Raw genomic sequence first — 275,747 nt, 5'->3', positions numbered from 1 at the left:
CTGGTGCTCAGAAGGGGGGGAGGGGGAGCAAGATGTCAGGTAGGAGGGAGAGACAGGGAAATAGAGAGACACAGAGAGACTTGATGGTCAGAACCAGGCAGGAAGGAAGTATGGAGACACATTAGAGTCACAGAGACAAAAAGAGACCTGCTTAGAGAAAAAAAACGAGCAAGATGCCATGCAGAAAGGGGGGGGGGCGCTCAGGCACTGAAAAGCATGATGCCAGGCCACAGGAAAGGAGACAGAGACGTACAAACACATAGACCAAGCATGGTGGTCCCCACGTGTGATGCCAGCATTCAGGAGGCCGAGGATTTGAAGCCATCCTAGGCTACACAGTAAGACCTTGTCTAAACAAAACAACTAACAGCCCACAGAGAACAAGAATGAAGGAGCTACAGGACAGAGAGGTGGAAGGAGGCAGGCACTAAGAAATAACAATAGAAGCTGGGGGGGGGGGGGCGAGGAGTGGCGCATGCCTTTAATTCCAACAATCAGGAGGCAGAAGCAGGGGGATCTCTGAGTTCGAGGCCAGCTTGATCTACAGAGCAAGTCCCAGGACAGCCAGTGCTACACAGAGAAACTCTGTCTTGAAAAACGAAAACAAAACAGAAATAAAGAAATACGTTAAAGATAGAAGAGGGAACACCCAGCCATGGGATTAAAGGAGACGTTGGGCAGGCAAGAAGGACAGAGACAGAGTCACACGGATGCAGAGAAAGAGACACAGAGACATACAGTGAGGCAGACACTAAGGGGCAGGATAGAAGGACCATTCAGGCAGAAATGGAGGGTAGAGATCCAAAGACTCATAGAGACACCAAGCATACAAGGACAGAGAAATACACACAGACCTGGAGCCACACACAGGGACCCTGCATAAAGTCACTCCTGCAGAGAGCAAAACCGCAGGACAGGTACTCAGAGGAGAGGGCCCAGTCAAGGACCAAATGACTTGAAGAGATCCTCCAGGACAGAGGGAGGCAGGCAGGTGGACATGCTGAGTTGAAAAAGTTCATATTGGGGCTGGAGAGATGGCTTGGAGGTTTAGAGCCCTGGCTGCTCTTCCAGAGGTCCTGAGTTCAATTCCCAGCAACCACATGGTGGCTTACAACCATCTGTAATGAGATCTGGTGCCCTCTTCTGGCATGCAGGAATACATGCAGACAGAACACTGTATACATAATAAAGAAATAAATCTTTAAAAAAAAAGAAAGAAAAGAAAGAAAAGGAAAAAAAAGTTCATGTTGGACACCACCCAGGACGTGTCTCAAAAAAACAAAAGAAAAAAGTAGAACAGGTCACGGGGAGCAAGCAGAGAGAACATACTAGAGTGGGGGCACCAGCAGGAAGACCCAGCTGTGTAGGCTTCTCTCAGCCCTGAAGCTGCCCATGATGTGGGGTCAGCACCAGCCCTATTCCACAGGTGGAGTGAGGAGCCAGGAAGGGGCGACACCCACTGCAGTGGAGACTAGTGTTCACTCTGCTGCTGAGACACGCCCTGGCACCCAGGAGTGGGCCTTATTTGACAAAGGGGTCGTAGCTTGTGTGATTAAGGTGTTTGTTTGTTTTCCCTGTGTTGAGGATTGAAGCCGAGGCTTTATGTATGCCAGGCAAGCACTCTACAACTGAGCTACACCCCCAGCCCCTTACTAGGGGAGTCTAGGCAAGCACTCTACAGCTGAGCCACGCTGCAGGATTTTAGGCAGGTGCTCTACCATTGCCCCCAGACCCTAACTAGGGGATTCTAGACTAGCATTCTACAGATGAGGAACATCTCCAGCCCTTTTGTAACTTTTTCCTTTGAGACAGTTTCTCACTATGTAGCTCAGACAGGCCTCGAACTTTCCATCCTCTTGCCTCAGTGTTCCATGTGGCTGGGATGATAATCCTATACCACCTGAGAAGTATTTGAGATATCACCCTTCATTATTATTATGGACCCCCATCAAAGAACAAGTATCCTCATCAGCCAAGGGCGGAAGAGTAGAGACAGCAGACTCTGAAGACAGGGACAGAGACGAGAATTACGTGGCCACAAGCCCAGGGTCACAGGTAGCCCCAGAGTCTGGAAGAGGCAGGGATGGCCCTCTCTAACACCTTCTTAGTGTGGCCCTACCAACACCCTGACTTTTAATTTTAAACTCTAGAATATGGCAGTGTGGCATACACCTTTAATCCCCGCACTAGGAAGGCAGAGGCAGGAGGATCTCTGAGTTGGAGGCCAGCCTGGTCTACAGAGTGAGTTCCAGGACAGCCAGGGTTACACAGAGAAACCTTGCCTCAAAAAAATAACAAAATAAAAAATTACTCTAGAATGTGGGACAACAAATGCTTGGTTTTGTTTGTTTTTGTTTTGTTTTTCAATATAAGGTTTCACTATGTAACATCCTTGGCTGTCCTAGAACTTGCTCTGTAGACCAGGCTGGCCTCAGACTCACAGGAATCTACTTGCCCCTGCCTCCTGAGTGCTGGGATTAAAGATGTGCACCACCACCAGGCAAATGCCAGCTTTTTTTGTTTGGTTTTGGTTTTTTGAGACAGGGTTTCTCTGTGTAGCCCTGGCTGTCCTGGATCTCACTCTGTAGACCAGGCTGGCCTTGAACTTAGAGATCCACCTGCCTCTGCTTCCCAAGTGCTGAGGTTAAAGGCATGTGCCACCACTGCCTGGCTAATGCCTGTTTTCTTTCTTTCTTTCTTTCTTTTTTTTTTTGTTGTTGTTTTTGAGACAGGGTTTCTCTGTGTAGTTTTGGAGCCTGTCCTGGATCTCGCTCTGTAGCCCAGGTTGGCCTGAAACTCACAGAGATCCACCTGGCTCTGCCTCCCAGTGCTGGGATTAAAGGTATGTGCCACCACCACCTGGCTTAATGCCTGTTTTCTTAAGCCATGGAATTTACAGTGAAAAATAGTTTTTTGAGACAAAGTCTCACTGTATAGCCCAGGCTGGCCTCAAATTCCAACTCCGGCTCTTCCTGCCCCAGTCTCCCAAGCGCTGAGATTACAGGGATACACCATACCTGGCTCAGCATCTCCTTTAACCTTTGGAATTTTGCTCTTGTTTTTGAGACAGGGTCTCATGTAGCCCAGGCTGGCCTCTAATTCATTATGTGACTGAGAACGAATTTCTCATCTTCCTACTTTGTACCTCTCCAGTTCTGGGATGGTAGGCATTTACCACAACACCTGGTTTACAGTGGGTGAGGAGAACCAAACCCAGGGCCTCATGCATGTTAAGTAAGCACTCTGAGTTGAGCTACAGCCTGAGTTCCAGTTTCTGGATCTTCCAAAAGCGTTTCCTTTCATCTGGACCCGCCTTCTCCCCTTTATTCTAGGCAAATTCATTTTAGAAGAAATACAGACTTCAGGAGACCCACCACCACCACAATGAAGTCATCTGGCTATGCTGTGAGGTGAACCGGGGCCTCCTCTGAGGTCTGGTGGCCACCTCCATTACTGTGCACAGGCATGGTTGTCGCCTCCAGGGAGGGATGGGAAGGGCCTGGTCGGCAAGGGGCACAGATGTGGATTTCACACCAATTCGCTTCGGCTGCTAGAAACAAAGTCTGAGTCACAAGGAACACAGAAGCCTCACTCTGCTCCCTGCTTTCATCTCCTACACCCAGGCTCTTGGGTGGGAGGTGGGCACCGCCAGAGCTCCAGCAGCTCCCAAGGTTCCCACACCCCTGGGAACTTCCTTAAGTCTCTCTCCCTGCCCGCAACACCCATTACCTTGGGATCCCAGCAAGGTCCTCGCCATCAGAGTACTCAGAGGCTAGTGAGGCCTCTGGGTATTCAAACAGTGACAGTTAACTCATACGGTGCTTGCTGTGGGCCAGGCCTGTTCCAAACCTTTCATGTGGATAAATCGGTTTTATCTTCAAACAGTATTTGTTAGATAATCCTTGCGCTCCTGATCCTCCACCTCCTAAGTGCCGAGACGTGTACCACCATGGCTCTACACCATATTTCAAGACCATGTGATATTCAAAGTTCCCTTTTTCCCCCGTGGAGACTATCTTCAGGCCCATAAGAATACTAAAGAATATCTAAATGCCAAAGTTTCTGGATATGTGAGACCTCTGGCGCCCTTGTCAAATTTCTTGCCTTTCCCAGCCATACCTAGCCTATTGTCTTCTGGTTAACCATCAGGCGACACATGTAACTGCACCCAGTGACTCCACTCGAGTCCTTTCCTCTAAGAGCATTGCACACTTCTGCTCAGAAAACTCACTTAGAACTTCAGCTCGGCAAATTTACTCAAGGCCTTCTTCATTCGCCCCCTAAAGACTCTCCCAACATGGATCAGGGGTCTGCAGACACAACTCCACGGGACATGAGGCTTTATTGGGACAAATAACTTTGAGGCTCACAGGCCGACGGGGTGACTTCCCAGAGGCCTGCTTGCGGCTTCCTGCCTTTTGCTAAAAGTCGCTCATGCCTACATGGCAGAAGCACGTGCGTGCGGAATGGCGTCAGGTGCGCTGCAGCTTCGGATTGGCTCCGCAGCAAGCATGCACGCACGCACGCACGCACGCACGCACGCACGCACGCACGTCGAGGTCAAAGGCTCTGCGTGGACTCGCACCTTGCCTAAGGCGGTCAGGCTCAGGTCAGCCGCTGGGCCCGGGCCGGGTGGGAGGCAGCAGGCCGCGGCAGGCGCCACCGCGCTCCTTCTGTCGTAGCCGCCGCAGCGGCAGGGCCCAGTGTGGCCTCCAGGGCAGCGCGAGGCCGCGGCGGTCCAGGACGAGGCCTCGGGCGGGGTGGGGGTGGGCCGCAGCACTGCCCAGCAGCAGGTAGTCGGCCCCTGGGCGCAGGCGCAGGCAGCCGCAGGCCAGGTCGGCGCCGGGCACCCAGGCCTCCTGGCCGCCGCGGCGCACGGGGGGCCACGTGCGCTGCTTGTACACGGCCAGCACGTGCACGGCCAGCCGCCGCCACTCGGGAGCCACCGCCTCCGACGACGCTGCAAGCTCTTCGGAATCCTTAACCTGTGCGTGCAGAACTGCGGGAAGACACCAAGTCAGACAAGTAGGAGGATGTCCCTGAGGAGCCAGGACAGGCCTGATGGAGAAGACCCTACACGTTGGCAGTGGAAAGGGGCAGGCAGGGCCTAGATTAGCCGTTCTCAAACAGTGGAGTCTCGACCCCTGTCTTGGGGTTGAACGACCCTTTCACAGGGGTCACCTAAGACCGTCAGAAAGCACAGATCTTTATATTATGATTCATAACAGTAGCGAAGTTATAATTAGGAAGTAGCAACGAAAATAGTTTTATGGCCAGGGGTCACCACAACATGAGGAAGTGTGTTAAAGTGTCGCTGCATAGTCAGGTTGAGAACCACTGGTCTGAATATATGAATTAGAGGCCTGGGTCAAAGTTGGGAAGGGCGGATGAGATGGTCTAGGATGGTGGCCTGCAATGATATGTGACATGGGGGAGGGGAACTCCAGGATCATGGTCGTAAGGGCCATGTGAGTTGCAGGGGGTGCCCAAAATTGTAATTAGGAAGAGCGTGTGAAGTAGAGTTTCAGGGTTGTGGTTGAGAAAGGTGAGGGAGGTGGAGGTTCAGGATGATGCTCACCTGCTCACCGGAGGTCAGGCAGGGAGTTTCCTGAGGGCTTCCAATCAAACTGGCTAGAACTTTTGGGATCGTGTTACTATTAACAGTAGCCTCGGGATTCCAGGGTGGTTACTGTCCTGGCAACAAGGTCTCACTAAGATGCTGAGGCTGGCCTAGGACTTATTCTGCAATGTAAACTAATCTAGAACTCACTGCAATCCTTCTGCCTCAGCCTCCTGGGAACTGGAGGTTTTGGGCCTGGACCACCATGCCTAGCTAAGTCCAGAGTATTGGTGTAACAGTGAGAAGGTCCCGGATTGGAGGCCTCAGGAGAGATGGGTCTTGCCAGAAAGGCTCTGGGGTAGATTGGGGGTCCAAAGGATGAATTGAGCGCTAAGGCCTGAGAGTTGGTTAAGGTCATGCTAGCATGAGTCAGTGCTATGGCAGGAAAGGGGCAGGCCGACCTGGACTCCGACTGACAGGCCAGATCTGTGGGCTCAGTATCCCTGAGAAGAGGGTGGAAGAAGCTCCACTTCAAAGACTTGTGACCCTGACGTCATTTGATGATCTTGAGGGCAAAGGGGCCCATGGTCCCGTATGGAAGGAAGTAGCTGGGATTGGGTTGTTTCTGTTAGCTAGGCCTGACTCCCAAGCGTCTGAGAGCTGAGCTCGTGGGCCTCAGATTGCGGAAGGGTGTGTACTGATGGGGAGGGAGACATAGGCTCAGGTCTGAGACTGGAAGAAAGACAGGATAGAACCAGGGCCCTTCTGTTCCTCTAGACTCCTCTTCTCCTTCCAACACTCCGAGATGTCAGGCTGAAGGACAGGATGAAACTGCAAGTGAAGACTATGGGGGACAAGGAGACACAAGAAGGTGGGGGTCCCCCCACTGTCCCCACCATTGTCTTCTGTTCTCACACATCCTGGCAAGGAAGAGTCCTTTAGGATCAATATCCTTTCCCGTTCAAAATAAGGAAATGGCAGGGCAGGAAGAAGGCAGGCCCTTTTTTCTCCATCTCTTACCGTAATCCTGCTGGCAGTACCTCTGAAGGCTCATGTGCACGCTGGTGTCCGAAACGTTGCAATAGTTCTGACACTGTGGGTCTGGAGAGGGTCAGGCTCTCTGCAGTAGGTTCCACAGCCTGGATCACAGCCCATCTCCCCACCCTATTTCCACAGACAGCTGCACTGTCTGCCCCTGCCTCTCAAGAAAAGCTGGAAGCCAGGCATGGTGGCACACGCCTTTAATCTCAGCACTCAAGAGGCAAAGGCAGGCCAATCTATGAGTTCGAGATTAACCTGGTCTACAGACCCAGTTCCACCAGGGCTACCCAGATAAACCCTGTCTCAAAAAAACAAAGCAAAACTAAAATAAAACCAATAATATAATAATAATAATAAACAACAAAAAAGGAGGGCTGGGTGCCTTCCGGACCCAGTCAGCCCGTCCCAGATATCCTTTGCTGCCTGGAGTGTCTGTGCCAGCCTCTTACCAGATCGGGATGCAATAGGGGTAGTAGCAAGGGCAGTTGTTGCCTCTGGAATTCCTGTCAAACCAGAGAAGTTCAATTTAAACTCTAGGAATCACCACGAGGAATCCAGGTATGCCAACTCCCAAGGGTACAGCCATCCTTTACCCTCCCCCAGACCCGCCCCTTCCCTCAAGAACAAGGAGTCCAAAACCTTAGCCTTCTTCTTCCCAAGATTGAAGAGTCTGTGGTATAGTTTCAGACCCAAATTCTCTGGAGAATCAGAGTTCATCCACTACCACCCAAAAGCCAAAGCCACACTACCGTTTTCCACTTAAACCTGGACCGTTATCTTCCATCCCGGTCCAGGATTTATGGCATCAAGTGCCGTGGGACTTACGTTGGCAGGGCATCCTAGGTGAGCGGCTCTGCTGGTATCCAGGACCACAGTGATTGCATGTCAGGCCTGTGACCCCTAACTTGCAGGAGCACTGGCCACTGGTCTGGTTGCACATCCCTCCTGTTGCTCCAATTGGATGGCAGCGGCAGGCTTCATGACGAAAGGAATGAGATGTTTGGGACCCAGAGGCTCCTGCAACACCTGTGGACCCTCCCCAAGCATCTAGACTCCAGCCTCCTCCCTCAAACCCACCTCTGTACCTGCCAATAGAGAACCCTGGCTCTGTGTCCTTTCCCCTTTGGCCTGGCTTCAGGCCACACTCACCCCTGCATGCCTTGTGACTAGTGATGGGCTGGCTTGGGTCCCTCCAGAACCCTGGCTGGCAGTAGTGACAATGCCGCCCCGCTGTGTGGTGGCGGCACCGCTCACACACACCCCCACTACGGCCACCTGACAACCTGAATAGCTCGGAGTTGAATCGGCAGCGTCGGGCATGCTGGTTGCAGGAGCAGGCTAGGGACAAGATGATGTCAGAAACCATCACACAGACACATTAGGGCCAGGTCTGTCTCCCATCCCCAGCCTTTTCCCTACTATCCTTCCTGAGGAAAGAACGTAGGTCTGTGGTTTTAGAAACTGCCTTTGGCTCAGTCCCAGGATATCTTAATTCTCAGGCTGAACTGTGACCCTCCCGAGAGGTCATATTGCTGAAAGAATGGGCTGGGCTGGGGGACCCCTCCTCTGCCTGAAGCTACTCTATCCTGCAGCTCAGCCCCACTGGCTCTGTTTACATCCAAGGAGATTAAGATAAGCATGTTTAATTCAGAGCCCAGCACAGAGCATGCGCTAAGCCTACTTCCATGCACTAGGCACTGGTTCTGAGTGTGGGTCATACTGGACAGCACCATCCCGTTTTATAGGTTGGGAAATGAGACACAGAGGTGAAGTCACCTGCCCGAGGCAGCACGGCCAGGAAGGAGCCAGAAGCAGAATCTGAGTGTGTACTCTAAAGTTTCCACAAAGCCCACAGATCTGGTGAACGTGTGTGTGTTTTCCTGGGAGCATTTTTCAGATTCTTGAAGGCAGTAACTGTCAAACGGGTCTCTACGACCACCACAGCCAGCAGAGTAACGACCCACGGGAGGCAAGAAGGTAGTTCAGTTCAACATGACTCAGTAACTGGTGTTGGCTCAAACTTTGAGAGTCTGACCCTAAGTAGTTTATTTTAGGCATATTTAAGCACAGCACAATTTGGTGAAGTTTCCTGGTGATAATTAACTCCATCCTGTGTGCACAACAAAGCTTAAGACATGACTACATTGAGACTCTTTGTGAAGTACAAGTGACGTCTTCCATAAAGATGTTCTATAGATTAACAAGCTGTTCTATAGATTGAGAAAAACAAGATAAGTGTGTGTGTGGAGTGGGGGGGATCTGGTGTGGTCTCGGCTACACAGATAGTGCAGAGGTCACCAGGATATTAACCAGGGCTGCTCCCGGCCTTCTGGGTGGAAAACAAGTTCTACATCCCTCCCTTAGAAGGGACAGCCGTGTGTTTAACAGTCTGGTTCCCTAGTGTTCCTCTGTGAGTACAAGGACCTCCATGCCTTCCATACCCCACTGCTGATCAGACACAGGAGGAAACTTTTCATATATTTGGTTGGTTGGTTGCAGAAGAAACAGGGCCCCATGAAGCTCAGGCTGGCCCAGAACTTATGATCTTAATGCTTCCATCTCCTGAGCACGGGTATATCCTAGAATCCACCATGCCTGGCTAGTTCTTTGTAGTTTTTCAAGACAGGGTTTCTCTGGGTAGCCCTGGATGTGCTAGAACTCAGTCTATAGACCAGGCTGGCCTGGAATTCACAGAAATCTTCCTGTCTCTGCCTCCGGAGTGCTAGGATTAAGGGTGTGTCCACTATGCCCAGCAATTTATAGCCAGGCAACCAGGCAGTGGTGGCACATGCCTTTAATCCCAGCACTCAGGAAGCAGAGGCAGGTGGATCTCTATGAGTTTGAGGCCAGCCCGCTCTACATATGGAGTTCCAAGCAGCCCAGGCTACATAGTGAGACACTGTCAAAAAGGGAGAGAGGGGATGGATGGGCTGGAGAGATGGCTCAGGGATTAAGAGCACTGGCTGCTTTTCCAGAGGTCCTGAGTTCAATTCCCAATAACCACATGGTGGCTCACAGCCATCTATAATGAGATCTGGTGCCCTCTTCTGGCCTGCAAGCACACATGCAGACAATACTGTATACATAATAAACAAGTCTTAGAAAAACTAAAACAAACAACAAAAAACCCATCCACATAAACCAGAGGCTAGTTCAGCATCACCAGGCCCAGGGTTCTGTATGTGTGGCAGGAATTCCAGAGAGATGTTAAATCAGAGAAGCCTGGTGACTCTATGAAAAGACCTGGACTTAGAGGCTGAGAACCTGGGCTGGCAGCTCCCCAGGGCAGAGCAGGAGTGCTGTGGGCAGGTAGAGGCAGCCGTGTGTTCTTGGGAGAACGGCACTCCTTTCCTGAGCCTCAGTTGCTCCCTGCCCAGTGAGGCTCTCTGCCGTCCCCCAAGGATTTAGAAGACTCTACAGGGCAGTGCTGCTCCAGCACCTCTGCAGAGGCAGACTTCTGTCTGACCCAGAGTGATGGCGTTGCTGCACTTCCCCTTCTGAAACAACCTGACAGGTAGGGGACAGTCAAGCTACCTTATCTGTAAAGCCGCAGAGATGTGTCACTTCCTCTCATCCAGGTCCCCAGGGCTGCACTTCTCTTAATTTGGATAGCTGTGATCATACTCAGGGATACAGCCTCCCTAGCACCCAGGCCCTGTCCAAGCTCAAGATGGAGCCTGCCCCAGCCTCAGGACATGTGAGTCTCCCCTGCTGGTCCCTGGGGTGGTGGAGGGCAGAAGGCTGGGAGCTGGCCTCCCTGAAAGGCTGAGGAATGTGTGCGTGTGTGAGTGTGTGTGTCTTCTTCTGTCTGCCAGTGCGTTAATTACCCATAGGCTGAAGGTCGGTCACAGCAGAAGTGGAGACAGCTGTCAGTGTGGCTGCCGGAGGAGATGTCAGAGGGGGTCTAGGGATGACAGCATCTGGGACGACAGCTCCCTTAAGTCACCTGAGCTCTGTTCCTGCCAGGTCTCCTTTCTGCCTGGGAGTGATGTCATAGGCGTCATAGCAGGTGCTCACAAGTGAGGGACGGGCCTGGGCTCCAGGGCTTTGTGCACTCTGGCTCACTGGCTTCTCTACAGCCTTAGGGACAGTGCTGTCACTGTCCCCACTTCATGGGAGAAGAAAACAGGCACAGAGAGGTTAAATCCCTTGCCTGAGGTCACACAGCTGTGGGCAGAGGTGTAGCTGGAGAGCTTTTCTCTCTGGGTCCCACCAAGTTCCGCCAGTCCTGGAGCCCACTTATAAAATAAACACACAGATGTTTACATTAAAAGAAGGAATAAGAGACACTGCCAGCCACCGCCAGGACAAGCAGCATGTGAAGATGCCAGTAAGCCACAAGCCACATGACAAGGTATAGATTTATAGAAATGTGTTAATTTAAGATATAAGAACAGTTAGCAAGAAGCCTGCCACGGCCATACAGTTTGTAAGTAATATAAGCGTCTGAGTGATTATTTTATATGTGGGTTGTGGGACTGCGGGGCTTGGTGGGACCTAGAGAGAAGCTCTCCAGCAACACAGAGGAGCTAAAATTGGGCAAAGCCATCTGCTGAAGCTGCTCCTGGCTGTGTCTGGGGCACCTAGTATGACAGCACTCTGGGACCCATAGTCATACCCGGTACCTGTGTGACTTCGTGTAAGTAAACTGTGGCCACAGTCTCTCCATCCAGACAATGGGCTGGTAGCTGGTGGTCCATCAGAATGTTTTATGATCATATATTCCTGTGCCATATCTCCAGGAGTCAGGAAATGTGTCTGCTTGTACCCTTGCCCAAACCCAGTGCCACACCCTGCCCTGGGATATGTTCTGCTCAGGACTGCCCCTGGTGTCATGTGGTTGCATCTAGTGAGTGGAGTCCCTGACAGAGGGTTCCGTGTGTGTGTGTGTGTGTGTGTGAGAGAGAGACATGCTTGGCAAATAAGGAAGGGGAACCAGGCCATAGCACAATGTGAGGACAAGCAAAGAGACACAGTTCTGAGGGGAAGAGAACATTTGGCATGTTTGGGGACAAGGGACCAATTGCATGTTGTTCTAGGGGGCCAAGTAGTGGCAAGGGTTGGGGACAATACCCACGACTTACGCAAGCACTCGTGAGGGTGCTGGGGTGTGGCAGGCCGCCAGGGCCAGTCTCGATGGGATGGGCGGCAGCTCTCACAGCCTGGGCCAGTAGTGTGGTGGCGGCAGCGGCAGCGTGGGGGCTGGGCCTGGGCAGCGCAGCGGGCTGCGTGGCCATGGCACTGGCAGCGGCCTCTTACCCCAGTGGTCACCGGCCCTGCCTGGCCCCCAAACTCCACACGGAGGTGGCTAGCCACTACCCTTGCCTTGGGGCCTGGAGGGGAGCGAAAGGTTACCTTCTCAGGCCCCCCCAGAGCTCCAGGCCAGGCAGGCCTACGCCATAGTGGCCTCCAGGGACCTCCAATGGCCCAGGCAGCAGAAAGAACCAGGGCTGGAGGCCCTGGGGTGCAGAATCGCAGAGTGACAGATGTCAAGAGGAAGGGACCATCCAGGTCCAGTGTCAGACTACCATTGCAGGTAGGGCCAGGGCTGGCTGCAGGAAGAGTGCAAGTCTGACGGCAGGGGACTGCTACCCTGCCAACCAGCTGGGTCACTGGTGGGAGGCAGAAGCGAGGGCGCCCTTCTGGATCATAGCATGGATCCGAGGTGGCCTGGCCAAGAAGAAGCAAGAGGACGAAGGCAGTGGGCATGGCCACAGGAGACCTGGCACCTGTAGACAGAGGTGGCAGATGGGGCCTCAGTCAGCCTCCACCCTGCTGAGAATCCCTGGGGACCCTGCATTCCTCCCAGCCCTGCCTGAGCCCCCTCCCCAGCTGCCTTGAAGTGAGGAAAATGGTTCCATCTGGGGAGAATTACTGTTTACATAACCCAGGGGGAAAAGAACGCAAGCAAAATCGAGAATTTTGCCTGAACTAATCCAGAGCTTAACACCCCAAAGTTATCCATCAGTGTCGAGGGGGTAGAGGCCCTGGGGAGAGGGTGAGGGGTAGATGAGGAACAAGCAGAACCAACAGATGTGAACACCTAGAAGGATGGGTCAGGGAAGAGATGAGGGGCATGGCTGAGGAAGAAAGTCACAGGCGGGGGTGCAAACCTTGGGGGAGCCAGAGGGACAGACAGCAAAGGATGGGACACCGGAAGGGTGGTTGGATGGCATGGTGCTGGGAGGGAAGAGCAGGTGGGCGCAGAGACACTCAGGAAAGCAGAAGACAGTGAGGAGCCTGAGAGAGAAGGGAGAGCCAGCCACCAGTGCCCAGTGGAAGTCAGAAGCCCACCTAGACTAGAGTGGAAGCCTTTCCCACATGGGGTTCTAACTTTGTTCTCCACACCCCGCGAGCGCGCACACAGCACGGAGAGGGGATTATTGCCAAACAGCCCTGGCCTCTCTGCTACCTACCCCAGCCCTCCACCCTTAACCCTTTCCCCTCCAGGTGTACAGCCAGAGAACAGAGCTGAGGAAAGGATGGGGTACGGGGCTGGAAACCAACAACACCTTAGAGTTGGAGTGCAGAACCCCTGCGGCACTGGAAAGGCAGAAGCCTGGCCTTCCTGTAGGACTCAAGGTGTTAGGACCCTGCGGTTACATTTCTGGGACTTTCTGGGCAGGGGCCCCACCTGCTACCCCAAATCTCTGACATGGATCCAAATCCCCACATTCCCCACAGTGCTCAGGCCCTTGAAGCAGATGAGGGAGCTAATGTTTGGGTTTAAATATGGGAGGAAAGACAAAAAGCAGGAGATGGCATAAGGGTGTGTGCCAGATGCCAGGGCACTTAGAAACCAGAAATCCAGAGTCCAGAGACTGTTAGAAGCCAGAGGACTAAGGCCTTCAACTTCCCCTACTTAGGACTGGGGACCTTGGGGCTTTCCTGAACCCCCTGCATGAACCCTTACCTCTGAATCTGCACCTAGGTTGAGAGCTACACAGTCCTGTGCTCCACTGCCAGTTCCCATATTGGATGCCTCCCCTGCCCAGACCATAGGCCTGGTCCCTGCCCCCAGGAATCTGGAGCCATTATGTACCCGTAACGCTGCATTGGCCAGCTTCCCTAAGTCCCATCCCCTCGTGTAAGCACGTTTCTTGCAGGATAATTTCAGGGTCCCACCTTCTGGTTCCTAACACCATGAAGTACAGGCTATGAGTTCTCTTATGTTCTTGGGGGGGGGGCGGGAATCTAGCCCCAGCCAGTCCAGGCCTACAGCCTTCCTGCCTCGGTGGCAGGCCCAGCCGGACTCCGTAGGCCCACAGTCAGCCTTGCTGGGCCGATGGGTCCATAAGAGACCCTGCCTGCCTTCCCCACTTCGACATGCCTCTCCTACCCGGCTCTTAGGACCCAGCCATGGTCAGACCTGCCTGGAGAAGAGGAGAGCGTCGTCGTGTAGTGAGCCGGCCACACACTCTTCTGTAGGAGCCCTGCCGTGGTGGGCTCTCAGGAAGCATCTGACAGTGGCTGTTCTCAGGCCAGGCTAGTGGGGGTTCTGGGCGGGAGCTCAAAGCAAAGCCCACAGAATCCAACACCGCTGCCCGCCCCAAACCCTGGCCAACAGCAGCCACGCTTTCCCCACAGGGACCCCTGCCAGCCACGCCACCCGCGACTGCGTGGGACAGGAGCATTGTCGCCCCCAGCAGGCTTTCTGCCTGGTGGCCCCGAACAAGCTGGCTTAGAAGGATCTGGGCAGGTAGGAGCACAGCTGCCGGAGGGGGTCCGGAGGTTGGGGTCCTGACCTGTTCCCCCTTGCCCTAGCCCCTCTTACCTCGGGAGTTTAGCTTGCCAGCCCCTGCTCCTGGCTGACCCCAGCCAGTCCCAGCCCTGCAGCCTCCTCCCACATGTAGGTTAACTCAGGGTTAAGGTTAGACCGCTGCAGGGGAAGCCGGAGGACAGTGCCGTGTGCACGGAGGGCAGTAAAATGTATCCAGCTGGCTTGAACTTGGGGAGGAAAAGAGGGCGGAGAAGGTTGCAGGCAGTCCAGCACCTGGTGGTCATGACCCCAGGGCTTCCAGCCTGACATGCTCACACAACCGCGGCGGCGTTTGAGTGCTGTGGCTTCGCTCTGAGCAAGGCAAACCGTGTAGTGTGTCCTAGAGCACCCATCCCATTCGCAGCCACAATTATGCCATTGTGTAGAACTGGCCCAGGACAAGACTCAGGGACCTGTTGCCCTGGGAGGGAGAGATGTCCTATCCTGATTCCAGGTGACCCTTGAGGTTGGGGTCTTGCAGGAGCAAGGACAGGGACAGATGAGAGCTACCTACAAGACCCAGAAAGCTGGAGGTGCGAGCTCTAAGAGAAGGCTGGCCCGGCAGACCCCACAGCAGAGAACCACGTTCCCAGCAAGGACTGTGGGAGCCGCGGGGCGACACAGACTAGTGGATCCAGCAAGTCCTCCCAGGTCTGCCCCAGCCCTGGCCCTGTCAGGCCACCGTCTAGACGGAAAGACGGGAAGCTGCTCTGCTCTGTAGACAGCTGGGTATGGTTTGCTGAGCAGGGACAGGAGGAGAGCGCCTTGCCCTGCCTGTCAGGACATTGAAGGGAAGTTTGGGTGTGCTGTAGGATCCTCCCTCACTAGCACGGTGAGTCCTTAAGGTGTCCCCGGAGGAACCTTCCTTTCTCGCTTTGTTCTGGGTAGCCTGAGTTGCTAGGTGGTTGTCAACCAGATGCTGTCCACTGTGGGATGAATGAGGCAAGCAGCTGTTAAAAGCACAAGAGGGAGTGCCACGGCCACCCAGGAATCCAGAGGTGATACGGGACTCCCCAAGTATGGGGACCTTAACGCTCACAGGGCCTGGCTTCAGGAGAGCTCAGGCCTTCTTGCCCACCACAGTGACTCTGGTGGAGGGTCTCTGTCACCAGCCTTAGGAAAGAAGCCGGGTAGCACAGCCTCCACTCCTGCTCTGTGGGGTTTCTAGGTCTTGAGGCGGAACAGCCTCAAGAGGGCACTCTTGAGATAGCAGGATGAAGGCCAGGCCTTCCCGCAAGATGGCAGCAGCAGAGCACTTCCCAAAGCAGCCCACACTTACCCGGAAGTGCTCCCGAGGCCGCACCCTTTCTGGAGCCCTTTCGCTGCTCCCTGGCCCAGGTTCTCTGTGCCTGCCCCGCCCTGGTGCTCTGGCTGGCCTGGGAGCTCCGCTTTGCCAGGAGACAGGGGCGAAAATGATTGGGATTTTAAAAAAGTTGTGTGTGTGAGGGGCCTCAGTAGCGCTAATTCGCTTTGTGAAGTAAAACAGAGAAGAGTGTTTCTAGCACACCTGTACGTACGGTGTGCAGTATTTGTGGTCCAGCTGGCTGACCTTGCCAGGGACCCAAGTTAAACTCAAGAATGTTCAGACTTCCAAAAGTGGTCAGGTTAATAATAAGGCGAGAGGCCTGGGATACAGGAGTAAAGGAGCCGAAGCAGCCGCCCAGCCCTGAGGCTTGCACACAGAATACACAGGAGAAAGCAGATCACTGTGTGCAGGAGGGGACATCTGAAGACTCAGGGGCCCTGCGAAAGCTGGAGCCTGAGAAAGGAAGAGGTTGTCTGTCTGTCCTTAGGGTGGTGTCTTAGTTTGTCTGTCTGTCCTTAGGGTGGTGTCTTAGTTTGTTTTCTGCTGCTTTGATAGACACCATGACCAAACTTGGGGAGGAGAGGGGTTATTTCAGCTTGAAGTTTATAGTCCATCATGAATGGAAGTCAGAACAGGAACTTGGAGGCAGTAACTGAAGCAGAGACCATGGAGGACTGCTGCCTACCGGCTTGCTCTCTGTAGTTTGCTCTACCTGCTTTATTCTGCAAACCAGGACCACCAGCTCGGGGGGTGGCACTGCCCACAGTGGGCTAGGGGCCTCCCATAATCATTAATCAATAAAATGCCCCATAAACTGCCTACAGGCCATCTGATGGAAGTGTTTTCTCAATCCAAGAGGTGTCCCAGATAGCTCTACTTGTCCAGCTAACAAACACCACCAACAAAAACCAGCAGAGATGAGTCCAGACAAGCCTGGTGGTGCCGAGGCAGAACCCACAGGTTAAAACACACCATCTCCTTGGGGAGGCACACTGCACCGCCCCCCACCACAGTCAGCCAACAGCAAAGGACAGCAGACAGGGAAATGGGGCCCTTAGCACATTGCTGCTGGTTCCTGAAATCAGGGACCACAGGGCCACATTTGACAGCAGTGCTGCCCCACACGGGTGCCCAAGGGAACAAAAACGTATCTATGTGGACACTTGCGAGTCATGCCAGCATTGTCCATCACAAGCAGGAAACAACCCACGCCTGCTAGTGTGGCCGCAGGCTGATGGTGGCAGCAGGCTGACGGTGGCGGCAGGCTGACGGTGGCCTTCCCACAGCCAGTAGCTCACAGAGCTACAGCATGGTGGGAGTCGCAGGTCCAGCGCTGTATGTGTCCACAGACTAACCACGTGGCCCAGCAAGTCACAGAGGCAACGCCAGCTTAGTTGAGTAAGGTGGCAGGGTGGGAGGTGAGCCAGCGCTGGTGTGCAGTCTTTGAGATGAAGCAGGTGTTTAGCACACTAAGAGCCACATTGAACACTGACATAGGTGGATTCTGGTATGCAAATTATTTTTCAGTGAAATAGTTACTCAAAATAGGCTCATCACAGACCAACCTATAAAGGTCAAAATGATACAGCCTAACTAGTAGTGTTTCAGAAGCAGGAAGTGGGCACTGCCCATCCCCTGAGCCCCAGTCACTGTTTGCTTCATTTGTCACATTTGACTGGTTCTGGCAGGTGCAGGGATACGTGGGTTCATAGAGGCAGGAATGCTAGGCAGCTTGAATCTGTGAGACAGTGAGAAACAGTGCTTGTGGGTCCTGTGGCCAGTCACCTCTTGCAGAAGAGGTTAAACAGAACCACAGGAAGCCAAGCCACATACAGCAAACATGACCTATTGACCTAGCCACCCACAGCCCTGTGCCTGGTCTCTGTACTACACTCTGCGGAGTTCTCTTTCATTCTCCATGCTCTCCTAACCCACTAGCTGCTGGCACATGAGCCGCACGCACTCCTTGTGGGCTGGGCACAATGGGAGGACATTAGAAAATCAGCTTCAGTGGTGTGGTTAGTCCAGGACCTCAGCGGCCATCTGAAACCATAGACAGTGCCCAGCCCCACTTCTGTTTCCGTAAATTCCCGTGGAGCTTCTCAATCAGGCTCAGTAAGTAACAGCTCAGCAGAGTAACCGTGACGGTGCTGGGATAGAAGCTGCATGGTGGGTGTGATCTCCCGGAGCTCAGCATACCCTGTGGTACCTTCAGTTTTCCTACTTAAAGGGGCCTCTTCTAGTGCCTCTCGGCCATATCGTATCTCCATGGTCACTGTCCCTGCCCTTTGGAGCCTTCGTGTCGTGAGGTAAGGATAACTTGAACATTGCACTCCAGTTCTCTTCAGAGGAAAACTTTCAGGAGATGCCACTCAAGGGCATCTAAGCTTTGAACTCGGGACATGAGGCCTGCCTGGAAGGATCTACCGGCTGAGTCATCTCCCTGGCCTGAGCACTGTAGTTCTGACAATGGGCCGGATAACAGCTAAGTGACCAGAGCATGCAAAACCTACAGCTTGATACACTGGACCAAGGATGACTCACCAGAGGTGGGGGTGGGCTAGGGTGGGGTGTTAAAAGATTTCATCATCCTCAGCTTAAAACTTAAAAAGTATAGATTATTTATTTCTGGAATGTTCCATTTACTACTTCCAAACCACACTTGACCCTGTTAAGTAATTGAAACTCTAGAAGGTCAAACTATGAATCAGGAAAAGCTACTGTATTCACATTTAATTCTTATGCACCCCCTGAGGTTAGGAGCATAGAAATGGCTGGAATCAGGTAAGATATGGTTAACCAGCTGTTTCCAGTGGTCACACCAAGTCAGGTGAGAGAAACATTCAGAGAGGTACCGTAAACCCCATCACACTGCTAATAAAGGGTGGGGCTGTCCCCAGAGCCACTCAGAAACACTCCCTGAATGGCTGTGCTCAGACTCTGGCCCCTAACCATCCCTCCTGACCCCTGTCTTCTCTTACAGCTCTCCAAAGACTCCAGCCCACTCGTCCATCTCTCTCTACCTTCTACTTCCTCTGCGTGATCTTTGTGTTATCCACCATCTTCCACAGCCTCCGGCGCCTGGCTCTGGTGCCTGCCCCCTGGGCCTCTTCAGCCCTTGTGGTCTTAGCCCCAAGAAACCTGCCCCAGGAGGGCATGTTCACCATCAATGTCAAAGGCCGCCTGGGGAACCAGATGGGCGAGTATGCCACGCTGTTCGCCCTCGCCAGGATGAACGGAAGGCCCGCATTCATCCCCGCATCCATGCACAGCACCCTGGCGCCCATCTTCAGGATCAGCCTCCCGGTGCTGCACAGCGACACTGACAGGAAGATCCCGTGGCAGAACTACCACCTCAACGACTGGATGGAGGAGCGGTACCGCCACATCCCAGGACGCTATGTGCGCCTCACTGGGTACCCGTGCTCCTGGACCTTCTACCACCACCTGCGCCCCGAGATCCTGCAGGAGTTCACCCTGCATGACCACGTGCGTGAGGAGGCCCAGGCTTTCCTGCGTGGCCTGCGGGTGAATGGGAGCCAGCCGAGTACGTTTGTGGGTGTCCATGTGCGCCGGGGGGACTATGTGCATGTCATGCCCAATGTGTGGAAGGGCGTGGTGGCTGACCGGGGTTACTTGGAACAGGCCCTGGACAGGTTCCGGGCACGTTATCCATCTCCGGTCTTTGTGGTCACCAGTGATGACATGGCCTGGTGCCGGAAGAGCATCAGTATCTCTCGAGGGGATGTGGCATTTGCTGGCAATGGCCTTCGAGGATCGCCTGCCAGGGACATTGCACTGCTCATGCAGTGCAACCACACCATCATCACAGTGGGTACTTTTGGGATCTGGGCTGCCTACCTCACAGGTGGGGATACTGTTTACCTGGCTAACTTTACCCAGCCCAACTCCCCTTTCCACATGGTTTTCAAGCCACAAGCAGCCTACCTGCCCAATTGGGTAGGCATCGCTGCTGACTTGGGACAAGCCCAACGGAGTAACCTCTAGCCACACCTCAACCTGGGCCCCCCAAGAGGCATTGGAGGCTTGCTGCGCGTACATACTCAGGATCCAGTTCCAATCCAGTCTCATGTTTTTCACAGCTGAGTGATCTTGGGTCAGTGATACCACCTCACCGTCTTCCTGTGCACCCTGAAAATGTGAGCATGGCCTCTGCTTCCCTCAGCAGCACCATGCACAGGTGATTTGAGTTCCTCTGTAGCCAGAGAGAGTTGGCCACCACAGGCCTAACCATCAGGAATGCCTTCCCGTGGAGGGCAGCGGCTTCGCTAGGCTTTCTGTGGCTGTGATAAAACACTGTGACAGTAAACAGCCTGGAGAGGAAAGTGCTCATTTCAGCTTACAGTTGCACATCACAGGCCATCACTGAGGGAGTCAGAACAGGAACTCAAAGGGCAGGCCCTGGAGGCAGGAGCTGATGCAGAGGCCACCGAGGCATGCCACTTACCAGCTTGCTCCTTGTGGCTTGCTGAGCCTGCTGCCTTGTATGACCCGGGACTCAGGGTGACACCTTATATGACCCAGGTGCTCAGGCACCACCCAGGGTGAGCTGGGCCTGCCTACATGAATCGGTTGAGAAAATGCACAGGCCAGTCTGGTGAGGACATTTTCTCAACTGATAGTCTTCCAGAAAGACTAGCTTTTATCAAATTGACATGAAACTAGCCAGCAGAGCCACCTTTGTGCCTCCCTTCCTGGATTACCCACTGCAGGGTCCTGGGGGGTGTTTGGTGATGGTGTGGCTCCTGCCCTGGTGTTATGGGGACATGGCATTTCTAGCAGCTGGGAGCTTGGGCTTTGGGGTAGTGGCCTTTTCAGAGAAGGGAAGGGAAGTTGGAGGGCAGGTCTGATGAAAGTGCCAGGATGGTGGACAGCTGTGGCGGGGTATTCCATCACACTGTGAACCCCAAGTTTGCATTTGCGTTAATTAAATAAAATCAACCTTGGTTCAGGGGCAGAGTCAGCAACTAGTTGACCGGAATTAGCCATAGAGAATCCAGAGGAGCCAGGAATATGGATAGAGAGCCACACCGGAAGGAGGAGGGCCGGACTGGAGTTTCATGCTTGCTTTTTGGTTTGGGACTAGTGGAGAGATTCGTCTCCTGCTGGGTCTCCAGCCAAAAAGGAAGGTCAGCTGGTTGCTTCTCGGCTTCTCTGATCTAGCAGGTTTTCACCCCCACATCTGACTTCTGAGTCTTTTTTTGTTGGTACGTTAGAGACTTAGTTTAAACCTATATATCCCTCCAGGCTACGATCTGAGTGGCCTGCAGCCCACTGACTGCAGGGTTTGGGGTCACAGACAATAATTGAAATATCAGTCGATTCATGTGCAGCCACTAAACCGACAAAAAAGCATCAGACACCCCACCCCATAGTGGTGGGGAGGCAGTCTTAAAGGTGCACCCTGATCAGCAGGGCCTGGTCTGAGGCAGCCAGCAAACACTCCAGAGCACAACCCTCCAGGAATCCTGATCCTGGCCAGCCACACAGCCCTGAGGCAGTGTCTACCACGTCCTTCCAGAGCCTGGGGCTGAGGCTGCTCGGTGAATCCCTGTTGGGGCTGCCTGGTCATGGTGTGCTTTCTGTTGCTGTCACCCAGGTCGGCTTGACCTCAGGCCGTACTATCCTTGAGCTACTTGCTTAAAGCCTGTGCTACAGACAACTCAGGCCTGCCCTGCCGAACAGGGCCCCTGCCTGTAAAGCCAACACACGTGGTTGGAGCTTAAGGAAGCCAGAGCCAAGGCTTGACTAGGCTCAAGCGGGAACACGTGGCTGGATTCAAGCTCTTAGGCAGAACTTGCGGCTACACTTGCGCGCGCTCTCTCTCTCTCTCTCTCTCTCTCTCTCTCTCTCTCTCTCTCTCTCTCTCTCTCTCTCTCTCTCAATTCACACCTCGGACACTAGGTGGCTGTTTTGAAATTCCCTCGAATTTGTACTGTTCTACGCGGACTTGGTAAGTCACTTAACATATATATTTTAAAAGAAACTCTTTAAAAGAGAAATTTTTTCCACATTAAAAAAAAATGGGTTTTCTGTGTACATTTGGAAGAAAATTGGGCTTTGTTTGCAATTTTAGGCAGTCTGACAGTGGAACAACTATATGAGAAGATTAATGTTGATCGAATTATGCAATTTATTACTATGCTTACCCTCATTTTACTATTTAAAAAGATAGTCAATTTAAGTGCCAGGATGACAGCTTTAGAAAAACTTGATAAACTTATAAAAACTCAGACAGAAGAAACTAACAGTGAAGTTGCTTCAAGATTGGATCATAAGGTTACAGAAAGAAAGCCTGTTTTCACACAGTCACCCTTAATTTGTCCAGTAACCATACAGCAGTTGCCTGATCAAATGACTACACAAAATATTTGGGCTCCAATTGAAATGTTAGATTTATGAAGGTTTAAGGAGGCAATAGTATCTTATGGCATGCATTCCCCATATGTAAAGCAAATGTTAAACTCTTGGTCAACATATAATAGGATTGTACCACAGGACTGTCGGGAGCTGGCACAAGCTGTTCTTGAACCTAGTCAAAGGCTTCAGTGGATAACTTGGTTCAAGGATGAAGCTAAAAACATAGAAAAACAATGGAGGGATAAAGGAATACAAGTCTGCCAGGATCAGCTTATTGGAGAAGGTCAATATGCTTCAGCACAAACACAATGTTTATATGATGTCCAAACTCTAATTTTATGTCGAACGGCAGCCTTGAATGCATGGGACAGAGTTGAGGAACCAGGACAAAAAACTGAGTCATTTACAAAGGTTATACAAGGCCCAAAAGAATCTTTCACAGATTTTTTTACAAACACTGGCTTCAGCAGTAAAGAGAATGGTCCCGGATTCAGAAGCTAGTAAGATAATAATTGAATCTTTGGCCTTTGAGAATGCGAATGCAGCATGCAAAAGAATAATCAGGCCGTTAAAGGCAAGATCTGCACCTTTGGAAGATTGGATTAGAGACACGGTTAATGTTGAAGCTCATGAGCATGATGATATGTGGGTAGGAGAAGCAATTTCAAAAGGTTTGAGGAATGTTAGATGTTTTGGATGTGGAAAGCAAGGACATTTGAAAAGGGACTGTAAACAGGTCATTCCTAGAAACAATGTTTCTTCAAGGAACAATGGCAGCAGAATGCCTCTTCCTTCTGGAGTATGCAGAAGGTGTGGTAAGGGAAAACACTGGACCAACGAATGTAGATCAACAAGGGACAGACAGGGTAATCCTTTGCCTCAGTCTTCGGGAAACTCCCAGAGGGGCCTCATGCAGGCCCCAGTAGCAAATCCAGTTCAAACCTTTCCTGCAGTCGTAGAGGAAACCCCTACTCAGAGCAATTAAATAACCAAATGCCTATTGGAATAAATCATGCTGGTCAGGATGATAAAACAGAATAGAAAATTCAGGAGAAAACATAAAGAAAATTTTTTGGCAAACTTCTATTAATGAACAAAGACCAAAATTATCAATAAAAATAAATGGTGTTTTGTTGTCTGGTCTGGTAGACACAGGTGTGGACGTTACCATAATTACACCAGAATTTTGGCATCCAACTTGGCCTCTTCAGGAGGTAAATGTTAAACTGTTAGGAATTGGGACATTATCTCAGGTGAAACAGAGTGCAAGATGGCTCGAATGTATAGGTCCAGAAGGACAGAGAGGAAAATTAAAACCATATGTGGCTAACATAGCTATGAACCTGTGGGGTCGAGACTTGTTGCAGCAATGGAATACTCAGATTAACATCCCTCCAATCTCAGAAACAAATCATAAACTAGCACATGTTTCTGAGAGAAATATTAGAAGGCATTATTCTGAGTGGTCACCAGCCATCCATATTATACAAGAACAGGGCACAACAGCTGATCTTCTAAAGACACCAACAGCTCTACCTTTAAAATGGTTAGCAGACAAGCCTGTATGGGTCCAGCAATGGCCTTTAAGAACAGAGAAACTCCAGGCTTTAGAAGAGCTGGTAGAAGAACAGTTAAATGCTCAGCATATTGAAGAATCAACCAGCCCTTGAAATTCTCCTGTATTTGTTATTAAAAATAAATCTGGTAAATGGAGAATGGTAACAGACCTTAGAGCAATTAACAAGGTAATTCAGCCAATGGGCTCTCTACAATCTGGAATTCCTTTGCCTACTCTGTTACCAAAAGGATGGCCTCTCATAGTTATTGATTTAAAAGACTGTTTCTTTTCAGTACCCTTACAAGAAAAAGACAGAGAAAGATTTGCTTTCACAGTGCCTACTTATAATAATTCTCAACCGGTTAAAAGATTTCAATGGTAAGCCAGGCGGTGGTGGCGCACGCCTTTAATCCCAGCACTTGGGAAGCAGAGGCTGGTGGATCTCTGAGAGTTTGAGGCCAGCCTGGTCTCCAAAGCGAGTTCCAGGAAAGGCACAAAGATACACAGAGAAACCCTGTCTCAAAAAACCAAAAAAAAAAAAAAAAAAAAAAAAAGATTTCAATGGAGGGTCCTCCCACAGGGAATGTTGAATAGCCCAACTCTGTGCCAATATTTTGTACAACAGCCATTGGAAGTGATACGTAAAAAATTTCTAAATCTATAATTTATCATTATATGGATGATATTTTACTAGCCGACTCAAATGCAGATACTTTAGAAAGAATGTTTGAAGAAGTAAAGAAAATTTTGCCTTGCTGGGGATTACAAATTGCTCCTGAAAAGATACAAAGAGGAGATTCTATTAATTATTTAGGATATAAAATAGAGCTACAAAAAATTAGACCCCAAAAGGTGCAAATTAGGAGAGATAGACTACAGACTCTTAATGACTTTCAAAGATTATTTGGAGATATTTCTCATCTACGAACTATTGTTGGGGTAAAAAATGATGAACTGCATAATTTGTTCAAAACCTTAGAAGGTGACAAGGACTTAAATAGTCCAAGAGAATTATCATCTGAAGCTGAGAAAGAATTGGCCTTGGTAGAAAAGAAAGTACATGAAGGACACGTGGATCGTATTGATCCAAAGCTGGATTGCATTTTGGTTATTTTACCTTCTAGGCATTCTCCTACAGGAATATTAATGCAGAGGGAAGATATTATATTGGAATGGATATTTTTACCAAATCAAATAAATTAAAAACTTATGTGGAAAAAAATCTCTGACTTGGTTTCGAAAGGAAAATTGAGACTTCATCAATTAGCAGGAATAGACCCAGCAGAAATTGTTGTACCTTTAACTAAGGAGGACATTGAAAAATTATGGACAGAAAGTGAACCTTGGCAAAGAGCTTGCAGTAATTTTTTGGGAGAAATTAACAGCAAATATCCCCAAAGCGATAGAATTGATCTTATAAAGAGAGCTGATTGGATCTTGCCTCGAATTGTATGGGAAAAACCCATATCTGGAGTTTGTACATTTTATACAGATGCCAATAAACAAGGAAAGGCAGGTTACAAATCAGAAAATTTAAGTAAAGTGGTTCAGAGTCCTTATAATTCAGTTCAAAAATCAGAATTGTATGCTATTCTGTTGGTATTAATGGATTTTTCAAAACCTCTCAACATAGTAACTGACTCTCAGTATGCTGAAAGAGTAGTATTACATATTGAGACTGCAGAATTTATCCCTGATGCTTCAGAATTAACTTCACTATTTATTCAATTACAAGATACAATCAGGAAAAGGAGTCATCCTTTATATATAACTCACATCCGATCCCATACTGGTCTGCCAGGCCCTCTAGCACAAGGCAATGATGAGATTGATAAATTATTGATAGGAAATGTGCTGGAGGCCTCAGAATTTCATAAAAAAATCATGTCAATAGTAAAGGTTTAAAAAAGGATTTTTCCATAACTTGGCAACAAGCCAAAGAAATAGTAAAGAAATGTCCTACTTGTTCCTTCTACAATCAAACACCATTACCAGCAGGATGTAACCCAAAAGGTACTCAGAGGAATGAAATCTGGCAGATGGACGTGTTTCACTTTGCAGAATTTGGAAAATTGAAATATGTACACCACACTATTGATACTTATTCAGGATTTCAATGGGCAACTGCTTTGAGTTCTGAAAAAGCTGATTCTGTAATCACTCATTTGCTAGAAGTTATGGCCATCATGGGTATACCTGCACAAATCAAAACTGACAATGCTCCATCATATGTCTCTGTTAAAATGAAACAGTTTTTTGCTTATTACAATATAAAGCATATTACAGGCATACCACATAATCCTACAGGTCAAGCAGTTATAGAAAGATCAAACAGAACTCTAAAGGATATGCTAAATAAACAGAAAGGGGTAACAAAAACCCCCAGAAATAGACTGCATAATGCTCTATTAACTTTGAATTTTCTTAATGCCAATGAGAAAGGAACAACAGCTGCAGAGAGACATTGGATAATAGAAAAAACTACAGAATTAAATCAGCCTATATACTTTAAGGATGTGCTGACCTCAGAATGGAAACCAGGGTATGTGTTACGTTGGGGACGAGGTTTTGCTTTTGTTTCTACAGGAGAAGATAAGCTGTGGGTACCATCAAAATTGATAAAGGTTCGATTTGAACAAGAGAAACCTCTTAATTAGAGGAGGTGATAGTTCTTCAACCAGCATGAACATCCAATTTAAACTAACTTATACCAGTAACACATGCCTTTTCATTCGATCAGATAATAACTTGCCAAAAAGGAACATCCCCAAAATTAGTCTTGGGGAAAGGTTTTTGTTTTTGTCTTTTAGGAGAATGAAGGTTAAGGAATCTGAAGAACACTGGACAAATGAGGCAACTGAAGAAAAGGGACAAATCATCTATCCTAAGAAACAGAGTGAAACGGCGTATGGGTATATATTATCTAAAAAATTTTATGTCTTCCTAAATGTTTGTTTCTGCTCCTCTCTAAAGACATTTAACACTATTGGTCTTCTTGTAGTCCCAGTTCAATTAAAATTTAAAGCTGACTTTGCAGTTGGAGAATGGCTCTCTCCTTCTTTAAACTCAAGCATGTTGTTAAAAGGAAAATGCAAACTCCCTGTATCATGCCAGAAGAAAAGAGCCATCTTCTGCTTTGGGACAGGAAAAAAGCCAAATTAACTAAGGGACTATTCTATTACTAATCTCAACTCTTTGATTCTATTCTGATTCTTTAAACTTTTCTTAAAGTATAAATTTTATATCAAAATTTACAAGATTAATATATATAGATATATATACATTTTAAACTTTGTTAAGATATGAATGGTCATATAGAGTACTAACTAATTCTAGAAAAAAGGCTTCAATTAGCTGCATATATATGTCTTTGTGTTTGAGTCTCTTATCAGTTTTCTGCAGGAAATCACGGCCAGGCCTAACATCATCTGAAGTCTCCAGGAAGAAGTTGGGGCCCCACAACAACAACAATTCCACATGGACAATAATAATATCACTAAGCTGACAAACATCATCTACAGATCAGCTTTGAACTACAAGGTGCTCAGAGCAATTTTGAGATGACTAGCTGAGATGATCCAGTCTCAAAGACTACTTGAATAAGGACTTGAGATAAACCCCGAACTTTGGCATTATACACAGACTGGATAATGAAGGATATAGTTACCTTTCCTAGAATTTGACAATTAACCTAAAATTTTTCTTTCAGGATAAAGATAACTTCGCCCATACTCAGCAGGAAGCAATTTTAAGAATACAACGCCCACATTCCCAAAGAGGTGGTGTGGGGCGGGTGGTTTTTTTGGCCTTTTTAATGGATTTTGGGTCTGGGATAGTTTTCATTGTTTAAGGGGGTTGGTTACAAGTTGTCGTCAAGGGTTAGGAAAAAGGCTAAGCAAAGGAGTTTAGATTTAAGGTTCTTGTTTAAAAAAAAGAGAAAGAAAGAAAAGAAAAGAAGAAAAAGACAATTACTAGTTTTAAATACTTTTACATTGGATTGGATTGTTTTATGTTGTATACAAATTATATATATTGAAATTGATATTGTTAGAAAATGCTATATGTATATTTCTTTTTTTTTTTTTTTGGTTTTTCGAGACAGGGTTTCTCTGTGTAGCTTTGCGCCTTTCCTGGGACTCACTTGGTAGCCCATGCTGGCCTCGAACTCTCAGAGATCCACCTGGCTCTGCCTCCCGAGTGCTGGGATTAAAGGCGTGCGCCACCACCGCCCGGCGTATATTTCTAATTGTACTTATACCGTTCATTTAACAATGCAATTTTCTGATCCTTGAATGTTATTATTACCAGCTATTAGGATATAAAGAAATGAAAGTTAGTAGTTAGACATTACAATAGAACTTGTAGTCATATTAGATATGTTTTAAAAATTGAGCAGATATATTTTAGACAGGTCATCTTCAAACCCTTCAGAGATCTACAGAATATGTCATTTAAAATGTTTTAATAACTTAGAAAATTTTTCTTTTTTGTTATGACTATGAGACATGTTGGCTCCTGGCAGTACCAATCTACTTCAGAGAAAATATGGGCATTGAAGAAACTGCATATGGAGTTAACTTTCATTGTGGCAAAAGTTAGCCACTGGACAACAAAGTATCCTCGAATCAACTGCTGACGAAATGGACAGACAGGACATGAAACAAAGGACTACTGATTCTTGCCAAAACAAGTGTGGTTATGGCTTTATCAAAAGGCATCTTCTGAGGCCAGGACAATATGGCACCATCCCTGAAGTGGCCTTCGCAATTTGGAAAAGGTACAGTGCCCTTTTCTTCGAAGGCAGCTGAACAGGCAGTGGGCCAATGGCTTCTGATGTGCAATGGAACAGCAGCTGAAACAGTTATTCTTGAAGAGTAACTAAGCTCACGCCTCTCAATAGTAGACTGGCATTTGATAGAGGGATGTGGAGAAGAACAGGATGCTGAGATGAAGCCATATATACACAGCCAAGAAGAATGGACAGTTGAATTAAAAAACATCAACAATTTCCAGAATTTAAAATCCTGAATCATGACATGACACTAGTGGAATTCAGGTGTTTCTGGTACATGAACTGCTCTCACCCAATGTGAGGTTGAACTGTTGACCTTGTGTACATCCTACTTCACAAATGAGTCTGTCAGATATGCTAAGCCTATAGGCTGAAGATGATGCCCCAGCACTGCGGAGAAACCTCAGGTGACTGTCCAGGCAGCTGGCTGTTTCTGTCAACTCACAAATTTTTTGGAAGTTGTTTGCATACACTTCCTGTTTTTATTTTTGTTAGCTAATATTATTTCCTTCTTGGGTCTCTGAGGGAGTTGAAGATTAGTTAGTTATGGTTGAAGGTTAGTTAGTTATAGTTAAGATTAATTAGGATAGAAAGTGAATTAGATACATTTTGGACTTACCAAAATAGGATAGATAATGAAATTATTTTCTCTGAATTTGTCAAATACAAATGGACTAGACATTGTTTAGACATTTATTACTTGTATATATTGTATATAGTTATTGTACTTTTGTATATAGTTTTTCTTTTGTCAGTTATAACCTTTTTCTTTTTTTTCTTTTTATTAAAATAGAAAAGGGGAAATGTGGTGGTATTTTACTTGTACTGAAATGTGATTTTAATTGTATGTTAATAAATAAAGTTGCCCGGGGGTCAGAGCTATTGGAGCCATAGCAAGTGCGTGGCGGCGGTGGCGCACGCCTTTAATCCCAGCACTTGGTAGACAGAGCTAGGTAGATCTCTGTGTGTAAAAAGATACAGCCAGCATTAGAGACACACGCGTTTTAATCTCAATCCCAACCATAGAAGACCTGGAAGTCTCTACAGACAGGCAGTGACAAGGCATGGGTTTACAACCAATGAGAAGGCAGAACTGAAAGTCTTTATAAAGACAAACACACAGGAAGTAGCCCCCTTTTCGGAGAGCTTTCTTGGCTGAAGCAGGAAGGGTAAGGCTCTTAGTTCTGACCTCTTGGCTTTCTTCTCTGAATCGGCTCTGTGTTTCTTATTTAATAAGACGGTTGGTTACATCTACAACCCAGGTCCTCTCGAAGAGCAGTCAGTGCTCATAACTTCCGAGCCATCCATCTCTCAGCCTACTTAGTACACATTTTATCTTTGTGAGACAGGTCTGTCTACCAATGAAGCCCTGGCTGACCCTGAACTTGCCCCTCCCACCTCAGCCTTTGTGTGTTGGATAGAACACATTTGATCCCACTCTGCAAGGCCTTACCCACTTGAATTCCCTGGCTCACCCTGTCACAGGGATGTGGTTGTTGGGAGAGTAGGGATGCAGGATGGGGCTCGGGGAGGGGCCTGTCCACAGGCAGCAGGACAGTGCCACCTTAAAGGACAGCCATCAGCCCGTCACAGTCTGTTACGCACCAGGGAGAAACCAGACAGTGGTTCTATGGACACCTGTGTGATCCCTACCCATGTGCCACTCAGCTGTGGGCATGGAGGGCTCCCCTGGCAGGGAGTGGGTGCTCGGCATGCACGGATTGCTCCAGGGTTCTCAACACTGTTGCCAGTGCTAAGGCTGATGGCCACTACTGGGGAAAAATGCTTGGTTCCCCCAGAGAGACCCAAGAATTAACCACTTTTACCACCTGGCCTCAGGAGTCTGCTCTACACTTTTTCTCCAGCCGCATCCTGTCCATCAGAGCATTCTGATGGAAGGAAGGCTTGAGGATGAGCTGGTGGGATAGTGCATCGGGCAGGGAGCCTGGAAGTCAGAAAGCCTGGGACCCAGGACCTCACAGTGTGGCAGTAGGCACACCTGACTCCACCAGAGCGTACTGGTCTCATAATCCTGGAGGAAGGTGAAGGTGAGGCCAGGCTGCTTCCTGGGATGGTGATAGAGAGCCTGTGTCTCAGCTATATGTGGCCATCTTCACCTGTCTCTGCCCAGATTCCTTCCTCTTTTTTTGGAGGGAGGGGCACATTTCAAGACAGGGTTTCGCTGTGTAGCCCAGGCAGTCCTGGAACTCTCTCTGTAGACCAAGCTGGCCTAGAACTCACAGAGATCCTCCTGCCTCTGCCTCCCAAGCACTGGGATTAAAGGCGTGTACCACCACTGCCCAGCTGAAAAAGAGTCTTACTCTGTGGCACAGGCTGGTCTTGAACTCAAGGTAATCCTCCCGCCTCCGCCTTCTGAGTGCCAAGATTGCAGTCAAGAGCCAACACACCAGGTTTCCAGTCATGCTGGGTCAGAAGGACACACCACACCCCAACACACACACACCTCACTTTTAATTGCATCTACACATTTTCTCTCCACAGGAACTTTTGTGGAGATCACAATCAGTGTCTAACGCTGGCTCCTCAGGGCCTTGTGGCTAGCCTTCCCCTAATCAGGTTGTTCAACCTCCTGTTCTCAGAACTGCCCTTCCAACTCCTTGTTCCCAGAGACTTCTGTGAGAGCGCCTGGCAGGCTGCAGGGGAGCCTTGGGGAAGCACAGCTGTGACCCCCACACTTAAGCTCTCCACCCTCAGACCTCCTCCCTAGTTTTCTCTGTATCCACAGCCTGTGGCTTCCTGTTGGGTTGAGTTGATGCGGTCCAGTTCAGAGCTCCAAACAGTGAACTTGTAGTATGTATCATACCAGCAGCTGTTCTTAGCTACAGCCATGCTAGTTTTCCCATGAGCTAGCTGTCCTGGGAAAAATCACCTCATGTTCCTCCTGAGACTATCTCAAAAAAGAAAAGAAAAAAAGAAAGAAAAGGAAACAAAGGAGCCAGAGAGGGAGGGGAGAAGAGAGGGAAAAGAAGGGTAGGAAACAGATCAGTTAAATGTTAGGATCCTGTACATGCGCAGCGCGGGGTCTTGCGTCTTGCTGGCAACTACATGGTCATGCAGTCTGCGCCTTAAAAAAGCCGGACGCGGACCCCCACACTCTCTCTCTGTGTTCTCCCTCTCTGCTCCCACCACCTTCCTTTCCAGGCCTGGCTCTCCTCCCTCCTGTCTTCTCCTCCTTCTAATAAAGCTCTCTGTAACTCTGTAGTCATGGCCGTGGCCCGGGACTTTTCTGCCGGTAACCAGCGATGCCACCAGTGCCGTTTATCATGACCATCATTAAATGCCTGGCTGACATTGACTTCCTTGCCAGTAAGTACAGAGGGTGTGGACACAGGACGTCCTCAGCACACTTGCCTGGAGGACAAAGTCTCTGAGCCACCACAGCCCCGGCTGGGGACCTGGTCACTGTTTCCTGCTCTGGTCTTTCACATCAGTTGCGATGGGGGACAGATGTGGCGGCTCTTGAGGAAGCAAGTTGTCGGCAATGGGAGCCATGAGATGAAAGGCGCCCAGCCTAGCTCCGTGTTTGCTTGGGCCTTGCTTGAACAAAGATACAAACAGTTTTTACTTTACAAAAGCCCAAGCAGGGGCTGGGAACCTGCCAATGACAATAAATGCCATATTCATTCAGTAAATATTTAACCCAGCTCTTAAGTGGGCTGAAGACGCCCGAGCCTTCAGCAGGGGAGAGGAAGGAAGCCAAGGGAGCAGACACTGCTTAGGCTAAAGATGGCCCAGCCCACAGTGTACACTTCTCAGACTCCTGTGATGATATCCTTACTGAAAACAGGGTTAAGATGAGGTGATCCTTGACCCGTCAGAACTACTGACTACAGAGACAGGGAGAGTAAAAGCTACATGATGGCAGAGTAGAGACCAACTTCTAAGAGTAAACAGTATTCTGCTGCCCTGAGTGCCCAGTTCACCATACGCCATTGCATCACACGGGCCCTAAAGAAAAACGTGGTTGAGTACGCACCAAATGAATGGTATGCACACCGAGCAAGAGCCTCTTGTGCCCTGCCTGGCAGGCTGTATCGAGTGTCTGCCATGTGCTTAGTTCTCAGAGGCCTTGGCTTCCATCCTCAGCGATACACACACACAAACACACACACACACACACACACACACACACACACACACACACACATACACACACACCCACACACACCCCAAAAGTTAATTTCCTGTTGACCTTGGCTGAGGCCTGTCTTCGAGTTAGTGCATGGAATCAAATGATATGAAGGTAATATTGGGGTGAGTCAGGCAGGGTGTGATCCTAGAAATACCAGGAAGCTGTCAGAGCTTGGCAGGTCCACCAAGAAGGACCTAAGAACTTTTGCTTATGTGTAAGTGACCTCAACTTTTATGTCCATGGAGGTCAGGATGTGAGCTTTCTGAAAGAAATTGTTGCCGGGCAGTGGTGGTGGTGTACGCCTTTTATCCCAGCATTTGGGAGGCAGAGGCAGGCGGATCTTCGTGAGTTCGAGTCTAGCCTGGTCTACAGAGCGAGATCCAGGACAGCCAGGGCTACACAGAGAAACCCTGTCTCGAAAAACTAAAAAAGGGAAAAAGAAATCGCCGCCTGCGTGTCACTGCATCTGAACTGAGGCTCCTCCAGGTAGGGCTCCAGCCGCTGGCCCCTTCCAAGTGTTGAGTTCAACAGGAGTAGGCTCATGGGTGAACAGCCCTCTCCATCCCCTTCATCTTGCCGGAAGAGCAGAGGGGCGGTGGGGTTTGCCCTGTGAGGCACATGTTCCTGAGTTACACTACGCAGTGCCCAGGCTCTGCAGACCAGCTGTTGTGCCCGGCTGCACCCTTATTAGCTTTGTGCTTGTAGAGAAATAACTGCACCTTTGAGATGGAAATGACGCAGGAAAAGAGACACGGCGCAAATGGCACGTCCAGGAGAGATTCATAGAGATAGAAAGGTCCTGGGTGCCAGGGCCTGACAATAGATGGGGCACACAGGTTTCATAAGACAAGGTAGTTAAGGAGGGCTGGTTGGACCACAGTGTGAACACCACTCCTGTGAACTGCACACTTAGAAAATGGCCCAGAAAACCAGACCTGCTGGAACATGGCTGCATCTCAGCAATTGGCCCCCACACAGAAGCAGGAGGATTGGGACCGGTGAGGTGACTCGGTGGGAAAAGGGTTTCCCAACCTGACCTTGATTCCCATAGGACAGCAGGAGAGAACCGAGCCCTGCAAGGTGTCCTCTGACCTCCACTCACACACTACATGACGCACGTGCTTCCCCAACACACGTGCAAACACACACACAGCAAGAAACGAGACTGCTGCAGGAAAAGTAAAGGTGGCTAAGATCCGCAACGCTCAGAAAGTTCAGCTGGGGTGCAGGATTTGAATCCTATGTCTGCTGCTTGCTGACTTTAGGCACATGCTAGCTTTCTCTGAGCCTCAGTTTCCTTCTCTGTCTACTAAGGATGGTGCCAGCAATGGCATTTGGGGTGAGTTAAGTGGGCTGTGGTGGTTGATGCTGCCCTCTGGTCACTATTTGGCGTGGACCACATGGCTGCCGTGACTGATTGGCAAAATTCCTGCATTTCTCCTTCGCAGATCCAGCCCTTTTACTTCTATTTTTAATGACTCTCACTATTAGGCCCTTCCCTTTGGCTTCAGGCTTTGAAGGATGAAATTGTATAAAATGGCAGCCTCTTTAAACAAAATAATTCTTTGGAAAAAAAATCTCTGCCACTATGGGACCATATAGTGCAAGTGATAACTCTGCCTGTTCCCACGCAAGTCAACACCATGATGCTAGAACATCAATAAATAAGCTATCAAGATTTATAAATTCCTAAGGTCTACTCAGGTTCACAGTAATATTTGTCTAGCCTCGTCTTTGCTCACTTAAGCTTTAGCTATTTGGATAAACTAGGCCATATTAAAAAAAAACCTGCAATATTCTATAATGAAATGTCTGATCCCCCAAGAAAGTCCTTTTCCCAAGGTCAGGCATTTAGACAAAAGCCCCCATTCCCTCAGGCACTTGAAGAAAGTTTCTGCTTGCTAGAAAGGGAGACATTTCAATCCCTGGTTGGAGGAACTTGTGGCCCTTCCATTAACCTATGACTGGTGCCTACTGCCAAGGTCAATGCTGGCTGCCACAGCCCTGGTCTGAAGCCACAGCCCAGCTCACCAGCGCCCTTTCTCCCATCTAATCCTATGTGCAACTGTAGAGTTTAAAAGGTGTATGCTTTTTTCAATAAACGTGCTGGCAGCTGTCGTGGAATATTATTTTAACTATGTAGAGATGGCTTACAATCATTTATGCTGCAGAATCTTCCTTTAACTGTGTAAAGGTGTGTTACATTTGTTTATGTTAAAGAATCTCCCTTTAACTGTGTAAAGGGGTGTTACTTTTGTTTATGATGCATTTGTTTAATCATGTAAAGATGTGTTACATTTGTTTCACCTTCTCTGCCTAAGGCACCTGGTTGGTCTAATAAAAAGCTGAATAGCCAATAGCTAGGCAGAAGAGGGATAGGCAGGGCTGGTGGGCAGAGAGGATAAGTAGGAGGAGGAATCTAGGAAACTAGGAAGAACGAGAGGGGAGAGAATGAGGGAGATAGAAAGGGACGCGCCCGGGGCCAGAAGCCAGGCAGCCACCAGCCAGCCATGGAGAGAGCAGGAAAGTAAGATATGCAGAAAGAAAGGAAGGAAGGTAAAAAGGCCCCAGGCAAAACGTAGACGGAGAGAAACAGGTTAAAATAAGCTATAAGAACTAGTGGGTCGAGTATTCATAACTAATAATAAGTCTCCTTGTCATGATTTGGGAGCTGGTTGGTAGCCCAAAAGAAAAAGCCTGCTACAGGCAGCCATCCTTACTTAGATCACCCTCAAATCATGCCCATCCCTCCCCTCCACATACACCACCAACTCCATGCATGCTCTTTGGGACCAAGGACTTTCTTGGGGGATCAGACATTTCATTATAGAATATTGCAGGGTTTTTTTTAACCTGCTTCAGGTCTCCGGCAACTATGAACTGTATTCGTGTTGTTTTATTATTCGAGGTACAGCCTACGTATGAAACAGTTCTGGGGACAGACCAAGGAGAGAATTTCAGGACCTTGGTGTCTCGGGAAGTCTCCAGAGGTGCCACAAGCAGGTGAACTTGTGTCTAGAGTGAGCAAGTTGGGTTTTACCTGCCTCTGCATTACCAGCTTCAGATTGGCCTTTCCTGCCTTGATGCCTAGGGAGGGCAGAGGCAGCGTGTAGCTCACATCACTGGGGGCTGGGGTGAAGGAGTGGGACACACATTTTCAAAAGGAAATTAAGCTGAGGCTTCCGGTCTGTGCCCTGTTGGGTGCTTCTAAGCTGCTGCTGGGCACTCAACAAGTTTCCAGGAACCAGAGTGTGGAAGGGAGGAGACAGATTGGGAGCGGAGCTTTCAGCAGGAAGATGCTGTGGGTCAGCCTCATGGACTCAAAGCTAGGCAGGTTCTGAGGCTTTAAGAGCCCAGGGAAGACTCCTGGGGGCCACCGGAGCCATGGAGATGCATGATGGGGAGAAGACAGGGGATTGGGTCCAGGCGGGAGATGAGGCTAGGAGCAGTATACGGGAACTGGGACAGGTCAAGTGTAAAAGATAACACTGTTGGAGCCAGAGAGAGGGCTCAGTGGTCAAGAGTGCTTGCTGTTCTTCCTGAAGACTCCAGTTTGGTTTGCAGCAATCACTCAAGGTGGCTTAGAACCATCTATAACTCCAGCTACAGGAGCTCCAACATCCTCTTCTGGCCTCTGCAGACATCTTCACATACATGTGCACACAGCCACACATATACACATAATTAAAATCTACAAGTTATACCTTTATCTTGCCATTTTTCCTTGAGATAAAATTTGTATATCATAAAAATAATTACTGCCAGGCGGCAGTGGCGCATGCCTTTAATCCCAGCACTCAGGATTAAAGACAGGTATCTCTGTGTAGCCCTGGCTGTCCTGGAACTCCCTTTGTAGACCAGGCTGGCGTCAACTCACAGGGATCCTCCTGCCTCTACCTTCCGAGTGCTGGAATTAAAGGTGTGCATCACCACTGACCGGCCCACCGACCAGCAAAAACTCATTATCTTAAAATGCTAAGTGCAACCATTTTAGCACATTCATGTAAGGCAACCATCATTTTTAGATTCTCGAACTTTTCCCTTTCATACTCCCCAAAGAAAGTCCAGTGCCTACTGGTCATCCCTCCCTGGAACTCTTCCTCCTCAGCTTGTTTCTGTGGATTGGCCTGGCTTGGCCTTCTGTTTCAGCAGAACTGGACAGTAGCATCTGTTCGGTTGGAACCTCCAGCTCAACCCTGCATGAACTGGAAAGCCCCATTCCTGTCTGTCTCTCTCTCCAAACCCTGCCTTCTCAGAAAGTCTGCGAACAAAGAAAAGCTGCCCCAAAGCCCAGTTCTGCATCCTTATCGGCTACTGCAGCTTCCTCCCCCGAAGCTGCCAGCTGTCCAAGTGTGTCTTCCCCGCCACCAACCCACCCACCCCTAAGGCACTCAGCTTTTGGCCATACTTGGGGCACAAACCCAGCTTGTCCCCGATAATAGGTTTCTCCATTAGTGCAGTAAGCTAGGTCAAGCTGAACCGAAAAAGTAGAGCAACAGGTTTATTTGAGCAAAGCAACTCCCAAGCGGGTTCTTCAGTCTCAGAGATTGAGGACAGAGAAGCCGCATTCCTGAACTAAAGCTGGGAGCTTATATAGCTAGTAGGTGAGGGGTGATGATGTGTCTAACATAAGCTGGGTTTGTGCCCAAGTGTGGCCAAAAGCAGAGCGCTTTAGGCAGGGACTCCGGTGGCTGGTAACTTCAGGGGAGGAGGTGCCCTAGCCGCCAAGAATGCAGAACTGGGCTTTTGGGTGCCTTTTCTTTGTTGGAGATTCTCTGAGAGAGTGGGGTTTGAGAGAGATAGGAATGGGGCTTCCCAGACTGTGCAGGAGCTGCAAGAGCGAGCTGGAGGTCCATCACCACCCCCACCCACAACCTATAAAGTCCCCCTGCTTTCATTTGTGGGCGTGGCTTCTCTCCGCGGAGTTGCTTTGCTCAAATAAACCTGTTGCTATACTTTTTCAGTTCAGCTTGATCTGGCCTACTGCATCAGCAGAGAAATTTACTATGTGGGGGCAGGGGGGTGGGGGGTGATGGTACAGAAAAACTGTTAACATCTATTTGTATCAGCACCCCTGCAGGAAAGGCGCAAAGCTACACAGAGAAACCCTGTCTCGAGAAACCAAAAAAAAAAAAAAAAAAAAAGGTTCATCACACAGCCAGGCGGTGGTGGCGCATGCCCTTAATCCCAGCACTCGGAAGGCAGAGCCAGGCGGATCTCTGTGAGTTCGAGGCCAGCCTGGGCTACCAAGTAAGTTCCAGGAAAAGGCGCAAAGCTACACAGAGAAACCCTGTCTCGAAAAAACCAAAAAACCAAAAAAAAAAAAAAAGGTTCATATCACAGAACATCAGATGGTCATGTGCAAAGTCACAGTACTACACACACTTATTATTTAATACGTACTGATGGAGTTGCTATGATGTTGTACCTGTAAAGCAGAACTGTCAAGCCCACTCCTTGTCTCCTGACTTCCCCTGCTCTTCAACTCAACACAGGCAGCAAGAGAAGTACACAGGCTGGGCACTGCTCATCCTTCTTTCTTTCTTCTTCTTTTTTTTTTTTTTTTTTTTTTTTGGTTTTTCGAGTCAGGATTTCTCTGTGTCTCTGTGTAGCTTTGGTGCCTTTCCTGGAACTCGCTCTGTAGCCCAGGCTGGCCTTGAACTCACAGAGATCCGCCTGCCTCTGCCTCCTGAGTGTTGGGATTAAAGTTGTGTACCACCACCAGCCGGCTGCTCATGTTTCCTCAGTCGGAGATCTCCAGCCCTGCTCCCATAGTACCCAGCATGTAGTAAGTACTGTTGAGTGAACTGAATGCTTAGTGAGCAGAGAAGCCGCTCAGGAAGTAGAGTTTGGGAACTGTGGTAACTGTGGGCAGAGAGAGTGGTAGAGCTGTTCCCCATTTTCTCTGCATTACTTGAGCCTGTATCTGGGGCCTGAGCACAGGCAAGATCTAAATGAAATGCTGTATAGTCCAATCTGTGGTCCCAGCCTTGGGATACTGAGGCAGGAGGACTCCCTAATAGCTCATTTACAGAATATATATCAAATCATCATATCTCAAACCAAGGACATTTGGGTGGTTCCCGTGCCTGATTAGTATTCTGCACCCCAGTTCTTGTCTCTCACACACCGAGGTAACCCCAGACTGTTGGTTGCACGGTCCTTAGCCTCATTTTGTTGTTTTTCGAGACAGGGTTTCTCTGTGTAGCCCTGGCTGTCCTGGAACTCACAGCTCTGCCTACCTCCGCCTCCAGAGTGCTGGGATTAAGGTTGTGCGCCATCAATGCCAGCATGTCCTCAGACTCTTTAGATAATATTCTGTGCAGCTCATTTCTCACATCCCCAAATCCCATGTTGGTAGTTTCGGGTGAACCACGCAGGGAGAGTATGTTCCTAAAATCCAAAGCTGCTGGCAGGTTCTGTCTATAAAGAACTGGTGCTGGTGTTTACCAGCACAGCCCTGGTTTGAAAACAGAACTAGGGGGTTGGGTCAACAACTCTAAGCCAGGGGTGTTATTCCATGAGGGACAATGTGTAGCTAGAGTTTTCCTGCCTGGCCCACAGTCAGGACAAATCTCTCTCACCTGCCAGTCCCACAGCCGCTCAGACCCGACCAAGTAAACACAGAGACTTATATTGGTTACAAACTGTATGGCCGTGGCAGGCTTCTTGCTAACTGTTCTTACAGCTTAAATTAATCCATTTCCATTAATCTATACCTTGCCACGTGGCTCATGGCTTACCGGCATCTTCACATGCTGTTTCTCATCATGGCGGCTGGCAGTGTCTCTCTGACTCAGTCTTCCACTTCCCAGCTTTATTCTCCTCCTTGTCCTGCCTATACTTCCTGTCTAGCCAATGGCCAATCAGTGATTTATTTATTGACCAATCAGAGCAACACATTTGCCATACAGAACATCCCACAGCAACAATGGGTCATTTTTGTTTCATAACACTAACAAAGCATTCTGGTAGATGGAAGTGCAATGTCCATACCACACAGTGAAGAAGTGTTCTAAACCCCTATGGACTTGCCCTTGGGTGTTTCATTTGTTTGTTTGTTTTTTTCTTTGAGTCAGGGTCTGCCTCCGTAGCCCAGGCAGGTCTCAAACTCACAGCAATCCTGCCTCAGCCTCCTAGCTGGGGTTGCAGACGTAAGCTACCATACCTGGCTTTCCCTGTGGCTTTTGAGCAGTGGGTATCAGGGAAATACAGAGAACCCTGCTGAACTCTGAGCCCAGAATCAGCTTTGCACACTTGCTAAGCACCTGGTTTGGTTTTTGTTTTTTCTCCATGGTACAAATGGATTAGGAAAAACGGCCTTTTGTATTTCAACTGCCCCACATTCTAGACTTGGCAGATGTCATGATGTCCACTCACAGCAACTCCATCCTTCTGTTGTCCCAAACGGAGGAGTCAGAGAAGAAAGGTACCTTTGATGGGGACTTTTTTTTTTTTTTTGGTTTTTTGAGACAGGGTTTTGTGGTGATATTGTGTTCCCCAATAATTGTGCACCCTAATAAACTTACTGGGATCAGAGAACAGAACAGCCACTAGATATAGAGGCCAGAAAATGGTGGCACACATGCCTTTAATCCTAGCATTCCAGAGGCAGAGATCCATTTGGATCTCTGTGAGTTCAAAGCCACACTGGAAACAGCCAGGCATGGTGACACACGCCTTAAATCTCAGGAAGTGATGGCAGGAAGCAGAAAGATATATAAGGCATGAAAACCAGGAACTAGAGCCTAGTTAAGCTTTTAGGCTTTTGAGCAGCAATTCAGCTCAGTTTCATTCTGGATGAGGGCTCAGGGGCTTCCAGTTTGAGGAAACGAGATCAGCTGAGGAATTGGCGAGGTGAGGTTAGCTGTGGCTGGTTCTATTTCTCTGATCTTTCAGTGTTCACCCCAATACCTGGCTCAGGTTTGTTTTTATTAATAAGACCATTTGAAATTCGTGCTATAGGGTTTCTCTGTGTAGCTTTGGCACCTTTCCTGGAACTCACTTGGTAGCCCAGGCTGGCCTCGAACTCACAGAGATCCACCTGCCTCTGCCTCCTGAGTGCTGGGATTAAAGGCGTGCGCCACCACCGCCTGGCTGATGGGGACTTTTTATGCTTGAGTTTTATTTGTTTGTTTTCGATATGGTGGCTTGAGCCCAATCTGGCATGCCAGGCAGGCACTTTGGCGCTGACCCATGCCCCAGGCTCCTTACTGGCGGATCCTCAGCAGGTATTCTGGCACGGGAGCCTTGCCTGCTCTCCCCGCTTTTACTTCTTCTTATTGTATATGTGTTTATTCTTTAGTGTGTGTGAATACCTGTGTACATGTTTCTCTGTGTGTGTGCACAGGCATGTATGGAAGCCAGAGGCTGATACTTAGTGTCCTCTTCTTGACTATCTGTGCTGGTTAGTGTTTTTGTCAACCTGGCGTAAATTCAGAGTCGTTTGGGAAGAGGGAACCTCGGTTGAGAAAATGTCGCACCAGATGAGCCTGTGGTCAAGCCTGGGGTGCATTTTCTTAATTAGAGATTGGTGTGGGACGGCTGGGACGGCTCTTCTTGCTTGTCAGCTGTATCTGGAAGGAACTATATTCCAGAAATAGAGGGCACACTTGTGATCTGGATCTTAAGGCAAGATGACACATGCCTTTGATCGCAATCTTGAGGCTGGATGACACATGCCTTCAATGCAGACCTTGAGGCTTGGAAGGCACACATTTAATCGGGGCCGCCCCTCCTGCTGGGAGCCTATATATGGACAGTGGGAGAAGGAGAGTTTCCTTCTTCCCCTGCATACCCCCAGCTTGTCAGCACATCCATTCCAGTCGAGACACCCAGTCTCCTGGGACTGAGCAGCCACTAGACTCTTAGACTTTGCGTTCACAACTAGCCATTGTTGGACTGCAGCCTGCAAGTCATTCCAATTAATATGTGTACACACACACACACACACACACACACAGAGAGAGAGAGAGAGAGAGAGAGAGAGAGAGAGAGAGATTAATTCCATGAGTTCTGTGACTCTAAGAGAACCTTGACTAATACAATGGCCCAGATCCCTGGGGGTGGTGACGCTTCTTGCCAGTTGGTCTTGGGTGGTATAACCCAGTTATAATAATAACAGAAGCAAAGTGGAGCTGAGAAGATTGCTGTTTGTGTAGCATTTTTCAAGCCCCAGCTTGCCTGGCTTCAAGTGGCTGTATGACTCTGGGGAAGTTACCTTCCCTCTCTGTACTTTGGCTTCTCCTGTGCACACAGAGCTATTAAGAGTGCCGATGGGGTGGGGGTGGGGTGGGGTGGAAAGAGTGCCTGGGAGCTGGCTGGTGGTGGTGGTGCACACCTTTAATCCCAGCACTCGGGAGGCAGAGGCAGGCTGAGCTCTGAGTTCAAGGCCAGCCTAGTCTACAGAGTGAGTTCCAGGACAGGCTCCAAAGCTACACAGAGAAACCCTGTCTCCAAAAATCAAGAGTGCCTACTATTAGGGCCAAGTTTGGTGGTGTGGGTAGAAACAGGTAGATTTCTGAGTCTGAAGTCTGCCAGGGCTACATAGTTGAGACACTGTCTCAAAACCAAAGAGTGTCAGCCATGGGGGCTAAAAGTGTGGTGCATGAGGCCCTGGTTCAATTCCCCACACACCAAAGGGGCGGGGGGTAACCCCTAAACCCTTTTATACAGTTGGCTCTCAAGAGAGTTCATTTGATAAGTGCTTCCTGGGCAAGCATGAGGACCAGAGTCTGATCCCCAGGCCCATGTGAAAGCCTGGTGTAGGGGTGGGAGAACGGCTCATGTGAGGAAATGTGAGGGCCTGAGCTCAATCCTTAGCATATGCATAGAAACATAGAAACGGAGGAAGGCAGCCAGCAGGTAAAAGCACTTAGAGCTTTGATCCCAAAAACTCACGTGAAAAGCCCGATGTGTGGTACACATCTGCAATTCCAGCTCTCCTGCAGTGAGAAGCAAGGCAGAGAGAGAGAGGAGAAGCATGGAAAGTTCTCAAGTGCCTCGCTTGGAACACACAGCATGGCAGAAACATAGAAGACCCTGGCCAAGTAAGTTCAAAATCCTCTTAACAGGGTGGACAGCCTTCTCCACACTCACATGCACACATAAACACGCGCGCGTGCACGCACACATGCACACACACAAAAAAAACCCAAAGGTTGTCTACTGTTGAATGAGGTTGGCAGCCGAGGGTCTAGTGCAGCTGTTTGCCCAAATAAACGGTCTTGGGAGCCTGCAGCCTTGCAGAGAAGTCAGGCGCAGCTGGGCTCTCCCAACTCCTTCCCTCAGCTCGCCCCTCCTGCTGGCATCCTGGCAGGCACCTGAGAGGAAGCCCTACCTTTGACCTGCCTCCCTCTAAAGTCTAGCCACGCTGGTTCTAGGATGTCAGCAGGTCCACCCTGGGCGGGGTTTCTATCCAGGCCTGGAGGAAGGCTCAGGCACCTTCTTTGGCCCTGAATGAGGGGCTGGGCTGGAAGGAACACTCAGCTGCCTGCTGCAGGGCCACCTCGTCACCATTCGGAGGTCTTTTCTGTTACCACAGCCAGAAGAGGTAAGCATGGGCCAGGGGGTTGGGAACAGCTCCCCTGTTCCCTCAACGAACCCTAGGGATCCAGAAAGTGGACCAGTTGGTCTCTGATCCACCCCAGGGCTCTGGGAGGAGATGCCATTGCTGGCAAACAGGATCCAGAACCTGGTTCCCCCAAACTCTGGGTTCCCAGCCTGAGTCCTCAGCCTCAAGTCCTCAGCTAGTTCCCTCAGCCCCTGAGCCTTCCAGATCCTGAGTTCCCAGACCTTGGTTTTTTCCAATCCCTAGGTCCCCAGCCCCTAATCTCCCAGCGCCTGGCCCCCGAGCCCCTGGTCCCCCAGCTCCTGGTCCCCCAGCCCCTGGTCCCCCAGCCCCTGGTCCCCCAGCCCCTGGTCCCCCAGCCCCTGGTCCCCCAGCTCCTGGTCCCCCAGCCCCTGGTCCCCCAGCCCCTGGTCCCCCAGCTCCTGGTCCCCCAGCCCCTGGTCCCCCAGCCCCTGGTCCCCCATCTCCTGTAGCACCCCATAGCCTGACTTCCTGTACTCCCATCTGCCATCCCTCTCTGCAGGCTGGTTTCCCAGCCCCAGTTTCCCTTGTCCCCTCAGGTTCCTCCCTGCTGACTCCAGGAACAAATGTAGATGGAGGGCAGAGCCGGGCTGAATGCAACCGGATTTTCCTGTTCCCATATCCATGGCCTCTACATCAGTCCAGGGGCCCTCAGAAACCTGCAGTTGCCCCTGCCATGGGGGGAGAGTAGATCCCGGCTCAGTCCATCACAACACTCTCTGTCCCTCTGTTTGAGATTTCAGTGTGACAGCTCTCTCATAAGCTGCCCTGAGATTCATAATGCCAACGTCCCTCGGCACAGGGACGGAACAGGTGAGGGCAGTGCCAGTCACAGGAATGGCACTGATGGGGTGGGGCCAGGGGTGGGGCTGGGTCCTGTCTGTGGGTTGGTTGATATGGAAGGGGGTTGGGGGCAGGGCACTGTGTTGTTGGAAAAGGCAAACAGAGGAGGCTGAGCCAAAGGCTGAGAGAAAGGTGGAACAGCTCGTGCTTGTCATACTAGTACTCAAGAAGCTGAGGCAGGGGGATTGCTGTAAATTAGGTGTCAGCCTGGACTACATCAAAAATTCCTGGCAAGGAAGGGAGTGAGGGAGAGAGGGAAGGAAGGTTTCTAGGGAAGTGGAGAAGGGTCCCTCCTTCCTAGCTGGGACCTTTTTCTGGCATACTGCACCCCTCCAACGGAAGTTCCTAGAGACCCAGATGGAGGAAGGGGCAAACCTGAACTCAATTCTTCCCTTTAAACCCTGTGACCCCCAGAGGTGTTGAAGCAGCTGTAGAAACTGAGGCTGGGCGAGTGAACTTCCTGACCACAGAGAACCAAGGGGAAATCTAGGCTTTGCCCACTGCCAGCAGCAGCCTCTGGCTGGAGCCAAACTGCTGCTGCTCTTCGGTCTCCTGTGGCCTCAACAAACATGCTCCCACTTCCCTCCATGGCCCTCGGGCTTCTCCCACTCACCAAGCTCCTCTCTTATCTATCTATCTATCTATCTATCTATCTATCTATCTATCTATCTATCTATCTGTCTGTCTGTCTGTCTGTCTGTCTGTCTGTCTATCTATCTATCTATCTATCTATCTATCTATCTATCTATCTATCTATATATATATATATTACTTCTACACAGGACAAATCTTGAACATTTTTATTGCTATTATATGGAAGGTAGAGCATTCAAATGTCTAAGTCCAAGCAGAAGAAGGCAACTTGATGGTGATAGCCAGGATAAGAGGGAAATGGCATGGCATTGCCTGGATCCTCACAGAAATAGAGGCCATCTCACTTAGGACCCATTTTTATAGATTTGTCTTGGTACCTGGACCTAAATAAAGCGTCTCAAAAAGGCACACTGGAAATAAGCGTGATTCGGGATGGTATCTAGGATAAGACACCCTAGAACAGCAGTTCTCAACTTGTGGGTTGTGGCCCCTTTGGGGGGTCACATATCAGATATCCTGCATATCAGGAATTTACATTATGAAGACACCAGGTACTTCACTTATGGCGCTGTTGATGTCTGCATTCAGCAGGTGTTCTGCCCCTGGCAGTGAGCTTCATTTTCTTACTCGTTTTCTTTGGAGGGCTCATTTGTCTGAATCAGCCACACTTCGTTATTTCTATCAATAATGGGAAAGGACTACTGTAGCTGGCAGTATAAAAGACCCTTTCATTGAAAACTTTTCCTTCTTCCCTCAAAATGTTTGCTAATGTTAAAAGTTGTTCTTGATTCCTTTGGCCACTACAGAATCCGTCAAAAGACCTTTCTCGTTTTTTGCCTTGAATATAGCCATTCAGTTTTGTGAAGCCAGTCTGGATGGCTGAATCCCAGTCCATAGACTCCACACAAGTGCTGACCCCCTTGGCTGGTCCGAAGTGTCAGATCTCAGAGGTTCCAGGCTGGGGGTCTGTGTCCTCCAGAGCCTTCCAGCTCGGCAGCTCCACCACCGGCTCCACTGCGTCCTCGGCCACCTCGAGGTCTGGCTCTGGCTTCTCGGCCATGGTCAGGGACAGTTCCCGAGGGGCACGCGCCTGGGTGGTCTGTCCTGCACTTATCACCTTGTTCTCTCTCTTATCTATCTTAATGGTTCCTGGTGCCTCTTGGCTCCCTTTACTATAGATAGGCATGAAGTCACCCTGTGATAACATGAGTTGGTGACACCTGAGCAGCTCTGGGGGTTTACAGTCAGTACTTCCCCAGTCAACAAACTACTGTCGGAAGCGGTAGTCAAGGGCCACACAACTCTGGCCACAACCCACATCTTTTCCCCAAAGCCAGATGTGAGGTTTCACAGCAGGCGCTGGGCCTTCGGTCTCCCCTGCAGCCTCCACACCATCATTTCCCTTCCTGAGGAATGGGAGCCAGCACAGACGCAGCCCGAAAACACATTATTCCAAATCATCCTACTTTCCTTTCTCTCACAAGCCAGACAAGCCTTATTCTATTCCTGTTTGCAGCAGGAGAAACAGCCCTCGGCTCAAAAGCTGGAGATAATGGCTTGATTTGGAAGTGTGTTTTTCCATTATTTTTCTCCCATACAATTGGTGCCAAGATGAGTTTAGTTGGGGAGGCCTGACATCCCAGATGCTACAGAGGCAGAAGTTCAAGGCCAGGCTAGGTAACAGGAGAAATTCATCCTGGGCAGCTTAGAGAGACTCTGTCTTAAGAGTATAAATTGAGGACATGACTGCTCCAAGGTATGGTTGAGGGGAAGGTTTTTATTGTACACATGAGAGAGAGAACAGTCAGAGGCACCTGGAAGTGTTCTGACTGAACCAGGCTAGCGGACTAGACTGGACCATGAGAAGAAAACGGGGGAGAAAGGGCAAACGGATGAGGAGAGGTCCAGGAGAGGAGCCAAGAGAGCACACAGCCCAAATGGCTGGTTATACAGGAATCAGAGAGGCTTCGGGGAGAGAAGGAAGCTCAGGCAGGGGCTGGAGAGGTTGAGGGTAGGGGGCGGGGTTTGCCTGCCGGCCGGCTGGCCAACCAAAACGCTTTGCTGAGAGCCTGCTGGTCAGCATCCGCTTTGCTATGTTAAATAGGCACCTCCGTCAGCCATTTGTCCCAGGTTTCAGACCTACCACCAGGGACACCACTTACTCCAGATAACCAGACACACAACCCATGATGCCCCCTGGACCGCATGTAAGGAGAGAACCAAGAGTGTGTTGCTTTTCACATCTTCAGGACCGCTAGAGGCCTGGCGACACCATCTTGATCTGCCCTGTGGCTGACCCTAGAACCGTGAGAGGCTGGACCCAAACTTTTGGCTAAAACACGTCACACAGGTGAGCAGCCTAGGGGACATAGGCTTAGGACTGTAGTTAGGGACTTAGAGTGTGGATTTTGTGTGATGAGCCTCTGCATAATAAAGTATAGTGTTTGTTATACCTACCTTCTTGCTCACGAGGACCAAGAAAGCTATGGATGAAATGGTAGAATTATATGGGAATGAGGAGCTGGGCGAAGGGGAACTCATGAGCTGGAGAAGTTTAGGGTGGGAAGCTGGCTGAGAAGAGCCCCAGGTACTGAGTGAGCCTAGAACCAGCATGCGCTTGGGTATGCTAAAAGACACCACAGATAGCCACTTGTCCCTTCTGACGGTGATGAGGAATGGTTCCTTTGGCAGAGGGAAAAGGGGGCACCAGAATTTGGGAGAGAGGAGTTTCCTCTGGGTCTGGCAAAAAGGAAGTGTTGGTTCAGTCCCTGACCTCTAACCGCAGCGCTCAGCGGTTAGCCAGGGCCATAGAAGAAATTCAGGGCCGGCCCGGACAACTTAGTGAATACCCACTGCAAGTTAAAACTACAGCAAAACAAGGCTGGGGATGGAACTCGGGTAGAGTCCCTGCCTAGAGTCCCCCAGGGAGGCGCTGGGGCCGTGGCTCAGTAGGAGAGGGATTGCTAGGCATTCTGGCCATCCTGAGTTCCAAATCCAGTACCGGAGAAGGAAAAAGGAAAAAGAGCAAACCAGCAAGGAGAGAGTGGGTAGGATGAAGTCATCTCTACTTGTCCCTCCACCCCTGCTCTGTCCTCTCTGGTGTGACCTGTCTCTGGTAGTCTTTTTCGTGAGTGTGTGTGTGTGTGTTTTGGGGAGGGGTGTTGAGACAGGGTTTCTCTGTGTAACAGCTCTGGCTGTCCTGGAATTCACTCTGTAGACCAGGTTAGCCTCAAACTCAAACGGAGATCTTCTTGCCTCTGTCTCCTGAGTGCTGGGGTTAAAGGTGTGTGCCACCAAGCCTGGCTTCCTGTGTGTGTTTTACTGAGACAAAGTCTCACACTGTGGCCCTGGCTTGTGTGCAACTTGGATGATCCTCTTGCCTCGGCTTCCTGGGGGGCTAGGATTACAGAACTGCCACCCTTGCTCCAGGCTGCTTTCTTTCAGCCTCTATTAGCTATTAGCATTTTCAGTATGCACACCTCCTGAGGTTGGGGTGGTATCCTTTGTTTCCTGTGGCTCACACTTGTAAGTGGCTCCTAGCACTTGGGAGTCTGAAACAGGGGGATTGTTACGAGTTTAGGGCCAGTCTTGGCAACATAGTGAGTTACAAAGCCAGTCTAGGTTACAGAGTGAGACCCAGTCTCATAAAGCAAATATGAGGAAATAAATGAAATCTCATGAGTGTAGCTGAGCTGGGAAGTTGACACAGCCCAGCAGGTCCTTTCGGTAGTCACAGAGGACCGGAGAGGCTCCTCCCAACAAACCCACACTCTGGGTTTGTGCAGTTCACACCCAGGCATTGAGTCTACAGGCATGAAATTTTTGTTTGTGGTGTATGTGTTCATGCATGCACGCATGCCAGTACATGCGCACCTGTGCCTGTGGAGGAGGTCAGAGGTCAGCCTCACTGTCTTCGATGTCAGGTGTCTTTCTCTACTACTTTCCCACCATAGTTTTGACAGAACTCAAAATTTCGGTCACACTGCTGGCTGGTGAGCTCATTTTGATCCAGACCCCAATGCTGGGATCCCAGAATCAGGCTGCCAGCCTTCTCCACGGTGCTGGGGAGGCACTGGGGTCCTTATGTTTGTGCTGCAGGGACTGGGCCCACCAGGCCACTTGCTCAGATCACCTTATTTAATTTTTATTTTTACTTATGAACGTGTGCCTGTGCAGGTGCCCAGGGAGGACGGAGGGTCTCAGATTCCCTGAAACTGGAGTTAGGGTGTTTGTGAGCTGCCTGATGTGGGTGCTGGGTCCTCTGCAAGAGAGGCCGGAACTCTGAACCACTGGCCCGGCTCTCCAGCTCCTCCACCTTATTTTTGAGACAGGGTCTCTCACTGTGTAGGTTCAGTGGTCAGTCTAGGCTGGCCAGCAGTCCCCTAATATCTTCCTGTCTCTGCACCAGCTGTTGGGGTACAGAGACGTGTACCACCAAGCTGTATGTAGGTGCCAGGGACTCAGATTTGGTGTTCATGCTGGCTCAGCAGGCACATCACCCACTGAGTCTTCGCCCCAGTCCCAAATGGTTTATTTTGAAGAATTTTGCACAGCTTGGGCTAGCTTTGAACTCACAGCAATTCTGCTCCTCCGCGTCCTGAATACTGAGATGATAGACAAGCACCATCACACCTTGCCTGGGTTTCTTCTGGTGAATTACAAATCAGAAGTGTATTTCAGCCTGCAGTCCTATGCCAACAGGTCTGAGTTGACTTTGTAACTGCTCACCTGTGCAGAATGCAGCTTCTAGGCTTTGATCGGCATAGAAGCGGCTTGATATAATGCCAGTATCCTCTTGACTCAGTCACTGAGCCTAAGCCTATGATCAGGATTGCAGGCCGTGGGCCAAGACAGCCGGAAACCTTTGTCTCTCACCTAGAGTTGCACAAAGCCTCCTTTGGAGACTGATAGCAGAGCATGCTCTGTGTTCCGGACTACGTGTCCTCTGAAATGAGGGGGTAAGACTCCTGACGAACTTGGGGAGCCTTGAAGCCCTTGAGCTCTCCAAAATTCCTGTCATGCAGGTCTGGGTCTTTTTTCAGTGACTGGTCACTTGGACTTAGTCTAACTGACATTAGCGTCAATGTTGGTCACACCCTGGCCGCAGATGGCAAAGTTCACCATCCTCTAGACCAGCAGTTCTCAACCTGTTTGAGGAGTGGCAACCCGTTTGGGACTTGAATGACCCTTTCACAGGAATTGCCTGAGACCATCAAAAACACAGAGATTTACACATTTAGGATACATAACAGTAACAAAGTTAGTTTCAAAGTAGCAACAAAAATAATTTTATGTTTGGGGCTCACCACAACATGAGGAGCTGTATTAAATGGTTGCCTGCCTCGGGAGTGCTGAGATTGAAGGTATGGCTTGCTGTTTTTGTTTTGTTTTGTTTTGTTGTTGTCGTGGTCGTCGTCCCTCCTTCCCCTCAGACAGGGTTTCTCTGTGTAGCTTTGCGCCTTTCCTGGGACTCACTTGGTAGCCCAGGCTGGCCTCGAACTCACAGAGATCCGCCTGGCTCTGCCTCCCAAGTGCTGGGATTAAAGGCGTGCGCCACCACCTGCCCGGCTGATTCAATTTTCTTTGATTACATTTCCTTATTTGTGATTGTGAGGGAGGTGTGGGTATGTGGAGGTCAGGGAACAGCTTGTATTCCGTTCCTTCCTCCTACCACAGAGTCCCCGTCCCATGTCCCCATGATGTCCCTGATTTTGTTGTTTTTTTCACATGCCTCATTTCAACATTTGAAGCACACTTTCCTTCCAAAGAGGACATCAAATGGGGCATATTGGCTCACTCTGTAATCCCAACACTGAAGCAGGAAGATTGGGCTCACAGTTCTTGGCTAGCCTGAGCTATAGAGTGAAATTGTGTCGCAAACAAACCAAAAAGAAAACAAAAAACACATGCTGAGGCACAATCTAGGTGATTAGCCAAAAGGGTGTGTAGCTAGAGTTTTCCTGCTTGGCCCACAGTCAGGACAAATCTCTCACCCGCCAGTCCCACAGCCGCTCAGACCCGACCAAGTAAACACAGAGATTTATGTTGGTTACAAGCTGTATGGCCGTGGCAGGCTTCTTGCTAACTGTTCTTACAGCTTAAATTAATCCATTTCTATAAATCTATACCTTGCCACACGGCTCGTGGCTTATCGGCATCTTCACATGCTGTTTCTCATCATGGCGGCTGGCAGTGTCTCTCTGACTCAGTCTTCCACTTCCCAGCTTTATTCTCCTCCTTGTCCCGCCTATACTTCCTGCCTAGCCAATGGCCAATCAGTGATTTATTTATTGACCAATCAGCAACACACTTGACATACAGACCATCCCGCAGCAAGGGTGCCCAGTGTTTATGCACACAAGCCTGCAGGTGAACACCTAGCCGCTCCCCAGCTAACCGGTTGCCTGCTTTCTTTCCTGGCAGCCATGGCCAACGCTCAGGTTCCTTTCTCCTTTCCTCTGGCCCACTTCCTCATCTTCGTCTTTGTGACTTCCACCATCATCCACCTCCAGCACAGAACAGTGAAGATTCCACCTCTGTCAGAGATGCCCCCAGGAGACGCAGCAGTCACAGAGATGCCACGGGGTGGCCAGCTGCAGGGCATGTTCACCATCAATTCCATTGGCCGCCTGGGGAACCAGATGGGCGAGTACGCCACGCTGTTCGCCCTGGCCAGGATGAACGGAAGGCCCGCATTCATCCCCGCATCCATGCACAGCACCCTGGCGCCCATCTTCAGGATCAGCCTCCCGGTACTGCACAGCGACACTGACAGGAAGATCCCGTGGCAGAACTACCACCTCAACGACTGGATGGAGGAGCGGTACCGCCACATCCCAGGACGCTATGTGCGCCTCACTGGGTACCCGTGCTCCTGGACCTTCTACCACCACCTGCGCCCCGAGATCCTGCAGGAGTTCACCCTGCATGACCACGTGCGTGAGGAGGCCCAGGCTTTCCTGCGTGGCCTGCGGGTGAATGGGAGCCAGCCGAGTACGTTTGTGGGTGTCCATGTGCGCCGGGGGGACTATGTGCATGTCATGCCCAATGTGTGGAAGGGCGTGGTGGCTGACCGGGGTTACTTGGAACAGGCCCTGGACAGGTTCCGGGCACGTTATCCATCTCCAGTCTTCGTGGTCACAAGCAATGGTATGGCCTGGTGTAAGGAGAACATCAATGCCTCCCGAGGGGATGTGGTGTTCGCTGGCAATGGTATCGAGGGTTCGCCAGCCAAGGACTTCGCACTCCTCACCCAGTGCAACCACACCGTCATGACTATTGGAACCTTCGGGATTTGGGCTGCCTACCTGGCAGGTGGGGACACCATCTACCTAGCCAACTACACCCTTCCAGATTCTCCCTTCCTCAAAATCTTTAAGCCAGAGGCAGCCTTCCTACCCGAGTGGGTGGGCATCCCCGCAGACCTGTCCCCACTCCTTAAGCACTAACACAAGCCAGTCCTTGGTTCCCCTTCCATCTCTAGGCAGGAGGAGCTATGGGTTAGACTCACAGGAAGAGCCTTCTCTCTGGAAGAAGTGTGCCCAGGGCTGCAAACAAGAGAACAACTGATGTGTTCAGCAAACACGTTTACAGGTTAGGCATCACCAGCATTCATTAACTGACTAGCTCAGACACATCCTCAGTGCCCAGTGCCCGCTAACCACCACAGTGCCGTCACCATGTTTTAGCACAGCTTTCTTGTCGTGCCGGAAAGGCTGCCGCCTGAAGACAGCCACTTCCGGAGGCATCAAGAGAAGGTTCACTGCCTCACTTGGGTCCTTTGCAGGGTGAGACAAACACACGCCTGGTCACTTTTTGTCACTATACTGAAATACCTGCAGCTGGCTTATTATAAAGGTCCAGTGAGTACCTCATGGTGATGGCATTCCCGGGATGGGCCAGTCAACAGTGTATGGGAAGCGTGAGCAAGGAGAGGGACTGGACTTGTGCTTTTTATAGCAACCACCTTTCAAGAACTGACTAGAAGTTACTGAGAACTGTTCACCCCTTTGAAGGTGGTGCCTTCAATGTCCTAAGAACTTCTTGAGATCTGTTAAAATTTTATTTTTATCTTAATTACGGGTATACGTGTGGGTGTGTGCACGTGAGTGCAGTAGTATCTTCAGAGGCCAGAACTGGGTGTCAGATCCCCTGGAGCTGAAGTTATAGGCAACTGGATGCAGATGCTGGGAATTGCTCTCTGAACCTCTCTCCAGTCCCCTTGGCTCCGCCTCTCAAAGGTCCGGCCATCGCCATGAGGACCATAGTCAAGTCCAATGAAAACCACACCTCTGTAAGCACCCCAGCAGCTAGCTCCTGGTCCCCTTGACAAGAATGGTGTCACTACATGCCCACGTGGCTCATTATGAGTCAAGGAGAAAGAGAATGTGGGATTGGTTTAGCCTGGGATCTGAAGTAGCAGGCTCACTGCACAAAGTCAGCTGGTCATAAAGAAGGTGAAGGCCATCGGGAGCCCACGGTGCCCCCACCACATTGCTTCTTCTCGGGACTCCATCTACCAAGGGCTCTTTGTCTTACTCAGTCTGTCTGAGAACTCTGTGGGTGGAACTCAGTGCAGATACATCAATCACACGTCCACCTCTGCAGCCCTGGCTTCCCGGAGACCAGTGTGGCATCCCTAGGCCTAGGGGAGTCCTCCAGATATTTCAGTATGTGATACCATCTTGTTACACTTCAGCTGTGAGCACATACCATGATATCCCTCTCACAATTGAGGAATGCAACCTATATAGACACCATTATGATAACAGCCAGGGTGATGTAGGGGGAAAACCCTTGAAGTATTATCTGGGACAGCATGAACCCTAAAGTGTCTCTCTAGACCCCCTGCTACATTGGTGGTGCTGGCAGAGTGCATGGGTGGCCTGGAGTGGGCAGCGGTGGCACCTCCCCTTCTCCTAGCACTGGGAAGCCTAAAGCAGGGGGATCTGACATTTGGAGGCCAGCCTGTGCTACATTCTGAGACCCAGTCTCAAAAAAGAAAATCTTCAAACTGGGTGTGGCGATGGACATCTGTGATCCCAGCATTAAGGAAATGAGTGCAGTGTCGCAGACTGGGTCTCAGTAGGGCCATCAGACAGAGGGAGAACGGGATGAAGGTGCTTAGGATAATTGGGATTTGGCGATGACAGATAGACATAGACATCAGAGTATGTTGTAAAACTGTTGTAATTTTATTGAACATTAGGCTGAGATTTTATATAATCTTAACAAGGAATTAAGCCCAGGGGCAAAAGGAAAGTAATAGACGTAATCTTTTGTGGTTTTTAGAATGATTAATCTTTTTAGACAGAGACATGTTGTGGCCTGAACCCTAAGAGTCAGATTATGTATTTAATAATTGGTAATCTATTTTTAGTAATTTATTAAAGACAGTTATAAAGTCTTTGTCAAGAGCCTTAGCCCATCTTTTTAGTATAGGTGTTATATTTTTTAATATAGTTGACCTTGTTTGTCTATCATATGTATATTATTTTTTTTGTTTTTAACCAGCCTTTTTATAAAAGGCAATTGATTTTATAACTTTTTTTATGATTTATCTAACCGATTTTTTTTATAGTCATAAGCCCCTGTAAAAGGGGGTGGATCTAAGTAATTTTTATTTTTGGGATTTTAAGGAGGGGGTGTCCACCATTTTTTATTAATACGGTATTGAATGTACTTTCCAACCATTCTTGTGGGAGTTGCCAGTGTCCTAAGTTCTCTTTCTTGTGAGTTTGCATGAGCTGAGTGAGGGTTACCTAACAATCTTTTTACTTTTACGTTTTCTTCCTTAGAATCTGTGGGAACCTGAATCATTAGCTCTTTCTGTTCTAATCCATCCATGAGTGCCCCCACTGAAGTAGGGGTTTTTTGTGCTATCTGCCCAAGGGCTTGACTCACTGGGGGCGGTGCCGGTGTAACAGTTGAGGAGTTATCAGGTACGTCAAGCCAGCGTCTGCGGGAGTCCAGGCACAGGGAGGTTGTTATTGTCAGGAAAGAAGAAAGAAGCAGGAGTCCTGCCAACCATCCACGGAAGGCTGGTCTTTAGGGAACAATGTATCCAGGAACCATTGCTCGGGCTGATTGCCAGGGGACCGCCGGAGGGGGGGGGGCTAGCCTCGAGAGACACATGCCCCCCTTCCTCGTGAGACCACCAGATCGGCACTTGTCACACGGGCGACACCTTCTCGGGTGTGACAGTGCAGGAAGATCAGGAGCTACATCAGCTAGCTACACAGGGAGTCCAGGCCAGTCTCAGAGACAAAGAAAATCACAAAATCCAGGCTGGGCTGGGGTGGCATACACTTTTAATCCCAACACTCAGGAGGCAGAGGCAGGTGGATCTCTTAGTTTGAGGCCAGAGTGGGCTACACAGAGAAACCCTGTCTCAAAAAAAAACAAAAAAGAAAAAAAAATTGCAAAATCTAAAAGAAATGAAATCACATGGGGTTTTTTTGTTTTTGTTTTTTGTTGTTGTTATTGTTGTTGTTGGGGGGGTTGGTTTTTTTTGTTGTTGTTTTGTTTTGTTTTTGTTCTTTTGGTCTTTCGAGACAGGGTCTCTACATAGCCCTGGCTGTCCTGGAACTCATAATGTGGATCAGGCTAGCCTTGAGATCTGCCTGCCTCTGCCTCCAGAGTGATAGGGTCAAAGGCATGGCCAATCATTCTCAGCCCAATTTCACATTCTTGAAAGTGATAAAATGGGTTTGAGCCATTCCTCCATCTGGAGAGGGGGGATGAGGGTGGTGCACACCTTTAATTCCAGCACTCAGGAGGCAGAGAAGCAGGCATGTGGATCTCTGTGAGTCCAGGCCAGCCAGGCTATGTAGAGACCCTGCCTCAAAATCAAAAGACAAAACAAAACAATAGGACAGAAAATGAATGAAAACTGATCATCGTGGGAGATGAACTGAGAATAGGGAAAGCAATAAACGTTACCTATCAATGGGTGGATCATTTGGAATGTGAATTCTATCTCCAAATGCCATCAAGATAGGCCAGCTCTGTGTCCACTGATCTTTGACAGTCATACAGCTATATAACCAAATCACGTTTAAGATAAGGGGTTATGTGTAGTCCACCTATTTTGAGCACTCTAGAAGCTGAAGCCTGATGATGTCCAGTTTGAACACAGCCTGGGCTACACGGGGAGATCTTGTCTTGTGGAAGGAAGGTGAAGGAGAGGAGAAGGAGGAAGAAGGAACTGGAAGGAAAAAAGATGTTCTCCCCTCTCTGAAGACCAGGGTGGCAGGTGGGTGAAAGAACAGGTTTGGGGCTCCCAGGGACACTGAGGCCAGGGGAGGGACTGAAGTATGTGAAGTCAGGGTAACAGTGGTGAGGAGCGCTGGTCTCAGCTTTGCCTGCTCTGTGCTCAAGCCAGCACCCACACCAAACCTGCCCTAGCCTTCCAAATCTCCACCCCAACCCTACCTCTCCCGGGGCTGTGAAGGGCTCTGCAGTGCTCTCCACCCAGGCTGACTGGCTGAGGGCTATGGTAACAGTGGGCAGGAGGTGGGAGGGAGCCTCGGTTGGAAACTGGTGTCCGGAGCTCAAGGCTCCAGGGATGAGGGATGGGTTACACAGCTGAGTGACGGCAGGCAGCTGTGACTGGGCAAGGATGGGGAGAAGGATGCTTCCTTCACCAGAGGATGAACCAGAGACGGCAAGGAGACTAAATGGAGGCAGAGGACATGGGCCAGGAAAGGACCTGAGTGGCCTCAGGGAGAGAAGGGCGTGGGAATGAGGACAATCAGATGCTGTCTCCAAAATGGAGGACTAGGGCTCTGGAGAGACGGCTTGCCGCTCTTGCAGGTGCTGTTACAGTTCCTGGCACCCATGTCAGGCAGCTCGCCACTCCAGCGTCAGGGGAGTGATGGGTTCCTCAGGCTTCCGAGGACCTGAGCGTGTATGTGGTGTGTGTACACACACATATAAAAATGTAAAAATACAAGAAACAAGAAGGGAAGTGTCAAAAAAAAAAAGAAGGGAGGTGTCTAAAGCCTGAAGAAGAAGCCCACTACATCCTCTTGACCCTCTAGGGCTGGGGACTCCTCTGTCAGCTCATCACGGGCCCTTCAGGACCCGCTCGGCAGCTCGGTCTGTCTCCAGCCTGGGCTGGCCACAGACTTTCTGCTGTCTTACTCAGAGCACTCAACCTTACCAGCTTTCCCAGGAGCCAGCTTCCTCCACACCTTGATGTCTTCTTCACATCCCTCTTCCAGGACGCCATCTTCCAGGAAGTTCTCTACCAGTGCCCCCTAACCCTTGGAAGCTCAGCTATTTTTCTGACCCCTGTTCCACTCGCCAGGGTTTCTGTCCTTGATCAGTCATAATTCCATGATCCCACATACCACAGCCACCAAAATGTCAATCTGCACTGGGAGTATGATTACTGTGCTTTACTGAAGTAAAAACTCAGGCTCTTGGTTTTCTCAACTCTGATACATCTGATTGACATCCTACCCCCCAGTGCCTTTAACACTAGTTCCATCTTTCCCGATAACCTTCTGATCAAAAGGAGACAAAATGAGACAAAATTTACTGCCAGGCCCAAAGACATCGGCAATCATCCATGTCTGCTGTCTGGTGGTCTCAAGTGTTCAGCTCCCGCTCTCTCTCTCTCTCTCTCTCTCTCTCTCTCTCTCTCTCTCTCTCTCTCTCTCTGTTTGTGACACAGGGTCTCATGTAGCCCAGGCTGGTCTTGAACTCTCTAACTCTCTATAATTGAAGTTGATCTTGGACTTCTGATCCTCCTGCCTCAGCTCTTCACGTCTATTGCCCTGAGTGCTAGGATTAAAGACGTGTGCTACCACTCCAAGCAGAACATTCATTCTTGGAAGCCCTGGGCTACCATATAAAAAGTCCAGGTTTCTAGTAGAGAGAACACGTGGAGAAGAGAGCTGAGGCTTCGTGGAGAACAAGGGTCCAGACATCCAATGACCCAGCTGGGCTCAGCCTTCTCCCCATCTCCTCCATGGTACCTAACATAGCTGAGTGAGCCACGCTGGATATCCTCCCCCATCTGGGCTTAGGGATGACTACATCCTTCTCCAACACCTTGTGGAGCTGAATAACTCCCCTGCAGAACCCAGTAAACCATAGCCAATTATTGTTATGCTTCGAATATGCATTGTCCCGCACTGGCTCACACGTACATGGTGATGCTATTTGGAGAGGCCTGGAAACGGTAGGTCTCAGGGGTATCTCATCCTAGCTCCTTCCTGTTTCTCTCTCTCCCTGCTTCCTGTCCACTGTGAAGTGAAGAATCTCTTCCATACATCTGGCCATCATGGTGTCCTACCCAAGCAAGTGGGGCTGAACAACCACAACTGAACCTTCTAAGATTCAAATTAAGTTCCTCCTCCCTTAGCTTGTTCCCCTGAGTATGTTGGTTACAGCTATGCAAAAGTATCTAATGCAATTCTGTTTTGTGGGTTTGTTAATAAGCCCAAACACAGATGCAAAGGCCCAGTCTCATGAGCCATAAGTACAGGAAACCCACAGTTTAATTCACCAGGCAGCCATCCTCACAGCACGGGGTGGAGGCTCACCTGAGGTCACATTCTAGCTCCTCTTTCTTTTGCCATCCATCTCCCCACCTAGCTCCCGGAAGCCCTTCAACAAACCATGAGAGCTGGGTGTGGTGACTCACATCTCTAAGCTCAGCACTCACAAGGTTGAAGCAGGAGGACTGTCACAAGTTAGAGGCCAGCTTCGGCTACATACCAAGACTTGCTCTCAAAACAAAACAAGAAAGCAGCCAAGCGGTGATGGTGCCTTTAATCCCAGCACTTGGGAGGCAGAGCCAGGAGGATAGTTCGAGGCCAGCCTGGGCTACAGAGCCAGACCCAGGACAGGCACCAGAACTACACAGAGAAACCCTATCTCGAAAAACAAACAAACAAACAAACAAACAAAAAAAGCAAGAAAGCTAGGTATAATCACAACACTCATAGGTTCAAGGTGATAGGGAGTTTAGAGTCACCACCCACTAGGTGGTGGTGATTCACTGATTCCCTCACCTATAACTAGAGCAGGGGTCTGCCTTCCTTCTACTCTCCCTGTCCTTTCCTGAACCCAAACAGCACAAACTTCGATTCCCAGATGACAGGCAGCCATCCAGGGTCGGGAGAAAGTGGTGCACACACCCTGCAGGTCTCTGAAGGAGGCAGCAAGCTTGTTTGCACTGGCCAGTAGCAAATGAACCCCCACCCGCAACTACACGGACGGGAGGAAGGGGTCACACAGAGACCAAGTAGGCAGGTCCAGCATTTGTGTGTCAGCAGCAGTGGGTCCGGAGGGGATGAGGGCATCTTGAGCCCTCTGTAGTTAGAGGGTGTTTGTGGGTGCAGGTGACTGCTCCTTGAAAACCCCAGGGTCCTTCACCATGGATCTGGCAGCAGTTCCCAAAGCCGAGTGCCACTGGAGTCAGATAAGTCCGCTGAGAAGATGCTGGGGCCTGGAGGCCCAGAGCCCAGCGGTGGACCCCCACTCAAGGCCTCCAGCCAGTCCAAGGAATCTGTGAGGGCCCTTGGAGAAGGGGACAGGGAGCTAGAAGGGGATGGGAGTGAAGAAGAGAAGACGGAAGAGAAGCCTTCCGAGTCCGGGGAGGGAGACAGCACGTCCAATGAGCCAGGGAAGTCCAAGGGGATGGGAGGCAGCAGGTCTGCAGGAGGAGTGTAAGCTTTAGGGGGCAGGTCCTGCTCACTGTTGTTCCCAGCCCACTCCTCCCTCGGACCCAGGAGTTCCCAAGTCCAGTTCCTCCCCTAAATGTGGGAGCTCTGCTCCTACCATCTGGCTCCACTTGGTCTTCAAGGATGTCATCGATGTCCTGGTTCGGAAGCAGCTGTGGAAGAGCACACGACATGTGAGCCCGGGTCAGGCTTAGGTCCAGAGCCCAGTCCCCGAGCACGCCCCAGCCATGCATGCCCTTCCACCTGCGCCCTATGGATCGCTTCCTGCAGCTCCTCCTCCAGAGTCAGGCTGGCTGGAGAAGATGATGGAAAGGGAGTTGGAGCTGGAAGTAGAGCTGAAGCTGGAACTGGAGCCGGAGCTGGAGCGGGAGCCAGAGCTGAAGCTGGAACTGGAGCCGGAGCTGGAGCGGAACCCAGAGCGGGAGCGGGAGCCAGAGCTGCCCTCAGGGGATCCGCAGCTCCAGAAAACCTCAGCCTATGAGTCGCTGCATTTGCCTTTACCTAGAACCAGGAAAGATGGAGTTCCATAATGCCGGCACATCAGGCGTGGCTCTGCCCCCTGGCCCTGACACAGCCCTTCCTTGGCTTCACCCCAATGCTTTTTATTTTTTAACATTTTTTTTCACTTTGTGTGTGTGTGTGTGTGCATATATGTGTACATCAGAGGACAACTTTCAGGGTTGGTTCACGGCTCCCACTTTATGGGTCTCAGGGATAGAACTCAAGTAGTCAAGCTTGGCAGCAAACGCTCATTCTCCCTAAATAAACTTACAGGCCCCGCTCCTATCCTTTCATTGGCTTCTCTCCCTTAAACCACGCCTACCGGTTCTGACTACAGCGGGCTGTCAATGGTTGGCCACGCCCCCAGGCTTTAGCGGCCTCTCTTAAGACCCGCAAGCCACACCTCCCTGCCAGCATTTCATTGGCTATTCTTTCCCAAGGTCTCGCCCTGTTCCTCCTTCTCTTCTCTTGATTGGCCCATGCGTGCACAGCCCCGCCCTCACCGTGCCCGACCGCCGGGCTGGTCCCAGCGTCTTAGGCTTGAGGCGCGGCCAGGGAGCCGCGGCCTCTTTGTCCTCGCGCCGGGGTTTCGGCCGTTCTCTGGGCGGGGCGCCACCGCGCATGCGCTCCAGGAGCATCGACTTGGTCCCGGAGACTGGGAGTCCCCGCAGGCGCAGCTGCTGCCGGAGCTCTGAGACCTGGGGGGCGGGGGCGGGGGAGGAGGTGCTGAGCGAGCTTTTGGGAGCGATGACTAGGGAACCAGGAGGAGCCAGAATCCAGACCGACTGCCCCCGAGCAGCGGCCATGGGTTTACAGGTCTGGGGCCAGCCCTGGGACACTGCAACTCCAGCTCACCGTCAGCTCTTCCAGTTTAAGGGTCTGAAGTTCCAGCTTGTGTGCAGGGGGTGAGGGACTGGAGTCTCCTGATGAGGAGGGCTTCATCCTAGCGACCGGCGTGAGGGGGTGAGGAAAGGTTAGGACAGGGGGAGAAAGGCAGTGAGGGACCTTAAAAACAGGAGCTTCGGAGGACGCGGGAAAATGAGGCATTCTGGACCTCCTGTGGGGCAAACATAGGCCCGGGTTTGTGGGTGTGGGAGATGTGCAACCGTGGTGTCTCCGGCCGAGGGCTGGGAGCATGCACAGCCAGGGTTCTGGGGGAGGGGGTTCCGGGGCAGGCTCCTCTCCCTTGCACTCTGGGTTTAGGGGACGAGGGTGGGGCCTGAGTTTCTGGGTCCCTGGAGAGTAAACATGAGAGTCCTACCGAGGGTGTGGCCTCTGTGAGTTTTTCTCTTCCCACGGAGGTGGCCCCGGGGGACCCAGGGTTGACCCCTCCTGTTGGAGATCTGCCCTAGGCCCTTGGCTCCGTTCCGGAGGCATGTACAGGTGATATGTCAAGTTCCCCCTGACCTTGGGCTCCTTCCAGTGTTGAGAGTTCCTGGAAGATTCCTGAAAGAGCAAGTAAGGCCAAGCTTGGTGGTTTGGTGGCCCACCACAACAGTCACCCCAGCACCAGGGAGGCCGGGGCAGGATGGAGAGTTCAAGACCAGTCTAGGCATGCAGTTAGCTTGTCTCAAAAACAAAGAGAAAAAACAGGGACGATGCTTCAGCTTGGTCCCCACCTTCCTGGCCTATAAAGGTGTAGTGTCAGCAGTGGCTAGGACCACGGCTAGCCTGACTGTCCTGAGCACTTGCCCTCTGTCAAAGCTCACCTTCTTTGGAGACCTCCAAGGACAATAGGCTGGCTCAGGGGGCACGATGCCAGGGCTGACAAGGAAGGAAGCAGGAACAGGGGGCAGAGCTGGAGCCAGAGCTGGGCCTGAGGCTGAGATCCACGGATCTGAAGCTGGAAAGATAGTGGAGGACCCTGAACAGACCAGCAGACAGCAGGCTGGAGAGGATGGAGTGGGGCTACAGGAAAGGAGGGCCAGCCTGGAGCAACGAGCATAGCCCAAGCTGTCCAGCTGGGTCCCTGGACTCCTGAGTCCCCAGATTTTCACCCTTTTGAGAAAGGAAGAGAGTTTTGCCCTCAGTCAGCAAGGGGTCTGTTTGCTTCAGATCACAGCTATCTGGTGTATTCCTGGGACAGAACCAGGTGATGCCTGTACCCCTGATTCCAGGGAAATGGACAGGCCAAAAAAACTATATTCGGATAACTGAGTGTGGGAGAGGCTGTGATACCTGACGCCACTAAGGAAAGATTGGGGTGTCTGGGGTGAGAAAACTGGGGAGAGCTCGATGGGTGGGGTGGCCCCACTGACTCCTGAGTCCTCTGGAAGTGACAGCTGGGATTTCACTGTTTTGAGGCAGGCATGGTCCTTGGGGACTGAGGCCACCATCCCTTCCCTTTGGGGGCCCACACTTACTGCAGTCTTGATTCCGTCTGTGGATCCGAAGCTGCAGGACTGTGTGGAAGGAAAAGGGAGGTGGGACAAGGAAGGGGGGAGGGAGTGTCCGAAGCCTGGTTGATGGGTGGGAGCTACGGTTGTTGGCGGGACACACACGTGCCCAGCCCCTTCACACACCCGGGGCGGGTGGGCGGGCAGCCTATTCCCTCTCCCTTCCCAGGGCCTCTTGCCTGCTCCTGCCAGCAAAGCATCTTGGGCCAGAGCCACTCCTGAGGCTGAAAGCCAGCCAGCCTGCAACCAGGAGGCAGCCATGCTCCTGGCTCCACCTGCCACTTCAGGAGTCTGTGCCCACCCTGGCACAGTCGCCATCTTGCCATCAACACCTCGCTTCCTTTTATCCCTGCACCCTCTCTGTGTTACCCCTGGCGTTCCCCGCAGCCAGCACCCTGCAAACCTACCCCTGAGGCTCCAACCCCTCTGGACTCTGGTTTGCACATATGCTGCTTTTGTGCTTTCCAAGCTAGCCTTTACGTGATTTTCCACCCTGGCTTACTCTTCGCTGGCATGCATCCACATGAATGCTACTCACATACTCAAGACTTGACCCTCTGTTTGGGAGCAAAGATTTTCCAGTGCACATTTCTGCTCCTCTCTTGAATGTTCAGAACTCTTTGAATTGGCAACAGATCTCGACTAATAACACTTTCAAGGCTTGATAGCTCTTGGTCCCCAGCCATATACCCATGCCACTCAGGTCCCACTCTGCTCTTCTGCTTTGCCTAGAGATCAGTTTAGGTCCTCTGCAACATATGCACTCTTGGGTGTCCCCACTTACAGCTTAGCAAGCCATGCGCACACTCATCCACCACTTTACTCCACAACATGAATGACCTTGTGCGTGAGCTTCATGGGTCCCTCCACCCACCCAGGAGGAGTGTCACTGGGACCCTGGGCCCTGGATCCAGGATCCCCCCCCATATGCTCTTAGACAAGCAACCTCTCACCAGAGCGGAACTTGGAACGGATGATTTGGGAGCGCTGAGAGGAGGCTGCCAGGGTCATTGCCAAGGCTGGGGTGGAGACCTGGACAGAGAGGAAGGCAGGGCCGCCGGAGAGCAGGGTCAAAGTGGATGACAGGCGGTGGTCATTTGGGGGAAGTTCGGGAGAGGCCGTAACTGATTAGAGAGAGACAGAAGTACTGGGCCAGATCTTCTGGGGGGGGGGGTCTTACATATCCAGGTCTAAGGGAGGGCAGCTGGGCCCTAAACCCCTGGGTCTGAGAAAGGAGGGCTGGGACCAGGACCCACAGTGTGAGATACCAGGGGTAGGGCTTGGACACTTAGGACTGAAGTAGAGGGCTGAGGCCTAGAGTTCTGAGCTTCAGAAAGTAGTTCTTGCTCACGGACTGCTGGATTTGAAGAAGGGTTGGGGCCTGGAGTTCTGAGTCTGAAGCTAGAGGGCTGGAGTTTTAACTCCTGGACCTTGGTGGTGTAGGAAGGACCTGAGTCGTGGACTCCTGCATCCTAAGGAGAGCATTGGAATCTGGACCTCTGGGTCTTTGAAAATGCAGGAAGCAGTCGTCTGGACTCTGAATCCTGAAGGAAAAGGAAGTTAAGGACTAGAACTCCACGCTCTTAGGGACTAGAATCCAAGATTCTGGGTCAGCAGGGAATCAGGGAGGCTGACGGGTGTCTGGGAAACGCAGGGGTTCCTGCAACAGACACCTGAAACAGAATGGGTTGAATGTCATGCACCAGGCTCTGTGGGAAAGGTATTTGGACCAGGAGGGGAAACCAAAACGGCGAATGAAGGGTAATAAGGAGGGTCCCTGTCTCCACCCCAGGGGCTTCTCACCAGGTGGGCTCCGCTCAGCTACTCAGCTGTGCCTTGAAGCGGGTGGAGTCTGGAGGACTGGGCTGGAGACCTCAGGCTCCGCCCCACCAGCCTAGGGCCGCCCTCGACTCCCCTTTCTGGGACGAGCGGGAGCCCTGGTAGCGGGCCCTGGATCAGAAACCCTGACAGGACCCAGAGAAGGGGCGGGGCACACACGCGGGGAGGATGGGGCGGGCTCACTTCGAGGGTCCCCCTACGGTCTCCTCCCTGCGTCCCGGGCTGTTGGGTTGGGTGGGGCGGCCACAGGCGACAGAAGGGAGCAGGTGCAGGGACTGGGACCAGGGTGAGCTACAGCGGCAGGTGGTCGTGTTCAGACCCTGCCGGCAGGTGCCACCTGTTCTTTTTTCCTGACGCAGCAGTAGGAGTCAAATTCCGAGGAGGGGAAAGTTCAGACATGAGGCCCAGATCCCTGGTTCTAAGAAAGGAAGGGGCAGGAGTCATGACTCTTGGTCTGGGAGACGAGGGCTGGGGCTTGGGCCGCTGAGTAAGGAGGAGAGCTGAGGTCTGCATTCTTGCATCTGATGGAAGAGGACTAGGACCCAAGGGTCTCTGAGGGTAAAAGGTGCTGGATGTGGGGATTCAGCAGTGTCACGGTAGGTAGACAGCAGCGGAAGAACCGGGGGAGAAGGCTAGTTTGGATTTTGTGGGTAGGAGGGAGCTGGCCCGTTCTTGCTGGCAATACACAGGGTCTGATACTCAGCAGAGCACGGTCTGGGCTGTGTTCCGAGTTGTGTGGCCAGAGTTCAGTGCTCCAGGGTCACATTTCGTGCTAGAGGGCAAGCTGAGGCCATTGCTAGAAATATCTCCCCAAACTCGGCAGACACCCAATTTTTCAAGCAGAGGCCCTGCTACCTTAAAAACCATCTTCTCTAAGGCTCCCAAGTCTTGACAAGCAAGGTCAATACCACAGATACTTTTATTACTTCTTGGCATTCACACCCCAAGCCCATCTTCCCACAGTCCCATCGTCTACCAGACAATTCAACCTCCCAGCGGTCTACGCGGGAAAACTACAACTCCCAGAATGCTCTGCGCCCGGGCGGGCTCGCATAAGAACAGATGCAGTTTCAAGCTTCGCGCGTTCTTTTGTCGTTGGTTTTCAAGGCGTCGCAGCCACCGGGGGTCCGTGGCGGTGATTGGCTGGCAGCTCCTGCTGCTCAAGATCCCAAAGGAGGCGACGGAGCCTGCGTAGTTCCCGGTGCAGTGCGTCATCTGTCACCAGGCCAGTGAGGCGCAGGCGCGAGCTGCCCAGGGGCAGGATGAGAGGAGGGTGGGAGGAAAAACTTTCAAAGATATCTCCTGTGAGGGTGAGGAAGACCGAGTTAGAGACTCAGCGTGGGTGTGAGGTGGCCTAGCGCCTGAAGGAAGGAAAAACTGCAAGTCCCAGCATCTAATGTGGTTCTCTGGGTCCCAAAGCATGATGCGAGTTGTAGTTAAGACTAGGAAAAAAAGGACCATTACTAAGCTATGTAGTTGGGTCCCTGGAACCTTGAGGATGGGCTGGGAAATCTTGGACGATTTCTGAGGACAGAGGAGCCCAATTCCTACGAAAGTTGGGTTAGGGTTAGGTCTGTGGAGGGAAGAGGCTAGGGACTTAAGTCTAAGTAAAAAATAATTGAACACGTGAACTCTTCTTAGCGTACTGGGAAGGGATCCCAGAGTAAGTTAAGCCTACTACTGTGTTACAATCTCAGCCCCTAGTCTTTATGTCTTGCTGCATCTGGATCCAGCAATTTTAGCTTCTGGGAAAAGAAAGGGCCCAGATTCTCATCCAGAATCCTGGGTAAGAAAGAAGCTGGGGACATGGAAAGAAGACACCTCAATGCTTGTTAGCCTATTTTTGCATACCTGTGTCCACAGCATCTCTTTCTGCAGGTGGTGGGTCCCAGGATGGAGGTGGTCCACGGCCAGGCCCCAGCTGGTAGTGGCTGAGGAGGTGGTGGAGCTGAGCAGGAGTCAGGGTGGGGTAGTCAGTCCGTAGGCTGCTCCATGAAGCCTGGGGGAAGACCAAGTTAGAAGTCTATGGTCACAGCTGGGCCAGGTGCAGAAGGCCTGACATCCCAGCTTCCTCTGCTGCTGCTTCTTTTTTTGTTTTGTTTTGTTTTGTTTTTAGAGACACGGTTTCTCTGTGTTGTTTTGGTGCCTGCCCTGGGTCTGGCTCTGTAGACCAGGCTGGCCTCAAACTCATAGAGATCTGCCTGGCTCTGCCTCCCAGCTTCTTAGGAGCCTGAGGCAAGAAGATTCAAAGTCCAAGGCCAGTTTGGGCAACAGAGTGAAACTCTATCTCTAATTTAAAAAGTAAAAAGAGGCCTGGAGATGTAGGTCAATGGTAGAGTATTTGCCCAGCATGTGCAAGGCCCTGGGTTCAATCCCCAGTACTGCAATAAGACATAAATAAGTGAAATTAAGGGGCTGGAATGAAGACTCAGCAGTTAAGAACACTTGCTGCTCTTACAGAGGACGTGGGTTCAGTGCCCAGCATGCACATGGTCTGTAACTCCAGTTCCAGTGGATCTGTCTCCCTCTTCTGGCATTCATGAATATGGTGCACATATATCCATGTAGGCAAACACTCATACAAATAAATATAAATCTTTAAAAAAAAAAGTGAAGGTCCAGTGTTGTAATGAACACCTTTAATCCCAGCACTCAGGAGGCAGAGGCAGGTGGATCTCTGTGAGCTCAAGGCCAGCCTGGTCTACAGAGTGAATTCCAGGTCAACTAGAGCTACATAATAAGATCTTAAAAACAAAACATAAGATTATGTGATCTACCTGGTTCAGTTTTCTCTGAAAAACTGCCAGTCGATACTCTTACTTTGAATGGGATGTCTGTTGCTATTGTTAACCACAGTTCCTAGCATGCAGTTCATACTCAATGCTTAACCATCATTTTCCTCAGCCTCAAACCAGACTTTGACTCAACATGTCTAAGAGAAGGACATAGGGAACTATTTCTAGCAAGTCCCACTAGCATTCGGACAGTTTTGTTCAGTCATTCTTGATACTGACTTCTGTAGCCGCCAGTGGTCCATCATGGCATCTAATCTAGGGTTAGAGATGACCTGGGGTCCCAGAGAGGCTGAATACAGAGGATGACTGAGCTGGGCTGAAGAATCGAAGGTTAAAGTTAGAGCCATCGGGAGTCACCTTGAGCAGGGAGGTGCGGGGCACACACAGCAGGTTCACAGCAATGGAGAGTTTCCGGAAGAATTCGGTGGCAATGTCACCCAGCCCAGCCCCCTGCAGCCAATCCAAAACGAGATCCAAGTTGGTTCTAATTTGGACAGCTCGAGACCACTGATAGAAAGGTCGGCCTTGACCTGTGTAGGAAGGAATGAGAGGCAATGAATGGACCTACTTCACAGACAAGGTCTGACTAGAAACCAAGCTGCCCAAAGCTGAAGCTACCCAAAGCTATCCAATGTTGGCCTGGATTGGGCCTGGGTGGTTCCTGGCTGCTCCCACCCCAACCCTCACCTCGTTCCATCAGTGAGTTGAGAAGGGATGCATTGGAGAAGAAGAACAAGTAGCCAAAAGTCTGGGACACGAGGTCGGGGTGCAGCTCACACTGGCTGGTCAGTTCTAGAGCTGCCTGGAACACACCCAGTGTAGGCCTGAGTCCAGGCGGCATAGCCTCCAGCTCTGCACCAGGCCCTGGCAGCTCTGCCCCAGCGGTGAAAGGGTTACTGTCCAGGAGAGCTGGAAGTGTTGAATAAAGAGTCTGGGGAGACACAGAGGCAAAAAACTTCAGGGTGACAGCCAACGAAGACAATGGGAAATTCAAAAAAGGGCTTCTGGGAGTTGTAGTCCATTCTCCCTTCACCATTCCCATGGGGCTCCATGATCAAATCCCTACTTTGTAGATGTGTTTCTAGCAGGTAGTAGGTCTCCTGGAACAACTTGTCCTGAGAAATGCTTTCAGGAAGTAGCTTAGATATTTTAAGAGCATCTCTCATGCATTATGGGGTTTGTAGTTCTCACAGAAATAGTTCAGACAGGACAGGACACTGGACAAAAAAGTGCCTTCTTCAATCAAAGAAGTATTTGACCAGAATTTCCAAAAGAGATTAAAAGAATGGAGAGTCCAGAAGTAGGAGCTGGGTGGCAGCCAGCCAATGGAAAGTGTGATCACACCAAGGACAGGAAATGAGGTCAGTGACAAAGAAGACCTGAGAGTATGCTTGCCAAAACATACCGGAAGTACAGCCTCCGAGGTACGGGCTTCGCCATCAAGGCCACTCCAGGAGGCTATAGAGCGTGTATTTTGGGAGATTCCCTCTTATTTTACTTATAGGGAATCAGGCATACCGCAGCCGAAGCCCTGATTAGTCCAATCAGCAATATTAAGGTCAAAGGTGGTAGAGGGGAAATCAAGCCCCACCATAATCCTTCAGTGAAAAAAACAAAAACAAAACCCTAGGCTCAGAAAAGGGAATGAAGCCAGAGATGCAGGAAGGGACATCAGCAAATACATATAAATACACAACTTAACAGTAAACTTCAAAAGTGTAAGCTTGGAAAAAATAGTGATTGATAGAGGAAATGAACTACTCACCTGGACAAGACTTGAGGATAGCAAAGACAGGAAATGAACCAAAAGGGAAGTGACGTCAGCTACAGGAAGTAGCGTGACAAGAGCAAAGAACTAGGGAGGGACGGGAAGTGACTCCAAGGACAGAACTCCTCGGTCACGAAGGAAGTGATATCAGAGCAACACAATGTCAGTTAAAGAGAAAGTGAGAGTGTTTCGAAAGGGGAGCAGGAGCAAGGCCCACCTTGGTGAGGTAGTAGACAGACTGCTGGAAAGTACACATGATGACCTCATCCAGGAGGGCCAGGGCCTCGTCACACAATTCCAAGTCATTGCAGAGCTGTGGGTCTGAGGACAGGCCTGGGGGTGAGAGGGAGACAGAGGCGGGCTGCTAGAGCCTAGGTGTCCAGGTTCAGGGTCTGACGGGAAGGCAAAGTGGTCCTGGGCCTGAGCTCACCCTCTTGGTCAGCCTCCTTCTCCATCTCTAGAACTTTCTCCTGAACGAAGCTCAGCAGCTCTGTGGTGTTGGCCATCCACAGGATGAGGGGTCGCAGCTCCACAGACACAGCCTCGGGAGTCAGAGGCACCTCAGGCACTCCCTCTGGGTGGCTGAGGAAAGAGGAGGGATCCCTGTGCCTTTTGCTCAATCCTTAGTATAAAGACCAAACTCCAAGGCCTGAGTCTCCCCGCTCGCAGAGGCCACAGAACTTGCACTAAGGCGCCATGGAGCGCCGAGCTCTCGCCCCAACCCTGGGAGCCTCCAGACCTGTGCGCCCCAGCTTTCTCTTACTTCTCTGGTTGGCGGTCTCCGATTTCTTTAATTTTTTCCTGTAGAATAGTAAGACAAGAATCAATGTAAGGAGGCTGGATTGAGGGGATCAGAACTCTATAACTTGGCTTGCCTAAAAGCACCTTTCTTGTGTGTTGCATAGCTATTTCAGTGTTTTCATATGTGGGGTGCACATGTATGTGTAGAGGCCTGAGGTTATGTTGGGCGTCTTCCTTTCTCACTCTCCGCTGCGCTGAGGCAGGGGCTCTCCCTGAATCTGGAACCTGCTAATTCCAGCTAGTCTAGCTAGCCATCAGATCCAGAGAATGTTGTCTCTGCCTTCTGGTTGCTGGGATTACAGGTGGCCACCATGTCTAACGCCCAGCTTTTACATGGGTTCTGGGGATCTGAACTCTGGACCTCAGGCTTAGATCCACTGAGCCATCTTCCCAGTGTCACAGACATACACACCTTTTTTTTAAAGACATGGTCTCTCTGTGTAGCACTGACTGACCCCCAACAGTGCAATTCTCCTGCCTTTGCCTCCCCCAAGCGCTGGAATTACAAGGGTATGCCACCACATCCAGCTTCAGGCCTTTTAACTTTTTATTTCGAGATAATGTCTTAAACTCTCTCTGTAACTCGGGCAGGCCTTGAAAGTGCAATCCTCCTGCCTCAGACTCTTTTGTAGATGGAATGGCAGGTCTGTGTCACCGGGCATGGTTCTCCCATTCTAACTCTATGGTCACAAGTAATCTGTTTACCTCATTTCCCTCCCTTCCCGTGGAGTTTCTTCCTACCCCACGGAAAATCTCTGACCCCTCTAGTCCCTCATGCAGTGAGGCTTTCCCCCTCATTCTGGATTATTCCTTCCTGTTACTTCTACAGTGTTGGTCCCACCGATGGATCTTCCTAGTTTGTTGTTGTTGTTACTAAGTTCCAGGCCAAAGGGGTGACCCATGCAATTCCCATGCTTCTCATCCAATGGCACCTCCCCCACATCTCAGAATGCTTTCCTCCATGATTCCACAGCTCCAAAGGGGAGACTGACGCAGAACGATCTTAAGTTCGTCAGCCTGGGCAACTTAGTGAAACCTTTTCTCAAAATAAAAACTAAAAAGAGGGCTGGGGTGTGGCCCAGAGTGCAGTCTTGTCTAGAATCCCTCCCTCAGTGAGGGGTTGAGGATGAGGCTAACACTCAAGCACCTGCCCAGAATCCATCTGAGGGACCGGGCAGATGCCTCAGCCGTAGAGCACCCGCCTGGCAGGCTATAGCGTCAGGGATCTAACCCAGTACTACTAAACAAATCTGAAACCAAAGGAAGTTAGTTCTTGAAGCACAGTGGATGAATCCAGTACCCTATGAGTGCCATTAGCTCAGCCCATCTCAAAGCATCATGGAAAAAGTAGTTTTACTTGCTCAAGGCTTGAACGGAGAGCTAGCTGGTTGAAGTAGGAGAGATAAGTATGGAAAACTTATGGGGGAAAGCAGGAATATGGCAGAAATGACCTGGGGAGCAGGTGGGTGGCTGTAGATGGGAAAGAGTGGGGGCAACAGAAAGACTTGTGGGACAGGGGCCGCTCACCCAAACGGCCTCTTTAATGAGCCGGGCCAGGCGGCCCAGCAGGCGCGGCAGATGGCCCAGCTCCAGCTCCCTCGCCGAATGCTGCACACACAGCGCCAGCAGAGTGGCGGGCCCCAGCGGGGGCAGGTCCCCTGCGCCTGAGGCTGCAGAGCGCACGATCTCGCCCAGCAGCGCCTCTTCCTCTCGTGGTCTGAACCGCAGCACCGGCTCCCGGCCGTCCAGGTAGGCGGCCAGCGCCTCTCCGCGTTCCTGCAGGCCACGGCCACACAGGCGACAGGAAAAGGCCCAGCCCGGGCCGGGTGGCGCGGCCCCGGGACGCGCGGGCAGCCAAGGTGGCCGAGCGGGCCCAGAGCCCCCGGCGCGGGGGTCCTTGTACATAAACAGGAAATGCTCTCCCAGGCCCAGCAGGTCTCCGGGGTGCAGCTCCGCCTCGCGTAGCAGGAGACAACCATTGTGCGTCACCGGGGCGCCCCGAGATGGGCGCACCATGGCCGGGGGCTCGGGGCCGGCACGCACCGTGCAGTGTCGCGGCAGGATGTCTGGAGCGTTGAGGAAGGTGTCCACATATGGGGCTGGGGACCCGCCGCGGGACGATGAGGGCCCACCTCGGCCGAACACGTGCTGCTCTCGGGTCATCACATACACCACGAAGTCCTAGAGGAAAGCAGAAGGTGGCGATGTCCAAACAGCGTCCTTACCCACAATAGACTCTTTCACTCCACCACACCTCCTCTAAGTGATGAAAACCTCAAGGGAGGTTTCCTGGGTTCTCAAAGGGCTCTCTTGAGCATCCCTTACCCATGAATAACCTCTTCCAAGACATTTTGTGGCTTCATCCTTTTTTGGGAAAAAAAAAAGTTGGGGTCAGGGGCAGCGCCACAGTGTTCCTGTAGTGGTCAAAGGATAATTTGGGAATCGGTGTTCTCCCTCCACTGTGTGGGTTCCGGAGATATAACTTGGATCTTTAGTCTCAGGAGTGGGTGCTTTTACCTGAAGAGCTATCTCTAGCTCTGGCTCTACCCTTTAAAAAAGACCCTTCATGGGCTGAAGAAGTGGCTACTCTTCCAGAGGACCCAGGTTCAACTCCCAGCACCCATATGGCAGCTCACAACTGTCTATAATCCCAGTTCCAGGGGATCTGACGCCCTCACACCAAATGCACATGAAATAACTCTACTGGCTGGAAGAGGTTTCCAAACAGATCGTTCTCCAATAAATTGTCTTCTCAACTCTCCACGGCCAGGGGCTTCCATAGCCATCCTGAGCAGACCTTTCCAAGGAACTTGGCAACTCCCATTCATAGCCCTACTTGTCAGTTCTTGAGTGTATTTTCCTTTCCGATAACAGTTTTTATCAAAATCGTCCCAGGCAAGCAATGGATGTCTTCATAGAAACAATCCATGAACCTAGCAAGAGGATTCCATTATCTCCATCCAATGAAGGCCCACTTTCAAAAAGACCCCTCTCTACAACGGGCTTTCATTTATTTCCATTATCCAATGAAGGCGCACTTTCAAAAACACCCCTCTCTACAACGGGCTTTTGTTTATTTCCATCCAGTGATGGACTCACCCTCAAGGAAACATATGTCAACAATGGACTCATCCATGACTCTTTTCTCAGGTTGGAGTTCAAAGATTCTCCTTGTCCATTAATGGAAGCTCTTGATATTCCCCTCCCAAAGTAGGCATCTCCAAAGACCTCCAGAGAGACAGTGGCCCGTTTTAGAAATGCTTAGAGATGCTTCAAAGAGTCCCCTTCTTACAGCATGCCCCATTTCATCCACTGAACGGAGAGAGAAACTGCAGAAGACCCTGGTTTAAAAGTGGACTCTCACCTCCATCTTTAAAACTGAATGCACCATTTGACCCCCTTCCTAAAACAAACCTACTGCTCATGATCTAGTGGCCCTCAAATATGTGATACATAGAAACATGGCCTGGATGACGTGGTTTGTCATGCCAGCTACTCAGGAGGCTGAAACAGGAGGATCATAAATTCAAGACCAGCCTGGGCAACCGATGGAGCTCCTATCTCTTAAGTTAAAAGACTGCAAGAATAGTTCAGCCGTACACCACCTGCCTGGAACCCACCAGTGTAGGCTTGGGGGCCTTGCTCAGAGATAGAGCACCTTGCTAGCAGGTGCAGAGCCTGGGTTCAACCCTCAATACTGCAAAAATAAAAATGCATACAGGTTTCAGTGCCTCCTGCTTCCATCAACAAGGGGTCAGATGGTTCCCATGTGAACCTTTATAAATGTATTAGTCTATTTCTCCTATCAAGAAAGCTGCCTTTTCCAGAACAAGGGTCTAGATACCAAAGATTTCCCTGACCTAGGACACAGACTTTCCTTCAAGGAACAGATGTTTGTGAGAGGTGTCTTTTTGACAACAGACTGGCCTCTGACCAAGACTATATTTTCTTTCACCTCTGAATGAAAGGAAACATTCACTATACCTCTCAAATGGGATCTTTGTATCTGACCTACACCTCAGCTCCTACCATCTTTTTCCTATTTGGGAACCTTGTGGGAACTGTCGTTATACTGGAGAGGGCCTCAACCCAAGGCATTCTTGGTGTGTGGTTTTGTCAGCCTACTGTGTCTGGTGTGGCTCTGTGAGTAGGGACATAGTGCTAACCTGAGCATCCTGGTAGCCCTGGAGCAGAAGGAAGTAGGGACGGTTGCTGGGTGCCTGAATGAGGCACTGAGTCAACTGATCGAAGTCTCCAGGGTCCGTGGGTACCATCTGGGTGTCAGCTGCCCCTGGGGCCATGCTAAGTGCCTGCTGCCTGCGTTCTTGCTGGCGTCGCCTCCGCCCCTGCAGACTCAGCTCAGACACACTGCGTCGCAGGGACAAATTTTCAGACCGCTCCTTGCCCCCAGACCCAGTAGGGGTCCCCGATCCTGACGCTGGACCTGGACTGGCCAGAGCCGCCCCACCAGATGCTGCCCGAGACCGATTCTTCTGTGTCCGCCAAGATGGGGCGTTGGTGCCTATGGGAAATTGGAAAACACAGAGGCTATTCCCTGGCTCTGGAACTCAGTTTTGCCTGACTCCAACTTGGAGTTGTCAACTTAGAAATTCATTCTTTTAACAAGCATTCAGGGAGCAGCTCCTGTGTGTCAGGAACCAGTCTAGGCATCAACAATGAAAACTGTCCTCAGGAAGCTGGAAATACCCACCTTCCTAACAGTTCTTAGGCCCCAGCACATAGTACGCTCCCCATGGAAGGAGCTTAATGAATAAACATGTTTTCCACTAAGCTTGTAAGATCTGAGAAATTGGAAACTTTGCTTGTCCTTGGACACCAGAGACCAAAAACATGTATGGCTCACTCTGTGTGCTCAGTAAAGGTTTTTTTGTTTTGGTCTGTTGTCAGAGAAGGGATGGCATTATTTCCATTCTTTTGAGTGGGTACTTTTTTTTTTTGGTTTTTCGAGACAGGGTTTCTTTGTGTAGTTTTGTGCCTTTCCTGGATCTCACTTTGTAGACCAGGCTGGCCTCGAACTCACAGAGATCCGCCTGCCTCTGCCTCCCGAGTGCTGGGATTAAAGGCGTGGACCACCACCGCCCGGCTTGAGTGGTTACTTTTATTTCCCTAATCTTTATTAAGCATATGCCAAGCCCTTTATATACGTTATTGCATAGAATCTTCACCTAGAATTTTGTTGAGATTAAAAATTAAAGAATGGCCGGGCTAGGCGTGGTGGTGTACTGTAATTACAGCACTTGGGGCTAGGAGAGCAAGCGTTCAAGGACATCCTGGGCTACGTGGCAGAATCCTAGTTTGGTTAAAATAAAATAAGCTACACCTCTGTATTTCCCAAAGGGAGAAGGAGAAAAGATATCTTATATAGGGAACGCCCCTTAACTACATTACTGCCCTTACAGACCCTACCTCTAAGTCCCGCCCAAGAACAGCACCAGCAGTTGTCCAACGGCCCCGCCTCACTCCCTGTACACCCCATTCCAGCACGTCTAGTGCAGGTTCCCTCTCTTTAGGCCCCGCCTCAAGCACCTCCCAGAGGACGCCCCCCAGCACTCTTTTATTCTACAGGCCCCGCCTCCTTTCCCTGTAAGCCACGCCCCCGCACTCCCTGCCCAGGGTCAAGCCTGTCATTCTACTAGCCCCGCCTCTAGCTCACGCCCCGCCCCTCTTCACTGCCCTGCCCCAATATCTCCAGGGCCACGCCTCCTCCCGTATAGGTCCCGCCCCCACGAGTCTGTGCCCTTCCCCCGCTAACCGTCCGGATCCGCAGCCCCGAAGGCCTCCTGCTCCAGCCGGCGTGCCTCCTCGCGGCCGCGCAACTCGAAGCGCCGCGCCCAGCCCGGCCGCGCGCGCCACAGGTCCTGCACCAGCAGGGGGCGCTCGGCGTCGGCCAGCACGCGCAGGTGCTCGGCGCGCCACTCGCCGCCGCCCACGCCCGCCGCGGGCCGGCCCAGCGCGTCGCACAGCGCGTAGGCGTCCACGCAGCCGCCGTCCCCCGCTCCGCGGCCGCCCGCCAGCCCGTAGCGCTCCAGCGCCTCCGCCACCAGCTCGCGCGCGGTGGAACGCTCCGTGGCCAGCACGCTCTTGTAGTTGGCGCCCGACGCCAGCCCGGCGGCGAAGATCTTGAGCACGCCCGGGGGCACCGCGGCGCGCGTGGGCAGCGGGGGCTCCGGGGCTACCCCCGCCGCCAGTTCAGGCAGCTTCTTCTCGCTGGCCCAGCGCTGCGCACCCCCGGGCGTGCCGGGGCCCCCGGCGCCGCCGGCCCCCGAGCCCCGGAACAGCTGCGAGATGCGCTTGGCGCGGCTGCCCGACGCGCCCCCCGCCGCCTTCACCGCGCCCACGCGCCGCAGCTCCACGTGCGGCGGCGGCGGCGGCGGCAGCGGCTCGCTGCTGCGGCTCCCCGTGTCGGAGGACGACGACCTGAGGAGGAACAAGTGGGCAGAGGACACAGACAAAAGAACGAGAGAGGACAGACGGACAGATGCAGAGAGACAGGCAGAGACAGACCCAGAGCAAGTGACCCCGAGAGAGGGGCCGAAGACACAGAGAAGCCAAGAGAGGGGGAGAGACAGAAACTCAGAGACAAAGACCCGGAGAGAGAGGGACACAGACAGGAGTAGTGGGTGGGGGCAGAAAACCAAGATGGTGGGGTGGGAAGAATGGAAGTAAAAGAGATACGTAATATGATTAATAAAGATACGGCCTTTGGTAGGAAATTCCAAGGTGAACAGAGACGGGAGGAAGGAAAGTAAATCCAATCCCTGGGCCTGCCTAGTGTGTTTCATCCCAGTGCCCATCCAGCCTGCCCCATGTCTTGGCCCAGCTCTTCCCTCCCTGCATCTAGATGTCACTGTCCTCCGCTGCCACCCCCAACCCCCTCCAGCTCGCTCGTCTGTTTAGGACAGGAACCACTGCCCGTCTTTTAGGGTCCCTGGCATGACTCAGTGATAAACAAGGACAGATGGCAGGCATGCCACAGAGGTTGATCACTTACTTGACAGAGGCAGCGCTGGGCCAGCGCCGCCCCAGTTTGGCCAGCTGCTTTCTTGGGGAATTGATCCACAGGCCCACTGGGAGATGAAGTTTCCCAAAGCGGGGGCTTCCGCCCTCCTTTCGTTCACCAGATAGCATGGCCCTAAGGGAAGAGGGTAAGGCCCCAAGTCCTAAGGCCACGGGAGGGGGGTGGGAACGGATGAGAGAATGAATTCTAGCTCCTGGATCCCTGGGAGGTAGAGGGGTAGAACAGTGAACTCCTAGGTCCCTGGATAGGTCATTGCTGTGGCTCTTACCCTGCTTCGGGTCCTGTAGCACCCGGAGGCCCCGGTGCCGTTGGCCTCCGTTAAGTCCCAATCCCTCTGAAAAGTGTTTTCCTCTGCCCGGGCTCCCAGCACTGGGTGGGGGACAGGAAAAGGCAAGAGGAAGCCCGGCAGGAAGAGCGGGGAGGGGGCGTCCTGTGAGGAGACCAGGCCTGGGGGAGGAGATGGGGCAGGGCTGACCCTGGCCTATGCCTTGATTCTGGGCCCACCATTCATGGGCCCCCTGCAGAGGGAGGTCCCATGTTCCAGCTGCTCCTCTCTTGGAGCCAGAAGTCAGGACCAGTCCCCAAGAGTAAGTCAGAAACTGAGACAACAGGTCAAATCTTTATTAGCTTTCTGATTCCTCGGCCTTGTCCTCTGTGTCCTCGGCAGCACTGTCACCCTGAGAGGGCTTCGATTCTACCGGTGGGGATGACTCCGGCTGGACAGAGGACCTTTCCTGATCTGACGACTTGAATTCTGCCCTTGAGGATTTCACGTCCAAACTTGAGGTCTTGGATTTACCTCTAGCTTTCCTAAAGTGAAGTACCCTACGGCAGGCCAGGAGTGCGTAGAACCACATTAGATCATGGGTTGAGTGAAGTACACTCTACCTAGACCCCAACAAACCTAACCTAACAGTTTATACAAGCCTTATCCTCCTAAATGAGCCCCAAAGGAAGGTGCTCAGTAGCTTCCGGTCCTCCGCCAGCACTGGATTGTAGGAAGCCCCGCCCTCCACCCAAGCCCAGCCCCCTCCGAATCTTCTCCACAAGGCCCTGTCCTTTCATTGAAGCCTCGTTCATCCGTCCATCCATCCATCCATCCATCCATCCAAGCCCTTGTCCACAATAGAATTGAGATTCTATTCAATCTCCTCTCCTTACCCAAGACTACATCTCCATTCAAATCCTGCCTCTCCCTTCAAGCCCCACTCCTACCCAGGCCCCCCACTCCTCTGTCCAAGCCATGCCCCCTCCCAAAGCCCATCTCTGGTCCAGGCCTCTCCCCTTCATACAAGTCCACTTCATTTAAGCCCCACCCTTCCTCCAAGTTTCCCAGTGGACAGCTCACGTGACAATGATGCTGGCCCCCAGAATGATGAAGCCAAGGATCAACAGTATTAAGAGGCGGTGGTGTTTCGCAGCTCTCGGTGGTTTTGGCTGATTGGCGATTGTAATTACGGGCTCCAGGGTCTCTGCAGTCACCTGTCCGGGGGCCTCCTCCTCCTGGGTTATGATGTTTGGTGCCGGTTTTTCTTCTGCTGTCCTTTGGGGCAGTACTGACAGAGAGCCAAAGGGCAGTCCTGGCAGCAGCTGGTAAAGGCATACCTACCCCACAACTCTAGCCCCCTCTAGAGGGTGGGTGCACCCCAGGAAGTCCAATTGAGAACTTAAGGCAGCCTTTCAGGCAGGAAGCCACACCTCCATGACCAGAAAACACACCTCCAGAGGGAGTCCACACCCCTTAGCAGAGACCCTGGTTATAGCCAAAGCCACACACCCAAAGCAACGAGGCCATTCCCATAGTAAATCGAGTCCCATGGGTGAGGCCACACCTCCAGAGATTCTCCCATCCCGAATGCCGTTTTTCAACACCCCAGACTGACCTACGACACGAAAATGAATAATGGTGGCAGGACCAGAGTTGATGGTCCCCAGCTCGCAGCGGTAGTTGCCGGCATCCTCTGGACCCACCATCGTCTTGGTCAGGTAGGGTTCTTTCCCCTTGGACAGCAAGGTCTCAGAACTGTTCCCCCAAACCTAGACCCAAGCTCAAGGGGTCACAGAGGCCTGGGGGAACTTGGGGACTGGGGGAGTAGAGGGGTGAGAAGGTCACAGGGTCTCGGTGCAGGGAAGGAAGGAATCAGGACTACTGATCTCCCTGATCATGACAGGACACATCATAGACTCCCCTACCTTCCGTGGTGTCCTGGCTAGGATGGGAAAGTCCCTGGTCAGGGCGTGGGATCTCTCTGGGGATCAGTAGAGGACACCTCTAACTGGCCATGAGGGTCGGTTTCAGGGCAGGGGACCCGGGGGCTCACACAAGTCTAACAGACTTAGGGTCAAGGGTCACAGGAGTTGGATGTCCCCACCCTGTAAAAACTGTAATCCGTAAGTCCCTCAGAAGCATGATGCCAACCGAGCTGGCAGTCCAGGACCATGTCTTCCAATCGCGGCACCTCTATCCGGCGCTCTGTGCAAAAGGAGGGGCTGCAGCTACTTCTGGGGGAACCCTGAGGCGGCTGCCTCTCTCCTAAGTCCCCACCCCTCTCACACTAGGCCATTGAGCTGGGTCATGTGCTTACCCCCACAATCCATGGATTTGCGACAGGAGTGGACCTGCTTCTCACACCTATTACACCAGATCAGAGTCTGCAACATCGTGCCTGAAGGGCGAAGGTTAAAGTTGTATTCTCCCACTAAGAGGTGGGGCTAAAAGGAGAATTTGGCAAGGTCAAGGGCTGGGGCAGCTGTTCACATCAAGTGTTAGTGCCCCCACCGAAGCTAAGGAAGGAGCACAACTGGGAACACCACCCACAGCCTAAGAAATCCAAGCTGGAGAGCAGGGGTAGCTCACATGAAGGAGAGTAAAAACCACCCATGGGGGAGGCTCATGGGGCAAGAGGAACAGATGATGCACACTGGACTCACCACATTGGTTGGGACAATAAACTGCCTCCGGAGGGGGAGGGAGGGAGGAAAGAGAAAGAAAAGCAGGTTGGTTTCTGTTTTCAGAAAGGAGTCTTGTGTAGCCCAGGTCGGTCTCAAACTTTCAGTCAATGAGGATGGATGACCTTGGACATTTTATCTCTTGCCTCCACCCACCAAGTCCCATGATCACAGGCTCTTTTTATCTTTCAGCATCTCAGCCAGTAGACCAAGGTTGCCTCAAATTTGGCAATCCACCTGCCTCAGCCTCCCAAGCGCTGGGATTACAGGCTTTGCTACCAAGCTCTGGAGAATCATATTTCTTTCTAAATTAATGGGAGTGGGTGCTGAGCAGAGGTCTGAGGTTTAGGAGCTTTTAGGCACAAAAGGGAAGGGCCTGGGGGAGGTGTTCTTGAGGGCATGGGTGGAGGAGAGGGTTAAGGAAGCCGATGGCTGGGGTTCTGGACTCCCATCTCCCTCACCTTCTTTTTGGAAACGCATAGCAAGGGTGGCAAAAATGTCCTTTTGCAGACGGAGCATCCAGAATAATTCCTTTACAAAGAGCTCTCCTAGGAGGAAGCAGAGCCAGAAAAGGTGCTCCCCGACTCAGGTGAGGTGCAGTAAAACAATCCATATGCTACAGATACTACAAGTGGCTTGACTCACTGTGTAGCTGAGGGTGACCTTGAACACCTGATCTGTCCGTCACTACCTTCAAGCACGCCCCAGCATACCCCACCTCTCATTTATCTCTCCTCTCTGAATCTCATGTGTAGTCCTGGCTGTCCTAGAACTTGCTGTGCAGACCAGGCTGGCCTCAAACTCAAGGATCCGCCTGGCTCTGCCTCCCCAGTGCTGGGATTAAAGGCGTGCGCCGCCGCCGCCGCCGCCGCCGCCGCCGCCGCCGCCGCCGCCACCACCACCACCACCACCAACAGCTCCCTCTCTTTCTTATTGGCTTGAGAGGATGTCACTATGTTGCCCAAGCTGCTCTGGAATCATGGGCTTAAGCAATCCTCCTGCTTCAGCCCCCTGAGTAGCTTTGAGTACAGGGATGCCCCACCTGTCTTCGCTGGCATTCCACACTGTAGCCCTCCAGGGAAGAGCTATATGACAAGCACTAAACACAGGGCTGGGCCACCGAGTTATGAAATACACACCTGTTAATTGTCTTTTTTCTCTTTTTTTTGGAGCTGAGGACCAAACCCAGGGCCTTGAGGTTGCTAGGCAAGCACTCTACCACTGAGCTAAATCCCCAACCCCTCATTTTTTTTTTTTTTTTTTTTTTTTGGTTTTTTGAGACAGGGTTTCTCTGTGTAGTTTTGGTGCCTGTCCTGGATCTCGCTCTGTAGACCAGGCTGGCCTCGTACTCACAGAGATCCGCCTAGCTCTGCCTCCCCGGTGCTGGGATCAAAGGCCACCCCCGCCCGGCTGTTAATTATCCTAATCCTCAAAGCTACTGAGAAAGGGAGATGATTGTAATCTTCCACATTTAGGGCTCAGGAAGTGGCCCAGCCACAGATTCAAGGCCACATGACTAAGACGTGGCAGAGTCAGAAGGGCACTCAAGCAAAGGCTTGAAGCTTTGATCATCATCGGCCTCAATTTCTCAGACGTTCTGGCCTCATCCTCTGGTACGTTTACCTTTTACATCACTATCTGTGATACGTTTCAGATCCTTCAGAAAACTCCAGGATGCCTGTTCCAGTGTGTCCTCATCTGTGTGTGGAAGGCAGATATAGAACACCAGAGTCCAGCTTTTCTGTCTCATTGGCTTGCCACTACATAGAAACTATAATTCCCATGAGGCCATTGGGCAAAGAGAGGCCTGGTTAAAGAGGTAACAGCTTGTTGCCGTCTGGGAATTGTTTTTAATCACAAAACCTTGGTAGAACCAATATTGTAAGCTATGGGGAGGGACTCTATGATTCTGTATCCCAAGACTTTTTCACTTTTTCTTTTTCTTCTTTCTTTCTTTTTTGAGACAAGGTCCCACTAGGTAGCTCTGGCTGTCCTGGAACTACTACATAGACCAGGCTGGCCTTGAACTCACAGAGGTCCACCTGCCTCTGCCTCCCAAGTGCTGGGGTAGAGAAGTGGACCACTACGCCCAGCGACTTTTCCATTCTTAAACTCAGGAAAGCCTGTGTGGGGACTTCTGGCCCCAGCCCTTCCTCTCCCAGGATCCCGTGGTCGGCATCTTGGCCTGCGCTCCTTACCCACGGCCCCCACATAGGTATCCTGATTCAAAGGCAGATCCTTGAAGTCCTTCACTGCCTGCTCCACCCTCTTCATTACGTTTTCATGATGCTCGGGTGCCAGGTGGCCAGGCAGGTAACTCTGCTCCAAAGTCTTTAGCGCAGCCACTACAAACGGGTCACATATGATGCAGGGCCTCGCCGGACACAGGCAGTCGGCCAGAGCCGCCAGCAAGAGTGTAAAACGCGGCCCCATGGAGGCCAGAGCGCCCAGCTCGCCAGCACCGCTAGAGGATCTTCTCACCCCAAAACGAGGGCGGGGTGGACGCTAAACAGAAGCCAGAAACAGTCTTAGAGGATTCCAAATCTCGATATGAGGGGCTTTGGGAAATTCCCAAGTAAAAAGGAGACATAATCAGAGACCCAAAGTGTGAACTCAGACCGTCCCCCAGCCCAGGAAACCTCAAAACTTAGGGTCTTCATTGCATTCCTGCAAACTATTAAACCAGATCCCCAACCTTGCCCCATTCAAACTTCAAACCCATGAGCTAACTCCAAAACTCCCCCACACTCATATAACTCTGAGCCTGTACTGGATCAACATTCAACTCTCAAGCCCTGAAAACCCCGTGACACCATAGACTAGACATTCAGCAGTCAAAACCAGATAAACCATCAAAAGCCGGCGTCGACACTTAGGAAGCTGAGGCAGGAGGAAGTCAAGACCATCGTGGCCTACTTGAGATTGTCTCCAAATTAATTAATTAAATATAAGTAAATAATTTGTCTAGTAAATAACCAACCTGGAAACTAACAAACTAAACAGGTCTTCAGAATAAAAAAATATCCTAAATCCTTGAACTTGAAGGTCCTACAAAAACTTCAGCATGCCTCCAAAGCCATCGCCCAGTTTCTGGGGTACCTGTCGACTCTCCCTCAAGACTGAGACCCCTAACTTTCAGGACACACTCTTCTCAAGCCCCCAGTACCTTAAATAACACTCTTTAACAGCGGCTCTTCAACTTTGTGCCCTCAAGCGCTAATGCTTCGCCTGATACTTTATCAAGACTAAGATTAAGGTTTTTCTTGGAAGACTGGGGAGAAGAATTTAGGGTTTTTTCTACTGGCTCCGAGAGTTACCGGTCGTCCCCTCTTCACAAAACACTCGGGCCACATCCCACGTGGGGGACCCCAATTCCCTTAGAAATATTTCTTAGAACTCTCTTTGGCCCCACCCAGAAGTCCAACTCTAAGTTTGATTGGACTGCAACAAAGCAGGCCCCGCCCGTCCCTCCATGACGTCACAGGGTGGCAGCCCTTCCGTAGAACTTTCCCAGCACCTACGGAATGGAAGCCGCTGACCTGTTCTGGCCTCCTTTCTGGTCTTCATTGCCCCCAAGTTTACGGCAGGACGCCCTCTGGTTGGCTAGAAACCTTGGCATCCAGATAATCAGTCGTGGGAAGTGGCTAGTCTTCTAAACTGGGACTACAACTCCCAGAAGGCATGGGAGCTTCTCTCTTTCTCTATGACCAGTCCCACAGCATGGGAAACGTAGTTCAATAGACATACTCTTGTCGTCTCACCTCAAACCCTGTTAAGGGGAGATCTGGGTCCAAGCTTGGTGACCCACACGTGTAGTCCTAGCACTTGGGAGGCTGAAGCAGGAAGATTGCCACGAATTCCCGGCCAGCCTGGTCTATATACTACGTTCTAGACCAGCCTGGGCTACAGAGACCGTCTCAAGACAAATGCACAAGACAGGTGTGGTGGCCAATACCGAAGTTTCCAGAGAAAGGTACTAAGGGAAAATGGACCACAAACTTAGCAGCAGAGGTTGCCAGATCTGAGTCCGTACAGTATCCATGAGTCATGAATGTGCCCTAGTACACACACACACACACACACACACACACACTCACACATTGTGTTACACATTCACGCATCCAGTACACCAAAAACTTCAGATACATGGATTGCTGATGTGGCTCTTTAATTCACAGCGACCTCTCTCTAGCCTGTACAGGCCGAGTTGGGGAAAGGTACCCAGAAACTCCCTGAGATTAGATTAAACACTATCTGAGGAAACTTCACTCTTGAAAAAGCATCAAGGATACCGGACAGCTCAGTCAAACATCCATCCTTCTTGCTCCGAGCCTGTGCTCCTGCTGGGCCTTAAGCTGGCTTCAGGGGTCTGGAACACCTTCAGACCCTTCACCCTGGGCCTTCTCAAAGCCGGATTTAGTGGCTTTGTGAGCCCAGGGGCACACCCTTGTTTTTTTTTATTTTTATTTATTTATTTATTTAATGCCGAATGCCATTTATTGAAGGAGGGAGGAGGTCTTAAATACAGGCTTACAGCACAATGGGAGAACCCGGAGGGCAGAAGTTTGCTACAATGTTTTACAATCTTGCATCTAAGCTGTTAAAGCCCATTATGCAGGATACACAGACAAGGAACTTCCCTTAAGCATTTAGGAGGGTGGAACCCGGGAGGGAATTAGCATAGGGAGGATATCAAACACCCTTGTTTTCTATAAGCCTGGTCACTTCCAGAAAAAAGACCCCAGGGGACCTGTAGCGTCAGAGAAGAAATCTCCTTGATCCTAAATTCAGGGCTAATCTATTTCTTTAAATTTTCCGCTCTTTTTAAAAAAGTCCCTGGATTTTTAGGAGACCCTGCTCCGGCAAGTGCAGCCCCTCAGCAGTCCCTTCCTCTCCTCTCTCCCATTAGTTTAGCCCATTCACTCTCCCCACCCTAAATAAGTCTGTGAGGTTTCTCTGGGGCCGAGGAGTTGGGCAGAACTCAGGCCTGGTCAGGTCCTCATCTTTCTGACCTGGCGCTAGCTCTTTAAAGGATCTCTCTCATCTCTCCGTGTTTGCAGCAGGGGAGTGGCACGGTGTTTGCATGCACCTTCATTACACTTTCCACTTTCTACAGTGCTGGCGGGACCCACCCTGCAGTGCAGTGTGCTGCGCACGACGCTCGCACGCACGCACGCTCGCACGCACGCACGCACGCACGCACGCACGCGCAGGACCAGGCTCTCACAAACAGCCACCAAGCCCCTTAGGATGGCTCCAGGAACCCAGGAGGCCAGCTCGTGAGTCAGGAGTTTCTTCTCTCCCATAATCCAGAAGTTCTACGAGGGTGAGCTGGGTGGGTGAGGAGAGGACTGTGCCTCACAGGGCTAACTTGGACTTCTCTGGCCATCAGACGACGATGTTCTGTTGTAGAAGGTCTGGAAATGAGCGCTCACCAGCTCCCGCACTACCACAGACACATCCCAAAAGCCACGGGTCTCTAGAGATACAAATGGATGACTCTAGATGGTTCAAACCAATCTTAAAAGACTGTCTAGCTCCCAAGGGTCAACCTGAGCCTGAAGTGGGGACAGGTCTGCGTTAATGCCCACCCACTCGGGAAGGAAGGCAGCCTTAGGCCTGAAGATCTTCAGAAATTCCGAGTCTGGCAGGGTGAAGTTGGCAAGGTAGACAGTGTCTCCACCAGCTAAGTAGGCGGCCCAGAAGCCAAAGGTACCAATCGTCATGATGGTGTGGTTGCATTGTGTAAGCAGTGCAAAATCTTTCCCCGGCGTACTCTCTTGTCCATTGCCAGCGAAGACTACGTCCCCGCGGGACGCATCAATATTCTCCAAACACCATTTCATGCCGTTACTGGTGACCACAAAGATGGGGTCTTTGTGTCGGGCCCGGAACCAGTCCATGGCTTTCTGGAGGTAAGCTTGATCACCCACCACACCTTTCCAACGATTGGGCATCACTTCCAGATAGTCCCCACGACGCACATGGACACCCACAAAGGTGTGAGGGCGGATGCCCGAGGGGCCTAGACGGAGCCCACTCAACAGGTGCTGGGCACCTTCCCGAAGGTGGTCATGCAGGGTGAACTCCCTGCGGATCTGTTCCCGGAGGTGGTGGAAAAAGGTCCAAGAGCAAGGGAAACCGGACAGCTTGAGAAAGGGGTCCTCCAGGTGGGAGTACTCCTCTGACATCCAGTCATGTAAGACTAAATGCTGCCAAGGCGTGAGGCTGTCCACCTCAGGGTCCAGCACGGGCAGGGAGATGCGGAACACAGGGGCCAGAGTGGCATGCATCTCGGGATGGATGAAAGCTTGGCGGCCATTGAGCTGTGCCAGGGCCAGGAGTGTGGCATACTGCCCCATCTGGTTACCGAACCTGCCTCCTGGGGAGATGGTCCAAGTCCCAGAGAGAGAGGAGAACTGTCCGGGACAGGAAGGGGAGGCATTGACTGTCTGCAATGGGTGGGGCAGGCATACCATGGCCACCTGGGACTTCAGCAGCTGGTAGTCTGGACACAGGAGAGAGAGAGTTAGCTCATTTCGAAAGAAGTTTCCTCCATGCAGGTGGAAAAAGAAGGAGCCGGTGGAGAGCACACAGACCAGCAAGAAGGCCAGGCAGAGCTGCCTCCGGCTGGGGGTCCACATGGCTGTAAGAAGGAAAGGTGGATTAGAAGGCACACAGTGGGAGCTGCAGAGTCTGGGACTCCTCTGGCTCTGGGAGCTAAAGTGAGCAACTCCCGGGTCAGAAGTTGAGAGCCATTTAATCCAGGGTGGTAAAGCTTTACATCTCTAGGGATGGGGTCAGGAGACATGTGAATGTTGCCTGCTGGGAACATCACATCTCAACTACTTTCTCGGGTGCTCCTATGTGGAAGGGGCACATTCGACCTCCACAGGCCAGGGGGAGCCCAGGTAAGGAGGAGGATTTTAAAATTGCGAAAGCAAGCCCCTGGATGTCGTATAACTTTCCCTGTGAGATAGGAATAGATAAATTTATCCCACATAAGGACCAGTTAGTTACATACTAGAGAAACGATTCAACCCAAGTCTGTCAGGTTTGGTAAACACAAAAGCTCGGGTGAATCCAAGGCAGCCGAAAAGCCTACTGCAAGCAGCCCAGTAGGAGCCTTTGAACCCTGGAACTATGAACTGGTTTAGTTTCCTGAGTCAAGAGCCTTGTTGTGGCAGGAGGAAGAGATTCTTAGCGGAAGGTAGGGATTGGAATCCAGGTTTTGAGGAAGACTGGGATAGGGTTAGAGTGGCCTAGGTACCCTCCTCATCCCCAGGGCTCTGGCATGCCCAGTGCGGACTAACCTGAGCTCCTTGCTGGTGGTACAAACGGATTCTTTTAGTCTGAGCTTCCAGTCCCAAAATAGAGCCTTCATCAGCCGCGCTTGGAGGTCAGGAGCCCCGGCTCCGTAGCCCTCCCCTCTAGGCTTCCTTCCTGCAACTGACTGAGAAGGCTGAGGGCTTGGAGACCCGTTGGGAGACAGAGAAAGAGAGAGAGAAAGGCACGGTTGGAAGGTGCGCAGCCTCCGCCCTCCGGCCCGGCAGGTAGCAGGAGGCGGAGCCGCGTTCTCCTGGGCGCCTCACCGATCGATCGCTCAGGTGCGGGAGGCACAACGCCCTGTCCTCCGCCCAGGTGCATGGGCGCCGCGCCCCTTGCCCCTTCCTCTCCGATCCCTGACGCCACGAAGGGCAGCCCAATTGGTCCCCAGAAGTTGCCACCCCCTCGGCATGGACCCGGGGAGTAGCGCCCGGCTGCAAGGCTGAACCCGGGAACTCCGGCCCCACGCGCCTTTCCTTCTCCGGTGCCGAGACTTAGCGTCTGCTCCCCTTACCTGGGTACTCTGCGAGTAGGCACGTCCCAGTGGAGCAAGGTCTGGACACCCGCCACCTCCTCCAACCACTCCAGCTGCACCCTCCCAGGAGGATGGAGAACCTGTTTGCCAGCTGCCACAACCCAAGCACCAGCCTCTCTGCCTGTAGTCGGGTACACATCAGCCAGTCTTCGCCCCAAATCCCCTCTTCGGAGCGATCCTAAAGCCTGGAGTCCAAGCTGTTACTTTCTAGACTGGCAAATGGAGCATGTAACTTTTTCTGACTAGGAAGAGGTGGACTGGGTTGTCTAACTTTCTGGGCAAGCAGGTGGCGTGGCTGGGGACAAAGGCCTTAGCTCTCCTGGTGTCCTGAGCCTTTAATTATGCAGAGTCGGCCCTACAGCCTCGCCTTACCTGAGCATTGACACCTTACAAAGACTCAGGAATTCCACTTGGCTGGTCCAAGATTAGATCATTTCTCCAGGCTATCGAAGCTCAGGCCGGCCTCAGACCTGAAGGTCCATTGCCCAGCCTCCTTTCTCCCTTAGACACTCCCTCAGTCCCAAGGGCCCATGCTCAGGCTTCTTCCTTCAAACCCAGGGATTTGCCCCAGCATGCCTTTGGCTGCAAGAAATCATCCAGCTCTTCGCCCTCACAGATCCTGGCTCGGTGGGAAAGAGACTGACCCCACCCATCCCCCAGGGCATCTGGGGAGCACCAGTGCTGGACCGTCTCTGGTGAAAGAAGCTTTATGATTGCATCAGGGAGGCCGGCAGTTGAGCACAGCATCTGAGTGCTGAGCAGGGGCTGCTGAGGGTGAGTGGCCTGGGGCCAGCTGGGAGACTTCCACCTGTAGACTCCTCTGTCACACAGCTGGTTTCCCGGTGATTAAAGAAAGACTCAGACCCCCCAACACCCCTTGAACCTTGACATTCAAATAGGTTGGACTACACAATTCAGTTCTTACACAGAATGTCTGAGGCCCAGGGCTCCTTCTTTGTACCCAGGAGCCAGATGACCCCAGCCTCCTCCCTGAGACCCAGGAACACAGACCCCAGCCTCTTCCCTCAGACCCAGGAGCCAGATGACCCCAGTCTCTTCCCTCAGACCCAGGAGCCAGACCCCAGCCTCTTCCTTCAGTCCCAGGAGCCAGATTCCAGCCTCCTCCCTCAGACCCAGGAACACAGACCCCAGCCTCCTCCCTCCTCCCCGAGACCCAGGAATACAGACCCCAGCCTCCTCCCTGAGACCCAGGAACCAGACCCCAGCCTCCTCCCTCAGACCCAGGAACACAGACCCCAGCCTCTTCCCTCAGACCCAGGAACCAGACCCCAGCCTTCTCCTTCAGACCCAGGAGCCAGACCCCAGCCTCCTCCCTCAGACCCAGGAGTCAGACCCTAGCACTCTTCCTTGAGACTCAGGGGTCCATGCCTAGTCCTTTTCCTTCAGACCCCTGTTGGAAAGACCACCCCCCCTCCATTGCATCATCCGTCCAGGCTGCCCTGGCCACGGTGGAATTCAGGTTTCTGCCAAGTGTGTCAAATATCACGCGTCAGGAGTGGGGAGGGCACGTGGGCGGGCCTGTCTGGGTATAAATTCTGGGACTTCTGCATTCACCACACAGCCTTAGTATCTTGTCAGCTGGGGATTCCACGGGAGACATAGACTTTCACTTTGCCTGAGCCCCGGTCTGAACCTGCATCTGCTTTGCTGGGGCCAGACAACCGCTCACAGACGCTTGCTTGCCGGGGGCTCTTGGTAGAGAAGTGCACCATTGATGGACTGGATGAAATCTCGAGTTGGGGTCCTGGGACTGCGGGTCCCTCTGCTGGCTGTCTTCCTCCTGGGGGTCTGCCAGGCACACCCCATCCCCGACTCCAGCCCCCTCCTCCAGTTTGGGGGTCAAGTCCGGCAGAGGCACCTCTACACAGATGACGACCAGGACACTGAAGCCCACCTGGAGATCAGGGAGGATGGCACAGTGGTCGGCGCCACACACCGCAGCCCAGAAAGTGAGTCTGGTGAGAGGACTGGGGTCCTGGGTCCTCCCAGGTGTAGACGGACCCTGAATGTCTTTGTTTTGCCCACAGGTCTCCTGGAGCTCAAAGCCTTGAAGCCAGGGGTGATTCAAATATTGGGAATCAAGGCTTCTAGGTTTCTTTGCCAACAGCCCGATGGAACCCTGTATGGATCGGTGAGTCCCATTCTGTGGTCCTCTCTCAGAGCTGTGTTCTCCCTTGGCCATGGTCCTGTTGTCTGTGTTTGCAAAGGGAGAAAACTAGGCCCAGGTAGGTCACCGAGTCCTGGTGTAAAATGAAGGGCAGACTGGCCCTCGGAGAGGCCAGGTGTCAGGACTGTAACCCTGTACGTGACCACGTGAACTCTCACAGGTTCTGCTCCTGCTGACAGTAGGGCTGTCTAGTACCCATTACCAATAAGTGATATGATGGAAGGTGGTGGGCAGACTGCCAGCCTAGGTACAGAAAAATTGAGGGAGGAGCCTGGGCCTGAGCCTGCTAGTCTGCAGATAGAGAGGGCTGGGGACGGAACCCCAGGTGTGAGGGGAGTTGGCCCAGGTCTGGACCCCGGGTCTGAGAGAGGAGTCTGGGGCTGGACCCTTGCTTGGGTCAGGGCTTGGCAAATGGAAATGTACTGTGGGTCATTGACTCTTTCCTTTGTCCTCCAGCCTCTCTTTGATCCGGAGGCCTGCAGCTTCAGGGAGCTGCTCCTTGAGGATGGATACAATGTGTACCAGTCCGAAGCCCATGGCCTGCCCCTGCGCCTGCCCCAGAGAGACTCTTCAAACCAGGACCCAGCATCCTGGGGACCTGTGCGCTTCCTGCCTGTACCAGGCCTGTTTCACCAGCCCCAGGAACTTCCAGGGTTCCTGGCGCCAGAGCCCCCAGATGTGGGCTCCTCTGATCCACTGAGCATGGTGGGGCCTTTGCAGGGCCGAAGCCCCAGCTATGCTTCCTGAATCTTCCTGATTCAGGGGATGTATCATTTTGGGTTTCTTCTTATTTATTATGGGTATTTATCTTATTTATTTATTTTAAATTTTTTCTTACTTGGGATAATAAACAAAGAGTCTGAAAGAAAACTGTGTGTTTAAGAAGAACTGAAATGAGTTTCTTTGACTGTGAGACCCTTGAGGTACCACCCCACATTAGGCACCATCTTCCACTCTGATAAAGCATTCCTGGTCACCCCACAGTCTCATGAGAGAGGTAGATTTTGATAATACTCTATGTTTTTACACTATTGTCATTTGTGGGGGGGGAGGATGTGCCACAGCGTGTGTGTGTTATAGGTCAGAAGACAACTTTCTTTTTTTTTTTTTTTTTGGTTTTTCGAGACAGAGTTTCTCTGTGTAGCTTTGCGCCTTTCCTGGAACTCACTTTATAGACCAGGCTGGCCTCGAACTCACAGAGATCTGCCTGGCTCTGCCTCCCGAGTGCTGGGATTAAAGGCGTGAGCCACCACCGCCCGGCCAGAGGACAACTTTCAAGAGTCCTCACCAGCTGCCGGGCGGTGGTGGTACACTTTAATCCCAGCACTTGGGAGGCAGAGGCAGGCAGATAGATCTGTGTTCGAGGTCAGCCTGGGCTACAGATCGAATTCTGAGAAGGTCAGGCTACACAGACAAACTCTGTCCCCAAACAAAAACAAACAAAAACCGAGTCAGTTCTCGTCTCCCGCCATGGAGGTTCTGGTGGTTCTCACTCAGCATCAGGCTTGGCACCAAGTGCCTTGACCAGCCAAGCCAGCTCAGTGGCCCCAAAGTGCTTAAAAACTCCTCCTCCTCATAATCTTAGGGCCTATGATGGCTTTTTTTTCCCCTTTTTCTTTCTTTTTTTTTTGAGTCAGGATCTTACTGTGTAGCCCTGGCTACTCTGTAACTCACAATGTAGACAGTTCTGACTTCAAAATCACACTGATCTACCTGCCTCTGCTTCCCTAGTGCTGGGATTAATAATGGGCACAATCATACCCAACTCCTCTTTCTAGATAAAGTCACATCCACAGTAGCTGAGGTTAGGTCTCTTTTTTAAGGATCATATCCATTTTTTGTTTCCAGTACTGAAGATGGAATCATAGGCCTTGTTCCTGCTAGGCAAGGACTCAATTATAGTACCACACCCTCAGCCCCTCACTGGGGAATTCTAGGCAGGAGCTCTACTGTTCTGTCACACCTAGGCTTTCCATTAAGTTTGTATTTTGAGATGGAATCTCACTAAGCTGCCCATGCTAGCTAGCCTTGCGCGTGTGAACCTCCTGCCTCAGACTCTTGAGTGAGAGAACAGACTTGGACCATCAGTCTTAGCTCTATAGCAGTATTGACTAAGCTCATACAACAATGTCATAAAATACAGTAGTGATCATCCAGCCATGAGGCACATAATGGCTGGTGGCCTAAGGAGCAAGAGACAGCCTTACCCTCGCTCGCTCTACCCAGTTCTTTATGTCATAGAACTATTAAATTCTATCCTGGCAAAATACACATCGTCTACCTGGGCGTGGTGATGCATGACTTTAATCCCAGCACTCAAGAGGTAGAGACAGTTGTATCTCTGTGAGTTTGAGACCAATCTGGTCTACATGGTGAAATTCCAGGTCAGCCAGGGCTACATCGTGAGATCTGTATAAAAAAACAGAGAAAGGAAGGAAGGAAGGAAGGAAGGGAGAGAGAGGGAGGGAGGGAGAGAGAGAAAGAGAGAGAGAGAGAGAGAGAGAGAGAGAGAGAGAGAGAGAGAGAGAGAGAGAGAAAGACTGGGTGGTGGTGCTTGCCTTTAATCTTAGCACTCGGGAGGCAGAGGCAGGTGGATCTTTGTGAGTTTGAGGCCAGCCTGGTCTACAGAGCAAGATCCAGGAAAGGCATGAAGCTACACAGAGAAACCCTGTCTCGAAAAACCAAAAAAAAAAAAAAAGAAAAGAAAGAAAGAAAAGCCAAAACAACAACAACAAAACCCCCAAAAAAACCCAAACACTTAAGCATAAAATTTACCATGTTAACCCTAAGCGTACAGTTAGAAGTAGTGAGTAAATTCATATTGTTGTTTAATCTAACTCTTTATTTGTTTTTGAGGCAGGTTCTCAATGTGTGGTTCAGGCTGCCTGGAACTCACAACCCTCCTACCTCAGCCTCCTGAGTGCTGAGGTTATAGTTGTGAGCCTTCCAAACATGGCGTACATTCTATCTTCAGAACTTTTCTTCTTTTTTGCTTTTGTTGTTAGAGACAGAGTCTTATCAAATAGCAGAAGCTGGCCTTGAACTCCCAGCAATCCTCCTGCCCCAGCCCCTAGCACTTTAGAGTGCTAAGATTACAGACATGTGCTACCACTGAAGGCAAGCAGGAGCAATGTCTGCGGAGTAATGACTCCTCATTCCTTTCCTGAAAATTCTGGGCCAGTTTTCCCAGCACCATTTGTTGGAAAGATTGTAGGGAAACTTTTTCACGTCTGACTAGAGTTTTGTGTGTAGACAAGAAAGAGCCATGCCTGTTTGGGTTTTGTTAATGATCAATTAACTTTTAAAGAATTAACTTTCCTGTCAACAGTCCACCGCCAAGCTTCCACAACTAAAAATAGCAAGCCAAGAATTTCACAATTTTTATTTTCTTCAAATATTTGAACATTGTAAGTATAATCAAGGGACTTCTGGGCTGGAAATGTGGCTCAGTCCGTAGAGTGCTAATGTAGCATGCACTGAGTATCATCAGCACTACTTAAACTGGGGGTGGTGATTCCTGGGAGGTGAAGGCAAGGCAAGAGGACCCAGAGTTCTAGGTCATGCTCAGCTGAGTAAGTTCAGGGCCAGCCTGGGGAAGGGAGCGGCATGTTACTTCACAGCATGCATTTAAAGGTCAGAGGACAAGAGTCAGTTCTCTCCTTCTACTATGAGTCCTGATGATCAAATTCAGGTTGTCAGGTTTGGCAGCAAACACCTTTCCCCGCTGAGCCCTATCGCTAGCCCTGTGTGTCTTTTAACTTCTTTGAAAGGTTTGTTTTATTTTTATTTATGGTTATGTGCACATTGTACAGGTGCCTCTGAGGCTGGGAAAGGGTATCAAAGGGAACTCCCCTGAAGATGGAGGTCCAGGTGACTGTGAGCCACTGGACACTGGTGTTGAGAACTAAATCACATTCCCTGGCAAGAGCAGCAATGCTGTTCCCCGAACCAGCCCTGTAGCCCCACCATTTTGTTTTTGTTTTGGAGACAGGACTCTTGCAGCCCAGGTTAGCCTTGAACTTGCTAAAAGGTCTTACATTCCAGAGCCTCCTGTACCCAACTTGCACATGCTGGGATCAGTTATAGGTGTGTATCACACCTTGTCTGGTTTCTATAGTGCTGCAGAAGGAACTGAGGGCTTCAGGCACGACAGATGAGCACTCGAGCAACATCTTCAGGCCAAATGAAGCTGTGTGGAGCTCCTTGACCCCTCCTGCCATGGGAGGACAGGGGTTACTGCTGTGAGCGAAACCACACTCAAGACTTGGAATCTACTACACTTCCATCTTCCTTTGGCTGATCCGTTAACATATCAGTCTGAGTCTGGAGCCTGAGGCAGAAAGATCAGGAGTTGGAGGCTAGCACACCGAGACCAAGCAAGCAAGGGAGAAGGAACCAAGCAGCCAGGGCAAGGCACGCACTGTGGGTGTTGGTTTCCTCCTCCTGCTCTGTCCTGGGGCTGTCCTCAGTACTGATTCCACAAATCATTCTTGGATGTACCTGCTTCCTTTTGATTCCTACCTGGTCTCTTTCCATCTCTTCTCCCACAAAATGCTACAGTGAATAAACTTGAAAATATTTACTGTGGCTGGGTAATGGTGGCACATGCCTTTAATTCCAGCGCTTGGGAAGCAGGCAGATCTCTGAGTTCCAGGCCAGCCTGGTCTACAGATGAGTTCCAGGACAGCCAGGGCTCCATAGAGAAACCATGTCACAAAAAAAAAAAAAAAAAAAAAAAAAAAAAAAAGAATTACTGTGATGTAAGTCTCCCACAAGGGATGGACAAAGGCTAAACTAATTGTCAGCATGATGTCAAACTGGCCTCTAAAATCTTGTTAGCTTTAGACTCTTACCTGCAACCCAGGCATTCATTTCCACACAAGGCACGTAATCAGACTCTGGGACCTTTGTCTAGCTGATAAGTTGATGGTGACAGGAAGCGTGGTCTCAGTATGCATTTCTGTTTATAAATCAGAGAGCATATTTACTCACAGATTTATAAGACACCTGGGGTTGGGGGTGTGGCATAGAAGTAGAGCCCCTGCCTAGAATACCCACCCCAAGTGAGGGGTTGGGGTATTGCTCAGTAATAGGGGGTTTGCCTAGAATGATTAAGGTCTTGATTTCCAATTCCAGCAAACACAAAAACAAAACAAAAAACAACCTGTATAATTGTTGCGATAGACTGGGGGTGTTGGGGTGGCACATGCTTTTAATCCCAGCACTTGGGAGGCAGGGGCAGTCGGGACTCTGTGAGTTCAAGGTCAACATGGTCTACAGAGCAAATTACAGGACAGCCAGGGCTACACAGAGAAATTGCCTCGTGAAACCAAACAGAACGAAGTTGTGATGGATTGAATGAGAAAGGCTCCCCACAGGATGTGTGTTTGAACACCTGGTCCCCAGCTGGTGGTGCTGCTGCTGTTTAGGGAGGCTCTGTGAGCCTGTAGGAAGTAGAGCATTTCTGTGTGGATGAAATGTGACCAGCCAGCTCCCTGCTCCTACTACCATGATGGACTCCATCCTTGTGGAAGGGTAAGCTGAAAGAAATCCTTTCTTCCTTAGTTTTTTGGTTTTGTTTTTTGTTTTTTTGTAAAGGTACTTTATCATAGAAATAGAAAACTAATACAGATGTGTATGCATATCTAATGATTATCACACATGTGTTGTAGCAGGCTTTCTTTTGGGCCACCAAGCAGCTCCCAAATCATGACACTGAGACTTATTAGTTATGAATGTTCAACCTTATCTTATGCCTGCCCTGCTAGCTCTTATAACTTATTTTAACCTTTTTCCTTGGGACTTTTTACCTTTCTTTCATTCTGTATGTCCTACTCTGTGTCTGTCTGTCTGGTGGCTGCCTGGCTGACTGGCCCCGGGTGTCTTCCTGTCTTTCTCCCTCATTCTCTCAAGCCCATATTCCTCCTCCTACTTATTCTCTCTGCCTGCCAGGCCTGCCTATCCCTCCTCTGCCTAGCTATTGGCCGTTCAGATTTTTATTAGGGAGATAAGGGAGATCTATATATAATTATAATAATTATTTGAAAGCCGGGCGGTGGTGGCGCACGCCTTTAATCCCAGCACTCGGGAGGCAGAGCCAGGCGGATCTCTGTGAGTTCGAGGCCAGCCTGGGCTACCAAGTGAGTCCCAGGAAAGGCGCAAAGCTACACAGAGAAACCCTGTCTCGAAAAACCAAAAAAAAAAAAAAAAAAAAAAAAAAAAAAAAAAAAAATTATTTGATAAGGGAGACAAGGTGAAACCAACACGTCTTTACATAGAGTAATATTCCGCAGCAATGTGTAAATTCTCTTCCCTGGTGCCTTCACATACTCATGTAATGTCCAGACACAGCACTCCGAGCTTCCTCACTCTGGTGTGAATGGCACAGGTGAATACACATAAACCCAAAACGAATGCCACAGCTTTCACACGCTTTGTGATGTACAGGTTCAAGTATCTGGTCCTCAATTTTCTTTTTTTCTTTTTTATTTTTTTGAGACAGGATCTCTCTGTGTATCCCTGGCTGTCCTAGAACTCGCTCTGTAGATTAGGCTGGCCTCGAACTCACAGATCCTCCTGCCTCTGCCTCCTGAGTACTGGGATTAAAGGCGTGCACCACCACCGCCGGGCTAAAATTTCTATTCTTGCCAGTCGGCGGTGGCGCACGCCTTTAATCCCAGCACTCGGGAGGCAGAGGCAGGCGGATCTCTGTGAGTTCAAGGCCAGTCTGGGCTACAGAGTGAGTTCCAGGAAAGGCGCAAAGCTACACAGAGAAACCCTGTCTCGAAAAACCAAAAAAAAAAAAAAAATTCTATTCTTTACAGAGTAACTTGGCAGAAGGAAACATGGGCAGCTGCCACCAAACCTTGTGACAAAATCAGATTTGACAGAGGAGTGAACACAAGAGTTTGCTGAGTCACAGGATAAACAAAATGTCATGTTGGTGATTCTGTTGCCAAAGGATCTGGTTATGAGGGAACATCAAGATCGCACATATCTGGGGGATAGTAACAGGCCTTTGACCTTCGTGTGTCAAGGTCCAGAGAGAAAACACAATGGCTGCCATGGAAGGACAGATTTGTCCTCTTTTGTCCTGACTTCATTATGTAGCCCAGGTGAGTCCAACCATGTCTGGTCTCGGGTTTTATATACAAAACAGGCCAGTAGATACTGCTAATGAAATGTTTTATGTTATGTTTTAATGTTTTCAAAACTATGAAACTAGTGGGGGTGGGGTAGCGAGATGGCTCAGCAATGGTAAAGGTCCGCAGTGGCGCACGCCTTCAATCCCAGCACTCGGGAGGCACAAGCCGGCAGATCTCTGTGAGTTCGAGGCCAGCCTGGGCTACAGAGTGAGTTCCAGGACAGGCTCCAAAGCCATACAGTGAAACCCTGTCCAAAACCAAAAAACCAAAAAGAAAAGAAAAGAACTGCTGTAGGTTGTCTGACTTCCATCTGTGTGCTGTGGCTTCCCATGGCCAACACACACACACACACACACACACACACACACACACACACACACACACACAAACACACACACACACACACACATACACACACACACACGCATAAAAAAAAAAGCTAGAGGGGCTGGAGAGATGGCTCAGAGGTTAAGAGCACTGGCTGCTCTTCCAGAGGTCCTGAGTTCAATTCCCAGCAACCACATGGTGGTTCACAACCATCTATAATAAGATCTGGTGCCCTCTTTGCATGTGTATACATAATAAATAAATAAATCTTAAAAAAAATAAGCTAGAGAGATTGCTCAATATTTAAGAATTCCATCTACAGGCCATCTAACGCCATCTTCTGGCTTCTATAGACATTATACTCACATGTGTGTTTACCACACATACACACACACTAAAAATAAAAAGGAACTGGACATGGTGGTATATAATATTCTTTTTTTTAATTTAATTTAATTTTTTTTTTTTTTTGGTTTTTCGAGACAGGGTTTCTCTGTGTAGCTTTGCGCCTTTCCTGGAACTCGCTTTGGAGACCAGGCTGGCCTCGAACTTACAGAGATCCGCCTGGCTCTGCCTCCCGAGTGCTGGGATTAAAGGCGTGCGCCACCACCGCCCAGCATATTCTTAATCCTAGCAATCAGACTACTGAGACAGGAGGACAGCTAATTTGAATCCAACATGGGATTCCTAGCAAGACTATGTCTCAAAATATGAAGAACCAGTGAAGTGGCGGTCAATAAAAGCACTTGTGGAAATCTACCAACATGGAGCTCAGGGGGAAGACGGGAGCTAACACCATACAGATGCCTCTGACCTCCACGTTCCTGCCAGGGTGCATACATGCATTCAGACTTTTTGTTTTGTTTTTGTTTTTTGAGACAGAGTCTCACTTTGTAGCACTTGGTAGTCTGGAATTTACTATGTAGACCAGATGGCCTTAAATTCACAGTGATCCACTGCTTCTCCCTCTTTGATCTGAGCCTCATGCCCAGCCCTTGTATCCATTTTTTTTTTTTTTTTTTTTTTTTTTTGGTTTTTCGAGACAGGCTTTCTCTGTAGCTTTGGAGCCTATCCTGGACTAGCTCTGCAGACCAGGCTGGCCTCGAACTCACAGAGATCCACTTGCCTCTGCCTCCCGAGTGCTGGGATTACAGGCGTGCGCCACCACCGCCCGGTCCTTGTATCCATTTTTATTCCACCCTGGAGGGCTGGTGACACCTCCTACAATGTACATGCTGTGCAAATAGTTCTTGAACTCTTGTTTAGGGAAACAGTTATATGTTGAGTGCACATACAATTTGATTCCAACTTGTTTTAGAAATCAAAGGAAAGTTTATGAGTACATTGTGAAGAGACATACATATATCCAAATATCTAATGTTGTGGACTATTACTTTAACAATGTAAAGATGTGTTACATTTATTTATGTTGCAGAATGTTACTTTAACGATGTAAAGATGTGTTACATTTGTTTATGCTTCATTTGTTTAAGGATGTAAAGATGTGCTGCTTTGCCTGCCTAAGGCACCTGCTTGGTCTAATAAAAAGCTAAACAGCCAGTAGCTAGGCAGTAGAGGGGAAGGCAGGGCTGGTGGGCAGAGAGACTAAGCAGAAGGAGGAATCTAGGCTTGGAAGAGAAGACAGGACGAAGGAGAAAGAGAGGCAGGCACCAGCCAGAGGGACACGAGGAAGCAGGAAAGTAGGACGTACAGATGAAAGGTTAAAAGTCTCAAGGCAAAACGTAGATGAAGAGAAACTGGTTAAATTAAGTTATAAGAGCTAATGGGACAAGCATAAGATAAGGCTGAGCACTCATAAATAAAAATAATAAGTCTCTGTGCAATGATTTGGGAGCTGATTGGTGGCCCAGAAGAAAGCCTGCTCCATCCACACTATAAGGGCCTGGGGGTGTGGCTCACTGGGGTGTGGCTCACTGGGGTGTGGCTCACTGGGGTGTGGCTCACTGGGGTGTACGGCACTCCAGCTCAGAATCCTCCAGTGGGAGGGGCTAGGGAAGCAATCATTACTGCTTATGCAAGTCTGGGGAAGAAATAGGTAGTGAATCTGGTCAGCTTCAAGTACTTCCTGAGCCTTTTGAGTTGTTTTCTTTCTGAATCTTGAAAAGCCTCCATTGAAGTTCCTGAGTCTTACTTTTTTTCCTCTCAAGATGGAATTTTTGTTTTGTTTTTCTTCTCTCTCTCTCTCTCTCTCTCTCTCTCTCTCTCTCTCTCTCTCTCTCTCTCTCTCTCTGAGACTCTGAGACAGGGTTTCTCTGTGTAGCCTTGGCTGTCCTGGAACTAGAGTTGTAGACCAGGCAGGGCTCAAACTCAGAGATCCGCCTGCATCTGCCTCCTGAGTGCTGGGATTAAAGGTGTGCCCCACCACACCTGGCTTAAGTGTTTTAACTCAGAGGACATTGCTGCACACTTGTGAGGATTCTTTAGCATCTGCCTATGAGGGTCATACGTTGATGAGGTTAACTGAAGTGGGAAGACTCACACTGAAAGTGAGCACACCATTCCCTGGCCCTGGCTCCTGAACCAGGTAAAAAGGAGAAAGCTAGGTGAGGACAAGCGGTCACTGCTCTTCGCCTCTGACTGTGGATGTGGTGTGACCAGCTGCTTCTGTGACTTCTCTGAAGTGGTACCCTTGAACTCTGACTGGAAATAAATCCTTTCAGTTGCTTTTATCACAGCAACAGAAAAAATACCTAATACACAGCCTGGCCTGGGGCTCACCATAGAGCTGAGAATCACCTTGAACTTTTAACCTTTGCCCCACACCCCATTGCTGGGATTACAGGCATATTCCTTTTTTTTCACATTCATAGATAGCTTTATTCGGCTTTTAGAAAAATATATACAACAATCAGAACCATGGTTCTCTTAAATATTTTTAAATTAAAGTATGCAAGTGAGAGGAAGATTCTTTCCGCAGTGAGAACATCAATACTGTGTAAGGAAGTAGACAGGGATGTCTGCAAGTCTAGGAATGGGAAGAACTGAGCAGGAGCAGCTTGTGGCTGCCAAGTGGTCAGCACAGAAACACCTAAGAGCTTTCTCCTTTCTCCTTTAGTTTCTATTTGAAAACAGAATTAATACTACATGCCTAGCTGTGAGCAAAACAGCTGAATGCTGGGCATATACCAGCAGGCATTGATCAAACCAAAACTTGCCATTTCAATTGGTAGTCACTGAATTTGGAAATAGGACTGCCTGTCAGTCATGATTCAACCGGTAGCAGATGCAGCAAACTTCAGGGGTTTAAGGAGCTGGTTAGTGTCATCTGAAAAGATTCCTGCTTTCTCAACATTCTTTGGAATGAGTGTGAAAAGTATTTTAGTTAAGCAGACCTTGGAGTTCCAGTAGTTTGAGAAGCCAAGTTTGGAAGCAACAAGAACAGCCTTAGTTTTGTTCCAATTCTGTCCTTTGCCTCGCACTGTAGGTCCTTTAGCCTACTCCAAGTACATGGATCCCCCTCCACCGACTGGTTCTAGGGCTTTTCCTGGAAATGAGCCTCATCAATGCACCAACCAGAGGCCAGTCTACCGTGAGATTTCCTAGGGATCCTTGAGTCAACACTGTCAGCCACTTCTCCTGCTGCTTTTGCCAAGTAACAAAGCAATGAGCCAAATATCTTTAGCAACATCAAGCTTTGGAGACTGCACTGTGTCTGAATGGGAGGGAGTGTACAGGCATATTCTATCACATCAAATTTTAGTGGTGCTGGAGATGGAACCCAGGACTCCATGCATGCTAGACAACACTGTATAAACTAAGCCACATTTCCAGACCCAAAACACTGCCTTTATGAGATCACCAGTACCAGCTAGGCAGAGAAGGTTCTCGAAAGATACCTACAGGCAATGTGCAGCTGGCGTCTCGAAGCTCACAGGACCACCAATTGTGAGACACATTCTTGAGGGCTTTTTGTAGGGGTAAAACATTCTGAACACTTTCCAGCCTTTGGACCCCGGTGTGGTGTCTCCACCACGGCTAGAAAGGCCGCTGCTGCCTTGCTGTGGAATGGTCTGTATGTGCTCTGATTGGTCAATAAATAAAACACTGATTGGCCAGTGGCCAGGCAGGAAGTATAGGCGGGACTAACAGAGAGGAGAATTGAGAGAACAGGAAGGTGGAGGGAGACACTGCCAGCAGCCACCATGACAAGCAGCATGTGAAGATGCCGGTAAGCCACGAGCCACGTGGCAAGGTATAGATTTATAGAAATGGATTAATTTAAGATATAAGAACAGTTAGCAAGAAGCCTGCCACGACCATACAGTTTGTAAGCAATATAAGTCTCTGTGTTTACTTGGTTGGGTCGGAGCGGCTGTGGGACTGGCGGGTGACAGAGATTTGTCCAGACTGTGGGCCAGGCAGGAAAACTCTAGCTACACCGCCTGTCCTTCTGGCTATGTGCAGTAGCAGAGGCACTACCTTGATGTCAACTTGAGTCCTGACAAGAAACAGTGGAAGGAATCTTTGGAGCATGGAGGTGTTTGTGTTTCTTTTACACAATTTAAAACATTTCTTTTTTTGGCTGGGGGGGAGGCTGCACAGATGTCTCAGTGACTAAGAACACTGGCTGCTCTTCTAGAGGACCTGGGTTTGATTCCCAGCACCCATATGGCAGCTCACAACTGTCTGTAACTCCAGTTCCAGGGGCTCTGGCACACTCACATGGACATACATGCAGGTTAAACACCAATGTACATAAAATAAATAAATCTTTAAAATTTTTTATTTTTCAGTAAGTGTGACGGGGGAAGGGGGGGAGTGGGGGGGGAATTTGCACATGAGTGCAGGAGCCACCAAGGCCAGGGTACTAATGTGGAACTGCCTAGTGTGGGTGCTGAGAACTGACCTCAGGTCCTCTATAAATGCAACATGTGCTCTTAGTCACTCAGCTGTCTCTCCAGCTTCTTTCACTCATTAAAGGAGGACACAGAGGTCAGAGGTCAGATGTCAGCCACTGAAAAGCAGACCTGGGATGCATCCGTTTGTGGGTAACCCACAGTGATTTGTAGCTCCTTCTTTAAATTTTATTTTGTTATCCTGGCAGTGGTGGTGCACGCCTTTAATCCCACCACTCAGGAAGCAGAGACAAGTGGATTTCTGAGTTCAAGGCCAGCCTGGTCTACAGAGTGAGTTCCAGGTCGGCCAGGACTACACAGAGAAACCCAGTCTCGAAAAACCAAAAACAGGAAAAGGCAACCCCATAAAGCCACCATATTTCTCATCAGGTCCCATCAGGGGCAAGCACACAAGCATCCTGACACACAGCCTGTCCACGTTCCTCCCGTTGGGGACGTACCCCATGTGCAGTGCACCACAGCTAAGGCTCTCTTCTTGCGTCCGAAGACCTGCATGGACTGCAGTGGGCACTTGGACAGCAGAGCCGAGAGTCAGAACACGAACTCCTTACCTGCTGGCATTGCCCGGGGAAGCTCAGGGCCATATTTGTCATATATTTTGTTATGACATAAAGAATCTGAGGAATCCTCATAGACATTGTTAAGAATGACTTGTGTGCAGCCACAAAACTTACTTTTGAGTGACCCATTGTGTGACCTAGGCTGACCTCAAATTTACAATCCTCCTGCCTCAGCCTCCTCCTTAATACTGAGATGATGGGCATGCACCCCTGCACTGGGCCCTGTGGTCACGGTTTACTACAGTTTAATGAACTGATGAGCACCCGCCAACGGCCGACACTAGGCCCACCTCTCAGCTCCTCAAAGCCCAATTCAGCAATGTCTGCCTTCCTTAGAATCGGCCAATGCTTCCTCCTTTGCTTCCACAGAGATCCTTCCTGTAGCACCCAGGCTGCCTTGGAAGAGATGTCAGAGGTCACATGACGGTGTGATGGTCTTGTTTACCTGGACTGGCCTGAGGCTCAGAGAAATGCAGGCACTCTGCTATTTATCACTCTGTTTATTGCCTGAACACTCTTCCATCAGAACCACACCCCGCTCCTCACAGGGTGGGGGAAGGGGCCCTGTCGTTGCGGTGTCTGTAGGGGCTCCTGGCTGAAGGCTGGGCCCTCAGCTAATGGTGCTACAAAGACGTGCTTGCATCTGAGGGATAAGTTGGCCGTGAGTAGGTCTCAGAAGTGCTGCCAGGAGGTGGGGCCTCAAAGAAAGTGTCCTGCAGGGCGGGTTCTTCTGTGTCTTCTCCCCTCCTTTTCCCGCCTCTCTCTATCACACTAAGACATAGGTGCTCCCAGGAGGCTCTGCTTGTTCCAGGTCCAGAAACACTGTACGAGGCAGCCGTGGACTGAGACCTCTGAAGTCATTCACCCAAACAAGCCCTTCTTCCCTAAAGTGTCCTGGGAAATCTCTCACCGTCCGAAGCTGCTGAACACAGGCCTGCCCACTGAGCTTACCCTTCACTGTGAACCATCGTCTCTAACATAATATTCTATTTTTTGGTAACCATTAACGACAATGTCTGTAAGAATCTTAAAACAAAATTCTCCAGTTTCATTTCTCTTGTTGTCATAAGGTGCCCTTGATGGATTCACAACACGCCCCCACGGTTGAGCATGTTTGCGCATGCCCGTCGGACCTAGACACGTCCGCCTAGCTAGTTCCAGGTCAAAATAGCCATTTCCGGGTCAAGGCGTATGGCTTGACCAGGACCCTGTGGCTTTGCAAGGTTGCCTAAGAGCATGCAACACAACCATGTGTACTCGTGTGTGGAGAAAAAGAAAGAAAGGAAGCCGGGAATACGGCGCCGGCATATAAAGGCTGGGTGGCACATGTGTACACAGGTCGACAAAAGGTAAGAGAAAGGTTGTTTGGCTAACAACGCCAGGTCACATTTGATCTTTGTGGGGAAGTCAAGACAGGAACGTGGACAGCTGGACACATGGTATTCAGTCAAGAGCAGCGTGAAATAAGTACATCCATGCTTCTTTGCTTGTGCTCAGCTTGACTCACACAGTTCAGGACCCTGTGCCTAGAGGATGGTGCTGCCCGTGGTGGGCTGGGTCTTCCCACAGCAGCTGATCAAGACAGTGCCCCACAGACCAACCTAATGCACAGAGTCCCTCACCGAGATTCTGCCCAAGACGTTCTAGGTTGTATGGGGCTGTTGAAGTCGATCCTCAGATAGTCCCGATTTATTTCTGTTGTTGAGATATAGTGGGTATTGAACCCCAGGGCTTCTAGCATGCCACCTGAACACTCCTCCATCAAGGCACACCTCAGCCCCTCAACAGAGGGTTCTAGCAGGTGCTCAGCCATTGAGCCACACCCCCAGTCCCTCACTGGGAGAGTCTAGACAGGGGCTGTATTGCTGAGCTGCATCTCTTTTTACCTTCTAGATTGTGTGTATGTGGAATATGTATGTATCCTTGTGTGCACATATGTGCACGTGTGTTCATGTGGAGGTCAGAGGTCAGTGTTGAGTATCTTTCTTAATAATTCTTTATCTTTTTTCCCCAGACTAAACAGTTTTATAAATTTTTTAAAGTGTTGTTTATTATTGGTGTATGTGTGTGTGTGATCGGTACGTGTGAGCGTGGGCACATACGTGTCACTACATGGGCCTGGAGATCAGAGGACAGCTTTCCGGATTCAGTTCTCTTTCCACTGTTGGTTCTGGAGACTGAAGCCAGGTGGCTGGGCTTACACAGCCTTTTTCTGCTGAGTCACCTCTCTCAATGGTTCGTCTCGGCTGGCTGGCCAACAAACTCCAGGACTCTGCTTGTCCCCATCCTGCAGCTGGGGTGACAGATGCTCACCTCTGTACCCAGGGATTTACGTGAGTGGTGGGGATCACACTCAAGTCCTCGTGCCTGCCTGCCGAGCGCTCTAGCCTCCCTCGTGTTTGAGGCGGTCTCATCTCACTAAATGCCGGGTCTGGCCGTGGCCTTGTGATCTGTTTCCCCATGAAAACCAGCTAAGTCTTCTCTCCCGCCCAGCGGGCTGGGTGAACTTGGTCCTTTCACCTGTGAACATGAAGTTGGTGAAGCTTCTATGGTTTCTTTCTCCCACATGCCAGGTGTGGCCCTCAAGTCTTCTTCCTGGACTCCAAAGTAGGATTGTCACCATAGCTCCCATACATGGAGAAACAGGTCAAGACTTTTGCCCTCGACGATACTCCAGGACCCTAAACTGTGCCTCTCTCGGGTCCCTGACACCCGTCTCTTCTGTAGAGAGGACCTCAGATTTGCTCACAAAGTCACTCTGTGGTCAGATCCCTCCCCCTGGACTGTGATGCTCATGATCACTGATGACGTCATTCACACCTCCAGGAGACGTGTTTGCAGTGACCCTCAGGTCCTCCTTCACCAGAATCACACGGGGGACTGTCTGGCTGTGCTGACGTGTGAACTGACATCACTCTTCTCGCCAAGCCACCAAGGTAAATGTCACCGGACGCTGGCCTCAAAGTCCACGTTCTCCACCACTGAGCCTGGCTTGCTGCAGCTGAAAAGGCCAGGCACTATGGTCCTTGCTGTGTTCATACAGTGTCTTGGACAGCAAGTGTCCTATCCACTGGAGGAGATGAGGGTCATGTGTGGAGTGTGTGTGGGTGTGTGTGTGTGTGTGTGAGTGGGTGTGTGTGTGTGCATGTAAGAGTTTGGTGTTTGTTCATGTAGGGTGTGTGTTCATGCATAGGGTATGGGTATATCACATTTGGGGGTGTGTCCCCACCTTACACTAATGAATACTTGTAGACAAATTTCTATCTCCCCCCGCCCCCAGAGCTGAGCAGTAGACGAATTTCTAAACGGTCTTATTAAATAAAAAACACAGAGCCAAATACAGGAGTGAGAACCTTAGAGATCAGGGAAATAGTGATAGCCACCAACCTTACCTCTCCAGCTCTGCAGCTCCCAAAAGGTGCTTTACTTTCTGTCTACCCGAGCCTTTATTGCCTTGATGTTCTGCCCTCTCATTGGCTCTTAGCCCAGCTACCTCACTTCCTTGTCACTGCCTGTCTGTACAGACCTCCAGGTCTCCAGGTCTCTATGGTTGGTACTGGGATTAAAGGCGTGTGTCACCACACTTGCTGTTCCCTAGTGTGTCCTTGAACACACAGAGACCCTGCCTGCCAAGTGGATTAAGGGCATGTGCTACCATTACCTGACTTTTGTGTTTATGGCTCACTATGTCCTCTGATCTCCAGGCAAACTTTATTTATTAACATACAAATAAAATATCACCACATTTTAGCACAAATAAAATATCACCACAAATACTCTTCACAAGCCGAGTCTCTGGGTCCTGTGCATCTAAGTTGGTGGGGAAAGAGGAGGCCATGTCCATCTACCCCTGCAGACTTCTGCACCAATGCATTCAGAAACTACCCGCTCGCTTCAAGGTCTGTAACTCTGCCTAGTGATCAGTGATGTCACGTGTATTCAGCCCTTTGGTTGGATGGACTCTGAAGAAATAGACCAGGTTGAGGAGGCAGGGAACCCAAGCATCTGTGCCACCTGAGAAGTGGGACGGACAGAGGAATTAGGGGTTCAGCCAAGTGTTAAATGATCATGGCTGAATTACTCTTTTTTCTTTTTTTCCCTTTTTCTTTTCTTTTTTTTTAAATTTTGTTTTTGTTGTTGGTGTTTTTTTTTTTTGTTTGTTTGTTTGTTTTTTTTTTTTCCCGAGACAGGGTTTCTTTGTGTAGCTTTGGAGCCTGTCCTGTATCTCACTCTGTAGCCCAGGCTGGCCTCGAACTCACAGAGATCTGCCTGCCTTTGCCTCCTGAGTGCTGGGATTGAAGGTGTGCACCACCACTGCCTGGCTTGAATTATAATTTTTTTTTTTTTTTTGGTTTTTTCGAGACAGGGTTTTCCTGTGTAGCTTTGTGCCTTTCCTGGAACTCACTTGGTAGTCCAGGCTGGCCTCGAACTCACAGAGATCCGCCTGGCTCTGCCTCCCGAGTGCTGGGATTAAAGGCGTGCGCCACCACCGCCCGGTGAATTATAATTTTTATCAAGAGTTGAAGTTCAAGGTCAGCTCTGCATATGATTTCCAGGCCAGCCTAGACTATATGTGACTCAAACAAACAAACAAACACAAAATAAATAAAAAAGTAAACAATCAAACAAACAAACAAATAAATAGAAGAGGATGGGGGCTGGTAGAGAATTGTCCCAGCATGAGAGGGGTGCTGGGTTCAACCCTCAGTACTACAAATATTAAATAAAATCACAGGCAAGCCACGGGCTTATAAGGTGACCCATATAAACACTGAGATGGGGCCTGGGCTTCCTCAGCTGCCTGTCACTGTACCAGAATCTCAGAGTTCTTTTCTTCTTTTCTTTCTTTTTTTTTTTTTTTTTTTTTTTTTTTTTTTTTTTTTTTTTGGTTTTTCGAGACATGGTTTCTCTGTGTAGCTTTGGAGCCTGTCCTGGATCTCACTCTGTAGACCAGGCTGGCCTCGAACTCACAAAGATTCACCTGGATCTGCCTCCCGAGTGCTGGGATTAAAGGCATGCGCCACCACCGTCCGGCCAGAGTTTTTATCTGTAAATAGAGATGAATACCACAATGCTGGGTGTTTAGTACAACCACAAAATCATGCCACTATCATTTCTGTCTGGCTCCCAAATATCCTCAGCATCCCAAAAGGTAACTGCACCCCTGTTACACTGTCGTGGCCCATTGTCTCCTCCCTGCTGGACATGCCACCATCACCATTACAAATTTACCTAGTCTGGATATTTCATTTAAACAGAATGTCTACAATGGCCTTGGTGCCTGGCTGCCGCCCCTCAGTGTTTCCCAGGTGTTTGTTGCCGTCTGTGTCACGGCTTCATTCATTTTAGTGGATGACTACCACTCCACTGTGAGCTGGCCAGTGCTTGGTGGGTGGAAGCCAGATGATCAACAATTCAGGGTTATCTCTGCTTCACACAGTGTGGGGCAAGCCTGGAATATTTCAGACCCCAGAAACAATCAAGCTTGAGGACTTGAGTTAGACTCCCCTACACCCATGTAAAAAGCCCAGCATGGCTGCACATGTGTGCCCCAGCTCCCTAGACAGGCAGCCAAAACTATGATCCTGCAGTTCAGTGAGAGACCCTGTCTTAAGTAACATGGTGGACAATGATAGATGCAGACACCTCTTTTCCTGTTCTGGCTTCTGCAGGAATGCACACAGCAGATGCACTCTCACACTTCTGCAGGAATGCACACAGCAGATGCACTCTCACACTTCTGCAGGAATGCACACAGCAGATGCACTCTCACACTTCTGCAGGAATGCACACAGCAGATGAGCCCTCACACTCCTGCAGGAATGCACACTGAAGCACACACCTGCAAACTCATGTGCAAGAACACACACACACACACACACACACACACACATTAACCCCCTCTCACAAAAAAAGCCCTCCAACCAAATTCTATTCCATTGTTGTAGATAAAACAAACATATTTTCTTTCTTTCTTTTTTTTTTTTTAATGTTTCTTTGAGATAAGGTCTCTACATGGCCCTGGCTGTGCTGGGACTCACTATGTTGACCTCAAACTCACAAATCCACCTGCCTCTGCCTCCTGAGAGCTGGGATTAAAGGCGTGTCTTGCTACACGTGGTTGATAGAACTTTTTTGTTTGTTTGTTTGTTTTTGTTTTTTCGAGACAGGGTTTCTCTGTGTAGCTTTGCGCCCTTCCTGGATCTCACTCTGTAGCCCAGGCTGGCCTCGAACTCACAGAGATCCGCCTGCCTCTGCCTCCCAAGTGCTGGGATTAAAGGCGTGCGCCACCACCGCCCGGCGATAGAACTTTTCTTGATTATTACATCTGTTGGTGGACATTTGAGGTGTATATTTGAGAGTGTGTGTGTGTGTGTGTGTGTGTGTGTGTGTAGCGCACATCAGTTCTCTCTTCTACCATGTGGGTCCCAGAGATCAAACTCAGGTCCTCAGTCTTGGCAGCTGGCAGCACTTGCAGTTTCTGATATTAATGTTAAAAATACACATAAATCAGAAAAAATGTCAAACTTTAGAAGGAAGAAAAGCCATAGATGTGCCCAGTGTTGAGCAGTCAGCAGCCGACGGTAGAGCCTAGTTAATGATAGTCTTTTTTTTTAATTGTTGTTTTGAAATAGGAACTCCGTATGTAGCCAAGGCAAGCTTCGCATCCTCCAGCCTCCACATGCAGAGCACCGGGATCACAGTCATGGACTTACATGCCTGAAGTTGCCTGTTCAAACATCACTTAGAGTTATTTCAAAACCCCTTGAGTTTTAATACAGACGTTTGTTTAAGTACTGGCACATAGACAATTGTTTTTGGAAGTCCTTCTGTTAACTGACCTTCCTAAATGACTTTCTTCCCAAGAGAGGGCGTGCCCCACACCGGCCTCCGGGACGGCGTGCCCCACACCGGCCTCCGGGACGGCGTGCCCCACACCGGCCTCCGGGACGGCATGCCCCACACCGGCCTCCAGGTGGCGCTTCAGCACCATGCCGCTGTGTCGGAACTGGGCGCTCCCCCAGGGCTCTGTTTCCTGGATTTTCCTTTAAATCTTTGGCTTGTGGCCCCTGAGATGGCTGAGCAGGTAAGGGCGCTTGCCGCCAAGGCTGACAACCTCAATTCGATCTCTTGAAAGTTGTCATCTGGGGGGCTAGAGAGATGGCTCAGTGGTTAAGAGCACTTGCTGCTCTTCCAGAGGACCCGGATTCATTTCTCAGAACCCACACAGCAGCTCACAACTGTCTGTAATTCCAGTGATCTGACACCCTCACACAGACATATATGCAATGTGCATGAAATAAAAAAATAAATTATATAAAAAAAGAAAGTTGTCATCTGATCTCCACAATAAATAAATACATGTCATTTTAAAATTTGAGAAAAATTCTTTCCATATATGTGTGCTTGCCTACCTATGTGTATGTATAATCTAAATACATATATTATCTATATACACATACATATATATATGTGTGTTATACACATACACATACACACTCACTCATGTATGAGGCCTGTCTGGGCTACATAGCAAAACACTGTTTGTTTGTTTGTTTGTTTGTTTGTTTTTAAAGCATTGGGCTGGAGAGATGGTACAGTGGCTAATAGCACTGACTGCTTCCCCAGAGGACCTGGGTTCAGTTCCCAGCAGCGACGTGGCCGTTCACAACCATCTGTAACTCCAGTTCCAGAGACTCTAGTGGGCTTCTGGCCTCCCCAGGCACCAGGCACCCATGTAGTTCAGACATTCATGGAGGCAAAACAGCCATACTCATTTAAAAAAAAGATTTTTTTTAAAGCATTGAGGATCCCCAAGAACATTCCTTTGTGTGGGGTACTCCTATGGATGCTCACTAAATCAAATTAGAACAGAAAATAAAGAAAATGTCGATTCATTTAAAAATCAATATTTAACCCATTATATGTCCTTTTTAATTGACCTTATTTAATAGTAAGTGACCTTCAAAACCTAAGTTCAAGGAACAGGATATGGCTCAGTCGGTAGAGTTACTTGTCTTTTCCAGATCATTCCATAAGGATGCTGATCAGACCCTGTGTACCCGTTTAGGTAATCAGCCACTTTTGAACCAGCTCTGGCCAGAGAACACGAAGAAGTCAAATGGCTTTGCCAGCAGCCGTCACTCAAATCGCAAGTGACCTGACAAAAACGGCTTAAGTAGGTTTTTATTTTGACTTTTTAAAACCGAAACAATCCAGCAATGAAATGTACGGGATCCACAGACGACCTTGAGAAAGAACACAGTGCTTTAGACACAAGAGGCTGACGCAGCCCTGAAGGACCAGAAACCAAGGGAAAGATGAGCGCTCAGCAAACGCTTGTGCCAGCTCCTCACCGAGACCTGCTTCAGTCTCTTTTTATTTCTTTTTTCTTTTTTTGGTTTACAAGACAGACTTTCACGGTGTAGCTCTGGCTCTCCTGGAATTCACTGTGTAGACCAGGTCTGCCTGGGCCTCGAGTGCTGGGATTAAGGCATGTGCCACACCACCGGGCCAGAAGTGAGAATTCTTATTTATTTATTTATTTATTTATTTATTTATTTATTTATTTATTGACAGGGTTTCTCTGTGTAGCTTTGCGCCTTTCCTGGATCTCACTCTGTAGCCCAGGCTGGCCTTGAACTCACAGAGGTCCACCTGGCTCTGCCTCCTGAGTGCTGGGAATAAAGACATGTGCCACCACTGCCTGACCGAAGTGAGAATTCTTACAGGAAGGTAGAGAGACTCTTCAGGGCATCACCCGGTTCAGTGTGGGGCAGCTCCATGTTATCAATAAAAGAAGGAGGAAGAGGCAGGCAGAGCAGTGGCAGAGACGTGGTCATAATAAAGACCAGAAACTGAGCTGGGGAGTTGGTGAAAACAAGGAGATTAAGAGCTTGGAACAGGGACGCCTTTGATCCCAGCACCTGGGGAAGGAGCCCTCTTCATGGGATGCGACCAGACCAGATCCCAACACTCTGTCTGAGACCAACCCAGGGCCCAGCTGCCGATCCTGCAAAACCCCAACAACTTGGAGGTGTTGGTGAGATTACCCTACTAAATAACCTGCTCAGCTGAGATCCACTCGGGAGAGGATTCAGAATCCTACATTCTGCAATCTGAGGAAACAAGACCAGCTGAGGAGTTGATGAAAGAGCAAAATGTGACCTGAGAACACAAAAGAAGGCGCCGCCCAACCACCGAACCAGATCACCAGAATCATAAGCTTACCCTACACCGACTGGGAACAGGTAAGCCCCGATCTCCGGACGGTAAGATTAGGTCTCTAGCCCCTAGGCCCTACCCATCGGAGTCCCAGGGACCAGACAGCTACCTTTCCCTGCTCCCACACCAAAAAACAAAACAAACAAACAAAAAACAACCAGCCCCTACGAACCTAACAACCACTGAAACCATAAGCACACCCTGCACCAACTGGGAACAACTGCTCCCTGACACAGAACCCACTAACACTGATTGGACTAAACTGCTCCCGAAGAAACAGAGCCCAACAGCACTGATTTAACCAAGAACTCCTAGTGGACCAAGACTATCAATTAGAACGAGAGGCACCTTCAGACACAGACACCACCTGCACCGAGCAGAGGAAGAGATGAGTAGACGCCAGTGCAAAAATACAGTCAACAACATACAGACCTATATGACAACATCAGAACCTAGTGATTCTGCACCTGCAAGACCTGAACATACCAACGCAGAAGAAGCAGAGAAATCAATCCTAAAAATGACTTTAAGAAGATGATAGAGGCCCTTAAAGAGGAAATGAAAAACTCCCTTAAAGAAATGGAAGAAAAAACAAACAAAAAAATTGGAAGAAATCAAAGAAAGCCAAGAAAAAGTAATTAAACAGATGAAGGAAACAATTCAAGATTTGAAAATTGAAATCAAGACAATAAAGAAAACACAAACTGAGGGAATGCTGGAAATAGAAATCCTGACTAAACAAACAGAAACTACAGAAACAAGCATAACCAACTGAATGCAAGAGATGGAACAGAGAATCTCTGACACTGAAGACACAATAGAGAAAATAGATTTGTCAGTCAAAGAAAACACTAAAGACAAAAAAGTCATAACACAAAACGTCCAAGAAATTTGGGACACCATGAAAAGACCAAACCTAAGAACAATAGGGATAGAAGAAGGAGAAGAATACCAACTCAAAGGCACAGAAAATATATTCAACAAAATCATAGAAGAAAACTTTCCTAACCTAAAGAAAGAAATACCTATGAAGATACAAGAAGCTTACAGAACACCGAATAGGCTGGATCCCCCCCCAAAATAGTCACCTTGCCACATAATAATCAAAACACTAAACGTACAGAACAAAGAAAAAATATTAAGGCCGCAAAGGAAAAAGACCAAGTAACATATAAAGGCAGACCCATAAGAATAACACCAGACTTCTCAATAGAGACTATGAAAGCTAGAAGGTCCTGGACAAATGTTATGCAGACACTAAGAGACCACGGATGCCAACCCAGACTATTATACCCAGCAAAACTCTCAATCACCATAGACGAGTAAACAAAATATTCCATAATAAAACCAGATTTAATCAATACCTGTCCACAAACCCAGCCCTACAGAAAGCACTAGAAGGAAAAATCCAACCTAAGGAAGCTAAACACACCCATGAAAACTCAGGCAACAGATAATAATCCCACACCAACAAACACCAAAGAAGGAAAACACAACACGACCACAAAAAATAACAGGAATTAACAATCACTGGTCATTAATATCCATCAATATCAATGGTCTCAACTCACCTATAAAAAGACACAGACTAACAGAATGGATAAGAAAACAGGATCCATCCTTCTATTGCATACAAGAAACACACCTTAGCTTCAAAGACAGACACTACCTCAGAGTAAAGGGCTGGGAAAAGGCTTTCCAAGCAAATGGACCTAAGAAGCAAGCTGGTGTAGCCATCCTAATATCTAATAAAGTAGACTTCAAACTAAAATCAATCGAAAGAGATCAGGATGGACATTACATATTTATCACAGGAAAAATCCACCAAGATGAAGTCTCAATTCTGAGCATTTATGCCCCAAATACAAAGGCACCCACATTCATAAAAGAAACATTACTAAAGCTTAAATCTAACATCAAACCCCACACATTAGTAGTGGGAGATTTCAACACACACTCTCACCAAAAGACAGATCTACCAGACTGAAACTTAACAAAAAAATAAAGGACCTAACAGATGTTATGACTCAAATGGGCTTAATAGATATCTACAGAGCATTCCATCCTAACACAAAAGAATATACCTTCTTCTCAGCACCCCATGGAACCTTCTCAAAAATTGACCACATGCTTGGTCACAAAGCAAATCTAAACAGATACAAAAACATTGGAATAACCTCCTGTATCTTATCTGACCACCATGTCTTAAAGTTAGATTTCAACAACAAAAAAAATTATAGAAAGCCTACAATCTCATGGAAACTGAATAATGCCCACCTGAAACACCAACGGGTCAAGGAAGAAATAAGAAAGAAATTAAAGATTTCCTAGAATTCAATGAAAATGAAAGTACAACATACCCAAACTTATGAGACACTATGAAAGCAGTGCTAAGAGGAAAATGCACACATAAGGAAGATGGAGAAATCTCATACCAATGACTTAACAGCACAATGGAAAGCTCTAGAACAAAAAGAAACAAACTCACCCAGGAGAAATAGACGCCAGGAAATAATCAAATTGAGGGCTGAAATCAATGAAATAGAAAACAAGAGAACAATACAAAAAATCAATGAAACAAAGAGTTTGTTCTTTGAAAAAATCAACAAGACAGACAAACCCCTAGCCAAATTAACCAAAAGGCAAAGAGAGAGCACCCAAATTAACAAAATCAGAAATGAAAAGGGAGACATAACATCACACAACGATGAAATCCAGAGAATCATCAGGTCATACTTCAAAAACCTGTACTCCACAAAACTGGAAAATCTGGAAGAAATGGACAATTTTCTGGATAGATACCACATACCAAAGTTAAATCAAGACCAGATAAACTATTTAAATAGACCGATAACCCCTAAAGAAATAGATACAGTCATCAAAAGTCTCCCAACCAGGGCTGGAGAGATGGCTGTTCTTCCACACATCCTGAGTTCAATTCCCAGCAACCACATGGTGGCTCACAACCATCTGTAAAGAGATCTGGTGCCCTCTTCTGGCCTGCAGGTGTATATGCAGACAGAACACTCTATACACAATAAATAAATAAATCTTAAACAAAGTCTCCCAACCAAAAAAAGCCCAGGAACTGTAGCAGGAATCTTAAAAGTTCTTATTAATAAAACAAACCCGGGCCAGGTATTGGGGTGAAATGCTGGATGGTCAGAGAGACAGAACAAGTCACAGCTAAGCTCACCTGGCCAACTTCTCAGCTGATCTTGTTTCCTCAGACTGGAAGCCTCTGTGTCCTCATATCCGAATGGCTCTCAGCTGAACTGTGCTGTTAGAAGCCTTAAAGCTTAACCAGCCAAATGCCTGCTAGTTTCTGGTCCTCACGCCTTATATACCTTTCTGCTTTCTACCACCACTCCCTGGGATTAAAGCCTCGCTTTCTGGGCTTAAAGGCGTGTGTCACCATGCCTGGCTGTTTCCAATGTGGCCTTGAACTCACAGAGATCCAGAGGGATTTCTATCTCTGGAGTGCTGGGATTAAAGGTGTGAGTGCCACCATTTTCTAGCCTTTGTATCTAGTGGCTGTTCTGTCTCTGACCCCAGATAAGTTTATTAGGGTGCACAATATTTTGGGGAACACAATACCACCACAAGGACCAGATGGTTTCAGTGCAGAATTCTACCAGAATTTCAAAGAAGAACTAATTCCAATACTCTTCAAATCGTTCCACACAATAGAAACAGAAGGAACATTACCAAACTCTTTTTATGAGGCTACAATTACCCTGATACCCAAACCACACAAAGATGCGACAAAGAAAGAGAATTACAGACCAATCTCCCTCATGAACATTGATGCAAAAATACTCAACAAAATATTGGCAAACCGAATCCAAGAACACATCAAAAAATTATCCACCATGATCAAGTAGGATTCATTCCAGGGATGCAAGGGTGGTTCAACATACGAAAGTCCGTCAACATAATACACCATATAAACAAACTGAAAGAAAAAAAACACATGATCATCTCATTAGATGCTGAAAAAGCCTTTGACAAAATCCAACACCCCTTCATGATAAAGGTCTTAGAGAGATCAGGAATACAAGGAACATTCCGAAACATAATAAAGGCAATTTACAGCAAGCCAACAGCCACCATCAAATTAAACAGAGAGAAACTCAAAGCGATTCCACTAAAATCAGGAACAAGGCAAGGCTGTCCACTCTCCCCATATTTATTCAATATAGTACTTGAAGTTCTAGCTAGAGCAACAAGACAACAAAAGGTTATCAAAGGGATACAAATTAGAAAGGAAGAAGTCAAACTTTCACTATTTCCAGATGATATGATAGTATACATAAGTGATCCCAAAAATTCTACCAGGGCACTCCTACAGCTGATAAAGTCCTTCAGTAAAGTGGCAGGATACAAGATCAACTCAAAAAAATCAGTAGCCCTCCTATACACAAATGATAAAAGAGCTGAGAAAGAAATCAGAGAAACATCACCCTTTACAATAGCCACAAATAATATAAAATACCTTGAGATAACACTAAACAAGTGAAGGACCTGTTTGATAAGAACTTTAAATCTCTAAAGAAAGAAATTGAAGAAGATATCAGAAAATGGAAGGATCTCCCATGCTCATGGATAGGTAGGATTAAAATAGTAAAAATGGCAATCTTACCAAAAGCAATCTACAGATTCAATGCAATCCCCATCAAATTCCCAACACAATTCTTCATGGACTTGGACAGAAAAATACTCAACTTCATATGGAAAAACAAAAGACCCAGGATAGCTAAAAGAATCCTGTATAATAAAGCAACCTCTGGAGGCATCACCATCCCTGACCTCAAGCTCTACTATAGAGCTATAGTAATAAAAACAGCTTGGTACTGGTATAAAAACTGACATACAGACCAATGAATTGAATTGAAGACCCTGACATTAATCCACACCATATGAACAAAGAAGCCAAAAGTATACAATGGAAAAAAGAAAGTATCTTCAACAAATGGTGCTGACATAACTGGATGTCAATATGTAAAAGATTACAAATAGATCCATATCTGTCACCATGCACAAAACTCAAGTACAAGTGGATCAAAGACCTCAACATAAATCCAGTTACATTAAACTTAACAGAAGAGAAAGTAGGAAGTAGTCTTGAATGCATTGGCACAGGAGATCACTTCCTAAATATAACACCAGCAGCACAGACACTGAGCACACAATTAATAAATGGGGCCTCTTGAAACTGAGAAGCTTTTGTCGGGCAAAAGACATGGTCAATAAGACAAAAAGACAGCCTACAGAATGGGAAAAGATCTTTACCAACCCACATCTGACAGAGGGCTGATCTCCAAAGTATATAAATAACTCAAGAAACTAGACATCAAAATACTGAACAATCCAATTAAAAAAATGGGCTAAAGAGCTAAACGGAGAATTCTCAAAAGAAGAATCACAAATGGCTGAAAGACATTTAAAGAAATGCTCAACATCCTTAATCATCAGAGAAATGCAAACCAAAATGACTCTGAGATACCACCTTACACCTGTCAGAATGGCTATGATCAAAACACTAATGACAGTCAATGTTGGACAGGATGTGGAACAAAGGGAACACTCCTCCACTGTTGGTGGGAGTGCAAACTTGTACAACCAGTGTAGAAATCAGTATGGCAGTTTCTCAGAAAATTGGGAATCAAACTACCTCAAGACCCAGCCATATCACTCTTGGACATATACCCAAGGAATGCTCAATCATACCACAAAGATACATGCTCAACTATGTTCATAGCAGCACTATTCGTAATAGCCAGAACCTGGAAACAACCTAGATGCCCGTCAACTGAAGAATGGATGAAGAAAATGTGGTACATATACACAATGGAGTACTGCTCAGCAAAGAAAAACAATAACAGCATGAAATTTGCAGGCAAATGGATGGAACTAGAAAACATCATCCTGAGTGAGGTAACCCAGACCCAGAAGGACAAACATGGTATGTGCTCACTCATAAGTGGATACTAGATATAAAGCAAAGAACAATCAGACTGCAACCCACAGAACTGGGGAGGCTATATAGCAGGGGGACCCTAGGATGACTGTGGTTTAAAGTAAGTTTTGGTTTTACTCAATTACTGGGCAAGCCTCAATCAAATATTTCACTATTAGGATAAGAATTTATACTGTATCAAGCTGATAATAGGGGAAAAAAGCATAATCACTAAAAGTCTCCCCACCAAAAAAAAAAAAAAAAAAAAAAAAAAGCCCAGGACCAGAGAGTTTGTGGGAAGCAGTACCTGTCACTCTGACCAAAATCCATGGGGAACAGTCACTGGTATTACCGGTTAGTCATCTGCCAAAGGTTCCTAAGAGGAACCAAAAGTAAATCAGAGAAAGAAAGAAATCAGAGCAAAAACCCTATCAAAATAGCCTCAAATAATATGAAATACCTTGTGGGTAACGCTAACAAAACAAGTGAAAGACTTGTATGATAAAAAACTTCAAGTCTTTGAGGAAGAAATTGAAGAAGATATCAGGAAATGGAAAAAGCTCCCATGCTCATTGGTCAGTAGGATTAGCATACAAAAAAGGCCATCTACAAAGAGCAATCTACCGATTCAAAGCAATCTGTTTTAAAATTTCAACACAACTCTTTCCATACCTTTTACACACCATTCTCAGCTTCATATGGAGATACAAAAAGCACTGGAGAGCTAAAACATTCCAGAACAGTAAAAGAACTGCTGTAGGTCTTACTATTCCTGATTTCAAATTGTACTTCAAAGCTATGGTAATAAAATAACATGTTATTGGCATGAATTGAATGGAAGACTCAGACATAAATCTGCATACAGGGGCCATGCCACACAAACAGGACTGTGCTGCCACCCAAGTCCATGGTGACATCTGAGCCCTGACTGCTGCTGAGGGCTATGTCTGGGTGACATAGCCTATTCACTATGGCTCCAGTGAAGCCAAGTCGTTGCCCAAACTTGGCTCTTTGGACAGCTGAGCAACACTAAGTAAACTGCAGGTAATCTTTGCTTTCTTCATGGACCTGGTCAGGTGTACTCTCAAGCAACATTTCTGTTTGTCTTTGGCTCCTGGTGAGAACGTTCAGCCAAGCTCCTACATAACCAAATTTCATCTGGAACTCCCCAACCCTTGGAAAATTCTTACCCTTGCATATTTTGGGTTATAAAACTCCACTTCCCCTATATTCCTGGCTATTCTCCCAAACCTGGGATTAGAGAGAAAACCTATTATCACAGAAAACAAAGCTTATTTAATTTGACTCAAAAAAGAAAAAAAAAAGAGGAAGAGGTAGTCCTTTTGGATTTCTCGACGGAGGGGAAAAAAGCTTCCCAGGGGCCTGTGGATTTTCCCGTGGGTCCCCTTAGCCCTTAACCTTTGCTTGAGCAATAATTGGCAAAAAGAGAACAAGATGTGGCAATGGGTGAGTTTGGTGCCCTAAGAAGTCGGACTTCCAGTCCCAAGGCTGCCGGCTGCCGTGCACCAGTCACATCTGCCGAATGGTGCTGTAGACTCTTCTTTCTCTCCAGCTAACTTGATCAGCAATAAAAAGTCCTGCTCCAAATCAAAGATAGCAGAAAAAGGGGGCAGGATGTGAATGCGGAGCTGCAGCTGTGTGCCAGGAATTAGTTTCTGCAGGCCCATGTGGTACTTATTAAAGTCTGCGTGTGAGGAGGCAAGGGTTGGGACCCGCAGAGTCACAAGAGCCAGAATGAGAACAGAGGTGTGATCCTTCTAACTCCTGTAGCAGTCAGAGAATTAGGGCCTCGCTTTACACCTTCCCGGAGGTTTGCTGCCCCACTGTCGGAGGAGCTGACATCTCTGAGAGGGACTGTGGTAGTATAAATGTAATTAGACCCTTTAATCTCACTGGGAGTGGCACTATTAGGAGGTGTGGCTTTGTTGGAGTGGGTGTGGCCTTGCTAGAGGAAGCGTGTCACTGTGGGGGCACACTTTAAGTTTTCCTGTGTTCAGTGTCTCAGTCAACTTCCTGTTACCAGCAAGATGTAGGACTCTCAGCTACTTCTCCACCATGTCTGCCTGCATGCCTGCCATGTCCCACCATGATGATAATGGACTGAACCTCTGAACTGTAAGTGAGCCTCACCAATGAAATATTTTACTTTATAGGAGTTGCCATGGTCTTGGTGTCTCTTCACAGCAACAGAAACCCTAAGACAGAAGTTGGTACCAGGACCTGGGGTATTACTGTGACAGGTCTGATCATGTTTTTGTTTGGAGTAATATGAACTTTGGGAGTTTGGGTTAGGAAAGCAGTGGGATACCGTAAGCCTGCTTAATGTGGCATACTAGTAGAAGCATGGAAGACTGCTGACAGTGATTTGATGAACCGTGTTGGGGGGGGTGCTTGCTCAGGTTCCAGAGGAGAATATTAACATGTGGCCTAGAGATCATTCTAGTGACGTTTGGGTGAAGAATGTGGCTGCCTTTTGCCCTTGTTGAAGAATCTGCCTGAGGCTAGAGTGAAGAGTTTGGGATTAATTTCCTCCGCAGAGGAAATTTCAAAACAGCCAAGTATGGATTCTATTGTGTGGTTATTAGTGGTAACTCTAAGGAAGATTTATAATGAAAACTTGAGCAAGCTGAGCAGAGAAAATTACAAAATGTACAATTTGAGGAGAAAAGGGCACCAGGAAGTAGAAAGAAGCTAAATCCTATGTTCAAGGAGATAAAGAGATTAAGACATGGAATAAAGGGAGTAGTGACCTCAGGCTAAGATCCCATCCAGGTAAATTTCCAACTAGTAACAAGGAACTAAAGAAAAGCTTAGAGCAGGGTGTGGTGGTACACACTTTTAATCCCATCACTGGTGGAAGCTGGCAGATATCTGATTTTTGAGGCTAGCCTGGTCTACAGAGCAAGTTTCAGGACAGCCAAGCTTAGGCAGTAAGACAAAAAGCTGGTGAAGATGTAATTGAACAAGGTGGCCATCTTCCAGCCCCAGCAAGCAGCAGAACTTGGCAGCTTTGGCCACGTGGTTCTGGGTTTAGAGTTAAGGATAGAAGAAAGGAGTTATGGAATAAAGCCACTGAGGCCAGGCATGTGTCGGGTGTCCCTGAATGGAGGCCCAGACAGGCCATTTTGTGAAACTGTGAAGGTGAAGTCTGGATTGCCTTGGAGACCCCAAGAGGTTAGAGATGTCAGAGCTGTGGAATACCTGCTGAGGAAAGCTGTTAACAGAGATTGGAACCAGCCCAAGAGAGAGAAGTGTGTTGCAGTCAACAAAACTGAACAGAGTTGGAGATCTAAAGAGAATTTTGGCATCAGACACAGAGATGCAGTTTGGAGTTTGCCCAGGAGGTTTTCAGTCTTGCTTTGGTCCAGCATTTCCTCACTATGCTCCCTTCCCTATATTCTGGAATGGTAATGTGTATCCTGTGCCAAGTATGTGATCTGCTTTTTTATTTTGATCTTTACAGGTGATTACAGTTAAGAGACTGAATGAGGGCTGGAGAGATGGCTCAGAGGTTAAGAGCACTGGCTGTTCTTCCAGAGGTCCTGAGTTCAATTCCCAGCAACCACATGGTGGCTCACAACCATCTGTAATGAGATCTGGTGTCCCCTTCTGGCCTGCAAGCATGCATACACTGTATACATAATAAATAAATAAATCTTTTTTTTTTTTAAAAAAGAGATTGAATGAATCTCAGAAGAGACTTTGAACTTTGAAACATTGTTGAGACTGTGATAGACTATGGGGACTTCTAAAGTTGAACTAAATGCATTTGGTATTTTGGTATTGTTACAAGCTTATGGGGGCTAGGAGGTAGAATGTGGTAGTTTGGATTGGCCCCTATAACCTCATAGAGAGTGGCAATATTAAGAGGTATGGCTTTGGACTAGAGAGATGACTCAGTGGTTAAGTGCACTGACTGCTCTTCCAGGGGACCCAGGTTCAATTCCCAGCACCCACATGGCAGCTAACAACTGTCTGTAACTCCAAGATATGACATACGTACACAGACATACATGCAGGAAAAACACCAATGCAAATAAAATAAAAATAAAAAAGAGGTGTGGCTTGTTGGAATGGGTATGGCCTTGCTAGAGGAAGTGTGCCATTGTGGGGGTGGGCTTTGAGGTTTCCTATGCTCAGGATACTGCCCAGTGTCTCAGTTGACTTCCTGTTGCCTGCAAGATATAGAATTCTCAGCTACTACTCCAGCACCGTGTCTGCCTACATGCCGCCATGCTTCATGGCATGATGATAATGGACTAAACCTCTGAACAGCAAACTAGCCACCCCAGTGAAATGTTTTACTTTATAAGAGTTGTCATGGTTGTGGTGTTTCTTCACAGCAATAGAAACCCTAAGATAGGCACAATTATACAAACAGTCTTTGGTGTCAGATGGGAGCATATGAAGGCCAGGAAGACAAAGAGGAAGCTGGGACACAGAGACAGGCAGAAGACCAGGCTGGGAGGTCAGGCCAAGGAGGACACAAGAAAGGACAGAGCCATCAAGGGCTCCAGGAACAGGGCTTGGGCACCAATGCCCTGTAAGAAGAGAGAAGATCCTGAGATCTGGTGTGGCAGGGAGAATCCACTAAGTGGGGTTCGGTACTAAAGTACAGAAGGATCCCTCAGGTCAGAGACGCCTCCGTGCTGAATCCCTGATAATAAAATGTGCTGAATCCCTGATAATAAAATGTGCTGAGCCCCTGGGGTCCCAGGGTGGCGCTTTGAACACGACAATCTCTTGTTCTTTGGCATTTTATTTCAAAATTGCAGCAAGGGCAGAGAGGGGAAAAAATGAATCACGGAGAGCACCGGGGATCCAGCTTGAGAATGATATGCCAAGGATCCCCCTTCAAAGCAGCTGAGGCATCTGAGCCCTGAGGCCCAACCCTTGAGGCGGGGTTCAAATTGTCTGGGTCCCGCCTTAAGGCTTTGGAGTGCAGTGACCACGCGATGGCGCCAGAGACCCAGGTGTCTGGCCAGACCTTTTTCTATTGCACTTCTCCTGAGTCTGAGAGGCGCGGACTCTGGACTGGATGCTATAGGTCCGCGGATCCAATCCGTGAGGGCAGAGCTGGCAGCGTCACACCGGAAGCATCCAATCGTGGGCACCGACTCCGTACTGCCGGACAACGGAGTTGTTGCAGTGCGGCAGCTGCACTACAACTCCCAGCAGGCTTCGCAACGTCTCAACTGACAGCTCACAGAGCTGCGCCTCAGTGCCTCATGGGAAGTGTAGTCCTAGACTCAGAGGCTCGCCCACAAGTCCAGAGGGACATCAAGGCAGGGAGTTGCAAAGCCTTGAAGGCTCTTGGGAAAAGGCATTTTCAGCTCAAATGTGTAGTGCTAGGCGCCAGCACGGGGCCAGGATACCCAATCACCTCAGGTCTAGCTCACCGGGAAGTGAGCCCAGAGGTCCTCTGGAAGCTCTGGGCTCACAAGAATGGGAATACTCCAGGCCATGGAGGGGCAAGGGAGGATGGCTCATCATGCCATAGTGACAGCCCAGGGCCCAAGGGAGTCGTGGGAGGCTCATGAAAAAAGGGGTTATCTCTTTAGGACCCAGAGCCGCAGAGACTCACGGAAAGGCGTCTACCTGAAGTACAGAAAATGCCTCTGCTCCTGGCCACAGGTATTCAGGGGGAAGGACCCATTATGAGAGCTCTTGCTCCCGTGCTCATGAACTCACCTGAATAGCCTTCAACTCCTTCTGGAAGCGCAGGATGAGCTCCGGCCCGTTCTCCATGGTGGGAATGTGGAGTCGCTGGGGAAAAGGAGCCATGAGGATGGGGCGCTCCCCCTTTCTCTCCCACCTCCCCTGGCATCTCCGCCTCACCTTGCCTTCGTAGAGGATTTGATGCACTGGGCAGACCTGACAAGCCGTGCCTGAGCCAAAGACTTCCCGCACCCGGCCCTCCTCCAGCGCCCGCTGCAGTTCCTTCATGGTGACCTTGCGCTCTGCCACCCGGAACTCACCCTGCATAACACGGGGGCAGAAACACTCCAGTCCCCATACTCCTGTCCCGCTGCAGACCACCATCGCTCCCTCCCTAAGGCTGCGGGGAAAGACAGAGAGAGGCCCAAGCGTGGGGGACAGACCCAGAGAAGAGAGGGCGTGGCAGTGGGCCCAGCAGCCACCACAGCGACACAGCTCAGATGCTATGGTCCCAAGATGCAGGTCCTACCCAAGTCCTGGCCAGGTCCAGCAGGCTTTGTCGAACCACTCCAGGCAGGATGATGCCATCCAGTGGGGGAGTTGCCAGCTCCAGGACTAAGTCAGGGATGAAGATGGGTGTCATTGCCTCCCACCCCTAAGTGATCTCCCCTTTCTTTCAGAAGCAACCTGCCCAGGACCCGGAGGAGACCTTGCAACCCGGTAGGAGTTAGGCAGGCCGTCATACAGGGTGTGGGTTGGGTCACAAGTAGCTCACCCCCGTCCTCATGGGTCCAGTAGACGAAGATGTTCATGGTGCCCACCTCAGTGAGCTGGTGGTCTGGCCCGTACAGCCAGAGGACTTGTTCGCAGCCCTTCTCCCTGGCCTCTTGTTGCACAGCCACAGTGGGCCCGTAATTCCTGGAGGGCAGCCCGGTCAGACTGGGCAGAGAATCCCCCACACCCCCCACAACACAACCAAGGAGGAGTCTCCTTCCCCAACTTACAGCCCTTCCGTGAGGGCTCCCCAAACCTGCAAGACAGAATTCTTAACCTAACAGTTGCGGTCAAGGTTGGGGCCCTGTGTGGTTGGTGGGCCCCCTTTCCTGCTTCTCCAGCTTCTCCTCTCTGTACCCCAGAGTATTTAGATTAGGGCATAGTGATGCCAGTGGTTTGGCTTATTTTACTCCACTTTTCTTATTTTTGGTTTTGCATTTTTTGAGACAGCATTTCTCTGTGTAGCCCCGGCTCTTCTGGAACTCACTCTGTAGCCCAGGCTGCCTGTGCATCTGTATTGCTGGGATTAAAGACATGTGCCACCACACCCAGCTGGTCTGGGCGGCAGGGTCTCTTTGAGCAGAAGGTGGCCTCAAAAGCACTATGCAGCTGAAGCTAGTCTTGTCCCCACCTCCCAAGTGCTGGGGTCACAGCTACACACCCCACACTGGCTTTCATCCTGTTTTAACCTGAGGGTGTTACCCACACCAGACTTCACCTCTTACTCACTCCTATGTCGCCCCAGGTTCCCACTGTCTCAGGACAGGATCCCAAGCCATGTTCTGAGCCTTGTGCAAACACTGGTCTTCTTTGCCTCCCTTGTGCCAACTGTGATCCTATTCCACCAGCCCATTTACCAGGGCCCAGAGTTAGAGAATCAGTGCCACTGCTTTCTTTCTTTGGGTGGTGGGGTTTGAACTCAGGACCGCTCACATGCTAGGTAAACACTCTATCACTGAACTCTCTGGGGATCCTAGGCAGGGGCTCTACTGCTGATCCTTGTCCTCTAGCTTCCTTTTACAGTCTCCCTGCCTCAGCTGGTTGAGGATCGGTGACTGCATGGCACACATGGCTGCACGCCACCACACCTGGCTTCTCCCACTACCTTTGCAGCCAAGAAACCACAAATGAAGTGCCACCTCTTACGTGGAGCTTCCACACGGCTCTGTGAACCCTGCCTTAGAGCTCGTGTAGATCTGGACACTAGCGTTCCCAGCAGCCCAGCTGCAGCCAGCTCAGGGCCTGATACCAGGAAGACCTCATGTTGTTCTGAGTGGACCCGAGGAGCCGCCCTGTGTCGCCACACTTCCTTGTTCCAGTATGCCAGTCGCCTGCACCTGACCTGACCCCGGGAGGCTCAGCCACCTCACAATATCCTGTGCCAAGGCCGTGGGCAACACAGAGTGGTGGGACCCCAGAGGGGGAGAACGGGGACTGAGGTCCAGGGGAAACAGGGAGCTATGCATGGGGACAGCTCAGCACAGGTGTCAAGGCAGGGAAGAAAGCTAGGGGCAATCGTGCCTTCTAGAGGCTTCCATGGGCTCGGGCTCGGCTTTCCTGCTTCCATCTCTGAGCTCATTTGTCCATAGGAAGGCACCCCATCCTCCTCTGTTTTTAGTTTCAGACACCAAGGATAACAAAGGACACAAAGAAAGCCCGGAGCCCAACTACAGAGTCAGTGAGAAGAGCTTTCCCACCCGGAACCCAGGCACAGCCCGACCAAGAAGCGTGGAGAGCGCTACGGCTCACCTTTTTATAGCATCCTCCCCCCAGAGCACAAATACTCACGGATGTGGGGAGTACTCACCCCCCCAGCTTGTAGTCGCCGACCCCACCCATCCAGGCTCTGATGAATGTGGGGTCGGCCAGGAGGGAGACGGGCGTCATGGAGTCTCCAGGGAAGTAGGATCCCACAGGACAAAGAATGACGAACAGGAGGGCTTGTGTGACCAGGCCAACACCCAGCGAGGGCTATGGTGTGCACAGGGCAGCATCAGACCAAGGGGTCCACACTCCAGCCTCCTCCTCCCTTAGACTCAGAGCTCTAGGCCCAACCTCCTCCCCCAGAACCCGGGGTCCAGGCTCAGCCTGTCTGTCCCTCTGACACAGATGTGGATGTGCACGGCCCCACACTAGCCGCTCCCCAAGCAATGCCCACCTCATTCCCAATCAGCACAGGCCGCACATAGAGGCTGGTTCCATTGCCATCAGGAACCCAGTCCTTGTCCACCTCAATGAGCCGGCGGATGCACTCCAGCAGCTCCTGCTTGTCAAAGTCCTGGGTGGATCCCATAGGAGTCAGGGGTCCAGATTTCCCCAACCACCCTCTGCCCTCTCTCCTTCTAGGGCAGACTGGCCACTCACTGGCAAACAGAGGCGCCTTGCAGAACGTAGCATCCTGTCCATGTTGAGCCATGGCCGGAAGAGGCGTACCTGCCGGTCCCTGCCTTTGTATGCTTTCAAGCCCTCGAAGAGCTGCAGGATAGACGGGGAGGGGGACTGCTCAGGGCCAAGTCCCGCAGCATGAAGAGAGCAAGAGACACATAGATACAAACGGAGACAGAGAAGGGCAGAGGGATGGAGACTTCAGAAAGCACAGGGCAAGGCAGCCATGTAGCTCAAGCCTGTTACCTTAACTACGCAGGAGGCAGAGGCAGGAGCATGCCCAGTTAAGGCCAGCTTGAGAGAAGCCTGACCCACAGGGTGAGATCCTGTCTCAAAATCACCCCACGCAAGAAAAAAAGGCTCACAATATACAAAGTTTTCTTAAGCCGGGCGGTGGTGGCGCACGCCTTTAATCCCAGCACTCGGGAGGCAGAGCCAGGCAGATCTCTGTGAGTTCGAGGCCAGCCTGGTCTACAGAGTGAGTTCCAGGACAGGCTCCAAAGTTACACAGAGAAACCCTGTCCTGAAAAACCAAAAAAAAAAAAAAAAAAAGTTTTCCTACATAGTTTTTAAAGCCTACCCTAGGGGGCTGGAGGGATGGCAAGGTTCAGTTTCCAGCCCCTACATGGTGACTCACAATCATCAGTAAATCCAGCTCCAAGATGCCCTCTTCTGGCCTCTGCAGGGACTGCATGCACAGTGACACACAGACACAACTCTATGCATGCAAAAACTAGTACACATAAAATAAAAATAAATAAAATAGCCAGGCGATGCTGGCCCATGGCTGGTGGTGGCACACACTTTGATCATAGCACTCAGGAGGCAGAAGCAGGTGGATCTCTGTGAGTTCAAGGCCAGCCTGGTCTACAGAGTGAGTTCCAGTACAGCCACGGCAGTTAAACAGAGAAATCCTGTCTCAGAAAGAAAGAGAGAGAGAGAGAGAGAGAGAGAGGGAGGGAGGGAGGGAGGCAAAAGACCCTGACTCAAACAGGCTGCAGAGCAATTGAGAAAGACACTTGCTGTCAATCACGGCCTCCACACTCACACAGAGAAAAAATCACTTTGAAAAATTTTTTTGTTGTTATCTCTTTTTTTTCCGAGACAGGGTTTCTCTGTGTAGCTCTGGCTGTCCTGGATCTCGCTCTGTAGACCAGGCTGGCCTGGAACTCACAGAGATCCGCCTGCCTCTGCCTCCCGAGTGCTGGGATTAAAGGCGAGGGCCACTACTGCCCAGCCACTTTGAGAACTTTTAAAAGCTCTTCGGGCGACTGGAAGAATTCTACAAGTTTGGCAAGGCTTCGTTCTGGGAAACAGGCTTGGGCAGTGAGTGTGGAATCTGGTACAAGTTCTACAGAGAGAACACAGTTACACTGTTGAACGCACAGGTGCCCTTTGACCCGCTAGCTCTAGGCACTGGGCAGAGATACGCTTGCATTTAGAGGAAGCAATACGGGCACCTGGTTGTTATTGCAACATTCCTTAGAGCGCCTCGGGGCTGAAAAGGACCCAAGTGTCCCACAGTAGGCACTGTCTAATGAGACCTCCTGTCGGATGGAATATACTTCGGCAATAAAGACGGGCAAGACTCCTCAAGGAATGTCACAGGAAATAGGGTTACTGGTTTTTCAATTCCAGCTATAGCCCTGGCTAGCCTCCAAATCACGGCAGTCCTCCTGCCTCAACCTCCTGAATGCTGGAGCTATACTACTTCCCACGGGGCCTGTGGAGGTCTTACTATATCCAGGCTCCTCCAAAGCTCCTCCTCTCTGTGGCTCTCCTGACATCCGAGGCCTCCTTTGCCACTCTGAGACCCCACGGTGTCTGCCAACCTAGCTCTTCTGACCGCATACGCTGTCCTGTCCTGTTTTTATCTTTGCCAGAACCCCACTTTCTTTCAGAGCACAGAGTTCCAACAAAGCCAAGATCTGTTCATCTTAGGAACTGATTGTCACCTAGCTTGGGTCCCAGAACACAGGTGACCTCGGGAAAAGAAGACAGATCCACAGAGGAAGACACGTGCAACACGCCGGAGAGGTGACCTCGGCCAGATGCCAAGCAGAGAGAAGATGCCACAGGGCGGGCAGCAGGAGCAGCTGGTCCCACCTGCAGAGAGTAGTGGAGGGCGGAGCAGGCTGGGTGCAGCGTGAGGTTCTGGAAGGGCTGGATCCTGGGAGGGCTCCAGCCTGTCTCCTTGCTCCACTCCACCATTAGCATGTGGTCTGTGAACGTCTTTCCGAACAGCAGTGGCTGGCTAGCGTTCGGCTTCTTCTGCGGCTCTCTGGTCACCTGGACCTGGAGGTCTGCAGCCTGAAAGGAAAAAAAACAAAACAACAACAACAACATCAACAGAGGGCACTGCCGTCCGCAACCTGAGAGACTAGAGCTCCCGTGGCCCCGCCTCAGCCCACCGGGGACCAGGAGCCACCAGGCTTCTGAGAAACGCAACACTATCTCTTTATAACACCTGAGAGCAGAAGACTAGCCGACCTCAGAGAGAGACAGATGAGACCTGCCTCCCTCTGACACAGCGAACAGACCCCAGGCTTCCTCCCCTAGACCCAGGGCCCCCTTTTACCTTGAAGTTGGAGGACACACATCTTCTGGGCCCACATAGAAGCCAGGGGACAGGGAGAAGTTTTTGAGCCCAGACCTGGGGTGGGGAGAGAAATAAATATGACCAAGGCAAGAGGCAGGAAGAGCAGGGGCCCTGGCTCCCAAATGCCCCCTCTTGTTTGGGAGACCCATGAGGCTGGCTCTGTCACAGTTCCAGCACATTCTAGACAGACTCTGTGCTCTGCCCAAGTCCCTATCTGGGTGACTATCCCTAGAAAGACCAAAGTCAGCTCCCACCCCTCCACCATGCCGGGCAAAGTCCAGAGAGGCGTGCCTCCTGCTAGAGAACTTTGGCCACCGCTTGTTACCAGCTTAGACAACGACCAGGGACAGTGAGCAGGTAAGGGGAGACTCCTGGTCTGGGGGCCCAAAACCTGAGGAGAGTTAGAAAAGAATGGGTCCTGTTTATCCCTGAAGTGAGCAGCCCAGACCCCGGACCTCCTCCCTCAGACCCAGGCCTAAAGGCCATGTGCTTCTCCATCAAACCCAGAGCTTCAGACTCCAGCCCTCTCCTTCAGACCCAGTGGTCCTCCTTAATCTTCCGCCCTCAGACCCACAAGTGCAAGATTCCAGCCCTCCTCCCTCAGACATAGGGTCCTAATGCTTACTCTTTGGGAATATCTAAGAGTTGCTACAACCCCGGGCACACAGCTGGAACACCCTCACCCGGGCAGCCAGTGCTGTGCTCTTCCCGGTCAACGGCTGAAGGGCACCTTGTGCTTGCCCTTGGCCAGACTCAAGACTCAAGACTCAATACACAGATCTCTGCTGATCCTCCCCGAGGTTACATGGAATGCAGATCTAGTTATGCCCAGGAGGCCCCTTCCTGTTGACCTCTGACTTCATGCTTTTCTCTGCAGACCATGGAGAAGCATCGGGTCCTGAGTTTGAGGAAGACAGGAAAATAGCCTGCTCCTGCTGGGAGAGCTGGTGATGGCCAATGAGTGAGGGGGTCCAGCAGAGGTCACAGGTCAGTAGGTGAGTCCTGGATGCCATGTGGATGAGTCTGGGCCAGAAGCAGACTTTTTCTTTCTTTCCTTCTTTTTCTTTTTTGAGGGGAGGGAGCTTGGGACAGAGTCTCACTAAGCTGCTCACCACCCTCAAACTCACTCTGTAGCCCAGTGCTTGAAGTCATGATTTTCTTCCCACAGACTCTGCACTAGCTGGGATGATAGGGGTGTGTGCCACACCTGGCTCAGATAAGCTCTGTGTGTGTGTGTGTGTGTGTGTGTGTGTGTGTGTGTGTGTGTGTGTTGTGTGTGCGCGTGCATACTCGCATATGGAGGACAAACTCAGATGTCATTGCTCAGGTGATATCCATCCTGGTTTTTGTTTGTTTTTATGTGCATTGGTGTTTGGTGTGCAGATGTCTGTGTAAGGGAGTCACAACCAATAGATGTGACTAAGTTGCAGATACTTGTGAGCTGCCACGTGGGTGCTAGGAATTGTTCTCTGGAAGAGCAGCCAGTGCCCTTAACCACTGAGACACTTTTCCAGCCCCCCCACCCCCATCCTGGTTTTTGTTTTGAGACAAGGTCTTACTGCATAGTCCTGGCTCTGTAGACCAGGCTGGCCTTGAACTCAGAGATCCACCAGCCTCTGCCTCTCGAGTGCTGGGATTAAAGGTGTGCACAACCCTCACCCCACAGCCCATCCTGCTTTTTGAGACAGGCACTATGATTGGGTTCTGGAGCTTACCAACTTGGTTCAGGAACCTCCTGTCTCCACCTCACCAACGATGATGATATATATGTTTTTTGGGTTTTGTTTTGTTGTTTTTGTCTTTGTTTTTGTTTTTTCCAGACAGGGTTTCTCTGTGTAGTTTTGGTGCCTGTCCTGGATCTCGCTCTGTAGACCAGGCTGGTCTCGAACTCACAGAGATCCGCCTGGCTCTGCCTCCCGAGTGCTGGGGTTAAAGGCGTGCGCCACCACCGCCCGGCCGATGACGACATTTTAAGAGTGAGTCACCACACCTACTATTTTTTCACTTGGGTTCCAGGGGTCAAACTCAGGTTTCCATGCTCATGTGGCAAGCACTTTCACAACTGTGCCCATGTCTTCCAGCCCTCAGATAAGTCTTCTGGGGTGGTCTGAGGGTGACAACCCCCCCTATGTCTCTGGGTGGTGACATGAAGCTTGCCCAACACTACCACCCGCATCAGACACTCATAGTACGGGGAAGACCATACACGGGGTAGGGCAGCCTGTATGGAGGCGGGAGCAGAGGGAACCAAAAAAAAAATGTTTTTGTTTAATAGAGTGAGCCAGAAAAGCTGAACAATGCAGAAAAGAGATATTGAGATGAAGAAATGAAAAAAAATGGAGCTGGGGGTTTATTTCGTTGGTAGAATGCTTGCCTAGGATGCAGGGTCCCTGGGTTTATTTCTTCCCAGCAGCACACAAACCTTGCAGTCCCAGCACTTGGGAAGGAGAAAAAGGAGGATCAGGAATCCAAGGGCATCCTTGACTATGTAGCAAGTTTGAGGCCAGCCTAGCTTAGATAAGATCCTGTCTCAATAATAATGAAATGAAGGAGCAGGGTGCGGGGGGTGCACCCCTTTTATCTCATTACTGAGGAGACAGGGACAGGCAGATCTTTGAGTCAAAGCCAGCCTGGTCTACATTTTGAGAACCTGTCTCAAAAAGAAAAGAGCCGGACGGCGGCAGCGCACGCCTTTAATCTCAGCACTTGGGAGGCAGGGGCAGGTGGATCTCTGTGAGTTCGAGGCCAGCCTGATCTACAGAGTGATTTCCAGGACAGCCAGGGATACACAGAGAAACCCTGTCTGGAAAAACCGAAAAAAAAAAAAAAAAAGAAATGGAGGCCAAGAGATGTCAAAATAGATAGGATTACAAAGAGAGGGCTATTGAGGTGACTCACTGGGTAAGGACACTTGTCCACAAGCCTGAGGACCTGAGTTTAGTACCTGGGACCCACTCCTTCTAGCCAATGGAAGGACAGAACTGACTCATTACCCTCTGACCTCCACACAGGCACCATGACACACGTGGGTCCACACACGTGCACATACGGAATAAATAAAAATGTAGCAGGGAACGGGGCAGGTGAGTAACAGTAGGAGGAGGGAGAAGCAGAGATCGTGGCAAAGAAATTCTAAACTGGGTTTGACGGTACACACCTTAGTCACAGAACTCTGGAGGCTGAGGCAGGAAGCGCACAAGGGTCTAGAGGCCTCGAGGCAAGAGAAGGCACTATGCCAAGGCCCAGAGATTAGTCTGAACTGGCCACAGAGCCTTGGTGACAATGATGTGCTATTCTCTTCTTCTCGGAGCAATTCTAAGGCCGCAGTTTTCTCTGGGTTCAAAGAACACCCCGTCCCCCACTACACTTTGGGAATTAAGTCCAAAGATGGCACCTAAGTGGCAGGTGGGCTACAGGAATGAAGTGTAATAGGGATAGAAGCAGAGTTTTAAAAATTAAAGGCGAGTGTGCAGGGCAGGGTTCTGTTTGACATGGTGGTGTTCCCTTCATGTCCCAGGCAGCCCCAAATGCTGAACCTCAACACAGCCCAGATGTCCATCAAAGATCAGGGGTGGTCTTGTCAGAGCTCCATTCTCCACCACAGGTCAGCAAAGTACTAAGACCACTGTACAGTGCTGCCCTGTCCCAGGTAACTGTCCTACACCACACTCTCATCAGATTCCAGAACTGCTCTTCCCATAGCCCAGGCCGTCCTGATCGTCGGTTATACTTCCACCAGACTTGCAGAAAGTCCAGTGCTCTCTGTATTACAACCCCTGTCACCTCAGGACCGTCCCCTGCAGAGCCATGTGCTGTCCTAACACAGGGCTGTTTCCTGCCCCATTCCAAACACAACATGTTCCCCCTCTACAGCCTAGGACTGTCCTTGGCAAGTCTGAGGGATGTCTCTTTCAGACCCAAGAACTATTCCAATGTCAATCTAGACTAGTCCCTACAAGATAGTCCTGGCCAAACCCTAGCCATCAATGTCTTCCTTATAATCCAGGATTTCCCCGTGTGGGCACTTACCACCAGGCACTCATAGCTCTGAGCAGGCTCCTTTTGGAGCGTCTACATTACAGGATAAAACTATCTTCCTCAGAGCCCAGGTTTGTCCCATTAGAATTGGAGACTGGCCCAGTATGGCAAAGTTGTACCCATCCCAAAACACCACACCATCAGAGCCTAGATTGATGTCCCTATCATATCCCAAGACAGTGTCTGTCTAGAACATTTCTGTCCATCGTTAAGAACTGGGAAATGTAAAGGTCTGTTCAGGAATTCACAAGCCTGGACTAAGAGTGTCAGATAGTCAGGAACCAGCTAACAACAAACGTTTTCCCGATGGCCCAGCTGTTTGCGCCGGCCTCACTTATAAATCATGTTCTCTTAAGATCATAGAATCTCCCAAACTCTGCTGCTTGCCACCATCGGTAAGCACCAAAATACTCTTGCCTGGAGGATCTGTGTCGCTCTGACATACAGACGCTTGCTTCGGATTACAAAACCAGGTACGGAGCCTCAAACAGACACTACACACGTCTTTAAGTGCCTTTTGTTCCAAGAAATAAGATCTTGGTTCCAATTCCCAGCCAAGACTCCGTGCCTAGTCAGACACCAGGCCCCAGAAGTTCTGGGCCCCTCGTCTAAAGGAACACAAGAGCGACTGGCCCTTAAAACCCGCGGGCTGCATGTCCCAGCCAAAACTTCCTCGCATCCCCTCCTCCCTGTGCTTCTCCCTCTACAGCCCTCCTCCATGCTCCCCACTTCCGACCTCCCGGTCCACGGATCCTCGCATCAGGTACCCCCCGCACCCCACCCGTGTCTCCCCACTCTGCCGCCCGGTTAAAAAGACCGGCACTCCTTTCCGTGGGGCCCCGTCCGCCTCTGCGTCCCGCAGCGGAACCCGAGGCGCAGAGGAACGACGCCAAGCCGGAAAGGCTGCACGCCAGTGGTCCATCCGGAAGTGTGCCCCCATCGGGTTCCCCAGAGGCTGGAGCGCCGGTCGGCCGCGCACCCACCTGCCGAAGCACTGCCGCAGCCATGATCCGTGCTTGGGCCGGTAACTGTGCGCGCCTGGGGCGCGGCCTGGTGAAAGACATTCCGGCCCCGCCCTGTCACGCCCCCTCCCGCAGATGGCTGCTCTCTGCGGGCCTCACTTCTGCCAGGCCTTTCTGAGTTATAGGACCTCAGGGACCCAGGCTCTGCTGCAAAGAACATAATCCTGGAACGGTCCAGAATTGTCATACACTCGCTCCATCTTGCCCTCCACCCTGTCCTGCCCCGCCCCGGCCACACTCATGCCCAGCCAGGCATTGGCCTTGGCTTTTGTTTTACAGGACTTGGAGACTAAACCCATCATGGCCTCCTGTATGTTAGGGAAGCGCTCTAACCACTGGAATTACATCTCCAGACCTTTAAAAAAAATTTTTAATTGCTGGGTATAGTGGACATGTCTTTAATCCCAGCACTTCTGAGGCAGAGGCAGGAGGATTTCTGTGAGTTCACGGCCATCCTGGTCCACCTAATAAGTTCCAGGCCAGCCAGGGCTATATAGTGAGACCCTGCCTCAAAACAGACAGGGGTTGGAAAGAGGGATCAACAGTTAAGAACACTGACTGCTCTTCTAGAGGACTGGGTTTGGTTCCAAGTAGACGCATAGTGGCTCCCAACTGTCTGTAACTCCAGTTCCAAGGGATCCATCGACCTCTTCTGAACTCTGCGGGCACTAGGCATGCACACGGTACACTTTCATATGTGCAGGCAGTACGCTCATACACATAAAAATAAAAATGTAATATTTTCCAGCCAGGGGGTGGTAGTGAACACCTTTAATCCCAGCAATCAGGAAGCAGAGGCAGGCAGATCTCTGTGAGGTTCGCGGCCAGCCTGGTCTACAGAGCGAGATCCAGGACAGCCAGGATTATTTATATAACAGTCTCTATGAGAAAAAAATTTCTAAAAATAAATAAAACAGCAAAAAATGCATCTTCAGAGGAACTTTGTCAGTGGCAAAGTCATCACAGCAAGAGTCACAGAGCTCTTTTGGTCAGGTATTCTGACAAAGAGGAAAAGCCCACTGTCCATGTCAGCAGGTGCAGAGAAAAGCCCTTGGAAGCTGAGGCAGGAGATTTGCTGCAAACGTGAGAGAGCATCCTAGGTGAGAGAGCCAGTCTCCTGTCTCAGACAAATGAAACAAAAAGAACAGGACTTCGGGGAGAGGATGGTGGACAGGGATAGAAGACTCCTCCCTCTGCACGAAGAGACAATGTGTTCTTTGTAATGACAGTTCATTGTGCGCTCCTTCCGGTCTCCTTAGAGAAGAAAGCTAGAGTATCTCTCAGCAGCTCACTACAGACCCTCACATCAGCCTACAGCTTGGGTGCACAAGCCACACCCGTCATCCACAGCTCCCCAACTTTAGGGCTTCAGGGGTAGTTAGTGTATCAGGAGCTCTCTGCTGCCAGCATCATTTAAAAACCTACTTAATGCACACATAATACATCTATACAGGGCCTCACTCTGTAATCCAGGCAGGCTTCAAGCTTGCCATCCTCCTGCCTCAACTTCACAAGTATAGGGATTACAGTTGTCTAGACTAGCTATACCCTGCAATTTAAACCTGTGGCAGTGTTCTTCCGTATTGTGCTTCCCGGTCACTATGCCACAGGTTCTTCCCAATCAGAAGTCACACACACACACACTTCCCGGTCACTATGCCACAGGTTCTTCCCAATCAGAAGTCACACACACACACACACACACACACACACACACTCACACGATACACAGGTTAGCCCCTGTCATACACACACTAAACACAGGTTAGGCCCTCTCTCTCTCTCTCTCTCTCTCTCTCACACACACACACACACACACACACACACACACACACACACACACTGCCCCAGGCCACAGTAACCAAACCACACACCCTCCCCCACAGACGATGCCTCTGCCATCTCCCGCCACACACACACACACACCACACACACACACACACACACACACACACACACACACACACACACACACACACACACACACACACACACACACACACACACACACACACACACACACACACCCCACACACCCCACACACCCCCGATCTCAGGCTCTCTGCTGCTAAGCCCTCCCTCCTCCCTCCACCTCGGAACTGCCGGGTGGACCCTACAGCAGCAACCGCCCCCGCCGCAGCCAATCAGCGATTGCCGCACACCCCGGCCTTGGCCAATCCACAGCAGCCTCACAGTTCCACCCCCTACCTGGGGTGCGGGGAATGCTGCTGCGCCCGCGCCCAACCTGGGGGGTGTCCAGGGCCTGATCTTTCCCCAGCGCACCCCCGCAGTGTCCTTCAGTCCCAAACCCAGCATTGCAAGTCCCGGCCTCCGCCCTCTGACCCACATGTCTCAACTCCACACCACCTCAGTGCTCAAGATTCTCCCTCCAGCCTCCTCACTATCGCACTGGCAAAGAGCGCAAAACCCCTCTCCCCTAAGGGCCAAGAATAAAGGCAGGCTCCTTCATTAGCCACCAATTACCACTTAATTTATTCTCCCCAGCGGGCCTTTTAATTTGCGCCCAGGTGAAGCAGAACTGCGCTCAGAACTGCGACAGAAGGTAGCACCTCTCGCTCCTGCTGCAAGGTCTCCTGGAGTTCTTCAGGGGTCAGGAATACCCACGTGGCCTAAAGGTAGCTGGGAAGGAGGCAAGGCTAGTGTGGACAGACTTGTGTAAAGAACAGGAAATAAATATGATGTTTCCTTTCTGGATACAAGTTGTTTTCATGAGTGCAGGACCAATGATAAGTGGGTAGAGTCTAAGGTGTTGGGGCGAACCCTGGGAGGTAGGTGATGCAGGTTGGAATTTGGGGTGGGGAATGCTAGGTGAGGGAGGGGCAACTTATAGGTCAGTAGTAGAGCTCCTTGCTTAGAACTCCTCAGTGAGGGGCTGGGGTGTGGCTCAGTGGTAGCGCCCCTGCCTAGAATCCCCCAGTGAGGGGCTGGGGTGTGGCTCAGTGGTAGAGCCCCTGCCTAGAATCCCCAGTGAGGGGCTGGGGTGTGGCTCAGTGGTAGAGTCCCTGCCTAGAATCCCCCAGTGAGGGGCTGGGGTGTGGCTCAGGGGTAGAGCTCCTGCCTAGAATCCCCCAGTGAGGGGCTGGGATGTGGCTCAGTGGTAGAGTCCCTGCCTAGAATCCCCCAGTGAGGGGCTGGGGAGTGGCTCAGTGGTGGAGACCCTGCCTAGAATCCCCCAGTGAGGGGCTGGGGTGTGGCTCAGTGGTGGAGACCCTGCCTAGAATCCCCCAGTGAGGGGCTGGGTTTGTGGTTCATGAATGAAATGATGATGTGACCACAGCAAGGTATGGTTGAGAAGCAGGTTTTATTATATATAAGAAGAATACAGCCAGAGGCATCTGGAAGAGTCCAGACTGAACTTGGGCCAGGGGGGCTGAGGGTGGGGGAGAGAAGAGAGAGGATGAGGGGAACAGGGGCACATACGTCCGAACTGCCATGTTTAGATGGGAGTCAGAAGCTAAGTACTGGGCTGGAGAGGCTTAGAATAGGAGACAAGTGTGAGAAGAATGGAGAGAAGTACTGAGGGAGCCAGCTGCCAGCCTGTGCTTTGGTATGCTAACAGACACCACAGCTAGCCATTCGTCCTGAGTGTCTTTGGGAATGGACAGTTCCTTGGTAGAGCCCCTGCCTAGAATCCCCCAGTGAGGGGCTGGGGTGTGGCTCAGTGGTAGAGCCCCTGCCTAGAATCCCCCAGTGAGGGGCTGGGGTGTGGCTCAGTGGTAGAGCCCCTGCCTGGCACAAAAGAGGTCCCGGGTTTAATCTCCAGTACCACAGAGAAAGGAAGGAAAAGAGGGATGGGTAGGACATAACACGGTGGAAATTACGGTGGGGGGACGGGGGCTTCCGCGAGGCTGCTCCTGCTAGACTTGCATCCATACCCCAGTTCTGCACCCCCTGTCACGAGAAGCTCGAGTCCTGTACAGAAGGTGGCTTCAGAGGCCAGGAAGACGGCTGCAGCCCCCACCTCAGCGGCCTGGCCCATGCGGCCCAGGGGCTGGGGAGAGAAGGCAGGAGGAGAACTGAGAGCGGCCTCCCGCCGGGCATGCTGGCTCCTACCTGTCATCTCAGCAAGAGAGGCCTACTCGACAGGTTTGCCCTGAGTTCAAGGCCAGCCTGGGCTAGAGGGTGAGACGGCCACGCAAGCGCGCGAGTGAACACACACAAGGAACGGTACACGTCTGTAACTCCAGCTCTCGGGAAACAGAAGCAGGAAGATCAGAAGTTCGAGGATGTTCCCAGCTACATATCAAGGTCCAAGCTAGACTGGATTATATGAAGCTCTGAGAGACAGACAGACAGACAGACAAAGGAGGAGGAGAGAAGAGGAGAAAGACCTGACCTGATCTACACACACACACATACACACACACACACACACGCGCACACACACACACACACACACACACACACACACACACACACACACACCCTGGTACCTTCATCCCTCCCAGCTCTCAGCCCCTCCTACCTGGGCCAAGGTCCCTTCTAGGATGGTGGCACTGGGGTCTGGAGTTGACATTGCCAGCTCTTCCCACAGTGGAGTCCAGATGTTTCCTGGGGAGATGCTGGTAAGGGAGAGAAGGAAGAAGAGAAGGGTATGCTAATTCTGTCCTGACATCCCCAGCTGCCCCAGCCTCTGTCCGCTTTGATCAGCTTACCAGTTGACACGGACACCATATCGACTCTCATCCAAGGCCAGAGCTTTCGTCATGGCTGTCACTGCCCCCTGCAGGGGCAGAGACCAGAGAGGGTTGAGTCTCTGAAGATGGAGGCCCTCCCATCCTCTTCTTCCAGGCAGGGGGGCAGCAAACTTTAGCCTCGGTGAGATTAGTCTCAGCCATCTTGCAGACATTCCCTGTGCGTGGGCTCTGTGCAGACCAATTTGTTACAGGTTGCTGCTCTAACTCAGGACTAAATGAGGGGGGTAGTGTGGGACATTTCTGGGCCTAGGCACCTATGGTCCCAGAACTTGGGAGGCTGAGACAGGTGCATTGCCATGAATCTCTAGTACCAACCCAGCTGCAGGGAGAGACTCTGGTTCAAATAAAATCAAGAAGGGCCTTGCAGCCGGGCGGTGGTGGCGCACGCCTTTAATCCCAGCACTCGGGAGGCAGAGGCAGGCGAATCTCTGTGAGTTCGAGGCCAGCCTGGTCTACAGCGCGAGATCCAGGAAAGGCACAAAGCTACACAGAGAAACCCTGTCTCGAAAAACCAAAAAAAAAAAAAAAAGAAGGGCCTTGCAACATGGCTCAGTATTAAAGGCACTGGCTGCCGAGTCTGACAACTGAGTTTGATTCCTGGGACCCACATGGTGGAAGGAGAGAGCTGACTCCTCCAGGTTGTCCTCTGACCTCCATATGTGTGCTGTGACACGCACATATGCACAGAGATACACAGAGACAAAGACACATATGAAATAAATAAAAATGTAATTTAAAAAATCCCAGCTGGAGAGATGGCTCAACACTTAAGAGGACTGACTGTTCCTGCAAGGAACCAGGTCCCATTCCCAGCACCCACATGACGGCCCAGTTCCAGGGGATCAGATTCCCTCTTCTGAACTCCACATGAACCAGAAAGGCCAGTGCATATACACACATGCGGACGAAACACTCACAAAATACAGAGTGTATCGTTTTAGTGACCTCACTGCTGAAGACGCAACTTTGGTTTCAGGACACTGAGAAATCAAGCTAGAACTGGCCTGAAACCTTCCTCCTTGCTGCTAAGTCCCAGAAAATGTTATGCAGGTCCCTGGGAGAGAGAAGTCATTACCAGATTTACCTAGACGCAGACCTTGTGTGCTGAAGTACTGACCTGCCAAACAAGAAGATATGTCTGCTGGTACAAAAGTGGCATTAATGGAATGGGGGTGTCTAACTGCTTTCTGCTTGGCTATGAAGCCAGTTCTAGAGAGAATTCATGCCTAATATTGTAAACCTGGTCAAAAGTCCATGGCTCAGGAGGTCACAACCCCCAGGGGCAAACCCACCACAGTGCAGCCTCAGTCAAAATGCTCTTTGCTCTTTTGTTGTTAATGTTTGAGACGGGGTTTCACTACAGCCTCTGTAGACCAGGCCGCCCTCAAACTCACAGAGATCTGCCTACCTCTGTGGTGGGATATTTGTACTGGGCGTGAAGGTATATTGCTGTGATTGGTTTAATAAAGAGCTGAGAGGCCAATGGCTAGGCAGGAGGTATAGGTGGGACTTCCAGGCAGAGAGAGAGGAAGTAGGAGATGAATCTAGGTGCAGCAGAGATGCCAGGAGACATGGGAGAAGCGGGGTGGGTGACAGAACACAGGTTAATAGAAACGGGTTCATTTAAGTTGTAAGAGCCGGTTAGAAACAAGCCTAAGCTAAGGCCAAGCTTTCAAGTGTCCATGTCATTATTTGGGAGCTGGCTAGAGGGACAGGGAAAGACTTGCCTCTGCCTCCTGAGTGCTGGCATTGAATGTGAGCTCTACCACGCCCAGTGAGAAGCTCCTGTTGGCCGCGTGCAACAGTTAATGTGAAGACTCACACGCTGAGAATTAGTGACTGCTGAGTGCTCAGCCCTAGATGAGAGAGATCCACACAGCAACCCCATGCTGCGGCTCAGGGGTCAACATGGAAGAGAAGGCAAAGCGAATAAGATCTGGGGGCAGAGAGCAGTCCGTGAAATGCTGTCTTCTGGCGGTGACACGGCCCTTGTTTTCATGAACTAACTTCAGCTAGGGTTTCCCGCAGGAGACTCGCACAAGGTGAAGCAGTTATCATTCCAGGGTGACAGGGAGGGGCTGATGAGGCCACACCCCTTAATGAAGACTGTTGTAACTGACGGCTGCTGGGGATAAGGGGTGTGGTCACCAGTAGGTTGTCCATGCGCTAGTGGATGCCCTCAGTGGGTTACTTAGAAAACGAGAGAGGAGAGAGAGAGAGAGAGAGAGAGAGAGAGAGAGGACACCAGGTGAGAGAGACGAGTTAGAGGCACACAGTGGTTTGAGAGGGGAGGGGAGGGGAGTATGATCAAGATAGACTGTACATATGTATGAAAGTGTTCAAGAAGTACAAATATTATCTTTTAAATATGTACAAGCGCATGGATATGCAAATGCTCCCAGAGGCCAGAAGAGGTCACCAGATGCTTGGGGCTGAAGTTACAGCTGTGAGCCTTCCAGTGTGGGTATTTGGAACCAAACTCTGGTCCTCTTAAAGAGCAGCAAGCACTCTTTACTGCTGAGCTATCTGTCTAGCCCACCCCAAAATATTCTTAAAAAAAACAAAACAAAACAAAACAAAACAGGCCGGGCAGTGGTGGCGCATGCCTTTAATCCCAGCACAAGGGAGGCAGAGGCAGGTGGATCTCTGTGAGTTGGAGGCCAGCCAGGGCTACAGAGTGAGTTCCAGGAAACGCGTCAAAGCTACACAGAGAAACCCTGTCTGAAAAAAACAAAAACAGGGCCTGGAGAAATGGCTCAGTGGTCAAGAGCACTGGCTGTTCTTCCAGAGGTCCTGAGTTCAATTCCCAGCAACCACATGGTGGCTCCCAACCATCTGTAATGAGATCTGGTGCCCTCTTCTGGCCTGCAGGCAGAACACTGTATCCATAATAAATAAATCTTTAAAAACAACAACAACAAAAAAAAAAAACAGGTCAGGTGGCACACACCTTTAATCTCATTGCTCAGGACGCAGAGGCAGGAGGATCTCTGAGTTTTAGGCTAGCCTGGTCTACAGAGTGAGTTCCAGGCAGACCAGAACTATATAATGAGACTATAGAAATTATAAAATAAAATTAACTGGTGAGATGGTTCAGAGGATAAGGTCGTTTGTTGCTAGGTTTGAGTTCCTGATTTCAATCCTGAGACCCATGTGGAGAGAACTGATTCCTGCAAGTTATCCTCTGACCAACACACACACACACACACACACACACACACACACACTTTTAAAACAAGAAGTGAAAAAAAAAAAAAACCAAAAAACAGAGAGGATACAGGCTCAAAGCTGAGGCCCAAAGAGCCAGGAAAGAACACTAGGGGGGAGGGGGGCTGGCCTACCTTGGTGGCCACGTAGGTAACTGCCTGAGACTGGCCGATGGTCCCAACCAGGCTGGAGATGTTGATGATGTTGCCTCTGCATTTCCGCAGGTGGGGGAGGGCAAGCTATGGAGACAGACACATCAGCCCTTTACACCTGGTCCCTGGAGAGCGGCCAGCAGCACCCTTAGGTATGGGACTGAGACTATCGCCCATGTTCTCAGTGGGTCTCTGTGGGCAGAGGCACAGCAATGGCGTGTCTATGGTATGCCAGAGCACCTCTCGGAAGGACTTATGTGTCTTTTCAGGTTCTCTCTCTCTCCCCTCTCTCTCCTCTGTCCTCTCTCCTCTCTGAGTTTTCATCTGCTGTTCAATGTCCAGCCCTCACCAAGCCAGGAAAACCTGGCGCCGTGCAGAACCCTGTCCGTTCGGCACAACTACGAGAAAGCCTTTGGTCCCATGGAGGGAGATGGTGTGTCCGGGTTGTGCAAAGAACTCTGTGGTCAGAATGTGATGTGGGAAGCCTCAGGAGATGGGTCCTGTCCTCTGCCGCCTTCTCGGGCCACTCCTCCTCAGGTGTGTTGATTCACGGTGTGACCTAGATAAGCTCAATCTGTTCCTTCCCGGTGCCGTGGGCACTGGATCTGACCAGGCACAGCCTGATCTGGTCATAAACATGACTGAGCACAAACCAGCACCCCGGAGCCTCCTAGAACAGGAACCTAAAAGGGTCTGTGGCTCACCACACCACTCCCAAATGCAGCCTGGACACTGCAACCCGAGAGCCTCTGTCTGGACTGCTCCATCCTGAGAAAGTCACACAGTTCACATAGTGACCGTGTCAGCTTGCCTAGGAATGAGGGGACCCTGGTGACTGTTCTGGGTTGTCACATGCCCTCCGATCCAGTAACTGATCACTTCTGTGATGGGACTATCCTGAGTAAAAGGACTCCCTCCTGACAACCGGGGCCCCTCCTCTCCTCTCAAATGGGACTGTGACAGAAAGTGTGGCCAGAATAATATTTGTGGGAGCAAAACCCTTCCCGTGCCCCCACTCCTTTTTGTTGTTTTTTTGAGACAGGGTCTCACTATGTATTCCAGGCTGGCCTCGAACTCACAGAGAACTGACTGCCTCTGCCTCCTGAGTGCTGGGAGACTGGGTTTGCCAGCATGGCCTTTACACCTAAGGCCTCTCTCTCCACCCATCAACACCAGCAAATATTCTTACTGACCCTTCATAGGTCCTTCCTTATGGAAGCACCACGAGCTCCTCACCCCTTCCTTCCTGGTTTGTTTTTGGGGACACAATCTCACTGTGTAGCCAAGATTGGCCTTGAACTTCTGATCCTCCTGCCTCCACCTCCTAAGTGCTGAGATCATAGTTTCCACCGTCACGCTACAGCTCCGTGGTTGCTGGACAAGCACTCTACCATCTGAGCCCGGCCCCACCTCTTTTGCCACCTCAGAGCAGGCCTGGAAGGCTCTGGAAGATTCCGAGGAGGCTGTAGCTGCGGGGGATGCAGATCTATGCCTATTTGTTTCCTACATAGAACGGGATCCTTCTAGAGCATTAGTTCTCAACCTTCCTAATGCTGCGACCCTTTAATACAGTTCCTCATGGCGTGGTGACCCCCAACCATGAAATTATTTCGTTTCTACTCCATAACTGTCATTTTGCTACTGTTATGAATCTTTTTTGTTTTTGTTGGCAGGGGTGAGACAGGGTTTCTGTGTAGATTTGGAGCCTGTCCTGGAACTCGATCTGTAGCCCAGGCTGGCCTTGAACTCAGAGATCCGCCTACCTCTGCCTCCCTAGTGCTGGGATTAAAGGCATTTGCCACCACGCCCAGCTTGTGAATCTTAATGTAGATATCCATGTTTTCTGATGAGATTCGGCAGCCCCTATGAAAAGGTCATCCGACCCCCAAAGGGGTTGCTACCCCAGGTTGAGAACCGCCGCTCTAGAACAGGACAGGAAGATGAGGGGCACAAAACCATGACTCCTGATGAGAGGAGGGACACACGCCAACTGCAGCTGACTGTGCCTGTCTTACCTTGGTCAACGTGTACGTCCCCAGTAGGTTCAGTTCCAGCAGCTGGCGAAAGTCCTGGGCAGAAGTCTCCTCAGGCCACTGCGCGGGTGGGTCTAAAGGGAAGGGGAGAATGAGACCAGGCCGGGAAGGGAAGAGGGAGACAGGAGAGGGGTGATGACCAGAGGAGAGGCAAAGGGCTAGGGAGCAAGCCAAGGAAGGAGGCTGCATATGGTGAGTGTGATTGTCTCTGCAGAGGAGGCGTGCTGCACCCCCCCCCCCCGCACCCCCCCCACCCCCCGCGCCCGCCATTCCAGCACTAAAGTCTCTGAGCCGAGCCCAGCTCATGTCAGTTCTCCTCACTGTGGAATGTGAATTTCCCCGCACTCCCCACAAGGAAATTTGTTTCTGTGGCTGTGTTGAATACACCTCAGCCTAAGAAAAGAAGGACACAGATAACAGTGAGCTCCCTGCAGCTCTGTGAACCTTTACCATGACCTGAAGAAAGGCAGCTAAGACAGGGAACCCCGCTGGCAGGGGCAGTCCCCTGCACCTCCGTCTTTGGAGGGGACTCCGGAGGGCCTGGGTGCTCGCTCTCTGAGCCTTAGCTTCCGTGGGGACACATTGTCTCACAGTGCAGCTGTTAGGCTGGTGGAAAACTCGCAGAGTGCCACACCACCTAGTGTCTGATAAAGTGTGCCTGGGGTGTCCTTGTCACCAGCAAGGGCCTGGGCCTTCAGCAAAGCAGGAGCTCCACAGGCTCTGGGAATAACCTAAGGGACACCGTCTCCTTTAGAGACTGCAGCACCCCAACACAAAAGGTGATGACTCTTTTTTTTTTTTTTTTTTTTTTTTCCGTTTTTCGAGACAGGGTTTCTCTGTGTAGCTTTGCGCCTTTCCTGGAACTCACTTGGTAGCCCAGGCTGGCCTCGAACTCACAGAGATCCGCCTGGCTCTGCCTCCCGAGTGCTGGGATTAAAGGCGTGCGCCACCACCGCCCGGCTGAAACCTTTTTGATATGTTTCAGATCTTTGTTTTTTGTTTGTTTGTTTGTTTGTTTTTTGTTGTTTTTTTGTTTTTTTTCAAAACAGGGTTTCTCTGTAGTTTTGCGCCTTTCCTGGAACTCACTTGGTAGTCCAGGCTGGCCTCGAACTCACAGAGTTCCGCCTGGCTCTGCCTCCCGAGTGCTGGGATTAAAGGCGTGCGCCACCACCGCCCCGCGATAACTCTTATTCCAAAGATGGAAACTGAGGCTCGGAGAAGGGGAGAGCAGAGCCTGAGGACATGGCAGAGAAAGAGGACAGAAGCTCAGGCTCACAACCTGAGCGCAATCCTACATGGTGGAAGGAGAGAGCAAATCCCCTCCAGTTGAACTCTGAACACCACACAAGTACTGTACACAAGTGTGTGTAGCACCCACATATTACACACACATACAAATAAATGTAATAATTTTTTAAACTTTTTTTTTTTTCCCAAGACAGGGTTTCTCTGTGTAGCTTTAGAGCCTTTCCTGGAACTCACTCTGTAGACCAGGCTGGCCTCGAACTCACAGAGATCTGCCTGCCTCTGCCTCCCGCGTGCTGGGATCAAAGGTGTGTGCCACCACCGCCCAGCCAAATGTGATCATTTTTAAGGGGAAGAAGTGGGCCTGGAGAGATGGCTCAGTGGTTAAGGGCACTGACTGCTCTTCCAGAAGACCTGGGTTCAATTCCCGGCATCCACATGGCAGCTCACAACTGTCTGTAACTCTAAGATCTGATGCTCTCACACAGACAGACATGCAAGCAAAACACCAATGCACTAAAAATAAATAAATTTAAAAAGGGGGGAGGAATGGGAGAATAGGATATAAGTAGACATCGGAGGACACTAGCCCCCAAGCCACACAACTTACGGTAGCCGGCATTATTCACCACACAATCCAAGCGGCCAAATCGAGAGAGGGTCTCAGAAATCAGAGTCTGAGGAGATAACAAACATCAGGAGGAGAGCAGTGAGGTGACAGCCTTGGACAAGCTCAGCTGAGGAAGACAAGGTAGAGTGAGGTGGGATCAGGGTCACAGAATAGGTCCAGGGAGAGGAAGTAGGAAGCTGGGGGACGCAGACCAAAGGCCTAAGCACTGTGGTGCGGTTACCATTTGCCATAGTCAGGGTTTCTATTGCTGTGACAAAACACCATGACCAAAAGCAACCTGGGAGGAAAGGGTTACTTCGGCTTACAACTGTCAGGTCACTGAGGAGCTCAAAGCAGAAACCTGGAGGCAGGAACTAATCAGACACCATGTTCACTGGCTGGCTCCCTACAGCTTGTTCAGCCCATACAATCCAGGACCACCTGCCCAGTGAGGTCACAACCTCAGGGATGTGGTGTGGCCATCTTTGCTACTGAGGTTCCCTCTTCCCAAATGACTCTAGCTTGTGTCGAGTGGATAAAACAGTAACCAGGCCGCCACTGTGGAAGACTGTGAGGGCAGAAGACTCAGGCTACAGACCCAGAGGAGGGTGGGGAGCAGACAGGCAGAGAGAGCGGAGGCCCAGACTGGGGCCAGACCTGAGGGCACTGAACAGATTCTGCGGCAGGGGAGTCAGAAATTGTTACAGGAAGCGTGGGTTTCAAGCTCTGCTCGTTCCTAAAGACCTGAGAGAGAAGGACCCACGTGTACTGAGCTGACAAAGAGGCCATGCAGAGGGTGCTGGGTGCTGGAGATGGGGGGTAGAGGCAGGGAACACTCACCTGCAAGTCTCCTTCCTGAGTCACGTCACAGGGGACGAAGACAGTGCCCACGAGTTCCTGCTCCAGAGCCCGGCCCCTGGCCGCTGCAAGAGAAAGACTCTGGGTCTCAGGGAGGAGGGTTGAGGCTTGGACGCCAGTCTGAGGGTAGAGGTCTGGGGAGGAGCTTGGACTCCTGAGTCTGGGGAAGGAGACTTGGGTCTAGGCATGTGGGTCTGAGGGAGGAGGGCTAGGCTTGGGGTCCCTGCGTCAGTGGGGGACTCACTCACCATCCTTGTCACAGAAAACCACTTGAGCCCCACTGTGCACTGCCAACAGAGAGAAAGAAGTGTTAGAGGCTGTAGACTTGGGTCGCTGCCTCTGCTGCCCTCTTGTGGCCACACGGAGCACCTGGCTCTCGTGACCTGTCTCATGACAGTCCTCTCAAAGGGCAGTCTTTGAGACAAATTCCCCTTCTTCATCCAGCTGCTGCTCGGCCGCCATCCTGGATTCTAGAAAAATCCCAAACCTACAAGAAATATATTCCTCACAGCTATGGCTTGAAGAACTCTTTTTGGTTTTTCGAGACAGGGTTTCTCTGTGTAGCCCTGGCTGTCCTAGAACTCAAAGATCCGCCTGCCTCTGCCTCCCTAGTGCTGGGATTAAAGGCATGCGCCACCACCGCCTGGCCAGGGGAAGAACTCTTGATGAGAGCCGTATCGTGCTTACCAACAGTCCAAACTGACTTGTGTAAGCATGAAACTGGGGGGCTGCAGAGATGGCTCAGTGGTTAAGAGCATTGGCTGCTCTTCCAGAGAACTCAGGTTCAATTCCCAGCACCCATGTGGCAGCTCACAACTGTCTGTAACTCCAGTTCCAGGGGATCCAAAACCCTCGTACAAACACAAAAACAATGCACAGAAAAAATAATAAACAAATCACTTAAGAATAAGTAAAAAAAAAAAAAAAAAAGATCACTTAAAAAAAAAAAAAGAATGAGATTCTCTTTCTCCCACTCTGTGAACCCGTCCTTTCCAAAAATTCAGACACCAAGCATGAAGACCCTTACTCACCAAAGGCTCTCACGATCCCAGCTCCGATGCCACGACCACCCCCAGTCACCACCACCACTTTCCCGGAGTATCGGGTTACAGCAGCCATCCCCCGTTGACTTCTCTCCCACACCCTCGCAGCCTCTCTCCACCTCCAAAGTCCAGGGAGCAGTGAGATGGAACAGATACGCCGGCTGGGTCCTTGAAGGCTGGCCCTGGGAGGGGGTGTTCCCAGGAAGGCCACGAACCTGCAGGAATTGAGAGGGCTCTCCTGCGTCAGACCTGGAGATGGGGTCTTAGCCCTTCTCTTTTAGACCCAGGTGTCCCCACTCTGACAATCCTCCTTCAGACTTGGGGTCCAGACCCCAGCCCTCCCAGCTCAGATTGACGCCAGTCCTGCTCCCTCAGACCCGTAAGAGCACCTCTTCCTCTGACCTAGAAAACCAGGCCCCAGCCTCCTCTCTCAGACACGAGGTTTCAGCCTTCTCCCTCAGACCCAATCTTAGTATCTGGCTCCCAACTTCCTCATACTGTTATCCCAAACGCTGAGAATAAGACCACTACCACAACTTGAGCCAAACTTGAAGCAAGCTTTATTTTTATTGGGGTGCACCCAAGAGCTGGCCAGAGACTGTCTCCTCCTAAGTCGGGTTACAGAGCACAGCATCAAATCCACCTCTTGGGCCCCTTTTAAGGAGTAAAATCAGGAGTAGTTTTACAGAAGGGAGACGATGGGGCAATAAAATACAGAAAAACCTTAAACGTCACTGGTCACCCACCACGTGATTAGGGAGGGGCCAGGAAGGGTCAGGGAGGGTGAGGTATTCTCAAAAACAAATCAAGGTCATGGGTTCAGGAAGGTCAGGTCCTAGGAAAGGGAGAGCAACTCAGCTCTTACAGTAAACAGAAACTCACATTTAATAATACAGCACAATGGCTCCTGCCTTCAAAATGGAGTCAGGTAGGCTCCTCATTCCCCCTTGACTTACATTTCCTGGTCAAACCATTGGTAGGGGGCTGTCTTAATAATGTTGTCGAGCAGGAATGAGTCTAGAATTGTTAATCTGATGGGTGATCAAGTCAATGACGCACTGGAGGGCACAGGCCCGATTGTGATAATTAGTACAGACAATATTAGAAGGCCAATGAAGGGGGAGAACCAACTTAGCCATATTGGCCAGTCTAAATTTGTTTGAGAGGTTTTGTCTAGTTTTTTTTTTATATAGATTATCAATTTGGTTGTCAATAGTATGAGCGAAATCAGAGATATTAGAATAGCACCTTCCAGGAAATTGCTGATGACCAAGAGCATGTCTCAGTAACAGGTAATCTACAGTAGCTTTATTTGGAAGAACGGTTGTTCTTGAGGAGGGGCCCCAAAACAGCTTGACCAACAGCAGTCATGACAGGCTTAGGGGCCTAGACATAGCTTCTCTGACCGGCTTCCTGGCAGGCAACACCCAGATCCAGGAAAAGCCTTCAGATGATACCACCCAGGGGTCTACCCAGGCATGAGGAAGTACCTGACATCCCAAACATTCCAAACATTAGATAAGGTGGCCAGATGTCTAGCACACACCTATTTTTGTTTTACAGATACTCCCAGACAATTGTCAGCTAATCAGGGTCCTGGACCCAGGAAATCCCCTCACCCCAACCTCTGCTATGATAAAAACCCCACCCCACCTGAGCACAGGGCTCTCTGTTCTCACCGCTGCATCAGACAGACAGAGAGACCAAGCTCGGAGCTTGAAGATAATAAAGGCTCTTTGCTTTTACATGTGGGATTTGGTCTTTGTGGGGATCTTTTGGGGGTCCCTGTGATCAGGCATAACAATTCTCAGCTCTCCCATTTCCTTTTTCTTTTTCTTTCTTTTCTTTTCTTTTCTTTTTTTTTTTTTTTTTTGGTTTTTCGAGACAGGGTTTCTCTGTGTAGTTTTGCGCCTTTCCTGGAACTCGCTTGGGAGACCAGGCTGGCCTCGAACTCACAGAGATCCACCTGCCTCTGCCTCCCGAGTGCTGGGATTAAAGGCGTGCGCCACCACTGCCCGGCTCAGCTCTCCCATTTCTTGATTAATTTCTGCTAATATTTTTGCTGTAGTATTAGTAGTTTTTGAAATTAGACAGGCTATTTTAGAAACCTCTCTTTGTGTCCAACAACAAGTCCTGGGACAGGTAACAGAAAGGCTAAGGTAGCACCAGGTAAGGTGGGATTTAATAGATGTGAGGAATCATCACATTTTCGGGAAGAGCTCTTGTAGTTCTATTAACAGATTGTAAAGATTTGCTGAGTAAAACCGGTGTAATACATCCTATCCCACACAAACCCTTATATCCTGCTGGGAGTGCAGAATAAGTACTATTTTCACAGAAAAAGATCCATCCTAAAGTTGTTTACCAAAGGGGAGGGTGTGATAAGAAGTGGAATTACAATAAGAAGGGACACTTGTGCAATCCTAACATAAACCGTGTAGGAAGAAGACATTATCAATGGGGACATCAGCCACGGCCCTTCAACAGGAGGAGGGCATGCTTCATTTTGTCCCCTGTTAGCCTTGTATAATTTTCCTAAGAAACTCCTATTCCATATAAGTTTCTTTTTAGGAGCCCAGGAATAGAGGGATCTCCTCTGACACAGGAGTTTCACTTTTTAGTGCTAGATGGACCCAGAGATTATATTCCACATTATCAGTTACAGATAGGGTAACTCTGGGTATGTTAAATTCAACTGAAGTGATTAATGACTCCTTCCTTCCTTCCCCTTTACCTTACCCTGGTGGGTAAAGGCAATCTTTTGCATGGCAAGACAACATCAGGGTATTTCCTATGATAGGGGTGCCTCTTATTTCCCCTGTCAAGATGCATTTAGTTTCTGTTTGTATATGTTGAAAATAAAACAAAACTGTTAGCCATAGAATAATCATGATGCCAATTTCAACAGCAAGAACACAGTGTTCGACAGTCAAGCCTTAGGAAGGTTGATTTTCCACCATCCCTTTTCAGTCATTTTCTACCTCTGAGGGTTGGGCTCCCTTTCGTGGGTTCCTCGGGTGCCTTCTTGAGGAGTCAGTGATGAATCCAGGCAGAAATACCAGTGACTTTAACAGCAGCAGGAACCTGAAGAATCAGCAGTAGAGTCTGGAGAATCATGAGCTTGGTCTCTCTGTCCTTTCCATCTAGTTTCAAGCCAGTCAGTTTTGAAGCTGCAGACTAATACAACATCTCTGGGCTGGAATGGGTGACCACATGGGTGGTACCCAACAGGTTCAGCAGCCTGGGCCTGAGACAGAATCTTATCAATGTTAATTGCAATCCTTTTAAGGACTCAGAGATTGGAGTGGGGCAATTTGACAACAGTCTGGCATATACCCAAGGGATCATGGGAGGTGGATTGTTTCTTATAGAGTGAACTTTCCTTGGTAGGGGGTACATCAGACTCTGAGAAGGGCATAAGGTCAGAGGTCAACCCAGTTTCTGAAGAGTATACTTAGTGCCAGGCAGTGGTGGCGCACACCTTTAATCCCAGCACTGGGAGGCAGAGGCAGGCGGATCTCTGTGAGTTCCAGGCCAGCCTGGGCTACAGAGTGAGTTCCAGGAAAGGCTCAAAGCTACACAGAGAAATCCTGTATGAAAAAATCAAAAAAAAAAAAAAAAAAAAAAAAGGAAAGAAAAGAAAAAAGAAAAAGAGTACACTTAGTTTTAAAAAAATCTCCTTTAAAGTTCTATTCATCCTCTCTACTTTTCCTGAGCTCTGGGGATGATACATACAATGAAGTTTCCAATTTATGTTAAGAGTCTTAGAAAGCAATTGAGATAACTTGACCATGAAGGCCGGGCTGTTGTCAGACCCCAGAAATATGGGGAGGCCAAATCTGGGAATAATTTCCATTATGAATTTCTTAGCTACCACTTGGGCCACTTCCGTTAAGGGTTGGAAAGGGCTCAGCCTGTGCCGGTGCTGACAGAAGCCAGCAGATATTTGTAGCCATGGAGTCCTGGCTTGATTTCAGTGCAGTCCATCTCCCAAAATTCCCCAGGCACTGTACCTTGATTCTGTTGGCCTGGGGGAAGCATGTCCTTTGCATGTACCTGGGTACAGTTCAGGTGGTGGTCTGAAATGCTCTGAAGTTTTTCTAGGTGTCCAGACAACCAGACGTGAGGGGAGATGAGTTCTGAGATCTTAGGTGACAAGTGTATGGCCGTTAGCCAGTTTGGGCCCAATACCTTTGGCATGCAGAGTCTCCTGTCAGGCAGGATCTACCGTCCATTATGTCTCCCCTGAGCCCCCAAGTCAGAGTATGATTGATGTCTTCTGTACTCAGGAACGTCTTCACTGAGGCACAGTTGGAGCTCGGGGACAGCAGACAGTTCCAGGACAGTCTGGGGTTTGGGTTCCCCAAGAGCAGCTTCTTTTGGTAACTTTTTCTGCATGGTTGTTACCTTGAGCTTGGGGCCTTTTGTCTTCTTGGTGTCCTGGCCAGTGAACAATGGCCAGTTTAGTTGGTAGCCAGAAGGCCTCCAGCAACTGGACAATTTCCTGTTGATTTTTAATAGTCTTTCCCTCCAAGGCTAGTAAGTCCCTCTGTTTATATATCTGTCCTTGAACATGAGCTGTGGCAAAAGCATATTGGCTGTCTGTGTAGATGTTCACCTTTTTTCCTTCAGTCCATCTTTTTTTTTTTTTAAAGATTTTTTTATTTATGTATACAGTGTTCTGTCTGCATGTATCCCTGTGGGACAGAAGAGGGCACCAGATCTCACTACAGATGGTTGTGAGCCACCATGTGGGTGCTGAGAATTGAACTCAGGACCTCTGGAAGAATAGCCAGTGATCTTAACCTCTGAGCCATCTCTCCAGCCCCCCTTCAGTCCATCTTCAGCTGTGTCAGAGTCATTATTTCTGCTCTCTGGGCAGATGTGCCCCAGGGCAAGGCTTGCACCCAAATGACCTCCTTTTGGCCTGTAACCACTGCCACCCCACCTGCCCCCACATACCTAGTTCCTTCTTGAATGAAGCTGCTGCCATCCATATAGAGATTTGTATCCATGGCAGTGAGAGGAACATCTGTCAGGTTAGGTCGAATACCTTGGGTGAAGTCCAGCATCTCCAGGTGACCACGGATGGGCTCCTCAGGGTTGTCATCCGGCAGCACTGAGGCCGGATTAATTGCCAAGGATTTATCAAAAGTCCCTCTGTCCAAACATGGTATGTACTCACTCATAGGTGGATACTAGATATAAAACAAAGAACAATCAAACTACAACCCACAGAACCAGGGAGGCTACAGAGCGGGGGTGGGGGTAGGGGGGGGACCCTAGGATGACTGTGGCTTATAATAAGTTTTGGTTTTACTCAATCGCTGGGCAAGCTTCAGTGAAACACTTCACTATTAGGATAAGAATTTGTACAATATCAAGCCGATAGTAGAAAAAATTAGTAATAATAATAATAAAGAGCTCCAGGTCAGCCAGGGCTACACAGTAAGGCCTCCTCTCAAAACTTAAAAAGGAAATAAAAAGCAATCTTCTAATACTGAAAAAAAAAAAAAGCCCGTCTGTCCTTATCTAAAAGAAGGACTTGGTACAGGGTCAGATGGGCATTTGACATCCGCCAGTTGGTGGCATCTCAGCAGGGCATCCACAGCGTGTGGAACACGCTGTAACAGTTAGGATCTGTCCCAAGGAGAGCTTCTCAGCTTCTTCTACAAGAATTGCAGTGGCTGTGAGGGCTCTTAAACAAGGGGCCACCCAGAGGCTACAGGGTCCAGTCTCTCTGAGATGTAAGCTATGGGCCTTTTCCAGGGACCCAGGGTCTGAGTCGGGACTCCCTTGGCAAGGCCCTTCCTTTCATGGACATGAAGATGAAAGGGCGGCTTGGAGACATCAGGGGGAGTTAATGTGGGGCCTGCACCAGGGTCTCTTTTAAGTTTGTTTGTTTGTTTTTGTTTTTTAAAGACTTATTTATTTATTATGTATACAGAAGACGGTGTCAGATCTCATTACAGATGGTTGTGAGCCACCATGTGGGTGCTGGGAATTGAACTCAGGACCTCTGGAAGAGCAGTTGGTGCTCTTAACCTCTCAGCCATCTCTCCAGGCCCTCTTTTCAGTTCTTAAAGGCCTGTTCATGTTCCTCAGTCCATTCCAAGGGGTGTTGCCCCCAGCAACAGGTACAGGGGGTTGGCAATTTCAGCAAACCCAGGAATCCAAAGGAAGCAATATCCAGCCGGGTGGTAGCGGCGGCGGCGGCGGCGCACACCTTTAATCCCAGCACTCGGAGGCAGAGTCCGGTGGATCTCTGTGAGTTCGAGGCCAGCCTGGTCTACAGAGCGAGTTCCAGGAAAGGCGCAAAACTACACAGAGAAACCCTGTCTCAAAAAACCAAAAAAAGAAAAAGAAAGAAAGAGAGAGAGAGAGAGAGAGAGAGAGAGAGAGAGAGAGAGAGAGAAAGAAAGAAAGAAAGAAAAAAAGGAAGAAAGAAAGCAATATATATTCAACAGCTCCCAGAAATTCCCTAATTTGCTTCTTGGTGGTTGGAGTTGGGATTTGCAGTATGGTTGCTAAACAGTCTTGGGACAAGAGTCTTTACCCTTCTCTCTGCTCGTAACCCAAGTAAGTATCTTAGGGTGAGCAAATCTGAGCTTTCTTTTTAGAAACTCTATAGCCTACTGGGCTAGAGTTTCCAAAAGGCCTCTGGTGGCTCTCAAACAGTCCTCATCTTTAGTAGCTATTAATAAATCATCTACTTAATGCAAGGCTACCCCAGGGTACTTACTACAGAAGAGATTTAAATGTAAACAGAAGTTTCTGTCCCACCAGCAACTCCCAAATACCCAGCAGCTGCTTCCCAAATAATTGACTTGGAGGCTTAATATTACTTACAAATGGTTGGCTGGTAGCTCAGGCTTATTACTAACTAGCTCTTACACTTAAATTAACCCATAATTCTTATCTATGTTTAGTCACGTGGCTTGGTACCTTTTCTCATCTTGCTTCCTCTGTGTCCGGCTGGCCACTCCTGACTCCGCCCTTCCTTTTCCCAGCCTACTTGGTTTGGTCACCCTGCCTATACTTCCTGCCTGGCTACTGGCCACTCATCATTTTATTAAACCAATTTGAGTGGCAAATCTTTACAGTGTACAGAGGATTATTCCACAACACTTCAATCCTGGGTGAGTGTTTCATCAAGGATGGTGGGAGAGTTGTTGAACCCTTGAGGCAGTCTGGTCCAGGTTAGTTCTCCTGATATCTCCAGTTCAGGGTCAGCTTATTCAAATACAAAGATGGGCTGACTTAATTTTGACAGAGGGGTGGAGAAGAATGCATCTTTTAAGTCCAATACAGTGTAAACTTTATGCTCTAGTGGTAATAAACTAAGCAAAGCATAGGGACTTGGAACTGTTGGGCAAATGGATTCTCCCCTCTTGTTCACTTCCCTCAAGTTTTGTCTATAGTCTCAAGCTCCAGGCTTTTGGACAGGCAACAAGTGGGTATTCCAGGCTGGCTGGCAAGGAGTAAGTATGCCTGCTTCAAGGAGGCTCCTGATGTGAATCCCTTCCCTGGCTTCTGAACTGATGGGTATTGCTTTACCCGAACGGGCACTGCCCCAGATGTTAGCGCACTGTGATGGGGGCGCATGTTTTGCCAGGCCAGGAGTATCATCCTCTGCCCAAACTGTAGGAATTTCCTGGGTCAGAAACTTTTTCCATTCCCCCTCCTGGGAATGAGTTGTATTTTAGAGGAGCAGATATTTCTCACTTTTGGGGCAGGTTATAGTTAAAGCCTTAGCAGGGCCTCCCAACTGCAACCTGGGAGAGTCTCCTGGGAGTGCTATTGTTCCCTGGAGCTTGTTCAAAAGGTCCTGCCCAGTAAAGGGTAGGGACACTCAGGAACAACAATAAAAGAATGAGTCAGTTCCTTGTCCTGGGTGAACAGTGCAGTCAGTGGTCCCTTTGTACTCTTGGACATCTCCTGTTGTCCGCTGTGCTTCCATTGTTTGCTTGGTAAGGGGTCCCAGGGCCTCCTGTAATGCCAAATGAGTAGCCCCTGTGTCCATCAGAAATTTTACAAGTTGGCCCCCTACGGTTCCCTCTCTTCAGTAGTGAAGAGGGTACAGAGAATCTGCTGACAGTTGTCCCACATGGGGAGATGATTAAAAAAGAATCAATTAAACCAGACAGTGGTGGCACACACCTTTGATCCCAGCACTTGGGAGGTAGAGGCAGGCGGATATCTGTGAGTTCGAGGCCAGCCTGGTCTACAGAGCAAGATCCAGGAAAGGCACAAAGCTACACAGAGAAATCCTGTCTCGAAAAACCAAAAAAAAAAAAAAAAAAAGAATCAATTAGAGAAATAAAGGAATCAGGGCTAGTGATAAAAGTGGGGTTCTGGTTCTTCCCATTGTAGAGATCTGTGGTGGAGAAAGGGACACACACCTGTATGTCAGGAAATGACGTAGGAGAGTGAGGGCTGAAGGAGGTGCTGCCCTGAACCAGAGTCAGAGGAGTCCTGAGGGCAGTATGGGACTCCCTGGTGGGTGTGGGAGAGAAAAACACAGGGGTGGTAGGGAAGATCTGGGGTGGAGAGAAGACAGGCGGGGTCGGGAAGAACTAGAAGGTGGGGTAGGGGCAGGTGCAGATGGGAGGCAGATGAGGCCTTGGTGGTGGGGACTGGGGTGGCAAAGGTGGAGGTGTCGGGGGAGAAGAGGGTAAAGATGGTTATGTGAGGGAGAAGGGACTCTTCCTCCTGTGAGTCCTGTAGAACAGTCTTCAGAGGGGCTCGTTGGTCTGTGCTACAGGCACTTGAAAGGTCCATCTGCCGACAACCAGGGCTTGGCCACCTTGCCCATTGGGGACCGTACAGACCTTCATCCAGGCGGTGGGTTGGAAGTTGCTTCAGCCCAAGGCAAGATGGATCGAATCTGATCTGGGTGACCGGGCTTACCTATGGTGCCATGAACCACTGCCCAGGCTACCTGACAATCAAAAGTACCCTGGGAGAGCCAGTCAGCCCTGAACGTGGGCCACTCAGCTTCACAGAATGTTCAGAGGTGACTCTTGGTGACAGGACAATCAGAACCCTCCTTAGCTATAGGGGATGAAGTCAGAGGGCCGTTAGTCTTGCTGGTCTTAATACCCACACTGTCCGTCAGCTCAGGTGCCCCAACGCCAAAACCAACCAATGAACACAGAAAGTCAAAAGGCAGAAAGAGGACAGTAAAAACGTAGCCAACGATAAGACAGACAAACAGACACAAAACCAGACCAAGAACCTCAGGTCGGGGTGCAATGTGACAACTCGCTTTTTGCCTTAGAAGGGAGGATATTGGGATCCTGTTGAGCTCCCTCCACAACCCAGATAGGGATCCTGCAAATCAGAAGCAGACTGTGACTCCCCAGGCGGCCTCCGTAGATGCCTGCTGCTTTTCTGTTCATCAGGACAGTCCGAGAACTGCAGACAGCCCCAGAGCCTTAGAAGGGCTCAAGGCACGTGCCCCTGGAGGCAGCTCCCCAACCCCCTGGAGTTCTGGAGCGAAGGTCCAGGTTTAGAATTTTGGTGGGTGGTCTGAATCTCACTGGGGCCTCCAGAAAATGTTAATCCCAAATGGCGAGAATAAGCCCAAAATTTGAGTCAAATTTGAAGCAAGCTTTATTTTTATTGGGGTGCACCCAAGAGCTGGCCAGAAACTGTCTCCTCCTAAGTCGGGTTACAGAGCGCAGCAGCAAATCCACCTCTTAGGCCCCTTTTAAGGAGTAAAATCAGGAGTAGTTTTACTGAAGGGAGACAATGGGGTGATATAATATAGAAAAACCTTAAAGAAACATCATATGGTCACCCACCATGTGATTAGGGAGAGGTCAGGGTATTCTCAAAAAAAATCAAGGTCATGGGTTGGGGAAGGTCAAGTTCCAGGAAACGGAGCAACTCAACTCTCACAGTGCATAGAAACTTATTTTTAAAAATACAGCATAATGGCTCCTGACTTCAAAATGGAGTCAGGCAGTTTCCTCATTACCTGTGAATCTGAACACAATGTCACAACCTCAGAGAGAATAAAGCTATGTATTGACTAATAGTTTAAAGTTTTAATCCAAATTTGGATAGTGTTGGGATAATCAACATTTGTCCACAGTAGCCCGGCCCACCTAGAGCACATGACAGAACAAACTTCTCCCCTGTGGTCCTGAATGATTTCACACCTCAAGGTCGAGCTCCCAGCTTGTGTCAAAGAGGCAAGTCAAAAGCTGGATTGCAGCAGAGTGACTCTCAGGGGCCATGTCCCTTCATCCTGCAGTGGAGTGGGAGGGGTGTTCCCAGGGTCCCAGCCCGTTTCCCACTGGGCCAGGCCTGGCCCGCTCCCTGGGCATGAGAACCCTGTGGTAGCAGAGTCAGCCTTGTGAGAAGCTGGGGACAAGGTGACCTGGGGCAGTTCTTCACTGGGAGTTTGTGAGCCTGGCGGGAGACAGTCTCCCCTGGAGTCTGAGCTTCCCCCTGGAGAGCCTGAAAGGGAAACGAGAATTGTTAACTTAGACATCTGCACTCCACATTTCCAGGCCTCCTCCCTCAGACCCAGGGGTGCAGAGCCTGGCACCTCACCCATCATCAGCCTGTGCCACTGGGAAGCCTCTGTAGCTAGAGCCTGGGAGAGACTGAGGACCCGCTCCCGGTGGCCTCCAGATGTTGGCATGTAGGTTGTAGAGTGCCTGGGACTACAGAAAATAAGCCACGGTGTCAAAGGGGCCACCAAGGCCTTCTGGGATTTGTGCTTCTTGGTTTGTATCTAGAGAACTTTAAACCCAGGCCCTGTGCATCGCAGGTAGACCAGCAGTCCGGTCGCCCTTACTAGATGAACCAGGCCACTGGAGCGCTGCAGTTCCTGACTGGGCATGAGGGGCTTCCTGGCTTTTTTGTAGATACCACAGGAACTCAAGGGACTCCGGAGTTTTGGAGACTTGTGTGGTACCCAGGACACTATGACAATGCCATTGCTTCCCTGCCTGCATCCAGATCCCCCCATCTCCACTCACCACTCTAGATCCATACCTACTCCAGGACCCAGAACTCCTGAGCCAGTTCGCAGCTCCTACAACAGGCTGGAAGGAATTAGGTGGTTAGAATTCTTGCCTTGGAGAATGGTCACAAGTTCAAGGCCAGCCTGGTCTGAGTACATGACGAGATTGTGTCCAGACAGAAAGAAGAGAGGAGAGTTTGGTAGGGAGAAGGGGCAGGGGAGAAAACAGGAAAAGTGGAGGGGAGGGAAGAAGGGAAGGAAGGCAGAAACAGAGTTCAGCCATTGAAGGCCCTGTTTTCTCTGCCTCTTTCCCCAGTCTTCCCTCCCTTCCTCCCCTCTCCTCCTCAGGTCCCCCTCCCCACCCACCTACATGCAGATACTTAGGAAGGTCACAGCATCACCTGGGTGTCCCTCCTCTGGTCCTCCACATTTGGTTTGAGACAAGATCTGTCATTGGCCTGGAACCAGCAGGTTGGCCAGACTAACTTGTTGTGGAATAAACTTTTTGTACACTGTGAATATGTGTCACTCTGACAGACTCAATAAAAAGCTAAATGGTCAATAGCTAGGTAGGATTTTGGGGGGCAGAGAGGATGCTGGGAAGAAGGGGAGTCACCAGCGGGACACAGGAGAAGCAAGACATGTAGGATGAGAGGTGAAAGCCATGAGCCACGTGGCACCACGTAGATGAACAGCAATGGGTTAATTTAAGTTATAAGAGCTAGTTAGGAACAAGCCTAAGCTATCAGCTGAGCTTTTATAATTAATAAGTCTCTGTGTCATTATTTGAGATGGTGGCCCAAAGAAAAGCCTGACTTCAAATGGCATCCAACGTCCAGGCACATATTTCTATATAAGACCCGAGAAAGCTTCAAAAATAGGTTCCAACCACACAAAAATGGAGTCAAATGTGGCTTCCTAGTCCCAAAGTCTCTCATGCAGGCTGAGGTACAGAGACACATCTCCTGGGTGCAGCCTGAGGGCTTGAGCTGCCAGCAGGACATAAGCTGAGCCAAATTGCCTGGCAGTTCTAGGTTTTGCTCATAAAGACAGAAAAGGTTACAGATACATGCAGTCAAGCAGGTTCAGAGGAAAAGAAAAAAACTCTAAACAGGTTACAATGTGTTTAACAATGTGTGTAGGCTTTAGAAAAAGAAAAGAAAAAGGATATAGACAGTCATAAAAAAATAAATAGTTTAAAAATAATAAAGTCTTTATTTAAAAAAAGAATAAGCAATGTGGAGATGGGAAATATACAGGGAGTCTGGATCCTGTATGTATGTTTTTGGATTGCTGATGAACAAACAATACCTGCTGACATTGGATTATAAAAACTGCCAAATTAAACCAACTTATATATTTTAAACATGTCTTAACTTCAAAATGAAAGTCAAAATGTTATGTTATAGAAGAAGTTGTGCTTTTGTTTCACAGGAAACCAAAGTCTGTGGATCCATTCAAGGTTGATAGAGATCAGGTTTGATTGAGGGAGACCCCCTGAAAATCCTGGCTTCAAGGTCAAACAGAGATATATTTTAGATAGATAGATGGTCTTCAAAAACTTCAAAGACACATAGAATATGACATTTAAATTTTTTGTTAACATAAGGTTTTCATGGGGGCTGGAGAGATGGTTCAGCAGTTAAGAGAGCATTGACTACTCTTCCAGAGGACCCAGGGTCAATTCCCAGCACCCACATGGCAGCTCACAACTGTCTGTAACTCCAAGAACTGACACCCTTATACAGACAAACATGCAGGCAAAATGCCAAAGCACATAAAATAAACATAAATAAATATTTTTTTTTTTGGAGCTGAGGATCGAACCCAGGGCCTTGTGCTTGCTAGGCAAGCGCTCTACCACTAAGCTAAATCCCCAACCCCAAATAATTTTTAAAAAATGAGCTTTTCATGACAATGAAACATCTGCTCCTGGCAGCACCAATTTACTTCAGAGAAGACGATGGGCATCGAAGAAACTTCATATGGAGTTTGCATTCAATGTGGCAAAACTAGCCATTTGGGTAAGAAACTGCTTGTCTTGACTGCTGACAATGTGCTGTACAGCTGGACAAGCAGGACACAAAGAAAAAAGACTGTGGAACTTTGCCAAGACAAGGTAGGACAGTCCTTCAAAATTTCTGCTTCATAGAAAAGTCTGCCAGAAAGTTGGGTCATGGTGGAGCATGTCTTTAATCCCAGCACTCGGGAGGCAGAGGCAGGTGGTCTTTGTGAGTTTGAGGCCAGCCTGGTCTATAGAGCGAGTTCCAGGAAAGGTGTAAAGCTACACAGAGAAACCCTGTCTGGAACCCGCCCCCCTCAAAAAAAAAAAAAAAGAAAAAAGAAAAAAAAAAGTCTGCCAGACATTCTGCAAGACACATAAGAAAGTGACTGTTGAACTTTATCAAAACAAGGCAGGATGGTCCTTCAAAATTCCTGCTTCATAGAAGAGTCTGCTAGATGTTCTAGGCCTGTAGGCTGAAGATTGGCTGCCCCAATGTTGTACAGGAACCTTGGGTGACTGTCTAGTCAGCCAGATGTCTGTCATTTCTATAGGTTTGGAAGTGGGTTGCACTATACTTCCTGTTTACTCAGGTAATATTGTATCTATTTGGGGTCTTTAATGGAGTTGAAGACTTGGGAGTTATAGTTGCAGTTTTCCTTAGTTATGATAGAAGGTAAATCAGGTACAGAGCTGTGGACCTCATCAAGATAGGATAAATAATGGAGTATTTTCTCCGAATATGCCAAATGTAAATGGACTGGACATTGTGAATGTAATTCTTACCTGATAATTGTTCTTATTGTATATAGTTTTACCTTGTTAGAGTTAAAACCTTGCTGGAGAGGTGGCTCAGCAGTTAGAGTTAAAACCTTTCCTTTTATTTAGACAAAAAGGGGGAAATGTGGAATAATATTTGTGTATACTGTGAATATGTGTCACTTTAATACAAAGCCGAACGGCCAATGGCTAGGTAGGATTTTTGGGACAGAGAAGACACTGGAAAGAAGGGAGTTGAGGCGGGATGCAGAGGAAGCAAGACATGTAGGATGAGAGGTAAAAGCCACGAGCTACGTGGCACCACATAGATGAACAGTAATGGGTTAATTTAAGTTATAAGAGCTAGTTAGAAACAAGCCTAAGCTATCAGTCAAGATTTCAAAATTAATAACGAGTCTCTGATTTGGAAGGTGTCTGGCAAGACAGAGAAAGACTCAATACACTAACTGATCCACCGCTCCCAGGGTTCCACCCATCTCCACCTCCCATCTCCATGCCACGGGGATTACAGGCATTCACTGTTGGCCCAGGCTTTATCCAACGGTCTGAGGCTCCAAAGTCAATCACTGAGCCATCGCCCTGGCTCCCTCCACATTTTTTTTATTTTTTATTTTTTGGTTTTTCGAGACAGGGTTTCTTCTTGTAGTTTTGGTGCCTTTCCTGGATCTCACTCTGTAGACCAGGCTGACCTCGAACTCACAGAGATCCGCCTGGCTCCACCTCCCAGTGCTGGGATTAAAGGCGTGTGCCACCACGACCCGGCTGCCCCCACATTTTTCAGCCAGATTCTTATGTAGCTCAGAGTGCCCTCCAATCATTATACAGATGAGGATGGCCTTGAACCCCTCATCCTCCAGCCTCCATCTCCTCAGGGTTGGGGCGGGAGCTGTGCATCAGCTCCACTGATGTCCCACTTCCTATTGTTATGGTGATGCTAGGTGGGGGTCTCAGAATGAAATGGCCCAAAGACATGCTACTTAAGTTCACCTGTCCTCTTTGAGAACATTAGGCCTCCGAAGTCCTGCCCACACCTACAGCGGGTCTACTCCTGCCCTACAAAAGCTTCTCTGATTTGGATCTAAATATCCCCAGAGGGTTATATGTCACAGGATTGGTCCCCAGCCTGTGGTGCTGTTGAGATGTGATCGGACCATGAGAATGTTTCATCTGACCAATGAATCCATCCACAGTGACAGAACATAGGCCTGTGCTTTTAGGCCCGACTCCACAGGCTGAATCAGGCCGTGCCTCCCTGAAGTTCACAATTAAGGAGTCACTGCTGTGACTTGACAGCTTACAATCCGTGGCACGTGGCTCCTCCATGCTCCCTGTCACATATACTACATGGAACAAAATCACATCATCTGGAACTTCCTTTAGCCTGGCCATGGCTATAAAAAGCTATAAAAAGTCAGACCTATGCTTTTGTAGGGAAGGAGTCTGAGATTCCTCAAGGGGCCTGCTCAGGGAAGGCTGCTCTCTGAAGAGGCTCCTCTGGCCTCCCGCCCTCCGCCATTCCTCTCGGTGCTTTGCTCTTTCTCACTTTTGGTTTATAATTTTTATTTTATGTGTATTGGTGTTTGTCTGCATTTATGTCTGTGTGAGGTGTCAAATCACTTTGAGCTGGATGACAGACAGTTATGAGCTGCCATATGGGTCCTCTGGAAGAGCAGCCAGTGCTCCCAACCACTGAGCCATGGCTCCAGCTCCCCTCCCCTCTGAGGCTCCACTGTGTTAGGTCTCCACTGTTTCTGTCAATGCTCCCCTTCCCAGCTCCGGCCAACGATGGCCTTGAGGATCTTCTGCTATAATCTTCATCGATGGGGTTATATGTCAGCTTCCTTCAGGCCCAGGTGATCCTCTTCCTAACATTAGGACAGGAGTTTATGACTAATTGTGCCATTAGCAAGCAGGGCCTAGCTGGAGAGGGGTGTGGTGAGGAAAGATACATCCTTACTCAGTCTGCCTGTCTCTCTACCCCTTCCCTCTCCCTCAGATCACATGATTTAGTTTGGCATAGTGTGTGCACAGGGAGCATGGAAGAGAGAGCTACAGGAGGTACAGCCTCTTCTGTGCCACATAGCAACTAAGAGAGCCTGAGTTCCAACACAGAAACTCGAGAGAGACCTGTTCCTCCTGGTTCACGGCAGTTTCCTCTGAACTGAAACATTCCCTGCAGGAGCAGGGAGAATCCTGAGAAGGAGGAAATGAGCCAGCTTCACATGTCTGGGAAAGCTGAAACTTGCTGAGTTATGGAAACTTCCACGACTGAAGGATGGGCACAGCAAACACGGCAGCGGGCAGAGGAGACTAGCCAGCCCCGCTACAGAGAGATCTCTCAGAACTACTGAGTGCCTGCACGTTCTGCAGACAGCGCTGCCACTGCAGCTTTGGTGAGCTGTCACTCATGCGGGGAGGGCTTTGGCAATGGGGCTGTGTTTAGGTCATTTCTGCTACTGGAGGTAGCCCCTCACATACCCCATGAAACCTCATGGGTTCTCCAGGCTGGACTGGGGTGCAATCACTGCTGAAGTCTGTTATGAGGTCCCTTTCCGGGCTGAGGCAACCTGAGTATGTGCTACACTCCCCAGGAGCCTCTCACACACCTCCTCACTCTGTCCTCCCACTGCAGGAGGAACAAGTACTGGGTGGGATGACTTAGTTTACATCAAGGAAGTGGGAAGTATTCCCATTTTAGAAAGGCAGCAGGGACTGGGGTGTGGCTGATCAACAGAACACTCGCCTACCAGGCTCCACCCCGACACTGTATAAACCGGGTATGGTGGCACAGCTTGTAATCATGGCACAAGGGAGGTAGAGGCCGGAGGCCAGAGTTCAAGGCCAACCTTAGCTATGTAGCAAGTTCAAAGCTAGCCTGGGATACATGAGACCCTGTCTTAAAAAAAAAAGAAAGAGAGAGAGAGAGAGAGAGAGAGAGAGAGAGAGAGAGAGAGAGAGAGAGGGAGGGAGGGAGGGAGGGAGGGAGGGAGGGAGGGAGGGAGGGAGATTGAATCTAGGAACAGAAGGTGCTCTCCCACCCTGCTCCCCAGTCCAAGACCCTGCTCTCCTCACCCTCTGCTCCAAGTCAGGCTGGCGTCCTGCTGGGGACAGCGCCCTCCCCAGGGTCAGGAGCCCCGGGGAGGCAGGGCGAGGGAGAGGAAGCCCACAGGCTTGGTTTCTGCGCATGCGCTCCAGCTGCTCCTGGGCACTCATGCGAGGCCGCGCCACCGGGGCCTGGGGAGAGACAGACCGAGACCCTAACCTTCGGTTTCCTCCTTCTCTCTGCCCTAGGAACTTCCCACCCAAAGCCTGGCGCCCCCTCACCGAGCCCGAGCCCCTGTCCTCCAGAGCCTGCGGCGTGCCCTCCCTGGCCCCGAACACATGACCAGCAGCGAGGACAAAGGCTTCCCGGGGCCTGTGTGGTCGCATTCCCACCCACGTCTTTGGCCGCCTTCCATCACCTGCCCCACCTTATGGAGAAGGAAGCGTCCCGCCTCCTAGGCATGTCAGCTTCCCCCAATAACTTGACATCGAGTGGAAAATACCAGCTCTTTCACCAGAGAGGCGCTGCAGAATGAACCCCCGCCTCCCAGGCTTCACCGCCGAGCCTCCCCCCAGCCCCTCACTGGGGGGTTGTAAGCAGGGCTCTTCCACCAAGCCATGCCCCTGTTTATTTTGTTTTAAATCTCATGTCGTTGCAAGCCTATTAGTGCCGTTACCAAGATGAGAAGCATAGAGGCTCAGAGGGGCTTAGTGACTACCCCAAATCACACAGCATCTTCACACAACTAGTGTTGGGAGGTCAGAGGTGGTCAAGCACGGTTATGAGGCAGACTTGAGGTGTCTCGGAGACAGTCTACCTTAGTTTTCAGCGGTGGGGATGAGGGTGGACGACCTTCAGGGCTGGACGCCCGTGAGACCCTTGGAGACCCAACACCTTGAAGAACAGAAAGGGACTTAGAATAAGGACACAGAGCAGTCCCACCCTACCAGGGTGCTCACCTGGGCGGGGGCTGAGGAGGGCTCTGTCACCTCCCGGGGGTCGACCCCAGTCCACCTCAGGGGACTGAGGGGAGCTAAGCTCCAGTGACTCTGGAAGGCTCTGGAAGGAAAAAAAAGGGGATCAAATATTGTTGTTCTTCCTATTTCAAGTATTGACCAACTGAGGCACAGCATGGAAAATATTAAGATTACAAACTCAGAGCCAGATGTACTGGCTTCAGATCACATCTCTGCCACTTATTAGCTGTGCGACTTTGAACCAGTTGCTTAACCTCTCTTACCCTCTCAAGTTAAACACGTTGCTCAACATCAAAAATATTCAGAGCAGTGAGCGGCTTCCCAGGAGCACGCACTGGGCGCCATGCTATGGTGGTGTCTGGGGGCTTCCCAGTGGAGCAGCTGCCTCTGAATTACACATTCACACATTCGTGCTCCTGTAATTAACCCCCAAGAACTCGGTGGTTCACCAAAGCACACTTGATGAAGTTTCCTTTGGTGTCGATGCCCTTTCTAGCTGGGGTGGACAGAAAATCAGGAGACAGATGGATAGTGTCGTAGGAACCCAGCAGTCACTGCATTCAGGGTAAAACACTGGAGTGAACAGTTGTTTCCTGTGTTTTGTGTCTCTGCTTGCATGTGTGTCTGTGTGAAGGTGTCAGAACTGGAGATACAGTTGTGAGCTGCCATGTGGGTGCTGGGAATTGAACCTGGGTCCTCTGAAGAGTAGCCAGTGCTCTTAACCACTGAGCCATCTCTCCAGCCCCCGAACAGTTATTTTCTAAAAGTACTTTGACCTTGAAGAATCATTGTGGAAACTAGTGATTGGTTTCCATGATTTGTAGAATTGCTTTTTCTGGGGGGGTGTTGCAGCATTCGCAGGACTTTGGTGGCAAGACGCTCCGGGCACACCCGAGGCTCTTGCCTTATTGGGCACTGCAAATGGTACACAGTGAGGACTAAAGTGGTGGAGGTGTGATGCTCTCCTTCAGAAAACATATAGTAAAGAGTAGATTAGAAACTGACGCTGGGCGGTGGTGGCACTCACCTTTCATACCAGCACTCGGGAGGCAGAGCCAGGCGGATTTCTGTGAGTTCGAGGCCAACCTGGTCTACAGAACAAGTTCCAGCCAAAGCTACACAGAGGAACCCTGTCTCAAAAAATAAACAAACAAAAAATAGCCTCCCCCAAAATAGCTATATATACGATTACTTGCCACCAGGTTTGATGATTTAAGTTCCATTCCCAGGGTCTACGTTGTGGAAGGAGAGAACTGATTCCCACAATTATCCCTGATCTCCACATGAACACTGTGGCATGAGTACACAACCCACACAAAAGTGTACACACACTGGGACAGTGAGGGAATAGCTAGATCTCCTTGGCTGTGGGCATGTCTGCAGGACTGTCTTGATGACATTCATTGATAGCATAAGACCCGGCCTGAAAGGGGTACCATTGCCTGGGGTTGGGTCCTGGGAGCAATTAGAAGAGGATGGGATTGAAGAGATGGTCCAGTGGTTAGAGCACAGTGTTCTTGCACAGGACCCAGGTTCAAGTCCCAGCATTTACATGATGGCAGACTTCAGGGGATTCAATGCCCCCCCACCGTTGCCATGGGATTGGTAGGTGATTAAGGGAAAGAGATGGGTGGGGGACTCACCGGGTTAGGACAGGTGAGATAGGAAACTGAGGAGGAGCTGGAAATCTCACCTCCCGCTCCGAGGACTCCTCTGCTTGGGGTGCAGGGGATGGAGACTTGGGCTCAGTATGTGGGGGCTGTTTCTGGGGGCCACCTAGACCTGCCAGCGTGTCCTCCACCATCCACAGCTGCTGCTGAGCAGCTGCTCGGTCCTAGGGGAAGGAAAGGGGTTTGTTCAAGAAGAGAAAATACAAGGATAGCAGCAGCAGATGGGCCCCACCCCGAAGGCTCTAAAGGCAGCTGCATGAAGGTTGTCTTGGTTGTTTCTGTCCTTTATTTACAAATTCCATGTATGACTTATGGTCCGACTGCATATGGGAACTGTTTTTCTCCTTCCATTATGTGGGTCCCTGAACCTAGGCCATCAGTCTTGGCAGCAAGTGCCTTTACTACTGAGCCATCTCACCAGCCCCCCAAATTTTAAGGATTTATTTATTTTTTATTCATCTGTATGTATGTATGTGTCTCTCTGGGTATGTGATAATGTATGTGGAGGTACCCACAGAGCCAGAAAGGGGCATCAGATCCCTTGGAGCTAAAGTCATAGGAGTTTGTGAGCCATCCCACGTGGGTGCTGGAATCTGAGCCCCAGCCTTCTGACAGAGCAGTAAGTGACATAACCAACGAGCCATGTGCCCCAGCCCCACGCTTTCCAATGTATACAAGACCTGCACATTGCCACTGGGGAAACCGATCTGGAGAGCCTACATCTCACTCTGCTTTTTCCTATCTATGAACATGGTACATCTCTATGTTTTATGCAGCTTTTTTTAAAATAATTTATTTATTTTTATTTTATGTGTATTGGTGGTCTTTGTGTATGTCTGGGTGAGGGTCCCCTGGAACTGGAGTTACAGACAGTTGTGAGCTGCCATATGGGTGCTGGGAAATGAACCCGGGTCCTTTGGAAGAGCAGTCAATGCTCTTAACCATTGAGCCATCTCTCCAGGCCCCAGCATTTTTTTTTAAAGATACAAGTGTGTCAAGGCATTTCCTGCCCACCCCCACCCCCCTGTTGGTGTTTTGCCTGCATGGGTTTCTATGTGAGGGGGTCAGATCCCCTGGAACTGGAGTTGCAGAGAGGTGTAAGCTGCCATGTGGGTGCTGGGAATTGAACCCAGAGTTCTCTGGAAGAGCGGCCTTCTCCCCCGCCCCTGTTTTATACTGCTTTAATGATAACTAATGATGTTTGTGGCTTTCAGCAATGTCTGTCCTACCCTGTAACTGTAATTCTTGCTTGATAATTGTTCTGTTAGATGTAATTTTACTATGTTAAGGTTAAAACCTCCCCTTTTGAAAAAAAGAAAAGGGAAGTGCTGGGGATGCTGTGAAAGTGTTGCTCTGATTGATTGATAAATAAAATGCTGATTGGCCAGTAGCCAGGCAGGAAGTATAGTGTAGGCGGTATATGGAGAGAAGAGAATTGAGTCAGGAAATGCTGCCAGCTGCTGCCGCCATGAGAAGTAAAATGTAGAGTACTGGTAAGCCGCAAGCCATGTGGCAATGTATAGATTAATAGAAATGGGTTAATTTAAGATATAAGAACTAGATAGCAAGAAGCCTGAGCCATTAGGCCAAACAGTTTAAATAATATAAGTGTCTGTGTGTTTATTTGGGTCTGAGTGGCTGCGGGGGCTTGGTGGGACCTGGAGAGAAACTCTCCAGCTACACTACCCTTCGCTAGGTTTAACTGTAGGTATTTATCATTTCATTATAAAGCCCATTGGTTTTTTGTTTGTTTTGTTTTTGAGACATTGTCCCATTATGGCAGGTCCAACAAGCCTTTAATTAATTATTTTTTATTTGGACATGTCCTGTTCATAATACATTTTTTTACTTAAAAATAAATTGTGGGGGCTGGAGAGATGGCTCAGAGGTTAAGAGCACTGACTGTTCTTCCAGGGGTCCTGAGTTCAATTCCCAGCACCCACATGATGTCTCACAACCATCTGTAATGAGATCTGGCACCCTCTTCTGTATACATAATAAATAAATAAATCTTTAATAAAATAAAAAAAAAATAAATTGTGGTGGGCGGTGGTGGCACACACCTTTAATCCCAGCACTCGGGAGATAGAGCAGGCAGATCTCTATGAGTTTGAGACCATCCTGGTCTACAGAGCGAGTCCCAGGACAGGCTCCAAAGCTACACAGCAAAACTCTGTCTCTCTTGAAAAACCAAAAGATAGATAGATAGATAGACAGACAGACAGACAGACAGATAGATAGATAGATGTAGACAAATGAATAAATAAATTGTGTATGGATGTTTGGCCTGCATGTATGTCTGTGCACCATGTGCATGCCTGGTGTTCAAGGAGGCCAGAAGAGGGTGTCAGATCCCCTGGAACTGGAGTTTCAGAAGAATGTGGGTGCTGGGTATCAAATCTGGGTCCTCTGCAAGAGCAGCAAGTGCTAGTAACTGCTGAGCCACCTCTCCAGCCCTCTTGTTTTTTTGAAACAAGTTCTCATGTATATGTCATGATGGCCTTGAACTCATTACGTAGCCAAAAACGGCCTTGAACCTGTGATGCTCCTGTCTCTACACTTCCTGAGTGCTGGAGTTGTAGGCCTGAGCTACAGCACCTGCAGTACACAGTGCTGGGACTTAAACACAGGTCTGTGTGCATGCTAGGCAAGAGTTTGACCAGCTGAGCTCTTGGTTTGAAAACCCCAGCTCTGTTCTTCGTTTTGGAATCCTGCTGCCTCAGTCTCCTGGTTGCTTGGACTACATTACAGGTGTACATCCCTCCAGACATAATTTGGAGTTATGTAGCTCAGGTTAGACCCTGGAAAGAGGCGAGCGGCCAAGCACACAGGTGCACACAACGGGCTGCTTCCATCAGGCCTAAAACAGGTCCAATGTGATGAGCACTTGAGGGACAGAGGCAGGAGGATCACCTTCTTTTCTAGCCAAATTAGCTTATGTATTTCAAGGCCAGCCATGGCTACAATATGAAGTCTTGTCTCAAAAAACCAACAGAGGAAAGCCAGGCATGGTGACACAGGCCTTTAATCCCAGCACTTACTCGGGAGGCAGAGGCAGGCGGATCTCTGTGAGTTCAAGGCCAGCCTGGTCTACAGAACCAGTTCCAGGACAGCCAGGGCTACACAGAGAAACCCTGTCTCATACCACCCCCGGCCCCCAAAAAACCAACAACAGAAACAGAGAGTGCAAGAAAAACGGCCCTGTCCACAAAGGGCTTGCTGTGCAGGCCTGGGGACCTGAGTTCATACCTAAAACTCACAAAGCCAGACCAGAGGCACAGGTAACCTCAGCACTGGGGAGACAGAGACGGGCAGATGCCTGGGGCTCGCTAGCGGAGGAGCCTAGTGCCCACTTGATGAGTAACAGACCAATATGAGACTCTGTAGTGGTTAGCCATTCCAGCTTTGGTCTGGAAGTTCCAACCCCCATTGAGGCTTCAGTAACTGTCACGCTTACAAGGTGGGGCCAAGGGAGGGCCCTGAAGACCCGAGATCCAGATGCGCCGGCTCTCTTGGTTCCTGGACCCTGGACGCTGGAGGTAGACCGAGCAGAGTTCTCCAGAGAACACTGCCGGACTGCGCCACACCTTTCCCAGACCCTGTAAACTATCCCTTCACTTGTAAGTTACCCCACAAAATAAACCTCCCTTCTAACTACGTGGAGTGGCCTGAATAATTTCACCAATAAGACTCAGTCTGAGAAACAAGGTGCACAAGGTCCTCTGGCTTCCACAAGTACACACACACACCTGCACACACTTACACACAAAATAAGAGTGAAGAAGAGAGAGAAAAGCTGGGAAAGGGGAGAGAGAGAGAAAGAGGGAGCACAGAAAACTCCCAAGGATAAATTTAACAGCAACTGACTGGAAGTAGGCGCTAGACATGAATTTTCAGGGTGGAAGGAGACGGGGCTCAGTCGTAGCATTTAACAGTACAAGCAGGGCTTCACTCGAGAGGAGACATTTCGAAGCAGCCAGAGAGTGGCTTTCTGAAACTAGGTCTTTAGGACAATAGGGGACTTAGAAAGGAAGGAGGAGCAGCCTGGGACAGACTGTCTGATGGTTAGGCTGGGTCTAAGAGTATTTCCAGAGAGGGCTGGCTGAGGGAGAAGACCACACTGACCTTAGGTCACACTGTTCCATGGGCTGGGATCCCAGAATGAATAAAGGAGACACAAGAGAAAGCCAAAGGAGAGGTGGATCTCTATGAGTTCAAGGCCAGCCTGGTCTGCACAGTCAGTTCCAGGACAGGACATCCACAGCTACCTAATAGACAGACCTTGGGGGGTGGGGGTTGCTGGCTCAGGGGTTAAGAGTACTTGCTGCTCTTCCAGAGGACTTAAGTTCAGTTCCCAGCACCCACATCAGACAACATATAACTGACTGTAACTCCAGTTCCAGGGAATCCAGCACCCTCCTCTGGCCTCCAAGGGTGCGCGTGTGCACACGTGCACGCGCGCACACACGTAAATATATGTACAAACACATAAATAAAAAGTAATAAATCTGAAAATGTAATAGAGGAAGCAGAGCATTCTAGACTAAAGCATTCTAGAGAGTGAGTGAGCTGGAGGGATGCCAGCATTTCTCGACTCTTCTCTTTTTTAAAGGTTTATTTTTATTATTTTAAATATGAGTAGATGTGCGTGTCTACATGTGAGTGTGTGCATTGAGTGCAGGTGCATGTGGAGACCAGGGGCATCAGATCCCCTGGAGCTGTAATTACAGATGATTGACAGCCACCATGTGGGTGTTGGGAACTGGACTATGGTGCTATCCAAGAGCAGCAGGTGCTTCTAACCACTGAGCCATCTCTCCAGCCCTGACTCTCTGTGTCTTGATCCGCTGAGATTTGAGAAATCCTCGTCTACTCCTGCCAACATGAACTCTGCCTTACCTCCCTCACAGTGAAGAACCATATCCTCAAACATAAACCAAAACACAACCTAACATAACACATTTCCCATGATTGCTTCTTGCCTGTATTAGGGTCACATCAAGAGGAAAGTCACTAATCGAATGGGTGGGACTCTGGCTCCCAGACACTGCTGGAGCGTCCACAGTTCCCAGGTGGCTTTGGTGCTGTGGGCAGGGAGGGGAGGGTGGGGGTGTACCTGGGGGGACCCGAGGTGCAGGAGGTACTCAAGAGTCTCCCTTAAGGTGCCCAGGTCCTGCTCCAGGCCGCTGTACGTGTCCCAAACCTGCTCTCGCTCCTAAAGTCCCAGAAAAGGGGGAGAAACAAGATTAGTCCCTCAAACCACCAGATCTTGCCCCAGCTGAGGAAGAGGGAGGCTCCCTCCACGTCGTCTCACTCCAGATGGACTTCAACCCCACGATCTTCTTTGTCTAAACTACTGGGAACCCCAGGCCATATGCCACATGTGATCCCTGTGGACATGGGTGGATCCTTAAAGCCATGCAGCCTAGCAGCCCACAGAAAAATTTTAAGTATCTGTTCATTTCTGTGTTTTAACACAGTCCTCACAAGGATCATATGAAATAGATACTATTTATTTTGTTAATTTTTAGGTCTATTTATATGTATGAGTGTTTTGCCTGTGTGTATGTGTGTGCATTGTGTACATGGAGGACAGAAGAGGATGTCAGATCCTCTGGAACTGGAGTTACAGATGACTGTGAGCCAACATGTGGGTGCTGGGAATTGAACCCAGGTCCTCTAGAAGAGCAAAAGTGCTCTAAACCATTGAGCAATCTCTCCAATACATTTTTTTTTTTTGTTTTTGAGACGGTCTCACTATGTAACTCTAGCTGTCCTGGAACTCACTATAGACCAGGCAGACTGACCTCGAACTCACAGAAATCTTCTGCCTCTTCAAATACTATTTTTTCTTATCTAGAGAAATGCCCTGAATGTTTAGATAACTTTTTTAAGGTCATAGTAACATTGAGGGAGAGTTCGTTGAAAGCCAGAAAGCCCATGTCAAATCACCTACGGAGAGCGAGTGAGGTCAGCAGGAAAGGGTGCTTGGTAGCAAGCCTGAAGACCTCTTCCATCCCCAGAAACCACACAGTGAAAGGCGAGAGCCAGCTCCTCCAAGTTGTTCTCTGACCCACCAGCACACTGGCACATGTACACACCATTCATTTCTAAATGTTTATTTTTATGTGTGAGTGGGAAGGATGGCTTGTGGGGGTTGGCTCTCTTTTCGGACATGTGGGTTCGGAGAATCAGGTCCTGAGGTTTGGGGGCAGGTGCTTTTACCTGCTGAGACATCTCATCAAGCCAACACACAGAATAAGTAATAACAACAACAACAACAACAACAAAAAGCTATCCCTTTGGTTTCACTTTGCAGGGCATGGTGGCACATGCCTTAAATCCCAGCAGAAGGAAGGCAGAAGAAGCAGAACTCTGTGAGTCCCAGGCCAGCTGGGAATACATAGTGAGACTATTTTAAAAAATACGATGAAGTCAAATCAGATCATCTTGTGATTGAGGGCCTGGGTTCACATGTACGCGTGGAGTGGGAAATCTAGGAGAGTATCTCAACATGAGAAGGAGATAGTGGTGTTCACTATATCTAGGGTAAACAAATGAATAGTTGTTATGCAGAAGTCCTTAGATCTTGAAGGAATCACTGTAGAAAACGAGATTGTTTTCTCCTATCTACAGAGCTGTTTTTCTGAAGGAGCTTGACAGCCTTTGCGTGACTTTGGTCACAAGACAGTCCTGGCACACCCGGAGTGTCTTGCATTATCAGGTACTGCAAACAGCACACAGAGCAATAAGGACCAAAGCTGCAGGCTTGTGATGTTTTCCTTCACGAAACACAGATTAGATCAGGGCTTTGGGATGACGAACTTGTTTTACCCAAAAAACAACTTTTGTGTAACAATCAATAAATACACCTTTGCAGGGCCGCTTGGGGTTCAGCTGGTAGAAACTGTTCCTCCCTGCTGCCATAGAGAGCCTAAATTACATCTTGGAGTGACTCTCTTTCATCGACTGACCCATGCAACACAGAACACCCAACACCCTACATATATGTTCATATGCACATACACATACGTATAATAGAAAATAATAACTCATTGTAAAAATCATCCTCTTGGCCAGATGTGGTGGCACACACCTTTAATCCCAGCACTCGGAGGCAAGGACAGGTGGATCTCTGTGAGTTTAAGGCCAGTCTGATCTACATAGTGAGTTCCAGGACAGCCAGGGCTACATAGAGAAACCCTGTCTCAATAAAACAATCATCATCATCATCATCATCATCATCATCATCATCATCATCCTCTTAAGCTACTAAAGCTTCGTTACTGCTTGGTTGCTTGCCCCTCACCTATAATGATCAAGATTATGGGTTAAAGAAGCCATAAGATGGCTCATTTGATAAAGGCACTTGCTGCCAAGTCTGGTGGCCTGAGTCTGGTCCCCAGGACCAGCAGGGTGGAAGATGAGACCGATTCCTTCAAGTTGTCCTCTGACCCTCTCATGGATGCCATGGGATACGCTGGTGTGCATGTACACACACACACACACACATACACACACACACACACACACACACACACACACACACACACGCACGCACGCACGCACGCACGCACGCACGCGCACACGCACACACGCAATAAGAACACATTTTTAAAAGATTACAGATTTGAAAATGTGACCTGGCTGATGATTCAAGCGTGACCCTCAAGCCCATACAGTCTCCACTGCAGCAGGCACAAGCCTGAGAGTCCTGCCCTTCCCAGATGCGCACCTGAGCTAGGTGACACAGAGCTGCCCTCACATTCACCAGCCGGTCCTGCAGAAGGCGCTGGCGACCCCAGGCCTTCCCCGAAGCCGCAGCCTCCCTGGTAGCTTGGCCCAGCTGCTGCCGAGTCAGCTCCAAGGCTGCCTCTAGCTGCTCCTGCACAGAGAACAGTGGTCAGACTTCGGAAGCGTCTCGACCCTCACGCCTGGGTGAGACAGGAGCAGCTCACGCCCTCCCTGCTGCACCTTCTCCTCCTGCCTCTTGTCCAGATCCTCCTGGATCCGCCTCAGGAGCCGGTCCTGCCCACACAGCTTGGTCAACAGGGTCTGGGAGAAGTTGAGAAGGAAGCGTTTATGGACCCCACCTGGCTTTTCCCCTCCCAGCTCCATCTAGAACAGTGGTTCTCAACCTTCCTAAGGCTGCGACCCTTTAATACATTTCTCATGCTGTGGTGACCCCCAATCATAAAATTACTTTGTTGCTACTTCATAACTGTAATTTTGCTACTGTTATGAACTGTAACGTGAACATCTGATACACACAACTCCCAGGGCGTCTGGACCCACACAGATTGAGAACAGCTGGTCTAGACCTTTTTCTCTTCGACTCTGAGAACTGGACAGGGATTGGATCTGGGAGAACTTACGTCTGTTTCCAAGCTCTGATGCAAAGTTGAGTCTGCTGGGGGGCCTGGCTAAGGAGGAGAAAATTCCAGGGTCAAAGGGCTTTGATGCCCATTTTTATAAACCCTTCCGTCAGCCCCCTTTGGCACGGCATGCTTTTTGGCCCTAAGGCTGTCATCTTCTCTGCTAGCAGTAAGAATCAGTTCCTTAAATCCAAATTTGAATTGTCTAAATCTTTGGTCTTCCCCTGTGGTTTTGAACACTACAGCAAGAACAATGTGGGAATGAATTCCAAGTGACACTTGTTAGGTCTCAAGGAAACTGGGGGCAAAAGGCTGAGGTGCCTACTTAACACAGCAAAGAGGATGCTGGCCAGCAGCCTCAGCAATGCATCCCACCCCTAACCTGAACCTCTCCAACCCCGGAGCTTCCCTTCCCTTCGGCCAGCGTCTCTGATTCCTATATAACCTCAGCCACACGGTTTTTTGGTCTCTCGTCCTCGGCTTTCTTTTCCTGTCTCCCCCGCCCCTTTCTCTCCTCCCATGGCCCTGTTCAGTGTGGACTCCTCCAGATGCCTCTGACTGTTCTCTCCCTCATATCCACAATAAACCTTCTCCTCGACCCACACCTAGGCAGAATCATGTGCTCACTTTTTCACTCAATGCCTTGTTTCATCAGCCATGGGAAAACAGGAAGAGAACCTACCCAGGCTCCCGAATGGTCTTTTCTCAAGGCTCCTTGTCGAGGAGACAACCATCCTGGGGAGTGGGGAGGTCGAGCGAGAGAGGGAGTCTAGTGGGTTCCTGGGGCTGCAAGAAACCTACCAGCAAAATCATGGAGGCCCGGGTCCCAGGGGGTCTTGGGGGCAGCTGGAGATAGGTGGAAGAACCAGAAGAGGCCTGGGTAGACTGAAATAAAAATGCTTAGAAGCAGGGCTGGAGAAATGGCTCAGAGGTTAAGAGCATTGGCTGCTCTTCCAGAGGTCCTGAGTTCAATTCCCAGCAACCACATGGTGGCTCACAGTCATCTGTAATGAGATCTGGTGCCCTCTTCTGGCCTGCAGACATTCATGCAGACAGAACACTGTATACATAATAAATAAATAAATCTTTAAAAAATTAAAAAAAAAAAAAAAGCCGGGCGGTGGTGGCGCACGCCTTTAATCCCAACACTCTCCCAGCACTCGGGAGGCAGAGCCAGGCGGATCTCTGTGAGTTCGAGGCCAGCCTGGGCTACCAAGTGAGTTCCAGGAGAGGCGCAAAGCTACACAGAAAAACCCTGTCTCGAAAAACCAAAAAAAAAAAAAAAAAAAAAAAAAAAAAAAATGCTTAGAAGCGTCTTGTTAGGCCCTAGTGGTACGGGCTGTCATCTCAGCTACTCTGGAGGCCTAGGTTACAGAGTGAGTTCAAGGCCAGCCTGGGCAACTTAGGGAGACCCCCCTGTCTCAAAAAAATAAGTAAAAAAGGTACTGGGGAGTAGGTCAGTGGTAGACTACTTGCCTAGAATGGCCAGGCTCTGGTTTGGAGCACATACACACGTCCTCAACTATACTGGCTCCACACACACAGGGTAAATGGACGAGCCTGGCAAAGCCGCTAGGGGCTGTGGGCAGTTAGCTGCAGATATTCTGGGCTATAAATCTGTGAGTCTTAGAGAAATTATCAAGAGGCTGGCTATCTTGAAATAATAACTGGAAACCAAACTATGCCTCAGTTTGATGTAGCGCATTGTGGACTACAATACCCACAATGCACAGGAACAATGGCACGCCAGTAATCCTGAGGCCTGATGGGACTTGAAATCCACTAGCCTTGGATTTGGGAAAACCAGTTGCATTGTGAACTCTGATCCCCATAATGTCCATGAGGCGTGACTCGATTACTGGCCTGGAAAGAGAGCTTTGAAGCCTGACGGGAAACGCAGCCCGCTCTCTCCGCGCACCTGAGTTCTAGGCTCCTGTCTCCGGGGCTGGGGACTCCTGGGTGGCCGTCCTCCGCCTGCTTCGGAGGAGGGTCCTCGGCGCGGAGTGGGAGGTCGGGAGAGGGTCTGTCTTTGGGGTCCCCAATCCAGAGGAGGTCGGACATCAATGCGACTCAGGGGAGTGTGAGGCCGGGCGGGAAATGATATGTCTCCTGCTGAGAGAGGGGGTCGCCGCGCCGGGGCAGAACGAGGACGGGGAAGGCTCAGAGGGGAGGGCGGGCGGGAGAGGGATGAGAACAGCCTATGGAGAGGAGAGAATCAGGGAACCGAGTTAGTCGGAGCCCCTGCTCCCAGTCCGCTACCCATCAAGGATGTCTGGCTTCCCTGCCCCTCTCTGCTGGGCAAAGTGTGGGTGAGTCCCTTTGGGAACACCTGCATCCGCTTGCAAAGGACCAAGCCACCACCAAGGTCTCTGGAGGCCTCATCCTTCCCTTAAGCCACGCCTCCAACTGGCTCCTCTTTCCTAGACCACCAACCAGCAACTGGCCCAACTCTTATGGCACGCCCTGATAATGACAGGGCTCGGTCCTAAGCTCCCAACGTGTTCCTACTTACTCTGGGCTCCTGGTCCTCCTGCTCCACGTGTCGGACTGAAGATCAGCTGCAGGGCTGGACGCGTACATTCCTTGTCTGCCACGACCTCTGGAGAGCCGAGCTACCTCTGGTGATTCTGAGATGCGCCCCTCTTCCCTTCTGCTCGCCTCTGGGGGCCCCCCGGGGCCCCCGGGGCCTTCCCCGGGCTGGGGTCGTACAGGTGACCTGGGTAGTCCACTAGCAAACGGGCATATAGAGCGATATCACTCTTGCTCCTAAAAGGTCACTGGGTCTACTGGTACAGGACTCAGTGTCCTGTGGTCTAGAAACTGGGGCAAGCTGGGAAGATGCCTGAGACAGTCTGATATTGGGGGGGGGGAGGAATTGGGGAGTGAGGTGATGTCATTTTGAAGCAAGCATCTTTATAGCCCAGGCTGTTCTGGAATTCTTTGTGATTATCCAGCTTTAGTCTCCCAAGAACGGTCAGGAACACATTAATCCCAGCCCTGGGAAGGCAGAGGCACGTGGATCTGAGTTCCAGGTCAACCAGGGTTATACTGTGAGACCCTGTCACAAAACCCAAAACTAACCAACCAAACGAACAGCTGGGCATGGCTCTGTGTGTCAATACCCAAGGAAACTGGAGGGCTGAGACGCTAGACCCTGCGAGCTTATGGGCCAGCCAGCCTAACTAATAAGGCAAGCTTCCAGCTCAGTGAGACCTGTTTACAGATGGACAGCAATAGAAAATAGCACCCGATGCCCTGCTCTGGCCTCCACATGCACTGACACAGGCATATGCAGTTGTACACACACTCACACACACACAAACACACACACACACTTACTTACTTCAAAAATAGGGCTGGGGAGGTAGCTCAGTACTAGACAGCTTGCTTAAAGTATGAAACCCTGGCTTCAATCGCCAGTAAATAAGCAGGAACTGGAGGGGTAGCCTAGCCGTTAAGAGTGCTTGCTGCTCTTTCAGAGGACCCAAGTTCAGCTCTTAGCCCCTACATTGGGCAGCTCACAATCACCTCTAACTACTTTAGTTCCAGAGGGACCCAACACCTCTGACGTCCACCAGCAACCAAACTCATGTTTACAAACCCACACAGGCACACAACCAACCAAACAAAAACTCACACAGGGCTGGGGGTATGGCGTAGTTGGTAGAGTGCCTGCCTAGTGGTATACAAGAGTTCCTGGGGACAAGTTCCTACAGCACTGGTGTGGCAGCCCACATCTGGAATTCGAGCACTTGAAAAGTGGAACCAGCCTGGTCAGAAGTTCAAGGTGATCAACTACACAGCGAGTTCTAGGCTGGTCGGGACTATTTGAGACCTTGTTCAAAAAACAAAAATAGTGTGGTTGTACATGCCTGCCTTTAATCCAGAGGCAGAGGCAGGCAGATCTCTGTGAGTTCAAGGCCAACCTGGTCTACATAGAGTTCCAGAACAGCCAGGACTATATAGCTCCTCCCTCAAAAAAAAAGAAGTAAAAATAAATAAATAAATTCATTTACAGACATTTTTTAATGTGACCTGGCTTCAATTCCTAGCACCCTTGAGGCAACTCACAACTGTAATCCCAATTCCAAGGGATCTGACACCCTCTTCTGGCCTCTGAGGGCACCATGCACATATGTGGTACACATACATACATGCTAAGAAACACACACTTGAAATAAAAAGAAACTAGTCTTTTTAAAAATGTGGCATGGCCTCCAAGCTGACTTTGTTTAGTAGACACTACTAGCCAAGACTTGGTGTTCTGAGAGTGGAAAATGTTTCTAACTCCTTGGGCAGAGCTGAGAATGTCTGCTGAGTACGTCAGTTGGGAGTCAGGCTGGACAAGCAGGTGGGCAGATCTCCCCCCCCCCCCCCCCCCCCCCCCAGTTTTTCAAGATAGTCTCTCTGTGTACTTTTGGTTCCTGTCTTGGGTCTCGCTCTGTAGACCATGCTGGCCTCAAACTCACAACTCACTGAAATCTGCCTGGCTCTGCCTCCCCAGTGCTGGGATTAAAGGCTTACACACAGCCGCCCGGCCTGCAGGTGGGCAGATCTTAAAAGAGAAAACCTTTTTGCTATTGGAGGAAGTTCCTTGCGTGTGTGTGTGTGTGTGTGTGTGTGTGTGTGTGTGTGTGTGTGTGTGTGTGTTGGGGTTTGGTGTCTTTCATGGTAGGGTCTATTAGGAGATAATTAGTAATTGCATGTTTAAATGACTGTCCTACAAAGGGAGGAGCTTGATGGGGAGCAAGCCTGGCTTTCACTCACCAGTCTTCCCCCTCAGCACGAGAGGCCCTGCCCAGAGCCCGCAGCCAGCCTCTTAGGTCCTCCAGTGTGTCAGCTGCAAGGACATAGGTCCTCATGCCTGGGTGCTCCGCCTGCAAGGGACAGAGGCTTGGGACTAGAACTCAGAGCAAGCATGGTAAGACCTCTTCAAATGTGGAAGCCCCAAGGCATGGTCACCTCAAGTTCGGGCCTACCACCTAACAAGCACCCACAAACATACTCACGGTGAAGGTGAATCGCCTGCCACGTGGGGCTCCTGGCCCATCTGGCCTGACACTGTAGCTGGGCAACAGTACACTGCCCAGGACACTCTCCTCTCTGCTGTCTGCAGAGAGGAGTTGGGGGCAGAGGTCAGGCAGCTGTCAGGGCAGCTGGAAGCCCGAGAGGGAGAGGTTCTGGTGGGAAGGGGGCAGCTGGGACACTGACCCTTGTAGTAGAAGAGGCAGTGGCCGGAGAGGACGAACCAACGGCGTTTCCACAGCCGGAGGCCTGAGCTATCCTAGGGAGAGAGACAAGGGAGAGGCTGAAGAGAGAAAAAGCTAGATAGAGAAAGTGACCCGGGGGCACAGAGACTGGGGTTGGGGAGACGGGGACAAAGTCCAGAGAGCCAGGAGGAAAGAGAAATGGGGGGCAGAGACCCAGAGAGAGGCAGGCACATGGGTGAGAGGGAGAGAGGAAAGGGGGAGCGGGCAGAGGGACTGGGGGGCGGGGCATAGGCATGTGTTGGTTTGATGGATTCATATAGCTGAAAGCTGGGGGCCTGATTGAGTGGTATCGCATCTGGCTCTAAGCTTGGCCACTTTCTCCCCCGTGAGACAGGGTTTCTCTGTGTAGCCCTGGCTGCCCTGGAACTCGCTCTGTAGACCAGGCTGGCCTTGAACTCAGAGATCTGTCTGCCTCTGCCTCCTGAGTGGTGGGATTAAAGGAATGCGCCACCACCACCCGGCGTAAGCTTGGCCAATTTTAAACTATACCTTAGAAAAGTATTACCCCGAAGGGTGGTGGTGGCAGCGGCAAACACCTTTAGTCCCAGGACTCGGGAGGCAGAGGCAGGCGGATCTCTGTGAGTTCGAGGCCAGCCTGGTCTACAAAGTTTCAAGACAGGCTCCAAAGCTACACAGAGAAACCCTGTCTAAAAAAAGAAAGAAAGAAAGAAAGAAAGAAAGAAAGAAAGAAAGAAAGAAAGAAAGAAAGAAAGAAAGAAAGAAAGAAAGAAAGAAAGAAAGAAAAGGAAAGTCATACCTCTATACCTCTACTAGGACCTGACTTCCCATGGAGGTTTTAGAAATTTCTGGAAGGTTTGGTTGAGGTGATTCACCACAGAGGTTTCATATACAGGAACTTTGTGCAAATGTTCAAAGCCTAAGATGTAAAAGGTTCCCTATCATGTGCTGTTCCTTCTCTACAAACTCCTAACAGCCTATTCAAAATTTTGTGGGTTTTGTTTGTCTCAAGTAGCCCAGGCTGGCTTTGAATTTGCTCTGTAGCTAAAAGGTCCTCCTGCCTCTGTATCCTTAGTAATGAGATTATAGGCATGTCCGTTTATTTATTTACTAATCCATTACACAATTCTTGCCTCACCCTGATCATCTTCTTGTTATCTTTTTTTTTTTGAGACAGGGTCTCTCTATGTTGTTCTGGCTGTCCTGCAATGTAGACCAGACTTGCCTCACAGAGACCTGTCTGCCTCTGCCTCAGGAGTGCTGGGATTAAAGGCGCATGCCATCATGCTCTACAGCCCACTTTGATGATCTTAAATATGGCTTAGATACTTGTTCATCTTATATGTGTATACCCCGTGTCCTGGAGCCAGGAACGTGAAATATTCAAACACAGACAGGGAATGAATGGGTAAGGTGTGGAGGGAACAGTAGCAGGTCGAGGATGAGGCAGAAGAAGCGTATCGTGTCGGGAGTGTGGAAGGAAACTCAGGAGCAGGACTCAGCATCCAGGGACCACAGCTTTCCCTCCAGCCTTACCTGTTTATGCAGCCAGCCACGGATGTGCACGGGCAGGTTGGGGTCCCGCCGAAGTGCGTTGTTCCTTTTCCCAAAGGCATGGACCTTATGTACGGCACGAGTAGGCTTCTGAGGTACAATAGGAACAGAAGTGAATGAGGGCTTCTCCTGGCACTGGCTAGACGCCAGGCAAGGAGGCTGAGGATGGTGGCACATGGCTGTAAAACCAGCATTCTGTTGATACAGGAGGGTCAGGACTTAACATAGTGAGTGCCAGGACAGTCTGCTGTTTGAGACCAAGTCTTGAAACAAACAAACAAACAAAAAACACAAGTTAGCTCTGTTTACACAGCACTTCCTCATCATACATGAAGTGTGAGTTCAAATCCCAGCACTGCATAAACCAAGGGTGGTTGTTCACACCTTAATCCCATCATTCTGGAGGCAGAGGCAGAACTGGAAGGTCAAGGTGATGTTGCACACCTTTAAACCCAGCACTCAGGAGGCAGAGACAGGCAGATTTCTGAGTTTGAGATCAGCCAGGTCTACGGAGAAAGCTCCAGGACAACTAGGGCTAGAGAGTGAGACCCTGACGACAACAAGTTTTAGGTCATTTTTTTGCTACATGGGGAGTTCAAGTTCAGCCTGGGCTCCATTAGACCCTGTAGAGGTGTCCCCAGCAAGAACACGCTCTTGGCCACCACAGCCAGGGATGCCAAAGAACCTCTGCAATCCACCTGGGAGTGTGGGCTGGGAGTTCTCCACAGGAGCACCTTCCAAACAGAAGTCCCAGTAAATGAAAGCACAGAAGGATAGCTTTGATGCTGCAGCAGAGAGATCCTCAGCAAGCAAGTTCAAGTGGAGATGGGGCTTCTCATCCCTCTCTTCCCTCACAAGGGCACCTGTCGAAACACAGGCTGCCTTGGACCAAATCTCTGTCTGGGCTCTGAACTTAAGGGAGTGTAGTGAATTTTGTCCTAGGTGATACTTATGTAGCTCAGGCTATCCTCAAATCACTATGTAACCAGGGTTGACCTTGAATTTCAGATCCTCCTGCCTCTACTTCTAGACTGTTGGAATTTGAGGTGTGTTCTACCATACCTGGCTTGTTCTGTCATGTGTTTTTTTTGTTGTTGTTGTTGTTTTCAAGAAAGGGTCTCACTCTGTAGCCTTGACTGTCCTAGAACTCACTATGTAGACCAGGCTGGCCTCAAACTCACCCAGATCCACCTGCCTCTGCCTCCCCAGTGCTGGCTCTGGCTTGGGATTTTGTTGTCTTGCATGAGACAGGGTCTCACCTGCCCGATCTGTGTTCCTGCCTCCACCTCCTCAGTACTGGATTACAGTTGTGAACCACCATGTCTGGTTGTGAGTGGGTGGGTTTGAGGGTTATAGACTAGGGAGGAAGTCCCCTAGTCCTGTCAAGAGCAGCCACCTTCTCTCAGTCTGTTTGCTCTCCTGACTTAAAGTTAGGTGAGACTGAGAAGGGCGGGGACAGGGCTGGGAGTGTCTCTAAATTCCCAGCTGCAGCTGATGCTCAACTAGGGACCAGTCTGGCAGGCCCAATCAATCAGTAAGGAACCTTGCCGTTGACCACCGGCGTCCCTGTGAGGCACAGACCCCACAGTTAGGAACGGGCCAGGACCACCCTTCGCCCCCTCCTCCCTTAGCCCATCTTGAGCACAAGGACCTTGGTGCTCGGGCTGCTCAGAGACGATGTGGTGGAAGTGCTGCTGGCCAGGCTCAGGCTGCTCCGGGGTCGGCCCTGCTCCATCTGAGAGCTCTGGGAGAAAGAGAAAGGGGCTGTGTCTCTCCACTGATGGGGGCTGAGGACAGGGCTGGGGTCAGGAATGGGAGGTCAGAGAAGGCTGAGGAGAAAGAAAGTGTTGTTTGGGGACTGAGGGGCGGGGGGAGGCCATGGCCAGGGATCACATACCAAGAGCAGTGCCAAGGGAGGTGGGCGGCTCTGGCAGCTGTGGGAGGGGGCAGCTGTCTGCAGCCAGGCCATAAGAATAGGGGCTCCTTTCTTCCTGCCCACTGAACTCTGGCTAGGAATGTGACCCCCTCTATGCATAGGGATTCTACTCCCTGCCTCCTTCAGGGTGCCCTGGACTACCTGTCCCCGTCTTCTCTCATGAACCCCCAAACCATGTTGGCCAGCTCCCCGAGACAAGTCCTCCGACACCAGGAATGAGCATCCAGACAAGTTCCTCCCAGCCCAGCCAGGGACTTACCAGCTCTGGTGTCCCAGTGACAGGGTCTGTCACCTCTGTGTCTCAGACACTGCCTCTCACAGTTGTCTCTCCTCACCTAACCCTGTCCTGGTTGTGAGTTCCGGCTTGCTCACCCTCCTCTCCCTCTCTCTCTTCTCCCCTGGTCTGCCTGTCACCCCCTCTCTCCAGTCCCTCTCCTCACCTTACTGCTCCTGTCTAGCCCCCCCCCCGCCCCCCGTCTTATCTTCCCCCCGTCATTCCCTCTCTCCACACCCAGTCTTCCTCTTTCTCCCTGAGCAGACCCCTGTTTCCTTTCTTCTTTTTCAAGTGCTCTTCCTCACTTTCTCTCTTCCTCCCTCTGCCGGTTTCTCTTTCCTCTCTGCTGGGCTTTCCCTCTCTGGCAGTCGCCCACGCTGCTGCCTCCCCTCCCAATCCTGGCTGTCCCCGCCTCTTCTGGCCTCCCCACTACAGTCTGACCCCTGGCTCAGCTGCCCCCACAGCTAAGGGGAGGGATTGGGCTCCCCCAACTCCTGGCTCCCCTAAGCTGTGGCTGGAACTCCTCAGTGTTTGGAGCAGAGACTTGAACACCAGGATACATGGGTTTGTTGTCACTGGGGTTCTGAGCTCTGGGCACCTTCAAGAGAGGTGTCCGGGGTCTTTGGAAGAATGAGGACTCCAACTCCTGAAACCTTGGGAAATTGGGATACAGCCTGGCTGGTGGGTGCCAGGGAGGTCTGAGCTGGAAGTCAGGACTGTATATCCACAGTCCACAAGTGTGGCCTTGACCAAACGAGGCAGTGATGGTCAGCACTGGTCCTGGAAGGAGTGGAAGACAGTCCCAGAATATTGGGTCTGGCAAGGACAGAGTTAAGTGACCAGTTTGAAATTTTTCCCTCAGGGCAGACTGATAACCTATTAGGAGGGAGGTATGGTGCCTGTATATTGTGAAGAACAAACTACAGACCAGAGCTCAGAGTGTAGCTCCAGGAAAGCATTGCCCCAGGGTATGTGAGGCCCTGGGATCTATCCCCAGAAACACCACACACACACACACACCACACCACACCACACACACACACACACACACACACACACACACCACACACACACCACACCACATCACACCACACACACACACATACACACACCACACACACACCCACACCACACACACACATACCCACACCACACCACACACACACACCGCACCACACACACACACACCCACACCACACACACACACATACACACCACACAACACACACACATACTCACACCACACACACACACCACACAACACACACACATACTCACACCACACACACACCACACAACACAACACACACATACCCACACACACAACACACATACCCACACCACACCACACACACATACATACACAACACACAACACACACATACCCACAACACAGCACACACACACAACAGCACACACACACCACACACACACAACACACTAGGTAGGGAGAGGAGGGGAGGTGGGAACTGGGTCTCTGGATCTAGATCCAGGATTTAAAGAGAGCCCCACCCCCACCAGAGTGCAGCCCAATCAGAATGTCAAATTGCATAAACAGAGCCTTCATATAATTTTGAAGCAGTGAAGGATGCAGAAGCCTGCCTATGAAGGCGAAGAAGTCTGTTTAGCAGTGTTCTCCATACAGTATTTACTGAGGTCATACTCGTAACCTCTGTATCAGGAAAGCTGAGGTAGGACTGTTGAGAGTTCCAGGACAGCCTGGGCTACAGAGGTGGGGTTCAGCCTGGGTTGCAGAGTAAGTTCCAGGCAATCCTGGAATACAAAATGGGTCCCTGTCAAAAAACAAAAACAAAACAAAGGAAATAGAAATAAGTCTTTTTGTTTTTTGTTTTTTGTTTTTTTTTTTTGAGACAGGGTTTCTCTGTGTAGCTTTGCGCCTGTCCTGGAACTCACTTGGTAGCCCAGGCTGGCCTCGAACTCACAGAGATCTGCCTGGCTCTGCCTCCCGAGGGCTGGGATTAAAGGCGTGCGCCACCACTGCCCGGCGGAAATAGAAATAAGTCTTTTTAAAAAGAAGCAAAAGAAGCCGGGCGGTGGTGGCGCACGCCTTTAATCCAGCACTCGGGAGGGAGAGGCAGGCCGATCTTTGTCAGTTCGAGGCCAGCCTGGTCTACAAGAGAGAGTTCCAGGAAAGGCGCAAAGCTACACAGAGAAACCCTGTCTCGAGAAACCAAAAAATAAGGAAATAAAAGAAATAGAAAGAAAAGAAATGAACTGGGTTGGGAACACGTGCGCCTGGCTGAGGAAGTCCAGGCTCTTGCTCAGAAGTTATTTCAAGATTGACAGCTCGCACGGCTAGAGCCAAAGCCACGCCTGGAAACCGGCGGCGGCGACGTCACGGAGCCCGGAAAGTCCGCGAGAGTCGGGGGTTGTTTTCCTCTTCCCACCCTTCCCAGGGCCTCCCGAAGCCCCGCCCGCCGGTGACGTCACACGGCGGCGGTCAGCCTATAAAGGCGGAGGTGCGGGTCCTGCGCCGATTGACCCGGATTCAAGCTGTGACGACTGCATGCGAGACCCCGCTCGACCCCGCTCGACCCCGCATCCCTTGGTCCGGACACTCCTTGCGGCAGCCTGTGACACCTCGCGTCCCCGAGCCCCACGCCTGAGGGCGACATGAACGCGCCGGCCCTGCGAGACCTCCGGACCCACGACCGCGACCGCTTCTGGCAGCCCGAACCGGCGCTCCTGCCCCCGGGGTGACGCGCAGCCCGCCGGTGCGTGGGGGATGGGGCGGCCTTCGGGGGACGGGGGTGGGGAGGAGGCTGGGGAGGGAAGCGGGGAAGAACCCCGGATACTGTCTTCCGTCTGAGAGGGGAGAGCCCAGGCCCCGACCCCTGGGTCTAAGGGAGGTTAACTCGACGATTAGAGGGAAGGGGGCCGGATCTAGGACTCCAGGACCTGTGTAGAGCCGGGTCAAGGGAAGGACTCAGGAGGAGTGGCCGGGGCCGAGAGGGAGGCAGGAGAAGGAACTAGGGGCGTGAACACATAAGCCCGAGGGGAGAGGGGTCCTCAGACGCCAGACTCGCAGGTCTGAGGAGGGCTAGGCAGGAATCGTTGACAGGGCTGAAGAAAGGTCCAGGAGGGTGGGCTCTTGGTTCTGAGGTTGTCGAACCCGGGGCCCAGACTGTGGGGTATTGAGACAATAGAAGCAGGTGACGCGGATGGGTGTGAGCAGTGCTGCTAGGAATTTGAGGCATGGATTCTCGTGTTGCTACTGTGACTATTTATGTTACCATGACTCACGGCTGTGGCATGATACCGTTTCCAGAGTGGCTTCTAAACAATTTCTCCTTTTGATAGCCCAGACACATGGCCCCAAGCCCAAGACCCCAGCATACCCTGCACTGGAGGGATGCTCACTCCTTCTACCTCCTGTCTCCACTGATGGGCTTCCTCAGCCGGGCTTGGAGCCGCCTGAGGGGCCCAGAAACCCCAGAGCCCTGGCTGGCAGAAACACTACCAGCAGCAGAGCAGATAGAAGCTAAGGCGCTGCTGACACCACCCCTTGTCCCTGGGAATCACCTTCCTCGGGGGGAGGCCGAAGAAACTGGAGCTCCTGAAGAGGGTAAAGCAGCCCAGGGGCCCTGCCTTGATGTGCAAGCCAGCAGTTCCCCTCCTGAAACTTGGGGACTTTCAGATGATGAATACTGTGAGAAGCGAGAACAGGATGGCCCTAGAGAGCAGGAGAGAGAACACACAGCCACCCTGCCTGTATTGCTGCCGCCTAGCCTGCAAGGTGCCGATAAGAGCCTTGGGGAGGTGGGGGCCGGAGGAGAGGCAGTGACTGAGCTGGCTTATCCCACTTCACACTGGGAGGGTTGTCCCGCTGAGGATGAAAAGGATGGAGAAACTGTGAAGAAGGCTTACCTAATTCCAAGACACAAGCCCAGCACTTCTGAGTATTGCCCAGGGGAGGCAGGACATCAAGCCACGGAGGGAAAAGGAACAGAAGATAAAGCTGACCCGCCCAGCTCTCCTTTAGGCTCCCACTCCAGAGCCTGCGAGTTCCACTCTGGAGAGGGCTCTAAGCAGGAGGGAGAAGCCAACCCAGAGGCACACGGGGCAGGGCAGGATCAGCCTTGTCAGAATGCAGACGCTGAGGAAGAGGGAAACGCTGAGGCTTCATCTTTGTCTGTCTGTAGTGGGAAGGCCTTCCTGAAGTCCTGGGTGTACTGCCCAGGAGAAGACACCGAGGACGATGATAGTGATTGGGGTTCAGCTGAGGAAGAGGAAGAAGGCCAGACCTTGTCTGCCCCTACCTCTCCTGCACATGCCTTCCTTAATACCTGGGTGTGTCGACCAGGAGAGGACACAGAGGATGAGGATGACAGTGATTGGGGGTCAGCTGGAGAAGACAGTATAGTTGAGACCTGTGCCACCCCCCATACAAGTGCCTTTCTGAAGACCTGGGTGTACTGCCCAGGAGAGGACACAGAAGATGACTCGGAGAGTGTGGTTCCAGATGATTCAGAAGCAGCTGACCCAGGCAGGAGCCCTTGCCTTCAGGCCCAGGGTTGTCTACCTGGAGAACAGACACAGGGATGTGTGGAAGCAGACCCCTCTTTCTTCCAGGTGGCCTTCTATTTACCTGGAGGGAAGCCAGCACCACCTTGGCCTGAACCTAAACTGCCCCTTCGACTTCAAAGGAGACTCAGGTTGTTCAGAACACCCACCCAGGATCAGGACTCCCAGACTCCTCTACACACCAGAAAGGTGAGTGCCAGGAGGCTGGATACCTTTTATAAGAATGTGTAGCTCAGGTATTTGCAGCCATAGTGCTGGGATTACAATAAGATTCCACAGTGCTTTATATATATATATATATATATACATATTATATTATTTATACAAAGGGCTTATATTCTGAGTTAGGAGGAGGGGCCTGGGACCTGAAATCCCCAAAGTGGGGTGCTGGAGATGCGGACTCCAGGGACCCATGTGTTGCAACTTCTTACATGGGAAGGCTGCGTTCACCCGGCTGCAATCTCCTGTAAGAGGCAGGGATAGTGGCAGTTGTGGCTCATGGCGTCAGGGTGAGTCAGGGACAGTCAGATGGCAGGCAGATGACGGTTCAAATACCAAGTGTTACTGCTTGACTAATTTTTATTTCTTGCCTCTGCCCATCTGTCCAGGTGCACTTTTCTGAGAAAGTCACCGTCCATTTCCTTGCTGTCTGGGCAGGACCAGCCCAGGCTGCCCGCCGAGGTCCCTGGGAGCAGATTGCACGAGATCGGAGCCGATTTGCCCGCCGCATTGCCCAGGTGGAGGAGAAGCTGGGTCCTTACCTCACCCCTGCCTTCCGGTCCAGAGCCTGGGCACGCCTTGGAAACCCACCCCTCCCTCTGTCCTTCACCCCTGCTCCTCCACAGCCAGGGCCTGGCTGCTCCTCTGAGGCCACGCCCTTGAGCCAAGCTGTGACCACACCCTCTGCCCTTCCCAGTGAGGCCCCTCCTGCCACCCTGGACTTTGGTGGAAGGCGTGGCTAACCCCAAGTAGTTTCCTGTTATTTATTTATTTTTAATAAGAAATAAAGCCTTTTGATTTAAAGTGATCAAATCGTCAGGGTGTATTGGATCTTCAAGGGAGGCAAAAATGAGTTCTGTGTCCAAACCGAAGTTTAAGACCAGCCTGATCTACATAGTGTAAAGTGACACAACTAGTCCCAGCACTTTGAAGCTGGGGCAGGAGGATTGGCATGAGTTCCAAGGACTGGCAGACATAACCTATAGAGGAAAACTGCCTCAAAAAAATAAAGGGAGGGTGGTAGATAGAGCAAAGCCAAGCCCGACGACAGGTATAAAAATGAAGCCCACTATTATGTGCACTAAAAAGAGAAGATTTATTAAAATACAAGGCCAGGCACAAAGGGGCATGCCTGCTATCCCAGCGCTCCGGAGGTGGAAGCAGGAGGATGGGGTGTTCGAGGCCAGGGTCAGCTACGTTGTTGGAGACCAGACTATCAAAAAACTAAAAAGAAAGGAGGCATGGTGTGAAGCTTTCTGCAAACGCACAGGACAGCTGGTGAGGGATGATATTTTATTCAATTACATGCCAGTTTCCCATCGAAGCTGGATAAGCAGATGGCGAAAGCTTGGAGCGGGCAAAGAGGATACTGGAAATCCATAGTGAATATGTTTGGGGCCACGCGGCCGAACTGGAGCACCAGGTAGTCCGCTGATGAGAAAATCAGGAAATAGGATTTAGTTAAACTCCGTCCTATGGCGCCAGGCAGCTGCACACTTACCAAGCTAGGAAACTCAAGGAGCCTAGAGACTACATCTCCCAAGAGACCTTGCGACAGCGAGGCTCCCGCCCTCTTTAGGAACCGGCCCACAGACGTAAGTGGGAGTAGTTGTTCTTAATGCCCCCTTTCCGCCCCCAAGCCCAGGTCTTCGGGTTCCTAGAGCTCACGTAGATCGGGGTGCACAATCTGGAAGTTCTTGACCGAAGCTCGCGTGACGCGACCGTGAAAATTGAGCACGTAGCCGCCGCTCTCGTCGCTCCAGGATGGGGCCTTGTTCTGCAGTAGGAGCGGCCCTTGTCTTGCACCCTTTTGTAGACGACTCAGTATCGAATCCTGATCCTTGGAGATACAATAGGGGCATCGTTTGTTAGCCTACCTGCAGCCTTCCTTTAAGTCCATATGCACGTATTATTTTTATTTATTTCCTTTTTATTTACTTGAGAACTGTGTCTCTAGATTGCCAGGTTTACCCTTTTGTGGTTTTGGAGACGGTTTCTCTGTGTAGCCCTGCCTGTCCTGGAATTAGCTCTGTAGACAGGGCTGGGACTGTAATTTCTTTTTTAAGAGGATGGGTTTGAGAAAGCACTTAACACAGAGTAACGATCACTATCACGGTTATTATTACTCTGTCCACTGCCCTTCCGAGGCAGATCCAATGTCTCGAACACGAAAGTCACCATCTTTGATAATGGAGTGAGCCCTGAGGCTCCACCTCCCGAGTGCTGGATTGAAAGCATGTGCCATCGCCTAGCTTGTAATTCTTATTTTGTATTTTCGTTTTGCAGCTGGTCCTTGCTGTTCACCATCTACCTTTTGTTTATGACTATGAATGGAGACCTTAGAGATTTTATCAGGATTGTGGTGACTTTTCTGAGGGAGAGTTCTGACTTCAACACTGTCGTCAGTACTTGATTCTCCTTGGTGGACTTTAGAGAAGAATGCATGAGAGTACTGAGCAGACAGAAGAAACTTCTTTCACCTTTGAGCTTTGGATATTCTCAGCTCTCTTCCTGTGGTGATTCCATATCTCCAATATTATGTATGTTACTCCCTAGATAAAATTTACATATACATTTATGCAAAAATTATTCTTTCGTTATGAACAGACTTATTCATAAAGACACACAGGTCATTATGTATAATCTATTATGCATATATTGTTAGACACAGTTTGAAATTGGCCAAGTTTAAACTGGTTGGTGGTAGTTCATGGCTTTAATCCCAGCATTTGGGAGGCAGAGGCAGGAGGATCACTGAGTTTCAGGCCAGCCTGGACTACAGAGTGAGTTCTAGGTAGCCAGGGCTACAACAGAAAAACTCTGTCACAAAAAGAGAATAAAAATTCTTTGAATTAGATGTAATGTATGTGTGCTGGTATATGTGGATTATGTGCCTGTGAGTGCAGTTGTCTTCAAAGCCCAGAAGGGGGCAGTAAGTCCCCTGGACCTGGAGTTACAGGCAGTTGTGAGCCACCTGACATGGGTCTGGGAGGCAACTCCAGAAACTGTTTTGTTTTTGTTTTTGTTTTTAGACTGGGTTTCTCTATGTAGTCTAGGTGTCCTGAAACTTGCTCTGTAGATCAGGCTGGCTTCAAACTCACAGAGATCTATCTGTCTCTGCCTCCCTAGTGCTGTGAATAAAAACCAATTTAAAAAAAAAAAAAACAAGGTCTCACTCTCTAGCCCTGTCTATCTTGGAACTTGATATTTAGATGAGGCTAGCCTCCAACTTACATGGTCTGTCTTTCTTCTCCCTCTGGGAGAGCAATACATGCTCTGCTAACCACTGAGCCATCTCTCCAGCCCTGGACCCAGAATTTTGAGTCTCTAGTCCCTTTAGAAGGGACTCTGGCAAAGCCATTCAATGTGACCTGCAAGGCATGGGTTCTAACCCATTCTCCTCTCTTAGTATTGCTAGTCACAACCTTAAAACTCACATTTTGTGGCTGGACTCTCATCCTCTGCTTCCGCCTGTCCATTCCTGGAAGTATCACAGTCATTTTCCGAGGTCCCCGGAACCCCAAGACATTGCTTTCCTGCAGGATTAATTAGATTATATTGCAGTTAGCCTAGCTCCCTATGCTATCTTACCTATTGGCACCCCCATTCGTCTAGGCCCTGCCAGGATACTTACATAACACACAACTCCCAGCTTCTCTCTGATCCGGGTACTGTCTGGGATCCAGTAGTTCCTCTCAGGGTTCACCCCATTATCAAAGATGGTAAATTTCGTGCCCAAGATATTGGATCTGCCCCAGGAGGGCAGGGAGAGAGTAACAAAAACCGAGATAGTGATTGCTACTCTGTGTTAAGTGCTTTCTCAAACCATCCTTTAAGAAAAGAAGTCATAGTCCCAGCCCTCAGATTTTTGTGTCTTTCTAGCATGCTCCATTGACCCTTGGGAACCCTCTTCCATCTAGGAAGCAAGAACTCACACACTCCAGATCTCTTTCCCCACAGGAACTGAGGGGTCCCAGCCCTGTACCTATCAAAAAACTAAACATCTTAAATGCCAGCCTGTATTCTTGGCATCCACAGCTTTCATGTTTTTTCTTTCCCACCGGTGGCCATACAACCTGCAGAACTACAAAACCCATCAGGCTTTAGTGCAGGTCCTGTGTTGTGCACTGCGGCCTCTTGGGAAATGAAGTCCATTTGCCTGTCTCTCCCTGGCTTCCTGCCACCTGTTGCCTCTCCACATACTAGGAGGGCCACACACCAAGAAGGCTTCACTTACCTAACTTTGCCCACAAAGTTGTTCCCGTTTCGAGACATATCTTTGGGATCCAGAGAGATGAGATAATTTGAGGTTTTGCATATTTTCCTTTTCCGACCAGCCAGAAGGAAATGCTGCAGATCGGAGAAGAGACGTCAGGATTGAGTTTTGACATCTGTCTAGAGCCAGTGTCCTGAACCCAGCTCTGAATAAGGGAAGGGCTATTTCTGGAGGCCAAGAAGGCCGCACTGGGAGGAGACCGGTCAGCGGGAGAGGGGTGTAGCTTAGCTATAGAATGGTAACGCTTTGAGGGGCCCAGTTTATCTCAGAATTGGGTGGGCTCTGGGACTCAGTTGGATGCCCAGAGAAGAGACTCACTTAACTCAAGTGGGAGGGAGGTGTGGTGGAATGGATAAGGCTTGGCTATAGGGTAGGAAGGACTTGAGCTACTGTGTCCTAAAATGTTTGAAGTGCTGAGGTGGGTAGGACTTAGATCTGACAGGTCCTAAGTAAGGGAAACAGACCCGAGTCCAGGGGGAAACAAAGCGTTGAGAGGGTCTCACGGTGTTGCCCTGGCTGGCTTGGATCTTATTTAGAAAGGGCTGGCTTCCAACTCAGAGGTCTCCAACTCTGCTCCCCAAGTGTGGGGGATTAAAGGTATCTGCTGCCACCACCTGGCTCTTTTTTTAGTTTGAAACAGTGTCTCCAGTTAGGTCAGGAGACTGGCCTTGAACTCCTCCTTGCTCTTCTGACCCTCTCTGCCGCCATTTCCCATGTATGATTAGGTTTATAGTTTGATGCTACCACATCTGGCTCCAGCAATTTTTAACCTTGTCCAAAAAGAGAAGGGACATGCTCCTCGAAACTGGGGCTTGTCTCCCTCATCTATCACCCCAGTGGGAAGGCTCCCCACCACCAGGGCTGGAGCTTACTGCCACACCGTCCGCGCCCTCCTGGTAGAGATAGTAGGAAGGGAAGAAGCCCTTGTCCATGCCGTGCTTGTTTCGGATGATGCGGCACTGTACCACCTGGTCTCGAGGGGCGGGGAGCAGCACATAAGCCTCCAAGTCCTCCCCCAGCCGAGGGCCCGGGGGCCGGGGCGGCGGGCAGGTCCAGTTACAAGCACTGTGCTTGCTTTGGTCCTTATTGTCTTGCAAGACCTTGGACGCCACTGGGGCGCTGTCTGTCCCTGTAGACGCGGAGGCCTCAGAGCCCTCTCTCTTCTCCAGGTCTTCATCCTAGCTCAAGTGCAAATCCAGGAGTGAGGGACAGTCATCTCGGCCCTGAAGACTGATTGGCTGTCAGCTAAGGGATGACCCTTGAGGACCCATGGCTTCTTGTTGGTCAAGCATGTCAGCAAACCCACCCAACCAAGTTGGCCCATCTGCTGATGAGTCAAGTGTCCAACCTCATTAGCTCATACGAAATGTGAGATCATACTCTAGAACCTGTAAACGCAGAGTACCTGCCAAACATGCCAGGGAGGTTGTTGGGGCATTACTGAGTAGTATAGCAACCCTGCCTAGAATCTCCCAGTGAAGGGCTCAGGTGTGGCTCTGTGGTAAGAGCACTTGCCTAGCAAAGTATTTGATCATGTTTACTATAAAATGAGTCTTGAAAGCCTCACACCTTTAATTACAGCACTCGGGAGGCTGAGGCAGGCTGATCTCTGTGAGTTCAAGGCCAGCCTGGTCTACAGGGCAAGTTCCAGGACAGCTAGGGCTGTTACAAAGAAGACCTTCCAAATTTCCCTTTATAGTCTCTATAAGTTGGCACCTGTCCATGGGTATTTGTTTTTTAGGGGAGAGAGTCTCTTTATGGAGTACAGATTGGCCTTGACCTCTCAGCCCCTGGCAGCCTTCTGACTGCAGGAAATGCAAGCATGCACCGCTGGGCACAGATTTTCACCACGGTTGTTGCTCCTTCAGCCAGTCAAATGCCCTGTAGATTGGGCTGCAGATTTTGAGTTCCACCTACCCCGAGGCCAGAGGCTGGTCTCCTTGTTTCTGTATCCTTTTGTGCTGTGTTTTCTTTCTCCTCACAGGATGCCAAGAGTCCCTGAACCCTACCAGAGCTCACTGAAGTGGCCGGGGCCGGACTGGGTGCCTTGGGCTCAAAGGCAGCATCCTTGGATTCAACCTCTTCCTCTTCACTGATCCCTAAGGGGCAGAAGCAGTTACAGGTCAGGACATCTGAGTCGGAGTTAGGGGAGGATCAGCACTGTCAGCTAGACAGGACAGGAACTCCAGTTCCCAGCGGCTTGGTCTGCCTCTTCCACTGACCACCCTCTGTGCACTTCCTATGCACATGGAACCTACAGAGATGAAACCTACGTCCTCATCTCCCAGAGTCAATGTCTCACTGTGTGGCTCTGCCCTCCCCTGAGACAGATTTCTAGACTGAGCTTGCTGTGAACACAGAGATCCACCTGCCTTTGCCTCCAGTGTTGGTAATTAAAGGCATGTGTCACAATTCCTGGTCAAAAGTAAACAAGTTAAAATAAACAACAAATAAATTAAAGGGCTGGAGAGATAGATTAACAGTCAGGGGCACATTCTGCTCTTGTAGAGAACCCGAGTTCAGTTCCCAGCTCTCAAGTTTCATGGCTCTCAAACACATCCAACTCCAGCTCCAGTGGGTCTGACTTCCTCTTCTGGTCTCTGTGGGAACTGCACTCACATTCACAAACACACACAAATGTGCATATACAAAGTAAAAAGAATTAAATAATCTGATCAAGGCAGTGGTGGCACATGCCTTAAATACTAGCACTTGGGAGGCAGAGGGAGGCAGATCTCAGTGAGTTCAACGCCAGCTTGGTCTCCAAAGCCAGTTCCAGAACAGAGAGGTCTACACAGAGAAACCCTGTCTTAAAAAAACCAAACTAAAAAAATAAATAAAAATTAAAATGAAGAAAGAAAAACCAAAATAGCAGGACAGTGGTGGCTAACGACTTAAACCCCAGCACTCAGGAGGCAGAGGCAGGTGGATCTCTGTGAGTTCAAGGCCAGTCTGGTATACAGAGCAAGTTCCAGGACAGGCCCCAAAGCTACACAGTGAAATCCTGTCTCAACAAACAAACAAAACAAAAACAAAAAACCCCAAAAACATAAACAAAAAAATATTACTAACAAATAAGCTGAATGTGGTACAAGAAGCCTTTAATCCAGCACACAAGGAGGCAGAGGTCAGTGGATCCCTGTGAGTTCAAGGCCAGCCCAGGGATACATAGATATCCACTCCATCCCTCCTAAACTCAGTTTAAACACATGCATTTGATGTGGTGATGGTTTTACATCTGAGTACACTGTGTGACAGGGACTAGACACCTTGACAGATGACCTGGGAGACCCACGAGTGATGATATCCCACATAAAGCTGTTAACAAAGCAAAAATGACAAAGTGTCATGTGAACCAGGGGCCAGATTTCACTCCCCTGTCCCCAAAATTACCAGGTCCTGGGGAGGCTAACCAGCCCCTGCAACGGGTTGCCAGATGTGTCTTGGGCGGCGGGGGGATGACCAGGATGTCCTCCATGGTCACTTCCTCCACATCTGAATCTGAGGTGTCTGGGAGGTAGCACAGACGGTGGACCGCAGCGCCATCGCCCTGAGTATACACTAGAGAAAAAGGACTTTCAGATTTGGGGTCCTTTGGTGCAAGAGGAGGAAGCTCTGGACCTGACCCCAATGTCAGAGGAGAAGCACGCAATCCTGAACTTCTAAGGACGCATGCCCTAAATATCAGTGGCCTAAGATTACCTGCTCCTCTGGGTGGCAGAAGGGGGGCCCGCTGGCCACCACCATCTCTGACACAGCTCATGGAGCCCAGGGCACTGGGGGGCCGGGTGGGCAGATGCGCCTGTGGTACATTCTCCTGGAGGAAAGGACTCCCAGTACCTGGGAGAGAGTGCAGAGAGGCCCATTTTAAAAGGATCTACTGAGTAAGGCAGGAGGATTGCCTCAAACCCTCCACTACATAACAAGTTCCAGCCTCTGAGAGCATGGGACCATCGCCCCCCAAAATTCTAAACAAAAACTCAGTAGTAAGGAAAGATCGGTTGCATGTAGCCCTAGGTTTTGACCCTATCACCACAGAAAGCAAACAACATGGACTCCTGCTCTACCCGCAGAACTTCTGTCTTTGGGCACTCCGAGTTCCCTCAGACTCTACTAGGTTCTGACAAACCCAGTCGCCGGATTCTTTTGGGTCTGGCCCTCCAGTAAGGCTAAGCTCTGCCTGCTTATTGTCAGAGGACTGGGTAACCTCCGGGCCCAGCTTTATTGGAATGGCTCCTGAGAAATCCCCAGCCCAATCAATTTTCTGCCTGGGCTGTCTGAGAACCCACCCCTGTTCCCTCATAAAGGCCCACACTCAAGTCCCACCCCTATCCTCTACCACAAACTCCCTATCTGGATGCAATTAGGCCCCTCCAGTCCCATTAGGACACTTCCTGACATCTACAAGGCCATCCCTGTGGCAGCCAGCGCCATCCACCCAGTTCCTCCCTGGACCTCACCAGGCTCCACCCTCCAGTGCTCACTCGCCCCCCCCCAGTCCCCATAAATCCCTTCCATCAGACCAAATCCCCAGCCGCTGTCACACTGGAAGCGATCATCCCCACGCCTTGGTCGCCGGTGCCTCAGGGAAGCATCAGGATTGGCCTGAACCATGAGGGGCTCCTGGCGCTTCCTGCGCTGCTTCTTCTCAAGTAGCTGTTGCTGAAGGATCAAGAGGGGATGTGAGGTGGGCACAGGGCTGAGGTTGGCCTGGGAGAGTCCAGGTACCCTTCCTCCTTTGGGGTCCCAGATACCCTGTCCTTTCCCGTCAGATCCGATCTATCTCCACCTTCTCCTCCAAGAACTAGGAGTCCAGCCCTCTAGAACTGTTGTTTAAAAATTTCCTCAGCCTGGGCTGCCATCCGGGCTGAGGCACAAGGACTTAAGTCTGCCTAGACAATTAGGTGAGACCCTGTTTCCAAATACAAAGGTGGGTATAAAGGCTCACATCTGTAGTTAGTCCAGAAATAGAAGTAAGAGGGTGGGAGCCAGTTTGAGGTCAGCACAGGTTACAGAGCAGCTAATTGGGGCCTGAGAGAGGGCTCAGTGGGGAAAGGCACTTGTGCTCCCATCAGGCCTGACAACTTGAGTTTGAGCCCTGGGACCCAAATCCGCCAAAGAGACCACCGGGCCTGCAAGTTGTCCCGACATACACGCCATGGCATGCGTGTCCTCGACCCCTGAGTAAATGCAATGTAACAAAACAAAGCGAGTGTGATCGCTCACAACTGTGATCCAGCACCCAAGATGCTAGTTTGAGACCAGCCTGGGCTAAGCAGCAAGGTCTTGTTTCAAATGAAAGCCGAATTCCTTCTTTCTCTTTTCCTAATTCGAGAACCTGAACTTCAGAGAAGAGGAACATGGGATTGGGGTCTCTGAGCATCCTGGGAAGGTCGGGAAGATGGAAGCGTGGGATCGGGGCCATACCTGTTGTTCCAGCTTCTGCAGCCTCACACCAGAGAACTCATCCTCCAAAGTTCTGAGAGAAACACAAGGCTGGTGGCCACAGGCAGCAGGGCAGCTCTGTCTGTTCAGGAGCCCCTCCCCTTGACCAATTTGGGTTCTGAGTGCCAGTGATGTCATAGTAGGTGAGGGACCTGAGCTTTCTAGGTCAGTTATGACTCTTTCTCCCAGCCCCTCCCCTTTAGGACCCAACCAGAGGCCCCAGGCTCTAGCTATCTCGGGAGCCACCAATGTTGGAGTCCAGATCCCCCCCACCTTCTATGGTTGATGGTGGTCAGCCTGAAGACAGTTTGAGCCCCGAAGCTGTGTGTATCCGGTATCTAGGTCCCCTCTCCCCCAACCCGCTGCCCATTAGGTTTCCTCACTTACTCTTTCTTCCACGGTTCATTTTCCTGAGACGGTCTAGAGGATTAGGAAGGCATAATCAGACCTAGACCCAATATCTAAATAGAAACCGCCCTCTAATTCCTAACATCTGCCTTCGTTTTTATTTTGAACCCTAACAACCCAAACCCCGATGCCCGCCTGAGACTTAGTAGCCTGTGTTGAACTTTAAGCACTATTGAGAACACAAAAATCCAGCTCTCTACCAAGCAGGTAAGGCTGGTCCTGCTTCTAAGTATTGGGACTTGGTGGCTCAGGGTCCCAAATCCCAACTCCTCAGCATCCAGCTATCTGGAATCCCAAGGTGCCCACCCCTCCCTAGCACCAGCTTGGAGTTCTCACAGCCTTGCTGTGATGCTGGAACTCTAAACACAGCCAAACACTTTCTCAGCAAGGGGTGTTCCCACAGGAACTTGCCCTCTTTTTGGCCCTTTTGGCCCCTCAAGGTCCATGTCCAAGAGAGTAATGCCTCCAGGCCACTGAAGCAGACTGATCCCTTGTTCTGGGGGTTCTGAATTGGAACTGCAAGCCAACATTCCTTAAAGGGACCCAAGAGTATCTACCTAGCAATATAGTTCTACATACAGAGCATTTAAGAAATTTATAAGCCTAGTGGCTCATGCCTGTAATCTAGCACTTGGGAGGTGCAGACCAGAGTGCCAGGAATCGAGGCTTTCCTCCTGTGCAAGCATTCCTATCACGGAGAAGGTCAGCTTGGGATGCATAAAGCCATTTCTCAGGGGAAAAAAAGGGAGGAGGCTGGGAGTTGGTGTATTTTAATCTCAGCACTTGGGAGTTAGAGGCAGGAGGATCGCTGTGATCTCGAGGCCAGCCTGGTCTACATACAGTTCCAGCTAGGGCTACATAATGAGACCCTTCTAAAAAGTAGTGATAGTATCCTATGCAGTTGGTTATCACCAAAGCTCTAACTTGCAGGAACTTGTGGAGCGAAAATAAATGAGAAAACTACAATTCCCAGGAGACACTGCGGCAAGGTGTCCGCAAAAGTTGCCCTCCCCACCCTCACCCTCATGCAGGACTTTGACTTTTATCTGAAAACGAAGCAGTTTAAGAATGTGAGCTTCCAAGAAAGCAGGAGAAATTTCGGAAGTAAGGGAACCTCATCGGAAATGGGCGGGGCCGCAAACGCGGGCGGAAGCTCGGAGTCAGCGTGGACCAATCAGCATCCTGGGGGCAGGTCCTCTGCGGGTGGAAAAGTGGGAGTGACTTAGGAGGGAAATCATCAGAAACCCGGCAGAGGTCCCAGCGTGGGAAAACGCCCTCTGCGCTAGGAGAGGTGAGGGACGTTGGATAGCGGAGGGCAGGGGACTGGAGATCCGGGTACTTGCAGGGTTTCAGGTCTCCGTGGTCCCGTGAGAAGGGGAGTCTAGGGGCCTAGGATCTCGGTTCGGGAAACATTCCCTACTTTGAGGGAGACAGGATGAACGTCTGCGGACTGCGCTGTAGGAAAGGGAGGCTGGTGGCCTGGCGTCCTGGGTTCCAGGTGACGAAACGCGTGGAGTCTTCATTTTTGCAAATGGGAATGGCACTGCGGATGGCGTGCACACTCGTTTTCCCAGCCGGATACGGGGTTAGGACATCCCTAGGCTGCGTAGTAATGCGCGCCTACAAGTCGTTTGGGGGGGAGGGGGGAGGCAGGAGGATCAGGAATTCAAAGCCAGCCTTTGCTACTTAACACTTGTCTCAAAAAACCGTAGCAAAACAACCAAAACCCATTCTCCATCTCTCCTCGCAGAGCAGCCACGATGCCTACCTCCGCGCCCCACGGGACCCCTTTCCTTCTCCTAGCACCTCTACTGATGGTGTCTGCTGTGCTGGCGGTGCCCCTGGACCGCGCGGCGCCCCATCAGGAGGACAGCCAGCCCACTGAGAGCCCGGTGAGTAGCCCTGCTCTGTGCTCTGGCGTGTTTGCAGCGGTGCAGTTCCTGCTATCCCCAAGGCCCTGGTGAAAACTCCAGGGATTCCTGTTTAGCACGCTGAGGCTTCCGGTTTACCTGCCTTCCTTTGCAGTAGTGTGTTGGTGAAACACACAAGCAGACCCGGCACCCTGGCCATTGAGATATGTAAATCAAGATAAATCCCAAATGAAAACCCGTGTCACTCCCTCCCCTAAACTCCTCTGGTCTTTAAGATTCTCCTTACCGAGGAATGGAGAAACCAAAAGAAGAACTACATTTCCCAGTAGCACCAAAGGCAGTTGGATGCTACTACCTAGCTGGGGCAGTCCTGCTTCACAGAGCTCATGGGAGGTGTAGTTTAAAAGGGAAAAGGACATGGTGGGGCTACTGATTTACTCATTCCTACAAATATCTATTGAACCTTGTGAAAGCTTTCCTCTTAGGAGAGAGTTGGATCTTTCAAAGTCCAGGTACCTGATTTATGGCCTAGTTCTTCCAAGGCTCTCCCTAGCAGTGTTAGCTGAGGTTGGCTCCTGAGACAGGTGGTTCCGAGCCCTTGTGTGGCATGGCCTCCGGTAAGGGGTTATACTGTACTCTGTGGAATCTTGAAGCTTGAATACCATTTTGTTAGAGTTTCAGAGAAAAATAATATGGCAGTCAAGTTGTAAGTCTTGGCAGGTTCCAAGAAGAGGGTTGATGGAAGAGAAGGCCAGGCTTTTGGAGATAGGGTGGAGGAAGAGAGAGCAGGTTGAGCAACGAAGATCAATAAGCAGCTGCAAATACAGGAGAGAGTCTTGAGTGTTGGGACAAGCGTGCTTAGGATGTTTGCTGATACCCAGAGAGGGGAGGGAAGGAAATGTTATGCTTCTGAATGAGAATTCTGAAAAGTGGCAGGTTCAGCAGTGAAGATCTGCCAACAGCTGCACCTAGGAAGGGGCTTCTGGCCTGGAAAGAAGATGGCCTTGACTCCTATGAAGCACGTCTTGAGGTGAATCAGCATTCTTGAGCAATGGGCTCTTAGACTGGCAGGTCTAGTTGGATGGACTCTTCTCCCTGCCCCTGAGACAAGGTTTCTCTGTGTAGCCCTGGAACTCCCTCTGTAGACCAGGCTGGCCTCAAACTCAAACTCTGCCTGCCTCCACCTCCGGAGTGCTGGGATTAAAGGCGTGTGCCGCTACTGCCCTTGGATGGACTCTTAAGGGAGGGGACAACAGAAGTATACAGTGTTTGGGGCTGTTTAGAACGAATCCAGATTCTGTTCTGACCAGGAGGAAGTAGCTTCCTTTAATGGGCCAAAACAACATCCTTCTCTCCCACTCTGCTCCCTTTCATATGGTATTTTAAATGTTAAGGATGTAAAACTGGTTATGAAGGAGGGGTCTATCTTCAGTGACCCCTAAGCCTGCCTGATTCCCCCATCGAGAATTGAGAACCTAAGACCATTTAGATTTTAGTGTTTGTGTATCTAGGTTTAAGTGTAGAGTTGATCTGACTCCTTACAGTTGAAGTGGGGCTTCCATTCACAGTGACCTTTGGGCCTTGGAGTAAGATCAAAGGAAACGGTTGGATGGAGTTAGACCTCATAGAATCATCAGAAGGTAGGACAGGAGACAAAATTAAGAGAGCAGCTCAATATAAAATATCCAAAGGTTAATAGGCTCACTCCCTAGACGATAATAGACACGAACCATTTCTGCCATGATCCATAGATTTAATTCCAAAGCCGTTTGCCAAAATCATGGTGGGGCCAATGAGATGGTTCAGTTGGGTAAAGGTCCAATCCCTGGGACCCGGATGGTGAAGGAGAGAATCAGTGCTGCACGGTGTTCTTCAATTTCCACTCAGATACTGACATGTGCACACACTCAGGAGGCAGAGGTAGGCAAAGCTCTGTGAGTTTGAGGCCAGCCTGGTCTACAAAGTGAGTTCTAGGACAACCAGAGCTACACAATAACACCTTATCTCAAAAAGCCAAAACAAACAAAAAATTGGAGATCAGATTTTTCCCAGTAATGGAGAATACATCCTGAAGTTGAGTCAATAGGAATCAACAGACTTAATGATCAGGAGTTACCTTAGTTGTTGGGGATCAGGAGTTACCTTAGTTGTTGGGGACTGAGGGCCTCAGGACCCACAAGTTTCCTTGGTTCCTGAGGATCAAGCTTTGTTTTAGATTTTTTTTTTTTTTTTTTTTTTTTTGGTTTTTCGAGACAGGGTTTCTCTGTGTAGCTTTGCGCCTTTCCTGGAACTCGCTTTTTGGAGACCAGGCTGGCCTCGAACTCACAAAGATCCGCCTGCCTCTGCCTCCCGAGTGCTGGGATTAAAGGCGTGCGCCACCACCGCCCGGCTTAGATTTATTTTATTCATCTGAGTGCTTTGTCTGCACATATGTATGGGCCCCACATGCATACCTGGTGCCTGAGGAACTGGTGAGCCTCCATGTGGGTGCTGGGAATCAAACCTCAGTTCTTCACAGGAACAAATACTCTTAACCCTGGGGCCAACTCTCCAGCCCCTGAGGAGCAAGCTTAAAAATAATAATAATAATAAAGGTAAACAGCTGGGCACAGTGGCACAAGCCTTGAGTCCCAGCTCTTGGGAGGCAGAGGCAGGTGAATCCTTGTGAGTTTGAGGCCAGCCTGGGCTATATAATGAGCTTCAGGACAGCCATGTAAAGAGACCCTGTTGCTAAAATAAAATAAAATAAAGCTTAATAAAGGTAGGATTGCCCTGTCATATTGTATTAATTTCCTTCCTGTGAAGATCTCAAGTGATTGAAAAGAAACCCAGAAGGGGAAGAGAATTGTTCAGGACTTACTTATCCAGGCCACAATATGTTGAAAGAAGAACCCACCATGGAGGTCCTTATCACAGGGAAATAACATGGAGATTCCTAGCAGATATTGCATGAGAATAGCCACCCCCCTTTAAATAAAAAAGCCCCTCAGTTAGGGGCAGTATAGAAGGAGACCCTTCCTGTGGAGCTAAGAATGCTGACATCAATGTGCACCACCACACCTGGCTTTTATTTTATTTTATTTTGTATGTGTGTGTGGTATGTGCATGTTAGTGCGGGTACTCATGTGGAAGCCCAAAGAGGGTGTCAGATCCCCTGGCACTGGAGTTACAGGCAGTTGTGAGGGACCAGTGTGGGTCCTCTGCCAGAGCTGAGCCGTCTCTGCAGCCCCAGAAGTTGTGCTGTTTTGAGTGAGAACTCAGGACTGTCCGCAGGCCCAATGGTGAAGGTCTGTGAGCATCTGCTGCTCTGTGGGATTTTTGCAAACACAAAAAGGCACAGTTGAGCCTCTTTCCATTATTTCCAGTCCTGATTTTCATTGTTTTATTTTGGATTTCTTTTCTTTTTTTTTCAGAGCTGAGGACCGAACCCAGGGCCTTGTGCTTGCTAGGCAAGCACTCTACCACTGAGCCAAATCCCCAACCCCTATTTTAGATTTCTATGGTTGTTTTAAAGGCAAGATCTCACCCTGTAACCCAGGCTGAGCTTGAACTTGAAGCAGTCCTCCTGCCTCAGGCCCTTAGTGCTGAGATCACAAGTTTGGCATCTCCCAGTGATTTTCTTTTCATTTTTTGTGTACACGTGTTATGTTCAGATTTTTATGCATATGTATGTGTGTACTGATGCACGTGAAGGTCAGAGGTCAGCTTCTGATTTCCCTCCTCCTGAGCTGTCTACCTTGTTTCGATACAGGGTCTTTTCCTTGGACCTGGAATTCTCAAAGTAGGTCAGGCGGGGCTGGAGAGATGGCTCAGTGGATAAGAGAACTGACTGTTCTTCCAGAGGACCCAGGTTCAATTCCCAGCACCCACATTGCAGCTCTGTAACTCCAGTTCCAGGGAATCTGCCACCTTCACACCAATGCACATGAAATAAATTTAAAATAAATCATTTAAAAAAAAAGACACAGTCTCAAAGTAGGTCTGGCTGTGGGTCCAGTGAGCCTCCAGACATGCCTCTGCCTCAGCCCCACAGCTGGCAAGGCAAGTAGGCACTGCCGTACATGGCCTTCCTCAGGAGATTTATTTTTACTATTTTCTAGAGCTTTTATAAATAAAAATATTCGTGTGTGTGTGTGTGTGTGTGTGTGTGTGTGTGTGTGTGTGATGTATGTAGGTGCTTGAAGAGGCCAGACGAGGGCGTCAGATTCCCTGCAGCCGGGGTTACAGACGGTCCTTGAGCCACCGGATTTGGGTGCCAGGAACAGAACTCGGCTTCTCTGCAAGAGCATCCAGGGCTCTAACCTCGTGAGCCATCTCCAGTCCGTGCCTGAGTCTTCTGTTAAGTGGGTTTTGGGACTCTAACTCATGCCTAGGCAGAAAGTGTTTTACCCCTTACTCATCTATCTCTTCAGCTCCTCCATATGATGGTCATTTCTTGTGTGCCATAGAACCTTCCAGGAGGTGGACACTGGCAGAAGGTCAGGGGCTGGAACTGGACTGGATGGCTCTGGAGTACTCAGCCAGTAAAGCTGGTCCCGGCCAGGGGAAAGAAACTTAGAGGGTAAGGCAGGTGTTGCTATGTCTGCCCTTGTCCCTCAGGACACAGGCCTGTACTACCACCGGTACCTCCAGGAGGTCATCAATGTGCTAGAGACAGACGGGCACTTCCGGGAGAAGCTGCAAGCTGCCAACGCTGAGGACATCAAGGTGCACTGGACATGGGCTGTGGGGAGGGCATGCTCAGGGGAGTTTCTCGGGGTCACAGTTGGGAAGGAGTCTGGGGACCCCCAAAGATGTGTTTAAACATAGACATGCATTCTCAGCTCTCCACTCCCCACCTGTGGAACCTCAGTTTACTGTGCCTCAGTTTCCCATCTGTCAAGAGGTAGCCCTGGTCCCCTTGAGTCCTTGAGTGAAACAACCTAACCAAGGACTTGTCCACGGTTCCCAGGCACAGGCCACCATAGACAGAGGTGGCATTGAGAGCGTGACGGCTCCCGTGCTGTGTCTACAAAGAGACGGATGCAGAGGGGCTCACCTACCCTTCTGCATTCTATCAGCTCTGGAGCCCAGCTCATGGGATACCGCCACAGTTAGGGAGGGTCTCCCACCTTCATTAACCCGGTCTAGAAACTTCCTCTTAGACGTGCTCAAATGTTTGTCCTCTAGATAACTCTAAATCTGGTCAAGTTGACGGTCTTGAGCATTCCCGATGACAGATCTGGGTTGCAAAAGAAGCCCTCTTGGTGCCCTCAGATGTTTTCCGGCAGCTCCTTGGCACTGGTGGCCGGGCAGTGTCGCAGGGGCTCGTACCTAGCGGAGACACTGGGGAGCCCTGGAGTGCTGTGAGCAGGAGAGGCCAGGGTCAGCTCTGATGGAGGAATACAGAGTCAAGATGATATCGGGCACGTCAGGCCCAGAGAAAGCAACACTCAGTCCTCTGTGTGGGTGGGAGACGGAGATGTCCGACGTCTTCCTAAGGGGGATGTGCCACCTCAGGTGAATATTGAAAGACAGAATTGATTGGAAAGAGGCGGCAGGCGAGTCAGTGGCCACAGGCAAAGGTCCTGTGGTGAGGACTGACATACTCGTGGGCACTCCCAGTCAGTACTGCTGGGTCTGAGGTGAGCTGGGCCTCTCTGCAAAGCTCGGGCTGCATCCCGGTCCTGTGGGCTTCCAGGTACCAGGGCTGGCTGCAAAGAAGGAAGACAGGGGCACAGTGGAGCTTCGGGGGTTTGGGGGTATAGGGTACAGAGTGGGACCACCCAGCACACCCCCGCCCCCGCCTGACTGGGGGACCCCTTCCCTGTCCTTGAAGAGTGGAAAGCTGAGCCGAGAGCTGGACTTCGTCAGCCACCATGTCCGCACCAAGCTGGACGAGCTCAAGCGACAGGAGGTATCGAGGCTGAGGATGCTGCTCAAGGCCAAGATGGACGCAAAGCAGGAGCCCAGTGAGTGTGGGTGGCTTTGTGCCGGGCGGGTGGCGCTGTGGGCTCTTGGGATTTCTTTCTTTTCTCTCTGGCACATTTTCACTGACATAATTCTCTCTGCTTTTTCCCCCTTTTGTTTATTTCTGGAGGGTTTGTGGTGAGTTTGCCCTTCTGAGATAGGGTCTCATGCAGCCAGGCTAGCCTCAAACTTACCATGTAGCCAAAGATGACCTTGGACTCCTGATCCTTCTGCATCTACCTCTTGAGTGCTAGTGTAGGCCACCACACATTGCTGCTTTTTCTTTTAAATATCCTTATTTAACTATAATAAGGGCCTGTGAGGTGGGTAAAGGCACTTGCCCCCAAGATGACCTGAGTTCGATCCCTGGAACCATGCTGGGGAGGAGAGAACCCACGCCACAAAGCTGACTTCTGGCCATCACATGAGATCTGTGACATGCTCCTGTACACCCGTGTGCTAAAGGAACCAATAGCTCAAATATCCACCGGCTGTGGGGTGGATAAATCAAATGTTGCCTGTCTGCACCATGGAACATTAGTCAGCCCTAAGAAGGTATGGGAAGCTAGGGTGCAGAACAAGGGAAATAACCCTTGGAAATAGGGTGCTGTACGAAGTCAGACCCAGAAGAGGACCAAACACACGGAATGGCCCAGTCGGCGAATCCACAGAGAAGGGATGGGGAAGAGTGTCTGCCAGCAGCTGGACAGAGAAAACCACGGTGCTAGCTAAGGGGCTGGACTGTGCTCTTTGGGGTATGACAGCAGCATCCTAAAAGTCATGGTGGCGGTGTTTGCACGTACCTGTGGATGTACTAAAACCCGTCCAATTGTATGCTTTGAATGAACGGTTTAGGGCTTGGCAAGATGGCTCAGCCAGTAAGGCGCTTGCTCCCAAGCCTTAGTAGCAACTTGAGAGACCTACAACCTGAATGAGACGTGTGCACACTCACCACCACCACTACAGCCACAGACTAATCAGGGCTACTCAGGGGGCTCATGTCATTAGGCTGTAGTGGCGGGGTGGACTTGTATCAAGGATCTATTAAGAGCAGCATCTGGCATTGCTGTCATGGTTACTGTTACTTTAAGCATCAGAGTCAGTGGAGGGCTCACCTCCTCCGTCATCCTCAGGCACTGTCCCAGGCCCGTGTGCCATCCTCCTTGCCTCCTCGGCCCTCCGGGACTTTCCTCTTTGCACTCCTGCCCTGAGTCAGGGCTTCTGACAGAAAGCCGTGACGGGTGTTGTTTTGTTCGATTTTCCCTTATCCAGACTTGCAGGTGGACCACCTGAACCTCCTGAAGCAGTTTGAACACCTGGACCCGCAGAACCAGCACACATTTGAGGCTCGGGACCTAGAGTTGCTGATCCAGACGGTAGGGTGAGGACCACAGCAGCTGAGGTGCTCAGCGGGGAGGAGGAGGGAACTGAGTCAAGATGTGGGTCCTGCCTCCTGGTGTTCCGGAGGAGAGCAGTGAGGCTGGGGCTGGGTCAGCTCTCAACGCCCTCCCGCTTTTCCACAGGAAAGCAGGTGACTAGGGCTGTGCTGGAGTCCACTCTGCACTGTGAGGTGCTCAGCAGCAGCCCCGGGCTTTACCCCCATGCCTAAGGCTTCCTGGTGCAGCGAGCAAAGCTTGTCTGGAGTTGACGGCTGTCCCTGGTGCGCGGCCACCTGGGTAGAGCGGCTGTCCTCTAACAACCATTAGTGCCCTGTTGCCGCGGTGATAGCTAGTCACCAACTTAGTAGCTTGAGAAAGCATGAATTCGAGGCCGGGCGGTGGTGGCGCACGCCTTTAATCCCAGCACTCGGGAGGCAGAGCCAGGAGGATCTCTGTGAGTTCGAGACCAGCCTGGGCTACAGAGTGAGTTCCAGGAAAGGCGCAAAGCTACACAGAGAAACCCTGTCTGGGAAAAAGAGAGAGAGAGAGAGAGAGAGAGAGAGAGAGAGAGAGAGAGAGAGAGAGAGAGAGAGAGAGAGAGAGAGAGAGAGAGGAGAGGGCATGAATTCATTATATATATATATATATATATATTTTAAAAGTTTATTTTTTTCAATTTATGTATTTTTATTTCATGTGCATTGGTGGTTGTCTGCATGTAAGGATGTCGGATCCTCTGGAACTGGAGTTACAGACAGTTGTGAACTGCCATGTGGGTGCTGGGAATTGAACCCAGGTCCTCTGGAAGAGCAGCCAGTGCTCTTAACTGCTGAGCCATCTCTCCAGCCCCGAATTCATTATCTTATCTTATAACATTTGTTTTAGCTGGGCAGTGGTGACGCATGCCTTTAATCCCAGCACTTGGGAGGCAGAGGCAGACAGTTCGCTATGGGTCCGAGATTAGCCTGGTCTACAAAGCTAGTTCCAGGACAGCCAAGTCTACACAAAGAAACCCTGTCTCGAAAAACAAAAAGAAAAGAGAGAGAGAGAGAGAGAGAGAGAGAGAGAGAGAGAGAGGGAGAGAGAGAGAGAGAGAGAGAGAGAGAGGGAGAGAGAGAGAGAGAGAGAGAGAGAGAGATTTGTTTTGAGCCAGTGTCTTGATATGTAGCCAAGGCTGGCTTAGAATTTGCCATCCTCCTGTCTCAGCCTCCCAAGCGCTGAGATGGCAGGATTGGTCCTACCTGACACGTTCCTGGCTACCCAAGCTACGCTGCTGTTTCTATTAAGCCCACCTCACGGGCCGTCCCCTGCTCGTTACTGAAATGCTGAGCTGAGGAGGACTTTGAAGATTCCATCCAAGCCGCTACTGCATAAACATGATCACTTTGGGAAAGCAGCCCAGGGTTTGCTGTGATGGGACCAACCATGGAGACCAAGAAAGTGAAGTTATGCCAGGTGTCTGAAAGACAGGAGGAACATGACCCTCTTTGCCTCTCCACAGGCCACCCGAGACCTTGCCCAGTATGATGCTGCACATCATGAAGAGTTCAAACGCTACGAGATGCTCAAGGAACATGAGCGAAGACGTTACCTGGAATCTCTGGGAGAGGAACAGCGGAAGGAGGCTGAGAGGAAGCTACAAGAGCAACAGCGCAGACACCGGGAACACCCCAAAGTCAATGTCCCTGTAAGGACCCCACGTATGCTTTACCATGTCCAACTCCTAAACAGGAAAACAAAAACAAACAAAAAAAATGCAGATGCATAACTACAACTCCCAAGAGGCCTTGAAGCAAAAAGTCCATCTACCTATATGAAACTGCTCCAAGGGTTGCTGGGAACTGTAGTTCTTGCGTGAGGAAGATTAAAGTTTATTGGATGGCCACATGGGGCTCTCTGACCTGATACTCATTGTTCACAAGCTGCTGCTGTTCTCCACAGGGCAGCCAAGCCCAACTGAAGGAGGTGTGGGAGGAGCTGGATGGATTGGACCCTAACAGATTCAACCCCAAGACCTTCTTCATACTACATGGTAAGATGGGGTTTTCCAGAACCTGAGAGGGCCTGAATGCCATGGGAAGTCTACCCTTCCCAGTATGGCTTTGTGAGCCTACCAGGCCTCCTTCATATCCTGACTGGCCAAAGACCCTGCCACTTCCTGTTGCTAAGCCTGGGATCTTCCATGGAAGGGCCAAGTCTTTTTCAATATTCTTTTCCTCTGTATTCTAAGAATGGCCGTGTCCTCTAACTGAGCAGACCAGGCTTGAGGAATACAGAAGAACTACAACTCCCAAGAGCCACAGAGACAAAAAGTGCCTATATGGAAGGGTAATGGGAGGTAGGAGGCCTGGAGAGATGGATCAGCAGTTAAGAGCACTGGCTGCTCTTGCAGAGGACTCCAGCACTCGTGTGGCACTCACAGCCCCCTAATTCCAGTTCCAGGGCATCCAGTGCCCTCCTGGCCTCTGAGGGCATTACATAGTACATATACATAGTACACATACATACCTGCAGGCAAAACACCCATGTACATTAATTTTTTGGGTTTTTTTTAATTTTTTTTTAAAATCTGCCACAGGACTGTTGGGAATTGAAGTTCTTAGACCTTAGAAAATGGAAGTATGTTGGCTGCCACAGTAGCCCAGAAGCCTGGGCCTCCCAAGAGTCCTGCCATAGGGCAGGCAACCTGAGTTTGGTTTGTGGAACATACATGATGGGAAGAGGGAACCAACTCTGACCTCCACGCCTGCACCCACACCCAGGCGCACACATGCACACAATTTAAACAAAATGTAATTTTTTGGTTTTGTTTTATTTAAGACAGGGTCTTGCTGGGCAGTGGTGGCGCACGCCTTTAATCCCAGCACTAGGGAGGCAGAGGCAGGCGGATCTCTGAGTTTGAGGCCAGCCTGGGCTACAGAGAGAATTTCAGGACAGCTAGAGCTACATAGAGAGACCTAAAGGAAAAGGGGAAAAAAAAAGACAGGGTCTGGCTATTCTGGAACTCCCTCTGTAGACCAGGCTGGTCTCAGACTCACAAAGACTTGCCTGCCTCTGCCTCCCGAGTGCTGAGATTAAAGGCGTGCACCGCTAAACCCAGCTTACAATTTTTTTTAAATTTGGGAAATAGGGGATGGTTCAATTGGTAAATCACTTGCCTTGCCAAGTGTAAGGAACTGAGTTCAGATCCCCAGAACCCAATAGGCCAGGTGAGGTAGTGTCTACATATAACCCAGTGATGGTGAAGTACAAGGCAGAGATTGGCAGGTCCCTCAAGCTCACATGCCGGCTAGCCTGCCCCACTTGCAGTTCCAGGCCGATAAGAGGCCCTCTCTGCAAGAAAATGACCACAGACGTGTGGGGGGGTTTGCTGTTGTTCTTCGAGACAGGGTTTCTCTGTGTAGTTTTGGAGCCTGTCCTGGATCTCGCTGTGTAGACCAGGCTGGTCTCGAACTCACAGAGATCTGCCTGGCTCTGCCTCCCGATCGCCAGGATCAAAGGCGTGCGCCACCACTGCCCGGCACATGTGGGTTTTTTTTGTTGTTGTTTTGGTTTTTTTCCCTTTTTGCCCTCTGTAGCTGTGCTGCGCATGCTTGCATTCACACCCACAAGTGCACACACACAAAGCACCCACATCCAGCAGCTCACAAGCACTTGTCGCACACCAGCCCCTGGTGTGTCACACACCAGCCCCAGGGACATACGATGCCTCTGGCCCTGAAGGCACCTGCACTCACGTGTGTACCCACATGCAGACACATACGCATAATTAAAACATTTTTTTTAATTTATAAAGAAGTTTATTGCCGGGCGGTGGTGGTGGTGCACGCCTTTAATCCCAGCACTCTGGGAGGCAGAGGCGGGCGGATCTCTGTGAGTTCGAAGCCAGCCTGGTCTACAGAGTGAGATCCAGAAAGGCGCAAAGCTACACAGAGAAACCCTGTCTCGAAAACCCCCCCCCCAAAAAAAAAAAAAAAAGAAGAAGTTTATTAAGGACGACAAAGGTATGCTGTGCCAAGAACAGGGGTGACCCAGAGAGCTGGGGAAATGTCTGAGGCTCAGATGCCCGCAGTAACAATTTTAAGTGAATTTCTGTAGCAAGTAGTGGATTTGGCTTGGTTTGGTACCAGAAATTGTAGACAAATTTCTAAACAGTCTTATTAAATAAGAAACACAAAGCCAAATATAGGGGTGAAAGCCACCAGCTAACCTTAGCTCACCATGCTGCCAAAGAGCACTTCTTCCTGTCTAACCTGTGCCTTTATTGCCTTGCTGTTCTGCCTTCTCATTGGCTCTAAGCCCAGCCACTTCACTTCCTTGTCACTGCCTGTCTGTACAGACCTCCAGGTCTCTATGGTTGGTACTGGGATTAAAGGCGTGTGTGTCACCACGCTTGGCTGTGCCCTTGAACACACAGTGACTCTGCCTGCCATGTGATCATTAAGGGCATGTGCTACCTACCACTGCCTGACCTCTGTTTATGGCTGGCTATGACCTCTGATCTCCAGGCAACTTTATTTATTAACATACAAATAAAATATCACCACATTTCCCTTTTTTTCTAATAAATTAAAAGTAATGAAAGAAGCCGGGCGGTGGTGGCGCACGCCTTTAATCCCAGCACTCGGGAGGCAGAGCCAGGCGGATCTCTGTGAGTTCGAGGCCAGCCTGGACTACCAAGTGAGTTCCAGGAAAGGCGCAAAGCTACACAGAGAAACCCTGTCTCGAAAAACCAAAAAAAAAAAAAAAAAAAAAAGTAATGAAAGAGTTATAACTAATATAAGGAAAACTGCATGGCGCAGAGCAAGCACTCTAGCAGTGACCTTTGACTGTGGCTGCGCACATAACCCTTCAGAATTTTCAGTCTTGCAAAACTGGGACTCTGAGCCACCTACAATGAAGCACAGCCGACCCCTGAGCACTCTGCAGATGTGGAGGAGGCTCAGAGCACTCTGCAGATGTGGAGGAGGCTCAGAGCACTCTGCAGATGTGGAGGAGGCTCAGAGCACTCTGCAGATGTGGAGGAGTCTCAGAGCACTCTGCAGATGTGGAGGGAGGCTCAGAGCACTCTGCAGATGTGGAGGAGGCTCAGAGCACTCTGCAGATGTGGAGGAGGCTCAGAGCACTCTGCAGATGTGGAGGAGGCTCAGAGCACTCTGCAGATGTGGAGGAGGCTCAGAGCACTCTGCAGATGTGGAGGAGGCTCAGAGCACTCTGCAGATGTGGAGGAGGCTCAGAGCACTCTGCAGATCATGGAGGAGGCTCAGAGCACTCTGCAGATGTGGAGGAGGCTCAGAGCACTCTGCAGATCAGGGAGGAGGCTCAGGAGTTCTGGTCACCCACACCCACGTGGCAAGTTGATGGCCAATCTAAGCTCTATGAGACCTAATCTAAAAAAACAAACAAACAAAAAACACCGGGCAGTGGTGGCACACACCTTTACACACCTTTAATCCCAGCACTCAGGAGGAGGAGGCAGGCAGATCTGAGTCCAAGGCCAACCTGGTCTACAGAGGGAGTTCTAGTCCAGGACAGTCAGGGCTACACAGAGAAACCCTGTCTTGAAAAAACAAACAAAACAAAGAAAAAAACCAGATGTGATGGCACAAGCCTTTAATCCCAGCACTTGGGAGGCAGAGGCAGGTGGAATCTGAGTTTGAGGCCAGCCTGGTATATGGAGTTCCAGGACAGCCAGGAATACACAGAGAAACCCCGTCTTAAAAAAATGAATGAACTAGACCTCTGTACCCCACAGACAGCTCCTAGTTCACCACTCCTCCCAGCCCCTAATTCCCTGTCAATGTCTTCCCTTGTGCTTCCTGGCTCTGATTTTGGCTCCAGGTGTCCTGAGTAAACGCTGCCTGTGCCCGGGAACTTGGTGTCATTGTAACATTAGTCACATGACCAGTGGCTGTGGAGTTAGAAGAGTTCCAGAGAGAACACGTAGACACACGTGGGAAGTGAGGCATGGGGATATAGTGTGTGGTGGAGGGCTTGGCTAGGCCCTAGGTTCCGAAAGAACAAAGCAAGGAATTCCGAAGTGACAGGTTTATCCTTGCTGCCACGTGGGAAGAATTTTTCAGCTGAGTGGAACTCAGGCGCACACAGACACTGGGCTTCCTGGGCTTCCAGGGCTGCCGCCCACACTGCACAAAGAAGGATTAGCACAGAGGCAGTGGAGTCGGTGGCCCCGCTGGCCCTGCACACCGCCAGCCCTGCAGAGAAGGTCAGGAGCAGTCACCTTCAAGGCTAAACAGAATCTGTCTGGATTATTCCAGACAGTCAGGTGAGGGCCAAACCCAGGAGCCTTGTGAATGGCAGGAAATGCTGGTGGCTGGTTTGTAGGAGACAGAAGTGGATCTAAGACATCATCTTGAGGGGCAAGCTGGCAAACAAGGACAACAGCCCATGATGCAGGGGCCTCCCTGACTAAGGGAGGCCACTGGAGTTGGTGTGGGCCTGATGCTCAGAGCTCCTAGACTCCATTCTTAGGCCCCTGTTTGCTACAGAGTGATTTTTGGTTTGGTTTGGTTTAGTTTTTTTTTTTTTTTTTTTTTCGAGACAGGGTTTCTCTGTGTAGCTTTGCGCCTTTCCTGGAACTCACTTGGTAGTCCAGGCTGGCCTCGAACTCACAGAGATCCGCCTGGCTCTGCCTCCCGAGTGCTGGGATTAAAGGCGTGCGCCACCACCGCCAGGCTTTAGTTTTGTTTTTGAGGTAGGCTTTCTCTGTATAGCTCTTTTGTCCTGGAACTCTATAGACCAGGCTGGCCTCGGACTCAAGAGATCTGCCTGCCTCTACTTCATGAATACTGAGATTGAAGGCATGTGCTATTACACCCAACCAGAATGGGTTCTTTTTTATTATTATTATTTTGGCTTTTTTAATTTTATTTTTTATGTATACAGAAGAGGGTGCCAGATCTCATTACAGATGGTTGTGAGCCACCATGTTGGTGCTGGGAATTGAACTCAGGACCTCTGGAAGAGCAGTCGGTGCTCTCAACCTCTGAGCCATCTCTCCAGCCCCAGAATGGGTTCTTAGAGCAACAGGCCCTGCAGGATACTGACGCCATGGTGGCCGTGGCCACCATTCTGTTTGTTCTCTGCTAAGAAACCTCACATGCACCCACAATTCCTTGACCAGCTTTTACCGTGGGGACCAGACTCATCCACCCCTCCGACCCCTAATGTATCTTATCTCATCTCCAGACATCAACAGCGATGGGGTCCTAGATGAGCAAGAGCTGGAAGCTCTCTTCACCAAGGAGGTGAGTGTGCTAGAAGCTTACTGGGCTAGACATATTTAGCCTCACGCACCCTAAGAGATCCCTGTCAGTGACAGTGCAGGATAAAACTACAACTCCCAGCAGACCCTGGGGACAAAGCTGTTAGTAGTAGCATCAAGCTGGTGATGGCGCACGCCTTTGATCCCGGCACTCGGGAGGCAGAGGCAGCGGATCTCTGTGAGTTCGAGGCCAGCCTGGGCTACAGAGCAAGTTCCAGGATAGCCAGGGCTACACAGAGAAACCCTGTCTCAAAAAACAACCAATTGTAGCATCAAGCCCCGAGGTCCTCTGGGAGGCGAAGAACGTAAGCAGGAGTGGGTTGTCCTGAGCCTCTCAGCACTTCATGCTTCTCCCTTAACTGCAGTTGGAGAAGGTTTACGACCCAAAGAATGAAGAGGACGACATGAGAGAGATGGAGGAGGAACGGCTGCGTATGAGGGAGCACGTGATGAAGAATGTGCGAGAAGCCATGCTGGGCGTGGGGGGGGGGTGGGCAGCAGGCTCAGCAGAGTCCCTAACCTGAGTCTGGCTCCCCAGGTGGACACCAACCAGGACCGTCTGGTGACCCTGGAGGAGTTCTTGGCATCCACACAGAGGAAGGAGTTTGGGGACGCAGGGGAAGGATGGAAGGTAAGGACATGGGGAACGCTCCGACCTTAATACTAGTTTCCAGTTCCAGCCTTTCCTTCAGCGCCTCTGGCTGTTTCCTGATCGGTTTGGGTCTCTGTCCTCCTCCTGGTTCCCCAGTTTCCCCCACTCCCCATCTCTAGGCGTATGTGCCAGCAGCACACATGCACACACACACACACACACACACACACACACACACACGCACACACACGTGCACGTGCACGCACACTGCACGCGCACGCGCACGCACCAGCCTCTCACCCTCCTCCCACCTCAGTGGGGCTGGGGTTGCCCCCTTCATCAGCTGGCTGTGTCCTGTGTCCTGCAGACAGTGGAAATGTATCCAGCCTACACAGAGGAGGAGCTGAGGCGATTTGAGGAAGAGCTTGCTGCCAGGGAGGCTGAGCTGAATGCCAAGGCCCAGCGCCTCAGCCAGGAGACCGAGGCCCTGGGGCGCTCCCAGGACCGCCTGGAGGCTCAGAAGAGAGAGCTGCAGCAGGTGACCAGCTGGAGAATCGGGGCCCATTGTCTGGATCTCACAGGGCCTTTTTCTTTGCCCAAAAGGATGTCTTCGGGGTGGGATGGCCTGTAGCTCCCACGTTAATAATAGTAGATACATATATGCAGGTGGTAGCTTCCATCATTAGTAAGGGCAGGTGGTAGCTTCCATCATTAGTAAGGGCAGAGGATTTCCATGCCTGACTATGCTACTGCAGCCATTTTACATGAGGCCAGTGAAGGATGTCAGGCCCAGGAGGAGAGGATAAGGGTTCAGTGTGGGAACACCGAAGCCACAGCAGGAGAGAACTGAATGCTAACTGGTGTGAGTCCCAGCTCAATGACAGAGGAACCAAAGCCATGGGGAAGAAAAGGGTCTGTGGCCAGTTGGCAGTTGTGGGGTCTTTCTGGGCCGTCAGCTCCTGTTCTTGCACTTGTCCACCTCCTGCAGGCTGTTCTGCAGATGGAGCAAAGGAAGCAGCAGCAGCAGCAGCAGCAGCAGCAGCGGGAACAGAATGCTCCGCCCTCCAAACCTGACGGGCAGCTGCAGTTCCGGGCAGACCCAGGTACTGACTCTGCACCCTGGGACACTGGGTCTGAAGGAGGAAGGCCAGGGCCCAGGCCCCTAAATCAGAGTCAGAGGATTGATGACTATGATCCTGAGTCTGAGGGAAGAGGGATGGACCTGGGCCGTATGTTGAAGGCCTGGGAATCCTGTTTTCTGTGTTTAGGAAGTTCCTTGTGTGGGGGACCAGCCCCCACACTTATTTACCCTGGGAACTCTTGAGGAATGAGGGATAAGAGACTTAGTTAGAAATAGAAGGAGAGCCGGGTGGTGGTGGTGGTGGTGGCGCACGCCTTTAATCCCAGCACTCGGGAAGCAGAGCCAGGCGGATCTCTGTGAGTTCGAGGCCAGCCTGACTACAGAGCGAGATCCAGGACAGTCACCAAAACTACACAGAGAAACCCTGTCTCGGAAAACCAAATAAATAAATGAATAAATAAATAAATAAATAAATAAATGAATAAATAAATAAGATGAAAAAAGAAAAGAAATAGAGGGAGAGAAACAGAGAAAACACAGGTTAGACTCGGGTGGGCCTGGATCCTTATCCAAACGGGCCCAGAACTTTATTCCAAAGGTCTATTTAAAGCAATGCCAAGGGGTGGAGCAAAAGACCTCTCCCGTGCTAGTTAGACCCTTACAGTCACCTGGTACCCAGGCCCGTGGTCCAGTCAACCTCCCATGCAGTCCTGCCGGGTACAGCCACTAGGAAACCGAGTGGGCTCCAACACCATGTCTAACGGCATTCCCCTGTTTCCTCTGCAGATGATGCTCCTGTCCCAGCTCCAGCACGTGACCAGAAAGACGTGGCTGCTTCTGAAAAGAAGGCCCCAGAACAGCCCCCTGAGCTGCCCCAGCTGGATTCTCAGCACTTATGATCTCTCAGTGACCCCCCAGCCCTCAAGTTCCTACAGACAGCGACGGAAGCTGGATGAAGTGTCCTTGCGGCCTCTCTGGAGGCCTGAGCCTGCATGGCCTCCTGGGGAGGAGAACGGGGGCCCCCTGTTCCTTAGAGGCACCTGTGTCTGCCCCTCTCAGCTCTCCCAGCCTCCAGGTCCCAGTCCTTCCTTCTGTCTCCTGGCTTCTTTACTCTGTCAGGGACTCACTGCAGGAGCTGGAGTTGACAGAGACCCTCACGTACCTGGAGTGCTTGCTCCAGGCCTGCCTGCCTTCCTGGTTTGCTCTTGGCTGTTCCAGGCTTAGCCATTTTGCATCCTGTGACTAGTGTCACAGGGTCCCAGGAGCTTGGCTTGGTCCCTTTTACTCTGTCTTCTGTGGGGCCAGAGATCTCAATTCCTTTCAGTGGCTGGAGGCTTGGGACATGGGGTGTCCTTCAAGTAAACGTCACCTTTGCCTGGACCCTGGGCTTCCATCGCCACCTCACCAGCCATACCCTGACCTCCTGGGCCCAATACCTACCCCATGGCTCCAGAAGGTACCCAGATATGGCTGCACACCTAGCTGAGATTCAGCCGCCCTCAGCCCCCATTGGGTGCTCCTGAAAATTGGTACACCCTGGCTTCATGCCACACTACGATGTCCTGCTCTATGCTCCAGTTCCAGTCAAATATAGCCTGGCACAAATAAACATTAGCGTGTTTGTGTGTACATACTGCCCTCTTGGAAGTCCAACCTACACGCCGCAACTTGACTCCTCGGTATCCTGTGGGCTCTTTAAACCTCACTTCTGAGGGTTTGGCGGGGTGCTCATGGCAGCATAGCCTCAATATTGCTTCATTTTTGCCTTGGGGACAGAACACCCAAGCCCGAGCTTGAAAAAAAAATCAATATCTTAAATAATTTTAAAAATAGGCCGGGCGGTGGTGGTGCACGCCTTTAATCCCAGCACTCGGGAGGCAGAGCCAGGCGGATCTCTGTGAGTTCGAGGCCAGCCTGGGCTACCAAGTGAGTTCCAGGAAAGGCGCAAAGCTACACAGAGAAACCCTGTCTCGAAAAACCAAAAAAAAAAAAAAATATATATTATTAAGGGGCTGTGGATCAGTTGGTATAATGCTTGCCTAGCAGGTATGAGGCCCTGTGTCCCACAGGCTGCTGAAATGGGGAATCCGAGTGAATGCCTGGAATCCTAGCCCTTGGGAGGTAGATCAGGAGTTTAGTGTCATCCTAAGCTGTACAAGTTGAAGGCCAGCCTGAGCTATATGAAGCCCTGTGTCCAAAGGGGGCGGGCGCAGGGTGTGGGTGTGTGGAAAGGCAGGTTGTGTACCTGTTTACTCTCGGCACTGGGCAGGCAGCCAAGAGTCCACAGTGAGAACCTGTCCACAGAAACGGCTCAGTTGGAAAGGTGTTTCTGCGAGCCTGAGGACTGTGGATAAAACATCTGTACTCCAGCAATGGGGAGGCAGAGACAGGATAAAACATCTGTACTCCAGCAATGGGGAGGCAGAGACAGGTGGGCCCCTTCAGGTTGCTGGTCTGTCAGAGCCTGCCAAGAGTCAGCTGAGTATCTGGGTGAGGATGTGCGGATGGTAGAGACAATGAAGAAGACAGAAAAGAGTCGAGAGGTCTGCCGGTCAATGCCGGACAGCCCCGAGTTTATTTCACAGCCAGCTTGTATACAGTTTGAAGGACAGAGGTAGGACAGTGCACAGCACAGGCATTCAACCACTATCCATCCTGCCTTGTGTCAAGGAGCAGGCAGTTTGTTCTTCTATCTCTATGTACCTCTGGAAGGCATCAGCAGCCTGCGTCTAGCTAGATAGTGTGTTCCCTCTTGTGGGTTAATCAGGACTTTCTCACAGCCCTTTAAGGGGACTCTGGGCTAATGAGGACTTTCTCACAGCCCTGGAGCAGGCTTGAACTCTATTGACTCAGAATAGACTTCAGATTCAAACTGGGAAACTAAGTTAACTGTTGGGTCCCACACTGGGTCCACATCCTAGCCAATTCTGCAACCTCACACACACACACACACACACACACACACACACACACACACACACACACACAAATGGCTAAGACACACTAGCTCCAGGATTATGAGGGAATTTTCCAGTTTCCCATCTGCACTATCAGTTACTGGGACACTATACTCCCTTCATGGTCACACATGGCTGTGACAACTCCAGATACCACACGCATCTGCACCAATATCCAGTCTGGATTTTGTCAGTGGAAGAATCTGCTCCCCAAAGCCCATTCCCATGCAGCTTCCCACTCATGTCCCAATGGTCATGAGAACAGCATGATGGTGGCCACCTGTGGTGCTTTGTCCTCGTATGGAATGGGGACATTCTTTGATGAATTAGTGTATGGAAAGGGTCATCACTTAACGTAAGGGCACCCCACCCCCCTCCCCACACAACCGCTGCACCACCGAGTCTCACCATATCACACACAGATGATGGCCTCCCAGGAACCACATCTAGAGCATCTCAGCCAAGCTTCCACTGTCCATGTTCTTTAGCACCTCTCAAGATCACCTGAAGTGGGGGTTGTGCAGGAAGGAAGGAGTAATGGCGGAATCGTAGGAACCAGTCTTGAGACTGTCCCTCTTCCATCTACCAGGGAGTGCAGGTAGTTCCGTTACCGTAGACCGCGGCTTCTGGGCGAATGTATTGTTCTCCAAGATGGTACCACATAAAGATTCAGAGTAGCCAGGCAGTGGTGGCGCCCGCCTTTAATCCCAGCACTCGGGAGGCAGAGCCAGGCGGATCTCTGTGAGTTCGAGGCCAGCCTGGGCTACCAAGTGAGTTCCAGGAAAAGGCGCAAAGCTACACAGAGAAACCCTGTCTCGAAAAACCAAAAAAAAAAAAATAATAATAATAATAATAATAATTAATAATAATAATATAATGATTCAGAGAGAAAAAACAAATACACACCATACAACACAGTGGCTACACTGCTGAAGAAATGCACTTCTTCTTCCTTGGCAACCTTCAGAGCCTAGAGATCCTCGGAGGGGCGGGGCCCACACCAAGGCAATTTTCATTTGTTTGTTTTGCTTTTGTTTGTTTGTTTTTGAGACAGGCTGTCACTATGCAGCTCTGGCTTGCTTGGGAATTTGTAGGCCACTTCTCACAGAGATCCATCTGCCTCTGCATCCCAAGTGCTGGGACTAAAGGTGTGTGCCACCAAGTCCCCCCCACTAAAAAAAGGTTTATTTTTAGTTCCTAGTATGTATGTGTCTGTGTGTGTATGCCACAGGAGTGCAGGTGCCCACAGAATTCAGAGAGGAGCTGGAGTTGCAGGTGATTGTGAGCTGCCCAGTGTGGATGCTGGGAACCAAACCCGGGTCCTCTGCAAGAGCAGCACATGCTCTAAACTACTGAGCATCTCTCCAGCCCCCAGCTACCAAGGTCTTAAATAAATGTCTACGAGGCAAGGGAAACTGGATATCGTCTTGCTGAAGGTGGACTTGGCCAACCAGTTGAGAATACGTTTTTATATTTTACATAGTAGTCCACAGCACTCGGTTAATTCTCTTAAGAGTTTCCTGTAGATAGAAACTGTGGGTAATTCCGTTTTCCAGAACAGAAATGTGACCTCCCAGTCCTGAGCCGGGAAGAAGCACAGAGGGACATGGAAGAGGATTCTGTCCCTAACTCTAGGAGTCATAAGAAGCGGGAGCACCTGTGGTCCAGGCCTGTCAGGCTTGGGAAGCTGAGGCAAGAGGATTATTTCAAGCATAGCCTGTGATGCCTACGTCAGGGAATGTAAATGAAACGAACACACATTTAAACAACAAAACGAACCCAGTGAGTCCCTGCTGGGAGTGTCTGCTGCTTGATTTGGCACAGCTATGCCCCAGTCAACAGGTTTTGCCTTGCCAAAAATACTTTGGATCCTGTAGTCATTTTCTTGAGATCCCAGACTAATTTCTAGCAATATCAAGACCCTGTTTCAAAACAAAAAAAAAAAAAAAAAATGATAGGACACCTGAAAAACAGGTATGGTGATGTACGTCTGTAACCCTGCACTCAGGAAGCTGAGGCAGGAGGATTGCCCTGAGTTGAGGTCAGCAGCCTGGGCTATATTGGTAATTCCAGGCCATCCTGGGCAACCGAGTAAAGCGCTGGAGAGAGAGAGAGAGAGAGAGAGAGAGAGAGAGAGAGAGAGAGAGAGAGAGAGAGAGAGAGAGAGAGAGAGCAGCATTGGAGAAATGCCTGCTTCTCTCTGACACCTCTTCAGTTGTGTCCCTAAAGGTCAAAGTCTCAGTCAAGACACGCAGAGGTGAAGTCCTGCTCCTCTGAAGGTCCAGCCTAATCTGTCTTTAACAGCCACCGGGGGCAGCACCTCACAGACGGCAGACATCAGGCAGTGGTGAGGACGGCGCTGCGCTGGGGCATCGTGTCGGCTGGCTTAATGGCCAGCGACTTTACCACCATGCTGAGCTCCCTGCCTCCCTCGGAGCACCAGGTGCGAGACCCCGGTCTAAGGGAAGAGGGGGCCTCTTAGCCAGGTCCCTGGTCTGAGGGATGAGAGTCTGAGGGTGGAGGAGAGTCCCTAGGTCAGAGACGGGTGGCGGGCACCTCTGAGAGGAGAAGGGACTTGTTTTCAGCTCGCTCCTCTTCGCCCCAGGCTCTTAAAGCTGAGATGCTCGAGGTTTGCTGGATCTTAGCCACAGGGAGGTGAAGCTGTTGCGCAGTCAGGGACCCGGCCCTCCTTTCCCGTCTTATCCACACAGAGTCTTGCCATGTACCCAGGATGGTCTTGGACTCTTCTGTAGCCGAGGCTGGCCTGAGCCTGGGCACAGCGTAAGTCTGGCTTTTCCACCATCCACCTGCTCCTCCTTCCAGACAGGAATATCGTCCCTAGCCGTCGTGGAGGAGGCTCTAGCCTCGCTGTTTCAGCCTCTTCCCATGCTTGCCTCCCATCTGCTTTATCTCCACAATGGTCCCACCTCAAGCCTTTGAATCTGACACCAGGTGGTGGCAGTGGCTGCGAGGGACCTGAACAGGGCGAAGGCGTTTGCCCAGAAGTACAACATCCCCGAGGCATGTGGTTCCTACGTGGAGCCAGCAAAGGACCCAGACGTGGGTGAGTGGCCTGGATGATGGAGGTGGGGACGGAGCTAGGCACAGCCTCTTGCCTGTGCTGTGGTAAATGTGTGATTGCAGGTGCACCTGACGCCGGGCGGTGGTGGCACACGTCTTTAATCCCAGCCCTCAGGAGGCAGAGGCAGGCAGATCGCTGATCTACAGAGCGAGTTCCAAGACACCCCCCCCCAAAAAAAAAAGTAGGTGCACCTGACTGGCAGGGGGGCTTTGGAAAGGCTTAGGTTCAGCTGGGTAGGAAGCAGAGTTAAAAGGAATGACTTGGCCAGAGGCTGGGTTAACAATATTAAATTGTGCTTGGATGCCAGGCTGCTGTAGCTAAGGCCAAATGTTAAGTTTTAAATTTCTCAGGATGCTAGGGAATCTGTTAAGAATTTATTTCTTTGTTTATTTTGCAGCACTGGGGATCAACTCTCACAATTTAGGCTCCACAGAACTGTATACCAACACTTTGTTTTATTTTGAGAGAGGGTCTCACTGTGTAGCTCTGGCTGCCCTGGAACTCACTATGTAGACCAGGCTGGCCTCAAACTCACAGAGATCTGCCTGCCTTGGTTTCCAGTTTCTCAGTGCTGGGATTAAAGGCCTGGGCTACCATGCCTAGTCCCTTGGATTTTTGAGACAGCCCAGGCTGGTCTCAATTTGGTTATCCTCCTGCCTCAGCCTCCACAAAGCTTGGTAGTCTCTTCTCAATGAGACGATTAGGATTGGATACACCACTTTGTCCCTGACTGTTGGCGACAGGCCTCTCCTTGTGGACGGTGCTGCTGACTATCTCCTTCCCTCTACTCCAGAGGTGGCCTACGTCGCCACCCAGCATCCCCAGCACAAGTCGGTGGTGCTCCTCTGCCTGGCAGCGGGCAAGGCTGTCCTTTGCAAGACACCCATGGGTGTGAATGCAGCAGAAGTTCCCTGGAGGGCCCTTCTGACCTCCACATAGCACCAGCTGCCAGTACTAAACACAGTTGCCCAAGCTTGCCCACAGTCGAAATGCCAAAGGATCAGAATCTCGGTGAGGCCCGGGTGTAACTGAATCTAGCATCTGTTGGAAGCACAAACCCAAGTCCACTGTTCCCCACTTGGAGAGGCCAGTGACTAAGGTCAGGTTAGGAAAAGTATTTATTTGGAAAACAAGAAAACCAAACAAGACAGAGGCCATTTTGTTTCGGGGTTGCTGGTGCAAGACTTCCCTAAGGAGTTCTGGGGAAGTGTCAGGCCGACCAGAGGCTCAGGAGAGTCCCACAGCATGCAGGACCTCAGCTTTCCAGAGGCACATGCCGCGGCTGTCTTCCGGTTACTGCTTGCTCTGTGAACCCGAGGAAACCACAGGTACGAACAGTAGCTTCTTCCAGGAAAAGTGAAATACTGGCACACGAACAGCTTCTTTCTCCTGCAGAACAGGAGATAATAAAAAGAGACGTTTCCAGAGCTCCATCCCCAGCACAGGGGAGGTCACCTTCAAGTCTTGTATAATATTAGAGGGACCAGCCTTAATATTATACATCCCAGGGGCTCAGGAGAGAGAACTTCTAACGGCGAGGACTATTTTCAGGAAACAGAATCTCAGCACACCGAGCTCTATAGTCCACTTGCTTTAATTCCTCTGGCATAACATCCTATATGCACAGCTTCAGTTTGGTTCTCATGCCTAGCTCCTTTCCTGCCTGATTTCTCTCTATATTTATCCACTCTTCCATCTCGTTCCTGTAGTCCTCTCCTGTAGCCCTTCAATCTAGTTCTTCCCCGTCTCAGTTTGTTCCTCTCCAGTTCTTACCCATCTAGTTCTTCCATCCTCTTTTCTCTTCTTGGTCTCCTTATTCTCTCTGTTCTCTCTAAGCCTCTCAGGAATCCAGCTATAAACCCAAGCCATAGCGATCCTCTGGCCGAGCAAGGTCACAGGCTTGAATTCTACAGGGTCATAAAGGCAGGTAAGAGTTTTCCTCAGGCAGTGACCACCAGGCTTTCTTTTACAATCCCAAATGGGAGTGGTAAAAGAGGAGGTCACCTGAGTGCTAGTGACCGGTTAGTATATGGAAAAGGGGGTCTGTGTGCTGGGTCTACATTCTGAGAAGTGGCTAGGTAAGAAGTTAGGGGGCTATAAAGTTAGTAAAGCTGTAAGAAAGGAAGGTCCCAGCTAAATTGTGTAAAGCTATTACTTAAGGTCCACCTCACCTAGGCGGTTGTGGGAGCCTGCAACTGACTCAGTTTCCCAGTTTGAATCTGAAGTCTATTCTGAGTCAATAGAGTTCAAGCTTGCTTGCTTCAGGGCTGTGAGAAAGTCCTGATTAGCCCACAGGAAGGAACACACTAACTAGACGCAGGCTGCTGACGCCAGCCGGAGGTACATCGAGATAGAAAAAGAAACTGCCTGCTCCTTGAATCAAGGACAGGATAGATAGTGGTTGAATGCCTGCGCTGTGCATTGTTCTACCTCTGTCCTTCAAAACTGTATATAAGCTGGCTGTGAAATAAACTCGGGGCTGTCCGGCATTGACTGGCAGACCTCTCGACTCTTTTCTGTCTTCTTCATTGTCTCTTCAATCCGCACATCCTCACCCAGCTACTCAGCTGACTGTCGGCAGGCTCCGACAGGCAGTGTCTCCTTGTGGAATTTACCTTAAATCAGGAGACTAGCATGTGGTGGTCTGGACTTGTTATTTCTGTTAGTCCTTGAAAGTGGCTAAGGGAGATATCTGATTCCATTGCTGAAAGGGGGGGCAGAGTGGGGAGCCTTTCCTGAGGCTGTTCTCCAAATACCTGGAATGTGTATGTCCAGAGAGTGATCAATCCACACTGTTAGCAGTTCTTAGGGAAAAATCAATTGGGAAAACTATGAAGGCACACATGATTTTCATAACAGAAGACAGCTGATATATAACAAGCCAAATAACACCAAAAGCTCTTTGGGATTTGGCTTTCTCTGAAGGAATTCCTTGATCCCTTCAGGTAGTAGCTTTGCCATAACCAGCTGAGTTCTTATGATATTTTCCTGCGGCCCACAGCATTCAAGGCAGTGCAGTCTTTAACCCATTACATGGCTCCAGTCAGAGATGTCATCTATGGCAAGGATAATGGGAGACTAAAAATTCACCACCAAACTGGGTGATTCCAAAATTAGTGATTTAGCCAGGCAGCAGTGGCCCACGCCTTTGATTCCAGCACTCAGGAGGCAGAGGCAGGAGGATCTCTGTGAGTTCAGGTCCAGCCTTGTCTACATAGCAAATTTCCAGCCAGTTAGCCCTACACAATGAGACCTTGTCTCAAAAAAAAAAAAAAAAAAAAGGAAGAAGAAGCCAGCCAAGCGATGCTAAAGAGATGCTGGCGATGTAGCCCTGTGGGCAGTGTTTGCCTGGCATGGAGGAAGCCCTGGGTTCCATCCTCAGCACCACATGAACCAGTGTGGTGGTTCACTTCTACATCTCAGTACTGGGAAGGAGGCAGAGGCAGGATTAAAAGTTCAAGGCTCTGCCTCCCGAGTGCTGGGATTAAAGGCGTGCGCATAGTGGTAGATGAAAGGACCAGGCAGACACCATAACAGACTGCTCAGTCTTCTCTCAGAGATCAGGCCTCAATTTCAGTTTCCTGAGACTTGAGCAAGCAGTTTCTGGGAGGGCCGTGAACAAAAGACATAGTCCTTGCAGTAGCTCCCTTTCTGCATGTACTCTGACAGCTCAAGGTTCAGCAAGGTGTTTACTGTCTGTGACCCCTCACCAGCTTAGAGCTACGTGCATGGGTCAATGTGAACATTTGAGGCCAGCCAGCCTCCATGGCAGCTCAAGGACAAAGTCTGGGACTTGTCCAGGCTTGCCCCCAAAATAACTGTCAACCCCAACCAGTAAACCAAAGGATTACACACCCTCACCCAACCATATGATGCCAAGTCTTGTACCGCCCTGCTTGCGGTTTTTCCCTTTAAAAACCCCTCACCCTGAGAGCTCAGGGCCATCCCCCTCCACCTGCTGTGTCAAGTGCTGGACATGGACCTAGCCCAGGCTTGCTTGTTATCAATAAACCCCTGTGTGTTTTGTATCAGATATCGGCTCTGTAGTGGTCTTGCTTGGGGGTCTCTCGACATGGCCACAGCTGCAGACACTTTTGATCTTAGCACTGGGATCTTTGTGAGTTCCAACCAGGTAGGGTTGCAAGATTGTGTTTCAAAAAAAGAAATAAAGAGAGAGAGAGAGAGAGGGGGAGGGAGGGAGGGAGGGAGGGAGGGAGGGAGGGAGGGAGGGAAGGGAGGGAGGGACGGTGGGTTTACAGTTAGAACTGGAGAGATGACCTAGAAGTTAAGAACACTGGCTGTTCTTCCAGAGGACCAGAGTTCAGGTCTCAGCCCACACAATGGCTTGTTCACAGTCACCTGTAACTCTGCCGCCCTCTCCTGGCCATTGGGGACGACTGCATGCACATGTGCACATTCATACTCAAAATACAATAAACTTTATTTAAAAGTGCAACGTTATCTTCAACTACATAGACAGATGGAAGCCAGCCTGAACTACATGAGACCCTTTCTCAGAAAGTACAGCCAGTGGGCTTATTCAAGTAAGATGGAGTCATAATCCTTAGCAATGGGACAGAACTTCCTCAGAACGTGTGGACCATTTTTTTTAGCCCCCATGCCAGATTGTAGGGGAGAGAGAAGAGAGGGGGTTAGGAGAGAGACACACAGAGAAGAACCTTTTTCAGGCAAAGGCAGTTTTTTCTTTTTTGGAGATAAGCTGGGCTGTCCTGGAACTCACTATGTAGACCAGGCTGGCTTCAAACTCTACCTGCCTCTGCCTCCCCAGGGCAGGGAGTAAAGGTGTGTGCTGCCACACACACAAAGTGTTTTAAAGGGCTAGACACCCTATCTCATTTCTAGGGAAGAGGCCAGAGCGCTTCCCTAACCCAAGGCTCTGGGTTCAGGCCCACCTGCCCAAGAAATAGTGAAGCCCACAGTGAACTGGACCGTCCTGCATCGTTTAATGCTGGGATTACAACAGGATTCCACAGTGCTTAATATATAATGTATACAAAAGGCTTATATTCTGAGTTAGGAGGAGGGGCCTGGGACCTGAAATCCCCAAAGTGAGGTGCTGGAGGTGGGGAATCTTACATGGGAAGGCTGCGTTCACCCGGCTGCAATCTCCTGTAAGAGGCAGGGATAGTGGCAGTTGTGGCTCATGGCGTCAGGGTGAGTCAGGGACAGTCAGATGGCAGGCAGATGACGGTTCAAATACCAAGTGTTACTGCTTGACTAGTTTTTATTTCTTGCCTCTGCCCATCTGTCCAGGTGCACTTTTCTGAGAAAGTCACTGTCCATTTCCTTGCTGTCTGGGCAGGACCAGCCCAGGCTGCCCGCCGAGGTCCCTGGGAGCAGATTGCACGAGATCGGAGCCGATTTGCCCGCCGCATTGCCCAGGTGGAGGAGAAGCTGGGTCCTTACCTCACCCCTGCCTTCCGGTCCAGAGCCTGGGCACGCCTTGGAAACCCACCCCTCCCTCTGTCCTTCACCCCTGCTCCTCCACAGCCAGGGCCTGGCTGCTCCTCTGAGGCCACGCCCTTGAGCCAAGCTGTGACCACACCCTCTGCCCTTCCCAGTGAGGCCCCTCCTGCCACCCTGGACTTTGGTGGAAGGCGTGGCTAACCCCAAGTAGTTTCCTGTTATTTATTTACTTTTTTTAATAAGAAATAAAGAGGCTGGAGAGATGGCTCAGAGGTTAAGAACACTGACTGTTCTTCCAGAGGTCCTGAGTTCAATTCCCAGCAACCACATGGTGGCTCACAACCACCTGTAATGAGATCTGGCGCCCTCTTCTGGCCTGCAGTCATACATGCTGTATACATAATAAATAAATCTTTAAAAAGAAGAAAGAAAGCCTTTTGATTTATAGTGATCAAATCTTCAGGATGTATTGGATCTTCAAGGGAGGCAAAAATGAGTTCTGTGTCCAAACCGAAGTTTAAGACCAGCCTGATCTACATAGTGTAAAGTGACACAACTAGTCCCAGCACTTTGAAGCTGAGGCAGGAGGATTGGCATGAGTTCCAAGGACTGGCAGACATAACCTATAGAGGAAAACTGCCTCAAAAAAATAAAGGGAGGGTGGTAGATAGAGCAAAGCCAAGCCCGACGACAGGTATAAAAATGAAGCCCACTATTATGTGCACTAAAAAGAGAAGATTTATTAAAATACAAGGCCAGGCACAAAGGGGCATGCCTGCTATCCCAGCACTCCGGAGGTGGAAGCAGGAGGATGGGGTGTTCGAGGCCAGGGTCAGCTACGTTGTTGGAGACCAGACTATCAAAAAACTAAAAAGAAAGGAGGCATGGTGTGAAGCTTTCTGCAAACGCACAGGACAGCTGGTGAGGGATGATATTTTATTCAATTACATGCCAGTTTCCCATCGAAGCTGGATAAGCAGATGGCGAAAGCTTGGAGCGGGCAAAGAGGATACTGGAAATCCATAGTGAATATGTTTGGGGCCACGCGGCCGAACTGGAGCACCAGGTAGTCCGCTGATAAGAAAATCAGGAAATAGGATTTAGTTAAACTCCGTCCTATGGCGCCACGCAGCTCTGCACACTTACCAAGCTAGGAAACTCAAGGAGCCTAGAAACTACATCTCCCAAGAGACCTTGCGACAGCGAGGCTCCCGCCCTCTTTAGGAACCGGCCCACAGACGTAAGTGGGAGTAGTTGTCCTTAATGCACCCTTTCCGCCCCCAAGCCCAGGTCTTCGGGTTCCTAGAGCTCACGTAGATCGGGGTGCACAATCTGGAAGTTCTTGACCGAAGCTCGCGTGACGCGACCGTGAAAATTGAGCACGTAGCCGCCGCTCTCGTCGCTCCAGGATGGGGCCTTGTTCTGCAGTAGGAGCGGCCCTTGTCTTGCACCCTTTTGTAGACGACTCAGTATCGAATCCTGATCCTTGGAGATGCAATAGGGGCATCGTTTGTTAGCCTACCTGCAGCCTTCCTTTAAGTCCAGATGCACGTATTATTTTTATTTATTTACTTGAGAACTATGTCTCTAGATTGCCAGGTTTACCCTTTTGTGGTTTTGGAGACGGTTTCTCTGTGTAGCCCTGCCTGTCCTGGATTATGTATAATCTATTATGCATATATTGTTAGACACAGTTTGAAATTGGCCAAGCTTAAACTGGTTGGTGGTAGTTCATGGCTTTAATCCCAGCATTTGGGAGGCAGAGGCAGGAGGATCACTGAGTTTGAGGCCAGCCTCACTACAGAGTGAGTTCCAGGTAGCCAGGGCTACAACAGAAAAACTCTGTCACAAAAAGAGAAAAAAAATTCTTTGAATTAGATGTAATGTATGTGTGCTGGTATATGTGGATTATGTGCCTGTGAGTGCAGTTGTCTTCAAAGCCCAGAAGGGGGCAGTAAGTCCCCTGGACCTGGAGTTACAGCAGTTGTGAGCCACCTGACATGGGTCTGGGAGGCAACTCCAGAAACTGTTTTGTTTTTGTATTTGTTTTTAGACTGGGTTTCTCTGTGTACTCTGGCTGTCCTGAAACTTGCTCTGTAGATCAGGCTGGCTTCAAACTCACAGAGATCTACCTGCCTCTGCCTCCCTAGTGCTGTGATTAAAAACAAATTAAAAAAAAAAAAAGACAAACAAACAAGGTCTCACTCTCTAGCCCTGTCTATCTTGGAACTTGATATTTAGATGAGGCTAGCCTCCAACTTACATGGTCTGTCTTTCTTCTCCCTCTGGGAGAGCAATACATGCTCTGCTAACCACTGAGCCATCTCTCCAGCCCTGGACCCAGAATTTTGAGTCTCTAGTCTCTACTTCCTGAGAAGGGATTGTGGCAAAGCCATTCAATGTGACCTGCAAGTCATGGGTTCTAACCCATTCTCCTCTCTTAGTATTGCTAGTCACAACCTTAAAGACTCACATTTTGTGGCTGGACTCTCATCCTCTGCTTCTGCCTGTCCATTCCTGGAAGTATCACAGTCATTTTCCGAGGTCCCCGGAACCCCAAGACATTGCTTTCCTGCAGGATTAATTAGATTATATTGCAGTTAGCCTAGCTCCCTATGCTTTCTTACCTATTGGCACCCCCATTCGTCTAGGCCCTGCCAGGATACTTACATAACACACAACTCCCAGCTTCTCTCTGATCCGGGTACTGTCTGGGATCCAGTAGTTCCTCTCAGGGTTCACCCCATTATCAAAGATGGTAAATTTCGTGCCCAAGATATTGGATCTGCCCCAGGAGGGGAGGGAGGAGAGAGTAACAAAAACCGAGATAGTGATTGCTACTCTGTGTTAAGTGCTTTCTCAAACCATCCTCTATGAAAAGAAATCACAGTCCCAGCCCTCAGATTTTTGTGTCTTTCTAGCATGCTACATTGACTCTTTGGGAACCCTCTTCCATCTAGGAAGCAAGAACTCACACACTCCAGATCTCTTTCCCCACAGGAACTGAGGGGTCCCAGCCCTGTACCTATCAAAAAACTAAACATCTTAAATGCCAGCCTGTATTCTTGGCATCCACAGCTTTCATGTGTTTTCTTTCCCACCGGTGGACATACAACCTGCAGAACTACAAAACCCATCAGGCTTTAGTGCAGGTCCTGTGTTGTGCACTGCGGCCTCTTGGGAAATGAAGTCCATTTGCCTGTCTCTCCCTGGCTTCCTGCCACCTGTTGCCTCTCCACATACTAGGAGGGCCACACACCAAGAAGGCTTCACTTACCTAACTTTGCCCACAAAGTTGTTCCCGTTTCGAGACATATCTCTGGGATCCAGAGAGATGAGATAATTTGAGGTTTTGCATATTTTCCTTTTCCGACCAGCCAGAAGGAAATGCTGCAGATCGGAGAAGAGACTTCAGGATTGAGTTTTGACATCTGTCTAGAGCCAGTGTCCTGAACCCAGCTCTGAATAAGGGAAGGGCTATTTCTGGAGGCCAAGAAGGCCGCACTGGGAGGAGACCGGTCAGCGGGAGAGGGGTGTAGCTTAGCTATAGAATGGTAACGCTTTGAGGGGCCCAGTTTATCTCAGAATTGGGTGGGCTCTGGGACTCAGTGGGATGCCCAGAGAAGAGACTCACTTAACTCAAGTGGGAGGGAGGTGTGGTGGAATGGATAAGGCTTGGCTATAGGGTAGGAAGGACCTGAGCTACTGTGTCCTAAAATGTTTGAAGTGCTGAGGTGGGCAGGACTTAGACCTGACAGGTCCAAAGTAAGTGACACAGGCCGAGTCCAGGGGGAAACAAAGCGTTGAGAGGGTCTCACGGTGTTGCCCTGGCTGGCTTGGATCTTATTTAGAAAGGGCTGGCTTCCAACTCAGAGGTCTCCAACTCTGCTCCCCAAGTGTGGCAGATAAGAGGTATCTGCTGCCACCACCTGGCTCTTTTTTTTGGTTTGAAACAGTGTCTCCAGTTAGGTCAGGAGGCTGGCCTTGAACTCCTCCTTGCTCTCCTGACCCTCTCTGCCGCCATTTCCCATGTATGATTAGGTTTATAGTTTGATGCTACCACATCTGGCTCCAGCAATTTTTAACTTTGTCCAAAAAGAGGAGGGACATGCTCCTCGAAACTGGGGCTTTTCTCCTGTCACCCCAGTGGGAAGGCTCCCCACCACCAGGGCTGGAGCTTACTGCCACACCGTCCGCGCCCTCCTGGTAGAGATAGTAGGAAGGGAAGAAGCCCTTGTCCATGCCGTGCTTGTTTCGGATGATGCGGCACTGTACCACCTGGTCTCGAGGGGCGGGGAGCAGCACATAAGCCTCCACGTCCTCCCCCAGCCGAGGGCCCGGGGGCCGGGCCGGGGGGCAGGTCCAGTTACAAGCACTGTGCTTGCTTTGGTCCTTATTGTCTTGCAAGACCTTGGACGCCACTGGGGCGCTGTCTGTCCCTGTAGACGCGGAGGCCTCAGAGCCCTCTCTCTTCTCCAGGTCTTCATCCTAGCTCAAGTACAAATCCAGGAGTGAGGGACAGTCATCTCGGCCCTGCAGACTGATTGGCTGTCAGCTAAGGGATGACCCTTGAGGACCCATGGCTTCTTGTTGGTCAAGCATGTCAGCAAACCCACCCAACCAAGTTGGCCCATCTGCTGATGAGTCAAGTGTCCAACCTCATTAGCTCATACGAACTGTGAGATCATACTCTAGAACCTGTAAACCCAGAGTACCTGCCAAACATGCCAGGGAGGTTGTTGGGGCATTACTGAGTAGTATAGCAACCCTGCCTAGAATCTCCCAGTGAGGGGCTCAGGTGTGGCTCTGTGGTAAGAGCACTTGCCTAGCAAAGCATTTGACCATGTTTACTATAAAATGAGCCTTGCAAGCCTCACACCTTTAATTACAGCACTCGGGAGGCTGAGGCAGGCAGAGCTCTGTGAGTTTAAGGCCAGCCAGGTCTACAGAGTGAGTTCCAGGACAGCCAGGGCTATTACAAAGAGAAACCCTATCCTGAAAAACCAAAAAAAAAAAAAAGACCTTCCAAATTTCACTTTATACTCTCTATAAGTTGGCACCTGTCCATGGGTATTTGTTTTTTAGGGCAGAGAGTCTGTTTATGGAGTACAGATTGGCCTTGACCTCTCAGCCCCTGGCAGCCTCCTGACTACAGGAAATGCAAGCATGCACCGCTGGGCACAGATTTTCACCACGGTTGTTGCTCCCCAGCCAGTCAAATGCCCTGTAGATTGGGCTGCAGATTTTGAGTTGCACCTACCCCGAGGCCAGAGGCTGGTCTCCTTGTTTCTGTATCCTTTTGTGCTGTGTTTTCTTTCTCCTCACAGGATGCCAAGAGTCCCTGAACCCTACCAGAGCTCACTGAAGCGGCCGGGGCCGGACTGGGTGCCTTGGGCTCAAAGGCAGCATCCTTGGATTCAACCTCTTCCTCTTCACTGATCCCTAAGGGGCAGAAGCAGTTACAGGTCAGGACATCTGAGTCGGAGTTAGGGGAGGATCAGCACTGTCAGCTAGACAGGACAGGAACTCCAGTTCCCAGCGGCTTGGTCTGCCTCTTCCACTGACCACCCTCTGTGCACTTCCTATGCACATGGAACCTACAGAGATGAAACCTACGTCCTCATCTCCCAGAGTCAATGTCTCACTGTGTGGCTCTGCCCTCCCCTGAGACAGATTTCTAGACTGAGCTTGCTGTGAACACAGAGATCCACCTGCCTTTGCCTCCAGTGTTGGTAATTAAAGGCATGTGTCACAATTCCTGGTCAAAAGTAAACAAGTTAAAATAAACAACAAATAATTAAAGGGCTGGAGAGATAGATTAACAGTCAAGGGCACATTCTGCTCTTGTAGAGAACCCGAGTTCAGTTCCCAGCTCTCAAGTTTCATGGCTCTCAAACACATCCAACTCCAGCTCCAGTGGGTCTGACTTCCTCTTCTGGTCTCTGTGGGAACTGCACTCACATTCACAAACATACACAGATGCACATACACAAACTAAAAAGATTTGTTTCTACAAAACATGGTCCAGAGCAGCTAGGGCTACACAGTGAAACCCTGTCTGGAAAAACTAAAATAAATAAATAAAATAAAAATTAAAAACAAGAAGGGAAAACCCAAATAGCAGTACAGTGGTGGCGAACGCCTTAAACCCTAGCACTCAGGAGGCAGAGGCAGGTGGATCTCTGTGAGTTCAAGGCCAGTCTGGTATACAGAGCAAGTTCCAGGAAAGGCCCCAAAGCTACACAGTGAAACCCTGTCTCAACAAACAAACAAACAAAATAAAAACAAAAAAACCCAAAAACAAAAACAAAAACAAAATATTAATAACAAATAACCTGGTTGTGGTACAAGAAGCCTTTAATCCCGCACACAAGGAGGCAGAGGTCAGTGGATCCCTGTGAGTTTAAGGCCAGCCCAGGGATACATAGATATCCACTCCATCCCTCCTAAACTCAGTTTAAACACATGCATTTGATGTGATGATGGTTTTACATCTGAGTACACTGTGTGACAGGGACTAGACACCTTGACAGATGACCTGGGAGACCCACGAGTTATGATATCCCACATAAAGCTGTTAACAAAGCAAGAATGACAAAGTGTCATGTGAACCAGGGGCCAGATTTCACTCCCCTGTCCCCAAAATTACCAGGTCCTGGGGAGGCTAGCCAGCCCCTGCAACGGGTTGCCAGATGTGTCTTGGGAGGCGGGGGGATGACCAGGATGTCCTCCATGGTCACTTCCTCCACATCTGAATCTGAGGTGTCTGGGAGGTAGCACAGACGGTGGACCGCAGCGCCATCGCCCTGAGTATACACTAGAGAAAAAGGACTTTCAGATTTGGGGTCCTTTGGTGCAAGAGGAGGAAGCTCTGGACCTGACCCCAATGTCAGAGGAAAAGCACGCAATCCTGAACTTCTAAGGACGCATGCCCTAAATATCAGTGGCCTAAGATTACCTGCTCCTCTGGGTGGCAGAAGGGGGGCCCGCTGGCCACCACCATCTCTGACATAGCTCATGGAGCCCAGGGCACTTGGGGGCCGGGTGGGCAGATGCGCCTGTGGTACATTCTCCTGGAGGAAAGGACTCCCAGTACCTGGGAGAGAGTGCAGAGAGGCCCATTTTAAAAGGATCTACTGAGTAAGGCAGGAGGATTGCCTCAAACCCTCCACTACATAACAAGTTCCAGCCTCTGAGAGCATGGGACCATCGCCCCCCAAAATTCTAAACAAAAACTCAGTAGTAAGGAAAGATCGGTTGCATGTAGCCCTAGGTTTTAGACCCTTATCACCACAGAAAGCAAACAACATGGATTCCCACTCTACCTGCAGAACTTCTGTCTTTGGGCACTCCGAGTTCCCTCAGACTCTACTAGGTTCTGACAAACCCAGTCGCCGGATTCTTTTGGGTCTGGCCCTCCAGTTAGTCTAAGCTCTGCCTGCTTATTGTCAGAGGACTGGGTAACCTCCGGGCCCAGCTTTATTGGAATGGCTCCTGAGAAATCCCCAGCCCAATCAATTTTCTGCCTGGGCTGTCTGAGAACCCACCCCTGTTCCCTCATAAAGGCCCACACTCAAGTCCCACCCCTATCCTCTACCACAAACTCCCTATCTGGATGCAATTAGGCCCCTCCAGTCCCATTAGGACACTTCCTGACATCTACAAGGCCATCCCTGTGGCAGCCAGCACCATCCACCCAGTTCCTGCCCTGGACCTCACCAGGCTCCACCCTCCAGTGCTCACTCCCCCCACCCCCAGTCCCCATAAATCCCTTCCATCAGACCAAATCCCCAGCCGCTGTCACACTGGAAGCGATCATCCCCACGCCTTGGTCGCCGGTGCCTCAGGGAAGCATCAGGATTGGCCTGAACCATGAGGGGCTCCTGGCGCTTCCTGCGCTGCTTCTTCTCAAGTAGCTGTTGCTGAAGGATCAAGAGGGGATGTGTGGTGGGCACAGGGCTGAGGTTGGCCTGGGAGAGTCCAGGTACCCTTCCTCCTTTGGGGTCCCAGATACCCAGGCCTTTCCCCTCAGATCTGATCTATCTCCACCTTCTCCTCCAAGAACTAGGAGTCCAGCCCTCTAGAACTGTTGTTTAAAAATTTCCTCAGCCTGGGCTGCCATCCGGGCTGAGGCACAAGGACTTAAGTCTGCCTAGACAATTAGGTGAGACCCTGTTTCCAAATACAAAGGTGGGTATAAAGGCTCACATCTGTAGTTAGTCCAGAAATAGAAGTAAGAGGGTGGGAGCCAGTTTGAGGTCAGTATAGGTTACAGAGCAGCTAATTGGGGCCTGAGAGAGGGCTCAGTGGGGAAAGGCGCTTGTGCTCCGATCAGGCCTGACAACTTGAGTTTGAGCCCTGGGACCCAAATCCCCCAAAGAGACCACCGGGCCTGCAAGTTGTCCCCACATACACGCCATGGCGTGCGTGTCCTCGACCCCTGAGTAAATGCAATGTAACAAAACAAAGCGAGTGTGATCGCTCACAACTGTGATCCAGCACCCAAGATGCTAGTTTGAGACCAGCCTGGGCTAAGCAGCAAGGTCTTGTTTCAAATGAAAGCCGAATTCCTACTTTCTCTTTTCCTAATTCGAGAACCTGAACTTCAGAGAAGAGGAACATGGGATTGGGGTCTCTGAGCATCCTGGGAAGGTCGGGAAGATGGAAGCGTGGGATCGGGGCCATACCTGTTGTTCCAGCTTCTGCAGCCTCACACCAGAGAACTCATCCTCCAAAGTTCTGAGAGAAACACAAGGCTGGTGGCCACAGGCAGCAGGGCAGCTCTGTCTGTTCAGGAGCCCCTCCCCTTGACCAATTTGGGTTCTGAGTGCCAGTGATGTCATAGTAGGTGAGGGACCTGAGCTTTCTAGGTCAGTTATGACTCTTTCTCCCCTTTAAGACCCAACCAGAGGCCCCAGGCTCTAGCTATCTTGGGAGCCACCAATGTTGGAGTCCAGATCCCCCCCACCTTCTATGGTTGATGGTGGTCAGCCTGAAGACAGTATGAGCCCCGAAGCTGTGTGTATCCGGTATCTAGGTCCCCTCTCCCCCAACCCGCTGCCCATTAGGTTTCCTCACTTACTCTTTCTTCCACGGTTCATTTTCCTGAGATGGTCTAGAGGATTAGGAAGGCATAATCAGACCTAGACCCAATATCGCAATAGAAACCGCCCTCTAATTCCTAACATCTGCCTTCGTTTTTATTTTGAACCCTAACAACCCAAACCCCAATGCCCGCCTGAGACTTAGTAGCCTGTGTTGAACTTTAAGCACTATTGAGAACACAAAAATCCAGCTCTCTACCAAGCAGGTAAGGCTGGTCCTGCTTCTAAGTATTGGGACTTGGTGGCTCAGGGTCCCAAATCCCAACTCCTCAGCATCCAGCTATCTGGAATCCCAAGGTGCCCACCCCTCCCTAGCACCAGCTTGGAGTTCTCACAGCCTTGCTGTGATGCTGGAACTCTAAACACAGCCAAACACTTTCTCAGCAAGGGGTGTTCCCACAGGAACTTGCCCTCTTCTTGGCCCTTTTGACCCCTCAAGGTCCATGTCCAAGAGAGTAATGCCTCCAGGCCACTGAAGCAGACTGATCCCTTGTTCTGTGGGTTCTGAATTGGAACTGCAAGCCAACATTCCTTAAAGGGACCCAAGAGTATCTACCTAGCAATATAGTTCTACATACAGAGCATTTAAGAAATTTATAAGCCTAGTGGCTCATGCCTGTAATTCTAGCACTTGGGAGGTGCAGACCAGAGTGCCAGGAATCGAGGCTTTCCTCCTGTGCAAGCATTCCTATCACGGAGAAGGTCAGCTTGGGATGCATAAAGCCATTTCTCAGGGGAAAAAGAGGGGGGTTAGGGGGCTGGGAGTGGTGTATTTTAATCTCAGCACTTGGGAGTTAGAGGCAGGAGGATCGCTGTGATCTCGAGGCCAGCCTGGTCTACATACAGTTCCAGCTAGGGCTACATAATGAGACCCTTCTAAAAAGTAGTGATAGTATCCTATGCAGTTGGTTATCACCAAAGCTCTAACTTGCAGGAACTTGTGGAGCGAAAATAAATGAGAAAACTACAATTCCCAGGAGACACAGCGGCAAGGTGTCCGCAAAAGTTGCCCTCCCCACCCTCACCCTCATGCAGGACTTTGACTTTTATCTGAAAACGACGCAGGAAACGTCACGTTTAAGAATGTGAGCCCCGGGTTGGAGAGATGGCTCAATGGTTAAGAGCATTGCCTGCTCTGCCAGAGGTCCTGAGTTCAACTCCCACGAACCACATGGTGGCTCACAGCCATCTCTAGTGGGATCTGTTGCTCTCTTCTGGCATAAAGTTGTACATGCAGATAAAGTACACATATATAAAATAAATAATAAAATCTTTAAAAAAAAAAAAAAGAAAGAAAGAAAGAAAAGAATATGAGCTTCCAAGAAAGCAGGAGAAATTTTCCAAAGTAAGGGAACCTCCGCCGGAAGCTCGGAGTCAGCGTGGACCAATCAGCATCCTGGGGGCAGGTCCTCTGCGGGTGGAAAAGTGGGAGTGACTTAGGAGGGAAATCACCAGAAACCCCGCAGAGGTCCCAGCGTGGGAAAACGCCCTCTGCGCTAGGAGAGGTGAGGGGCGTTGGATAGCGGAGGGCAGGGGACTGGAGATCCGGGTACTTGCAGGGTTTCAGGTCTCCGTGGTCCCGTGAGAAGGGGAGTCTAGGGGCCTAGGATCTCGGTTCGGGAAACATTCCCTACTTTGAGGGAGACAGGATGAAGGTCTGCGGACTGCGCTGTAGGAAAGGGAGGCTGGAGGCCTGGCGTCCTGGGTTCCAGGTGACGAAACGCGTGGAGTCTTCATTTTTGCAAATGGGAATGGCACTGAGGATGGCGTGCACACCTCACTTTAAGGATGGTTTGCCCAGCCGGATACAGGGTTAGGACATCCCTACAAAGCCAGCCTTTGCTACTTAACACTTGTCTCAAAAAACCGTAGCAAAACAACCAAAACCCATTCTCCATCTCTCCTCGCAGAGCAGCCACGATGCCTACCTCCGCGCCCCACGGGACCCCTTTCCTTCTCCTAGCACCTCTACTGATGGTGTCTGCTGTGCTGGCGGTGCCCCTGGACCGCGCGGCGCCCCATCAGGAGGACAGCCAGGCCACTGAGAGCCCGGTGAGTAGCCCTGCTCTGTGCTCTGGCGTGTTTGCAGCGGTGCAGTTCCTGCTATCCCCAAGGCCCTGGTGAAAACTCCAGGGATTCCTGTTTAGCACGCTGAGGCTTCCGGTTTACCTGCCTTCCTTTGCAGTAGTGTGTTGGTGAAACACACAAGCAGACCCGGCACCCTGGCCATTGAGATATGTAAATCAAGATAAATCCCAAATGAAAACCCGTGTCACTCCCTCCCCTAAACTCCTCTGGTCTTTAAGATTCTCCTTACCGAGGAATGGAGAAACCAAAAGAAGAACTACATTTCCCAGTAGCACCATAGGCAGTAGGATGCTACTACCTAGCTGGGGCAGTCCTGCTTCACAGAGCTCATGGGAGGTGTAGTTTAAAAGGGAAAAGGACATGGTGGGGCTACTGATTTACTCATTCCTACAAATATCTATTGAACCTTGTGAAAGCTTTCCTCTTAGGAAAGAGTTGGATCTTTCAAAGTCCAGGTACCTGATTGAGGGCCTAGTTCTTCTAAGGCTCTCCCTAGCAGTGTTAACTGACTCTTATAACAGGGCAGTTCCCTCCCCACTCAGGGGCCAGCTTGCTAAGAACTCTGCCCCATATCACCCCACCATCCTATGTTGACCCCAAGGCGGACATCCCGTCTGGTAGCCAATTAGGGTCGTACCCGGCCACAAACAGGAAATGTTCTTGCTATTTTCAGTCAGACAGACCCCTGACACAGCACACAGACAAACCCCCGACACAGAATACAGACCCCAGGTACAGCAGACAGACAGACCCCTGACACAGCACACAGACAAACCCCCGACACAGAATACAGACTCCAGGTACAGCAGACAGACAGACCCCTGACACAGCAGACAGACAGACCCCAGACACAGCAGACAGACAGACCCCTGACACAGCAGACAGACAGACCCCTGACACAGCAGACAGATAGACCCCAGACACAGCAGACAGACAGACCCCTGACACAGCAGACAGACAGACCCCTGACACAGCACACAGACCTCAGACACATAATACAGACCCCTGACACAGCAGACAGACAGACCCCTGACACAAAACACAGACCCCTGACACAGAATACAGACCCCTGACACAGCAGACAGACAGACCCCTGACACAAAACACAGACCCCTGACACAGCAGACAGACAGACTCCAGACACAGCAGACAGACAGACCCCTGACACAAAACACAGACCCCTGACACAGCAGACAGACAGACCCCTGACACAAAACACAGACCCCAGACACAGCAGACAGACAGACCCCAGACACAGCAGACAGACAGACCCCTGACACAGAACACAGACCCCTGACACAAAATACAGACCCCAGACACAGAAGGCAGACAGACCCCAGAACAGCCCTCCCCCCAGAAAAAAATAGGGAATTGTAACTGTTCTGACGGGAATAAAGATATTCTAATCAGACCTTGTGTCTCTCAAGGCAGACACAGCAGACAGACAGACCCCTGACACAGAACACAGACCCCTGACGCCGGAACCACAATTGCTGACCAGATGTCTTGAGCCAATCATAAAATGATTCCTGTACTAGTAAGGGTCTATATTCAATCACTTCAAAGTACACTTAACCACAGCTGGAATTCCCCTAAGCAGGCTTAAAAGGAACCTGTGAGCTTCTCTCTGGGTGGCCATTTTGCCACTTTGTCAGAGGGTTTAACCACAGCATACTGGAATTTTTATTCTCAAGAAATTAAATGCTCTTGTTGATTGCGTACGTGTCTGGTGGTCTTTTGTGGGACTTCTCATGGACCCTAACATTGATCATCTCATGCCTAGACATGATTAAGTGCACATATGACCAAAATTATTCACACCTGGGAAGAAGGCAGATGTTTTTGTGTTCTGATCAAAACAACAAACAAACAAACAAACAAAAAACCCACCCATGCTGTGCCCCTAGCAAGCACACCTGTACAGGCTGGTCCCAGTAGAGAACTTGGGCTTTAGATAAAGTCTCCTGCTGCATGCTGTCTTTTGTTCTCTCTTCACAGGGTTTCTCTGTGTAGTTTTGCACTTTTCCTGGATCTCGCTCTGTAGACCAGGCTGGCCTCGAACTCACAGAGATCCGCCTGGCTCTGCCTCCCGAGTACTGGGATTAAAGGTGTGAGCCACGACCGCCCGGCATCTCTCTTCACTTCTTGAAGCAGGGAACTGAGAACAAAGGCCACAACTGTAGCAGGGCTATGGTGGCGCATGCCTTTAATCCCAGTCAGTACTCGGGAGGCAGAATCAAGGAGATCTCTGTGAGTTCAAGGCCAGCCTGGTCTATGGAGCAAGTTCCAGCACAGCCAGGGCTACACAGAGAAACCCTGTCTTGAAAAAACAAACCATTCACAGAAACTTCTGTGAATGTTCTAAACATGCAATCCATCGGTAACAGGGGTGAGTGGGAGGGGCTGAGATGGGAGGTTGGCCAAGGCATTACAGAAACATTCGTATGCTCTACCCGACACTAAGTGTGCTCTGACCTTGGTCCCTACATGCATTGCATTTAGGTTTGTTTCCCACATAGACATAAAGTGGAGAATCCAGCTGAGCATGGTGGCACACGCCTTTAATCCCAGCACTCAGAAGACAGAGGCAGATGGATCTCTAGGAGTTCAAGGCCAGCCTGGTCTATATAGTGAGTTCTAGAACAGCCCCCCCCACCAAAAAAATAAATAGGGAATTCTAACTGTTCTGACGGGAATAAAGAATCTAATCAGACCTTGTGTCTCTCAATCTAGCAGAGGACTGAAACATTACACCCTGAGAAATGAGCATTTCCTCAGGAATCTCAGGCTGGAAGAATGAAAAAGCCCCAGGCAGAGGGAAGCCTTGTCTCCAGGAAGAGACTCCATACAGCCCTAATGCCTTCTCAGTTCATCTCACAGAATGAGCCGGAAGCACAGGCAGGGATGTGTCAGCAGTGGCCTGGGCCACACCTTGACACAGACTGCTTGAATGTGTGCCCCTCTGGCCTCTACTCAAGTTTTAATTTCACTTTAGGATCCCCAAACAGACTTGGGGTTCGCTGGGTCTTTTGTCCTTCTCCACAATGTGGCCACATTGAATAAAGCCCCTTTTTCTGCTTTCCATTAATAAAGAGAAAAACAATAAAACACTGTCAGGAGGGGGACTGAAGGACAGGATCATAACCTGCTGTGGGGTATCCCCCAGAGAAGACTGACTGGACATGGGTGTAAGCCAAGGGAAAGTCTTTATTTCCTGGTCAGCGACTACACTGGGTGTTCAGGATTCCACTGTAGCCCTGAGCCTTTCTCAGGATGAGCTTTTAAGCACAAAAACCATGTTATGGGTTGACATACTTCAGTTAACAAGAACGGTTAGCCAGAAGCAGAATTGCAGAAGCCCAAAGGCAAGATTAGCACATTTAGAGACTTTCCCATGTCTATGGGCTTTGGAGGATCAGGCCTTTGTTTTCATTTTGTGAAGCATGTGGTGTTGTCTACACGCTGAACTTCATGGCCTGAGCGGCACTTCTGTCCTGGAGTCCCGCTGAGGTCTGGGGACCCTGACAGGACCCAGTGGGGAAGGGTTAGGGGAGGGAGCGCCCAGGAGCTGCAGGGAGATTGCTGGAATCTGCATACAACCCTTTTGTTTGTTTTTCTTTTGAGACAGTCTCACACTGTAGCCCTAGCTGGATTTGGATTCTCAGCTTCCTGTATGCTGTGGAATTACCTGACTTTGTTGGACCCCAAAGTGTAGGGTCTCAAATGGGCGCCCCAAGAACCCAGACTCCAGTCCAGTTGATGCAACAGCATGAGGATTTATTAAGCTTCTATATAGAAGGGCAAACTCTGCTCCTAAGAGCAAGAGCTGCATCTTACTGCAGCCCCATAAGGGCTTTTAAAGGAAAAACCCATAAAACCCATAAGATTACAATTCCCATTGGATTTCATGGCCTGATCACAGGGTGATCACAGAGGGGGTACAGTTACGTAAACCTCAAGGCGGGTATCAGGGCGGGAGTGGAGTTTACACAAATGTCACAGTGGTCCTTCCTGGAACACCTGCAAATATCCCAGTCACAGTTGAGCACATCTCTTAACAGAAATCTTTTTACATTGTTACATTGTTACAGGGGTGATTGAGTAGTGGCTAAGTCAGGTTGCCCTGGGAACTAGATTTTTAGTTTCTCATTTCCTGGTGCTTGAAGTTTCTCTCTTCCTGAGGCTTGGGGGTGTAAGCCTGAAGGGCTAGGGTCTTTCAACTTCAGTTTGATTACTTAACAGAATGCTGAGAAAAACAGATCTTAGAGGACGGCAGAGACCAAGGCTGGGTGGTGGGGAGAAGCTTACAAGTGGTTCCTGGGGTCCCCGGCAGACCTGCTTTGTGACTTCCTTCAGGAGAAAGCCTCACTCCCCCAAGGGCCAGAGCCCTTGTTGAGAAAGGCCTGCCTGTTCTCATAACCCCTCTCCCACCTTCCTGCAAGAAGCAGATCTGGGCCCCACCCTACCCTCCCCCCCCCCCCCCCCAGACTCTTTCCTACCCACTCCATCCACCTAGTAATGGACAGTCCTTCCAGGCCCTGTGTTCAGTTTTGAGAAGATCTACCCACTGGGGAATGCTGGTCTTGGAGAGTCCCCTTCCCTACCAGCTGCCTCTGATTCAGCTGAAGACCTCTCCTCCATGCCCCCAACACGGCCCCTTATCACCTCCTGTTTCTGCTTCAGTTCCTCTGATGATGCCCTCTTGTCTAAACTCTGTCACTGACCATCAGCTAGGTCAGCTCAGGATGAATCTGTCCAAAGGGACTTCTCTGGAAAAAAAAAAAAAACAGTGAGGAAATACCTTGAGCACAGCCATGATTCTCAAGGGCCTCTGTAATTATGGAATGTTTAAAAATATTCATTTCAAGGACTGAAGACATGGCTCAGCAGTTAAGACTGAGTGTTGCTCTTGCAGAGGACCTGAGCTTGGCTCCCAGCCACCTATAAACTCCAGCTTTGGGAACTCTGACTCCCTCTTCTGGCCTCTTCAGGCACTGCACTCACATGTACATACCCATACAGAGATATAATTAAGAGTAAAAATAAATCTTTTGGGGGGACATGGGAAGTGTAATATGGTGTCACTATATATCCCTGGATGGCCTGAAACTCACTATGTAGATCAGGCTGCCTTGAACCCACAGAGTTCTGTTTTCCCCTGCCTCTGCTTCTCAAGTGCTGGGCTTATTTAATGATAATAAGTTTGTTATTAAAAATAACTTTATTTTTAACTTATTTTTAAAAGTTGCAAATAAAAAAATCATCTCATACTGAAATTAACCAGACCCAAATCTTTAAAATTTTTTTAACATTGAGAAAATATTATGTCAGAAATACATATCGATCAATCATATTATAGTTGTTAGTTTTTCGGCTGCGTTGTGTTCTTACCCTGCAAGGAAATGCCACGAAACACGACAGAATCCGCTAACAAGAGTTTTATTAAAGGTAAAGGGACAGAGAGTGAACAGGCCTGCGGGAAACACGTGTGTGGAGAAGAAGGAGGAAGAAGAAGAAGAAGGAACCGGGAACATGGCGCCGGATTTTAAAGGCTGGGCGTGGACAGATCAGCGTCACTACTACACGCAAGCGCGTAGATCACATGGCCACGTTGCACGCCTACGTAGCCAATGGAACGTCACGGATCTTGGTCACGCGAGATGCCCTGACCCGGAAATGGCTATCCTGACCTGGAACTGGCTAGGTGGAAGTGTCTGTTGGGCATATGCGAACACGCCCGACCGTGGGGGCGTGTTGTAAACCTTTCATCAGTAACTTTACTATTTTGTCTGAACTGCTTTGGATCTTGTTGTTTTGTTTGTTTGTCTTTTGAAACAGGGTCTCCTATGCAGCTTTGGCCTGCCTGGAGCTCACTGTATACCATCATCCTGCTTCTGCCTCCCTGGTCTAGAATTATAAGCATTTGCAGCCATACCCAGCTTGTTTCAGATGTGGAATCCCTCCACCCCTGCTGGACCTCGAGCTGATTCAGTGAGAGTGGAGAGTTCAAAATGTTGGAGTCCAGAGCTGAGTTATCTTGAGCCAATCTCCATAGCCATTTATGGCCGTCCAATGACCTAAATAACTCTTTTGGAATGTAAACCAGAACACTAGCTTCAGCCAACCCAGAGGCTGAAGTGTCAGGCAGGCCCTGAGGCCTGTGGCTGAGAGTCCCACCTTCCCATAATCAGCTGACCTAATGCATTGGTATTTAAAATAACTCAAGGTATTTTAGAGGTGATTTGATTTATGGTTTCTTTTGTTCTCTCTCTCTCTCTCTCTCTCTCTCTCTCTCTCTCTCTCTCTCTCTCTCTCTCTTTGTTTTTTTGGTTTTTTGAGACAGGGTTTCTCTGTGTAGTTTTGGTGCCTGTCCTGGACTAGCTCTGTAGCCCAGGCTGGCCTCGAACTCACAAGAAATCCGCCTGACTCTGCCTCCCTAGTGCTGGGATCAAAGGTGTGTGCCACCACCGCTGGGCTCTGTTCTCTTTTTATAAACCTTCATTGGAGATCAGGGTGGCGGCGCACGCCTTTAGTCCCAGCACAGGGGAGGCCAAGGAAGGTGGATCTCTGAGTCTGGTCTACAGCCTGGTCTAAAGAGCGATTTCCAGGAGAGCCAGGGCTACACACAGAGAAACCCTGTCTCAAAAAAACCCAACCAACCAACTAACAAAAACTTCATGGAACTATCACGGCATGAGAACACAGCATTTATGGAAAGCCTGGATCTGAATCTCTGTCCCCGGCTGTGGACACTCATATTTGGCTCCAGTATCGGGGACTAAGGGGGTCCAGCCCCTCGATAGTCCCCTCCCAGGGTCCGGGAAGAATCTACAACCAGCTGATAATTAATCTTTGATGAGAAGAAATGAATCTATGTACACGAAACTCCTTAGTCCATACACTTTATTCTTCTGTGTCAGTTACAAGCTTATATTCTGCTCTCGTATTTAGCTCATTTCTAGCCTGATTTCTCTCCACACTTGTCTGCGGTCCCCTCTAGGATCTATCTTAATTCCTTCATCTAGTTCTGCCCCTTCTAGGTTCTCATCCATCTTGTTCCTTCCCATATCATCTTTTCTCCCATCTCCTCTCTCCCCATCTAGTTCTTCCTCATCTGGCTCTTCCTCATCTTCCATCTCGTTCCTCTGGTACTCTCTTCTAGCCCTACAACCTAGTTCTTCCCCATCTCAGTTTGTTCCTCTCAAGTTCTTACCCGTCTAGTTCTTCCATTCTCTTTTCTCTTCTCTCTCCCCGTGCCCTGGAAGTCCTGGTATATAAAGCCAGGCTTCCAGGGTCAAATGGAGGGGTGATAAGAATCACATAGAGACGCAATAACCGTTAATTATCATTTGCAACCCCAAAGGGAAGTGACCATTGGGGAAATGAATTAACTAAAGGCTAAATTCAGGTAATATCTAAGAAGAGGGCTCTTATGTGCTCAACTATAATCTTAAATGTGATTGGTAGAAAATGTTAAGAATCTCTAAGTTGCTAGGTCAATGGGAGAAAATAAAACTGTCTTCTTTTTTCCTGTGGCTCCCATCTGTCCAAGCTATCTGCCGTTTTTCTGCAGGGTAGGGGAAAGTGTGCTCAGTTGCTAGGCAACCTGTGTAAGCTAGATGCCTCTGGCGATAGTTAAAGGGAGATCTGGAACCAGAGGTAAGGTTCGGGAAAGGAGGAAGTAAAGCTTAATTGGCACATCTGCCAGGCCTTCTCAAACCGGTAGCCTGGATGGTTAAGTCTGTTCTTAGAGAATACAGAGGTATCTCTGATAAGGTACTTTCCTCCATCTGGGGATGGACCTGGCCGGATGCTGCTAATGATGATAATTACAGGGAGGCTTGAACTGGGGTTCGGGCTGAGCATAGCTGTCAGCACAGAAGGTTATCTAAATATTCCTAGAAGTGGTTAGATAAGGAGTTAGCAGTCTATAAAGTTAGTAAGGCTGTAAGAAAGGAGGGTCCGAGCTGAATTGTGTAAAGCTATTACTGAACATTCACCTGACCTAGGCGGTGTCTCCTTGTGGAATTTGTCTTAAATCAGGAGACTTGCATGTGGACTGTTATTACTGCTAGTCCTTGAAAGTGGCCAAGGGAGCTATCTGATTCCAGAGAAAGCCTTTCCTGAGGCTGTTCTCCAAATACCTGGAATGTGTATGTCCAGAGAGTGATCAGTCCACACTGTTAGCCCTTCTTAGGGAAAAGTCAATTGGGAAAACCATGAAGGCACACATGACTTTCATAACAGAATACAGCTGATATATAACAAGCCAAGTAACACCAAAAATTCCTTGGGATTTGGCTTCCTCTGGAGGAATTCCCTGATTCCTCCAGGTAGTGACTTTGTCATAACCACCTGAGTTCTTATGATATATTCCTGTGGCCTGCAGCACTCCAGAATAAACTACCTTTGTTTAAGTGAGAATTGTGTTTTTGTATCAGCTAGATCTCTCTCTCTCTCTCTCTCTCTCTCTCTCTTTAGATTTATTTATCACATATACAGTGTTCTGCATGCAGGAATGTCTGCACACCAGAAGAGGGCACCAGATCTCATTATAGATGTTTGTGAGCCACCTTGTGGTAGCTGGGAATTGAATTTAGGACCTCTGGAAGAACAGGCAGCACTCTTAACTCCTGAGCCATCTCTCCAGCCCCCTTTTGTTTTTGAGACAAGGTCTCCTGAAGCCCAAGCTGGCCTAGAACTCCCTCCATAGCCAAGGATAGTCTCAAATCTCTGATCCCATCATCCCCACCTCCCCAGTGCTGGGATTCCTGGCACATACCACGATGCCCAGGGGCTGGAGAATGAGCCCAGGCCTTCTTGCATGCTAGGCCAGTACTCTACCATTTCCAGCATCCACATGGCAATTCACAACTGTCTAGAACTCCAGTTCCAGGGGATCCAACACCCCTCTTTAGGCCTCTGCAGGTGCTAGGCATGCACACAGTGCATAGACAAATATTCAAGTAAAACACTCAACACACGCCGGGCGGTGGTGGCGCACGCCTTTAATCCCAACACTCGGGAGGCAGAGCCAGGCGGATCTCTGTGAGTTCGAGGCCAGCCTGGGCTACCAAGTGAGTCCCAGGAAAGGCGCAAAACTACACAGAGAAACCCTGTCTCGAAAAACCAAAAAAAAAAAAAAAAAAAAAACACTCAACACACACACACAGAATAAAAATAAATCCCAGCACTCGGGAGGCAGAGGCAGGCAATCTCTAAGTTCTGGGTTCGAGGCCAGCCTGGTCTACAGAGTGAATTCCAGGACAGCCAGGTTACATAGGGAAACCCTGTCTTAAAAAACAAACAAATGAGGTTGGGGATTTAGCTCAGTGGTAGAGCACTTTTCTAGCAAGTGCAAGGCCCTGGGTTCGGTCCTCAGCTCTGACAAAAAAAAAAAAAAAAAAAAGCAAAAAGCTAATTAATTAATTAATCTTAGAAATGAAATGTTTTAAAAGATAGATAGACAGACAGATGGATGGATAGATACTGCTAGTTTGGGCTGAGCTCTGTAGTAGGCCCTATGCACCAAACTAAGCTGGGGTCACTCAGGCTAAGGTTCCGTGACAGCAAGTTGAAATTTGTCACCTTCCAGGAGTCTGGTGAGGAACAATAGGTCAGTTCCCCATCTGGCCTCGTGAGCCAGAAGTTTCCTCTGCGTAGGTCATTTCAAGGAAAGCCATTGTGAAATGACCGGTCTGTTTCCTGTCCTCTGTTCCGTGTTCTCCAGCTCGCGCCATCTCTCTGCTCAGCCCCTAGGAACACCCGCTCTGCTGTGTAGAGTGAGATACTACTGCTCTGCTCTCGAGAATTGGAAATAAAAGCCAATAAATCTTGATGCTAGATCTGTCGGGATGCCGTCTTTTGACAACCATGTGAGATGTGGAATAAGAGAAATGGAGTCAGCTGTTTAGCTGAGACCTTTTGTGTACACGTGACTTCCCACACTACACTCACCCACCAAGTCCCCGAAATCCACTCTTGGTTTTGGTTCTTGGCTCTTTTCTTTTCTCTCTTTCTTTCTTTCTTTCTTTCTTTCTTTCTTTCTTTCTTTCTTTCTTTCTTTCTTTCTTTCTCTCTCTCTCTCTCTCTCTCTCTCTCTCTCTCTCTCTCTCTCTCTCTCTCTCTCTCTTTCTTTCTTTTTCTTTCTTTCTTTCTTTTTTTGACACTGTGTAGCCCAGGTTGGCCTGAAACTCTCTATGTACTCCAGACGGGTCCAACCTGAAATTCTCCTGCCTCGTCCTCTGAAGTGCTGGGATTACAGGTGTGAACCACCATACCAGGCTTACTCATTATATTCTCAAGTCTGTACTGATATTTCTTTTTTTGGAATAGAGGCCAGGATTTAATTCCAGGAACCGAAAGGGATTGTTTCTGGGAAGAGAACTGGGGTACTAGAAAGGGGAACTGACCAGTGTTTATACTTTACTACTATTTGTTTCATTTTATATAAAAATTTTACCATTTTTCTTTTGAGACAGGGTCTCACTAGGTAGCCTTGGCTGACCTGGAACTCTCTCTATAGACCAGGCTGGCCTCAGACTCATAGAGATCTTCCTGCCTCTGTCTCCTGAGTTCTGGGATTAAAGACCTGAGCCACCATACCTAGCTAAGATTTATTTTGGTTTTAATTATGTATACAGGTGCATGTGAGTGCAGTACCTGAAGAGGCCAGAAGAGAGAGTCAGATCCCCAAGAGCTGGAGTCACAGGTAGTTCTGAGCCCCTAGAGATGGACACGGGTGCTGGGAACTGAACTGCAGACTTCTGCAAGAGCTATACATGCTCTGAGCCACTGAGCCATCTTTCCATCCCCCTATTCTTTTAAGATTGGGTTTCATGGAGCCCCAGCTGGCCTTTCACAGAGATGTGGGACCTGGGTCATGACGTCGCCTTCCCTACACCTTGTACATGGCATTAAAAGTACTGAATTTGTTATAAACAGAAAAGTCTCCTGCCTGACCTATGCCTCAAACAGCCCAGAGGGAAAGAGTGGGTTGAAGGACAGAAAAAAGAGCCAGGCAGGAGGTTAGCTGTCCACACTGAGTGGTCCATGCACTGATCTTTTAAATGCATTTGGATGTCTCCATGGTAAAGTGTTGCTGGACATGGTATGCACTAAGGAGGCTGGTGTGTAAGGGCAGGTGGGGAAAGGTGCTTGTTGCCAAGCCTAATGACCCGGTACAAGCCCTAGGTCCCACACGCACACGCATGCACGCACACTTGCATGCATGCATACACAGATGAGCAGGTATGTGTGGAGGCTGGAAGAGTTTGTTGGACTCCCTAGAGCTGGAGTTAAAGGTAGTTATATGTTAATCAATGTGAATGCTGGGAGTAAAACTCAAGTCTGTTGGAACAGCTTGCAAGATCTCTCAACCCTGAGCTCTCTCTCTCCTGCCCTCTGAGCTATCTCTCTAGCCCAGGACAAAAGTTTTCACTGCTGCCAGGCTGCCAGGCGCAAAGCCACCCAGGCAGGTGGGTGGGTGGGCAGGCAGGCTGGCGATGAACAGGTTTGTGGTGGAGAAATGAGAGAGAAGGAGACATGAGAGCAATTTGTGCACTTTGGAGAGAAGCAGAACAGAAGATGCCATGGTGGTGAGGAACAGGCTGAGAAGAGTGGCCTGTGCTGTCGCCAAGGACCATGCCTGGGTCCATGGCTCTACTCCAACCAGGGTCTGTGTTGATGTCCATGGCCTGTGTTGCCACCAAAAGCCCTGCATCTGGATGCTTGAGGTCTGGGCTGCCACCTGAGGCCACTCAGGGCCATGGTCACAGCTTGAGCTGCAGCCAAGGGCCATGTCTAGGTCCATGGCCCCACTGCAACCAGGGTTGGTGTTGATGTCCGTGGCCCATGTTACCACTGAGGGCCATACAGATGCTCAAGGTCTGGGCCACCACCTGAGGCCGTGTTGATGTCTGAGAACCATGCCACCGCTGCTGGGGGCCATACTGATCCGAGTGGCCTGCACTGCCACCCAAGGCCATGGTGATGTCCAGGCCTGAGCTGCAGCCAAGGCCATATCTAGTAGGTTCGTGGTCCTACTACAGCCAGGGTCAGTGTTACCACTGGGGACCATCAGAGTGGGAGCCCCAGAGGCCTGGGCACTGGAGAGCTGGTCTGGCCCCTCACTAGCTGCCTCAGCAGGAGAGCTGCCTCCCCCAACTGGCCACAGTGTTGTGGGCACAGGAGAGCTGTCCCCAACCCTTGGTGGTCCTGGGAAAACTGAGGCTCAACACCACCGGCCTCTGCAACCGTAGAGCTGATGCTCACCATATGTTGGGGAGAACTGGCCTTGATAGCTTGGACACAGGAGAGATAGCCCTGACCCTCACCTGGGAGGGTGGTCCCAGTGGAGGCCCGGACTGACTAACTTAGCTACCACCCAGGCCCACATCCAGGGCTTTGAACTGGCCTACCCCAACATCTACCCCATCTATGATCTGCCGGAGCCCCTGAAGGAACCGGTCCTGTAGAACCATAGCCCCTGGCTCTCCATGACTAGGGGTAACAGCAGGATGTCTTTCGTGAGGCAGAAGCCAAAGGCCTTGAATCAGACCTATAGCTCACTGCAATGAACATTTGCAAGTAAAGCTGCTTGGACGAAAGTGTGACTGTGTGATACACCGCAGCTCCCAAGGCCTCTGTGACAAATGAGTATGTGATGGAGAGTGGAGCAAGATGGAGGAGTGAAGTGTTGTGTTTTGTTTTAATTATTTTTATTGTTTTTATTTTTTCCTTCTCGTTTTTGGGGAGAGAGGCTACAAAGCTGGAAGGCAGACATGGAAAAACTGGGAAATGAGTGGGATTTGAGGGTATGATGTGAAATTCCCAAAGAATCAATTAAAAAAAAAATGTTAAAAAAAAAAAAAGCCCCAGGTCCCACATCTCTGTGAAAGGAGAGAATCAACTTCCACAAGCCGTCCTCTGGCCTCCATGAGCTTGTGGTTGTAAGCTGGGGCACAGTGTAACCACCAAACTAGACCACCCCATGGGTAGAAAGAAAGGTTTACTGGAGATCAAATTGCCAAGGCTACCCCGCTCCAGGGGTGAGGAGAAAAAGCAAAATGGTGTAAAAGGGAATGGACCTTATGTGACATCAGCAGGGTAGGGTCTTTAAGGTAGCACAGGTTGTTTGGATTGACCCAGAACTAGATGCCCTTGCCCAGGGTAGTTGACCTTTGGAATGATTAAAGGAGGTTCCCGGTGGGTGGCCCCCTGGTAAACAGAAACCCACCATTAGGCATCTGTTTACCCAACATCAATCCTTGTGTTTAGGACATTGTCACCAGCACTGCCATTTTGGGACAGCACTTTGGACCTAACAGTGTTGCCGTGATAAACACACACACACACACACACACACACATCCACACACCAGCATACATCACACATAAACATGCGTATATCAGTCAGGTGTGGTGTCACAGGCCTGTCTTCCTAGAACTAAGGCAGAAGCCATCTGAACTGCATAGTGACACTCTTTCTCAAAACCTGAGAGCTGGGGACAGATGCAGTTCAGTGGCCCCTGAGCAAGGCCTTGGGTTCGATACTCAGCATGGAAAAAAAAGATTTAAAAAGTTAATAAACCTTTGTGCTGAGAAGAAATGCAGCCAGCCCCTTAGTCAAGGCAGCCTCCTGTCATGATGAGGGGTCTTGTCCTCTCCACCCAGCCAGCAGGCTCTCGGCCAGGCCCCGGCCAGCACTGTTTTTCCACAGCATGGATCAATAACCTACTGAGTAATTCATCATGAGGAGTCTGACCATCATGGCTGATGCACCTTATGACATGTAAACACCCACTCACTAATTAACCACATCATTCTTTTCCACATTTACAGAGTTTGGGGGTTTGTAGAAGATTATTTTCTTTCTTTCTTTTTTTAATGACAGGGTCTCACTACATAGCCCTGGCTGGTCTGGAACTCACTCTGTAGACCAGGCTGGTCTGGAACTCACAGAGATCCTCCTGCCTCTGCCTCGAGAGCACTGAGACTAAAGGTATGTGCAACCACACCCACACCTGATTTTTTTTGTTTTTGTTTTTCCCACCCTGAAGGTTGAACCCAGGGCCTTTTCCACGGTTCTAAAGCTCTGTACCTCTGATCTGTATCTCTAGGACTCTATTTTCAGACAGGCTCTCACTAAATTGTCCAGGCAGGCCCAGAATGTAAGATTGTCTTGCCTCAGCCTCCAGGTAGCTGGGATCCACAGCAGGCCCAGGTAAGAATTTTTAATTCATTTCCCAACACACACACACACACACACACACACACACACACACACACACACACACACACGCTGCTTATTGTGTCTACTATACAGCAAGCTCACCGTGTGCAAGAACCAGGTCCAGCCCTACTTGCTGACATTTAATAGTGTGCACGTGACTCATTCATTTGCATGGGACAGAGCTGATACACTGGTTAAAAGACGCTGTAAACAGGGTATGGTGACACGTGCCTGTAATTCCACTACTCCAGAGGTAGAGGTTCAGTGTCGTGCTTGGCTACATAGTGAGTTCAAGGACAGCATGGGCTCTACCTGAGACTCAGTTGCAGAACAGGGCTGGAGAGATGACTTGGGTTAAGAGCACTGGCTGCTCTTCCAAGAGGGTCTGAGTTCAGTGCTTAGCATCCACACAGTTGCTCACAGCCATCCAGGTCCAGGGAATCCCAATGATGCCCTCCTGGCCTCCCCAGGCACCAGGCACACAAGTGGTGGAGACATAAACACAAGCAAAAACACTCATACAAATAATAAAAATTGAAAAGTGATATTTTAAATGCTGTCTTAGTGGTGCACGCCTTTAATCCCAGCACTCCTGAAGCAGAGGCAGGCAGGTCTCTTGTGAGTTTGCCTACACAGTGAGCTCCAGGCCAGCCAGGCCTACGAAGTGAGACCCTGTCTCAAAGGAGGGAAACAATTCTGATCCAGACCTACCTGCACCTACTAGTCACTTGGCCTCTGAGAACCTCCGTTTTCTCGCCTGTGGAGGCAGAGATGCTAACTTGGCAAAGTGAAACAGTAAACTTTAGCTGATGCTTTCGCTTGGGGGGCGGTTATTTTGGTCCTCTAGAGCCTGCCTTTTCCTGTAAAGCACGGATGATTATGTCTGACATTAAAGAAGACTGGTTCAATGCGCTTAGGGGTGGAGCCTTCCACTCGGATGTCTAGCCAAAATAATAGTTGTTGCCAGATGCCAGACATCTACTGCGGATTTAGGGTCATTCCAAGTGTCGGATTGTTGCGGAATTCCTAGGACTGTCCCAGAGCCCTGGCCTAGTCTGTATCACCAGGTGGATTCACACGGTGTCCTCAGCCGGAAGGAGGTGGGGTCTTGAACTAAAGGGCTGGGACTTTAGGAAATGAGAGAGACGAGCGAGTCTCAGACAAGTCCCATCTGGGAACAACCGCATTAGGCAGGACTAGGGCTATGAGGTCCTCCAGGCCGCGGAGGGGAGCTGGTAGAGGTGCTGGTGAGCGCCGGAGGGCTCGGGTGGGGTGGCAGCTGCGGGGGATGGGGCAGGGAGGCTTGGGGACCGCAAAGCGGCGAGAGACATAGGAGGCGGCGGGTGGCTTTGGGGCTAACAGTCTCGGGGTGCGCAGGCAGCTGCCAAGCGGGCCAGCGAAGGCTGCGCGTCGCGGAGGCTTCTGGTCACTGACCTCTAACCCCTTCCCTCCTGTAGTCCCAACCAGGAGGGGCGCGGGGACCATGGGTTCCTGGGCCTCCAGGGCCCGGGTCCCCACGCGGGAGCCCGACCCCCAGGAGACGCTGGACCTGAGCCGTCTACCCCCGGAGCTGCTCCTGGTGGTGCTGAGCCACGTGCCCCCGCGTACGCTGCTGCTGCACTGCCGCCGGGTGTGCCGCGCCTGGCGCGCCCTGGTGGATGGCCAGGCCTTGTGGCTGCTAATGCTGGCCCGCGACCGCAGCGCTGCCGGCCGCGCCCTGTTGTCGCTAGCCCGCCGCTGCCTGCCCCCGACCCGCGAAGACAGGCCCTGCCCGCTGGGCCAATTCTGCGTGCGAGGACCACTAGGTCGTAACCTCATCAGCAACCCCTGCGGCCAAGGTGAGGAGGCCCGGAAGTGCTGCGAGGGCGGGGCCCCGAGAGCATCGACCAGAAGGGATGAAGGGGGGGGGCGCGCAAGATGATCGATGCGCTCACGAAAGAGAACCTATGAGAGAGGATGAGGGGCGGAGTCACGAGACAATTGATGGACGGGGTGAGGGCGTGGCCATGAGGCAACCAATGGAAAAGGATGGGGGCGGGATCACAATGGACCAAATGGGAGAGTATGCGGGGCAGGGCCACAAGAGAACTGATGGGAAGTGCCGAGGGCAGGGGCCGCGAGGGAACCTGTGAGAGGGGCAAAAGCAGAGTCACAGGATGGGCGGAGCCTAAGGGACAAGCAGGAAGAGAAGCAGGTCTTCAGATGAAGCAGGGGGAGGGGGTAGAAGTGGAGTCACACTTAACCCAGAAAGAGTGACTGGAAGGACCTGACCAACCACAAGGGAGCTTGGGAGGGAACCGAACTCCATACCCTCTACCTGAGAGACGGGGTGCTCTAGGAGCTACCGATGAGCAGTTAAGATTGCTACATAAATATTTTTTATTTGATTGGCTTTTAAACTTTTAAATGTATTTTTATTAATGTGTATGTTGGAGGTCAAAAGAAAGACAGCTCCCCTGGAATTGGAGTTACAAGGAGACTGTGGCTTGGGAGCTGGGCACAGAATTCAGGTCCTCTGGAAGAGCAGCTCCTAGCTTTTCAACTATTTTAGTAGTTTTATTATTATTGTTATTATTATTATTATTATTATTATTTGCTGGCTGGAAAGATAGCGGTTAAGAGCACCCACTGCTCTTCCAAAAGACCTGAATTCAGTTCTTTGCATTCATATGGAGGCACACAACCATCCATAACTCCAGACCCAGGAGGTCCCACCTTCTATTCTAGCCTCTGTTTTGGCCTCCGAAGGCATCGGGCATACATATGGGGCACAGACATACATTTTTAACTTTTTAAAATTATTATTGTGTGTGCAAAAGGACTCGAGTGTCATGGCACCGGTGGGTGGTGGGGTCATAGGCCAACCTTGTGCAGTCAATTCTCTTATTTTTACACAAATTCTTAATTCTTTGCAGACTGTGACCAATGGGGGGGCACTTGAATTTGACAGCAATCCCAGTGCCTCAGTTTCCCTGGTGCAGTTACCCCACTTCAGCCTTATTTTCGCTTTACAGAAGGCCTGCGCAAGTGGATGGTGCAGCATGGTGGAGATGGCTGGGTGGTGGAGAAGAACAAGAGACCTGTGCCTGGGGCCCCCTCACAGACCTGCTTCGTGACCTCCTTCAGGTGACAGCCCCACTCCCCAAAGGCCAGAGCCCTTGTTGAGAAAGGCCTGCCTGTTCTCACGACCCTCTCCCACCCTCCTAGCTGGTGTTGCAAGAAGCAGGTGGTGGACCTGGAGGAGAAGGGTCTGTGGCCAGAGCTGCTGGACAGTGGTGGTGTGGAGATTGCTGTCTCTGACTGGTGAGTGTGGTGACAGGAAAGTCCTTTGCTCAACACTGGGGACCATGGCCATGGTACACTCTTATAATCCCAGCACTTGGGTCATGGGGAATCCCAGGACAGTGTAAATGAGCTTAAGGCCAGCAAAGGCTACATAGCAACACCTTGTCTAAACAAAACAAAACAAAACGGAAAACCTGAAATATAGTGAGTTCACGTGAAACACAGCTAGGGCTTTGTAAGTGTGAAAGTGTGGCCACAGTTTTGGAACCTTGATCACACGGCCTCTCTCCCAGGGGTGAAGTGTTAACAGCCTGAGAGTCGTGTGTGTGTGTGTGTGTGTGTGTGTGTGTGTGTGTGTGTGTGTGTGTGAAGATGCCTGGAGGGCGATCTTTGATTGGTGTGTAAAATGAATGAAAAATTTTTCTTAATAAAAAAAAAAGGGGCCAGGAGGTGGTAGCGCATGCTTTTAATCCCAGCACTCGGGAGGCAGAGGCAGGCGGATCTCTGTGAGTTCGAGGCCAGCCTGGTCTACAGCGCGAGATCCAAGAAAGGCGCAAAGCTACACAGAGAAACCCTGTCTCGAAAAACCAAAAAAAAAAAAAGCAGGGTGGGGGGGAAGATGCCTGGAACAGGACCAGCTCTATGTACAGAGTTTTTATTGGGCTTCATGGAATGCCTGACCGATTGACTGCTTGCCCATGTGGTTAACCACAGCCTCCGGGTGAGGCTAACTCACAGCCCTAAATTGCATTGTGGATCTTTCTAAAGTGGCCAGCTCTTTTTTTTTTTTTTTTTGGTTTTCCGAGACAGGGTTTCTCTGTGTAGCTTTGCACCTTTTCCTGGAACTCACTTGGTAGCCCAGGCTGGCCTCGAACTCACAGAGATCCACCTGCCTCTGCCTCCCGAGTGCTGGGATTAAAGGCGTGCGCCACCACCGCCCAGCAAGTGGCCAGCTCTTACCTAAGCCTATCTGTGGGCTTGGCTAGCCCTTGTTCTCAGTCTGGTAGACTATTTGGTATGACTGGAATCTCCAACAAAGACACTCCTGGCAGACATGGCTTCGAAAAGGCCTGGTATCATCTTCCCAAGACCATTTTATTGGGGACAGAGATAAGCACAGGAACTTGGGATCAAACCTAGGGCCTCATGCTTGCCAGGAAAAGCCTCCAACACTAAGCTACACATGCCAGGTCTCTTTTTGGTCTTACTTTGAGGCACAGTCTCACCAAGTTGCCCCGGCTGGCCTTGTCCTTGCAATACTCCATGTCAGCCTCTTTAACAACTGGAATTTACTTGCCCAAGCCAGCAGGCCCATCTCATAAGATCTGGGGATCAGGGCAGATTCAGTGTGTGTGCCTATGGTGGAGGGGAGAGGTCAGCCTAGTATCATTCCTCAGAAGCAGTCCACCTGTCTGCCTCCCCAGCTCTGGGGTTAAAAGCATGTATTATTCTCCCTGGCTGTAAGCAGTTTTTGTTGGGACTGCCAGCTAGCTCCCAAATAAACATACAGAGACTTAATATTAATTATAAATGCTCAGCTGATGCTTAGGCTTGTTACTAACCAGTTCTTAAAACTAAATTAACCCATACTTCTTGTCTGAGTTCTCCCACATGGCTCATGGCTTGTTACCCCATTTTCTACAAGTCTTGCTTCCTCTGCTTCTGGCTCCAGACCCCTGAGACTCCGCCCTTCCTCTTCCCAGCATTCTCTCTGTCCTGAAATCCTTCCTAGCTATGGGCCAATCAGGTTTTTATTAACCAATAAGAGCAATACATATTTACAATGAACAACAGGATTATTCCACAGCTCCTGGCTTTTTAGCCTTTTATTTTCTTCTGAGACGGTCTCCCTGTGTAGCCCTGGCTGACCTGGAACTTTCTGAAGGCCAGGCTGGCCTCAAACTCACAGAGATCTACTTGCCTCTGCCTCCAGAAAGTTTAAATTAAAGGCATGTGCCTCCACATCCGGCAACACCCAGCTTTTCTGGGTAAGAGGGTTCAAGACAGGGTTTCCCTGTGTATCCCTGGCTGTCCTGGAACTTGCTCTGCAGACCAGGCTGGCCTTGAACTTGGAGATCCACCTGCCTCTGCCTCCCAAGTGCTGGTATTAAAGAAGTGCTGGGTTTAAGGGCATGCACCACCACCCAGCTTAACATCCAGCTCTTACATGAGTTCTGGGGTTCAAATCCAAGTCCTCATCCATGTGTGGCAAGCACTTTCCTGACTTAGCCATCTTGCCAGTCCCAGAAGACCCTTTTGAGGAACTTAATTTGTACCCACAGGAGGCCAGACACCCAAAAAGACAGGTGACACATCCAGACCTCCCCTTCCCACAGGTGGGGTGCTCGTCATGACAGTGGCTGCAGGTACCGTCTCCTTGTCCAACTTCTTGATGCTCACCAGAATGTCCTAGATAAGTTCTCGGCTGTGCCAGACCCCATTGAACAATGGAACAACAACATCTACCTGCAGGTGAGCCTCTGACTGAAGAGGAGCCTCTCACTGGGAGAGGAAAGTGGGGTGGGGACTGTGATGGTCTCAACACCCCCAACTCTCTGTCTTTGTTTTTGTTTTAAGATTTATTTATTTATTATGTATACAGCATGTATGATCAAAAGAGGGCACCAGATCTCATTACAGATGGTTGTGAGCCACCATGTGGTTGCTGGGAATTGAACTCAGGACCTCTGGAAGAGCAGTCAGTGCTCTTAACCTCTGAGCCATCTCTCCAGCCCTCTGCTCTTTGTTTTTTAGTGTGTGTGTGTGTGTGTGTGTGTGTGTGTGTGTGTGTGTGTGTGTGTGTGTGTGGTGGGGGGGGACTGTACCTGTCCATGTCCATGTGTATGTGGAAGGCAGAGAGATTAATGTCATATGTCTTTCCATCACCCTTCGCCTTCATTTTTGAGACAGTATCTCTCACTGAACAAGGAGCTCATTGATTGGCTAGACTGATCTGCCGGTGAGTTGTGAGGCTCCACCTGTCTGCCCCCAGCACTAGAGTTACAGATGTACCACCACTGCCAGCTTGTATGTGGGTGCTGGGGATCCGAACTCAGGTCCATTATACTTGTGTGCAGGACTTTTATCAGCTGAGCTGTTTCCCTAGCCCTGCCCTGTCATGTCTTCTGAATCGGCGTGAAGAAAACTGGACTGGGCAATTCCAGCTGGAGTCTCTCCTCTTCTAAAAATCTCATTCAGATCGTGGCAGGAGCTGAAGGGCAGGCTGGGTAGTGGTGGGTGACCATGACAAGTGGCAGTCTGCCGACTCTGGAGCAGCCGTGATGTGAAGAATCACTGTTGATTTAGTTTCAAATTTCCTCCATGAGGTCTCTGGTCCAGTCTACACTGAGATTCCTCACATCATGGCCGCCCCAGGGCAGGCAGACTTTTCCATAGTGGTCAGGAGTCAGGGGCCAAGAGATGTAAGATTTAGCTGCTCTGCCTGTCCTGACCGAGCTTGGGAGGTTACTCAGTGAGACTGCTCAGGCTCATTTCTGCTGCTTTTTTTTCTTTTGAGACAAGGTCTCGTGTAGCTCACGCTGGTCTCATACTCACCTTGAGCTCCTTCATCTCCCAGATGCTGGCAATAATTGCAGATGTGCACAGCCACACTCAGAATCTCTGCCACATTCTTGCCGATAACCTCTATTATTTGGTTGGGTTTTTGTTTGTTTCTTTTTGAGACAGTTTCTTACTATATAACTACGCAGCCTAGACTGTCCTCTCTGACTTTCCATCCTCCTGCCTCAGTCACCCAACCCGTGATGACAGGGGCTTGTCGCTACACCTAGAGAACATGGCAAGATTTCAGAAGAAGAAGGGACGTAGGCAGTGACGTGGCCGCTGTCCTGGTAAGCACTGTCTGACGGGGGCTATGACACAAGACTGTCTCCTTCTACCTCCAGGTCACCCACGTGTTCTCCAACATCAGGAGAGGTGTCCGTTTTGTGTCTTTTGAACACTGGGGCCAGGACACACAGTTCTGGGCTGGCCACTATGGGGCCAGAGTGACCAACTCCAGTGTGATCGTGCAAGTCTGTCAGCCCTAGTCAAAGGCCTCCATCTTGGTAAGACAGCCTGACTGTGCCTTCCAGGAGCTGGGGCTGTTGACTGGAATTCTTCATGAATCAAGCATTCATACCTTCCTGGAACATGAAGCTCTAGGATCCAGTGGAGGGTCCTGCTTGGCCTTGTTTGCAGAGTCTTGAACACTGGACTCCTCCATCAGATCTGCCCATTGCTGCTGCTTGGGTAGAGCGAGGGTGCCCGGGTGCCCGGGTGCCCGGGTGCCTGACTGCATGCTCGTCTCAGAGAGGTCACAAGCTGCCTCTGTTTCAGCGTGATCCCTCACTGCCTGTCCTCAGTATTGATCCCCCAGCCTTTTTTAAGACAAGGTCTCATGTATCCAGTGGCTAAAAGCAAAAGGTAGCTTTAGACTCCTGACTTCGCCACCCAGGTGCTGGGATTACAGGCATGCACCAACACCACCCAGGTCTGTGGGGTGCTGGGATGAGTCCAGCACTCAGCAAGCCAGGCACACGTTTTACCAGTTAAGCAGCGTCCCCAGCATTGTCTTCCTATCACCTCCTGTTTCCGCCTCAGGGACTAGCTTTGTCCCTTTACTGAAGAGCTCCTACTCCCGTGTGAACCAAGCTTACATGGCTACACCCAGGTCTCCTCATTGAAGGGTGTGTCTGCCCACAGATTTTCTCCAAACAATGAGGAAATGCCTACAGCCCCGGCCCTGATCCTCAGGAACCTCTGAATTGTGTAGTATTTAAAGTTATTTATCATTTTCTCAACAGAGAGAGAATAATAATATACTGGCAATATCTGTCTGCCAATTGCACTGTAATAAATTATTTTGCCTAAACTGGTTCATATCTTTTTCTTTGTTTGTTTTATTGTTATTGTGTCTTTGAGACAGGTTCTCACTATGTAGCCCTGGCTAACCTGAAACTCACTGTGTCGATCAGGCTGGCCTCAACTGCCTCCACCTAGCTCTGCTTCTACCCCAGCCAAATGCTCGTGTGTGTGTGTGTGTGTGTGTGTGTGTGTGTGTGTGTGTGTGTGTGTGTGGTGTGTATGTATGTGTATGTGTGTATGTGTGTGTGAATGTGTGTGTGTCTCTGTGTGTGTGTGTGTGTACATGCTTTCTGTGCTTGGCGATGGTGCATGATTGCCCCTGCAGAGTACAACTTGAGGGAGTCCGTTCTTTCACAATATAGACCCCAGGGACCCAACTCAGGCCCTCTGGCTGGATGGCACACACCTTTACCCACTGAGCTATCTTAGCAGTTGTGAGCCGCCATATGGGTGCTCTGGAAGAGCAGCCAGTGCTCTTTACCTCTGATCCATCTCTCCAACCCCAGATTTCTTCTTTTTTTTTTTTTGGTTTTTCGAGACAGGGTTTCTTTGTGTAGCTTTGCGCCTCTCCTGGAACTCACTTGGTAGCCCAGGCTGGCCTCGAACTCACAAAGATCCGCCTGGCTCTGCCTCCCGAGTGCTGGGATTAAAGGCATGTGCCACAACCGCCCGGCCAACCCCAGATTTCTTACAGAAGTTGTTAATGCCACAGACAGACAGCAGCCTGATGGGGGCTCTGAGGACAGTTCAGGCCTGCATGGCTAACTTTGGCTTCCTTCTTCTGGGTTTCAGAGGAAAGGGGAAGTTCTGGACCTTGTAATTGATCCTGGGTTGTCAGTCAGGCTCTCTCTACATCAGCTGTGAGGTGGGTCAGGAGAGAATCTGGAAGAACGAGTTACCTTAGTTCTAGAAGCCAAACTATTATAGCTTCAGGAGCTGTCAAACTTCAACCAAATGAAGAGGCTTTACAGAATACCTACCTTTTGTAAGAGGTCACAAGGAAAGGTCACCACCGAACCAGATCACTCCATGTTTATTGGAGAGCAAACTGCCAAGGCTGTTTCCCCCCAGGTGGGGTGGCAGAGGTGGGAAAGCGAGGGTGGGATCTCTGAGTTGATACCGGCCCTTCTACATTGACCCAGAACTGGATGCCCTTGCCTTGGGCAGACCTTTGAGGGCAGGCAGAGTAAGGGAGGTCCTGGTAAACCCATCTTTAGGCTTTCTTTACTCAATCATAATCCCCCTGTTTACTAGTCAGAGTCCTTCTGTTCAGGACTTTGTCACCAGCACTGCCATTTTGGGGGGCCTGCTGTGGACCTTGCATGCCTAACAGTGGTCAGGTCCACAGTCTGTAGGGAGATGACTATAGTCTACAGCCCAGGGCACCGGGTCGCTGAGTTGTGACATCGGTACATTAAAATCAATGCATTTTGAATTACATTTTAGAATACTATGGGTTACAGGGACAGTGAGGCTGTGGAGAAAGCCTCATCACAATATTTGAAGAGTACGTGTTTTGGAGATTGTGGCTGAGGCAGCACCCACCCAAAAATTCAGGTGAGGTGGGATCTGCAGGAGCCCTGAGCACCACAGAGGGGAAGAGCATTTAGAGAACATAATCCCAGCATTTAGAGACAGGAGAATGAGAACTAAGGTCATGCTTGAGAGTTTGGGGCTAGTCTGCTCTACGTGAAACCCTGCTTCAAAAACAAAGATCTGAGGCCGGGCGGTGGTGGCACACGCCTTTAATCCCAGCACTCGGGAGGCAGAGGCAGGCGGATCTCTGTGAGTTCGAGGCCAGTCAGGTCTACAAAGTGAGTTCCAGGAAAGGCGCAAAACTACAGAGAAACCCTGTTTTGAAAAAAAACAAAAAAACAACAAAAAACAAACAAACAAACAAACAAAAAACAAAGATCTGAAACATATCAAAAAGGTTTCAGCCGGGCGGTGGTGGTGCACGCCTTTAATCCCAGCACTCGGGAGGCAGAGCCAGGCGGATCTCTGTGAGTTCGAGGCCAGCCTGGACTACCAAGTGAGTTCCAGGAAAGGCGCAAAGCTACACAGAGAAACCCTGTCTCGAAAAACCAAAAAAAAAAAAGAGTTTCACTCAGGACCCACGGTTCCTACCACCCAGCATGAGAGGGTATTGATCTCTAGTTGTTAGAAATAAGTTTGGGGTCACAAAGTAAAAGAGCACATCTCCAACTGAAGTGGCTGGACAAGGCAACCTTCACTCTACCAAGAGTGTGCTCCGAAGGTCGACACACAGGAAATACATCTGGTTTTTATTCTAATCCGGGTGGGTGGCTGTGTCTTTTCCCCATTGGCTGAGTCCCACTCACAGTCTTAGTTCAATTGGCTAGTCTGCAAAGAATCAGTGTGCAGAAAACGATGGAAAAGGCATCACTGCCCCAAGGAGAAAGGGGTCACCTGACTGTGGTGGTACTTTATTTGTGCTTTAATAAGTAAAGCTTGCCTGGAGGTCAGAGGAAAGAGCAAGCCATTTAAGTAAACAAAGAAGTTGACAATGGTAGCACACGCCCTTAATCCTATCACTTAGCAGACGGGATCTCTGTGTGTTCAAGGCCACACTGGAAACAGAGCCAGGTGTGGTGGCACATGCCTTAATTCCAACACTAGTTAACCATGGAGGTCTGGAGGTCTGTACAGACAGGCAGGAAGTGACAGAGCTGGGCAGGAAGAGTTATGTAGCTGGACAGAGAGGGCAAATCAGATGGCAGAACAGCAAGGCATATAGGTGTGGGTAGACAGGAAGTAACGCGCATTTGGAAGCTGAGGAGTTGGTGAGGTGAGGTTGGCTGTGGCTTTCCCTATTTCCCTGATCTCTAAGGCCTTCACTATATATTTTATTTAATGAGACCATTTAGAAATTCATCTACACCTGACCATCAGATCCCTGGAATGCAGCAGTGAGCTTTTGTGTAAACAACGGTTTCCCTGGGTGGCAGGATTAAAATATTAGCATAAAAGTCTTACAAGGTGTTGGGGCACATTTTTGAATTCCTTATCCTAAACACAAGTTCTATAGTACTTGATAGAAAAGACTGGTATTTGATATTTCTTACATTGTGACCCAGGAAACAATAAAAAAAATAACCATTCCAAGCATAGGCTGGGCATGGTGGCACACACAGGCCTTTAATCCTAGTATGTGAGAGACAGACAGATGGATCTCTGAGTTTCAGGTCCGCCAAGGCTACATACTGAGACCCTGTCACAAATAACAAAAAATATTTTTTAAATCCAAATTTGACTTCTACTAAATGCATATTCTTTTCCCATCATCATCAAGTCAGACTGAGGTTGGCAAGCATAGGGAATAGCTTAGAGACCTAGGACTCTACCTGGCCTGAACACACACTCTTCTTTTTCTAATGATCTATTTGGGAGCCTGTCTCCTTTACCTGCATGTACTATGCTCACATACCTGTCTCCAAAAATGTAGCTAGCTGTTTTGGACTCCGACCTGCATCCGGCTACATGAAAACCCTGCTGAAAAATGAGATAAGTTCTCCCCTAACCATCAAATCTAGTCAAATTTTATTCAGTTTACTCTCATTATGTTTGGGTAGAAGAATGGAAAAGTTGGTCCAGCCTGAACTAGTTTTGAGTGTTTGTGAAATAAGACAAACCTTGACCTCAGGTAAACTCTTAGAATATCTTATTTACCTTATTGGACATGCAGAGGTCAGAGCACAATTCTGAGTTGGTTTGCTGTAGAACACTTGACTAGAATTCTTCAGTGAGGGCCTGGGGTGTGGCTCAGTGGTAGAGCCTCTCCCTAGACTGCCCCAGTGAGGGGCTGGAGTGTGACTCAGTGGTAGAGCATCTGCCTAGAATCCCCCAGTGAGGGGCTGGGGCGTGGCTCAGTGGTAGAGCCCCTGCCTAGAATCCCCCAGTGAGGGGATGGGGCATGGCTCAGTGGTAGAGACCCTGCCTAGAATCCCCCAGTGAGGGACTGAGTTGTGACTCAGTGGTAGAGCCCCTGCCTAGAATCCCCCAGTGAGGGGCTGGGGTGTGACTCAGTGGTAGAGCCCCTGCCTAGAATCCCCCAGTGAGGGACTGGGGTGTGGCTCAGTGGTAGAGCCCCTGCCTAGAATCCCCCAGTGAGGGGCTGGGGCGTGGCTCAGTGGTCCCTAGGTTCAATCCCTAGCATTGGTGTGGGGAGTGAACCCTGATTAACTATGGCCTTTGTTGATAATGGTGTGTCAGTGGGTGAAAGGATAACGGCACTGGTTGTTCGGTGGGAGAGTCACAAACCATGGTTACCAGAGTTAGCATGGGCTTTATTAGAGAGAAGAGGGGATAGATTGATGAAGCCAGGCCTGGCAGAGAGAGAGAGAGAGAGGTGGGGGGATGGACATGGCGCCCCCTTATAAAGGCCAGGACGCAACTGTTCTCACAGGTCCACATGCAGAGATCACTCGGTCATGTCAGAGTGACTACGTGACTTCGTAACCATGGGACATGGGTCAGGCAGGACATATGACCTGGAAATGACTAGGGGGAGATGACTAAGTGTCCTGCTGGGCATGCAGGACCATGGGGCGTGGTTGGAATTCCTATCTGTGTGAGCCCAATAACTGCACTAAATGCAGCATCCTGGTGAGACATACTGATAATGGGGACAGTTACTGGTGTGGCAGCAGGGGTAGGTGGAAACTTAGGACAAACCCGAAACTGCTCTAAAACAATGAAGTCTAACACACAACATTAGAGTGAAGATCAACACAGGCAAAGTACTTTTCCAGACAAAAACAGAAAGTGCACGCAAGGGCCAGGAGAACAAGCGTCCTGGGAGGGGAAGGGTCGGGCGCCTGATTTTACCTGACTCATTAGCTAGCTCCATATTGCTCCTCAAAACTCCCAAAGTGGGGGGCTGGAGAGATGGCTCAGTGCTTAAGAGCATTGGCTGCTCTTCCTGAGGTCCTGAGTTCAATTCCCAGCAACCACATGGTGGCTCACAACCATCTGTAATGAGATCTGGTGCCCTCTTCTGGCCTGCAGACAGAACACTGTATGCATAATAAATCTAAAAAAAAAAATCTTAAAAAAAAAAAAAAAACAACTCCCAAAGTGAGTTTTCACACGGAGGTCGTCTCCCTGGCCCCACAGACACTCCAGACCACAATCGTAGTAAAAGTCCCATTTACGGAGATGTGCTTTCTACCTTTCGAAAGGCAACGTTCTGGCGCCACTGGCGTAGAAAGCAAGGGTGGTTTTTACACACGTTGTAATTTCTCAGCTTTCTCTGAGCAGATGGTCTCTAATGAGCATTGCAAAGTGGTTTTCTGGGGTAGTGGGGTGGAGTTTTTTTGTTTTTTAATTCAGAGGGTTGGAGAGATGGCTCAGCAGTCTAGATTACTGGTTGCTCTTCCAAAGGACCTGGATTTGATTCCCAGAACCCACAAGTCTCCATAACTCCAGTTCTAAGAAATTTGAAGGTCTGATGCCCTCTTCTGACCATGATTCACAGACATGCGTGTAGGCAAAACACCCATAAATAAAACAAAAATCTAACCAGGTAGTGGTGGCGCACACCTTTAATCCCAGCACTCAGGAGGCAGCGCCAGGTGGCTCTCTGTGAATTTGAGGCCAGCCTGGGCTACAGAGCGAGATCCAGGACAGGCTCCAAAACGACACAGAGAAACCCTGTCTCGAAAAAAACAAAATAAATAATTTTTTAAAAAAAATCTATGCTGCAGTAAACTCAGCTAACGTAAACTTCACAGCTTCGGCAGAAGGTGGGGCTGTGGCCACAGTCTTCAGGCTGATACTTGGCTCCTGAGTCCCTTCAACCCCACCTAAGGCTTTGTGGGGAAAAAAACCGATCTGGATGAGGAAAGAATGATTTAGGTGAGTGGTGCTGGACCAAGACTCTTGGAGTCTGACAAAAGGCTCAGTTATTTTTGCCACATTAAACACAGCACAGTATTGGGGGGAAGGTTTTCAGATAACAATTAACTCTGCCCTGTGATTGTAACAAAGCTTAGGACATGTTTACATTGATGCTCTTTACAAAGTACATGGGGCTTCATCCCTAAGATGGATTCTTGTTGACTTAGAAACAATGATCAAGATACGGGTCAAGGGAGAATGACCAGGTAAACGCAATGCCTGTGGGTGTCAGGAGTAGCCAGGCCCTAAGATAACATCGAAGTCACTAAGACTGCTGTAAAGTACAAATGACATCTCTCACAAGGATGAGTTTTATTAATGCTCAAGGTTTTAGGGGGAAATGGTCTGGGATAAGTAAAACATAAAAATTTCTAGAAAATCAGGTAACAAAGGTTTACCAACTGCACTTCCCCCAGTGTTCCTGGAGAAGAGCCAAATGTCTTCTCCATTTGAAAAGAGTGATCAGCTATGTGTCTAACTTTTCCTGGCTTCTCCGGTGCTTATCTGTGTGCACAGGACCTTTTTGCCCTCTGAGGTTTTGCCCCTTGGAAACGGAACGAACCATGCTGAGGACTCCTTGGATGTGACCCGCACCATGCATCTTGAATGTAGCTCTCTTCCAAGCAAATCCATCTGTTTAAAACCGTGTCTCTCTGAGTCTCTTTTTGGTCTGAGGAAGAAGCAGTAAAAATGCTCAATTCAGCTGAAACTCACTTGGCACGTTGGGGTTCTTTCCCACCAGGGGCACGGGGGAGCTACAAGTTTGAGCCCACATGCTATCCCAGCACTCGGGGCTGAGGGCTGTAGACGGATGAGGAGTTCTAGGCCTGGACTGCACAGCCAGACCCTACCCCAACAAACTAACAATGCTGGTTTTGATCCACCATGCTCTTTTTGGGATTTCTGGGCCTTTGCCATCTCCTTCCACAGTAAGAAAGGAAAGAATGGAAAGTGTTACCCTTCTCCCTGAGCTCTGTAAATTCTATGTCACACTTACCTCCAACAGCAGACAGAGGCCAGTCAGACTTGCATATCACTGCAAAAGCCGCAGGTACAAAATGGAGTCATTTCTGTCTACCTCTAACAATAAGGAGGTGAAGATGTTGTGTGAAGTAGGGGGAGGTACTGGGGGTTAGAATTAGGACCTCTTCATGCTAGGCAGGGCCTCTACCACTGAGCCACACCCTCAGCCCCTCACTGGGAGATTCTAGGCAGGGGCTCTACCACTGAGCCACACCCCAGCCCCTCACTGGGGGATTCTAGGCAGGGGCTCTACCACTGAGTCACACCCCAGCCCCTCACTGGGGATTCTAGGCAGGGGCTCTATCACTGAGCCACACCCCAGCCCCTCACTGGGGGATTCTAGGTAGGGGCTCTACCACTGAGCCACACCCCAGCCCCTCACTGGGGGATTCTAGGCAGGGGTTCTACCACTGAGCCACACCCCAGCCCCTCACTGGGGGATTCTAGGCCAGTGCTCTAAGTCATGATCCCAGCCCCTGTCTGCTGAATTCCAGGTAAGAGTTCTTTTGTTAAACAGCCAGTGTCTCACTCCACCATTGATGTACAACCTCAGGCCTTAGTGTTTTGAGAGGAGGTCTGGCTTTGATCCTCCAGCCTCAGCCTTCGCGTGCTTGGATTACAAGTGTGTGCTACTGGACTTACCTAGCTTTGGCTCTTCTCATGCTTTCTAACTTGTCAGTCTTGCCCAAATCTACAGGTCTGCAGGTTGGGACAAAGCACATCCCAGGGACTGTGACACCCGGGCCACACCTGACAGACTGTACTCTGAGTCCCCGGAGGGGCTTTTCTCACTTCTGTTGCTGTAATCATGTATGCTGGCTGTGGTTTGTGACAGTGGCCTCCTCAGCCTGCTCCACGATGTCACTTTAGGAAGACCTTTTGACTCCTAGGTGCTACTGTCCCGGGAGTGAGTGATGTTTTCCAGGCTGCTGCCGGGATGCATGATCAAGTGCAGCCTGGCATCACAGCACTCCGAAACGGATGAAAATCCAATCTCTTGTGGGCCATCCCTTAATGCTGTGTGAGTTTTTATTTAACTTAGAGAAATGTGCCTCCCACCCAAGTGGGTTTTGTCTCTTTTGTGCCTTAAACCGTAGAGGCAAAAAGTATGGATGAGGCTGGGTGGTGGTGGTGCACGCCTTTAATCCCAGCACTGGGGAGGCGGGGGCGGGGGGTGGATCTCTGTGAGTAAGTGGCCACCCTGGTCTACACAGTGGGTTCCAGGACAGCCAAGGCAACACAGAGAAACCCTGTCTCAACTGTCCCCCCCAAAAGTATGGATGAGAATATTAAAGTGATGGGTGGGGGCCCTGGAGAGATAGCTCCCTGGGTAAGAGCACCTGATGCTTTTCCAGAGGGCACAGGTTTGGTTCCCAGCACCCACATCAGATGGCTCACAATTACCTGTAACTGTAGCTCTAGGGGATGTGATACCTACTTCTGGTGATCATGGGTACATGCACACCTGGTGGTATCCCCCCCACATACACACACAAATACAAATAAATCTTTTTCTTTTAAATGATGGATGAGGCAGAGGAGATTAAAAGCACTTGCTCTCACAGAGGACCTGGGTTAGGTTTCCAGCATTCACACTGGGCGGCTTACAACCTCCTATAACCCTAGTTCCAGGAGATCTGGTGCCCTCTTCTGGCCTCCTCAGGCACTTGCACATACACTGTGCATGCACATAGACACAGAAGATAAAACAATGAAATATTTTTAAGTGATGGAGGGGGGTCAGGCATAGCAGTGCACACCTGTAATCTCAGCACTTGAGTTTTGGAAACAGGAGGATTGGGAGCTTGTAGCTGGCCTCTACTATACAGAGATCTTGAAGCTAGCCTGAGGTACATGAAAATTGTGACAACTTTTTCCCTACACACACCCCAAAAAGTGTGTAGGTGATTGTGGTAGAGTTCATTGGTTGAGTACCTGCCTAGAATCCCCCAGTGAAGGGCTGGGGTGTGGCTCAGTAGTAGGACCCCTGCCTAGAATCTCCCAGTGAGGAGCTGGGGGTGCGGCCCAGTGGTAGAGGGCTGCCTGTGTTGGAGTGACTGCTGATAAAGCATGTGGCAGACTCAAAATTTCTTCTGCAGCGTGGAAGGATAAAAGAAAATGTTGGCCTGGGGGATTTCAGACTGTGAACTCTGGTGATGGTGCAAAATGATCCATCCTGGGTACAACCCCACCATCCCCAAGGGACCCTCCAAGACCTGCCTGTCCATCATGATCTCCACTTCCAGCCATACCAGGGGCAAAGCCAGAGAAAAGGCTCTTGAGCCACACCATCAGCACACTGCGTTTCATTTTGCTATCTGCTGGGGCCTTGGCCAGGCAGGAATGCAAAGGAGAGCTGAGTGCTGGTCACACCTGCCCACGCCAATGCGGGCTGCACCGGCAGCACCCAACACTAGTCACTGGTTGGAAAAATGAGGTGCTAGTACCCCAGAACCTGAGGTGCATGCAGGCCCTTTTAGCCTATGGCACAGTGTGTTGGGGTGACTGCTGATAAAGGGCTCAGGGTGGGTTGCTCATAACTGGATATCACAGCATCCACCCTCACAGTCATAGCCAGGATGGCTAATTTCCGCTCACTAGGCCCTGCGTGGTTCCTCTCATCTCCAGTGTGGTGTGAGTGTGTGTGTGTGTCCTGTCTGCCTGTCTGTCTTTGAGACATGTAGCCCAGGCTAGCCAAACCCTTAGCAATTTTCCTTCTTCCTAAGTGCTGTGATCCCAGATGTTCACCGCCATGCCCAGCTGTGACATTGTTTTCTTTGATTCTTTTATTCTAGGAGGATTAAGGTCTCGCATCACCCATGCTGACTTTGAACTGGCTATGTAGTTGAGAATGACCCAGGCCTTCTGATCCTCCTGCCTCTACCATCTGAATGTTCAGATTTCAGGCATGACCACACTTTGGGTTTCTGCACTCCTGGGAATTGAAGCTTCACAGATGCTGGGAAGGCACTCTGCAAACTGAACTCCACCCCAGCCCTTTTAACACGTGTCTTTGTAAGCATCTTTTCACGTCAAGCCAGGAAAGCTACACGTGAACAGTGGAATGAAAGGGTCCAACCCCGCAGAATTAACACTTCTCGGTAACATCTAAGAATCACCAGGCAGGGCTGGTGAGAGGCCTCAGTGGGTAAAGGCACTCGCTGTCACAGCTGATGACCTGAGTTTGACCCCCAGAACCCACGTGGTACAAGGAGAGAATGGAATCCTAAAAGTTGTCTTCTGACCACCACATTCATGCAATAGCATGTGCACATGTGTACATACATACATACATAAATAAGTAAGTAAATATAATAATTGGAGTCAGGCAGGGTAGCATGTGGCTACAAGTCCAGAACTCAGGAGCTGAAGGCAAGAGGATTCCAGTTTGCAGCCTACCTAATTACACAAAGAAAGGGGGAAAGGCAGAAAAAAACAGGCATGGTGGCGCACGCCTTTAATCCCAGCACAGGAGGCAGAGGCGGGCGGATTTCTGTGAGTTTCAGGCCAGTCAAAATTATATTGTGAGACCCTGTTTAAAAAAACTGGAAAGGAAAGAAAGAAAAGAGGAAAAGACAGAGACAGAAAGCCACTACTAGTCAGATGATTACAGGGTGCCCAGGCACCATAGATACAATCTCAACACAACTCCTGCACATGAGGTTCAGGCGGTGTCCTGGAAGAGGAAGCGGAAAGACTGTGATAGCCAAAGGACCCGGACATCTGCTGTGACATTGTGTCTTCTAGCTGTGACAGAGAAGTGACACCATGATATCTCAACAGCATGGCTGCCTAAACAAAGTCTGAATAATTCTAACACCAGATGACATCCTGAAGTAGATAGGAAATCTCATAGGCCCATACCTATGAAGAGCCACAGCCAATGAACAGCTGCAGAGGGTGTTAGCCTTCCCCAGGGATGGTCCCTGATTGGTTCTCAAGAGCAAATGGTCAGCGCTGGTTACATAAGCCTGCAGCCACACTGCGGGGCCTGGGCCGGTTGGATTTATAGGTTTATTCATTTATAGGGACATATAACAGCAATGGTGAAATAAGAGACGCCCCATGGATTTGGGAGAGAGTAGGAGGAGAGGAAACATGGGCGGAGAGGGAAATTATGTACTTACATTTTAATTAAATTTTAAGAGAAAGAGAGAGCAAGAGATGGGGAAGAGGGAAGAGGAGAGAAGAAGAAGAAAGGAAGAGAATGGGCCACGAGGGGATAATTGTAGTTAGCATTTATACTTGTATTTTAAGGTTTTTTTTTGTTTGTTTTGTTTTGTTTTCAGAGTCTCACTATGCAACTCTGGCTGGCCCAGAACACACTATGTAGCCCAGGCTGGCCTTGAATTCACAGAAATCCACTTGCCTCTCTCTCCTGAGTGCTGGGATTAAAGGTGTGTGCTACCAAGCCCAGCTATTTTCATCGTTTTTAAATTTTGTGTGTGTGTGTTTAGACCATGTGCACATGGGTGCCCTTGTAGGCCAGAAGAGGGTGTCTCCTGGAGCTGGGTTACAGGCAGTTGTGAGCTACCAGATGTGAGTGCTGGGAACTGAACTCAGGTCCCCTGTGAGAGCAGCAAATGCTGTTGACTCCTGAGCCATCTCTCCAGCCCCATCTAATTGCTTTAAAAAGTGTAACAGGGCTGGAGAGATGGCTCAGAGTTCAATTCCCAGCACCCACATGGTGGCTCACAACCATCTGTAATGAGATCTGGCACCCTCTTCTGTATGCATAATAAATAAATCTTAAAAAAAAAAAAAAAGTGTGACAGCCGGGCGTTGGTGGTGCATGCCTTTAGTCCCAGCACTAGGGGGGCAGAGCCAGATGGACCTCTGTGAGTTTGAGACTAGCCTGGTCTACAGAGCGAGATCCAGGACAGGCAGCAAAACAACAGAGAAACCCTGTCTCGAAAAAACAAAACAAAAAAGTGTGACAAATGTATCCAACATAAATTTATTGTGTTGTTGAGTAATTTGTTGTTTCAGACCTGAAATGTTTCACTGAACTACGGGCCATGAAGGAGTGCTTCCAACTGAGTCTGTGGTACTGGGATGTCTGAAGACTGCAGCGTGTTTAGTCTATTACAACCACTGTGCATGCTTCTAATGAGCTTCTGAAGAAAATTGAATGGTTTAAATTTGTAAAAGCAGAATATTTAGAGAATTTAATTAACTTCCATTCTAAGTGGGCCATGAAGTTGTTGAAACTGGATTTGGTGGAACATTAATCAAACAAGCCTAGAAAGTGGATGTTACAATTTCCTAGGTTTATAGATAGAATTAATACTTGTGAGTAGAACTCTGGTAACTAAGAAAGACAATGTTTCTTTTTCCTTCTTTAAACTCTGAGCCTCCCCACCTCTGAGGGCACCTACCCCCAAATTCACAGGCCCACACACATATACTCAAACATTCTTTTAAAAATTATTTTAGATTTATTTTATGTGTTTTACCTGTATGTGTGTATGTTCACCATGAGCATGCAGTGCCCACTGTGTCCAGAAGAGGGCATCAGATCTCTGGAACTGGAGTTAGAGCTAAGATTTTGGCAGTTGTGTGGATGCTGGGAATGGATCCTCCAGAAGAGCAACCAGTGCCATTAACTACCGAGCCATCTCTCCAGCCCCAGCATACCCGTACATTTAAAAGAAAAAGGAAAAGAAAAGCAGTAATTCTCTTTTATTTTCCCAATACAAAGTCATGGGTGGCATCCACAGCATCCTAAAACAATAGGGGAATGAATAAAATTAAACAGAAAGCAAACAGCAACTGTGTTTCGTAGTAACATCTTCCTAATACATTGTTTGTACAAAAAAGGGGCTACTTAAAGAGCTGCAAACGCCAGCTTGGGTGCCCCTCACACTGGGTGGGGTGGTCCTCATCACAGTCAGTTCACCCAAGTTACAAGATCCTTCACCAAGCACTTATGGAAATCCTGAAGGTAAGTCAGTAATGCAACAAGGCTTGGCTCACCCAGAAGTGTATTGGCTAATATCTCCCTGATCCCTAGGGATGGCTTGGTAGACA

General features: G+C 50.0%; 16 protein-coding genes, 2 long non-coding RNA genes, 1 other non-coding gene and 1 pseudogene across 35 annotated transcripts; 8 read left to right on the top strand and 12 right to left on the bottom strand.

Moving 5' to 3' along the window:
* Positions 1 to 4,610: 4,610 nt before the first annotated feature.
* On the bottom strand, positions 4,611 to 12,310 carry Ntn5 (netrin 5). Its single transcript, XM_052760259.1, has 6 exons — positions 11,686 to 12,310; positions 7,751 to 7,939; positions 7,427 to 7,576; positions 7,051 to 7,104; positions 6,581 to 6,661; positions 4,611 to 4,999 (listed from the first exon to the last, which is right to left on the bottom strand). Exons 1-6 carry the CDS (start codon positions 12,308 to 12,310, stop codon positions 4,611 to 4,613), a joined length of 1,488 nt encoding a protein of 495 aa, XP_052616219.1.
* A 6,332-nt stretch (positions 12,311 to 18,642) lies between these two features.
* On the top strand, positions 18,643 to 19,923 carry LOC128094612 (galactoside 2-alpha-L-fucosyltransferase Sec1). The gene has a single exon (XM_052713073.1). The coding sequence runs from the start codon at positions 18,823 to 18,825 to the stop codon at positions 19,672 to 19,674; it is 852 nt and encodes a 283-aa protein (XP_052569033.1). The 5' UTR covers positions 18,643 to 18,822; the 3' UTR covers positions 19,675 to 19,923.
* A 25,278-nt stretch (positions 19,924 to 45,201) lies between these two features.
* LOC128124722 (heme-binding protein 2-like) lies at positions 45,202 to 45,638 on the bottom strand (annotated as a pseudogene).
* A 5,260-nt stretch (positions 45,639 to 50,898) lies between these two features.
* LOC128094315 (galactoside alpha-(1,2)-fucosyltransferase 2) lies at positions 50,899 to 52,605 on the top strand. Its single transcript, XM_052712599.1, has one exon. It carries the CDS (start codon positions 51,004 to 51,006, stop codon positions 52,024 to 52,026), a length of 1,023 nt encoding a protein of 340 aa, XP_052568559.1. The 5' UTR covers positions 50,899 to 51,003; the 3' UTR covers positions 52,027 to 52,605.
* Positions 52,606 to 54,527: 1,922 nt separating this feature from the next.
* On the bottom strand, positions 54,528 to 63,838 carry Mamstr (MEF2 activating motif and SAP domain containing transcriptional regulator). The gene is made up of 9 exons (XM_052713681.1): positions 63,125 to 63,838; positions 62,139 to 62,177; positions 61,485 to 61,618; positions 61,037 to 61,221; positions 60,631 to 60,718; positions 60,279 to 60,473; positions 59,518 to 59,775; positions 59,372 to 59,426; positions 54,528 to 59,246 (listed from the first exon to the last, which is right to left on the bottom strand). The coding sequence occupies exons 1-9, from the start codon at positions 63,180 to 63,182 to the stop codon at positions 58,963 to 58,965; spliced, it is 1,296 nt and encodes a 431-aa protein (XP_052569641.1). The 5' UTR covers positions 63,183 to 63,838; the 3' UTR covers positions 54,528 to 58,962.
* A 1,072-nt stretch (positions 63,839 to 64,910) lies between these two features.
* Rasip1 (Ras interacting protein 1) lies at positions 64,911 to 76,786 on the bottom strand. Of its 3 annotated transcripts, none has more exons than XM_052712653.1 (12): positions 76,682 to 76,786; positions 76,387 to 76,527; positions 75,148 to 75,812; positions 73,541 to 73,896; positions 70,902 to 71,555; positions 69,337 to 69,374; positions 69,004 to 69,155; positions 68,791 to 68,906; positions 67,493 to 67,736; positions 67,163 to 67,335; positions 65,862 to 66,009; positions 64,911 to 65,312 (listed from the first exon to the last, which is right to left on the bottom strand). In XM_052712653.1, exons 2-12 carry the CDS (start codon positions 76,521 to 76,523, stop codon positions 65,113 to 65,115), a joined length of 2,883 nt encoding a protein of 960 aa, XP_052568613.1. In that variant the 5' UTR covers positions 76,524 to 76,527; positions 76,682 to 76,786; the 3' UTR covers positions 64,911 to 65,112. The 3 variants fall into 3 exon arrangements, with proteins under 3 accessions (XP_052568613.1, XP_052568614.1, XP_052568612.1); XM_052712654.1 differs by having other exon boundaries at positions 76,387 to 76,555; positions 76,682 to 76,774; XM_052712652.1 differs by lacking the exon at positions 76,682 to 76,786 and having other exon boundaries at positions 75,148 to 76,504.
* A 34-nt stretch (positions 76,787 to 76,820) lies between these two features.
* On the bottom strand, positions 76,821 to 82,340 carry Izumo1 (izumo sperm-oocyte fusion 1). The gene is made up of 9 exons (XM_052712655.1): positions 81,561 to 82,340; positions 80,986 to 81,060; positions 79,824 to 79,910; positions 79,345 to 79,365; positions 78,999 to 79,079; positions 78,786 to 78,886; positions 78,297 to 78,450; positions 77,762 to 77,969; positions 76,821 to 77,238 (listed from the first exon to the last, which is right to left on the bottom strand). The coding sequence occupies exons 1-9, from the start codon at positions 81,793 to 81,795 to the stop codon at positions 77,037 to 77,039; spliced, it is 1,164 nt and encodes a 387-aa protein (XP_052568615.1). The 5' UTR covers positions 81,796 to 82,340; the 3' UTR covers positions 76,821 to 77,036.
* Positions 82,341 to 83,513: 1,173 nt separating this feature from the next.
* On the bottom strand, positions 83,514 to 88,325 carry Fut1 (fucosyltransferase 1 (H blood group)). Its single transcript, XM_052763023.1, has one exon. It carries the CDS (start codon positions 86,004 to 86,006, stop codon positions 84,873 to 84,875), a length of 1,134 nt encoding a protein of 377 aa, XP_052618983.1. The 5' UTR covers positions 86,007 to 88,325; the 3' UTR covers positions 83,514 to 84,872.
* An 11-nt stretch (positions 88,326 to 88,336) lies between these two features.
* Positions 88,337 to 90,158, top strand: Fgf21 (fibroblast growth factor 21). The gene is made up of 3 exons (XM_052763024.1): positions 88,337 to 89,193; positions 89,272 to 89,375; positions 89,868 to 90,158. The coding sequence occupies exons 1-3, from the start codon at positions 88,959 to 88,961 to the stop codon at positions 90,156 to 90,158; spliced, it is 630 nt and encodes a 209-aa protein (XP_052618984.1). The 5' UTR covers positions 88,337 to 88,958.
* Positions 90,159 to 122,266: 32,108 nt separating this feature from the next.
* Positions 122,267 to 147,170, bottom strand: Bcat2 (branched chain amino acid transaminase 2). 8 transcript variants are annotated; one of them, XM_052711902.1, is made up of 17 exons: positions 147,073 to 147,170; positions 146,807 to 146,889; positions 145,967 to 146,033; positions 144,094 to 144,185; positions 142,061 to 142,165; positions 138,678 to 138,745; positions 138,488 to 138,584; positions 128,921 to 128,995; positions 128,449 to 128,652; positions 126,322 to 126,432; positions 126,116 to 126,235; positions 125,765 to 125,928; positions 123,959 to 124,101; positions 123,713 to 123,798; positions 123,364 to 123,504; positions 123,217 to 123,291; positions 122,267 to 122,649 (listed from the first exon to the last, which is right to left on the bottom strand). In XM_052711902.1, exons 6-17 carry the CDS (start codon positions 138,728 to 138,730, stop codon positions 122,611 to 122,613), a joined length of 1,308 nt encoding a protein of 435 aa, XP_052567862.1. In that variant the 5' UTR covers positions 138,731 to 138,745; positions 142,061 to 142,165; positions 144,094 to 144,185; positions 145,967 to 146,033; positions 146,807 to 146,889; positions 147,073 to 147,170; the 3' UTR covers positions 122,267 to 122,610. The 8 variants fall into 8 exon arrangements, 7 of the variants coding, with proteins under 7 accessions (XP_052567862.1, XP_052567863.1, XP_052567859.1 ...); XM_052711903.1 differs by lacking the exons at positions 145,967 to 146,033; positions 146,807 to 146,889; positions 147,073 to 147,170 and adding an exon at positions 144,562 to 144,671; XM_052711899.1 differs by lacking the exons at positions 144,094 to 144,185; positions 145,967 to 146,033; positions 146,807 to 146,889; positions 147,073 to 147,170 and adding an exon at positions 140,447 to 140,575 and having other exon boundaries at positions 142,061 to 142,156.
* On the bottom strand, positions 140,728 to 147,943 carry Hsd17b14 (hydroxysteroid 17-beta dehydrogenase 14). Its single transcript, XM_052760258.1, has 7 exons — positions 147,856 to 147,943; positions 147,073 to 147,111; positions 146,807 to 146,889; positions 145,967 to 146,033; positions 144,094 to 144,185; positions 142,061 to 142,165; positions 140,728 to 140,844 (listed from the first exon to the last, which is right to left on the bottom strand). The coding sequence occupies exons 1-7, from the start codon at positions 147,941 to 147,943 to the stop codon at positions 140,728 to 140,730; spliced, it is 591 nt and encodes a 196-aa protein (XP_052616218.1).
* Positions 147,944 to 157,464: 9,521 nt separating this feature from the next.
* On the bottom strand, positions 157,465 to 184,830 carry Plekha4 (pleckstrin homology domain containing A4). Its single transcript, XM_052711850.1, has 20 exons — positions 184,670 to 184,830; positions 184,126 to 184,218; positions 182,457 to 182,564; positions 180,904 to 180,976; positions 180,702 to 180,802; positions 180,460 to 180,569; positions 178,205 to 178,420; positions 177,611 to 177,890; positions 176,494 to 176,577; positions 175,693 to 175,740; positions 175,292 to 175,372; positions 175,053 to 175,202; positions 172,434 to 172,532; positions 167,341 to 167,481; positions 165,630 to 165,729; positions 165,488 to 165,564; positions 164,700 to 164,861; positions 158,878 to 158,927; positions 158,431 to 158,543; positions 157,465 to 158,334 (listed from the first exon to the last, which is right to left on the bottom strand). The coding sequence occupies exons 2-20, from the start codon at positions 184,207 to 184,209 to the stop codon at positions 158,072 to 158,074; spliced, it is 2,340 nt and encodes a 779-aa protein (XP_052567810.1). The 5' UTR covers positions 184,210 to 184,218; positions 184,670 to 184,830; the 3' UTR covers positions 157,465 to 158,071.
* Trnaa-agc (transfer RNA alanine (anticodon AGC)) lies at positions 160,652 to 160,732 on the bottom strand. Its single transcript has one exon. It is a non-coding gene; the product is annotated as a tRNA-Ala (tRNA).
* Positions 184,831 to 187,118: 2,288 nt separating the features above from the next.
* On the top strand, positions 187,119 to 229,428 carry Ppp1r15a (protein phosphatase 1 regulatory subunit 15A). Of its 2 annotated transcripts, none has more exons than XM_052762405.1 (3): positions 187,119 to 187,419; positions 188,006 to 189,418; positions 229,048 to 229,428. In XM_052762405.1, the coding sequence occupies exons 2-3, from the start codon at positions 188,015 to 188,017 to the stop codon at positions 229,399 to 229,401; spliced, it is 1,758 nt and encodes a 585-aa protein (XP_052618365.1). In that variant the 5' UTR covers positions 187,119 to 187,419; positions 188,006 to 188,014; the 3' UTR covers positions 229,402 to 229,428. The 2 variants fall into 2 exon arrangements, with proteins under 2 accessions (XP_052618365.1, XP_052618364.1); XM_052762404.1 differs by lacking the exon at positions 229,048 to 229,428 and adding an exon at positions 189,838 to 190,261 and having other exon boundaries at positions 187,125 to 187,419.
* Tulp2 (TUB like protein 2) lies at positions 190,728 to 200,711 on the bottom strand. Of its 3 annotated transcripts, XM_052762407.1 has the most exons (13): positions 200,692 to 200,711; positions 199,557 to 199,589; positions 199,152 to 199,203; positions 198,248 to 198,386; positions 197,427 to 197,564; positions 197,118 to 197,285; positions 195,642 to 195,823; positions 194,597 to 194,902; positions 193,686 to 193,798; positions 193,083 to 193,197; positions 192,886 to 192,984; positions 191,117 to 191,288; positions 190,728 to 190,879 (listed from the first exon to the last, which is right to left on the bottom strand). In XM_052762407.1, the coding sequence occupies exons 1-13, from the start codon at positions 200,694 to 200,696 to the stop codon at positions 190,746 to 190,748; spliced, it is 1,656 nt and encodes a 551-aa protein (XP_052618367.1). In that variant the 5' UTR covers positions 200,697 to 200,711; the 3' UTR covers positions 190,728 to 190,745. The 3 variants fall into 3 exon arrangements, with proteins under 3 accessions (XP_052618367.1, XP_052618366.1, XP_052618368.1); XM_052762406.1 differs by lacking the exon at positions 200,692 to 200,711 and having other exon boundaries at positions 199,152 to 200,189; XM_052762408.1 differs by lacking the exons at positions 194,597 to 194,902; positions 200,692 to 200,711 and having other exon boundaries at positions 199,152 to 200,192.
* Nucb1 (nucleobindin 1) lies at positions 200,770 to 219,363 on the top strand. Of its 2 annotated transcripts, none has more exons than XM_052762409.1 (13): positions 200,770 to 200,868; positions 201,328 to 201,469; positions 206,048 to 206,155; positions 207,267 to 207,399; positions 208,670 to 208,773; positions 210,278 to 210,463; positions 210,718 to 210,808; positions 215,986 to 216,044; positions 216,427 to 216,519; positions 216,600 to 216,692; positions 217,021 to 217,191; positions 217,642 to 217,756; positions 218,521 to 219,363. In XM_052762409.1, exons 2-13 carry the CDS (start codon positions 201,338 to 201,340, stop codon positions 218,631 to 218,633), a joined length of 1,398 nt encoding a protein of 465 aa, XP_052618369.1. In that variant the 5' UTR covers positions 200,770 to 200,868; positions 201,328 to 201,337; the 3' UTR covers positions 218,634 to 219,363. The 2 variants fall into 2 exon arrangements, with proteins under 2 accessions (XP_052618369.1, XP_052618370.1); XM_052762410.1 differs by lacking the exon at positions 200,770 to 200,868 and adding an exon at positions 200,943 to 201,075.
* LOC128125238 (uncharacterized) lies at positions 222,894 to 223,944 on the top strand. Its single transcript, XR_008223114.1, has 3 exons — positions 222,894 to 223,134; positions 223,515 to 223,755; positions 223,836 to 223,944. It is a non-coding gene; the product is annotated as an uncharacterized LOC128125238 (long non-coding RNA).
* A 694-nt stretch (positions 229,429 to 230,122) lies between the features above and the next one.
* LOC128125334 (tubby-related protein 2-like) lies at positions 230,123 to 238,359 on the bottom strand. 3 transcript variants are annotated; one of them, XM_052762634.1, is made up of 12 exons: positions 238,283 to 238,359; positions 237,888 to 237,939; positions 236,984 to 237,122; positions 236,159 to 236,296; positions 235,850 to 236,017; positions 234,461 to 234,642; positions 233,383 to 233,688; positions 232,478 to 232,590; positions 231,871 to 231,985; positions 231,674 to 231,772; positions 230,514 to 230,685; positions 230,123 to 230,274 (listed from the first exon to the last, which is right to left on the bottom strand). In XM_052762634.1, the coding sequence occupies exons 3-12, from the start codon at positions 237,072 to 237,074 to the stop codon at positions 230,141 to 230,143; spliced, it is 1,518 nt and encodes a 505-aa protein (XP_052618594.1). In that variant the 5' UTR covers positions 237,075 to 237,122; positions 237,888 to 237,939; positions 238,283 to 238,359; the 3' UTR covers positions 230,123 to 230,140. The 3 variants fall into 3 exon arrangements, with proteins under 3 accessions (XP_052618594.1, XP_052618593.1, XP_052618595.1); XM_052762633.1 differs by lacking the exon at positions 238,283 to 238,359 and having other exon boundaries at positions 237,888 to 238,249; XM_052762635.1 differs by lacking the exons at positions 233,383 to 233,688; positions 238,283 to 238,359 and having other exon boundaries at positions 237,888 to 238,247.
* A 1,326-nt stretch (positions 238,360 to 239,685) lies between these two features.
* LOC128125336 (uncharacterized) lies at positions 239,686 to 244,845 on the top strand. Its single transcript, XR_008223139.1, has 3 exons — positions 239,686 to 239,809; positions 240,215 to 240,356; positions 241,824 to 244,845. It is a non-coding gene; the product is annotated as an uncharacterized LOC128125336 (long non-coding RNA).
* A 10,371-nt stretch (positions 244,846 to 255,216) lies between these two features.
* On the top strand, positions 255,217 to 262,790 carry Fbxo27 (F-box protein 27). Of its 2 annotated transcripts, none has more exons than XM_052762637.1 (6): positions 255,217 to 255,724; positions 256,082 to 256,462; positions 257,639 to 257,750; positions 257,832 to 257,927; positions 260,246 to 260,381; positions 261,815 to 262,790. In XM_052762637.1, the coding sequence occupies exons 2-6, from the start codon at positions 256,108 to 256,110 to the stop codon at positions 261,956 to 261,958; spliced, it is 843 nt and encodes a 280-aa protein (XP_052618597.1). In that variant the 5' UTR covers positions 255,217 to 255,724; positions 256,082 to 256,107; the 3' UTR covers positions 261,959 to 262,790. The 2 variants fall into 2 exon arrangements, with proteins under 2 accessions (XP_052618597.1, XP_052618596.1); XM_052762636.1 differs by lacking the exon at positions 255,217 to 255,724 and adding an exon at positions 255,750 to 255,871.
* The last annotated feature ends 12,957 nt before the right edge of the window (positions 262,791 to 275,747 follow it).

The sequence above is a fragment of the Peromyscus californicus genome, unplaced genomic scaffold (genome assembly GCF_007827085.1).
Source record: "Peromyscus californicus insignis strain IS unplaced genomic scaffold, ASM782708v3 Scaffold_4__1_contigs__length_199733344, whole genome shotgun sequence".
In the NCBI taxonomy this organism is placed as follows: Eukaryota; Metazoa; Chordata; class Mammalia; order Rodentia; family Cricetidae; genus Peromyscus; species Peromyscus californicus.
Note: the sequence above shows the minus strand (reverse complement) of the source record. Positions and strands in the feature narration are given on the sequence as shown.

Bases quoted from the DNA above. Each gene is read 5' to 3' on its own strand.
- LOC128094612 (XM_052713073.1), top strand. From the start codon at position 18,823: ATGTTCACCATCAATGTCAAAGGCCGCCTGGGGAACCAGATGGGCGAG.
- Mamstr (XM_052713681.1), bottom strand. From the start codon at position 63,182: ATGACCCTGGCAGCCTCCTCTCAGCGCTCCCAAATCATCCGTTCCAAG. The intron at 62,178-63,124 runs GTGAGAGGTTGC...CCTTCCACACAG, and splicing joins CCGTTCCAAGTTCCGCTCTG to TCCTGCAGCTTCGGATCCAC. The intron at 59,776-60,278 runs GTGAGGGCGGGG...TCCTGGTTCTAG, and splicing joins CAGCCCGGCGGTCGGGCACG to GTAAAGGCAAATGCAGCGAC.
- LOC128125334 (XM_052762633.1), bottom strand. From the start codon at position 238,043: ATGACATCACTGGCACTCAGAACCCAAATTGGTCAAGGGGAGGGGCTC. The intron at 232,591-233,382 runs GTAAGCTCCAGC...TCCGATCTGCAG, and splicing joins AGGGCGCGGACGGTGTGGCA to CATTTCCTTCTGGCTGGTCG. The intron at 231,986-232,477 runs GTAAGTGAAGCC...CTCCTGGGGCAG, and splicing joins AACTTTGTGGGCAAAGTTAG to ATCCAATATCTTGGGCACGA.
- LOC128094315 (XM_052712599.1), top strand. From the start codon at position 51,004: ATGGCCAACGCTCAGGTTCCTTTCTCCTTTCCTCTGGCCCACTTCCTC.
- Fgf21 (XM_052763024.1), top strand. From the start codon at position 88,959: ATGGACTGGATGAAATCTCGAGTTGGGGTCCTGGGACTGCGGGTCCCT. The intron at 89,194-89,271 runs GTGAGTCTGGTG...TTTTGCCCACAG, and splicing joins CACACACCGCAGCCCAGAAA to GTCTCCTGGAGCTCAAAGCC. The intron at 89,376-89,867 runs GTGAGTCCCATT...TTTGTCCTCCAG, and splicing joins ATGGAACCCTGTATGGATCG to CCTCTCTTTGATCCGGAGGC.
- Tulp2 (XM_052762406.1), bottom strand. From the start codon at position 199,307: ATGACATCACTGGCACTCAGAACCCAAATTGGTCAAGGGGAGGGGCTC. The intron at 197,565-198,247 runs GTCTGATGGAAG...ACTCTCTCCCAG, and splicing joins TGACAGCGGCTGGGGATTTG to GTACTGGGAGTCCTTTCCTC. The intron at 197,286-197,426 runs GTAATCTTAGGC...CTTTTTCTCTAG, and splicing joins TCTGCCACCCAGAGGAGCAG to TGTATACTCAGGGCGATGGC.
- Ntn5 (XM_052760259.1), bottom strand. From the start codon at position 12,310: ATGCCCACTGCCTTCGTCCTCTTGCTTCTTCTTGGCCAGGCCACCTCG. The intron at 7,105-7,426 runs GTAAGTCCCACG...CTGGTTTGACAG, and splicing joins ACCTAGGATGCCCTGCCAAC to GAATTCCAGAGGCAACAACT. The intron at 6,662-7,050 runs GTAAGAGGCTGG...GACCCTCTCCAG, and splicing joins CCCTATTGCATCCCGATCTG to ACCCACAGTGTCAGAACTAT.
- Plekha4 (XM_052711850.1), bottom strand. From the start codon at position 184,209: ATGGAGCAGGGCCGACCCCGGAGCAGCCTGAGCCTGGCCAGCAGCACT. The intron at 182,565-184,125 runs GTCCTTGTGCTC...ATTGTACCTCAG, and splicing joins TGAGCAGCCCGAGCACCAAG to AAGCCTACTCGTGCCGTACA. The intron at 158,544-158,877 runs GTATGGATCTAG...TATTTTCTGTAG, and splicing joins AGTTCTGGGTCCTGGAGTAG to TCCCAGGCACTCTACAACCT.
- Nucb1 (XM_052762409.1), top strand. From the start codon at position 201,338: ATGCCTACCTCCGCGCCCCACGGGACCCCTTTCCTTCTCCTAGCACCT. The intron at 201,470-206,047 runs GTGAGTAGCCCT...CTTGTCCCTCAG, and splicing joins GCCAGCCCACTGAGAGCCCG to GACACAGGCCTGTACTACCA. The intron at 207,400-208,669 runs GTGAGTGTGGGT...TCCCTTATCCAG, and splicing joins GGACGCAAAGCAGGAGCCCA to ACTTGCAGGTGGACCACCTG.
- Ppp1r15a (XM_052762405.1), top strand. From the start codon at position 188,015: ATGGCCCCAAGCCCAAGACCCCAGCATACCCTGCACTGGAGGGATGCT. The intron at 189,419-229,047 runs GTGAGTGCCAGG...CCATCTGTCCAG, and splicing joins CTCCTCTACACACCAGAAAG to GTGCACTTTTCTGAGAAAGT.
- Hsd17b14 (XM_052760258.1), bottom strand. From the start codon at position 147,943: ATGGCTGCTGTAACCCGATACTCCGGGAAAGTGGTGGTGGTGACTGGG. The intron at 147,112-147,855 runs GTGAGTAAGGGT...CTCTGTTGGCAG, and splicing joins TGGGATCGTGAGAGCCTTTG to TGCACAGTGGGGCTCAAGTG. The intron at 142,166-144,093 runs GTAAGACAGGCA...CTGTCTCCATAG, and splicing joins GGACGTACACGTTGACCAAG to CTTGCCCTCCCCCACCTGCG.
- Fut1 (XM_052763023.1), bottom strand. From the start codon at position 86,006: ATGTGGACCCCCAGCCGGAGGCAGCTCTGCCTGGCCTTCTTGCTGGTC.
- Bcat2 (XM_052711902.1), bottom strand. From the start codon at position 138,730: ATGACGAAAGCTCTGGCCTTGGATGAGAGTCGATATGGTGTCCGTGTC. The intron at 128,996-138,487 runs GTAGGAGGGGCT...TCCCCACCCCAG, and splicing joins TAGAAGGGACCTTGGCCCAG to GTCTGGGCTCAAAAACTTCT. The intron at 123,292-123,363 runs GTGAGGCGGAGA...CCTTTTCCCCAG, and splicing joins AAATCCTCTACGAAGGCAAG to CGACTCCACATTCCCACCAT.
- Fbxo27 (XM_052762636.1), top strand. From the start codon at position 255,829: ATGAGGTCCTCCAGGCCGCGGAGGGGAGCTGGTAGAGGTGCTG. The intron at 256,463-257,638 runs GTGAGGAGGCCC...TTCGCTTTACAG, and splicing joins CAGCAACCCCTGCGGCCAAG to AAGGCCTGCGCAAGTGGATG. The intron at 257,751-257,831 runs GTGACAGCCCCA...CCACCCTCCTAG, and splicing joins TGCTTCGTGACCTCCTTCAG to CTGGTGTTGCAAGAAGCAGG.
- Izumo1 (XM_052712655.1), bottom strand. From the start codon at position 81,795: ATGGGGCCGCGTTTTACACTCTTGCTGGCGGCTCTGGCCGACTGCCTG. The intron at 78,451-78,785 runs GTGGGGACATCC...GCTTGGGTCTAG, and splicing joins CGGATTACAGTTTTTACAGG to GTTTGGGGGAACAGTTCTGA. The intron at 77,239-77,761 runs GTGAGCTGTCCA...GGCCTGCCGTAG, and splicing joins GGGGCCAGCATCATTGTCAC to GGTACTTCACTTTAGGAAAG.
- Rasip1 (XM_052712652.1), bottom strand. From the start codon at position 76,189: ATGGGCACTGGGATGAAACACACTAGGCAGGCCCAGGGATTGGATTTA. The intron at 73,897-75,147 runs GTTAGCGGGGGA...AATTTCCCATAG, and splicing joins CGGGGCTGCGGATCCGGACG to GCACCAACGCCCCATCTTGG. The intron at 69,375-70,901 runs GTGAGCGGCCCC...ACTATTCTACAG, and splicing joins TCATTAAAGAGGCCGTTTGG to GAAAAAATTAAAGAAATCGG.